General features: G+C 34.8%; 7 protein-coding genes, 1 non-coding gene and 1 pseudogene across 13 annotated transcripts; 5 read left to right on the top strand and 4 right to left on the bottom strand.

Moving 5' to 3' along the window:
• The first annotated feature begins 17,021 nt into the window (after window positions 1–17,021).
• On the top strand, window positions 17,022–17,119 carry LOC132297727 (small nucleolar RNA R71; annotated as a pseudogene).
• Window positions 17,120–108,717: 91,598 nt separating this feature from the next.
• On the top strand, window positions 108,718–110,124 carry LOC132296230 (uncharacterized). The gene has a single exon (XM_059794442.1). The coding sequence runs from the start codon at window positions 108,718–108,720 to the stop codon at window positions 110,122–110,124; it is 1,407 nt and encodes a 468-aa protein (XP_059650425.1).
• A 30,375-nt stretch (window positions 110,125–140,499) lies between these two features.
• On the top strand, window positions 140,500–144,260 carry LOC132294977 (uncharacterized). The gene is made up of 4 exons (XM_059793039.1): window positions 140,500–141,817; window positions 142,373–142,591; window positions 142,680–142,771; window positions 142,887–144,260. The coding sequence occupies exons 1-4, from the start codon at window positions 141,026–141,028 to the stop codon at window positions 143,608–143,610; spliced, it is 1,827 nt and encodes a 608-aa protein (XP_059649022.1). The 5' UTR covers window positions 140,500–141,025; the 3' UTR covers window positions 143,611–144,260.
• A 1,549-nt stretch (window positions 144,261–145,809) lies between these two features.
• On the bottom strand, window positions 145,810–145,881 carry TRNAG-UCC (transfer RNA glycine (anticodon UCC)). The gene has a single exon. It is a non-coding gene; the product is annotated as a tRNA-Gly (tRNA).
• A 105-nt stretch (window positions 145,882–145,986) lies between these two features.
• Window positions 145,987–155,194, top strand: LOC132294976 (uncharacterized). Of its 3 annotated transcripts, none has more exons than XR_009478250.1 (10): window positions 145,987–146,283; window positions 146,449–146,525; window positions 148,739–148,850; window positions 148,980–149,077; window positions 149,159–149,289; window positions 149,389–149,497; window positions 151,340–151,531; window positions 151,610–151,746; window positions 154,126–154,542; window positions 154,975–155,194. XR_009478250.1 is itself a non-coding variant. In XM_059793038.1 (10 exons), the coding sequence occupies exons 1-9, from the start codon at window positions 146,016–146,018 to the stop codon at window positions 154,412–154,414; spliced, it is 1,413 nt and encodes a 470-aa protein (XP_059649021.1). In that variant the 5' UTR covers window positions 145,987–146,015; the 3' UTR covers window positions 154,415–154,449; window positions 154,975–155,194. The 3 variants fall into 3 exon arrangements, 2 of the variants coding, with proteins under 2 accessions (XP_059649021.1, XP_059649020.1); XM_059793038.1 differs by having other exon boundaries at window positions 154,126–154,449; XM_059793037.1 differs by lacking the exon at window positions 154,975–155,194 and having other exon boundaries at window positions 154,126–154,795.
• Window positions 155,195–160,470: 5,276 nt separating this feature from the next.
• LOC132294975 (uncharacterized) lies at window positions 160,471–170,569 on the top strand. 3 transcript variants are annotated; one of them, XM_059793034.1, is made up of 20 exons: window positions 160,475–160,897; window positions 161,965–162,002; window positions 162,118–162,140; window positions 163,532–163,638; window positions 163,766–163,817; window positions 163,948–164,032; window positions 166,938–167,028; window positions 167,482–167,520; window positions 167,611–167,678; window positions 167,773–167,835; window positions 168,036–168,091; window positions 168,178–168,251; window positions 168,390–168,482; window positions 168,575–168,676; window positions 168,819–168,899; window positions 169,022–169,113; window positions 169,243–169,258; window positions 169,735–169,845; window positions 169,940–170,037; window positions 170,127–170,569. In XM_059793034.1, exons 1-20 carry the CDS (start codon window positions 160,781–160,783, stop codon window positions 170,152–170,154), a joined length of 1,434 nt encoding a protein of 477 aa, XP_059649017.1. In that variant the 5' UTR covers window positions 160,475–160,780; the 3' UTR covers window positions 170,155–170,569. The 3 variants fall into 3 exon arrangements, with proteins under 3 accessions (XP_059649018.1, XP_059649017.1, XP_059649019.1); XM_059793036.1 differs by lacking the exon at window positions 160,475–160,897 and adding an exon at window positions 161,810–161,870; XM_059793035.1 differs by lacking the exon at window positions 169,243–169,258 and having other exon boundaries at window positions 160,471–160,897; window positions 169,940–170,569.
• Window positions 170,570–172,686: 2,117 nt separating this feature from the next.
• LOC132294974 (ubiquitin-like-specific protease 1D) lies at window positions 172,687–204,902 on the bottom strand. The gene is made up of 14 exons (XM_059793032.1): window positions 204,383–204,902; window positions 199,897–199,936; window positions 196,190–196,284; window positions 195,823–196,085; window positions 194,614–194,662; window positions 187,551–187,630; window positions 187,356–187,388; window positions 187,150–187,245; window positions 183,777–183,879; window positions 183,103–183,200; window positions 182,050–182,172; window positions 175,145–175,259; window positions 173,553–173,660; window positions 172,687–173,302 (listed from the first exon to the last, which is right to left on the bottom strand). The coding sequence occupies exons 1-14, from the start codon at window positions 204,728–204,730 to the stop codon at window positions 173,132–173,134; spliced, it is 1,722 nt and encodes a 573-aa protein (XP_059649015.1). The 5' UTR covers window positions 204,731–204,902; the 3' UTR covers window positions 172,687–173,131.
• Window positions 204,903–207,491: 2,589 nt separating this feature from the next.
• Window positions 207,492–239,183, bottom strand: LOC132294973 (methyl-CpG-binding domain-containing protein 9-like). Of its 2 annotated transcripts, none has more exons than XM_059793030.1 (10): window positions 238,332–239,183; window positions 223,151–223,877; window positions 221,881–222,984; window positions 221,132–221,797; window positions 216,464–216,769; window positions 215,217–215,549; window positions 214,287–214,385; window positions 212,171–212,611; window positions 209,338–211,629; window positions 207,492–208,305 (listed from the first exon to the last, which is right to left on the bottom strand). In XM_059793030.1, the coding sequence occupies exons 1-10, from the start codon at window positions 238,796–238,798 to the stop codon at window positions 207,946–207,948; spliced, it is 6,795 nt and encodes a 2,264-aa protein (XP_059649013.1). In that variant the 5' UTR covers window positions 238,799–239,183; the 3' UTR covers window positions 207,492–207,945. The 2 variants fall into 2 exon arrangements, with proteins under 2 accessions (XP_059649013.1, XP_059649014.1); XM_059793031.1 differs by having other exon boundaries at window positions 223,157–223,877.
• Window positions 239,184–279,274: 40,091 nt separating this feature from the next.
• On the bottom strand, window positions 279,275–280,402 carry LOC132296229 (uncharacterized). Its single transcript, XM_059794440.1, has one exon. The coding sequence runs from the start codon at window positions 280,400–280,402 to the stop codon at window positions 279,275–279,277; it is 1,128 nt and encodes a 375-aa protein (XP_059650423.1).
• Window positions 280,403–288,358: the final 7,956 nt, after the last annotated feature.

The raw sequence follows: 288,358 nt of genomic DNA, 5'->3' as shown, positions 1-288,358 counted from the left end.
AGATGATATAAGAAAAGACCGAATAATAATACAAATTTTTATTTGTCAAAAAATGGATGAGAGGGGGAAGAAAAGTGAACTATTACAATATTACCTTAAATTACACCAATTTTAAATTACAATATTATTCACTATGACTTATAATATTATAGATATTATTGGACATAATGGTAAAAAGAATTTAAAATTTTATCTTTCCTTCTCTCATAACGAACATAATAAATTGTGATCTTATTACCTTCTCTTTCATCCAATGAACAAAAAGAAAAAAAAAATACAATTTCATTCACAAGAATGTCTTATTCATTCCTTTTGTTTTATCCTTCTATTCAATTTATTTTTTCTTACTGAACATAATATTAATGTGAAGAGGTCGATCTTTTCACAGCGTGTGCCAAAAATTATTCTCGATCTAGGATGGGCATGCTTGTTTTGTTGATTTATTTACAAAGACGATCTCTTGAGAGAGCTAGAGAAAGCAACATGAAGAAAGGGTGGTAGTGGTCGGTTTGTATGGTCGAATATAGGACCCACCAAAACAGAACAAGAAGGGTTGGGGGTATGGTTACAAATAAGATGGTTATGTATTTTCATGGCTCAGTGTAAATTGACTGGATTATCTGATCAATCGAGTACGACTTTTGTTTTTTTCCCTAATCATGATGATTTGGCTGGCATTTTGATTAGGCTGGTAAGCGGATTCAGACCGGTTCAGGTTGGATTCGTTCAAATAAGAGTTATACTCGATTATCATATAATTCAACATATTATTTATAATTAAATTCATATTTATTTTATTACTCTCTCCGTCTTAAAAATTTATTTTGTTTGAGAAACTGTGACTCCGGACATTTTTTTTGGAAATCAAATATTCGATTAAATAACTTGATTCGAAAAAAATGTGATTTTTTATTTTTAAAAAATTAGTTTTTGTTAGGTACCCTGAAAAAGAAAAGAAATGATAACATTAGTTATCAGATAAAAAAATGGGTTAATTTCACTTACACCCCTGACATTTGACTATATTTCACTTACGCCCCCTTTACGTTTCATAATTCCACCTACACCCCTTGTTAATAACCACCCTCTAAATTCTATGTAATTTTACTTTTTTGCCCATTAATTATATATTATTATTTATAATTTAAATGAAAAGACCTAAAAACCCTCTATTTCTCTCTCTCCACACAGAGGCACATTATGTAAACGCAGGTGACCAAGTCGGACGTCGGACGGCGAAGTATATCTTATCCAATGTACTTGTTCAATTTTTGATTGGTAACAACTATAATTTGTTATACTCCTATATCACATTAGATATGATCGTCAATATATATTTTAAATTTTGATTTTCATTTGATTGATATGCATATAGAGCCAAATGGGTCAGTAACGGAATCGAAATCAATCCTAATTGGAAAGGAAAACAACCCAGATGTAAAACGATTTGGGAGAAACCCCCAAAATTCTGGGACTGAGATTTGGTGAAGTTTCATTGAAAAACGTAGGCCAAGGTGTTGGCGATGAAGATGAGGTAGCTAACGCAGAATCCGGCCTGAGAGAGGACGATCATGAAGTCGCGGAGACCGGCCGACGGGTCCGCAGAAGGTGAAACCCAGGTCGCCGAAGGAGTTGATCTTGGTGAATCTGGTGGGATTCGAGTCTCCGGCGAGTGTGGACCAACAGATCCGGCTGTTGGAGATGGCGGCTGTGAGACAGATCCGGCAGCGACAACGGATCCGGCGGAGACGACTGGTTCGGCCGATTGTGATGATCTCTGGAGCCGGTGAAGATGGATGAAGGCGATGGTTGTAGCCGTCAACGAGGCTGATGTCGTAGAAGTCCTGGGCGGATCCGAGGGTGATATCGGTGAGGGTGGCTGGAGGGGCTCCGCCGGCGCCGTTGTAGAATAGAGTGCCGCCGTAGTCGTCTTGTTGGGGCGAAGCTTGAAGCTGCAGCGAGCGAGGATGGGTTTTCTTGTTTAGACGCTGAGAAAATGAGAGATTGTTGGATGTGGTGAATTGGGTTTTCTGAGTTTTGGCTAAAGAGAAAGATGGGTTTGGTGTTTTGATGAAAACAGCAGACACGGTCGCCATTGGAGGTGTTTTGATAGAGCTTTAAGACCTTCTCTCTGGTTCGATATATTCTTTTTATTTTATTTTTTTGAGGTAATTTACAGTTTACAACAACAATGGAGAGAAAGGCTAATTTTGTAAATTTGCATTGTCAATGAGGTTAAAAATGTCATTTCAAGTATTGAAAGGGTAAAATTGACCTTGTATCCATTTGTTCATGCTGACACCGTCAGTAACTTAACTGCAGGGGGTAATTTACTACATAAACCAAAACCTCAAGGGAAGTAAGTGAAATTATAAAACGTAGAAGAAGTGTAAGTGGAATATAGACAAACGTCGGAAGGTGCAGATGAAATTAACCCTAAAAAAAATGATTGTTGATTGGATAGTGCTAACCCTTTGGTTGATTAATGAAATTATTATTTTTTTATTATAGTAATTAATTTTGAAAAAAAAAAATGATTTTACTACCATTTCCTTTCCATGTATTGTCTTTTATAAAATCAAGGATATATTTGATGTTACTAAAATTTCATTAAAAATGATACACTTCCTTTCATTTCTTCTTATTTTTGGAAAGAAACAAAACCAACTCATCAAACTTTAAATGTATCCTTTCAAATCCTTCCATTTCCTTTCTTTTGCTTCCAAAATCTTATACCAAATACAAAGTCATATCCCTCCGTTTACTTTTAGATTTTCCTTCTCTCTTTTCCTTCCATAGTTTTCGAGCCAAATTGAGTGTTAGGTGTTGTTTGATTAAATTGAAAATTAAGTATTAAAAATTTTAAAAAAATTAGGTGGTAATTAAAAATGAAATATTTTTTTCATATCTTTATGAATTTTCAACATTTAGTGATAAATGATGTCGTTGTTACATAAAATTCTTTCTCATTTTAAGTGACGTTTTTCAATGATATTCAAATTGTGTCAATAAACGCACTTAATTGAATAAACGCATATTTTGTTTATAATTAAATATCGAATTCAGTTATCAAACAACACCTTGATGTTAAAATGAATTAAGCAAACATGCACTAGATAAGGAAGTGGAGGGTCCTATTTTTTATATTTGGCATACATTGACCAATCAAATATAGTAGGCCTAATAATTTTGTCAATCAGTGTAAATATCATTACCCTTAGGAAAATAAAAAAAAGAACAAGAAAATATATAAAAATAAATAAATAAATAAATAAAGTAAAAAGTAAGTATTTGACTTTTTATTAAATAAAAAAATAAGAAGCCAAACAAAATAGAGAGAGACAGGAAGAAGAAGAAGAAAGTAATGATTAAAAATATTTTAATACTATGTAAATATTATATATTATACCATTAGGTAATATATTTATAGTATATTATATATTATATTGTATTTGATTGTATCAGACCGAATGGACCATAATATAGTATCTTGTTTGCTATATTAATTATGAGCTTGGATTGAAATTAAAATCTAAGTACATTAACGGATCTAATTTTGATATAAATGCTTATCAATCTGTTGTAACAATAAATATTAATTTGTTTTGTCAACATATGAATGTTTCCTCGTGTCATTTATTCCCTTGAAAGACGGGGTGTGAGCATATAAGCCAAATTTTAAGGAATCACGGGATAAACGGGTGTGAGAATTTTTTGCCATTCTATTTGACAAGTTCGTTGTTGACTCTAAAGAAGTCTTTTTCAGTGGAAACGACTCATTTAGGAAAATGCATTAGCTTTCATTTTGTGAGTAATATTGATCTTCGGCTAAAAATTTTTATTTAGGGTTTTAAAATTACGTTTTCTTATCTTATAGGAGGCTATTGATTATTTAGAAATTTTTGTTGAGACTTAAAAAAAGTCTGATTGATATTCAATTTTATATTCAGTAAGTTTTAGTGATTGGATTTTTTATTTTAGTTTTTCATAATTTTTAGAGATAATTTATTTTTAGAGTGGATTTGTTTTAGAGGTTTTTCTTAGTTTCCTTTGCATATAATTAAGTTTTTGTTGGCATCAAAACTTGACAGCCATCTTAGCGATGATGTGGATCGACAAATATTTTCAACAAAGCACCATGAGGATTGGTGTTACAAGGGAAAACTTGTCCCACATCGGATCCGGATGGGAAGTGACATGGGTATAAATGGGTGGGTATGCAGCACTACCCAACAGTTCGAGCTTTTGGGTAAATGGGCAAGCGCCCACCCGTTTCAGTTGGTATCAAAGCCAAACCCAATCCTTGATCCGGTGTCACACCAAGCGCCCGGCCCGGAAGGCGTCCGGGTGTGCCACCCCGGGTAGGCAGGGTGGCCCGACCGCAACGAGGGTGTTGCGAGTTCGGGTGGGGGAGAATGTTACAAGGGAAAACTTGTCCCACATCGGATCCGGATGGGAAGTGACATGGGTATAAATGGGTGGGTATGCAGCACTACCCAACAGTTCGAGCTTTTGGGTAAATGGGCAAGCGCCCACCCGTTTCAATTGGCCATATGAAAATTATTGGAGGAAAAGGAGGTGACCCGTGGAATTATATTTGATATATTGTTTGGCTGCCAAGTTAAATAAGGAATATGCGTTTGGACTAATTCAAAGGGAAAGCAATGATGGAGATGAATCCATATATTATAGTTGGAGAGGGGAAGTTCATTTGAAAAAAGAGACCTAGTCAACATCAAACCCAATTTGAATTACAAAGGAGAGAAAATTAAGAAAGGAGATATTTTAGCAAGAAAATAGAAAAATAAGTTGAGAGAAAATTCTATAAATAGAAAAGTTTGTATTTTTTCCAAATTGTCAAGCACCACCCACAAAACATGAATCAAAATCCATTCAATTGACTCTACGTCATCTTATTAATTTCTTTATTTATTTTGTCCAAATGGCAAATTTCATTCAAAGAATATGAGTTCCAGTAACTTACTCTTCTTTTGCAATGCTTTAATTATGCTATTTACATTATCAATCATTTGTTTTATACAAATGGAAACAATGACAAATATTTGATCAGATTTCAGTTATTTCAATTCAGCCAGTTTATCTCACTTCTTTATTTTCCATGCAATTTCCATTCTGCCAATTCTAATTATGCTATTTCATTTTAAAATATTTGTTCTATCCAATTGAATTAAATGACAATCGATAAAATTCTTGTCATGGAAATTCAGCCATTATTTCATTTCAAAATGTTTGCTTTATTCAATTGAATTAAGTGACAATCGATAAAATTCTTGTCATGGAAATTCAGCTAATATTTCATTTCAAAATGTTTGTTATATTTAATTGATTTAAATGGCAATCGATTAAATTCTTGTCATTTCAGTCAGTTCATTTCACTTCATTCTTTATTTTCCATGCAATTTCCATTCAGCTGTCTTTCTTTAAAGTCAATTTAAACTCAGTCAATTCATTCAAATTTTCTTTAGCAATTGCATTTTTATATTTTTTAACACTATTATAAAAAGTCTTTGCAAACAAGGTAAAAAAAGAACCTTACTGGGAGTTCTTACTATTCTCTCTCCCACACAATTGCCTGAAGTCAGCCACTAACTAAAAGGGATAGTCGGTGTTCAAATCATATTTTGAGTATTTTATACAAATACTCTGGCACGCCCACAAAAGTCCATCGACCTGTGAGAGCAAAAACCGTGCAAACATAATTTGGCACGCCCGGTGGGATCCCATTTAGTGTTAAAAGAAGATGCAATGTCACAACCAAAGAACTCTAAGGCCGCAGCCACAAATGATGATCCGGAAGAAGAACATCAGCTAGCTCAGGTTGGTAGCTCTACCTTGGGCCCTGCGGATGAACTAACTATACCATCAAAAGTATCAATGGTTCAAACACAGGTGTGCTCTCTATTAGAGGCGATTGGAAGAATAAGTGCAAGTCAAAACGACCTGCACGAAACAATATCTCAGCTTTCAGCCGCTATTATGAATATGCCGGCTCAGACTGGAAGCTCTAGCAATCAGGAATCGGCCACTCAGTCGATTTCGTCACTGGTTATTCAGTTGGTAGTGAATGCTTAGCCATTACAGCCGTGGCCGCCGATGGTTCTGCTTCAACCAAATATGATGGCTAATCAGCCATAAGGCTGGCCGAATTATTATCAGCCGCCAATGGTATATCAACTGGGATTCGGAGCAGCTGATGGCTAACTAACCAGAAGATTGGCCGATTTATAATCAGCCACCGGCGAAAAATTAACTGCCAGTGGTAAATCAATCACAGCAAGGTTGGCCGATTTATAATCAGCCATCAGCAGCAAGGGCGTAACTTAGTGTGGGCTAATATGGGCTATAGCCCAGCTCCAAAAAAATAAAAAAAATAAAAAATAGTACTACTACTTTTTATTAGCCATAGTCCAGCCCAATCAGTTATAGCCCAGCCTATGCCCAATCCATAATAAAACAAAATTAACAAATGGCCCAGCCTAGCAATGAACAACTCTTTGAACAAAAGAAAGAAGCAACAGGCTAACAAAATCTCACTTATCTTATAAGGCTCTTTTGGTGTAACCAAAGCTACATCTTATTTATTTATTTATTTATTTTATTTATTTATTTTTATTTTTTAACTTATCTTTGTCATAAGCATTATTGTGTTCATCTTTTAATTTTTATATCTTTAGCCTCTCCCACTTTGCAATCCTAACTCCGCCCCTGACCAGTGGAAAATCACCTGCCAATGGTATATCAGCCAAAACCTTTGGGACTTGGGGGGCAGCTGATGGCTAATCAACTAGAAGGCTGGCCCAATTATAATCAGCCACTAGCAAAAAATCAACCGCCAGTGGTAATCAATTACAACAAGGTTGGCCGATTTACAATTAGCCACCTGCGGTAAATCAGCCGCAAGTGGTACGTCAGCCAAAACTTTTTAACCCGGGGGACAACCAGGTAAGTGGAAAGCTCCAAATCCACTATATACTTAAGAACCACCATAGTCAGGACTCAGAGGGCAGCCGATGGCTAATAAACCAGAATGTTGGCCGAATTATAATCAGCCACCAGCGGAAAATCAGCCGCCAGTGGTACATCAACCAAAACCTTTGGTACTCGGGGGGCAGTCGATGGCCAATCAACCGCTGGTGGTAAATCAAGATGGACCAGTCATTGATCAGCCCAATCTGTTAACGACAGTCAATAAGTAGGTTCAATTGGCTGATATTATTAAGCAAGAATATGGTAATGGCCTTAGGCGAATAGGCTAACCAATGTACAAAAAGCCAAAATCAGCCAAATTCGGCACTCGAACATCTACCACATCGGCCAAAAAGGAAGCGGATGATGAAGTTATGGGGGTCGACAATGATCTTTTCATAGCAGGTAGTAATGTGATCGGCCAGGCTCCTAAAGAGAAGGTTGATGAAGGGAATCAGCCTAATGTTGTTGAGAGCAAACCGTCAGCCACTCCAAGTGCCAAAGCGGTGGAAGAATTAGAAGAACAATTGAAGGAAACGCAATCTGCTCTCATTTAACATGGTTGCTGCCCTTAGTGGAAGGTTATTAACCAAGGTAAAGATAATTTTTTTCATAAAATAAAAGCCCAAATTCAGTTTTTAAAAGAAGTGTTCAAGAGAGATTCACTTCTCATCAAGGTAAAAGAATTTCAGGATCAAATCGGCCAAATTACCAGAATGCTTAGCCGAGAGTGGTATCTAATCCTCATCCAGAACCATCATTGGCTGAGAGAATTCTTTTAGCTTGTCATCCTCAACCAAATTTTAAGAAAAGAAAGCGGGGATGGAAACTAAAAAGGGTTAGTTCGAGAAGAAATTCGCGGAAGAAAATAAATTTGGCCATTTAATACAAAATTTTACGTGGCTGATGCAGTGTTACACGAAGAGAATTATGTTATGTTAAGGTTTAAAAGAATAAATAAAATGGGGCGACCAGCATTGGCCATTATAAAAAGAAGTTTGGCTGATGTTAACTCTAAAAGGTTAGTCAGAAAGGTATTTTGGCAGAGTCTAAAAGGTTAGTCAGAAAGGTATTTTGGCCGAGGATAATGCTTCATCGGCCAGCTGTTGAGGTGCCAAATAAAGAATCAAGGAGGAGCCAGGCCATCATGGCCGCTAACATTCTGAAATCTTACCCGGCAAATAAAAAATCGGCCACAAAAGAAATATTATTCTTGGTATTTTTGGTTAATATAGCTGAAATCATTAAAGAAGATGACTATTCAAAAACTTGGGATAGCGTACTTTTAGAAACTCTATGGGAGTAAAAAAAATTGAAAAGGATCAGCCATCAGAAAAGCTCCATATTGGCAGAATGTTGTTCTTCCAATACAAAAGCCAGTTAGATCGGCCCAAATGACATTACATAACAACCTGATCCCGGCCGATCACAATTATGACTTACTAGTAGAGTTGGAAAACTTCAACAGTAAGGACCATCAAGGATTTATAAATAGCCAATATTTTAAGGGGTATTAACCAGCTTTGTGAGAATAATAGAAGAACCAGGATCGGCCAGTCCTGGCTGATGCAAAATAAAGACCAATTTAGAGGCGGTCCGGAAGAAATCAAGTTTAGAAGCTCGCTGGCTGCTAGTTTCTTCCATGTTGTAAAATTCTAAAAAATCTTATAGGCTTAGGTGGCCGATAAGACATTTGAAATTTGGGGGGCATTTATTGGCACCAAAACTTGACAGTCATCTCAGCGATGACGTGTACCAATGATAAGGTGACAAATATTTTCAACATGGCACTATGAGGATTAGCCATATGAAAATTATTGGAGGAAAATAAGGTGACCTGTGGAATTATATTTGATATATTGTTTGGCTGCCAAGCTAAATGGAAGGTTACTGAATTTTAGCAACAAATAGTTGACTAATTCAAAGGACTATGGGTTTTGACTAATTCAAAGGGAAGGCCATGACGGAGATGAATCTATATATTATAGCTGGAGAGGGGAAGTTCATTTGAAAAAAGAGACCTAGTCAACATCAAACCCAATTTGAATTACAAAGGAGAGAAAATCATGGAATGAGATATTTTAATAAGAAATTAGGAAAATAAGTTGAGAGAAAATTCTATAAATAGGAAAGTTTGTATTATTTCCAAATCGTCCAGCACCACCCATAAAACATGAATCAAAATTCATTCAATTGACTCTACGTTATCTTATTAATTTCTTTATTTCTTTTATCCAAATGGCAAATTTAATTCAAAGAATATGAGTTCCAGTAACTTACTCTTCTTTTGCAATGCTTTAATTATGTTATTTACATTATCAATCATTTGTTTTATGCAAAAGGATTCAATGACAAATCTTTAATCAGATTTCATTCATTTCAATTCAGCCAGTTTATCTCACTTCTTTATTTTTCATGCAATTTCTATTCTGCCAATTCTAATTATGCTATTTCATTTCAAAATGTTTATTCTACTCAATTGAATGAAATGACGATCGATTAAATTCTTGTCAAGGAAATTTAGCTAGTATTTCATTTCAAAATGTTTACTCTATTCAATTAAATTAATTGACAATCGATTAAATTTTTGCCATGGAGATTCAGCCGTATTTCATTGCAAAATGTTTGTTATATTCAATTGATTTAAATGGTAATCGATTAAATTTTTGTCAATTTAGCCGATTCATTTCACTTCACTCTTTATTTTCCTTGCAATTTTCATTTAGCCATCTTTCTTTAAAGTCAATTTAAATTCAGCAAGTTCATTCAAATTTTCTTTAGTAATTGCATTTTTATTTCTTTTAACACTATTATAAAAAGTCATTGCAAACAAGACAGAAAAAGAACCTTGCTGGGAGTTCTTACTATTTTCTCTCCCACACAATTGCCTGAAGTAAGCCACCAACTAAAAGGGATAGTCGGTGTTCAAATCATATTTTGAGTATTTTATACAAATACTTTGGCACGCCCGCAAAAGTCCATCTACCGGTGTGAGCAAAAACCGCACGAACAGTTTCCCAATAGAGTTTCTCTATTATAAATATGTACTATGTACTGCAACAGCAAATTTTTAAAGTTATTCTTATTTCTTGTGAACATTACACAGTATTCAGCTATATATGTCACAATGAAATTAAATAAATAAATAAATAATCAACTATTCTCCAATGGTATGGTTTGTTACATTTGTTTAGAGGGAGAGGGAGAGAAATTAATTGGCTATAATATTGTTGAATAGTTGTATTTGTCTTTTCAAACTCTGGTGTTCGTCAAGCACCAACGCTTAAAAATATGCAAAAGATAGTGAATGTGAAATGTATCCAAGTTTTACATGTATAATTGCCACTACTACCATTAACTAAAAATATAGTAAAAGTGAGTAGGGATCGTCTCAAGGGATTAAAGGGCTATTAGTAATGGAACAATGCTTAGAGTTAGTAGGTCGAGTGATCAAAGGTGGGTTGTTTGGTTGATTAAGCTACAATTAAGATTAAACAAAATCAATAATAAATAAGTAAATTAAAGGATAGAGAAAACAAGAGAGAGAGATCTTGGGATTTAGAGATCACCATTAAGCATCACCTTTCTATATACTCAATTCATAATTAATGAGGGGAAAACATATGTTGCAACAATAGTGAGTGTGTGTGGTTGTTTTAACAAGCATAGATGACTAATTAAGTATATATTTTCTAAACAATACAATGAATAGCACAATACATCAAACTAAGTCATTAATCATTCTTTAAGCTCACAATCCAAACACATCACATAATTAGATAAATATACTACTTGCATTTATAAGTATGGAACATCAAATAACAAGCATGGATTATCCTCCCATTTAACAACTAGGGTACCTACACTACATCTAAGCTAATGACATGAAAATTAAACTAATTAGACTAAGGGAGATGCACAATCCATCAAGAAATGAGTATGAACCATCAAATAAATCACAAGAGCATTTTATTAAGCACTATGTCTTGACAATCTCTAGATCTATAGTATCAACACATATAGACATGCATCAACAACACAAGAAATAAAGATAAACACATGAACATCTATTCTAGCATACATAGACATATGGATAGAATGAAATGATTAATTGGAAGAATTAAGCCGCACAAATCATTGAATAAACAAGATCTATGTATATAAATATGTCAAAATATGTATTACAACACAAATCCCTAAAAAATACATAAATCAAGGTAAAGAATACATGCTTAGGGCTAACTCTAGCCCCAAGAAGATGCTAGCCCCAAGATGATGTCTAGCCACTTATGAATGGTGTCTTCCAACCCTCAAGGGCTATCTCCATGGTAGAAGTGCTCTTCTTCTTGAGAAAGATGGAAAACCTCTCAAGAATGTCTCTAGCCTCCTCTTCTCTTTTCTTCCTCTCTAAGAATTGTATCTAAGACTATCAAAAACTATCTACCAAAGCATATGTGTAAAAGTGGCTCATATACCTTATATAGGTAGCTCAAATGTCACACCCAATGGTTTAGGATTGTACACAAGGGCTCCTCCAATGATTGCATAATGAGACAACTTTTAATGAGCTGGAAATATATTTTTTTCGGATTTGAAAGGGTTCGATTGATCGAACCTGTACTATAATCTACTGAATATGGCTGAGATCTATCAAACTTTGGCTGGATTGATCCTCCCATGGCGGCGCCTTTTTGGATAAGGACAGATTTGAGATATTTTGGGGAATGAGACAAAAGTGGTAGGTAGGGTGGTACAATAGGATAAGATGGAATCTTTTCGATCGATTTGAGAATTGTTGGATCGATCAAACTTTATGGGATCTTTCGATAAGGAAAAAGAGCTTGGATCCATCTTAGAGAGTTTAGATCGATGAACCTTTGATCGATTGAAGTATCCTTGTGATCGATCGAACCTGTTGAATTTCTACACTTTGCTTCCACTTTGCTCATTTCTTCTATCCAGCTTGAGTTAGCTTCTTTTAAGCTCTTATTTGGCTGAATTAGCTTATTTTGGGGATAAGTATCTAAAAAGGGTAATAACACGAAATTAGTTTAAAACGGGAAAGTAAGATAGATAAAGGTCCTAAAATACCTGAGCTTAAGGGGTTTAAATGTGCACTTTTCAGCGCTCATCACACCCCCAAACTTAAATATTGCTAGTCCCTAGTAATGAACTAGAAAGTAAAGGAATGAAATGAACAACTATACAAGTATGAACTAGAAAGCAATAAATGGATAACGCCACTTTCGTAGGGAACAAGATTGCATTTAGCATATGTAACAAGCCTTTTAAACCCCTAGGTTACCCCCTAGTGGATGAGTGAAGTCTCATGAGGGTTTCCAGAAATGATAGCCACAAACATTAAGCTCATTCTCACAAAAGAGACATCAATATTGCAAACAAGCATTGGGAGAAAACTACCTCAAGTATGCAATTTTTCAACCATTTCCAAGCAATCTCCCAAAATTTCAACATCAAGCAAGCAAGTATGGTCCTCCACACATCAAGAAAATGATCATGCAAATCAAAACAATACTAGAATCCTTTTTGAGTGGACCGGCATCAAGTGTGTTGCTATCTTAGCTAACTAAAGAAATGATCACATCATTACCCTCAAACTAGCACACAAATCTAGTACCGATCATCAAGACAAAGAGTGGGCCTTTTATTAAAACTTTATTGATTTAGGTGCGCTTATTCTTCTTATTATTATTATTATTCTTCTTCTTCTTCTTTTTTTTTTTTTTTTTTTTAATCTTAAGGATCAAAGATGGAAGCATAGTGCAATGTATTGATCTATTAAGCTTTTTAGCGATCCATGAGGTCGAGCGTTAGGTCAATGACTCCCAAACCAGACGGCTTTAGGGCATTAGGTGTTCAAACACCCTTAAGGGCTTACAAGCTCAAATTAACTAGGCTACAAATCAAAACAACCTCCATCTAATCATTTCCTACTTCTCACCTTTTGGGAGAAGTACTCACTTTTTTATTACTTTTTACAACTTTTTCTCTTCTTTTTTTTTTTTTTTTTTTTTTAGCAAGTTCAATTATTAACCTAGAGTTTGGGCCCTCTACCTTTCGGCGTGAGAAGTTCAGTGCTTGATGAGGTTAGAATCCCGGCTACTCAATGAAAAGGGATTGTTATCCACTTTTGTCAAAATGAAAGCTTTCAATGCACTACTAGCCTAATTGGGATATAACCAATTCAATAATCAACAAAGCATGTACCCTACAAATGAATGCTAGTGTGCATCTGTGCTAGTGTAGAATCTTAGAGTGAATCTCAAAATAATCACAAAATTAGAATGATGTGGACCACAAATGCAAGCATGATATTAATCTTTCGAAAAATTTACTCCTAAATGACATCCACAAGGCATACAAGGAGTATTGGACTCTCAAGTCAATTTTTTTTTTTAAAATTCTAAGCAATATAGTTCTCAAAAGATCAAAATCATAGCTAGCATCATCTCAGATCTCAATCATGCAATTAAAACTCAACTTTAAGTAGAATGCAACAAAGACACCTTACCCCCAAACTTAAACCACACATTATCCTCAATGTGCAATGAGAACAATGAAAAAAATGAAAAGAGTATATCGTGGTGGCAAAGACATGAAGCCCGGCAATGATCCAATTCGAAAGACGTCTCCCCCAAACTTGGAATCAACAACTTACTTGAATAACCACACTAACAAATTCACATCAAATATCAAATGGGATAAGAATAATCAAATCATGTATTCTAAAGCAATATAACACAAGATGAAAGAGAGATATTAAATCAAGCCCAATAGAAAATATGAAAGTAGCATGACTACACATAAGGGCACAATGGTGAAATATTATAGTTTTTTTTTTTTTTTTTTTTTTTTTTTTTTTTTTTTTTTTTTAATAAACAAGATTAAATAATATGTAAGAAAATATGAACAATGATTACTAAATTTAACGTCTCTAGCTAGATAGAATGCTACTTTAAAATATTTGAAAATATAAATATATATATATATATATATATATATATATATTTTATTAAATTTTTTTTATATTTGAATATTTACAAATTAAAAATTGAAATTCAAAACATCTTTTTGGATTTTTGGAAAAATAACATAAAATACAATTTTTTTTGGAATTTTTAGAAAATATATAAATTTTTGGTTTTTGAAAATTTTAAAATGAAAAGAAAAGTAGAAATTAAAAATAAAAAATCTTTAAAATAAAATAAAATAAAAATCTTTTAAAGGTTTTTAAGGTAAGATAAAATTAAATTATAAATAAAAACAACAATGCAATCAAAGTCAAAATCAAGGTCAACAAAGAGTAGAGATCGATCAAATTGAGATCGATCGAAAAGGTACTTCGATCGATCGAACAGGTGAAAACCTGCAGAGAAATTTGAACGATGCACAAAGAGGCCTTTTTCATGGATTTCAAAATTTTTCTTAGTGTGGAGTGAAGATCGATTCAAGAAAAAGTTGGATCGATCTAGGAACTTTCAGATCGATCCAAAGGAATTCTCTAACGATACACAGAAGGTTATTTATGCAAGAATTTTTAGATTGATGGAACAACGCAATGATTGGATGCAGGGATGGGTGTTCGATCGATCGAACATCCTTTTAGATCGATCGAACTTAGACAAATGCCTATTTTCAGATTGAAAGTGCATGCATAATCAATCATAATTCCTAGCCAAGTGTATGAATTCCAAAACATATCTAGACGCGCAAGAAATGAAAGATAAAATAGAAATGAAGAAGGAATAGGGTTGTAAACCCTACGAAGCATTTACTAGTCTTCAACGTCTTTAGCAAGACGTTGGGCTCTTTTAGCTCGGATCAAACATCTTGTAATGCATCCCTTCTTTGTCGGGGTGATAAGTACTTTAAATTCCATCCAACAAACGGTTCCCTAAAGAGCTTATTGGATTATGTTCAAAGGAATTTATTGGTCCTTTGTTAATGTGATCTTTGAGCTTCCATGCCCTTTCAAAACAAGATTTTGAAACATCTTTTTTTGAATTCAAGGTTGAAGATGAACTTTTTGAAGTTTTGATTTCAAGCAAAGACTCTATTCTTTCATATTCATTGTCTAGACATTTTTCTACAACATTTACTTCTTCATGCTTGTCAAATGAATTTGGGGTCGGATTGAAGATATTCAACTTCACTTTCATATGCCCAAATGAGATTTTCATTACCTCGTCCTACAATTGATGTTGGCATTTGAGGTTGCCAAGAAAGGACGGCCAAGGATAACGAGAATTTAGCTCTTGGGATTTGGAACCGGTTCCGTGTCAATGACAACGAAATCGACCGGGAAGAAGAATTTATCAATTTTAATCAAGACGTCCTCAATGATACCCCTAGGCTTTTTGATGGATCGGTCGGCAAGTTGTAAAACCACCGACGTCAGTTTCAAGTCTCCTAAGCCTAACTTAACATGTACCGAGTATGGAAGAAGATTAACACTTGCTCCTAGGTCTAGAAGAGCCCGATTAATGACAAGGTCACCAATAATGCAAGAAGTGGTAGGCAAACCGGGGTCCTTAAACTTTGGAAGGGTGTTATGCTGCAAGATTGAGCTCACTTGCTCGGTTAAGACCACTTTCCTAGGTGCTTGGCTCTTGTTCTTCCTCTTTTAGGTGTAAAGATCTTTTAAGAACTTGGCATAAGCTAGAATTTGCTTAATTGCATCCAAGAGTGGAAGATTAATCTTCACTTGCCTAAACATTTCAATAATTTCATTGGTCTTGGTCTTTTGTTTATCAAGATAAATGGATCCTTTCAAGGCATCCGGAAATAGAGCTTTTGGATCAAAAAAAATTTCAAAAATTTTCTTTGAAGAGTCTTCAACACAAGAATTTTTAAAATCCTTTTTCAAAACTTTGTTCAATTCATCTTTCAAATCAATTTTGGACTCACTTGTCAAATCACTTTATAACACTTTCTCATTTGAATGATCATGCATATGCAATGAAGGAGGAATATGATAAGAAACGGGACGGGTGTCAACTTTTGGTTTCACCGGTTCACTCTCTTCATTGGACACACCTACTTTGTTGTCCACAATCTTCCCACTTCTCAAGGTTGTCACCGCATTGACATGCTCAATTATGTGCCCTTCTGACGAGGAATGAGTCTCCATAACACATTGTTGCTTTGGTGGGGCATTCAAAGGCATCTTCCCCTTCTCTCTAGCATTTAAGGTACTAGCTATTTGCCCTACTTGGGTTTCTAGCTTAGCAATCGATTGAGAATGAGAATGAACCAATTAAGTGTTCGCCTCTAGAGTGCCTAGAGCGGTCAAAACTTTCTCTTCAAAGGCGGGACTCCTAGAATTTCCTTGGGAATATGATGGTTGATTAGGAAAAGAAGAATTAGAAAATTGATTGCCATGTGATTGAAATGATGATGGTTTAAAATCTTGGGAACCTTGGCCTTGTATTGGTGGCGGAACATACTTCCCTTGAAAACCACCTTGGGGAGGGTTTGAGCCTTCCCCTTGGCTTTTCCAAGAAAAATTTGGATGGTTCCTCCAACTTGAATTGTAATGAGTGCCATAGAGATTATTCCCTTGATTAACAAATGTAGCCTTCACTTGCTCATGGGGCTCACTTTGCACATGTCCACGGGGACAATTGGAAGTAGAATGCAAGACACTTGAACAAGTCATGCAAGATTCATTAGATGCACGATGATGAATATGAGTAGGGGAGGAAGATACTTGATTTGCCGAATTTTGGTTGATAAAAAATTGATCAAACCTTTGAGACAAGGATTTCATCTCGGCGGCTATGTCATTGGAGTTATCAACTTGATATAAGCCGACATTCTTCCTTCCACCTAGATTTCTACCATTTTTAGAAAATAATGACCTATGCATGGAATTTTCACTCATACTTTCATACAATTGCCATATATCATTTTCATACTTATCAAGATAAGAACCACCCATGGATGCATTAACCATACCCTTGTGATTATCCGGTAAACTTTCAAAGAAATATTAGACTAGTTGCCACTTAGGTATCTCATGATGAGGGCACTTTCTAAGCAAATCATTAAATCTTTCCCATGCCTCATGAAACATTTCCCTATCCCTTTGAGAAATTCTCTAATTGAAGTTCTCATGGCATTGGTCTTAGAAACATGATAGTACTTTTTTAAGAACTCTTGTTGCATTTCCGCCCAAGAAGTTATCGAAAAAGGCCTAAGATTGTTGAACCAATATTTTGCCTTGTCTTTAAGGGTAAAAGGAAAAAGTTTAAGTCTTAACACTTCTTCCAGCATGTCCGTGTACTCCACGATGGAACACACTTCAAGAAACTCATCCAAATGCTTATAAGGTTCTTCACTAAGAAGTCCATGATAGTTTGAAAGCATTTGAAAAGTTTGGGGTTTAATTTCATAGTGATGTGCTCTAAATGGAGGCAATTGAATGCAAGTGGATGCATTGTATTCATTAGGCACATAATGGTCTCTTAATGCAATGGGAGGATTCACAATTGGTGGTGCTATGCGAACACCTTGATTAGCTTGAACTATGGGGGGTTGTGGAGCAAATATTGGCTTAGGCATTCCCAATAGAACTTAACCTTGTTATTGTGGGTGAATGAATGGTCTAGGCATGCCTAATGGTACTTGAACATTTTCATGATGCACATTAGGATGGAGGTTGCCTTGTTGGTCTATATGACCAAGGTCCTCCACATGGTCATCATTTAAATCCTCTATTGGTGAAATGGAGTGATGAGAACTGCTTCTCCCCCTAGGATTATGAACAACTGATTCAAGATGCAAATTAGGAGGGACAAGAGTAGGATTCAATGACCTACGACCATGCATATACTAGTAAAACAAATAACAAGCAAGTAACAATCACTTCGCCCCCACAATAATTCAATCAACAAATCTCCACATACAATGATCCCATACTCCCATGCTTAAACAACATGCAAAGAAAAGTAAATTGCCTCTACGTCGGCTTACGATTTATCTAAGAAATGAAGAACAAGCCTCCACGCAGGCCGACGATTTAACTAGAGCTTGAGTTAGAAAGATCTCACAAAGGGTCCTTAAACAACTTCAATTCATTTTCAACTTCCAAACTTTGCTATGCTTTGCATTTTTTAAAATTTTTAGTCCTTTTTGTGCTTAGCTTGGCTCCTTGCTTTGAAGTCTCCTTTGCTCAACCTCCTTGCTCAATTTCACCTAGCCAAATAAAAACAAACATAATAAGTAACCAAAAATAAAATAAAGAAAAGACACGATCAAAAGAGTACTAATCCTTAATTGTTTCCAAAACACGGCGTTGCCAATTAAATCCCCGGCAACGGCGCCAAAAACTTGGTGTTCGTCAAGCACCAATGCTTAAAGATGTGCAAAAGATAGTGAATGTGCAATGTAACCAAGTTTTACATTTATAATTGCCACTACTACCATTAAATAAAAATATAGCAAGGGTGAGTAGGGATCGTCCCAAGGGATTGAAGGGCTACTAGTAATGGAACAATGCTTAGGGTTAGTAGGTTGAGTGATCAAAGGTAGGTAGTTTGGTTGATTCAGCTACAATTAAGATTAAACAAGATCAATAATAAATAAGTAATTAAAGGATAGAGAAAACAAGAGAGAGAGATCTTGGGATTTAGAGATCACCACTAAGCATTACCTTTCTATATACTCAATTCACAATTAATGAGGGGAAAACATATGTTGCAACAATAGTGAGTGTGTGTGGTTGTTTTAACAAGCATGGATGACCAATTAAGTATATATTTTCTAAACAACACAATGACTAGTACAATACATCAAACTAAGTCATTAATCATTCTTTAAGCTCATAATCCAAACACATTATATAATTAGAGAAATATACTACTTGCATTCATAAGTATGGAACATCAAACAACAAGCATGGATTGTCCTCCCATTTAACAACTAGGGTAGCTACACTACATCTAAGCTAATGACATGGAAATTAAACTAGTTAGACAAAGGGAGAGACACAATCCATCAAGAAATGAGTATGAACCATCAAATAAATCACAAGAGCATTCTATTAAGCACTATGTCTTGACAATCTCTAGATCTATAGCATCAACACACATAGACATGTATCACTTTACATAAATCAAATGGCAAGAAGGGTTCCCTTGATGGTTAGATCACTAGATGGAAAAAACAATCCTCAATTAGCGACCGAACTGTCATAGGAACTCCCTTCTTACCTTCCTTCCTATTTTACTCTGGACCATGAGGAATCCGAGGCTATAAGAGAATAAATTCTTCTCAAAGACATGAAAGCTGCTCAGCACAAGTATGCAATTATGAAGTACTAAAAAATATGCAGATTTTCTAAAAAGTTAAAAATCAAAGTTGTTACAAAACATTGTTCGCACAAGCAGAATAAATACATCAGGCCAAAGTAAGAACAAAGGTTCACTTCCTTTTAGGGTCGAAAGGAGCAGAGTCAAAAGCATCCACTACGTTCGGGATTAAAGCTGGAGCTGGTGGAACTGAAAAGCCTGATGCTGGAGGATCTCCTTGATGGGACTTCACCATCTCAACAAATAGCACTTCAGCTTCTTGGGCCTTCGGACCCTCGTCATAAGGAAATGACACCCCTATATCAGCATCAAAAGCCTCAGGGTTCTTCTGTTTATCACCCGAGCCTTGGTTGAAACCGAACCGGAAGGCCTTTGCACTGGAAAGTCGCACTAAGAAAGAGTAGTGCTCTTGCATCTGTTTTCCAGCAATTGTGCATGTGTTAACCGCATCCCTCCATCGACGGTTCTCAGCCACCAACTCCTTCACCTTGGCTTCAGCAGATGCAAGGTGACCCTTGTAGACATCTCGTGCGTCAGAAACTATCTTCACGTCCAAGAGTGCATGGGAAAGCTTCTTATCAACAGCATTTAGGTCCTTTTCCATTTTTCAAATGGAAATAGACTGAGCTTCAACGGTGGCACATAGGGCCATGGTGTGGTACATGCTTTGCACAGGCGATAATAATATGAGTAGAGTAAAAGGAAAGTTAAGTGAATATCAAAGCTGAGGGAAAGTACAAACCTTCATAGCGCGAACGGGGGCAGAAGGGAGCAGCTGATCCAGCCCCATGTTTCCAATGATTTCTTCATCTTTGGGTAGCCACATCCCCCGGGCTACCGCTAAAGCAGCAGAGGGGTTAGTGACTACCAAGTCCCCAGAATGAAGAACTGATTTTTCAGCTCTTGAGAAGATGGGTCTCCAAGGTTCTCCAATCTCTGCTAGAACATAAGCCCTAAACTCCTCTTCAAGGTCAGCTCGCCAGCCTTTTTCCTTTTACTCTTGGAGACATTTTTGCCCTTGCTGGTTGAAGGAGGGTTTTATTTTTTCTTCTTCAGAGAAGGTTCATCAATCTCCTTTTCATGCTCGGTGGAGCGGATAACAGCAAGGGGCTGAGCCTCTGCTGCCTTCTTTTTAAGAGCTTCAGCTCTTTTCTTCTCTTCGTCCGTAAGAGGGAAGCTGTAGAAGGAAGGAAGTGCCAGATCCATGAGATCAGCAGCTGCAGTGCTGGAAGCGATTTCCTTAAGATTGGATAAAGAGACCAAATCCTCAACAGATGGAGGGTCACTCTAAACTTGCCCTTCGAGGAAAGTGAGCCTCTTCTTAACTGCAGAGGAGGGGAATATCGCTGAAAAAGCACAAAAAAATTCATAAGTATGATGAAAGAATAAGACTCGACAGGGGAAGTAACCAAAGCACTTGTCATAAAGGGAGGGAAACCATTTTATACCTAACTTTCCAAATTTGCGTGAGATTGGGAGTTTGCTCGATTGAGATACAACCCAATTCCCTTTAACAATTACCATCCTCTCTTTCCATTTCTTCTCGGAGTTAGGAAGGTCCGTATATATCTTCTGTTGAAGAGAGGAAGTAAAATAAAAACGGTCAGGCTCGGTCCCATGCCTGGAGATGGTGTAGGTAATCAATAGGTCAGCAAGAGTCAAGTCAAGACTCTCTAGCCTTCGGCGAACCAAAAATGCTGATGCTATTCGAATAAAGTTAGGGTTTACTTAAAGGGGGGCAAGACCTAACTTATTGAAGACCAAGTGATAGAAGGGGTGAAGAGGAAATTGAAGAGCATTAAGGTGCCCAACAGATAAAAGTAATTCATTCTCTCCAACACCCTCACCAGAACTGAAATCAGCCTTCCTTAAGTATTCAACAATTTCTACCCCTTTAGGGATCTCAAATTCCTCCATTACAGACTCAATGGAGAACTTGAGACGCCGAATAGACAGAATCATCCTTTTCTCCTATTTGGTGAAGACACTATTTGACCTGAAAGTTTATACTTCAGCTTGTGATAGGGAATCCTCCATTCGAATGACTAAATCATTCGCAGATGTAAAGGGGTCAGAAACCCTAGGGGGAGGAACCCTAATGAGATAGGGGAAGACGAAGGTGTGGACTTAGAGTCTACAATCTCTATATGGTCGTGAGTGAGTGAAGTACTTATGGTATGAAATCAAAGAAATAGGTGAAGAACTAACCTGGTTTAACGACGAAACAAAGAACGCAGTAAGCACAGCGAAGGCAAAAACAGGTCTTGAAAAAGCTCTTGGGACAGAATGGCAATAGATACTCCTTGAACCGCCTCTTGTAAAATTGGCAACTGTGCAATTTCAATTTCCTTTTAATTAGGAGCTGTAGTCCAATTAAAGAGGGAATTGGGGGCAAAGTGTGGAGGGAAAAATCCCCCTCTAGTAAGAGTCGTCCACGTCATCACATTACAAATTTATATTTTCGATCCTTTGATATATTGTGAGAGCCCAATCCGGGTCGAGCCCAAGTTGAGTCTCCCTTTAGACCAAGATCAATGGCATTAGTCTTCTAACCCATTATTCAAGCTCAGCTAGCACAAGATATATCCGGTCCAAACTATTTGAGAATGAATAAGACCTGCTAATCAAAGGATTCATCATAGAAGGAAAACTCTATGCAAGGAAAGTTTGGCATGAAAAGAATTATAAAAAGGAAAGAACTTTATTTGTAAGTAATGATGTATATGGAATGAATTGGAGGACAAGCAAGGCGAGTCCTACCATAATTCCACCACCTTTTTGTATATAAATAGAGGTCAAGACCTCCAATAAAGATCATCGAGTAATATATGTTTTTCTCTGAATAATTCTTGTTGCTTATTACTTTACTTTGAGTGAGTTGTATTATTTCTTTTAAATTCTTTTATTGGGAGAAATTTTGCACCTACAGTATCATTTATGAGTGTGTGTGTATATAGGGGAGATGTATATGGGATAAATGAGTGTGAAGGGGAAAAAGCTGAAACCGTTTGTGTAAATATGCCCTAATTTGAAACGACTTCCTACTGATCGAGGGCTATTTTAGTTTTTTTTTCTTTTTTTATTTTATGTTATTTTATTATTATTTTTAAATCATAGATAGAGGACTATTTTAGTCTTTTTGTAACTCCGGTACCGGTCAATAGAGGTCAACAGTCAAAATGCACTAATCTGCACCATTTTTAATGTACGTATAAGGGAGGTGAACGGGATTATACGAACTATATCGATACGATAGGGGTGTAAACTGCATGCAACCCTATTTCAAAAGAAGTCTAGTGCATCTATTTGATTTAGTTGAATTATTTTGATATTTTTTTCTCCAAAAAAATAATTTTTTACCACAGGCTTTCTATCATGGTTTATTAAAACCGTGGCAAAAGATGCTTACTATCACCATTTTTAATAAACCGTGATAAAAAATCATCATAATTTTCTACCACGATACTAGACAGACTGTGATAAAAAGTGAAAAACATTTTGAAGTTTTTTTAGCGGTATTATTCCCGTTGATATTTTCATTACTTGCTTTTTGTCTAAATATAAATAAATAAATAATCTAAATTTGGCCATCGGAGAAAACCCTAGGGGTGTGTTTGGTAGGGTTGATTTGGAGGGATAGGGAGAGAAAAGAAAAGAGAGGATAGTGTAGTGTGTGTTTGGGTAAGTTAAGCGGAGGGATAGGGAGGGATAAGGAGAGATAGGGAGGGATAGCTATCCCTCCCTATCTTTCATTTGCTTTCTCCTCAATTTTGAGAAGACAGGGAGAGAAAGGATAGTGATTTTAGTGGTATTTTGATAATACCAAAATTAGCCTGCACAAATCAATACACAAATTTGTTATTCCATTCAAGTCCCGTGATTATGAAAGGATAAAAAAGTAATTTGTCTATTATCCTTTCTTTTCTTTTCTCTCCTCTATCTTATCCAAATAAGAATAACTATCCTTTCTTTTCTTTTCTCCCCGATCTATCCAAACACAAATAGAAATTATTACTATCCTTTCTTTTCTTTTCTTTTCTTTTCTCACTAAACTATCCTTTCTTTTCTTTTCTTTTCTCTCATAACTAATACTATCCAAACACACCCTAAATGATAACACACGGCTCAAAGAAGAAACGCTAACCCTAGGTCTGGAATCCTCCATTGTAGACGCGAAGGTGTGTTAGGCGATTTGCAGACTGCTGTTGCTGCTAGGTTTGTTTCCAATCTATTTCTCTATATTTATACAAGTATATATATATGTGTGTCTGTGTGTTTGTACATTCGGTCGATCCTTTGTTGATTACTTTGATTATTCGCTCCGCTCGTTGTCTCTGTTTCTATCCATCCCCGACTTAGATTGAGTTGCCGAGATAGGGGAAACAGCATAAGGGCTTGCCGCCAACGCATGAATCTGAATTCATCGATTTTGATTCTTATTTTTCTGATTTCAGAATCAATATACGAATTGATCTTGTGAAAGAGCAGCTCGCCACTTTTAGATCTCAGTTGGAAGACTTCTCTTTTGCAAATATAAGGTACTCAATTGTTTTCTTTTTTTTTTCTCTGTTCTTTATAAGTAAATTAATTAGTAATTATTTGGTGTTTCTCATATTCAATTTGGCATTTTGAATCGAAGCTAGTGAATGGAAATTTAAGTTTGAAAATTTGAAGAAATTGGTTAATATGAATTTGGGGAAGTTGGATACAGTTAAATCTGTTTACATTAACTTAGTGATTTGAGAGATTAAGCTGAAAATGCTCTCTCCTGAAAGGAAGGATTTATGTTATACTCAGATGAAATCTAGGACTTTATTTAAGATACTAGTTCAATGTACTTTTCTGCCTTTTGTAAGATTTAGGATATGAGCTTCTATAAATGAACCGTCCAAAGAGTTAAAACTGAGAAATAAAGAAACCATTTTCTGATTATCTGTGTTGCATAATAGGAAGATGACAAGTTCACAATTGATGCTTCTCCGTAGGTTATATAGCTGGGGTGAAATAAATAACACAATTTAAGCATCAAATTATCAATTGAATAACGTACCTCAATGTGAGATGCCCAAAATGGTGACAATAAATTAAGAGCAGTGATAGAGAAACCGAAGCTTTCTACTAAAATAATTACCGAACTTGACGTGGCTTGTACACGTCAGTTTCTTTCCAAACACGTGAGGCACTAAAACTCCATCTCTTTGATCTTCTTGCCTTAGTTTCCCTTTTTCTCTCTTCTTTTCTCTGCATCTCCATCAATTCTTCTCATCTCTTCTCTTTCTGATTCTGATGATCAACTATCTGATGATAAATTATTTATTTTTATATAATTTTGATCTACAGTATTCTAAAGGGAAGACCCAAAATTCATTTAAGGTTATACCTCCAACAAATATAAATTCCTTCCTATCCTCACCTCTTGTTCAAGTCCTGTAAGTCTTCTCTTATTGGGCATCTAGAATTCTGATTCACTTTATCTTCCGAGAAGAAAACTTTCCAATCCTGAATGAATAAAAAATACGCACAAGAGACATTAATCTCCTACATAATGAAAATCAAAGACACTTGAAAGGAAAAACCAATCTAAATAAAAATTTAAAAACAAAAAACATTTAACTGACGGAAGAGAACCTCCGTTGATTTGCTTGGATACAAAATTTGTTAAACATCAGCCTTTTTTTTTTTTTGCCTTTTTAAAACAACAGTTGGCAGACTGTATTAGCAAACATGTATCTCACAAGATACAAAAAAAATATATATATATATATATATATATATACTATGATTAAGTGTGAGGAGAGAGAAATGAAGAGGAAGAGAGAAGAAATCACTCATTTTAGAATTTCACGCTTATAGTAAAGAAGTTGACGCAAGGCCGGCCTTGAAATTGACAAAATTTTGAGGAGTCCTAAGCGAACTTAAATTTGAGGCCCTTTAATTATTTAAATACACACTAACATACACATAAAGTAGTAAAGGACGATATTCAATTTCTAATTTAATCACCAAGTTTTTAAGGGCCCTAATTTTAAATGGGCTGTGAATTCGTTTAATTTAAGGGCCCTAAGTTTTTTTTTTTATTATTATTATTTTTTTATTTGGGCCTATCACTCATGGAAAGGGGCCTAAATTTTTTTCTTTTTATTTGGGCCTATCACTCATGGTAAGGGGCCTAAATTTGTTTTTTTTTTTAGCCTATCACTAATGGGCCTGAAAATTTTGAGGCCCTCTGGGCCGGCTCTGAGTTGACGTGGCTAAGCCACGTTAGCTTCGGTCTCCCATTCAGTGGATATCTTCTGTCATTTTATCATTATTCATAAATTAATAATAAAAAATAACCAAGAAAAAACATGTGATCTTATACTAATCGATTTTGAACTTTTACCCTTTCACCAAACAGGTCCTTATTTCAATTTTAAATAGAACAAAAAACCAAGAAAAAAATGCCATTTTAGTGGGTTTATTCAGTTTAAACAATGCCATTCTGTCATTGAGTTCTATTGATTTTTATATAAACTAGTAAAATTCATGTGGTGAATTGATCATCGAATAATGTAAATATAATAATAATAACAACATCGAGTTTCTTTTAGGGATAGTGGCCGCTTATCAAAATTTGTCTATTCTAACCTTTTGTAGTACAATAAACAAAATTGATTTATGATTCCTATATATTAAAATTCAGCCTTTAAGCATGACAAGTTAGTCTATGTCATGTTATAGAAATTTTGTGATTATGAAAATGAAAACGGTGCCATTTGACGGACATCTTGTTGTACATGAAAGAAGAGTGTTAGTTGGCTTACTTAATTGGTATGATATATAGATACATACATAGTATTAATTTATTTGGCCTTGATCTTTGAAGTTTCTTTTTGTATCATATTATAATTGCTAATTATTTGCTTAAATATAATTACTTTAGTTTTTTTGTTTTATCTAAAAAAATATATCTTAATTTTATTACCAATCAATCATTTTTCAAAATTTTGTTTTGGGTAGAATAACTCTTGACAAATGATAAATTTGAGTTACATACAATTAACAAGGTATGGGATATTATTGAAAAGTTTCTTCAAATTTTAATGCTATAGTAAATTATGGCTCCATTTCCATTCGTCTCCTCATACTTAATTGGAAATAGACGCTTACCAAAGAAAAAAATATACATATCAAAATAGTATAACATGGGATAATTTTGCGTTTGTCTCACTTATTTTTGTATAATTTAGTTTACATGCTTGTTTAAATGATGAATAAGTCACTTTTAACACATTTGCATTTAGTTTATAAACGTGGAAGAATTTTTCATTATTTATATACATTTTCACTAAATTTTTTTAAGCAATTGCAGTTTGATTATTTATTTATTTATTATTAATATGCTTGGATTCCATCATAGATATGAAATGACAAACTTATGTATAAATCTATCTAAAATCAACAATCGCTAAAAGTATTAATGTTGGATGGGGAACTCAAATGCCATAAATGTTGAATGAATTACATTAAAGCATTTAATATAAAGAGTGTAATGAAAATTATTTTGTATTTTTAAAAATCTAAAAATGTTAAGAAATTTCTTACACTTTTAGAATAGAAAATAGATATAGATATAGATATAGATATATACACTCTTCAGCTTACTTGATTCTCTGTTTGGCTTCCAAGAAATTGTAGTAAAAAGGATAAAATATTTAAAAAAGGGTTCTTTGTTACATGGACTAGAGAAGATAATAGGTCAACTCAAAAAACCCTACTGCAACTGTTTGATTCATTTGAATTGAGCTTAATAGCTTCTCATTTATATTTTTTGTTATATATATATATATATATATATATATATATATATATGGCTATATTTTCTCTACTCCCAAATTGACCCCTTTGAATCTATTTCATTATACTTGGATCAGTGTTCATCAAGAGGCTAGGGAAGCTCAGTTGGCATTGTTAGGTCTTCAATGGGTGTCCTTATTTCTAAAATGGTGGATTCAAAGGGAGAGAGTCCCTCGTTGGGTCAATCGACCCATAAACCTCCATTGTTTAGTGGTAACAATTACAACTATTGGAAATCTAGAATGAGAATATATCTCCAAGCTAAGGGCTTTGAGCTATGGATGGTCATTGAAGGACCTTATGTTCCTAGAAAGATCGTCGGAACACAATATGTCCGAAAGGAGAAAAGTGAATGTCAATCTTATGACCTAAAACTACTTCAGCTCAATGAAATTTATTTGGGAGCTCAATGAATATATTGTGCATTGGATCAAAGTCAATTTATTATAATATATACTTGTGAATCGGCCAAGGAGATATGGGACAAATTGGAGACGATCTATGAAGGTACCAACCAAGTTAAAAACTCCAAAATTAGAATGTTAGAAGCTGCTTATGAGTGCTTTGAAACGATACACGAAGTGTTGGAATTTATATATATTTAAATAATAAAAATTATTTTATGATCCTATGCACTACGTTTCATAGGGTTGCAATGTGATTATTGATACTTGATGGATTGGGTTTGTACTGTTTAATTTGGTGGTCTAATTGGGAGTATAGTTTTATACCGTTGGATTGGGAGTATAGTTTTATACCGTTGGATTGTGATTTTTTAATTTATTTGGTGTGATTTATTTCTAACCATTGATATCTAAGTTTCCATAATAGCAAGGGAGATTTAGATATGCTTTTTTGTAGAGAAGTCGTCCCTCCGTGTTATTGTTATATATAGGGGTTTTAAAATCCTTATTCAATCTTATCGTATCGACAACTTTCAGAAGGAGGTAAAGCGTTCTATTTTTCAGATCTCTCAAAGGACGATAAAGAATTCTCAAAGATATCTCAAATTTAATTTCTAATCAAGTATGAGATCAAAACATCTCTTTTAATTGATGATCAATTTTTGATTTCTACTTGTTATTCGGTTTTTAAAACTCAACAATTGGTATCAGAGCCAAGTTAGAATTTGTAGAAATCAAAAAATATATATTTATATAAATAAAATAAAATTGGATCGAATTTTGTGTTTGTTTTCAGATATTCGTGTATGAATTAATTTCATATTATAATAATTGTTGTTTAAAAAACAAACTGATTTATATATACATGAATCCACTGATTTATATAGACGAATCAATTGATTGCTGTTGTTATTGATTGCACGCCGAACGAGAGAACTTTTTGATTGTTTTAAGTATCAATAAATTTTAAGTAATATATAATTTCTTTATTGTTGTTTAAGCAATTGATTCATATATATCAATTAGTTTTTCCGTCAGCTATGTGGTGCACGCCAAACAAGATTTTAAACCATTAATATGCTATATACAGTATTTATCAATTGGTTTCCTGTTGTTATGTGCATCACGCCAAACGAGATTGACTTTGCAATTAATCAGTTTGTATGCAAATTCTTGTAGATTATTTGTATGCAATCAGTTTGTATGAAAATTCTTGTGCACGCTGAACGAAGGTTTTAAACAACGAATTTGTTATGCCATATATATATCAAGTGGTTTCCTTTATATATCAAGTGATTTATTTTGAAACACATGCTGTATATAGCATATAGAAAGATATATGGTTTTGAATATTTAATTAAGTCTTTAAATTATTCCATATATGTGAGGTAGTAATTTTATGTATTATTTATTAATTTCTCGGTCACTAATTGATAATAATCCCATATAATGGTGATGAAATTACATGACCTAATGAGTATGCCATATATATAATTTTAATAGTGCTATCCAATACTTTATAAGTAATTTATAGTATTTGTTCCATATTTTGGTTTAATTTATGCACACTAAATAAATAAATTTGAATCTGATTAAAATGGAACTTCTAAAGATAAGGTCTTTCATTGGGGTTTATGAGAACCGGTAAAGTGACCGTTTTAAAGAATAATAGTCAAAGTGAGTGATGCCTGCTAAAAAGTGACACGCTCATGGAGGTTATTATTTTGAAATTTTAAGTCATTGGTCTTATTGAGGTCTCACAGTGCACTTACCTACATGAGGGTACTTGTTCTGCCAAAAGGTGATCAATGTCTTAGTGTGGGATAAGTGAATAGAATATTTGAGAGTGCTTGGATTATAACTAAATAACCCTCTTATCAAAAGGTAGTGGAAGTGTTTAATAACAATTCAAGTATAATCAAATAGATCTATGTGTGATTTGATCGCAAGTTTGGGGGTAAAATAAAATCTAAAATTCTGCCAAAAGGTGTTTTTAGATGGCATTTTATCTGTTCCCGCAGGGTGGACGGGTCTTGCATATAGTAAAACACCCTGATAAATTCGGCTTAAAATCCTAAGCACGAATTAAAGTAATAATCCCTAAAGTTGTAACATATTATTTTATATGTTCATTTATATGTTATTTGATATAACATGTATTACAGTTATAGACGCTTCCGCTATTCAAAGACAGTTAACAGGGATTGAACCATTGAATGATTTGAACTATACTACTTGGAGGACAAGTGTTGATATTATGTTGGGTTTCTTGGACTATGAGTTCGTACTTTATGAGGAGAAACCCGCTGCAATCACTGAACAGTCTTCTGAAACAGTAAAGTTGTTGCATGCTAAGTGGACTAAAGCTAATACTATGGCCATCAGGTTGATCCGTGTTTCTATTGGTTAAACTATTCGTGGTGGTATTCCTGTATTTGATACTGCCAAGGCGCTTCTTGATTTACTTAAGAAGCAGTTCATGAGTACCAAGAAGCAACTTCAGTATTATTATTTGACACAACTTATGTCAACTAGTTATGATGATAGTGGTTCAGTGAGGGAGCATATCTATAAGATATAAAAGCTGGTTAATGGTCTCAGGGAGCAAGGAATCACATTTGATGATGAGTTATTGGTCTACATGGTGATATATTCTCTGCCTAGATCTTTTGATGCTTTCAGAGTAAATTATAATTCACAAAAGACAAAATGGGACATTAATCAGCTATTGGCACTTTGTGTGACCGAGGAAGAACGGCTCAAGGGTGCTAAATTTGAGTCAGCTCATCTTGCCATAAGCAATAAAAGCAGGAATAACTTCAAGTGGAAAGGCGGCAAGAAAGGGAATCAGACAATTCAGAAAAATAAAAAACAGGATAACAAAGGAAAATGCATTGAGCATGTAAATGCAAATGATGAATGCTGGTTCTGTAAGAAGAAAGGACATCAAAAGAAAGACTATTACAGCTACAAAAATTGGTTAAAGAAAAACAAAGCAGGTATGGGAGTTGCTATGGTAATATTTGAATCCAACTTAGTAAATGTGCCTAATCATACATGGTGGATTGATAAGGGTGCATCTATTCATATTTCTTGTTCATCACAGGGATTTCGAAGCCAGTGAAACCAGGGTTGAGGAGAAATTGGTGTTGGGTAATGCTGATGCGGTTCATGTTGCAGCTGTTGGGACGATTTCGCTAGAGATACACTGGTTTTTCCTTAGAGCTTCAGGATGTTTTTAATGTTCCTACTATTAGGCGTAATTTACTTTCAGTTTCAAGACTTAATGCTTTGGGTTTTCGGTTTTCTTTTGGTGATGGATCAGTCACTATTTATTATGGTAATAATATAGTTGGATATGGTTGTTTAGTTGATGGTTTATATCAGTTATTGTTGAATGATTCTTATATACATGTTTGTTTTTATGTGGATTCGATACTTCCAGATCAAAACGTGCTTTTATTAGAGAGGATTCATGTGACAACCCTGGATTTTTCAACCCAGTGTCTCTTGTGATGACCCGAACTGGATCCAGAATGCGGAAGCAAAAGATGAAACAGTGGTCTCAAGAGACACAATACGTCCTTAAGACACAAATGTGACCCTCAATGAGGTCACAAAACCCAAAGAAAACAAATGCGGAAGTGACATTTAAAAAAGGGACAAGAATGAACCTAGATGTAAAATGGTAATTTCCAACCTGAAAGTGGGTTCCACAGACCACACCATTGGAAAGACAATGAAAAATCAAGCAAGATGGACTCAAGAATCGCATGATTCGGAGTCCAGACGAAGAAAATATGGCTCATGGAATAAACGGGGGTAAAAAGGTCAAAAAGAGACAACCCATGAACATCTAACCGGTTAGGAGACCTTCCTAACCGATTAGGAGACCAAGAAACACGACCAAGACACTGCCTCAAGTCATCTAACCGTTTAGATAACCCCTTTTAACCGGTTAGATGTGAAGAGGGCAGTAAGGTGCAACCCAAAAACCTGGCAGCAGGGGTTTTTCGGGAAAAGTGGATTTTTGAGGGCCTAGATGACATTTTCTAGAAAAACACAAAGAAGAAACTCCCCTCAAAATCGAGTTTTCTATGTGACCGTGAAGATAATTAAAAAAAAAAATTTAATGTAAAATGCCCAAAATGCCCCTCCATGAAATCTGGTCATGGAGGTCCAAAAAGCTGTTAAATTGAAAAACTGAGAGCTGAACTTCGTAAGCTATTTCCGATACCAAGACGACATTTTTTGGAAAAACACAAAAAAGAAACCTCCCCTAAAATCATGTTTTCTATTCAACCATGTTGAAAGAAGAAAATAAAACCACAGTCAAAGGTCTAGAATGCCCCTAAATCAGAATATGCAACAAAAGTGCAAAATGAGTCCGTGGAAAGCTCAAAACACGAACGATGAGGTTTTGCCCGTAAACGACCATGTCAAATATATTTTAAAGAGTGTACTTAAATACACATTACATACATGGAATCAAAGAATACAAGTTTTACATGTAAGGCTAAAAAATGACATTTCATGCTAACATTTGCATGAAATGAAAACTTGAAAGCTACACGACATCCAAGGAATGCTAATCATCATGAACCAAGTCTTCGTACTTGAAATATGCCCCAGTAACTTTGGGGTGAGCAACATAAAGCTACTCGTAGGAAATGAGCATGCATCGACCTAGCATTTTACAAATTTATCACCTTAAGGTGAAACATGTTAAAGGGACTCATGCTACCTAACGTCTATGTCAAAGTGAGACTCAGGGAGCATCCTAAGCTACCTTAGAGTCTAAGCAACAAGAATCATGATATACATACGTATATGAAACAAATCGTGGTTGAGATAATCTAAAGAACACGACAAGAAGAATGCTTGAACATAGATTAACATGAATTGTATTTTCAATACAATTAAGCAAGATTTAGAATAATCCATACAACACGACAAGAAGATACTAGAATACATGGATCACATAAAGCAATGCAATTTATAGGATTGGAATATACCAATTTACACGATAGGGATAATACACGAAATCAAGAACATGGCACAATATCTATGCAATTAACAAGATTAGTACATTCTGATTAACACGGTAAGAGTTATACAAAGATTCAAGAACAAGGCATAATGTCTATGCAAGTTAAACACGGATTCAAAAATAAGGCATAATATCTATGCAAGTTAAACACGGATTCAAGAAGAATGCATAATGTCTATGCAAGTTAAACACGGATTCAAGAACAAGGCATAATGTCTATGCAAGTTAAACACGGATTCAAGAATAAGGCATACTATCTATTCAATTAAACATGGGTAGAACCTACCACATAACACGAAAAGAGTCTTAAATCTTCAAGGAATACAACACTTGAAATTTAAGGAGTTAAATCGCGAATGAAACATAAAATCTAAGCAATGAGACAAGATTGGTGCATTTCACATACACGACAAGTTTAAATCTTTAAGGAATAGTAACTTGAAATTTAAAGAGTGAAATCAACCAATGTGAAAACTTGGATATCGCCTAGATTAAAACTGTACTCTTGAGATCACTTTAGGGCTACTAACCCATGGGTACCTTTCCCCTAATGCGCACTATAGTTGTAGAGGGACATTCCCCTGTACTAGAACCAAGTCCTAGCCATGTCAATTCTTGATTGATATCCCAAGTTCCAAAATCAACAAGTTGTGTAAGTCGAGATAGTATCAAGATACAAGAAATGTATTAAACCACATTCCATACACAACCAAGATTTTGGAACATACAAGTTATGCCCTAGATTCTTAACTATGATGGCATGTGAAATGTCAAGAAATCATCAAGTGCATCTATATAAACAATAAACTAGGATTTAAAACACAAGGAATCCATTGATGTGAATATACCGCAAGTATAAAATTAATGATTTAATTATTGGTTTAACAACTCTTGAACAATTTCCAATGTAAAGGTGCAAGTTCATTAACCACATTAATGGAGCTAAGTTGCAACAAGTCATGATACATGATAATTAGGCAAAAGCCCCATGAAATACAAGTCTAATTCATTAGAATACTAAGTAGAAATTAATTAAGCTAATTAATTAATTTATGTGAATGTCCATTTCATGGTGATTGCAAATATCACATCAATTTCACAAGGTGTGCAAGATATAAACATGTGGAATTTAATTAATTTAAAATTAATTAAATCTCTAGATTTCAAAGGTTGTCCAAATGATTCAAAATTAATATATAACAAGGACTAAGTCATGGCCATGAGATATATTGTCAAAATTGGAAAACAAGCATGGTACAATTTAGTAGAATTTAAATCACATTTAAATCAATTTCTAGATCTTGAACCAAAAGCAAGCATACAAGTTGTATAAGCATCAATATCATGCTAGATAACAAGAATATAACCTAGAACACCCCCTATCTCAATTTGAGATGAAGACCTCAAATCCCCACTAAAAAAAAAGTGTCCCGAATCTGTCGAAATCGAATGGTTATGTCAAGGACAACACGATCTACATGAATCCGAAGGAAGCCCCATGAAAATCACAACTTGACCTCAAACCCAAACTCAAGAAATGGTCAGAAATGAATTCTAATAAGGGGGAATGATAGAACACGTCGAGGGGAATAATAAATGTAAAGGCCGAAGGATTTTTACCAAGGAAATCAAGTGAAGGAGAAGGAGAAAGGGTGGCAGCCAAGGAGCTCCCATGGCTGCCAGCCAAGAGGTGGAGAAGATGAGTGAAAATCTGATTTTTTACTTTAGGGCATCCTATTTATAGTAAGTCTAAAAAATTGTCCCGAAAGGGCTCCGTCGAGTCCGGAAAAGTGGATTTTGAGCAAACGCGCTCAAACGGTAAAACTCCATGAATGAAAAAGATTCAAAATGAGAAAATATGAACAAAGGAAGAAATGGCGTTAAAAATTGAGCTCCGAGCAGAGAGTTATGCCCCGAATAAGTTCGGCAGCAACCGAATCCAAAAACTCTGAAACTGGAGCAAAATGACCAGAACGGAATTCCAAAAGTCCATGACTTGACAAAATGTGAAAATGAATCCCGTACGAGGATTCAGGCTCCAGACGAAGTATTTTGCAATAACTTTTGTTAAGTGCACAATGGCCCCTACAAAAAGGGTTAACTGCGAAACTACCTTAGAATGAAAATATCTTTCAAAAGATATTTTCTTAGATACCCCTGAAATAAAATATATTTAAAAGATATTTATAAAAAACATCCCAAGAAAATAAAAAGTTTATGAAGGATTGTGCATCTATGTCCCTGTGGACACCAGGAGCAACCAGAGTACTTTCTTGCAAAAGTAAAGATACGTATTTCGAGGAAACCACTGAAGATGAAGGTACGTGAAGTCAAAAACTAACTCCGAGCATGAAAAGTGAGGTTTTGCAAAACAAGTGACAAACGGAGATAAGACAAAATAGGGAAAATGATGAAATAGCGCATAGTGTCCGAAAAGTAAAAATGCAGAAATGACTCGGTCTTCAAAGGAAGTTGTCAATCCATGGAAAAGAGTTTCAGAAATCATTTCCAAGCATTCGAGACGACACTAAGCGATAAGAAACAAAGTTCAGAAAGGAAAATTAAACGAAAAAAATTCATTCATAAAATTTCAGGAAAAAGGAAAGGGAGGTAAATGACCAGGTCATTACAATTCATCTATGTTGTGGCATAGGAGATTGGGGCATGTCTCTCGAAAGAGACTTGAATGCTTGGTCAAGGATGAGATTATAAGACCACTAAATTTTTCAGATTTTGATTTATGTGTTGACTGTGTCAAGGGGAAGATGCAGAAGAAACGCAACTTTGAGGCTAGTCGGTCATCTAGTCTATTGGACCTTATTCACACAGATATTTGTGGTCCGTTTCCTACCGCTTCTCGAGGAGGACAAAGGTATTTTATTACCTTTATTGATGATTTTTCAAGGTATGCTTATTTGTACCTAATACACCAAAAGTCCGATGCACTTAACATGTTTAAGATCTATCAAACTGAAGTTAAAAAACAGTTAGGCAAAAAGATTAAAATTGTACGATCGGACCGAGGTGGTGAGTATTATGGGAGAATGGACCAGGAGGGTGTGAATCATGGTCCTTTCGTTACGTACTTCAAGGAGCAAAGTATAGTGCCACAGTATTCAACACCTGGTTCTCCTGAACAAAATGGAGTTGCAGAGAGGAGAAGCCGCACCTATCAAGATGTTGTTCGTAGTATGATGAGCCATTCTTCACTACCTGAGAATTTTTTGGGAGAAGCTCTTAAAACGACAGTTTATATTCTTAATAGGGTGCCATGTAAAGTAGCTCCTGAAATACCTTACAAGCTTTGGACATGTCGTAGACCTAGTCTTCGACATTTGCATGTGTGGGGATGTCTTGCAGAGGCAAAGTTGTACAATCCTGATATTAAGAAGCTTGATCCTCGCACTGTTACTTTTCATTTCATTGGGTATCTTGAGAGATCATTTGGTTACAGATTTTATTGTCCCTCTAGACCTATGGAGATTGTTGAGACCAGTCATGCAAAATTTATTGAGAATGACGAATCCAGTGGTAGTTTGGATCATCGTACTTTCTCTTTTACAGAGGAGCAATCTTCTGTGCCTATTCCATTTACTATAGATTTGTTTCTAACTTCGGTGATTCCATTCAAAGCTCCTAATCCCACCCCTTCAGTTATTCCTCGTATGCAGCCTCTTGCTTCAACTTTTGATCCACTTTCTGAGCCTGATCAACTTAGAAGATCTTCTAGAACTCGGAGATCCGCTATACCTGACGACTTTGAGGTGTATGTGAGTGAGGTTGACATTGGCGAGCATGAGGATCCAACTTCATTTAATGAAGCCATGTGGAGTCATTAATCTTCTAGTTGGATAGATGCTATGAAAGATGAAATGCACTTTATGGATGTTAATGGGGTGTGGGAGATTGTTGATTTACCTACAGATCGCAATGCGGTGGAGTGCAAATGGGTTTTTAAGACCAAGAGGGATTCACTTGGAAATGTTGATAGATATAAAGCTAGATTGGTGGCTAAAGGTTTCAAGCAGCAGCCAGGTGTTGATTTCTCTGAGACTTTCTTTCCAGTTTCATCAAAGAATTCTTTAAGAGTCATTCTTGCTATTGTTGCACATTATGATCTTGAGTTGCATCAGATGGATGTAAAAACAGCATTCCTTAATGGAGACCTTGAGGAAGAGATATACATGTCTCAACCTAAAGGTTTTGTGGTTAAGGAACATGAACATCAAGTGTGTAAATTAAAGAAACCAATTTATGGGTTCAAACAAGCTTCACGACAGTGGTACTTGAAATTTGGTGAAGTGATTACTAGCTATGGGTTTAAGGAGAATGTTGGAGACAAATGCATATATCTCAAGGTCAGTGGGAGTCGTTTTATTATTCTTGTTTTATATGTTGATGATATCTTACTAGCTAGCAATGACATTCATGCGATACATGATACGAAGAATTTTTTATCAAGTTATTTGATATGAAGGATATGGGCAATGTTGAGTTTGTCCTGGGTATTAGGATCCATAGAGATCGCACGACAGGCACACTTGGTTTTTCTCAAAAGACATATATTAATAAAATTTTAAAAACTTTTGAGATGGAAAATTGTGCACCTGGTGAGGTTCCAGTTGTAAAAGGGAATATTTTTTCAGAGGAACAATATCCTAAGAATGAGATTGAGAGAAGTAAAATTGATGTCACCGCATATGCGTCTGCAGTTGGAAGTCTGATGTATGCTATGACGTGCATTAGACCAGATATTAGTTATGTGGTTGGGATACTTGGAAGATTTCAACAAAATCCAGGTATTGCTCATTGGAGGGCGGTGAAGAAAGTTTTGAGGTATCTTCAGAGAACAAAAGAGTTTATCTTAGTGTACAAGAAATCAGATTGTTTGGAGATAGTTGGTTATTCTGATTCGGACTATGCAGGTTGTTCAAGTAGTAAAAAATCCACTTCTAGATATATTTTTATGTTGGCTTAGGGAGCTGTATTATGGAAAAGCTCTAAGCAATCTATTATCGCAGATTCAACTATGTATGCAGAGTTGATCAGTTGTTATGAAGTGATCAAACGTGCTATGTGGTTGAAACAGTCTATTGCGGATTTAAAGGTCGTGGACTCCATACACAAGCCTTTGATAATTTTCTGTAATAATGAAGTTGTCACAAAATATGTGAAAAATAAAAAATTAACCATGCGTAATATGCACATAGATGTAAAGTACCTTTACGTGTGCGAGAAGGTTAAATAAGGTATTATTGAGGTTCCCCATATAGATACAACAAGGATGATTGCAGATCTTCTTAGTAAAGCTCTTCAGCCAAAAATATTTAAAGAGCACGTGATTCGGATGGGTATTCAAGAGTCATTGTGTTATGATGTCTGATTTTTCTATTACATCATGTTACATTGTAGTTGTTTCTTTTAACTTATTTACACCTTATGGTGACAGTTATTTGCATGAAAATAAAGTTATGATGCATCATTATTATTATTATTACATTGTTGTATATGATATGTGCACGTGCTATTCTTGTTGCCTGAAAGTGGTATTGCACTCATGAAGTTATTTGGGTTAGATGTGAAATAGGCACCACATTGGTAAATCCAAACATAACTACTAAAGTTTTCTTGTGGGAGTGTTAACGCTCTATGAGGATAGCTTGGGCTAGATATGAGATTGGCTCCATATCGGTAAACCCTCACACTGAACAGAAGGTTGGCAGTTTGCTGTAATATGTTCAGGTGACATACCGCGATGGTATGAAGCGGGACGGATAGTGAGGTGTGCGTTTAGACCACATGCAGTTTGCATATCTCATGAAATACAGTAGAAACCACTATATTTGCTTGAATCCTAGATGGAATCGGTTTTGAGATCATGGAACTGTTTAGACTAATGTATTACTTGTCTACGCATTCATGATCCACTATTGAGGAAATTTATAGAGGAAAATGTTCTAAAGTTTCAATTCATCAACTTCGATAATTTTGTTTTCTAAATAAAAATGAGTGGCCAATCGATTTTTATAAAATGTGTTGCGATCCATAGTGTCATTTTATAAAATTTAGAGTGCATGGACCAAGTGGGAGATTGTTGGAATTTATATATATATATATATATATATATATATATTTAAATAATAAAAATTATTTTATGGTCCTATGCACTACGTTTCATTAAGTATGATTGCAATGTAATTATTGATACTTGATGGATTGGGTTTGTACTTTTCAATTTGGTGGTCTAATTGGGAGTATGGTTTTATACCATTGGATTGTGGTTTTCTAACTTATTTGGTGTGATTTATTTCTAACCATTGATATCTAAGTTTCCATGATAGGAAGGGAGACTTAGATATGCTTGTTTGTAGAGAAGTCGTCCCCCCCCCCCCCCCTTGTTGTTATATATAGGGGTTTTAAAATCCTTATTCAATCCTACCGTATCGACAACTTTCAGAAGGGGATAAAGCGCTCTATATTTCAGATATCTTAAAGGGCGATAAAGAATTCTCAAAGATATCTCAAGTTTAATTTTCTAATCAGGTATGAGATCAAAACCTCTCTTTTTATTGATGATCAATTTTTGATTTCTACTTGTTATTCGATTTTTAAAACCCAACACGAAGAACCTATTAGTGAAATGTTCAATAGATTCATGGATATCATGAATGGGTTACAATCTCTTGGTGAGACTTACAGTAATAGGAAAAAAGTGAAGAAAATTCTTGGATCTCTATCGAAGGATTGGGAACACAAAGTGATATTAATTTAAGCAAAAGATTTCAAAAAGCTTAGTTTGGATGAGCTTATTGTAAACTTTAATAATTCGTGTTAAGCCATTAATCACAAATTTACATGAATTTCATATCTTAGAACTTCATGATTTTCACATATCTATAATGCATAAATAAATGGTTAGATATAAATATCTCGATTCATGATAACAAACCTTGTTGGGACTAAATCCAACGTTTAGATCCTTTAACCACGAAATAATCCGTGGTTTCTCCTCTTGGCCTTTTGCACACATAAAAGTTTACGTGTTGTATCATTAATCGTACATAATTGATGGAGTATATGCACTCTTATAAAGGCAAAGAGAGGACCAGTTTTCTTTTTAGTAACATAATTCTACTTTCCATCAAAGTAAGGAATAAGAAAGGAAAACACTTATCCAATAAGTAATTACTAAAAAGGTAAATATAAGTTGACCAAAAATAAATAATATTAATTGATATCTATTTACTTAGCCACCAAATAATATGTCACATGTCCAAATCATGTGGGTCACAATTAAATAAATAATCTTACATTCTCCCACTTGGCACATATGATAATTTCTGTGGTGGTTTAGTAAAATATTCATTAGTGTGCACCATAAATCAGATTAAGGTATTAAGTTGGTTATCATAAATACCATGGTAAACAAACTACCAATGTGAGTCATGGCGGTTGTATGTCCCTAAATGACACAGTCCCTTCCATGTACTACAACACTAGTAATCTATTCAACATAGTCTATAAATGAGAAGTATCAATAATGATCTAACAATAATGTCTTTTCCAAGACTATTCCTATTACCACTTATTAAAGCAATACGTACATGTACATTAATTATTAGGAAATATCAGAAACACATTTAATGAGCGCAAAATGTCAAATATATGTAAGCACTGTTAAGCAATCTATAATTAAAAAATAATCATCATTGACTACATTCAAGACCCACTACATTCAAGACCCATTCTTTTAACATATTCTATAAATGTCTTGGGTGGTAGTCCATTCGTTAATGGATTGCAATCATAAGTTGTGTGCTTATATATTTAATAGGCATTCATTATTTCTAAACATCTTCTTTAATGATAAAGTATTTGAACTTTAGAATACCTATCATTTTTCATACAAGAAGATTAACAATTGCAGCATAAATTTTCAGCAATCTGAAAATGATACCAATAATTCCAAATCCTAAAATAAATTCTACAATAATAAATTGTAACCTCAAAGCATGCTACAAATTAAAAATTTATAATAGACAAAGTAATAAAAATTACTTTATATTTTTTTATAATATTGTTCTTCTAGTCAAAAGAAACAAATAACTAATTAAAAAATGTCTTCTCAAGTGTGAGCATATAATCTTTTATCACATACCAACTTGTATATACATCAAACTCCACAATATATGCATAAGGAATATTTTTCGCTTCTTTACCTTCTAGCTAACTCATTCTTTGAGATTGCATTAGGCTGAATTTATCCCCCTTTTATGTATGGAGCAATACTGGTTGAATAATGTTCCATACCAAATCTTTCTAGAACTCTTTCAATATATGTTTTCTGAGATAATCCTAAAAATTCACGTGATCTATTCCTATCACGTAAGATACTTCATCAATATATTTCTTTTCAAAGTTCTTAGAGATAACTTCTAGTTTCATATAATAAACTAAGATCACTACTACCAAACAAAATATCATCAATATATATAGAATCAGAAATATAAACTTACTCCCACTAACCTTATAGTATATACACTGATCAACAGTGTTTTACTTAAAATTAAAAGAAATAATTGTATCATTGAACTTAATATACCATTGTCAGGAAGCTTGTTTAAATTCATATATTGACATATTAAGTTTATAGACCATGTATTCTTTACTCTCTAATGTAAAGCCTTCAGGTTGTTTCATATAGACTTCCTATTTCTAAACTCCCATTCAGAAATCAATCAAAATCAAATTCTTACAGATATATCACATAGTCATCCGGAATAGCAGATCTTTTTTCTCTTTGAGACCGTCTTAATGTTATTCCTTATGATTCTTCTACAAATTATTCATTGGTAACAATCTCATTATGGAGTTGTTGATCATTCAAATATTTTTCGTTGTTATACGGTTCAACAACTGAAAAAACAATTATTTCTTTAGAAGTTATGGGTAAAGAAATTTGTACCTTAACTTCTTAAATGATCACATTCTTAATTTTTATCATTCCCACTAACTTCACCAGTTTCAATAATTATCGTACTATATTTAGGATAGTAAAACTTGTACACTTTAGATTACTTAACATCTACAACACTATGGGCAACGAGGAATTACTTAACATACTCCTAACCAATTTCATAAGAGTACGATTATGTCTTACAGTTACACGCTTCTACTGTGACATGTATAGCAAAGTGTATTGAGCACAAATGCCATATATTTCAAGGAGTTTAACAAACGGTTATAGTATTAACCTGTTTCATCATACTTTTCATAATATTCACCACCTCTATATGACCTTATGATTTTTATTTTTCTATCTAGTTGTTTTTCAACCTCATTTATGTATATTTCAAGAGTACCCACTACTTGAGATTTTTCATACAACAAATAGATATATCCATAATGTGAAAAATTAATTATAAAGGCGATAAAATACTTTTCTCCTCCAAAAGATGGAACATCAAAAGGTCTACAAATGTTTGTATGAATAATTTCAAAAAGCTATTTACTTATTGTGTCTCATTTCTTTGTGTGTTTGATTTGTTTACCCTTAATACAATCGACATACACACCAAAATTAGTAAAGTTTAGATTCAGAATAATCACATCCTTTACTAATTTTCCTAACATACCATTAGATATTGACCTAACCTTTTATGCTACAAGAAAGATAAATTTTCTAACATTATAATACAAGATCAAAAGGTTTTTTAATAAATAAACTATTAAGTTTGAAATTACAGAAATCATCAACAATAATACCATAACTCACAAATTAGAATTTCTTGAATAAACATCATTATCAAATTTAAATGAAAAATCATTAACAAAAAGTTTTGAAATAAAATCAAATTATAGGAAATTGAATATACATAAAAAGTTTAAAATAATTTAAATAAAATTCACTGTCTAACATTAAACATAATGTCACAATGGTTTCAACAAATTTTTTTCCCAATTATCATAAATAAGAAATTCTTATTTGAATTTGTGATTTAGGCCATAAGAAATTCTTGCATCTATTAGAAATATAAACATTAGTACTTAAGTCAACCTATCATGTATTAAAAAGAATTTCAATAAGTAATTCGAAATATACAAAAACCAAAAACCTACCATTTTTTTTTAAATCATTCTTTATATTTCATATAATATTTTTAAAAGTGTTTAATACATTAATGACACTTTTTCATTGTTACATTCTTTTCTTTCAGTAGATTGACCTAAATCTTTTAATTTTGGGTGTTACTCACTTAATGCCCTTTCAGGCTTATTCCCAATTTTTTTTATAACTTCTTAAGTCATGAAATGGACGTAATGATTACCAACTGCTTAAGCTTTGTCTCTTCCTAAAATAATATAATGGTCAATTATTTCACTTTCCACTTGTCTTAAAAGTGTTAATTCGAAATGACCCATACTGAGTAGACAAAAAATCAAAAATAAATTGAATAAGAAAATTCTTATCCACAATCATCCCTAAGATTCTTAATATTCTAACAACATTAGTCATCTCAAAATTATGTTCATACATGGTACGAGTACCAACAAAAATACATAGTAATGATATCAATTAATAATTTTTGTTTTAGATATTTATCTACAATACGAAAACATTCTTCTAGTCAAAATATTCCTTAACACTATCACTATGGGAAACAATTATTCACATAATTAACTATAATGCTTAATCTGTTCGACCTCTCCCAAACTTTATGGAGAATTTTTTCTCCCTCACTATCTTTATCAGTAACAACAGTAGGTTTCTCAATTTAAAATGTTAAATCAAGATTTAACACATCTAAATTTTGAACTCAACTTACTCATTCCATTATGAAAAGTTAGTCCTATTGAGAATCAAAAAAGATGTAGCATGCGCATTAAGAGATGTAATAAAACAAATATAATAAGATAAAATACTCACAACAATAATGCTTTTAGTTAACAACACGTTTATATAACTTAAAAATATAAATATAATGTATAACTATAATACCCCTTTGGGTGACAACTATAAAATACTAATAATGATACTTATTTGTGTTTATATGTATACCTTTATTGGTGATGCATTATTTAATTAAACAGATAAGTTACATTTGAATATCATATATCTATCTAATTAAAAAATACATGTCATCCCTTAATTTTCATTTAATTATTTGAAAATCAATTCTCTTTGGAGAATTATTTCTCATAATTAAATAAACTCAATATTCATGAATATCACAAAAAATAATAAGCATCATAATTCATAAAATATTGCAATTATGTTTACTACTAAAATTAAAATTCATCAACCATTATGGTTAGACCACTTTGGTAGCTACTAACCTTTACATAATATGAATATTAAATTAGATAGTAACTAATTTATGATTAATTATGTATACTACAAAAATTAATATTCATCAATCATTATGATTGGGTCACTTTGGTAGCTACCAATCTTCACATAATATGAATATTAAATTAGACAGAGATTAATTCATCATTAAGTTATATTTACTACTAAAATTAATATTCATCGACTATTATGGTTAAGCCACTTTGGTAGCTACTAATTCTCACATAATATAAATATTAAATTAGCTAGTAACTAATTAATCATTAATTTACCCATTTAATTTTATACACACATACTCATACTGATCGATCCAAATTTAGGTAAGTTCGATCCCAGAAACTTAATAGTCTAAAAATTCAATAAAAAATATCTTTTTACTTTACATACATAATAAAATATGTTATTTTTATTTTTGAACTTAAAGATCATAATTGAATCAATTTAAAATTGATTCTTCAATATGTATGTATGTTTGGATAGAAAATAATAATTTATTTATATGTCTAACAAAATTAAATTAAATTTCTAAGCTCACACATTATTCTAGAAATTTAATTTTCTACAATAAAATAAATCATTCTCCATTAATTTATAATATATGTAATTAATGATATATGATAACAAGTATATATATAAGTTTGTACAAAAACCAGTAGTTAACATTAAAATTCATCACATCGATTTACGCAAAAAGCAAAACCAATTATTTCAATTTCAATTGCTATTCTAGTCATGCACGGAATAAAAATAAATAAATAAATAAACTCATTCATATGCTTCAACTATCATATAATTCAGTAAGGATAAGAAATCAATTTACAGGCTCAAAAATCGATTATGCAAACCAAAATAAATTGATCAACTATCCATCATACTAATCCATTATGCATCCACGATTCCAAAACAAATTTAATTATTTAATTTTAATTTTAATTTATATATATATATTATTTATGCAAACTTTAGTGGAAAATAACGAGTTCCTAAACCATAAGTTCTGATACCACATGTAAACTTTAATAATTCGTGTTAAGCCATTAATCACAAATTTACATGAATTTCATTTCTTAGAACTTCATGATTTTCACATATCTACAATGCATAAATAAATGGTTAGATATAAATATCTATATTCATGATAACAAACCTTGTTGGGACTAAATCCAACGTTTAGATCATTTAATTACGAACTAATCTGCAACTCTGATCAACAGGTAAAGGTAGAAACTGGTTTCTCTCTCTTGGCCTTTTGCACACATAAAACTTTTACGTGTAGTATCATTGATTGTACATAATTGATGCAGTCTATGCACTCTTATAAAGGCAGAGAGAGGACCAGTTTTTCTTTTAGTAACATAATTCTACTTTCCATCAAAGTAAGAAATAAGAAAGGAAAACACTTCTCCAATAAGTAATTACCAAAAAGGTAATTATAAGTTGACCAAAAATAAATAATATTAATTGATATCTATTTACTTAGCCACAAAGTAATATGTCACATGTCCAAATCATGTGGGTCACAATTAAAAATATAATCTTACACTTGTGAGCTCATTGATGGCTTACAAAGATGACGACAAACAAAAGAAGAACTTGGCACTCAAAGAAGAACTTGGCACTCAAATCATCTCACAATGAGATGTGAAGAAGGAAAGCAAGAGGAAGGAGAAGAATGTCGCAATAAAACTAAATTTGTGAAAGGTAACATATATATTAGAACTTCAGGTGTTAGTCAGTGCTAATTTACTATGGCAATTTCATGATATTTTTTTGTTAAAGCTGTAGCCATTTGTTTTCTGGTTGAGCTTCCATTTATGGTTTGATTACTTCATCAAGCTGACTGATTTCAAGGTCCATGTACTTAGCAGTTTGCTTCATTACCAACTCTAATTGACACTAGTGATTTCAACTGATCCACTCCTTAACTTTTTCCCATGATTTGGGCAGAATTTGGGTGGGGTGGAATTTCCTTTTTGTTTTCCGTGGATGTTGTTCATGAATGTGAAAGAAAAAAATTTCAATTTGATAAAGTAAGATAAAATTCATCACAAATTTTTAAATGCAAAGTCATATAAAGTGTTTTTTTTTCTTTTTTCATCGGCAAGAAATGCACTAATATATCCACAATGCCCTGCGGAGATGGCCAGCATGACCAACAGAGCAACGGCAGACTGGTTTTGTAATTTTTTATAATATAAATTTAAGGAAACAAAAATAACAAACTTCTAATTCCTACTTCGAAATTAGTGATTCTATTCATGGTTACATGAATAATTAGTAAAAAAAAATTAAAAAATTAAAACAATTAGAGTGATAATACTTTTTTCGATCATTTTAGCCGAATAATAGTCCGACTCCTGCATGGCAAAGTCACATCTCACAAATTTCGTTTACCACGGCAAAGACCTTCATCCACTTTTCTCTCTCTCCAAGATTGTGTTACTCTCCCATAAAAACAACTCCTTAAAATCTAGGGTTTTTATTCGTATTAATGACAAGACAATCGAAACAATCACAGAAGACTATGGATCTCTAATCTCGAAATTTGATTTACTCCAGAGAATGAAATTAAAAAAATTAAACATCTTCCAATCTATTCTAATCTTTACTGCTACCGTTGATAGATCTTTTGACAACGAAAAGCCTCCGCGGATGGTGGCACTCCGTTTGGCCCAAAACAGATAAAAGTTTTAGTTTCAACCAAACCAATGATTAAGCAATGCCATGATTATCATATATAAATGAAAATTAACATATGTTATATGATTAATAATCATATAAAACCCACAAGTTGTAGGCCTCTAGTATTTTCCTCCTCCTTTGTGGCAACATGTGTGAAAAAAAAAAAAAAAATGCATATTTTTCATTTGAAATCTGAAAGATCTCTTCTTGGTCACACCGGATAGAAAAATAAAAAAATCAACATAGGGAATTTTGGAGTTTGATGATTTTCCTACAGCTTCTATATATACTTTTCTATTCACTGTTCTACAAGAATTAATGGCCAATTGCCAGAATCGAATAGAGAAAAAGAGATGAAGAAATTGATCAAAAAAGAAGGATATAAACTAATCGTCCAGAGAATGAATTTTAATGTTATGTATTTCCTTTGATTTTGCGAATGGAAGAGAGAGCCCAAATTTGACCGAAAGAAGAGGAAAGAATCAATGAACCAGAGGAGATATGAATGAGAGAGAAGAGAGGCAGAAACGAAGAGGGGGAGAGAAGAAATCCAAGAGAGAAATATTGAATAATGTGGAAATGGCTTGGCTTTCCCAGAGTCGGAATACCGTTCAGATAGAGTATCATTATTCAAAAAAATTATTTCCACTATATATATTGATTAGGGTTGCAAGTTGTGTTGGCCCAACTCAGTCTAGTCCCAACCCAACTTTAACCCGAATCGGGTTGAGTTGAGCCAACCCGAATTGTACTCAACATGAGTTATGATCAAAATCCAGCCCGAATATTTTCGGGCCAGTTAGGTCGGGTTGACGGTTTTTTTTTATAATAAAAAAATAATAATAATTTTTGTTTTTTTTCAAATATATATATATATATATATATATATATATATATATATATACTCCTATATTAGATTATATTATTATTAAAAAACAAAAAAATTTTAGGGCAAATCATTTCAGCCTCCCCAATCGCGTCTCATTCCCATCTATCTCTCTCTCTCTGCAACTGCAAACTACAAAATCTACAAGAATCAAAAGTTCAAAACCCATATATTTCAGATGTCTGCCAGAATCAAAAGTTCAAAACCCATATCATTTCAGATTGTTCAAAAAATCAAAACCCATATCTTTCAGTTTCCATCGCTCGCTGTTCCAGTTCGGGTTCGCCGTCTCTCAACTCTCAAGCTTGCCCCCCTCTCAACTCTCAAGCTTCGCCCATGGACGGGGCAGAAAAAGAAAGAAAAGAAAAGAGAGAAAGAGAAAGAAGAGAGAGGAGAGAGAAAGGAAAAAAAAAAAAAAAAATTTAAGCCCCCCTCTCAACTCTCAAAGCTTGCCCCCTCTCAACTCTCGAGCTTCGCCCATGGACGGCGGCAGAGAGAGAAAGAGAAAGAAGAGAGGAAAAAAAAAAATTAATTTTGGGTTTTGGTCTGGGTTCGGGTTGAGCCCGAGCCCAACCTGAATTTGTTTGGGTTTTGACAAAACTCAACCCAAACATGAACCCCATTTGTGAATATAAGCCGCAATTTCAAATTTTCTGGGTTGGGCTTGGGTTGGGCTGGGTTAGCCTGTAATGACCCAGTCTTTTACCTCCTTTTCCATTTTCAATGATTTTCTTTTTCCATTTTTTTTTTCTTTCTTATTTCGTCTTTTACTCGTTTATCGTTTTTCCTTGCTTAACCTCACTTCGGGTATTCGGATTTGATTCCGGTTTTGCATGCATTCATGATACTTGATTTCCATGACATTAATATTTTTACTTTTGTTGAAAAGTATGCTAGTTGCTTTTATTTTTCATAAAGGGGATGAATGCTTACTTTAGTGTAATTATTCATAACTTTTGGGATTTTAGTGTAATTATGCAAAATTATTATTTTTCGTTTGAAGGACCTTTTTGCAATTTATTTTAGGAGATATTTTAAAAAAGGACCATTTTGCAATTTTTGGAAAGCGTGACAAATGTCACACTCTCATGGAGCCATTTGTTGGCATTTAGGTGAAGAGACTCGGCACCATGACCTCTTGACATTTGGTGGGCCTTAGATTGGTGCACATATAACCATTGATTGTTGACAAGTGTAAGCTTAGGATTAAGTCTTGGAAGAGGTATTGGATTGTTGACAACTGTAAGCTTAGGATTAAGTCTTGGAAGGGGCATTTGATTAGTGACAAGTGTAAGACCATGATGTAGTCTTGCATTATGTGTGTGTGAGAGGTAGTGTAAGAGTACATAGTGAGTGGAGGATCTCTAGCCCTTCCACCCACCATTTTTACACTTTACTTTCTTCATTTTATTATCTCATAGCTTACTCCTTCAATTTGGCTCACTTCCATACACCTTAGACTAAAAACATTGGGAGAGAAAAGTTTCCTCTCATTCTCCTCTTCAAGAACCCTAAACTTGTTTTCCATTTTGTGCTTGGTAGCTTGGATTATAGAGATACAATTCTCTATTGAGGTAGGGGTGGTAGTATGTTTATTTTCTAAGTGTTTTGAAATCCTTTGGGGTTTAATATATATTGTATACATGCTTTTGGAATTGTAGTATTGCATACTATAGGAAATCCTTATGGTTGACTTAGGGTTTCATTGATCAAGCATGTATGTTGTGTATATATCTTGAGTAGGATTGTTGAAGTTGTATAGAATTCTTAATGATTTGAGTTACTATGCTATTGTGATGGTAATCCTACATTTTAGTAGATTACTATTGATAATCATGATTGTTTTAGAAGCTATTTGCTAAAATGCAAACATTTAGTATATATGGCTTATTGTTGAGGCATGCTTAAATTGATAAGTTAATGATATTGTTTTGTGCATTATATCATGTTAAGAACTTGTCATCTATCATGCCATTCTAGACTTGGAACCCTAAGACATGGTTGTGTGGTTTCGAAGTTCTTGTGCTTGTAAGGTGGTTGATATGCCTTATTATTTATATATATAAGTTTTGAACTTGATATATATTTTGGATTCTCTTGGGACATGGTTACTAGTAACATGGCTAGAGTTTGGCTTTAGTGCGGGAGGTATGAGTTCTCCCTAATTGAGATAGTGCGCACTTAGGGTGGTCTTCCCTGCGGGTTAATGCCCGGAATAACCGTTGAAGTCTCGGCAGAATTCCAAGCTTAGGTGTCCAAGGATTCCATTTTTTTTTTTGTTTTCGCGTTCATTTCCAAGTTGACAATCAATGTTATTTGTAATTTGTAAATTTTGTTATATGCGATTTGATGTTGTTAAGTACATCCATTTGATATTGTGTTGCTAAGAAACATTTAAGTTAGCTTAAGATGATCCCTTAGAATACCTTAAACATAGACGTTAAGTGGAATGCTTCCTTGTATTCGTCTATATTGATCTTGCAATGATATTGAAACTTTAGGGTATACGCATATGCTTCTCTTACGAGTAACTTGATTACTCACCCTAGTGGTTTGGGTTGTTTTTCAGGTAAAGAGACCATGTTCTTAGATGCTCATCATCCTTAGAAGATTTTGAGTTATTTGAAGCATTTTTGTATGTTGACATGCACTTGTTTAGCATGCCATCCTTTTGGATGTTAAATTTTGTATACCATGGATGTATGGTATTGTAGAAGCTAAGATGGCTTCCTTGATGTGTAATGTATATCTAAGAACACTTGAAGATATCTATTTTGTATGCATAACATGAGGCCAAGTGCCATGTACATTTATATCACATGTATGCTAGTTTAATCCCATAGTTGTCTTATGAAATGATGAGAATTCGAGGTTTGACAGGTTGTATTTTGTATATGACATGTTATGTGACTATGGGCTATTGGAACACGTGTATTTACTCATTTTACATATGTGTGCATGCTCACTTTGGCACACAACACCATTCTTGATGAAATGAACACTTAGAGTAGCATTCGTTTACATATTTTTGCTAAATCAGACCTCAAGGGCATTTTTGGTATTTCAATTGAAAAATAAATGTTGGTCTTGACATGGTTGACCAGAAAACATGATTTTAAGGGGGGTTACTTCACAACTTTTTTCCAAAAAAGGCCCAGAAAGTCCTCAAAATTGCATTTTAGGTGCAGGTACAGGAGTTCGAGCGCTCTAAAGGGGAGTTCGAGCGTTCGAAGTTAGGGCAGGAAGTTTTGGCCTCGGACGTGTACTGTTCGAGAGCTCGAAGTCCTAGTTCGAGCGCTCGAAGTACTGTTCATAGGTGTGTGTTTGTGTGTCTTGGTTCAGCACTGCACCTCCAATTTCAAATTGCCATATCTTCCTCGTTTTAACTCCAAATTGGTCCATTCTTGTCTAAACTGACCGCATCGAAATAAGCTTTCCAATGGTACCAATTAGAGTTTCAGATTCCTTTGGTAGCTAAAGATATTCAAATTTTAGTGGAAGGGTGCCAGTTTTTGGCTCGAACCAGGATAGGGTTTTTCTTCCATCGACTTCAAGACTTGATATCTTTGCCGTTTGGACTCTGAATCAAGTGATTCTTGAGTCTAAATTCATTAATTTTTCGTTGTATTTCCAACGGTGTGCTCGGTAGTACTCACTTTTATGATAGAAATGACCATTTTACCCTTGGGTTCCTTTTTGTCCATTTTTGAAATCTTATTTCCGCATTTGTTTTCTTTGGGTTCCGTGATCTCATTGAGGGTCTCTTTGGTGTCCTAGAGACATGTTGTGTCATTAGGGATGTCATTTCATCTTTTGCTTCCGCAATTCGGATCCGTTATCAGGTCATCTTTGGTTCATCACTGACGCACAGGGTTGAAAAACCTTGGGCCGTCACATAGCCCGCCCAAGTTGCAGCCCTAATATTGATGCTTCTTAAGATACCAAATTATAAAGATAATTTTTTGTGGGCTATTTTGATACAGGATGTAATGGGCTCATTTTATTATGGGCTTCATTAGAAATATGGGCTTCCCCACTAGCCTCTTACAAAGGGTTCAATCTTTGTTCTGGTTATCCAACCAATTAGACTAGAGATTAACACTAATGGGCTAAATCTTGTTATCCAATTAGGAGCACACAAAGCGCAACTGCATCTTAGATTCTCATCAATAACCATGAAATTAAAGCCATTCTTAGAGGTAAGATTTTGAACAAATTTTGTTTTAATTCTAAATTTTTAATGTCAATTCGATACCCCCACAAACGCAACAAAACTATACAATATTATAATGAGGTTACTCTCTTTGTAAGAGTTATAAACTCTTTTATGAACTATAAAATGTGTTAGGCTTCTGTTAACTTTTTTCTTTACATTCACAAATTTAAAAATTATTGTCGGTTTCAAAAAATTCTTTCCATTTGGCTCCGTTTGTTTGGATGAAAAAAAATATTTTTCTAATTTTTTAGTGTTTGATTGTAGTAAAATATTAAGAAAAAAAAAAATTAAAATTTGACTAAAATAACTTAGTCGTTAATTTTCAACAAGTTATTTTATACGCTCCATCAGATAGACTTTATCTTAACCTCAACTTAGACCTTTGCAAAATATTAAAATATAAAAATACAAGAAATTATTTTACCTAAAAAAAGAAAATATTTTACATCGAAACAAACGGAGAGTAATCAATCAAAATAGTTTGCGACTTTTGTAAAGAGAACGATCTCACGACAGCATTACGTATCTACGTGTGATGTGAATGTATGATCTCTTGATAGTTTGTGTCAAAAATAAAATAATTCTTATCAATCTAGTGTTTGAATTTATTTATTTATTTATTTTTTTGAATTTGAAGAAAGTAAAAGGAGGGTTATAAAAGACATTTGAGAATCTTCAAAAGTATAACGCTTTCCCTCTTTGCTCAATACTTTCAAGAATTTTCTCGATATGTAGGACAAGGAGATTGTATATACCCGGTGGTGAATTATGGAGTGTTCTAAAAGGTTCAAACCCATCATAAAAAATAAAAATAAATAAAAAATTAAAATCATATATGTCTACGTATGAATGTTTCTTCGTAAATTCCATGAAAGATGTGAAAAGACGATATAGTCCTCAATCAGCTATATAAAATTAGGACTTATCTTTTTTGTCTTTAGGGTAAAATGCAAAAAACTCCCTTGAACTATTGTGATATCTGCAATAAAACCCCCTGAACTACCAAAATTGCAATAAACCTTCTGAACTTACAATTTTGTTGCAATTTACCCATCCGGCGAACAGCCGGCCAAAATATGACTGGGATTGGAATGAGTGTTTCTGATGCGGCATGATATATAAAATTATGGACAATATTGCTCTTATAAATTTTAAAAGTCTAAATTGTCCCTCTTAAAAAACACATGGAATCCCAAATTATATGGAACCCTGTTACACCCAAACACGCCCTTCTAATTACTGTTCATCTTCCTTTTACTGTTCATCATCTTCTTCGACCTAAACCCCTCTTTCTATTTGTTTAATATGTATATATATATCTCGCTCATACCTCAAGCGTAGCTATATCAAAGCTAAAGCAAGGATTGTTCCAACTGAACTCAACCACACACCCAAACCCAATTGAAACTCCATTACACCCAAACCCAATGAAAACACACAAATCCACAACATGCATTATGTTCTTGAACTCTAATAACCCCAATGCCTTTTCGTCTGAATCAGGTTTTGGATTGAATGAGGCAAAATTGAATTTGAGGTAAGAAGTTGAGGTTTTCAAGGCAAGCGCCGCCGTCCATGGTGACTATTGGATATAGTGACTCTAGAATCACCGCCATCCCCGATGACTTTGGAATTGTCGCCATCCATGGTGATCCATCTCCTCTTTCGACCTCAACCCTTATTGCCGCCACCACAATAACACCACCACCTCCTACCCATGGTAATATGTCTCCTCCTCCAACCTCAACCCCCGTTGCCGCCACCACAACAGCACCACCACCTCTTATCCATCGTGATCCGTTTCCTCCCCCGACCTTAACCCCCGTAGTTACCGCCACAACACCACCACTATTAGATCCATCTCCTCCTTCGACTTCAACCCCCATCGCCGCCACCACATGCAACAACACCATCACCTCCATACACGAATTTCCCCCAATAGATTTTAGATATATACCTTGTATATGTATATGTATATGATTATATATCTATATATATATATATATATATATATATATATATATTTGTATGTGTATGTATGCGGACAAAAAGAGACAGTGGGTCTGTGTTTGGTGTTGGGTACGGTGACGTACTTATCAATCTCTCATTGGTCCGTGTGATTACATCTTCCACGTCAGTAGTTTAAAAGGCTAAGAATTGAAACTACGTCATCTTATAGTAAGGGTCAAATGGTCTTTTGCTTTTTCTCGTAAGCTACTGGGGTAAACTGCAACAAAACAATAATTCAAGGCTTTTTTTTTTTTTTTTTTTTTTTTTTTTTTTTTTTTTTTTTTTTTTGTAATTTAGGGGGGTTTCTTGCGATACCCCAATAGTTTAGGGTTTTTCTTTACATTGAACCCTTATCTTTATGATTGTAGGGTAACAATAGAAAGGGTTCCAATCTTAATCCTTCTCTCTATCCTAAATCTTTTCTCCAAGAAACCTAATGGTACTATCACTCATCTCTCTCTCTCTCTCTCTTTCTCTCTCTATCTCTCTCTATATATATATATATATGTAGATATTTTCTGTAACATTTACATATACAGAAGTTGGGCTTCTGTAATTTCTCTAGATAAAAAATGGAGGGTGAGTTTTAAATTTCTCACAATTAGGAGCAACTTATAAATTTATCTACGAGGGCTAATTTGTAAATTTATAATCTCCATTAACTTCTTTTCACAAATTTTGATGGAGTAAGTATAACTTTTGAAAACGTGATTGTAACGGATGGACGCTTACCCATTTACCTAAAAGCTCAAATTGTCGGGTAGCTGTATATACCCACCCATTTATACACATTTCAATCCTCATTTGGATCCAGTGTGGGACAAGTCCCACTTGTAATATTCTCTCCCACTCGAATCCACACAATGCCCACGTTGCTGTTGGGCCACATTGCCTACCCAGGAAGAAGACCCGAACCCCTCTAGGCCAGGCGCTTGGCGTGACACTGGATCAAGGATTGGGCTTGACTTTGATACCAACTATAACGGGTGGGCGCTTGCCCATTTACCCAAAATCTTAAGCTATTGGGTAATGCTGCATATACACCCATTAATTTATGCACATTTCAATTCCCGTTCAGATCCAATGTTGTAACAATAACTATATTGTTTTGTTAAAAGTCGGTGGAAGTCAGAGTGAAGTGCTTGCAAATTTGATAAAACAAAATGTCAAAATATAATATTGGGTACCATAATTTGATATTGGAATTTTAAGTAAAATGATTTTTATTTATTATTTGATGATCATTTCTTTTCTTTTCTTTTTTTTTTTTTTTATCTTTTTTATTTTTAGAGTAATGTTACTATGTTCAAATCGGTTTTTTGGCGACTCCTATAAACAATGTCTCTTATATAATCATTTAAAAGTGTTTAGTTGTTCCCCCGGTTTTTATGCTTTGGACTTATATCATTTCTCTCACTCTCTCTCTCTCTCTCTCTCTCTTTTTAATGTTACTTCCTTATAATGTATCACATTTTTAAGGCTTTTGGATAAATTGGAGAGAAAAGAAATGAAATGAAATGATAACATTAATTATTAGAGAAAATAAAAGAAAATAATTGAAAAGAAAGATAGTAATAATCCCTATTCATATTTTGATAAATTATGAAGGAAAAAAAAAAAAAGAAAAAGAAAAAGAAAAAGAAAAAGAAGAAGAAGAAGAAGAAGAATAGTATTCATGTTTGGGAAGGTAGATGAGATAAAAGAGATGATAACAACCAATTTACTATCATACCATTTAATAATTGTTTAGAGTAGTTTGAGCATTATGAAAGTACTAATTAACCATTATCTTTTTTCTCCAAATCTTTCAATTTTTGAAAGGATGGCATATGCAAATTTTGGAGGGATAACTATTCATCCAAATCTCTCCCAATCCTTTCTTTCCTCTCTATTTAAGAAAACAACCCAAATACACTATTCTTTTTTTTTTTTTTTTTCCTTTTCTCTTCAAATCATATATTCTAAATATGTATCTAACATGTTCATTTAAAGTTTATTAAACTGCTATTTGTAAAAAGAGATGGGCCGGCTTAACCGAGGCTCGATTGGGCAAGTGGTTGGATTCCACATTATCAATATCATTTTTCTGGGCTGCCTTTGATACAAGTTTTAAGGGCATTTCGTTATGGACTTGATTTGAAATATGGGCTTCCCACTAGCCACATATTTTCTGTGAAATATGGGCTTCTCACTAGCCTTACAGAAATGGCTCAATCTTGTTACATCCATTCAAGAGGTAAAATGCCAATTTCTTTTAATTCATTTGGTTAGATGGAAATAACAATAAAAGAAAGGAAATAATTTTTTTTAAAATATTTTAAAAGTTTGGTTAGGTTAAAAAAAAAAAAAAAATTTGAGAGAAAATTGCTTTCTAAAATTACTTAATTTTCACATAAAATTTTCCTTTTAATTTCTTGAGAAAATTCATGAACTTACAATAATGCCCTTTTTTCTATAGTAAGTTTCGCTATTCAAATCATAAAATGACAATTTTTCATAATTCTTTTGCAAAATTTAAACCTACTATTATTTTCTATCTAACCAAACTCACCCTTAAGTTTAAGGAATATAGTTACTATTTGTGTTATATTTTGTTCTCCTTGGAGCAGGTTATGGCCTATTGGGCCTGTTAATGTATTTTTTTAATTTTTTTTATTTTATTTATACAATTTGATTTAACTTCCAACCAAAAAAAAAAAAGAAAAAAAAAGGAAGTGATCCATTTATACATTTTTTGGTTACGTGGACTAAAGAAGAAAATAGGTCAACTCAAAGAAGCCTAGTGCAACTGTTTGATTTAGTTGAATTGAGCTTAATAACTTATCATTCTTTTGCCCCCGGGGTTTGACCGAGTTGGTAAGGTAATGACTTAGTAACGCTTATGTCCTAGGTTCGAATCCATTCCAAGTTCAAATCCATCCATCGCCATTATAACCCTCGACTAAAATTGTTGTTAAGGTGTAGGACCGTTGACAGCACCCTTGATTTGTAATCTGGGGTGGGTCTCGAAGGGGCCCTGCCCAGGTGAGTTCTAGTGCCAGCCAAAAAAAAAAAAAAAAAAAAAAAAAAAAAAAAAAAAAAGCTTATCACTCTTTTTGGGCACCACATTTACCCAAAAGGAAGTGATCCATGATTTTGAATATGTTTTTTTTCCTAAATTTTCTCTGCTCCCAAATTAACCCCTTTGAAACAATTTCATTCATTTTAGTTCCTTAAAATTTGGATCAGTGTTCATCAAGAATTGGGTTTAATCTTCCTATGTCATCGACGATAATGGTGGATTCAGTGAGAGAGGGTTCCTCGTTGGTTTCCGAGTGTCCTCCATTGTTACCGGTAACAATTACAACAATTGGAAAGTTATAATGAGGAATGTTTCTCCAAACCTTAGCCTGTAAGTTATGAGGGTCATTGTAGATGAACCTCGTGTGCCTAGAAAGACCGTCGGGAAGACCGTCGGGACACAAAAGGTCCTAAAGGAAGAAAGTGAATGGGATGCTAATGACCCAAAATTAGTTCACTTCAATGTTAAGGCAATACACATTTTTATATTATGCATTAGTTCAAGATGTATTTTGGAGAATTTGTACTTGTGAATCGGGGAAGGAGATATGGAATAACTTAGAGAAGATCTACAAAGGCACCAACCAAATTAAACAGTCCAAAATTAGCATGTTACAACATGCCTAAAAACACTGTAGAATGAAACCCGAGAAATCTATTAGAGAAATGTTCACTAAATTCATGGATATCGTTGAAGCGCTACGATCTCTTGGTGAGACATGTACGGTTCACAATGTGGGGAAAATTCTTATTGGGAGGTGAAGGTGACCATAATTCAAGAACTTAAAGATTTCACAAAGCTTAGTTTGGATGAGCTTTTCGACTCATTAATGACGCATGAGATGAGAATGAAGGGTTATGAAGAAGACAAGAAGCAAAAGAAGAAATTGGCTCTCAAATTCTCTCACCGTGAGTGCGATGATATGATGATAAAGGGAGAAGGCCATTTAAGAGGGATTTGCCAAGCGAAGAATCAAGCAAGAAGAGCCTCCTACTTGCTTCCATTGTTGAAAAGCGGGACACATCAAATGGGAGTGTCCACAATTGAAGAAGAAAAACTAGAAGAAGAATATAGAAATGAAACAAAGTTTGTAAAAGGTTTTTTTTTTTTCCTAAGGTTATGGTTGATTGCTTCATCAAGCCTGATGGATGTATAATTTAAATACCCGTGGATAGGGGAAGATTGTTAAAGTCACGCGCTATCTCATAAGATTGAGATAAGTTCTACAGACTAACATAAGGATTACAGACTAAGATAAGGATTACAGATTACGATAAGGATTACAGACTAAGACAAGGACTACAGATTACGATAAGGATTACAGAATATGATAAGGATTAGGCCTACAGATTATGATAAGGATTAAGACGACGGGTGACGGCGGCCGTTCCTTGTACGCTAAATTGATGTAGTGAATGTGCGGTTCAAGAAAAGCCTTTTAGGTTAAGTTTAAATTTATAAAAACCACTACCAATACTACTACTAATGTAGCAAGAGTGAGTAGGGATCGTCCCAAGGGATTATGAGGATTGAGCAATGTCGTGGAATCACAATTAGGGCTAGTAGGTCGAGTGATCAAACAATTGGTTGGTTGATTAAAGAGCAACTAAATTAAACTAAGTGATAGCAAAAGAATGCAATTAAGAGTAAGTAAGAGAGAGAGATCTTGGGGTTTAGAGATCACCACCAAGCAATGCATTTCTATACCATTGACAAGTGATTAATGAGGGCAAATGGTGTGTTGCAATATTGGTGTGTGTGTGTTTTGTTGATTCAACAAGTAAGGGTGACTAGTTAAGCATGTATTGTCTAAACATCATGTGAGAGGCACAATATATCTAAGCAATGAAGCATATATTGTCTAAACAACATGTGAAAGGCACAATAAATCAAAACAAGTCATTAATCCTTTCATTAAACTCACAATCCAAATACAACACATGGATAGAGACATATGCTACTTGCATTCAAAAGCTTGGATCATCAACAACAAGCATAAATTGTCCTCCCATTTAACACTAAACTACAACTACACTATGTAATACCCTTAATTTTGTAAAGGATATAATTGGAATTTACATTTTTATTTTTGTGCATTTTAGGTGCTTACGTGACTATATGTGTTATGTGGTTTCTGTTTTTTTTTTTTTTTATGTTCTTTTATTTAATTAAATTAGTTGTAAATTTTTAAATGTTTTTGTTAGGTTAAATTATTTCATTTTAATGTAAATTAGGGTTTTAGTTTGATGGACCACGTTATTGGGCTGATTAGGGTTTAGTTGGGTGTCCATCTTTAATGTAAATAGACGTAGGGTATATATGCCTATATATACTGTTGTAAATCTGCTTAGGGTTAAAAGCACCAACCTTATTCACGAACAGTGAGCATATAGAGGGACGTGAAAACAGAGAGTGAAAGCTGTAAATAAAACAGAGGGATTTGTTGTTAGGGTTTCTACTGCGGATTAAAGGACGGGCCTAGGAGGGGGGAAGGTTGAGATTGACAATGAATTGGACGTTGTCGGAAAACCTTAGAAGACGGCGACAAGGTTTTTATTCAAAGACCACAGAGGCAAGTTCTATTCTGTCTCTCTCCATTTGCCCTGTGTTCTGTGCACCTAGATAATCTCTAGGGTTTAATTAATCAGGAACTGGAATTTACATGGTTAATATATGCTATATTGATGGCTGTTCGTTGTTGAAATTAAATCTGTTACAATTCGTGCAAGTCTGTTTAGTTTGTTTTCTTAAAGCATGTAAATTCTATTGGAATTTTAGTTACTGTATTTTCTTTCAACAACTGTAAACGAATGATTGGGATGCTACTGGGATTAGATAAGACTCCTAAGTTCAGTAGTGAAGAGGAACAGAGGGGATTGGAATGGAATTGATATTGCAAAATAGTTTCAGTTTTATTCCGAAAGCATGTTTCGTTTCGGTAACAAATTTAGTTTTATTTTGATTTCAACTTCTGTAAACGAATCATGGGAGTGTTACTAGGGTGCTATAAGACTCTTAAGATGAGTTTTAGAAATCAACAGAGTGGTAGGAATGGTCCAGAGACAGAGCAAACAGACTGAAACGAAGCACCGGGGACTGAAGGCTCTCAAAGGAGGTGAGAGCCGGCTCCATAGAAGTGGGAGCTGGCTCCCACAACAAGTAGAGCCGTCTCTAAGGAATCCTAGAGCCAGCTCTAGGCTGAAAAAAGAGCCTGCTCCAAAATTTGAAGCAGGCTCCCTTTTTATTTTACGATTTGTTTTAATTTTTTTTTTAATTTTCTACGTACTGTGCTTACTATTGGAGCATGGGTTTTAAATCTGTTGGGCCTGGGGTTCCACAGAGAGTTTAGAAGGCTGAATTTGGGTGTTATTAGGACCTTAAATTGATTAGGGTTTAATTCTAAATTGTCGGAACAAACAGTGTAAAAATTAAGACACTCCATATGTTGTTAACAAATGGAAGATAAATTAATTGTTGAATTAAATTTCAGCAATTTGATGGAATATAATGTGTTTATAAAACTTGTTTTAGAATGCATTCAAGTGCATGATAAGGTCATTTAATTATTAATTTTGATCTATGCATGCTTAGGAGGCTAGTTGTTGAATTATTAAATCGTTTCCTGCAACTATATGGTTAATGCTTAGATTTAAATTGCTAAAATATTAAACAATCTTCTGAAATTGTTTTAGCAATTTATTGGATAATAATAGGATTATTTAACCTATTCACATGCATGATGGGGTCCCTGACATATTAAATTTGGTCTGTGCATGCTCTGGATGTTAGTTGTTGATTTATTAAATCGTCTCCTGCAACTATATGGTTAAATGCTTTGATTTAAGTTGCTGAAGCTTTAAATATTTTTCTGCAATTACTTGGATGGTGGTTTTTGGGTCTGTAAATTATTGAACTGTTATATATGTTGTAATTTACATGGATATGGAGGATTGTATGTACCGGTATGGGACAGTGACATACTAGGGACGGTTTAGCTCAAAACGCATAAACCTAACCTAATGGATTAATGGAATGGATTGAAAGATATCGAATCCTAATTGTGACTAAGTCAGATCAGCTGTAACCAAGTTGGATGACTTCCTGGATTAACGGATGGTAGTTGAGTCATATCCACTGAATAAGTTGAGTAACTAACTAGTTGGTTTATTGTATGTCGGTTTAATAATTAGTTGAACTGCATACCCTGGATTTGGACGGACTTTATATATATGTTTATGGTACCACGAGTTGAGCTTGAGTCTCAGACTCGTTAGTTAGGGTGCGTATATGCAGTGGATGCGTAGCTGGCTATAATAGGTTGAGGTGTACCCTGTTAGGTCTAGGTACTCATGCCTACCTTTGGGTGTGTTTTTGCATGTTGCCTTCTATTCAGGTTGAGACCCCCTACATAGTCCAGTGAATGTCCCTTAGTGTGGATATTTATATATATATGGACTAGATAGCTATTGCTGAGATATCTAGGGTGTATCTGCGTATCGGGTCACTGTCTGGATTGCAGTTAGGATAGAACTTGCATGTGGGCCTGACCCACTCTTATTTTTACAGGTGTTCGTCAGTTCCAGGCTTAGAGCTTGATCGTGCTGAGCAAATACAGTTATTCACTCCACCGACGACGTAGGAGTATTTTCTTCTCATTATGATCATTGGTTGTCTTTGCAGTTGTTCATGTTCAGTATTGGAATATTTTTAGTAGGGGTCCACGAGATGGATTCCCGAGTTGTATTAGAAGTAAAGGAGAAGTTGGTGTATTCAAACTAGTTCTTGCATATAAAGTTTATTCGAAGGTTTTTCCATTAAAGGATTTTCATTTTAGTTCTTTTCAGCAAAATTTTATTTATTCCTGTTTCCTATTTTGTATTCTGTGTTCGTTAAATTGCTAATTGATTTGATATCTTTGGGTTATCGGGCGTGGGCCTGGCCAACCCGCATCTGGAAATCCGGGGGTATCACAGTTGGTATCAGAGTACTCCAGGTTCTAGTGTCCTTAGGAGTGTCTTTCGTGGTTGGACTTCCGCGTTGCGTCTCTTTAAAAACTTAGAGCCATATTAGGATTTGTTGTACTCTAATTACGATTCGTTAGGAGGAGCTGATGTCAGTAAATTCTGTAGATACAGAATGGTTGACACTGGGAAGAGGATTTGGTCTAAGGTAAAAGCAATAAAGACCTTAAGGAGTAAAGGAGTACATAGTCGAGTTCTTTGCCAGAAACAGAACTTGGGATCGAAGGTTTAGTTATAGGGTTGGCATTACTTAGAAAGTATGAGTCAAGAAAAGATTATGGTGTATGTGTTAGGTCACCGTTTATCGGGATCAACACAATTTCAGTTATCCTCAACTAGGAGACAAGTGTGGAGTAGGGGTCCGAAGTAGATCCCAAGGGAGGAGATCTTAGAGTATCCAAGAGAAAGGATACTAAATCTTCGGGATGAAAGATTGCAAGAGGATGAATTTGATTTCACTCGTAGTAGAATGAATGGAACAAGTAGAGTGGGTGTGAACCAATCTACATATAGTGAAACTCTTGTATCATCTCTAAGCGAAATATGTAAGAGGTACTCTTCAGAAGTTTAGGGAGCGAATGGAGTTCTTCGCAGAATGAAATACATAGTGATTTATCATATTCCAAAGAGTATTGGGATTAGGATGTGACATTCTAAGTTGTTTTGTAAAGCCACGTTAGATGGGTTACATTCCGCATATAAGGAGGAGGAGAGTTAAGCTCGTTGGTTTCTGTTTAGGCAAACGATTGTTGCTACTAAGCTATGTTTAATGGATGGGTTTCGAGGTTGGATGGTTACTTACAAAACTATAAAAGGAAAGGGTGAACCAATCTAGTAAGGTTGAGTCCAAAGGAGACTTACTTTTCTAGAAGGAACAATGTTTAGAGGAGGATTATATTTTTGTTTATGGTATGCGTTTTATGTGTTTCATTTGTGTTATTGTATGTATCTTATGTGTTTCATTTGTTTTTTTTGTTAATTAGTTCGGATTGGGAGTATGGTTTAGTTGGGGGCACACATATGTGATCAGCCAACTATTGTTTTACTAACACGGAGTAATAGCGCTAGGATTTGTGAGCGTGTGGTCATGGGATTTGGTAGATATACATGAGTTTAACCAATCTATTGGACCTGAATATGTATCATTATGGTATGTTACTTGGGATCGGATAATTAACCTATCAGTACGCGTCAACTAACCTAAAACGATGGGTTTGATGTGCTTTACACTAGATAGGGATTTGTTTTTACAACACCCTAGGATTGGTGGATATCATTATGATTGTATTCATGAGGTTGTGGTAGATAAAGATCGCTGAAATGCTACCATAGTTTGTTAAAGGTGTCGAAGGTGCGGAAAAGCTTTAGGGAAATTTCTGAAGTGACCACCAAGACGGAAGGAGAATTTCGTGCTGGTAGTATTTAGTAAAATGTCGTCGAGAGAGGAGGGTAGACCGATTAAATATTCATCAGTCTATTCGTAATTAAGACATTATTCACAAGGGTGTCATTTGGAGGGGTTGCTGGTGTTGCACTTAGAGGAGGAACCAAAGTTTCTACACTGTATAAAATGTGGAAATTTTTAGGGTCATAATTTGCAACAATTAGCTGTTGTTAGGACATGGATGACTATATGGAGAATGGGAAAAGTTCCATATTCGTTTGGAACGAAACAAGGAGTAAAATTGACACTACTTATATTAAGGAAGTAGGGTGTGTCAAAGACAGGATGTTGAAATCAAACACCCATATAATGAAGCGATGCACGGTGTATGTGAAAAAGTCATAGTGAGTTGACTTTCAATGACTTGAATTTCTGGAATGATTTTATGAGCGGTAAGATATCACTAATTGGTACTGCATCGATTCAATTGCAGGGTTAGCTTTTGACAGTGCCCCAAATTAAGTATTTGGTGCAGACGGAAGCTGGTGGTACCAGACTAATGGTACTTTTGGTAGACAGTTTAGGAGAAGGATACCGGGACTGACATTCAGAACACTTAGTTCTTTCTTCATACTAACAGATAATATGATGATCTGGAGCAGATTTTTGGAGGGTCGGAGGAGGGACAAAGTGATTTTGTCTTCCAGTCTGATATAATTAGATGGTCGACATGGACCAGCAGAGATCGCTAGATCTTTGCAATCATTTTCTATACAAAAGTGGAAATGATAGAACATTTTCACGGGTTTAGTTGAAGGATTGCTAACTTTACCAGAGGGTTAGGATTCTGGATGGGATACTGGTTGATTTCTAATGAAATCAGCTCAATTTTTAGTTTATTTTGAACTGGTAGGACATCAATTCATATGGATAAAGTGGATTACGTGACAACTTAGATGCATCAAAGTGGGGATTTACGCTTCGCTTGAAGTTTTGTCTGGTGGAATGGAATGTGGAGGTGGACGCTCTCAACAACCGATAGGAGTTTTTGGTTAGTTGTTGCATTAGGAGTCGAAGTCTTAGTTTATGTACTAATGACACTTGCTATTACCAAGGTACTAAAGAAGGTTAACTCCAAATATGGGAGCTGACCCTAGTAGAGGGGTTACCTTACTCAGATAGAGCTTAAGGTACTGGAGAAGGGTTTGTTGATTCTGTGAATGATGTCAAAGTGACTGAGATGTAAAATTCAAAGATTTTCTCGAGGCACTCAGACGATTATAAGGAACATCAAGAAATTAAATGTCAGTTCTAGTGAACAGGTTTGAAAAGAGACATGTATATAACTGTCTATACGAGTGACACCTATTAGATAAGGGGTGTAAAACTCGTCGGGAGTGGATGGTTAGTCGAGAATATCGACATCTATTGGAATTTTAATTCCATACGGATTAAGAGTGGTGGATTGAGCACGTTTGCTGATGGACATTTATTCTCGTAATGTTCGCTTTTCGACTTTGCATTAGTTCTACATTGCACTGATCATGGAGGTATAGCTGTGCTTCATATCTCTAGACGGAGGATTTGATCGAGAATATATATTTGACCATGAAGGAGATACTTGGGATAGATATCCTAGGTTTTTATGAAAAGTTAAAAGTGCTTATTTCATTTCTTATATTGTTAACACAAGAAGGTTTGTATGACCATAACCACATATCTGTTGGGTTGTAATGGTAGCGAGGGTTGTACAATAAAAACATTGGCTTCATTACCAAAAACATCAAGGAGAAATACTCTTCTTTGTAATGGATTGCGCGCCGTTTGGAGGTGGCAGTAGGTTTTGTTAATCGTTACACTCCTACATTAACGTTTTCTATCAGGAAACAGTTGATTGGGATGTCTTCTATATCAGAAGCAAAAGTGCGTTTTTGAGGAAAGTCAGTTATTATGTCTTAAATTGACGTTTCATGGATGGTGGTTCTCCATTTAGGCGATAGCCTATCGATTAGTGTTTTTAAAATATTAGGATGGGATGCATAGAAGTTTTACATATCTATGCTATAGAACTTGGAGGACTGTGAATCTTTACCCTGTATAAAAATATTGGGCAAGGATGAGTAGTTGCTACATACAACTTATGTGTTGAATAATTTTTATGTTTCCTTCATATTGGACCCATAAATTTTCTTAGAGGTTTTGGAATTTCGTGGAACTCCTACACAGAGGCAGCATCCACAATGGAATGTCAATGAATTTTAATGAAAATTTTCAGAATTTCGTGAATTCCAAGAACGGAATTCCGTTTGTTAGGGGGGAAGAATGTAATACCCCTAATTTTGTAAAGGATATAATTGGAATTTACATTTTTATTTTTGTGCATTTTAGGTGCTTACGTGACTATATGTGTTATGTGGTTTCTGTTTTTTTTTTTTTTTTTATGTTCTTTTATTTAATTAAATTAGTTGTAAATTTTTAAATGTTTTGTTAGGTTAAATTATTTCATTTTAATGTAAATTAGGGTTTTAGTTTGATGGACCACGTTATTGGGCTGATTAGGGTTTAGTTGGGTGTCCATCTTTAATGTAAATAGACGTAGGGTATATATGCCTATATATACTGTTATAAATCTGCTTAGGGTTAAAAGCACTAACCCTATTCACGAACAGTGAGCATATAGAGGGACGTGAAAACAGAGAGTGAAAACTGTAAGGAAAACAGAGGGATTTGTTGTTAGGGTTTCTACTGTGGATTAAAGGACGGGCCTGGGGGGGGAAGGTTGCACAATAGGAGATTGACAATGAATTGGACGTCGTCGGAAAACCTTAGAAGACGGCTCTAAGGAGTCCTAGAGCTGGCTCTAGGCTGAAAAAAGAGCCTGAGCAGGCTCCCTTTTTATTTTACGATTTGTTTTAATTTTTTTTTAATTTTCTACGTACTGTGCTTACTATTGGAGCATGGGTTTTAAATCAATTGGGTCTGGGGTTCCACAGAGAGTTTAGAAGGCTGAATTTGGGTGTTATTAGGACCTTAATTGATTAGGGTTTAATTCTAAATTGTCGGGACAAAGAGTGTAAAAATTAAGACACTCCCTGTGTTGTTAACAAATGGAAGATAAATTAATTGTTGAATTAAATTTCAGCAATTTGATGGAATATAATGTGTTTATAAAACTTGTTTTAGAATGCATTCAAGTGCATGATAAGGTCATTTAATTATTAATTTTGATCTATGCATGCTTAGGAGGCTAGTTGCTGAATTATTAAATCGTTTCCTGCAGCTATATGGTTAATGCTTGGATTTAAATTGCTGAAATATTAAACTATCTTCTGAAATTGTTTTAGCAATTTATTGGATAATAATAGGATTATTTAACCTATGATGGAGTCCCTGACATATTAAATTTGGTCTATGCATGCTCTGGATGTTAGTTGTTGATTTATTAAATCGTCTCCTGCAACTATATGATTAAATGCTTGGATTTAAGTTGCTGAAGCTTTAAATATTTTTCTGCAATTACTTGGATGGTGGTTTTTGGGTCTGTAAATTATTGAACTGTTATATATGTTGTAATTTACATGGATATGGAGGATTGTATGTACCGGTATGGGACGGTGACATACTAGGGACGGTTTAGCTCAAAACGCATAAACCTAACCTAATGGATTAATGGAACGGATTGAAAGATATCGAATCCTAATTGTGACTAAGTCAGATCAGCTGTAACCAAGTTGGATGACTTCCTGGATTAACGGATGGTAGTTAAGTCATATCCACTGAATAAGTTGAGTGACTAACTAGTTGGTTTATTGTATGTCAGTTTAGTAATTAGTTGAACTGCATACCTTGGATTTGGACGGACTTTATATATATGTTTATGGTACCACGAGTTGAGCTTGAGTCTCAGACTCGTTGGTTAGGGTGCGTATATGCAGTGGATGCGTAGCTGGCTATAATAGGTTGAGGTGTACCCTGTTAGGTCTAGGTACTCATGCCCACCTTTGGGTGCGTTTTTGTATGTTGCCTTCTATTCAGGTTGAGACCCCCTACATAGTCCAGTGAATGTCCCTTAGTGTGGATATTTATATATGTATGGACTAGATAGCTATTGCTGAGATATCTAGGGTGTATCTGCGTATCGGGTCACTGTCTGGATTGCAGTTAGGATAGAACTTGCATGTGGGCCTGACCCACTCTTATTTTTACAGGTGTTCATCAGTTCCAGGCTTAGAGCTTGATCGTGCTGAGCAGATACAGTTATTCACTTCACCGACGACGTAGGAGTATTTTCTTCTCATTATGATCGTTAGTTGTCTTTGCAGTTGTTCATGTTCAGTATTGGAATATTTTTAGTAGAGGTCCACGAGATGGATTCCCAAGTTGTATTAGAAGTAAAGGAGAAGTTGGTGTATTCAAACTAGTTCTTGCATATAAAGTTTATTCGGAGGTTTTTCCATTAAAGGATTTTCATTTTAGTTCTTTTCAGCAAAATTTTATTTATTCCTGTTTCCTATATTGTATTCTGTGTTCGTTAAATTGCTAATTGATTTGATATCCTTGGGTTATCGGGCGTGGGCCTGGCCAATTCGCATCTGGAAATCCGGGGGTATCACACACTACATCTACACTACTAGCATGAAAATAAACTAAGGGAGAGGCACAATCCATTAAGAGATAAGCATGAACCATCAAGAGAATCACAAAAGCACTCCTTTAAGCACTATGTTTTGACAATCTCCAAATCTATAGCATCAATACACATAGGCATGCATCAATAACACAAAATCTAGAGACAAGCACATGAACATCTATTCTAGCATACATAAACATATGGATAGAATGAAATGATCAATTGGAAGCATTAAACCACTTAAATCATTGAATAAACAAGATCTATATATATCAAAGTGTCGAAACATCAATTACAACACTAATCTCTCAAAAATACACAAGATTAGGATATAGAAAGCATGCTTGGGACTAACTCTAGCCCCAAGAGGATGTCTAGCCACTCATGGTGATGATGCTCCAACCCTCAAGGGTTAATTCCATGGTTGAAATCTGCTCCTTGTTGATGAAGAGTCTCCAAAGGTGTCTCTAGCCTCCTCCTCCTCTAAGCTTCCTCTCCAAGAGATGATATGAAAAATAATGTTTGCCCCCTGTTAAAAAGCAATCCTTATCCTTATATAGGTAAGTCAAAATGACGCCCAAAATGAGCTAGGGGCACACAATATTCCCTAATGATTGGATAAAGGACAACTTTCAATGAGATGGAATTTTAACTTTTTCGCACTAGAGGAAGTTCGATCAATCGAAAGTAAGTGAGATCAATCGAACTTAGGCTGGATCGATCCAATTGGCTGAGCTTTTTAGAAAAAGACAAATCCGAGATATTTATGGGAAAAGGACAAAAGTGGTTAGTGGGTGGTACAACTGTGGATAGGATCAATCATTTGAATAAGGGCAAAAGTGTTCGATCGATCGAAGGATGGTATTGGATCGATCGAACTTTTGGAACTTTATGCTTTTGGGTCAAGGCTTGGATCTATCTTGAAGTGCTGAGATCGATCATTGTTCGATCGATCGAACCTTGAACTTGGATCAATCGAACTTTACTGCTTGCCACATTTGGCTTCATTTGCTTCCTTCTTTCTCCACTTTGCACATTTCTTTGTTTAATCCCAGAATTGCTTCGATTAAGCTCTTATTTGGCTGAGTTAGTTTATTTTCGAGATAAGTGCCTGAAAAAGGAAATAATACGAAATCAATCTAAAATGGTAAAGTAAGATAGATAAAGGTACTAGAATGCCTAAGCTTAAGGGGTTTAAATACGCACTTTTCAGCGCTGATCAACGGGAACTCTACGTAACATCCTAACCTAAGCCCTATAAATAGATGGGGCTAATCGACGTTTTGAGGTATGCAATAAATTCTAATTTAATTTCTTGATTTCTCCATAAAGATTACTTCTCACACTGACTTGTTTGTCGGAGCCTACTCCACCGGTAACATACCGGTGTTTGTAGGATCACCTTTTCTTCTCTTTATTCAGGAAGTCAGATCAGATCTGGGTTGCGCAGAATCCATCATCAACAAAGCTGACTGGTTTCAAGTCCATGTACTTAGTAGTTTGCTTCATTAGAAACTCTCAAGTGACGCTAAAGATTTCAACTTATCCACTTGTTAACTTTTTCTAGGGATGAGTGAGCTGCTCATATTAGGCAAGTACAACTAGTTGGACTTTTCCTAAGAGCGGTCCTTTTACTAGAAGTTCAATCGATTGGAAAATAAAGTGCAACACTCAAAACAAACAAAATTACAAGTTGATCATCAAGTTTTGATTTTGAAATTTGCCAACATTACAAATTTATATCTCACATAATTGCCACATGAGTAATTGTTATCGACAAGTTTATCTTTTCCTTTTTAAAATATGTGTGTTGCATATGCATTTAAAGTTTAAACTAGTAATTGTAAATACGTTCCAGGCCAGCATGTTTTAGTTATTTTATTATAAGTAAATGGCATTTAACCTCTCTTGAATTGTATCATTTTGCTATAAGCCCTTGATAAAAAAAAAAAATTTAAATTGCCAAAAAAATTCCCTCAACTAATCGAGTGGGGTTACTTTTATTAAAATACCCCCATCAAGTCAAGTCATGAGTGAATTTATTTAAAAGCGATCAATTGTGTGAATCTAGTTGAAAGATTTTATTTTATTTTTCTTTCTTTCATGAATAATAATATTTGAGTTTATATTTTTTGTTACATGCATCACCATATTTTTAAATTTTTTTTTTTTAAAAGAGTACATTTTATAGTTATGAGTGCAACTACAAGTTATTTCTTTATCATTTATCTAGCTTAGTTAAAACTAATATCTTTTTCCCTCATTTCTTTTCTATTCAATAAAACAAAATGAGAGAAAACATACTATTTTATGCCATTCAATTAATTTTTATAATTAAAATATTTTTTTTGTCAATCTAATTATTTGATCAAATTTTCATCTCAAATACTTATATATATATATATATATACAGTCCTTACTCCCTGGTGTGTAGGGAGTAACATACGCGACTTTTATTTTAGTTGTTGGATTTCATCCAATGACTGAAATTAAAAACAACTACACTAGTTGTTTCTGATTTTTTTTGAACTCCAAAACCACTCAATTTGAGTGTTTAATATAAAATTAAACACCTTATAATAAGTTATTAATAATGAAAAATTAAACAAATAATTCCACTAACATCATTTGGATATAGAAGAGTGAGAGTAGTGGAGTCCTTCTATTATGAAAAAAAATAAATAAATCTCTTCGTACAAAATTTTTAACAAAAAACTTACATTTTTTTTTTCTAGCTCTTTTCTCTTTATTCATATTTACTAAGTCTTTCCATATTTAAAAAAAAAAAAAAAAAAGAAAAAGAAAAAGAAAAAACAACCTTTGACACCTTCCTTAACGAAATTGAAAGGAGATTTAAAAATATATATATACAGTCCTTACTCCTTGGTGTGTAGGGAGTAACATACGCGACTTTTATTTTAGTTGTTGGATTTCATCCAATGACTGATATTAAAAACAACTACACTAGTTGTTTCTGATTTTTTTTGAACTCCAAAACCACTCAATTTGAATGTTTTATATAAAATTAAACACCTTATAATAAGTTATTAATAATGAAAAATTAAACAAATAATTTCACTAACATCATTTGGATATAGAAGAGTGAGAGTAGTGGAGTCCTTCTATTATGAAAAAAAATAAATAAATCTCTTCGTACAAAATTTTTAACAAAAAACTTACATTTTTTTTTTTCTAGCTCTTTTCTCTTTATTCATATTTACTAAGTCTTTCCATATTTAAAAAAAAAAAAAAAAAAAAAAACAACCTTTGACACCTTCCATAACGAAATTGAAAGGAGATTTAAAAAAAATATATACAGTCCTTACTCCCTGGTGTGTAGGGAGTAACATACGCGACTTTTATTTTAGTTGTTGGATTTCATCCAATGACTGAAATTAAAAACAACTACACTAGTTGTTTCTGATTTTTTTTGAACTCCAAAACCACTCAATTTGAGTGTTTTATATAAAATTAAACACCTTATAATAAGTTATTAATAATGAAAAATTAAACAAATAATTCCACTAACATCATTTGGATTTAGAAGAGTGAGAGTAGTGGAGTCCTTCTATTATGAAAATAAATAAATAAATCTCTTCGTACAAAATTTTTAACAAAAAACTTACATTTTTTCTTTCTAGCTCTTTTCTCTTTATTCATATTTACTAAGTCTTTCCATATTTAAAAAAAAAAAAAAAAAACAACCTTTGACACCTTCCTTAACGAAATTGAAAGGAGATTTAAAAATATATATATACAGTCCTTACTCCTTGGTGTGTAGGGAGTAACATACGCGACTTTTATTTTAGTTGTTGGATTTCATCCAATGACTAAAATTAAAAACAACTACACTAGTTGTTTCTGATTTTTTTTGAACTCCAAAACCACTCAATTTGAATGTTTTATATAAAATTAAACACCTTATAATAAGTTATTAATAATGAAAAATTAAACAAATAATTTCACTAACTTCATTTGGATATAGAAGAGTGAGAGTAGTGGAGTCCTTCTATTATGAAAATAAATAAATAAATCTCTTCGTACAAAATTTTTAACAAAAAATTTACATTTTTTTTTTCTATCTCTTTTCTCTTTATTCATATTTACTAAGTCTTTCCATATTTAAAAAAAAAAAAAAAAACAACCTTTGACATCTTCCATAACGAAATTGAAAGGAGATTTAAAAAAAATATATACAGTCCTTACTCCCTGGTGTGTAGGGAGTAACATACGCGACTTTTATTTTAATTGTTGGATTTCATCCAATGACTGAAATTAAAAACAACTACACTAGTTGTTTCTGATTTTTTTTGAACTCCAAAACCACTCAATTTGAATGTTTTATATAAAATTAAACACCTTATAATAAGTTATTAATAATGAAAATTAAACAAATAATTCCACTAACATCATTTGGATATAGAAGAGTGAGAGTAGTGGAGTCCTTTTATTATGAAAAAAATAAATAAATCTCTTCGTACAAAATTTTTAACAAAAAACTTACATTTTTTTTTTTTTTAGCTCTTTTCTCTTTATTCATATTTACTAAGTCTTTCCATATTTAAAAAAAAAAAAAAAAAAAAAAACAACCTTTGACACCTTCCTTAACGAAATTGAAAGGAGATTTAAAAAAAAAAAAACACATACACACACACACACCAACCAAAACGAAAAAACAGTACCAATCTAGTAAGATCATTAAATGAAAAAGAAATCCAACTAGTATAGTTGTTTTCATTTCAATCATTGGATGAAATCCAACGAATAAAATAAAAGTCGCGTATGTTGTTCCTTACACACCAGGAAACAACTGAACAGGACTGTATATATATATGCATTTTATAAAATTAAAAAAATATATAAATAATATAATAATGGTATATGTAATACGAGTAATCATATACTCCCTCGTTCCCAAAATTCTTGTCTATATTTCTATTTTGGAATGTTCCAAAATACATGTCCCAATCTAAAAATAGATGTATTATTTTTTATAATATTTTCATACTATCATTTTAATTATACAAGTGCACTAATTATGAAATACTATTTTCTATTTTAATAAGGATAAATTTGAAATTTCACTCTTATCAATACAATAAAAAATTATAAAAAACCCACAACCATAAAATGTTGGATTTCCCAAACAACCCAAGAATTTTGGAACAGTAAAATTTGAACTTATATGTAGTTGCACTCATAAATAGGTATTTTATTTTATATATTTTTTAATTAAAAGTAGAGTAAATTACACTGGTCTACCATGAGATTTGGTGTAATACCCCTAATTTTAAACGAATAGTCTCGGTATGTATTTAATTGATTTAATTGCATTTTTATTAAATTATATGATTATTTGGCTATTTGTTTATATGTTTATTTGAATTGCTTACTTAATTTGATTGATTTAATTTCATTTTTATTAAATTTTATGATTATTTGGCTGTTTGTTTATATGTTTATTTGAATTGCTTGATTAATTTGAATTGTGTGATTTATGTGACTTAATTGTAAATTGGTTTGTTAGTATGTGTAGTGAAATGTTTTAATTATGCATATTGTTTTATTTTATTTGATTTAAAATAAAGGACGTGGATTTGGATAGTAGTAATGGACCAAATAATTGGGTCACATGTATTACTTAGATAGAAGGTTAATTAGTATGTATATTTATCCATGGATAGAGGTACATATATATATGGGTATATATGTACATACGGATTTTATAATTGTTAATATGATAAACAGTAATATTATCAATTACTATAATCATATATATGTACATACAGATTTTATAATTGTTAATATGATAAACAGTAATATTATCAATTACTATAATCATATATATATATATATATATATATATATATATATATATATAAAACTTTATGGGACGTGTAGAATTGGTAGATTTATATGTGTGTGTGTGTGTGTGTGTGTGTATTAATATTTTCCTTAATTTTTTTCTTTTTAATTAAGTTAACAAGTTGGATTAGAAGAAGGATTAGGGTTAGTATGTTGTGTATATATATATATAATTGTGTTGTCTGCCAAAGGGTTAATAAAACCCTATTCACGTTATATGGAGGCAGAGAGAATATAGAGAGTTTTTGGAGAGAAAAACTGAGAAAGAGGACGAGGGAATTCGGTCAAGGATTAGGGCCGAACCAAAGGAAGAAGAAGGGAGGTTGCTTGTGGGTCTAGCACGGAGCAGCAGAGAGGTTCGACGGCAATCAAGGGTCGCCGAAAAACAAACAGAGATTAATTTAGGAAGAAGAAAGAGTTGGGTTTTATTCAAAACCCGTAGGGCAAGTTCTATTTCTATCTCCTTCTATTTGATCTGTGTTCTATACATGCCTAGGAAAATTCCAGGATCATTAATGGGTAAAATAAATCATGTATCCATAATAAAAATATAAATTACAGTGTCTTATATTTATGTGTATGTTAATTTTATAACTTGATGGGTTTTGAATTTGCCTTGCATGATTCTTTTTAAATTATGTGTGGAGGCTTTAAATAATGTTTAGGGTTGATTGGGATGTAAAACAGTACCATTAGGAACCTTAACGGAGGAGAACGGAGTCGCCGGAGTTAGAGAAGACAGACAACGAGGCTTCATGTCAACGTCTACGGGCTAGATGTCAACCTTTGGGGAAACCAGTTGACATCTGGGATTTTACGTCAACCGGTTTATGCAAACTAGTCGACACTTGCAAATTTTACATCAACCGGTTTATGCAAACCAGTCGACACTTGCAAATTTTACATCAACCGGTTTATGCAAACTAGTTGACACCTGGGAGAAAACCGTCAACCGGTTTGGGCTTAGAGTAGGGATTTTGGGTTTATGCCTAAGACATGTTTGGATCTATTTTAGTGGTGTAAAATTGGGATAAATTGCCCTAAACAGAGACTGGAATATATAATGTTCAATAGATTGCTAAGTTTAGAATTTAATTAACGTAAGGGGTTAATTTATAGAGGAGTATTTGTGGTAAACTATTTTAATCAACTAATTGGAATTTAAATGGTTTAATCATGTTATGTAGAATTGTACAATCTATTTGAGATGCATGTAAATTTCTTATATTGTAAATTTAATGCATGCTACTTAGAGTTGTTATTGCTTAATTATAAGCTAATTAACTTAAGGGTTAATTAATGGATGGATATATGATATTAAACTGTTTCAAGTCAAATACTTGAAGTGAAATAGTTTAATTATGCTTTGAAGGTTTAATCAGTCTATTTGAGGTGCATGTTAATTTCTTATTCTGTAATTAAATGCATACTACTTAAAGCTATTTTATTGTTTAAATTAAATACAATAAATGAATATATGTACTACTCATGATATTCGAGAGTATTTTGATGTACCGCTTTACATTTGTACGTCATGGATTGGATTATCTGGTTTAATGCACCGATATGTGACGGTGGCATTCTAGGGACAGATTAACCAAATAAGTTAAGTCCTACATATTCTGGAATAAGGGAATGGATTATAAAAATTAAATCCTACTTATATTTAAGTCAGATCAACTGAACAAGTTGAATAACTAATTGGATTACTTGCTACTTATATGTAAGTCAGATCAACAGAACAAGTTGAATGACTAACTGAATTACTCATGGATGGATATGATGGAATTTATATATATATGATTATGGTATCACGATATGGGCTTGAGTCTCATGATCGATGGTTAGGAAGCATATATGCATTGAGATGCATAGCTGGCTATGATAATTGGAGGTGTACCCTGTTAGGTCTAGGTACTCATGCCCACCTAAGGTGCGTTTTGCATGTTGCCTACTAGTCAGGTTGAGACTGGCCTGTAGTTCAGTGAGAGTCCCTTAGTGTGGATATATATATATATATATATATATATACGGACTATTATTTATTGTTGGATTGACTAGGATGTATACGTTCTATCGGGTCTCTGTTTGGATTGTAGTAGAGTAGAACTTGTTTGTGGGCCTGACCCACCATTATTTTTCAGTGTTCATCAAGAGTAAGGATTATTCGTGCTGAGTAGAGATCATCTACTTCATTCTTTCGGATTGTCTTTATAGGAGTTTCCTTTATGAATTAGTATATTATTGTAGACCGTTGATTATTTTAGTTTTGGTTTCCAAGGGTCCACATTACAGATTCCCGAATTGTATATTTTGAGGATTACTTGTATCAAAAGAATTTATAAATGGAAATTTGTCCTGAGGATTAATGGATTATCATTTTAGTTTTCTTTCAGTAAATTATTTATTCCTATTTATTCTTTTGTACTCTGTGTTCGTTTATTGCCGATTTATTTTTGATATCCTTGCGTATTCGGGCGTGGGCCTGGCCAACCCGCATTCGGAAATCCGGGGGTATCACATTTGGCCTAATTACATATGACATCAAACTTTTACATTTTGTTTCAATGACCTATGTTGTACTTTGCTCCGTTATGACACATACCTCATTCCGTCCAAAATTGACGTCATAAAAAATTTAGTTGCAGGGAATAAATTTTGTTGCAGATTGTATGTATAAAGAGAGGATGGTAGGAACTTGGAAGAGAAACTATGGTTTAACGAAATTGAGGAAGAAAATGGCAAGAATCATAGGGTGAGTCGAATTATTTATTACTAAAAAATATTTTAGTAATGGGGAAAAAGGGTAAAATCACCAAAAATTAATGTTGGAGCGGACCAAACTGTTATAGGGGAGATCATTGTAATAAAATGCAAAAGTTTGATATCATGTGTAATTAAGTCAAATCTAATGGGAGATCAATGTAAATTTTTTTTTTTACACACACTGCCTCCATTGCTCGAACCCAAGACCTCTTTTTAAGAAGTATGAATCTGGTATCACTGGACTACAAGCCCGTTGGTAGATCAATATAATTTACCCTTAAAAATATAGTGTTTATTGAATAATAATAATAATAATCTTTTAACTAAATTCACATATTTGAACATATTGCATGAAACCTCCTTGACTTGGTAGAGGTATTTTTGACAATAAGTTAAAAAGTAATCCCTCAATTAGTTGAGGGATCTTTTGACAAAAAGATATATATTTTTTAAAAGAGAGTTTATTGCAAAACCTTACAAATCAAAAGCACTTAAATACAATATATCCTTTTATGATGAACTTCATTTGAAATATAGGCTTCCCACTAGCCTCGCACAAAGGGCTCAAGATTGAACATCAAGATTGAGCCCTTTCTACTAAAGGGCTTCTAGCCCAACAGCGTAACCTATTTGTCTTCAATGAGAAAAAAAAAAAAAAAAAAAACTAACTTTTTATTTTTCTATTTATTTTTTTAATATCAATTTAGATGTCCAATAAATTCAGGTTTCTTCGCAATCAGGCTGCAGTTTGTCTTGTGGAAGAAGAAATTGAATTTTATTTTAATTCCAATTCCTATTCCTATTCCAATTCCAATTCCAATTCCAATTCCAATACCAATTTTTTTTCCTTTTCCTTTAACTTCTCCAAATCCCAAAATAATTAGTAGTTCCAAACAAAGCGACGTTTTAATTTTTTCCAGTTATATATATATAGAGAGAGAGAGCGCAACGACTGAAAACCTATTTCAAGGGCTACCCACCTCCTCGCCCTTCCTCAATCAGAGCCTGAAGGTACTATGCTTCTTCTTCTTCTTCTTTTCCCCCCAACAATTTTAGGGTTTATTAAGTTTGAACTATATGCCATTCAGTCATTGAATTCTTTTGATTTTTATATAAATACACTCTATTCAGCTGATTTGATGCTCTGTTTTTATTTCAAGAATGGTCATATGCATGAGTAATGCTACTATGGGGGATTTTTTTTTATTTATTTATTTTTTTTTTTTTTTTTTGTGGTATGTCTCCAACAAGATTATTTGATGCTCTGTTTGGATGTCAATATATTTTAGTAAAAAGGAGAAATTATTAGGCTTTTTTTATGAGCTCTACCTTAAATTAGCATACTTTGAGCAAAGAAAATAATGCACAAATTATATGATAGGGTTTATTAAGTTTGAACTATATGTCATCCGGTCGTTGAATTGTATTGAATTTTATATAAATACTCTATTCAGATTATTTGATGCTCTGTTTGGATGTCAAGAAGTTGCAGTAAAAAGGATAAATTATTTCAAAAAGGGTTTTATGTATGAGTAATACTACTATGAGGTTTTTTCATGAACTCATTCATACTTTGCCTAAAGAAAATAATGTATGAAATATATCATCACACTTCCAATATAGTAAAGTGGTCTCACATTTAAAAAAAATAAAGTTCAAAACACCACAAGTCAAAGTTAACAACGTGTACTTTGGTCAAAAGAAAGAGTACGTAAAACTTTGACTGATTTGTGTAATCTATACTATAAATAAATTTTAGTATGAAATTGTGACTAGATAATCGTCATACAATCCTCTTTCAAACGATTAGATTTGTGCAGTAATATTTGTGACAAAAAGACAAAGAGCTCGTAAAAAATGCCATGAAGCCTTATGTTAGCATTACTTTGTGTGTAAAATCCAAGTTTTTGATTTAGTTGAATTTTGAGCTTAATGGATATAGTCTTTTTTCTTTTTCTTTTTTTTTTTTGATTTTTTTCTTCCCAAGTTGACCCCTTTTAAATTATTTCATTTTCATAGGTTCTTGTGGACAGACGCTTTCATCCTGTATTCTTTTGTCCAGAATGGTGGATTCAGTGGGAGAGTATCCATTTTTGGAGTGTCCTCCATTGTTAAGTGGTAAGAGTTACAACCATTGGAAGGGTTTAATGAGAGCATACTTCAACACCTTAGACTATAAGATGTGGAGGGTCGTTGAAGATGGACCTTACGTACCTCGAAAGACCATTGGAACACAAGATGTCCCAAAGGAGGAAAGTGAATGGGATGCGAATGATCGGAAATTAATTCAGCTGAATGACCGGGCAAAGCTGAAATTATATTGCGCATTAGTAAATTGTGGATTAGCTCAAGATGAACTTACTAAAATCTTTGATTTTGAATCCGCGAAGGAGATATGGGACAGATTAGAGGAGATCTATGAAGACACCATCCAAGTTAAACAGTCCAAAATTAGCACGCTTGAACATGATTATGAATGCTTTCGAAAGAAACCCAAAGAATCTATTAGGGAAATGTTCACGAGATTGACGGATATCAGTAATTACGATCTCTTGGTGAGACTTGCACTGATGCTCGCAATGTGAGAAAAATTCTTAGGTCTTTACGGAAGAGTTGGGAGGAGGTGGTGGTGTGGATTCAAGAAACAAAAGATCTCACAAAGCTTAGTTTGTCGGACCTTTTGTACTCATTAATGATTAATGAGATGGGAATGAAGGCTTACGAAGAAGAAACCAAGCAGAAGAAGAAATTGGCGCTCAAATCATCTCACCATGAGAGCGATGATGATATCATAGATGAGGAAATTGCTATATTCAAAATATTTTTAAAGGAAAGATTAACTGGGAGAAGGCCATCTAAGAGGGAGGTGCCAAGAGGGGCATCAAGCAAGAAGGACTATAGATTGATGGGAGAAGTGGGAATTGATTCAGGGTTTGGATTTAACCATACCAACACTAGAATTGTTCCGTGGCTTGGATTTTGACGTCAATTTTTGACATTGTGATTTTTCTATGGATTGTAATTTTCAATTATTATATAATAGATTGATTCTTCTCATCCATAGATAGATATGATTTTGTTAAACCATCATATAAACAAATAAACTTTCTATATTTCTCTAGCATTCTTCTTTTTCTTCTCTCTTTTTTCAACATTGTACTCATAAACTTCTCTCCAAAAAATTATTTTCACTCAAGAGGAGTTAGATCTTATATTTCCTGAGGCAACACGCAACACTTAACCGCTTGTCAACCCCTTGCGGACTTGGGGTTATCTTCTTCTTCTCTCTCTCAAGATTTTTTCTTTTTTTTTTTTTTTTGGCAAAAAGTGTATTAAACACCCCTCAACTATTGAGTTGTTGCAAAATGTACTCTTTAACTATTAACTTTTGCAATTAAAACCCTCTAACTATATGCTCACATTTCACCCTTCACACTAACATTTATATTTTAGCAAAACCATTTTAACACTAAAAAGAAAATTTGTTAAAACGAAATCGAATGTGAAATTACATTTATGGACAACAAAAACAATAGACTCACTTAAAAAAATCAAGCTTAATAAAAAAAGTTTGTTCGTTGATATATCTATTGAAATTACATTTATGGACAACAAAAACAATAGACTCGCTTAAAAAAATCAACACATTTAATAAAAAAAAGTTTGTTCATTGAACTATCTATTGAAATTACATTTATGGACAACAAAAACAATAGACTCACTTTAAAAAATCAACAGACTTAAGCAGAAAGTTTGTTCGTTCAACTATATATTCAATATCCACATTTCTCTCTAGAATCTTGACCCCTTTCACCTCTACAACATAGACCTATAAACGGATTGGATTTGAACCGAATCATGGTCAATCCGATCCGAATCCGATAAGTATATTATGCAATCCGATCCGATTCGATAATCAGATGGATTCTTACATAATCAATCCATATCCGAAATTCACTTTATTGGATGTCTGATCTGATTATAAATTATACTCTTGCAATTTGAACAAACAAATTGATCCAAACACACCAAATCTCAGCATGGTTTGATCTATGTAATTAACTTATGAAGTTCATTCTACTACTGAAAATATGTTTAATATCTTGGTAAACAAAAAGGATCAAAGGTAAGGTTTGAGAGAGAGAGAGAGAGAGAGAGAGAGAGGGTGTTTTGTAACAAAGAGAATTTTGACCTTTGGGAAGTATGGGTCTGGTATCACTGGACTACTAGCCCGTTGGTAGATCAATATAATTTACCCTTAAAAATATAGTGTTTATTGAAAGAAAAAAAAAAAAAAAATTCTTTTAACTAAATTCACATAATTGAACATACTGTATGAAACCTCCTTGATTTGGTAGAGGTATTTTTGACAATAAGTTAAAAAGTAATCCCTCTATTAGTTGAGGGATCTTTTGGCAATTTTTTGTTTTGTTTTTTTTTTTTTTTTGAAAGAGAGTTTAAATACAATATACCCTTTTATGATGAACTTCGTTTGAAATATAGGCTTACCACTAGCCTCGCACAAAGGGCTCAATTTTAAAAAATAAAAATTAATATTAAAAAAATAAAAAATAAAGGCACAAGTGCAAAAAAAACCCTAAGATATTACAAATCGGCATTTTATTCCCCTAGACTACAAAAATGAACAAGTCAGTACCACAACTATAAAAAATCATGCAAATTAACCCCTAACACTCAATTCTGGCCACTTTCCGGCCCACAAGGTCACCACGTGATTGTCCTTTTCTTTTAATTCCGAAATTACCCTTAAATATTACAGTTGTAGCCCTTTGCTGATATATGTATATATGTAAATATATATATATATATATATATATATATATATATATATAATCATATATAATGTAGTATAGTTTACTAGACAATACACATCTCTGTATATATGCTTACTATTAATTATTATTTTTTAAAATTTTTTTGAATTATCAAATCTAATGTTATATTTACTTTGGAACATATATATATGTATGTGTGTGTTTGTTTACTCTTTTTAATTTATTATTTTCGTTATTGTCAAGATATAAATCTACTAATTCAGATAGTCCGTCTATAGACTTTGGTAAGCTACCACCTAATTGATTTCCTGACAAATGGATAGTTTTGAGCTTCTTGAGCTTGAAAATGGTGTTTGGAATAGCATCAGAGAAACTATTTTGACGAAGATCAAGCATAGTTAACGAAACCAAATTGCCAATTAAAGATGGGATTGAACCAGACAGTTGATTTTCTGAAAGGTCAAGAAAAGAAAGTGAAGCTAAAGACTCAAAAACAGGGTTAGGGAGAGAACCAGATAAGCGATTGCGACTCAGTTGAAGCTTCTTTACCCTAAAAAGGTTTTGAAATGAAATGGGTATTGAGCCTGTGAGATTATTGTAGTGAAGTATGAGGTCGGTGAGGTGTGAAAGCTTGCCAAGTTCAGGTGGGATGGGACCCTACAAGTATTCAAGTTCGCTGAGGTCAAGTAGTTAAAGGAATGTGATGTTGCCAAGATAAGGGGAGAGTGTGCCGATCATGGAGGTGTCGATGGGGTAGTCGTCACCGGCCACGAGGCCGGGAAGAGAGATATTGATGACCCTGCTGGAGGTAGGATATGATCTTAAGTGTGTCTGTATGCCGCTTTTCCATTTTCTGGCAATTCTGTAGGTTGATGATATTATACTACCACCGGTGCTGTTGTGGTTCTAAGAATCAGGGAGGGTATCATTTTAAGTAACGGATAAAGGATGCCCTCTCTGAGTGGCTTATTTCTTGTGGTTCATATTGCTGAAGTTGTCAAAGCCTAGAGAGAGGATGTGAAGCTGTGATGGGGATACAGAAATGTGGTGGTGGAAGGGGATTGCAGAGCTGTGGTCACTCAGAAGCCTTCTAACTACCATTGTGATCCACAACATTCAGAGTGTTTTTTTCTTCTTCTAATTGCGAAATGGGCTTCAAATCCAAACTCTGAATTTTTAGTCACTTTGGCTTACAAACTCCATTAAAAAGAGTGTGTGAGATGAACCAATAAAATCAATAAACCAAAATGAAGCATACACCAATAAAATGAAACTCAATTCTGTTGAGTTTGGCATGAAAGTGATGTACATTAGAGCAGATGCAAATTCACAACAATGAAACTTGTAAAATGTCAATATGCAAAGAAAGGATATTCTCTGGAACATGGAACTATTCCAATTAATTTTCCGTTGTAGTTTCAGAGTTGAGCTTAATTTTCTTAAGAAAATAAAATCCTCACCACAATAACATTTCACTTAATTTAGGTTCTCTTTTTACAAGCATTGTAGAGATAGGCTCATGAGATGCAGGGTCTCTAATGGTGGGTAGTGGGTGGAAGTGATGGTGGTGGGTGGTTGGAGTGGCAGAGTTGTGAAGAAAAGGTGGTGGTGATATAGAGAGAGAAAGTGAATAGAGAGAAAAAGTGAGAATAGAGGCATGATGATGATGATGATGTGTATATATGCGGTCACCGGACAAGATGAGTTGCAGGTGGAGGTCAACGGCGGCAGTTACAAATCGACATTTTAGAGAGAGAAGATGAGTTGCTAATGGTGGTGGTGGCGGTGGCGGTCGTATATAGAGAGAGAAAGTGAGTGAAGAGGAGAGGGGGTGAGGTGGATGGAGAGAGAAGATGAGATGCATTTTGATAAAATAATAAAAATTTGTTGAGGGGCATTAAGGGTATTTCACGCTGATTATTTATTTTGGTATTTTTTTTTCTTAATTACAATGGGTAGTTTTGTAAATCTACAATGAAGTTGGTCGAAAAGTTGCCGGAATTGACTTTTAAGGGTTAATTTGAAGGATTTGGATAGTTGTTGTACTGATTTGTTCACTTTTGTAGTTTAAGGGGGGTAAAATGCCGATTCCTGATAGTTCAGGGGGGTTTTTTGCACTTTTGCCAAAAATAAAGAGAAAAATAAAAAGTTAGTATTTCACACAAGCTTTACTCATTGAAGACAGATAGGTTACGCTGTTGGGCTAGAAGCCCTTTAGTAGAAAGGGCTTAATCTTGATGTCCAGTAAATTCAAGTTTCTTCGCAATCAGGCCTCAGTTTGTCTTGTTGAAGATGAAATGGAATTTTATTTTAATTCCAATTCCAATTCCAATTCCTTTTCCTTTTCCTTTTCCTTTGAATTCAACGAAAAAACTTTATGCCATTCAGTCTGTGAATTCTTTTGATTTTTATATAATTACACTCTATTCAGCTGATTTTGTGCTCTGTTTTTATTTCAAGAAGGGTTTTATGCATGAGTAATGCTACTATGAGGTTTTTTCACGAACTCTCCCCTTAAGTATTCATACTTTGCGTAAAGAAAATAATGTATGAAATATATCATCACAGTTTCAATATAGTAAAGTGGTCTCACATTAAAAAAAATAAAGTTCAAAACACCATAAGTCAAAGTTAACAACTTGTACTTTGTTCAAAAGAAAGAGTATGTAAAACTTTGACTGATTTGTGTGATCTATACTATAAATAAATTTTATTATGAAATTGTGACTAGATAATCGTCATACAATCCTCTTTCAAATGGTTAGATTCGCGTAGTAATATTTATACATGACCGTGACAAAAAGACAAAGAACTCGTGAAAAATGCCATAAAGTAGACCTCATGTTAGCATTACTTTGTGTGTGAAACCCATGTTTTTGATTTAGTTGAATTTTGAGCTTAAAGGATATTTTCTTTTTTATTTTGATTTTTTTCTTTCCCAAATTGACACCGGCCTTTTAAATTATTTCATTTTTATAGGTTCTTAGGGACATAGGCACTTTCATCCTGTGTTCTTTTGTCTAGAATGGCTGATACAGTGGGAGAGTAGCCATTTTTGGAGTGTCCTCCATTGTTAAGTGGTAAAAGTTACGACCATTGGAAGGGTTTAATGAGAGCATACTTCAACGCCTTAGACTGTAAGAAGTGGAAGGTCATTGAAGATGGACCTTACGTACCTCGAAAGACCATTGGAACACAAGAAGTCCCAAAGGAGGAAAATGAATGGGATGCGAACGATCGGAAATTAATTCAGCTTAATGACCGGGCAAAGCAGAAATTATATTGCGCATTAGTAAATTATGGATTAGCTCGAGATGAACTTACTAAAATCTTTGATTTTGAATCCGCGAAGGAGATATGGGACAGATTAGAGGAGATCTATGAAGACACCATCCAAGTTAAACAGTCGAAAATTAGCATGCTTGAACATGCTTAGAACGCTTTTAAAAGAAACCCGAAGAATCTATTAGGGAAATGTTCATGAGATTGACGGATATCAGTAATGCATTATAATCTCTTGGTGAGACTTATACTGATGCTCGCAATGTGAGGAAAATTCTTAAGTCTCTACCGAAGAATTGGAAGGAGGTGTAAACTATAATTAATTCGTGTTAAGCTATTCATCACAAATAAAAATGAATCCCATAATCTTAGAACTTCATTATTCTCACATATATATAATACATAAATGAATATAGTTAGATATAAATACCTCAATTTGTGATTGCAAATATCGTATAGATCAAGTCCAACGTCGAGATCCTTTCTGCGGAACGAACAACGCGATAAACTGCAATAGTCAAAACGTGGAAACCGATTTCTCTCTCTTGGCCTTTTGCACACATAAATATTATACTTGTTATTTTCATTAGCGTACATAATTGATGGGAATATGCACTTTTATAAAGGCAGAGAGAGGACCAGTTTTCCATTTAGTAACTTAATTCTACTTTCCATCAAAGTAAAGAATAAGAAAGGAAAATATTTCTCCAATAAATAATTACCAAAAAGATAATTTATAAGTTGACCAAATAATATAATATTATTCTGATATCTATTTTATTTAACCACCAAATAATAAAAGTAAATCACGTGTACAAATCATGTGGGCCACACAATTAATAAATAATCTTACATTCTCCCACTTGGCCCATATGATAACTTTTGTAGTGGTTTAGTAAAATAGTCATTAGTGTGCACCATAAATCAGATTGACTCGTTAAGTTGGTCATCATAAATACCATTGTAAATAAACTACCAATGCGAGTCATGGCGGTTATATGTCCCTAAATGACACAGTCCCTTCCATGTACCACAATACTAGTAACCTATTCAAAATAATTTATAAATAAGAAGTATTAATAATGATCTAACAATAATGTCTTTATCAAGACTATTCCTATTACCATTTATTAAAGCAATACGTACATGTACATTAATTAATAGAAAATATCACAAACACATTTAATGAGTACAAAATGTCAAATATATATAAGCACTGTTAAGCAATCCAACAATAAAAAAATAATCAACATTGACTATATTCAAGACCTATTCTTTCAACATGTTTTAATAAATATCTTGGGCAGTAGTCCATTCGTTAATGGATTGCAATCATGAGATGTGTGCTTATATGTTCAATAGACATTCATTATTTCTAAACATCTTCTTTATTGATAAAATATTTTAACTATATAATACCTATCATTTTTAATACAAAAAGATCAATAATTGCAGCATAAATTTTCAGCAATTTGAAAAAAATGGTACCCATAACTTCATATCCTAAAATAAATTCTGCAACCATAAATTGTAGCCTCAAAGCAAGCTACAAATTAAAAAATTCATAATAGACAAAGTAATAATAAATTATTTTACATTTTTTCATAATATTGTTCCTCCAGCCAAAGAAACTAATAACTAATTAAAAAATGTCTTCCTAAGTGTGAGCATATAATCTTTTATCCCCAACAAACTTGTATATAAATCAAACTCCACAATATATGCATAATAAATATTTTTCGTTTCTTTACCTTTTAGCTAACTCATTCTTTGGGATTGCATTAGGTTGATTTCATCTCCTTTTATGTATGGAACAATACTGGTTGAATAATGTTCCCCACCAAATCTTTCTAGAACTCTTTCAATATATGTTTTCTGAGATAATACTAAAAATTCACGTGATCTATCATGAAATATTTCTATTTCTATCACGTAGGATGTCTCATCCATATTTTTCATTTCAAAGTTCTTAGAGATAACTTTTAGTTTCATATAATAAACTACAATCACTACTAACAAATAAAAAATCATCAATATATAGAATCAGAAATATAAATTTACTCCCACTAACCTTCTAGTATATACACTGATCAACAGTGTTTTTTCTTAAAACCAAAAGAAATAATGGTATCATTGAACTTAAAATACTATTGTCAGGAAGCTTGTTTAAGTTCATATATTGATATTTTAAGTTTATAAACCATATATTATTTACCCTCTAATGTGAAGCCTTCAAGTTATTCCATATTGACTTCCTCTTCTGAACTCCCATTCATAAAAGTTGTATTCAAATCCATTTGATATAACTTTAAATCATAATAAACTACTAATGCCATGATATTTTAAAACATTTTTTCTTAGATACTAGAGAGAATGTTTCTTTATAATCTCTTCATTCATGACACTAATCCATTTCGTAAAATCATTACTGTTAATGGCTTGTGAATATGTAATCGGATCCATATATATCTCACTATATATCAAAATCAGATTCTTACAGATATATCATATAGTCATCTGGAATAACAGATCTCTTTTCTCTTTGAGATCGTCTTAATGTTATTCCTTATGTTCATCTATAATCTATTTATTGGTAACAATCTCATTATAGAGTTGTTGATCATTCAATTATTTTTCGTTGTTATACAATTCAACAACTGAAGGAACAATTATTTCCTTAGAAGTTAAGGATAAATAAATTTATACCATAATTTCTTGAATAATCATATTCTTATTTTTAGCACTCTCACTGACTTCACCATTTTCAATGAATCTGACATTACTAGTTTCAATAATTATCATACTATGTTTAAGATAGTAAGACTTGTACCCTTTAGATTACTTAACATCCACAACATTATTGGTAACGAGGAATTACTTAACATACTCCTAACCATATCCATAATAGTATGATTACACCTTTCAGCTACACGCTTCTGCTGTGGCATATATAACAAAGTGTATTGAGCACAAATGACATACATTTCAAGAAATTTAGTAAACGGTTAGAGTTTTAACCTATTTCATCATACTTTCCATAATATTCACCACATCTATATGACTTTATGATTTCCACTTTTCTATCTAGTTGTTTTTCAACCTCATTTATGTATACTTCAAGAGTACCCACTGCTTGAAGTTTTTCATGCAACAAATAGATATATTCATAACGTGAAAATTAACTATAAAGAAAATAAAATATTTTTCTCCACCAAAAGATGGAACATCAGAAGGTTTACAAATGTCTGTATGAATAATTTCAAAAAGCCCTATACATCTTGTGGCTCATTTCTTCCTGTGTTTGGTTTGTTTACCCTTAATATAATCTACACACATACCAAAATCAGTAAAGTTTAGATTCAGAAGAATCACATCCTTTATTAATTTTCCTAACATTTTACTAGATATTGACCTAGTCTTTTACGCCACAAGAAAGATAAATTTTTTATTAATTGAGCTACGCTTAATTCTAATATTATGATGCAAGATCAAAAGGTTTTTAATAAATAAAATATCAAGTTTGAATTTACATAAATCATCAACAATAATACCATAACTCATAAATTATAATTTCTTGAATAAACATCATTATCAAATTTAAATGAAAAACCATTAACATAAAGTTTTGAAATAAAATCAAATTATGGGAAATTGAATAAACATAAAAAGTTTAAAATAATTTAAATAAAATTCACTGTCTAACATTAAACATAATGTCACAATGGTTTCAACAAAACTTTTTCTCAATTATCATAAATAAGAAATTCTTATTTGAATTTGTGATTTAGGCCATAAGAAATTCTTGCATCTATTAGAAATATAAATATTACTACTTAAATCAACCTATCATGTATTAGAAAGAATTTCAATAAGTAATTCGAAATATATAAAAGCCAAAAACTTACCATTCTTTTTTGAATCATTCTTTATATTTCATATAATCTTTCTAAAAGTGTTCAATACATTAATGACACTTTTTCATTATTACATTCATTTCTTTTAGTAGATTGACCTAAATCTTTTAATTTTGGGAGTTGCTCACTTAATGCCTTTTCAGGCTTATTCCCAAATTTCTTTATAACTTCTTGAGTCATCAGATGAACATAATAATTACCTTGCTACTTAAGCCTTATCTCCTCCTAAATTAACATAATGGTCAATTCATTCATTTCCACTTGTCTTAATTCGAAATGACTCATACTTAGTGGATAAGAAATTAAGAATAAATTGAATGAGAAAATTCCCATCCACAATCATCCATAAGGTTCTCAATTTTGTAGCAACATTAATCATCTTAAGAACATACCCATACATGGTAAGAGTACCGACAAAAACGCATAGTAGTGATATAAATTAATAATTTTCAATTTATATATTTATCTACAATACGAAACATTCTTCTAGTCAAAATATTTCTTAGTACTATCACTATGGGAAACAATTATTCACATAACTATAACACTTAATTTGTTCGATCTCTCCCAAGCTTTATGGAGAATCTTTTCTCCCTTACTGTCTTTAATAGTAATAATAGTAGGTTTCTCAATTTAAAATGCTAAATCAAGATTTAACACATCTAAATTTTGAACTCAACTTATTCATTCCATTATGAGAAGTTAGTTCTATTGAGAATCAGAACAGATGTAACATGCACATTAAGAGATAATAAAACAAATATAATAAGATAAAATGCTCACAACAATAATACTTTGAGTTAACAACACGTTTATATAACTTAAAAATATAACTGCAATGCATAACTATAGTACCCCTTTGGGTGGTAACTATAAAATACTAATAATGATGCTTGCGTGTATTTATATGTATACCTTCATTGATGATGTATTATTTAATTAAAGAAGTTAAGTTACCTTTGGATATCCTATATCTACCTAATTAAAAATTACATACAACCCCTTAATTTTTATTTAATCACTTGAAAATCAATTCCCTTTGGAGAATTATTTCTCATGGTCAAACAACCCCTTAATCTGTTCGATCTCTCCCAAGCTTTATGGAGAATCTTTTCTCCCTTACTGTCTTTAATAGTAATAACAGTAGGTTTCTCAATTTAAAATGCTAAATCAAGATTTAACACATCTAAATTTTGAACTCAACTTACTCATTCCATTATGAGAAGTTAGTTCTATTGAGAATCAGAAAAGATGTAGTATGCGCATTAAGAGATAATAAAACGAATATAATAAGATAAAATACTCACAACAATAATGCTTTGAGTTAACAACACGTTTATATAACTTAAAAATATAAATACAATATATAACTATAGTACCCACTTGGGTGGTAACTATAAAATACTAATAATGATGCTTACATGTATTTATATGTATACCTTCAATGGTGATGCATTATTTAATTAAAGAAGTTAAGTTATCTTTAGATATCCTATTACCTAATTAAAAATTACATACAACCCCTTCATTGGTGTCACGCCCCAAAATCTTAAATACATGAACTCTTGTCTCGTATTAAAATTTGGCATGACTTTCTTTACACAACCATAACTTTACAAAAAAAATAATTAAATAAAAAAGTAGATGTAAATCTCACTCTAATTTATTAAATCGGTACAACCATAATAATAATCGACCTTGTCAAAAAAATAGTCCATGACAACTGGACAAAATGAACTAAATCTTAAAAATATATCGTCATTCTTATTACAATGGGAAATTGAACTAAACCAAATAATACGAAAAGCTAGCCAAAAACCATCACCATCATGTGATCCCATCATGTTCATACTCAACATGTACCTGAAATGTGATAACGGGGTAAGCTCACAAGCTCAGCAATAAATGCTAAACACAATCATCGTTCAGCAAATTAACCTTAACTTGTATTCCAGTATATATAAGCAACTCAAATAAGTTCATTATTCAAATGTGTATAACCCAGTTAATTATAAACTTAATAAATAACCATCTTTTATTTTTAGTAAATCTGCATATCTCACATCAGCCCCGAGCTCCCGTCCAATAAAGTGGTGTGAATCGTATAGTCCCTGACTACCAAAAACACACGTGTGACTGGATTGTATGTCTACTCCCCAGATGATCCCTGATCATGTCCACACAATAAGGGCTCATTAGACCAATTGCCATAATAAAAGGGTAGTGCACTCCCAAATAGGTAGGTCCCTGACCATACCCAAAAGTCATCACTAAGTCAGTCCTGGACTACCCCTCCGACTAATCCAATCATATCCCATGCTTATATATTACACTGAAAACATATATATGCCTAAATAAATATATATATATATATATATATATATATATATATATATTAAACAATTAAAAATTCTACCACATGATTTGAGAAGCTAAAAATAGACCATAATTTATAATATTATTTAACTACTACTTTGCACAATTCCTAATATTTTAAAATAACTATTGAACCTTAATTTACACCATTTCCAATAAACGTAACCAAAGCCTAACAATCAAACCCATAGCCTGCTCGTGTGTTTGCTTGCACATACTTGCCCATTTCATTCACAAGACTGAATTTCTTTTCTTAGGTCTTTAACCAATAACCAATCATCCTTTCAACCTTTACAAGAAGGCAAAACCAATTCTAGTCAACGCACAGTTTATACCATAACTATGAATTACTGACTCATGAACCATCTAACACATAAAGACAAAATTAATTCTGGTATGGACTCCAATTATTTTTTTAATTAAGAAAAACTAACCCTCTACCTAATAATATTAGTCACAATTGATACAAGTTATACAACCACCACTAATAGAACTCCAGATTCTCCATGACTGTCAGGAAAACAATATATATACATATATATATACACACACACACACATATACAAATCCATTTACTATTTTAGTTCTCTACTACCCTAACACACCAATAAATAAAATTATTTTACAGTTTCTATGATCCAGACTTTACAAATTAATTCAGTCAGTTCATACATATATAAAGTTATATACAAATATACCAGATTAGATCCTTCTATCCCAAGTTCACATAAAATTAGGGTATCCACATACGTTATACATATAAATACATACACACACCCTTACAACATCATATATGTAACAATATATATTCACCCTAATCAATGCTACAATAGTTGAGCCGACTAGATTCCACATTTAAACAGGTACATTGAGAGTTGTAATAAAATTAAAGGATTCAAGCCGTGAGAAATCATCTTGTTCATAATTATAATTAAAATAATTTATATCAGTTTAGTAAGACATACTAAAAATAAATTATATAGACGAAGAACATACTATGCAAAGTCACATTTATATATACAAGGACAAAGCAAGATTAACTTGCCTGGGGTAATAATTAATTCTTCCTTCCTACGCGAATGCCCGATGATCGTTCCTTCCCCCGGCTACTGCAGAAAGACACGACGTCAGATAATTCTCTCTCTGGGTCTCCGTCCTATCACGCTGTATCGTGCCAATATTCTTTTTTTATATATAAATAAAACGTAGTGAAGAGTTATAGAGATATAGGGAGTCAGGTGAGATAATATAGCGATTTAATTTTTTTTTTAAGTTTAAATTACTTAACTAACTCTATCTCAATATCCTGTTTAAATTCAAACAGAGATAACTATTAAATTAAATTAAATACATAAATATATGTGTATATATATATATACATATATATATATATATATATATATATATATATATATTTTACACGGGTCTTACACTTTTCACCCTTTCTGTCTTTAATAGTAATAACAGTAGGTTTCTCAATTTAAGATGTTAAATCAAGATTTAACATATCTAAATTTTGAACTCAACTTACTCATTCCATTATGAGAAGTTAGTTCTATTGAGAATCAGAACAGATGTAGCATGCACATTAAGAGATAATAAAACAAATATAATAAGATAAAATGCTCACAACAATAATGCTTTGAGTTAACAACATGTTTATATAACTTAAAAATATAAATACAATGTATAACTATAGTACCCCTTTGGGTGGTAACTATAAAATACTAATAATGATGCTTACATGTATTTATATGTATACCTTCATTGGTGATGCATTATTTCATTAAAGAAGTTAAGTTACCTTTGGATATCCTATATCTACCTAGTTAAAAATTACATACAACCCTTAATTTTTATTTAATTACTTGAAAATTAATTTCCTTTGTAGAATTGTTTCTCATCGTCAAATAACCCAATATTCATGAATATTACAAAAAATTATAAGCATCATAATTTATGAAATATTGTAATTATGTTTACTATTAAAATTTATATTCATCAACCATTATGGTTAGGCCACTTTTGGTAGCTACCAACTTTTACATAATATGGATATTAAATTAGATAGTAACTAATTTATGATTAATTATGTCTACTACAAAAATTAATATTCATCAATCATTATAATTGGGTCACTTTGGTAGCTACCAATTTTCACATAATATGAATATTAAATTAGACAGAGATTAATTCATCATTAAGTTATATTTACTACTAAAATTAATAGTCATCAACCATTATGGTTAGGCCAATTTGGTAGCTACTAACCCTTACAGAATATGAATATTAAATTAGCTAGTAACTAATTAATCATTAACTTACCCATTTAATATTATACAGACATACTCATACTGATCGATCCAAATTTAGGTAAGTTCGATCCCAGAAATTTAATAGTCCAAAATTTTAATTAAAAAAATATCCTTTTACTTTATATACATAATAAAATATGTTATTTTTATTTTCGGACTTGAAGATCATAATTGAATCAATCCAATATGTATATATGTTTGGATACAAAACAATAATTTATTTGTATGTCTAACAAAATTAAATTAAATTTCTAAACTTACACATTATTCTAGAAATTTAATTTTCTACAATAAAATAAATCATTCTCCATTATTTTATCATATATGTAACTAATGATATATGATAACAAATATATATATAAGTTTGTACAAAAACCAGTAGTTAGCATTAAAATTCATCACCTTGATTTAGGCAAAAAGCAAAACCAATTATTTCAATTCCAATTGCTATTCTAGTCATGCACGGAATAAAAAAACAAACTCATACATATACTTTAACTATCAGACAATTCAATAAGAATAAGAAATCAATTTATAGGAATCAATTTACAAGCTCAAAAATCGATCATGCAAACCAAAATAAATTGATCAACTAATCCATCATACTAATCCATTATGCACCCACAATTCCAAAACAAATGTAATTATTTAATTTAAATATAAATTTATATATATATTATTTATGCAAATTAGTGGAAAATAACGAGTTCCTAAACCATAAGCTCTGATACCACATGTAAACTATAATTAATTCATGTTAAACTATTCATCACAAATAAACATGAATCCCATAATCTTATAACTTCATTGTTCTCACATATATATAATACATAAATAATTATAGTTAGATATAAATACCTCGATTTGTGATTGCAAATATCGTAGAGATCAAGTTCAACGTCGAGATCCTTTCTACGGACGAATAACGCGATAAACTGCAATAGTCAAAATGTGGAAACCGATTTCTCTCTCTTGACCTTTTGCACACATAAATATTATACGTGTTATTTTCATTAGCGTACATAACTGATGGGAATATGCACTTTCATAAAGGCAAAAAGAGGACCAGTTTTCCTTTTAGTAACCTAATTATACTTTCCATCAAAGTAAAAAACAAGAAAGGAAAACACTTCTCCAATAAATAATTACCAAAAAGATAATTTATTAGTTGACCAAATAATATAATATTAATCTGATATCTATTTTATTTAACCACCAAATAATATAAGTAAATCACGTGTCCAAATCATATGGGCCACACAATTAATAAATAATCTTACAGGAGGTGGTGGTGTGGATTCAAGAAACAAAAGATCTCACAAAGCTTAGTTTGTCTGACCTTTTGCACTCATTAATGGTTCCTGAGGCGAGAATGAAGGCTAACTACGAAGAAACCAAGCAAAAGAAGAAATTGGTGCAGCAAAAGAAGAAATTGGTGCTAGCGAGGATGATATCGGAGATGAGGGAATTGGTTTATTCGAATGATTTTTGAAGGAAATATTAATCGGGAGAAGGCCATCTAAGAGGGGAATCAAGCAAGAAGGAGATGAATGTTGCAATGAATCAAGTTTAAGGTTCGACTCCTCTTTGGTTGTAAATAATTCTTTGAAGGGTGTGTGAAAAATAATAATAATAATAAAATAATAAAAAAATTGGTACAATATTGGGTACTTTTTTATTTATTATGTGATTTTTGTCTTCTTCTTTTTATTTTTAATATTAATTGCTTAAAATTCATCACAATTTTTTAAATAAACAAGTCACATCACATGTGCATTGCAGGTTTACAAGAAAAAATTAGTTAGGGAAGTTTTTTATTTGAAGGGGACTCAAATAATACACAATTCAATGTAGGGAATTGTGTATTATTTCCATATTGGAGTTTTATTTTTTATTTTTATTTTTATGGAAAGTAGTTCTGTGGTGTTTTATTACTTAGATACTTCTATAAATAATTTGAGTTATAATTCTATAAATAATTTTATAATTATTATTATTGATTAAACTCATGGGAGATACATAGGATTATAGATTCATGGGAGAAGTGGGAATTGATTCAGGGTTTGAATTTAACCCCAACGCCTAGAATTGTTCCATGGCTTGGATTTTGGCGTCAATTTTTGGCATTGTGATTTTTACGTGTCCTCTCTGCAACTGGATGTTGTATATCGTTTTCCACATACTCGTCTACTACACAAACCATATAATTTATCAGATCAGTCTTTCATTACAAGTTATCTACTAGTTTTTTCAGCTATACCATGCAAACTACAATCGTTCAGTTTAAAAAAATAATAATAATAATAATAATATTCGCCAACTGATCTAATTATATACTGATAGACATATCTATGGGGAAATCGATCAGTTTTTTTTTTTTTTAATTTTTTTTTTCTTCTTCTGCTTCTAAACTCGCCAATGATGTTTTTATATATATACACATATCCATAGGGGTAAAATGGTACATTCAAATATTAAAAATAATTTATTTCATTTGAAATCAAATTCATTCCAAATCTATTCCTTTTCTAATTCTAATTTCAAATCCAAAAGAATTTGATTCCAAACAAAGCAAAATGCTCACATTTCACCCTTCAGAGTTCAGACTAACATTTGTATTTAAGCAAATCCATTTTAAAAGTAAAAAAGAAAAATTATTAAACGAAATGGAATGTGAAATTACATTTATGGACAATAAAAACAGACTCCGCATCAAAAAGTTTGTTGGTTAAACTATCTATTGAAATTACATTTATGGACAACAAAAACAATAGACTCACTTAAAAAAAATCACGCTTAAGCAGAAAGTTTGTTCGTTGAACTGTCTATTCAATATCTACATTTTTCTCTAGAATCTTGACACTCTCTCACCTCTTCCATATACATGTCTGTAAACGGATTAGATATTCTACGAGAATTTTAGTTATTAGGGACAAAAAAAATCATCCCTAAAAGTATTAAAATTGTCCCTATTACTTTTTAGGGACGGTTAATATACATTTATGCTTTGCCTGGTCATTGCACTACCGGTTAGATTAGCGCAGTAATATTTATACATGACCATGACAAAAAGACAAAAGAGCACGTAAAAAATGCCATGAAATAGACCTCATGTTAGCATTACTCTCTGTGTAAAGTCCATGTTTTTGATTTAGTTGAATTTTGAGCTTAATGGATATATTCTTCTCTGTTTTTTTTTTTTTTTTGATTTTTTTCTTTCCCAAATTGACACTGGCCTTTTAAATTATTTCATTTTCATAGGTTCTTGGGGACAGAGGCACTTTCATCGTGTGTTCTTTTGTCCAGAATGTCGGATTCAGAGGGAGGGTATCCATTTTTGGGGTGTCCTCCATTGTTAAGTGGTAAGAGTTACAACCATTGGAAGCGTTTAATGGGCGCATACTTCAAAGACCGTATGATGTGGAGGGTCGTTGAAGACGGACCCTTCGTACCTCGAAAGACCATTGGAGCACAAGATGTCCCAAAGGAGGAAAGTGAATGGGATGCGCATGATCGGAAATTAATTCAGCTCAATGACTAGGCAAAACAGAAATTATATCGTGCATTAGTAAATTCTGGATTAGCTCTAGATGGACTTACTAAAATCTTTGATTTTGAATCAGCGAAGGAGATATGGGACAGATTAAAGGAGATCTGTGAGGGCAGATTAGAGGAGATCTGTGAAGACAGCATCCGAGTTAAACAGTCCAAAATCGGCACGCTTGAACATGCTTATGAATGCTTTCGAAAGAAACCCCAAGAATCTATTAGGGAAATGTTTATGAGATTGACGGATATCAGTAATGCATTACAATCTCTTGGTGAGACTTATACTGATGCTCGCAATGTGAGGAAAATTCTTAGGTCTCTACCGAAGAATTGGAAGGAGGTGGTGGTGAGGATTCAAGAAACAGAAGATCTCACAAAGCTTAGTTTGTCTGACCTTTTGCACTCATTAATGGTTCCTGAGGCGAGAATGAAGGCTAACTACGAAGAAACCAAGCAAAAGAAGCAAAAGAGGAAATTGGTGCAGCAAAAGAAGAAATTGGTGCTAGCGAGGATGATATCGGAGATGAGGGAATTGGTTTATTCGAATGATTTTTGAAGGAAATATTAACCGGGAGAAGGCCATCTAAGAGGGGAATCAAGCAAGAAGGAGGAGATGAATGTTGCAATGAATCAAGTTTAAGGTTGGATTCCTCTTGGGTGCAAATAATTCCGTGAAAAAATAAAAAGAAAAAGAAAAAAAAAAAATTGGTACAATATTGGATACTTTTTTATTTACTATGTGATTTTTGTCTTCTTCTTTTTATTTTTAATATTAATTGCTTAAAATTCATCACAATTTTTAAATAAACAAGTCACTTCACATGTGCATTGCAGGTTTACATGAAAAGATTAGTTAAGGGAAGTTTTTTATTTGAAGGGGACTCAAATAATACTCCATTCATGATAATGTAGGGAATTGTGTATTATTTCCATATTGGAGTTTTTTTTCTTTTTTCTTTTTCTTTTTTTTTTTTTTGTCATGGAAAGTAGTTGTGTGGTGTTTTATTACTTAGATGCTTCTATACATAATTTGAGTTATAATTCTATAAATAATTTTATAATTATTATTATTGATTAAATTCATGGGAGATACATAGGGTTATAGATTCATGGGAGAAGTGGGAATTGATTCAGGGTTTGAATTTAACCATACCAACGCCAAGAATTGTTCCATGGCTTGGATTTTGGCGTCAATTTTTGACATTGTGATTTTTACGTCTCCTCTCTGCTTTATATATCGTCTTCCACATACTCGTCTACTACACAAACCATAATTTATCATATCAGTCTTTTATTACAAGTTTATCTACTAGTCTTTTCAGCGTCTCTAGTATACTATGCAAACTACAATCGATCAGTTTTTTTTTTTTAAAAAAAAAAAAAATTCGCCACCTGATGTAATTATATACTGATAGACATATCTATGGGGAAATGGATCAGTGTTTTTTTTTTATTATTATTATTTTTCTTCTTCTTCTTCTAAACTCGCCAATAATGTTATTATATATATATACACATATCTATAGAGGTAAAATGGTACATTCAAATATTAAAAAATAATTTATTTCATTTGAAATCAAATTCATTCCAAACCTAAAACTGGAATTCCATTTTAATTCGAATTCTAATTCCTTTTCTAATTCTAATTTCAAATCCAAAAAAATTTGGTTCCAAACAAAGCAAGGGCTCACATTTCACCCTTCAGAGTTCAGAGTAAAAAGAAAAATTATTAAAACGAAATGGAATGTGAAATTACATTTATGGACAATAAAAACGTTAACCTATATACTGAAATTACATTTATGGACAACAAAAACAATAGACTCACTTAAAAAAAATCACGCTTAAACAGAAAGTTTGTTGGTTGAAGTGTTGAACTATCTATTCAATATCTACATTTTTCTCTTGAATCTTGACACTCTCTCACCTCTTCCATATACATGTCTGTAAGCGGATTGGATATATAACAAGAATTTTAGTTAGTAGGGACAAAAGTACTAAAATCGTCCTAAAAGTACTAAAATCGTCCCTATTACCTTTTAGGGACGGTTAATGTCACTATCTCAATTAATTACATCCCTGAAAGATTTTAGGAACAGAATAATTGAGACAGAATAAAAATCTGTCCCAAATAAGTATTTGGGACGGAAGATTCGCCTCCCGATATTTTTCTGCCCCCAATTGAGTATTTGCGACCGATATTTTTCTATCCCAATTAAGTATTTGGAATAGATGTTTTTCTATCCGATTAAGTATTTGGGATAGAATTCTTTATGTCCCTACTTCCATTTTATTATTATTATTATTATTTTAATGGTGGTATGCCACTCCGTCCCACATTAGAAATTCATGTTTAGAAATTGAAGTTTTTAAGAGAACATGCAATTAATGCATTGTCTTCTTTTAAAATTATCAATTTGTCATTTTTAGTTTAGATATGTATAGTTATTAAGTTTGAAATTTTTTGAAAATATAAAGAACAATGATAAAAAGATAAGGCTTATTTGCTTTGACTTTTCATAGTAGACAACTAATTTGGTACATCTAAAAATGAGATAGTGGATGTAATACCCTTAATTTTAAAAAGACAATCCTGGAATTTAATTTAATTGTTTATGTGCATTTTTAATAAATTAATTGTTTAATTGCTTGTATTATTGGAATTAATTGATTAATTGTTTAATTGCATTGTTAATAGGTTAATTGTTTACATTTTTATTGTTTTTAATTATTTAATTGTTATTATTAAAATTACTTGAATTAATTGATTACATTGTTTTTATTGTTATTTGTTTTATTTGAATTATGGTAATTGTTTAATTAATTAAGTAAGTTAATTGGTTTAATTAATTAAAGGCGTAAATTGGAGTTAGGGTTTTAGAAGTCACGTATGTGTAGCCGACTTAAGGTTGGTGTCGTATTAGAATTTAGGTTTGTGGTGTGAAGCCTATATATATGTTATTACACGTCTGTATAAGGGTTACAAACAAACCCTATTCACGTATTGAGGTTGAGAGAAAACAAAGAGAAACAGAGAGAGCTAAAGAGAGGAAGGCTAGGGTTTTGGGCTTAAACTAAGACTAAATCGAGGGAAGTTTGGTGTATGTTACTGGACTGAACTAGGAGCAGCAGAGGTCGTGTAACACAACCGACGTTGCCGGAGTTGATAGAAACGACAGTTAGAGATTTTAAACCAAAGTCTCGAAGGCAAGTTTCTGTTCTTACTCTTTCCCTTTAATTCGTGTTATGTGCATGCCTAGCTAGACTCCAGGGAATTAATACATGCTAAAATTGATTAGTCATGCATGCTTAACTGGATTAAAACAGAGGGTATATGTTTTTAGTTTCAGTTTCTTATTTTGAATGATTCTGAAATTCTTGATGCATAATTTATGTTTAAGTTTAAATATTTGCATGTAAAAACATCTAAAATAACTTAGTATAGACGTATGGGGCTTAGGTTGAAGCTTAGAGGCCTTAACAATGGAGTTTTAGGGTTTACAGAGGCTGAACAGACGGAGAACAGATGGAGAAGACGATGTCAGCACAAACTCAGCCAACTGAGTTGGGGACTCAGCCGATTGAGTAGGGGACTCAGCCGACTGAGTTGGCAGTTTAGCCGGCTCAGTTGGGCTGCGACTTGGATCCTCGTTTTAATTGCCATATTTTCTACAATATGGTTTTAGTGCGTCGTTTTGACTGTTCTATGTATTTTTATTTGGTTTAAACTGTTTTAAATATTATATGGAACTAATTTAAACCTAAAATTAGTGTGGAGGACCATTAATCTATAATGAGATTAAGCGAAGGAGCAATATAAAGTTTAAAGAAAAAACTTAGGAAATTGCACACTGTTGTATCCACCGAAACTTAGCAAGTTTTTAGATGATTTAATTATGTAAAATAATATTTTCCACAGGGATATAAGTATGGTGAATTAACTGAAATTAACTATGCTTTACTCAGAGTAAATTGATACTTGAATTAATGTTAATTGTATCAATGTATGGATAGTTTGGAGACTTTAAATGCTTAAGATGTTTTAGCGGTTTAAAGGATTTGAGATGTGATTTGTAGATCTTTCAATGAAAGCCTAATATCATCATATATGTATGAAACTTTGTCTATGCATATCTTGGGAAATGGTTGATAAATACTTGTTATTATTTTTATCATTATGTGAATTGGAGGATCGTATGCACCGGTATGGGACGGTGGTATACTAGGATGGATTAGTCAAACACTAAGTCCTACCTAATTTTGGATTGAGACATGGATTAACTATATAGGTTAAGTCCATCTCATATTTGAGTTATATCAAATAAATAATTGAATGACCTAGTAGTTTTTGGAGGATGGGATTTACATATATCAGACCACTATACAGATGGATGATATTTTGTATTAGGAGTATACGGACTTTATATATCTATGATATGGTACTATGGTATGGGCTTGAGTCTCAGGACCATGGTTAGGGTGCGTATATTGCCTAAGATGGATAACTGGACAGTAGTTGTTGTTCCCTGGTAGGTCTAGGTACACATGACCACCTTAGGGTGCATATTCGCATGTTGCCTTCTATTCAGGCTGAGACAGACCTACTGGACTAGCGAGCGTCCTATAGTGTGTACTATATACTTATATGGACTACTCTAGATATTGTTGAGTCTTCCTAGGATGTATCTGCGTATCGGATTACTGTATGGATCGTAGTAGAACAGAACTTGCATGTGGGCCTGACCCACTCTTTATTTTTCAGGTGTTCGTCAGTTCCAAAGTTAGAGCTTGGACGTGCAGCGCAGATACAGACACTCATTCTACCAACTACGTAGGACTACTCTCTATGTTTAGTTTTATGTTTTATTTCAGTTGTTTTAGTTTCAGTTTGGGATTTTATTAGGGTCCACAGGATGGATTCCCGAGTTGTTCAATAATTGGAGTTTTTGAAGTTTGGATTTTAAGAATTATATTTTGAGGATTTTAAATTAGTATTCCTTCAGTTTATTATTTTTATTTCTTATCTCACTTTGTATTCCGTGTTCGTTATAAATATTAATTGTTTGATATTTTCCTCAGATTTGGGCCTGGGCCTGATCAACCCGTGTCTCGGATCCAAGGGGTATCACAGTGGACTACTAGTATGGGAGAGAGCGAATATTTCAACCGTCCAAATTTCTTTTTGCCTGCCTGTTATGTTATATGTTATATCTTATATCCATGGCTCATTTATTAAAACTATAAAGAAGGTAAATGTAAAGTCAAAATTATTTAATAACCATTAATTAAAAAACAAAGTGATATCAATTATGGTCAAATCAATACCTAATACCATAATATGTAAATATCAATAACATAGTTGGAATCATTCATCATTTGTTGGTGAGTCGGAGTTAAGTGATGTGTATAGACCAAATGGGCCAAACATAGGTGGCTGTGGATTATTTAATAGGCTGCCAAAAGGTCCATGCTGCTGCTGTGGGTTCTCCAAGATACCTTTCACAATTGCCTTCAAATCATTTATGGACTCCATCATTTCATCACATTTTTGTTCAGCTCTATTAGACTTGGGAGAGATCCAAAGCGAAGATGTAGAATACCATGGCTCACATGAGTATTCTATGAGCCGTGGTATAAGAGACTTCATTAAGTTCGCTAAAAGACTTCATTAAGTTCAAATAATCAGATATTCGGGTCTCCTCCCCCTAGTTTGCTAAAAAAATTAAAAAAAACACATAATTAGATATCTCAACCTTTGAATGTAGTTCATTTAGTTCAAATAATCAGGTGTTTGGTCAAACTTCAGTCCGGGTGATTCTTATTTGGTTCAATCAGCGAGACCGTCGAATTGTGAAGAGAACTGCCTGCTCGTAGCTCAGAATATGAGCTCATCGAGATTCGGATTCTATCCGACTCAGACCTTACCCACTTCTTACCCGGCACTAAATCCTGAAATTTCGTCTATTGTTTCAAAACCCACCAAAAATCAACCACCATTGTCGCCACAACAACCACCGCAGTTGACACCATTTCCGATGAACTCAAGCAATGGGTGTGGTGAGAGTTTTAGAAAGAGGTGTTGAAGGAAGAAGACTCAAGGATATTTTTGTAATCTTACAATAGTATTATAAGTTTTAAATTTAATAATTAAATTAGAAGGACAATTTTGACATTTTAGACTGATTTGGGAGCAACTTGATGACTTTTTATAATTCAGGAGGGTATTTAATTTTCATGGGGGTTGTTTGGACGAAAATGATAGTATAGGAATGTTACGTGATTTTTTCCCCTTTCTTTTATTAAAAAATTGTTTATACTTCCGAAAGATTAGACTAGTTATTTTGCAATTAAAATATATAAAATGACAAAAAAAAAAAAAAAAAAAAAAAAAAAAAGAAGAAAGAAGAAGAAACAAATAACTAATATTTTTTAATATAAAATATATGTTTAATTAGTTAAACAAATATAGCTAATATTTTTAAATATATATATATGTTTAATTAGTTAAACAAATAAAATATTTTATTAAGAATCAATTTCTGAATAGAATTTATAATTGTAAAATTTTACTTTTAATTTGAAAAAAAGTATAAATGAAATTTTGAGTGATATAGAACTTAAATGGAAAAGCATTTTAAAAGTAAGACTTATTGGAATTTAAAATGACTTATTTATCCTTAAAAATAGTAATTTTATTTGAAGAAAAAACTAGTCACAATGTTAGATTCATTGTGCTATTAAGAGTTTAGGATCATTAATGTGTAACTCAAAATGCTATTCACATTTATTTTTCAACTATTCTCGGTTGGAAAGTGTGAATAGTTGGACGTGCATCATAGGTCATTGTCACATTCAAAATAACCGATTATTTGTGACATTTCTTGTATCAAGAAAAAATCCACAACATTTTTCACATTTGTGGAACATAATTAATTCTAGAGTAAGTCAAGCAAGTCTATCATGCTTACCAAAAAATTATATATATATATATACCGATTATTTGTGACATTTCTTGTATGAAGAAAAAATCCACAACATTTTACACATTTGTGGAACATAATTAATTCTAGAGTAAGTCAAGTAAGTCTATCATGCTTACCAAAAAATTATATATATATATATATATATCATGTGTGATTACCCCTATAGTAGCATTTATTTTTAGTTAAAAGTAAAAAATTAAAGGCAAAATTGCACTAAAAACCCCCCAACTATTAACTTGTTGTAAAATGCACCCTTTAACTTTAATTATTACAATTAAAACACTCAAAACTTTTAAAAGTGCTCACATTGAACCCTTAAGACTAACATTTTATATTTAACTGACATGAAATTATATAAAAACCCTTTTAGTAATTAATAAAAAAAAAAAAAAAAAGGAATGCAAAATTATATTTATGGACAACAATGACAACACCCTAATTTAAGCAGCCCACTCATCACCAGTCTCCAACAACGGTCGACCCTAAGACACAACATAATGGCATCGACGGTCATTATGCTCACGCACTCATTGCCATCTTGATGACCAATCGCGGTGGCTGCCGGTCGGCCGGGTTTGTGTTTAGTGACTGGAGTCAACTATGTTGAATAAAAATGCTTTTGTATCATCTTGTGATTCAATGGGAAAATGGAACCGTGCAAACCTTGTTTTTGTATCAATGCATGTTCAAATACTACGAAACACTTTTTTCTTCCTTAACTTATTAAATAGAATTATGTGATAGCTAGTGTATATGTAGACCTATCAATGAATCAAATCTTGATCCAAATTCGATCCGATTAGTCGAATATGAATTGAGTAGGAAATTCGATAACCTGATAATAATCCGAATTCGATAATCCATCAACATAACAAATCCGCTAGTATATATGTAGACTTATCATTTTTTGGTAAGCATTATAGACTTACTTGACCAACTCAAGAATTAATTATGTTCCACAAATGTGTAAAATGTTGTGGATTTTTTCTTGACAGAAGAAATGTCACAAATAATTATTTATTTTGAATGTGACAATGACCTATGATGCACCTCCAACTATTCACACTTTCCAACCGAGAATAGTTGAAAAATAAATGTGAATAATATTTTGAGTTACACATTAATGATCCTAAACTCTTAATAGCACAGAGAATCTAACATTGTGACTAGTTTTTTCTTCAAATAAAATTACTATTTTTAAGGATAAATAAGTCATTATAAATTCCAATAAGTCTTACTTTTGAAATGCTTTTCCATTTAAGTTCTATATCACTCAAAATTTCATTTATACTTTTTTTCAAATTGAAAGTAAAATTTTACAATTATAAATTCTATTCAGAAATTGATTCTTAATAAAATATTTTATTTGTTTAACTAATTAAACATATATATATTTAAAATATTAGCTATATTTGTTTAACTAATTAAACATATATTTCATATAAAAATATATTAGCTATTTGTTTCTTCTTCTTTCTTTTGTTATTATTTTTTTTTTTTGTCATTTTATATATTTTAATTGCAAAAGAACTAGTCTAATATTTCGGAAGTGATAGGAAAAAATAAACCTAACCTAGTTTGACCAAACGATAGAGGCAACTAAGCATTAACCAGCCGCCAGACCTCTTCGTCTCTCGAACGATAATATTTCGTGACCAAGGATAATGATTTACATTTGATCAGAATGACGACAAATCTTATCAAGGATAGGATTTCCATGGGATAAGTTCCATAGGATAAGGATCCATGGGATAAGGAAAATAATATTCCCTTATCAAGAATAAGGGAAGTGACGATAAATAGGAAAACGACTCGGGAATAAGGTACACACAAAAATTTCCTACTAGAGATTACGATTGAAATTCCTTCTCTAGATACCCTTACTAACTTAATTGTCGGAGGGTCAAAGGCCGGCACCACACCGGTGCTTGACTTTGCCATCTTTATTTTGCAGGAAACGATGTCGTATCAGACCACGGTGAATTTCAACCCCAACAGTTGGCGCCGTCTGTAGGAATGACGATTCCCTTAAATCAATTAATTACTCGGTTGGATATATATGTTTGCAGTCCGGTATGGTTACCGAAGAAACACCGTTGTAGGGATCTGTTCAAAGGGAAGAGACGGGTGAAAACCTAGACGTCCCAAATGACCAGGAACGGCTTGCAACGTTGGAACTACTAGTCCAAACTCTGAATCAGACTTTGAATCAGGGTATAGACCAGTTGATCCAGCAAAATGTAGCACTCTTGCAACACCTTGTTCCACCGGTTCAACAGAGCTTGCCACGACAAAACCTCTTGAACCCAAACGGAGGTAATGAGAATCTTGAGAAGCAAGATAATCATCCTCCCCGACATGAGACCGAAGTGGAACAAAGCCAGGCGGGGAACCGACATAGAGAGGTGATCCACCCATCTCTTCCACGGAGTTCCCGACCCTATGAAGACACAATTGTCATTGAAAAGACAAAGGATATTCCCCATGTTGACCTAGAGATACAGGATCTCAAGGCAAAGATGGAGGATGTGATGCAGGCCATGAATGGAAAAGGCATTGCAGCCATAGATGGTTTGGTGCAGAAGACCAACTTGCCGTTCAGCCCCTTGGTTATGAAATACCCCTTGCTGAGTAAATTTGGAATGCCCTTAATTGAGAGTTTCAACGGAACTAAAGATCCCCTAGACCACTTGGAGACTTTTTAAGTGCTTATGCATCTGCACGCGATGCCAAATGAGATCATGTGCAGGGCCTTCCTAACAACCCTCAAAGGATCAGCAAGGGTATAGTTCAACAAGCTGAAGCCAGGGACCATCGAAACCTTTGAAGAATTGAGGAAGTGTTTCGTGGGCCATTTCATTGCTGGCCAGAGGCATAGAAGGCCGGCTACCTACCTTCTTACTGTCAAGCAGCAGAAGGGAGAATCACTGTGAGATTACATTGGTCGTTTCAACACGAAGATACTACAGGTGGAGGAAGCGGAGGACAAGGTGGCCCTAGCCGCCTTTATGGGAGGAGTTCAAACCTTGAGATTCCTTTTATCAGAGGAACCCCCTACCAACATGGCCAAGTTACTGGTTCGAGCTAAAAAGCATATAAATGCTGAAGATGCAATGATTGCAAGAAAGGGAAAAGAAGGGGATGATAAGAAGGTAGATAAGAAAAAGCCGGCTCTAGCAATCAAAGATGAAAAGGAAACCAAGTATAAGAAACCCATGGTTAACCAGAATGAAAGGACGTCTCGCTATAAGAGCGCGGAAAGGTATACAAATTACACTCCTTTAAATATGCCAATAGATGAAGCTCTTTTGCAGATCCAGGATGAACCATATTTGAAGTGGCCACCAAAGTTGAAGTCAGATCCAACGAGGAGACCTCGTGATAAGTACTGTAGGTTCCATAAAGACCATGGGCATGCCACAGAGGATTACTTTGACCTCAAGGATAAGATTGAGACTTTGATCCGAAGGGGGCACATGCGAAAGTTTATTGTGGGGAATGACAGAACCGACGTTAATCCATCAAGAGCAGGCCGAGGTAACCGCGCCCCTGATCAACAACCAATGGAAGAAATCAGGGTCATAGCCGGGGGATGTGCAGGAGGTGGAGAATCAAGCTCAGCCCACAAGGCCTATGCCAGGAGAAGGTGAAACTCATCCAAGGTGTACGAAGTTGGAGTACAGATTCAACATCGAAAAATACCTCGTCTAGGTGATCCTAATATCACATTCTCAGATGAAGATATCAAGGACGTGCAACAACCCCATGACGACCCTCTCGTTGTCACCATGATGATCGCTAACTATAGTATTCAGAGGATCTTGGTGGATAATGGAAGTTTGGCTGATATCATTTTCCTTGATGCATTTGACAAAATGAAGATTGGTAAGGAGAAACTCAGACCTACTAGATCACCATTGGTGGGATTCTCAGAAGATAAGGTCTATCCTCTAGGAGCGGTCATACTTCTCGTCACTGCACGAACCAGCCCAAAACAAGTTACTGTCATGGTAGACTTCCTGGTGGTGGATTGTCCATCTGCTTACAATGTCATCCTAGGAAGGACGACCTGAAACTCGATAAGGGCTATCACTTCGACTTATCACTTTTTGATGCGCTTCCCCATAGAGCATGGCGTAGGAGAACTAAGAGGAGATCAGTCCACTGCCAGAGAATGCTATGTTGCATCTCTCAAAGAAAAGAAGCAACAAGAGGCATTGATTGTCGAAGAAATCACAGAAAAGGAGCAAAATCGAGCCGAGCCAATTGAAGACCTAGTGGAGATATGCCTAAATGATAATGACGTAACAAAGAAGGTGAGGATAGGGTCTCTGCTCCCCTCAGATTTCATGAATATTCTTATACAGTTCCTCAGACATAATCAAGATGTGTTCGCATGGTCACATGAAGACATGCCTGGTATTAATCCAGCTACGATCGAGCATCGATTAAACACGGATCCCACATTCAAACCTATCAGGCAAAAACGAAGAACATTTGTCGCAGAGAGGAACATGGCTATATCAGAAGAGGTGAACAAGCTTTTGAAAGCTGATTTCATCCAAGAAGTTAATTATCCCGACTGGTTGGCCAATGTTTTTTTGGTAAAAAAAGGCCAATGGAAAATGGAGGTTGTACGTAGACTTTACCGATTTCAATAAGGCATGCCCCAAAGACAGCTTTTCTCTGCCAAGAATCCACATGTTGGTACAAGGAACGGCTGGCCATGAGTTGATCAGTTTCATGGATGCATATTCAGGGTATAACCAAATCTCAATGCATCCATTAGATAGAGACAAGACCTCTTTTGTCACAGACAGAGGTTTATATTGCTACAAGGTGATGCCTTTTGGGCTCAAAAATGCTGGTGCAACATACCAGCGACTAGTCAACTTGATGTTCAAGAACCAAATTAGAAGAAATATGGAAATCTATGTGGATGACATGCTTGTAAAAAGCTTAAAAACTTAAGACCACCTAGCTGATCTACAAGAAACATTCTAAGTCCTCAGGAAACAGCAAATGAAGCTCAACCCAGACAAATGTGCCTTTGGTGTCTCCTCTGGGAAATTCCTTGGTTACATGGTAAGCAAGAGAGGGATAGAGGCCAACCCCAAGAAAATCCAGGCGATTCTTAACATGTGGTCTCTAGCATCGACCAAGGAACTTCAAAGATTGACGGGAAGAATCGCTGCTCTAAACAGGTTGATCTCCAGGGTAACAGATAGGTGTTTACCTTTTTTCCGTGTGCTCAGGAAAGCTTTTTCATGGACACCTGAGTGCGAGCAAGCTTTTACAGAGCTAAAAGAGTATCTCACTTTACCACCGTTACTATCACGGGCGATGCAAGGAGAGCAGTTGTATTTATACTTGGCAGTTTCTCCATCGGCAGTAAGCTCGGCCTTAGTCCGAAATGAGGATGGAATCCAGAAACCAGTATATTATACTAGCCGTGCGTTCAGGGGGGTAGAAGAGAGGTACCCAAGGATAGAAAAGTTGGCATTTGCTCTAGTTGCTTCTGAGAGGAAACTCAGTCCTTACTTCCAAGCGCATACAATAATAGTACTGACAGACCAACCACTTAGGCAGGTCCTCCGCAAACCTGATACTTCGGGGCGACTCATAAAGTGGTCGGTAGAACTTGGAGAGTTTGATATCCAATATAAGCCCAGAACAACCTTGAAAGCTCAGGTACTAGCAGATGTTATAGCAGAATTCACACCAAACGATGGGTACAAGCATGGCTTAAATGAACAAGAAGAAACTGAATCTATTTGGACATTATATGTGGATGGGTCAGTCAACACCCATGCAAGTGGGGCAGGGCTAGTAATTGTATCGCCGAATGGGGAATGCATCAAATATGCACTCAGGTTTGGATTTAAGGCAACCAACAATGAGGCGGAATATGAAGCCCTCATAGCAGGCCTCAGGATGGCTAAAGCCCTGGAAGTTGAGCGACTAATAGCGTATACTGATTCTCGACTAATAACTGGACAAGTCCAGGGGGAATATAAAGCCAAGGATGAGAAGATGAAGACCTATCTGCATAAGATAACAGATATTAAGGGCTTTTTCAAGAAGTTTTCCATTCATCGGATTCCCCGAGAAGATAATGAGCAGGCAGATGCCCTAGCACGACTAGCAACCACAGAGGAAGATAAAGCCACACCTGTGGAACATTTGGATGAGCCTAGCACAGTCTGGGATTGTCAACAGAAAATACACCAAGTAGTCCAAGGTATGGAATGGGTAGAACCCATTATCAGGTACATAAAGAACAAAGAGCTACCCCAAGATCGCATAGAGGCACGAAAGATCAGGATGCATACAGCAAAGTATTCCCTCATTGATGGGGTTCTCTACAAGAGGGGATTTTCTCCACCCTACTTACGTTGTGTCTCCATTGATGAGGCAACTATATTTTAAAGGATATACATGAAGGCCTTTGTGGAAACCATGCTGGGGCAGATCACTAGCGCATAAAACTATCCGACAAGGATACTTTTGGCCTACTATGAAGAAAGATGCGCTGGATTTTGTGAGGAAATGTGACAAGTGCCAGAGATTCGCAAATGTCCCAAAACGACCCGCAAAAGAGTTAACCCCTCTTACAGGGCCATGGCCTTTTGCCCAATGGGGAACGGACCTCATCGGCCCTTTACCCCCAGGGAAAGGACAAACTAAATACGCAATTGTGGCTATCGATTACTTCACCAAATGGGTGGAGGCTGAGCCATTAACTCATATTAGAGCAAATGAAGTAAAGAAAATTTTCTGGAAGACAATAATCTGCAGGTTCGGAGCACCAAGGGTGATTGTGACAGATAATGGGAAGTAGTTTGAAAGTGAGCAGTTCCTTGATTTTTGTAATGAGCTTGGGATCAAAGTTCATTTCTCTTCTCCTGCCCATCCCCAGGCCAATGGGCAAGTTGAGGTCACGCATAGGACAATACTGAAAATGATCAAGACATGTTTAGAAAAAGCCAAGGGCTTGTGGCCTGAACAAATACCCGGAGTCTTATGGGCCTATCGCACCACCGTGAGAACACCCATTGGGGAGACCCCCTTTAGGTTAACTTTTGGAAGTGAAGTGGTGATCCCGATAGAAACAAAGGTTGCCACCTTCAGAACCAAGTATTTCGAACCTCAACAGAACGAGATGGAACTACAGTTAAACTTAGACCTAATAGAAGAGAAAAGAGAGCAGACCCAAGTCAAGGTTGCAGCTTACCAGTGGATGGTATCCAATTACTACAATGCCCGGGTCAAGCTAAGGAGGTTCGAGCCAGGAGACCTGGTGCTCCGCGAGGTTACCCCAGCTACTATGGAAAAGGGGGAAGGAAAGTTAGCTCCCAACTGGGAGGGCCCCTATCGAGTAAACCAGAGCAATAGACCGGGGGTATATTGGTTAGAGACGCTTGGTGGAAGCCAACTTCCCCACCCATAGAATGCAGAACATTTGAGGAAATATTATTAGTAGGTACTTATGCCGGGCTATGTTTTATTTAATTATCTCACTTTTAAAGTGATAGTATGTTTTTTAGCTTCAATAAAGCAGACCAGTGTTCAATGAATGCTGATGATCGACTATTGGATATTATTTTTGATAAGTTTTTAATAAAATAATTATTCGTCTTTATTTCACATTTTTCTACTGCTGACGACGCTACTATTGAATTTAATAAGGGCTAGTAAAGCATTAAATTTATTTCTTTATTAAAAGAAATGATTGGCATTCCCTTATTAAAGGGACGAGCTGGGTGAAGCTTGCAAAAACACGTTCCTTCAGAAAAAGGACAGACTGAGTGAAGCCTGAAAAAGTGTTCGAATATTTCTTTGACAAAGATGTATTCAATACCACAAAAGAAGAGCCGCATTAATAGAAAAGGAATTCGGCATAAATAAGTATGGAGCAACATCATGAAAGACAAAAGCAACACAACTATTCTCTGAGTTAAGAGATATTCTGAAAAGTTTTTAAGAGATCGACATGCTAAGAAAGCAAAAAACCTAATATATATACATACATATATATATATATATATATATGATTACTACTATGGAATTCAATCTTCCTCTTCACTCTCAGCTAGAATATCATACATAGAAAAATCTATGTCTGGACGATCTTTGCTGACAAGAGCTTTGAACTGGTCAAAACCATCACAGCAAGCCTTGCTTATGAGCACCTTGAACTCATCAGAATTTTTAAAGCTCTCCATGGTAACTATCTTATCAAGTTCCAGCTTATCAGAGTATTCTTTAGTAAGTTTCACCTTCTTATTTTGAAAGCTTAATTTTGCATTGGCTAAGTCATTTTCTTTATTTTTAAGTATAGAAGTAACATCCTCGTATTTAGCCTTGAGGGAAGCTATCTCTAGGGAAAACTTCTTGTACTCTTTTGCAATGGCAACAGAGTATGTAGTGCCCTACAAATAAATAAATAGTAGCAAATAGTTAAAAAAGAAAGGGATGCATATGATAAGAGTAAAGTCTCATCTGGTTAATTATATAAAGAAATTTTCGCGAAAGCTCAGATGCCGGCAGATTCTGCAATCTGGTAGTGTCATCATTTACCATCATTTTAGGTAACCTATGATACGCGACATTAGCGTTATCAAGAATCGATTCCCCTTGGGAAAAGGCTTGGTTTGTGGAAATCGATACCGAACCAAAACTCTTGAAACTCGAAGGAACCCCACCAAATTTGCCGAAACCCAAAGATGTAGGAGTAGGACCTAATAACACTCCAGAGCTTGAAGATCTACCAGGATTTTCCTCTCCTACCCTTCGTAATTTTTTGGGAGTAGGACTAGGGGGAAGATTAGTTTACCGGACTTGGGCCAGGAGCCTTTTACTAAGTTTCTTGCCTACATAAAAAATACAAAGTAATAAGGAAAATATTCAGTGCAAAATTGACTAAACTCAGTAAGTTTACATATAGGTATCATCTTTTTTCTTACCTTTCTCTGAATGGGTGGGAGTGTCGATTGAGCTAGTAGCTCGTACGTACAAGTTTAAAGCTTCATCAGTCATAAGATCACTAAAAGTCTTCACTGGGTAAGCAAAGGCATTACCGACATATTTTTCCTCTTGGGCTGAGAGAGCCGATTTGTCCTTAAAGTCTGGAAAGCGGAATTGTAAGTTGCAATTCTCTAAATGGGAGAATAAAATAAACTTCTCAAAAAAAAAAAAAAAAAAAAAAAATACTATTCAGTGAATAGTGAACAGTACCCGTGGCACGACAGTGCCGGGGGCAAAAAAAATAAAAAATCGTACCCGTAGGGTCTAAATTACTCCATACACTTGGAAATTTCCCATATGAACCGGAAATAAAAAAGAAACAACTCTTCCAGCCTTTATTATTTTCAGGAGCTGGAACAATGAGGAATATCTTCTTTGATCTACACTGGAAGTACCAGAAGTTATCCTTTTTCTTCTTAGGATAATAAAAATGCAGGAATTGATTTACTGTTAAACAACCATTGCCACACTTTCCCCAAACAATCAAACAGCCTATAATAATTCTCCATGAATTAGGGGCAATTTGAGAAAGAGCTATCTTCAGATGGGAAAGTATTTCTTCTATAAATAGATGAATCGGGAAATGCAAACCAGCAGTAAAAGTTGATTCTGTTGGTCGTCGTCCTACCATAAGCTTAAGAGTGTGAATTTTAAAGCGAGGGCCAAGAGTTTTACATTTATAAAAGCCACTACTACTTTTCACTATAAATATAGTTAGGGCGAGTAGGGATCGTCCCAAGGGATTGGAGTCGTACTTGATTGTCGAATCGCAATTAGGGTTAGTAGGTCGAGTGATTAAACAAATGGTTAGTTGGTTAATTGAACTAGAGAGTAACTAAATTAAACTAAGTAATTGAATGTAACAAAAAGTAAGTGAGAGAGAGAGAAAGATCTTGAGGTTTAGAGGTCACCACTAAGCAATGTTTTTCTACACTTCTAGCTAGAGACTAATGAGGGTAATGTGTGTTACAATATTGGTGTGTGTGTGTGTATTTGGTTGATTCAATTAGCAAGGGTGACCAATTAAGCATACATTGTCTAATCAACATGTGAAAAGCACAATATATCTAGCAATTAAGTATATATTGTCTAAATAGCATGTAAAAAGCACAACATATCTAGCAAGTCATTAATCATTTCATTAAGCTCACAAGCCAAAAACACCACAAGGTTAGAGACATATGCTACTTGCATTCAAAAGTATGGAACATCAAACAACTAGCATGGATTGTACTCTCATCTAACAACTATGCTATCACTACATTACAATTAAACTAATGACATGAAATTAAACTAACTAAGCTAAGGGAGAGGCATAATCCACCAAGAGATGAGCATGGACCATCTAGAAAATCACAAGAGCATTCTTTTAAGCACAATGTTTTGACAATCTCTAAATCTATAGCATCAATACACATAGACATGCATCAATAACTTAAGAAAAAGAGGCCAACACATGAACATCTATTCTAGCATACATAGACATATGGATAGAATGAAATGATCAATTGGAAGTATTAAACCACATAAATCATTGAATAAACAAGATCTATATATATCAAAATGTCAAAACATTAATTACAACATTAATCCCTCAATAATACACAAGATTAAGATATAGAAAGCATACTTGGGGCTAACTCTAGCCCCAAGAGGATATCTAGCCACTCATGGTGATGTTGCTCCAACCCTCAAAGGCTAACTCCATGGTTGAAATCTGCTCCTTGTTGATGAAGAACTCCAATGGTGTCTCTAGCATCCTCCTCCTCTATGCTTCCTCTCCAAGAGATGATATGAAAATCCAATTGGCTCCCCTTTGTGAAAAGCAATCCTTATCCTTATATAAGTAGGTCAAAATGACACCCAAAATGAGCTGGGGTCGTGCACACAATATTCCCTAATGATTGGATAAAGGACAACTATCAATGAGATGGAAATTTAACTTTTTAGACTTTATGCTTTTGGGTCTAGGCTTGGATCTATCTTGAAGTGCTGAGATCGATCATTGTTCGATCGATCAAACCTTGAACTTGGACCGATCGAACTTTGTTGCTTCCCACCTTTGGTTTCATTTGCTTTCTTCTTTCTCCACTTTGCTTCTTTCTTTGTTTAATCCCAGGATTGCTTCAATTAAGCTCTTATTTGGCTAAGTTAACTTATTTTCGGGATAAGTGCCTGAAAATAGACATAATATGAAATCAATCTAAAACGGTAAAGTAAGATAGATAAAGGTACTAGAATGCCTAAGCTTAAGGGGTTTAAATACGCACATTTCAGCGCTCATCACACCCCCAAACTTAAATATTGCTAGTCCCTAGCAATGAACTAGAAAGTAAAGGAATGAAATGAACAACTATACAACTATGAACAATAAAACAATAAATGGATAACGCCACTTTTGTAGGAAACACGATTGCACTTAGCATATGCAACAAGCATTTTAAACCCCCAGGTTACCTCTAGTGAACGAGTGAAGTCTCGTAAGGGTTTCCAGAAATGGTACCCACAAACATTAAGCTCATTCTTTCAAAAGAAACACCAATATTACAAACAAGCATTGGTAGAAAACTACTTCAAGTATGCAATTTTTCAAACATTTCTAAGCAATCTCCCAAAATCTCAACATCAAGCAAGCAAATATGGTCCTCCACACATCAAGAAAATGATCATGCAAATCAAAACAACTCTAGAATCCTTTTGAGTGGACCGGCATCAAATGTGTTGCTATTTTAGCCAACTAAAGAATTAATCACACCCTTACCCTCAAACTAGTACACAAATCTAGTACCGATCATCAAGACAAAAAGTAGACCTTTTATTAAAGTTTTATTCATCTAGGTGCGCTTATTCTTTTCACTCAATTTATATATATATATATATATATATTGGAAAAACAATTATTAACCTAGAGTTCGGGCCCTCCACCTTTCTGCGTGAGAAGTTCAGTGCTTGATGAGGCTAGAATCTCAGCTACTTAGTGAAAAGGGGTTGTTATCCACCTTTATCAAGAATGAAAGCTTTCTATGCACTAATAGTCCAATTAGGATATAACCAATTCAATAATCAACAAAGCATGTACCCCACAAATGAATGCTAGTGTGCACCGGTGCTAGTGTAGAATCCTAGAGTGAATCTCAAAACAATCACAAAATCAAGATGATGTAAACCACAAGTGCAAGCAAGATATCAATTTTTCGAAAAATTTACTCCTAAATGGCATTCATAAAGCATACAAGGAGTATTGGACTCTCAAGTCAAGTTATTTTTAAATTTTAAGCAATATAGTACTCAAAAGATCAAAATCGTAGCTAGATATGGACCAATCATAGAAATATCTCTCAAATACACAAGTCATGCTCAAAATTTTGAATTTAAAACTAGCACTGTAAAGCAAAATTCCCCCAAAACTTAAATAGCACAATGTCCTCAATGTACAAGAAAACAAAGGAAAGAGTATACCAGTGCAACTAAGCAAGAATGATCGGGATTGAAGTATCCGAAGTGGGTGGCATGGCCCCCCCAAACTTGGGATGAACTGTGGTCCTGAAAATTGGCACTTGGATAAACTCATCAGATAGCAAAATGGGATAATCAGTGCACAGTGGACATGCAAGTGTAAATGGGATAAACAGATAAAGAAATGAGAGGGGTATAAGGGTGGTCCTGAAAATTAATAGCACTCTCTCACTGAAGTCACTGAGATGCACCTGATGGAATTAAAAGGACAGATGTATCAATAAAAACATACGACATCTATCATAGAGAAAAATAACAATAAAGTGTAATACATCCAGTGTCAAAGCCGACAGACCCGGCTGCAAAAATAATAGTATCACAAGTGTAGCAGACACATAACATAGATAGAGAGCGTAAAAAGATAAAGAGACTGGGAGTCTCAGGCAGAGGGAGCTCCGCGGATCTCCCTTGCTAAGTCATCAATAGCAGTCAAGATCTCCGTACGGAGGTGAGAAATGTCAGCTCAAATGGCAGCCATCATATTCAGACGAAAGGGTACTAATGTCAGCTCTAAAGGCAACCAGCATATCCTCCAAACTCTGAAGGTGCTCCTTTAAGCGACATATCTGATCATGAGCCTCAGGTGTGGCTGAAGTGGAAGAACTGTCATTCTTAGTCATGGTCTGCAAAAAGGAAATCTTGCAATGGGATTAAGTGCTAGAATAATGAATTGAAGGCACAATAGAAACATGTTTGTCAAATAGGATAGACAAAACATATATAACATAAATCTATGTAAGTGATAGGATGTAAAGTATGCTAAGCAATATGAATATGAAATGCATCCAATGTGGAATATCACAGGCATTGGCCATAGATATGATAGCATGAAGTGAATACAAGATGAATGAAGTGTGTGTATGAGATCAGTGAAATTCAATCGATCAGAAAAAGAAGTGAGATCGATCACAAAAGTTGGACCGATCAAAAATAAGTGAGATCAATCTCACAACGTCGATCGATCTGAGGCACAAGTTCGATCGATCAACTGTGTTCTGTGAAAAATAAGAAGTCACAGATCTGTGATTGTGGGAGCACAGGACCCACACGAACATGTTCGTGGGACCATCAACACAACAATCATCAATCACAATCACCTAGAATGGCTCACACTCCCAAAAATCAAAGTAACTCACTACAATGGATATGGCATAAAGACGAATATGGACATATAGACATGAAAGCTTAAAACTTCATCCATGGCCAACAATCATCATGAATAGTGGAACGGATCAAACACTTAAAGCACACTCTTAACAAATCGAGGTGTGAAATCAATAATGGGGTCTCGGGTCTTTACCTTGAAGGAAATAAATGAGAGATGAAATGTGAAGAGGAAGAAGATCCGAGAAGAAGGAGAGATCAACACCTGGTTCACTATGGAGATCTCGCCGGAGATGGAGGAGATGGGTAAGGTTACAGCGGCGTAGGAACTAGGGTTTGGAAATGGGGGAGAATGGGATCTTATCCTCTATTTAAAAACTGTCGCACATGAGTTCGATCGATCGAACTAGAATCTCAAATCAATCGAACTTTGAATGATTTTTTTTTTTTTTTGAATAAACAAGAAAATAAAAATGAAAATATTTTTGAATTTTTGAAATTTGAAAAGTCAAAACAAAGTCAAACAATGAAATGGAAAATTGAGATCGATCAGAACAAAAGTTCGATCGATCAGACAGAGAGCAAAAAATATACAGGTTTTTGGTTCCAAAATTTGGCTAAGTGTTGGAATTTGAAGATCGATCGAACTTGGAAGTTAGATCGATCGAAGAACTTCAGATCGATCTTGGAATGTTTCGATCGATTAGACAGAGAGCAAAAATATGCAGGTTGATGCAGGCTCAAAATTTTTCTTAGTGTTGAATCTTGAGATCGATCGAATTTGGAAGTTAGATCGATCGAATGTCTCTTGATCGATCTAAGAGTTAGTTCGAACGATGGGACAGAGAGGTGATTTAGATGCAGGTTTCTGCAGGTCAAAAAATTTTCTAAGTGTTGGATGCAGAGTGGAGTTCGATCGATCGAACTTAGGATTGAGATCAATCGAACTATACAAAAATGCTCAATAATGACATGAAAGCTCTTGCAATCCTCACCAAAGTTCCTTTCAATGCATATGAGAACCAAAAACAAGTATCTAGACTCCGTAAGAAATAAAATGAAAGATAGAAATAGGGGAGGAATAGGGTTTTGACACCCTACGAATGCTTTTACTATTCTTTAACGTCTCTAGCAAGACGTTGGGCTCTTTTAGCCCGGATCAAAGATCTTGTTATGCATCCCCTCCTTATTGGGGTGATGAATGGTTCTTTGAACTTTTTCCAACAAATGGTTCTTCGAAGAACTTGTTGGTTTAAGCTCAAAATGAGCTTTTGGTTCCTTGTTAATGCAATCTTCTATATGCTCATACACCGGGTCAACTAGATGTGCAGCTTCAAAATGTCTTTGAAAGACTTGGCCCTCTATGTAAGGTTTCAATCTTTGACCATTAAGTTTGAAAATGTTGCCCTTCTTCAAGTTTTTGATTTCAACTGCCCCATGAGGTGGAACAGAGATGATTTCATAAGTACCTTCCCATTTGGTTCTCAATTTCCTAGGAAAGAGTTTCAGTCTAAAGTTAAAAAGCCAAACTTTTTGACCGGGTTCCAAAGACTTTTTCATAATATGCTTATCATGAAAGGCTTTAGTTCATTCTTTGTAGATTTTGGCATTATCATAAGTATTGTGTCTCAACTCTTCTAACTCACTCAATTGGAGTAACCTATTCTCTCCGGCTTTATCAAGGTCAAAATTGAGCTTTTTAACTGCCCATAAGGCTTTATGCTCTAGCTCAACCGGAAGTTGGCAAGGCTTTCCATATACAAATCTATAAGGAGACATGCCAATGAGAGTCTTGTATGCCGTCCGATAAGCCCACAAAGCATGATTTAGCTTTCTTGACCAATCCTTTCGGGTGGTGTTAACCGTTTTCTCAAGAATATGCTTAATTTCCCGGTTAGACACTTCAACTTGCCCGCTTGTTTGAGGATGGTAGGGAGTGGCTACCTTATGAGTGACGGAGTACTTAAGAAATAAGTGCCTCAAGAATTGATTGCAAAAATGTTTTCCTCCATCACTTATTATAGCCCTTGGCATACCAAAACGAGCAAAGATATTGGATTTGATGAATTGAATGACCACGGAGTGATCATTCATTTTGGTAGCGCATGCTTCCACCCACTTGGAAACATAATCAACAGCAAGAAGAATGTATTGAAAACCATAGGACATAGGAAATGGACCTATAAAATCAATGCCCCATATATCAAAGATCTCAACAACAAGTATATTAGTCAAGGGCATCATATCTCTTCTAGACATTGTCCCCATCTTTTGACATCTCTCACATGATTTGCAAAAATTGTAGACATCTCTATGAATAGTGAGCCAAAAGGGCCCACTTTGAAGAACCTTCAAGGCGGTCTTCTTTGCACTAAAATGCCCACCACATGCAAGAGTGTGACAAAACACTAGGACACTTGGAATTTCACTCTCTGGAATCCATCTTCTCACAATTTGATCCGGACAGTATTGTTATAAGACAAGGTCTTCCCAATAGTAATTCCGGATGTTGGCAAAGAAACGATTATTTTCGTTCTTCAACCAAGAAGTTGGTAGCTTGCCTACTGCAAAATAATTCACAATATCGGCAAACCAAGGCATTTTTCCATTAGAAATTTGAAAGAGTTGTTCACCCGGAAAAGAGTCACAGATTGGTAGACTGGGGAAAGGCTCTATTGATAACCTAGAAAGATGATCGGCAACCACATTTTCGGTGCCTTTCTTGTCCTTGATTTCAAAATTGAATTCCTGAAGAAGCAAAATCTATCTAATCAGCCTAAGTTTTGTTTCCCTTTATGTCAATAGATGCCCCAAGGCGGCATGATCAGAATAAATAACAACCTGGACCCTAAGAGATAGGAACGAAATTTATCAAGAGTATATACTACGGCAAGTAATTCTTTCTTGGTAGTGGAGTAATTCAATTGAGCTCCCGAGAAAATTTTACTTGCATAGTATATGGCACAAGGAAGCTTACCCACTCTTTGTCCCAAAACTGCCCCCATGACATAATCAGAAGCATCACACATGATTTCAAATGGCAATGACCAATTGAGAGGTTGCATGATAAGAGCAAATGATAATAATTCACGCAATTTATGAAAAGCGTCCAGGCATGCTTGGTCAAAGACGAAAGGAGTTTCCTTGGCAGGAAGATTGCACAAGGTTCGAGCAATTTTGCTAAAGTCTTTGATAAAACGGCGGTAAAAGCCAGCATGACCTAGAAAGGAGCGAACCTCTCTCACCGTTGAAGGTGGAGGCAATTCAGAAATAAGCTCGACCTTCACTTTGTCAATCTCTATTCCTCTTCTTGAGATAACGTGACCCAAAACAATACCCTCTTAAACCATGAAATGGCTCTTTCCCAACTAATTACAAGGTTGGTTTCATGACATCTCTTGAGCACTAGATCTAAGTTTTTGAGGCATGCATCAAATGAGGACCCAAAAATAGAAAATTCATCCATGAAGACCTCTAGATACTCTTCCACCATATCCAAGAAAATTGACATCATACACCTTTGGAATGTGGCAGGTGCATTACACAAACCAAAAGGCATCCGTCTATAAGCAAATGTGCCGAATGGATATGTAAAGATGGTTTTCTCTTGGTCTAATGGGTCGAGTGCTACTTGATTGTACCCCGAATAGCCATCAAGGAAGCAATAATATTGTTGCCCGGCCAATCTCTCTAGAATTTGATCAATGAATGGCAAAGGGAAGTGATCCTTCCTAGTGGCGGCATTTAATTTGCGGTAATCAATGCATACACGCCATGAATTGGCGGTACGCTTAGAGATTTCCTCACCCCTTGCATTCTCGACCACCGTAATCCCCAATTTTTTGGAAACTACTTGAGTTAGACTTACCCATTTGTTATCGGAGATTGGGTAAATGATTCCGGCATCTAAGAGCTTGACAACTTCCTTCTTAACTACCTCCTTCATGTTTAGATTAAGTCTCCTTTGGGCATCCCTAAAGGGTTTTACATCATCTTCCATAAGTATGCGATGCATACAAATAGAAGGGTCAATTACCTTAAGATCCGCCACACTCCATCATATGGCTTCCTTATTTTCTTTAAGCACACTTAAAGCACACTTAAGAGAGCATCTTCTTGGTCTTTTTCAAGATTTGAAGAAATGATAACCGAAAGAGTCTCGTTTGGTCCTAAAAATGTATACTTAAGATTGGAAGGTAAAGTTTTAAGCTTAAGAATTAGTGGAGAGACTAAAGATGAGACCGGTGGAGTGCTAGAGAGTGGAGGAAGAGGTTCTATTAGAGTCTTCCAAGATGGAAAATCTAAGCTTGCAACAGATTCCATAAGATTGCTTACTTCATTCTTTGAATTTTCATCATCAAATCCACAACTTCCATACATCTCAAGAAGATAAGAGGCTAGAGGATCATCGGATAAAAGAGATGAAAGACTATCCTCAATTGGTAGTTTCATTAGCATCGTTGGAATTGATTCCTCAACAACCTCATCTAACACATCTACAAGGCAACACTCATCTTCATCCATGGGATGTCGACTTGCATAGAAAACATTAAGTTTGATCATCATATTGCCAAAAGAGAGGTCCATAATCCCGGATCTACAATTAATTGTTGCATTTGCGGTGGTAAGGAATGGTCTTCCCAAGATGATTGGGATGTTGTTAGAGGGATTAGCAACCGGTTCGGTATCAAGAACTACGAAATCAACCGGAAAGTAGAATTTATCTACCTTGACAAGAATGTCCTCAACCATGCCCCTAGGTGTTTTGACGGATCTATCGGCCATTTGAAGCACCACCGAGGTTGGCTTCAATTCATTCAACCCTAATCGGACATATACGGAGTAAGGAATCAACTTGACACTTGTACCTAAGTTAAGAAGAGCTCTACAAATTTTATGAGTTCCAATTACGTAAGAAATAGTCGGAGCATCGGGATCTTTGAACTTAAGTGGAGTGTTTTGTTGAAAAATGGAGCTCACTTGCTCCGTAAGGAACACTTTTTTAGGGCTTGGTCCCTTGCTCTTCCACTTTTGTGTGCAAAGATCTTTCAAGAATTTTGCATAAGGTGGAATTTACTTAATGGCATCCAAAAGAGGAAGATTGATATTGACTTGCTTAAAAACTTCCATCATGTCATGTGTTTTCCCTTCTTGCCTCCCATAAGGCGAAATTTCTTTTAAAGCATAAGGGAATGGAGTTTTGGCTCACTAGACTTTGTAATTTGAGAGGATGATAGAGAAGATTGAGAATTCTGGTTAGGAACATTTTCATTTAGAGGAGTAGGAATGGAATTGGAAATCGGATGGGTGACAACTTTAGGTTGCACCGATTCAACATCTTCCTTTGGTAGCTCAACCCTGTTGTCCACTTGCTTACCACTTCTCAAGGTGGTGATGGCTTGTGCTTGAGCTTGGGAAGAATAACCCCAAGTAGGGTTTGCTTCCACACAAAATTGGGCCTTTGGATTCCTCTCGGGTTGACTAGGCAATTTCCTAATTTTTCTTGCATTCAATGCATTAGTTATGGTCCCGATTTGGGATTCAAGCTTTGATATAGATTGAGAATGGGAATGCAATAAGTTGGTATCCTTTTCTAAGCTACCCAAGGCCATCAAAACCTTGTCTTCAAATGTGGAATTACTAGAAAGTGCTTGAGGATAATGACAGCCAACTTGGGAATCATACATTTGAGGATGTGAGAAGTCATTCATTCTTTGATGATGGAAAGAAGAAGGGTCGAACCTTTGAGAACCTCCATTTCTTTTATGAGGTGGAATGTATTTTCTTTAAAGATTTTTAGCTTGGTAAAGGATTTCATTCCACAATGGAACATATGCTTTTGAATAAAGATGAGCAAATGTGGCATTAACTTGTTCAAAGTGTTCATTAACAACATGTCCATGGGGATAATTGAAAGTAGTATGCAAAACACTTGAACATGTCATGCAAGGCTCACAAAGATGAGTTGTATGATGATAAGGAGATGCATTGATAGCCAGTTTTTGATTCAACAAGAATTGATCAAGTTTTTGAGAAAGAGTTTTAACCTGGGCTACAATTTCCCTTGAATTTTCAATTTGACACATTGTTACACTTTTCTCCTTTTTAATAAAACCATGATCAAGCCAAGAAGTGTAATATTTGTGTAAAGAATTTTCCCTCATTTTTTCAAAGAGGTGCCAAATGTCATCTTCATGTTTTCCAAAATATGAACCTCCACATGAGGTATCGACTATGTCCTTTTGCATGTCGGATAGGCTTTCATAGAAGTATTGGACAACTTGCCATTTTGGAATACCATGGTGTGGACACTTTTTTAGCAAGTCATTCAATCTCTCCCAAGCCTCATGCAACAACTCTCCTTCCTTTTGAGAAAATTCTCTAATTGAAGCACACATTATATTGGTCAAACTTACGGGGTAAATTTTTTTAAAAAACTCATTTTGCATTTGTGCCCAAGATGTTATTGAATTCACCCCTAAAGTATTGAACCAATGCTTTGCTTTATTTTTAAGTGTGAAAGGGAAGAGGAGTAATTTAAGAACTTCCTCCGGGACATCCATGTACCTCACGGTGGAACATAGTTCAAGAAATTCATTAAGATGCCTATATGGTTCCTTTTCATCCAAGTCATAAAATAGTGGACACATTTGAATGATCTCGGGCTTGATTTCATATTGATTAGCCTCAAAATTAGGTAATACAATGCAAGTAGGTGTATGGTATGCATGAAGATTATAATGATCACGAAGGACCATTGGAGGAATTGGGGCTTGAACTTCGGGGTCATGTTGATTAAAAGGTACGTTTTGCATGAAGCATGGGCCTAAGTAACCAAGATTACCCTCTAGATTTTCCATGTGAATGCCTAGAATGTATGACAGGACAAGGTCTATGCAAGACTACAAATGACACACAAATCACCACAAAACAAGCAAGCACTCCTCCTTCGCAACAAACCAACAATCAACAAGCTTCCTCCACATACAATGTTCCCATACTCCCATGCTTTGATAACAATGCAAAGAAAAGTAAATTGTCTCCACGCGGGCTCACGATTTATCTAAAAATTCAGAAACAAGCCTCCACGCAGGCCGACGATTTAACTAAGGGATTGAGTAAGATAGTCTCACAAAGGTCATTTAGCACTTCAACTCCAAATTTAAAGCTTAGCTTAGCAAAAAAAAAAAAAAAATTATTTTTAGCACTTTTCCTTGCTTGCTTAGCTCCTTTACTTGATGGCTCATTTACTTGCCTCCTAGCTCAATGCTTCTTGTCAAAGATGAACAAACACAATAAGTAATCTAAAGAAAAATAAAAACAAAGTAAAGACACGATCAAAAGAGTACTAATTCCTAATTGATTCCACAAATACGACGTTGCCTAATCCCCGGCAACGGCGCCAAGAACTTGTTGGTCGTCGTCCTACCATAAGCTTAAGAGTGTGAATTTTAAGGCGAGGGCCAAGAGTTTTACATTTATAGAAGCCACTACTACCTTTCACTATAAATATAGCTAGGGCGAGTAGGGATCGTCCCAAGGGATTGGAGTCGTACTTGGTTATGGAATCGCAATTAGGGTTAGTAGGTCGAGTGATCAAACAAATGGTTGGTTGGTTAATTAAACAAGAGAGTAACTAAGTTAAACTAAGTAATTGAATATAACAAAGAGTAAGTGAGAGAGAGAGGGATCTTGGGGTTTAGAGGTCACCACCAAGCAATGCTTTTCTACACTTCTAGCTAGTGACTAATGAGGATAATGTGTGTTGCAATATTGGTGTGTATGTGTGTGTTTGGTTGATTCAATTAGTAAGGGTGACTAATTAAACATACATTGTCTAATTAACATGTGAAAAGCACAATATATCTAGCAATCAAGTATATATTGTCTAAATAGCATGTGAAAAGCACAACATATCTAGCAAGTCATTAATCCTTTCATTAAGCTCACAAGCCAAAAACACCACAAGGTTAGAGACATATGCTACTTGTATTCAAAAGTATGGAACATCAAACAACTAGCATGGATTGTCCTCTCATCTAACAACTATGCTATCACTACATTACAATTAAACTAATGACATGAAATTAAACTAACTAAGCTAAGGGAGAGGCATAATCCACCAAGAGATGCGCATGGACCATCTAGAAAATCACAAGAGCATTCTTTTAAGCACAATGTTTTGGCAATCTCTAAATCTTTAGCATCAATACACATAGACATGCATCAATAACTTAAGAAAAAGAGGCCAACACATAAACATCTATTCTAGCATACATAGATATATGGATAGAATGAAATGATCAATTGGAAGCATTAAACCACATAAATCATTGAATAAACAAGATCTATATATATCAAAATGTCAAAACAATAATTACAACACTAATCCCTCAATAATACACAAGATTAAGATATAGAAAGCATGTTTGGGGCTAACTCTAGCCCCAAGAGGATATCTAGCCACTCATGGTGACGTTGCTCCAACCCTCAAGGGCTAACTCCATGGTTGAAATCTGCTCCTTGTTGATGAAGGACTCCAATGGTGTCTCTAGCCTCAACATCCTTTATGCTTCCTCTCCAAGAGATGATATGAAAATCTAATTGGCTCCCCTTTGTAAAAAGCAATCCTTATCCTTATATAGGTAGGTCAAAATGACACCCAAAATGAGCTGGGGTCGTACACACAATATTCCCTAATGATTGGATAAAGGACAACTTTCAATGAGATGGAAATTTAACTTTTTCGCACTGGAGGAAGTTCGATCGATCGAACTTTGGTTTGATCGATCGAACTAACTGAGATCTATCGAACTTAGGCTGAATCGATCCAACTGGCTGAGCTTTTTGGAAAAAGACAAATCTGAGATATTTTGGGAGATATTTATGGGAAAAGGACAAAAGTAGTTAGTGGGTGGTACAGCTGTGGATAGGATCAATCATTTGAATAAGGACAAAAGTGTTCGATCGATCGAAGGATGGTGTTGGATCGATCAAACTTTTGGACTTTATGCTTTTGGATCTAGGCTTGGATCTATCTTGAAGTGCTGAGATCGATCATTGTTTGATCGATCGAACCTTGAACTTGGATCGATCGAACTTTGCTGCTTCCCACCTTTGGCTTCATTTGCTTTCTTCTTTCTCCACTTTGCTCCTTTCTTTGTTTAATCCCATAATTACTTCAATTAAGCTCTTATTTGGCTGAGTTAGCTTATTTTCGGGATAAGTGCCTGAAAATGAAAATAATATAAAATTAATCTAAAACGGTAAAGTAAGATAGATAAAGGTACTAGAATGTCTAAGCTTAAGGGGTTTAAATACGCACTTTTCAGCGCTCATCAGATTCAAAAAAGCATACCTCACCCAAATTAACAAAGTAACATTTATCCTCTGGTTTGGGTTTGGGAAGGTGAATAATTGAAGGAATGAAATATTTGATTCTACAAGTAAGTAAATTCTCATCCTTAATTAAGGATTCTCCTTCGCGTGGGGGTTGTTTGGAAAAAGCAGTCCTTGGTCTTGAAGAATAATCAACACCAGATTCGCCAGCGTAATCAGGATCAAGTTCTTCAACACTTTCAGAAGTTGAGTCTTGAGACTAGGATTCAACATTCAAGTTATTCTCGTATACAGACATGATGAGATTGTGGATATCGTGAAAATAGCGAAGCCACTTTGGAATTACACCAACAACCCGACAGAGACGACTGGACCCGGTTGCGTATCTCACCAATTGAGGTTTGGAAGGATCCAAGTAAAAACAGTAATAACTACAGCGATTGACAAGGAACTCAGTGTCATGATCCAATTTAAAAGATTTCAGACAACAAGAAAAGAAAAGAAAAAGGGAGGTAAATAAATAAATAAATATATATATATATATATATATATATATATTTATGAGAAAATACTTTTTGAGTAACAATGAAATTCTCGTGAAAGAGTCCTACTAAAATTTGGAAGGGGGCTTGTACTAAAAAGGAAATAAATAAAATATAAGAAAGTGTCTATACATATTAGGTAATTTTTCCTTGGTCCACAATGTACCAGGAAATAGGGGGCAACTGATAGGGAAAAATAAACCTAACCTAGTTTGACCTAACGATAGAGGCAACTAAGTATTGACCAACCGTCAGACCTCTTCGACTCTCGAACGATAATATTTCGTGACCAAGGATAACGATTTACATTGGATCAGAATGACGACAAATCTTATCAAGGATAGGATTTCCATGGGATAAGTTCCATAGGATAAGGATCCATGGGATAAGTTCCATGGGATAAGGAAGATAATATTTCCTTATCAGGAATAAGAGAAGTGACGATAAATAGGAAGACGACTCGGGAATAAGGTACACACAAAAATTTTCTACTAGAGATTACGATTGAAATTCCTTCTCTAGAAACCCTTACTAACTTACTAACTTAATCGTCGGAGGGTCAAAGGCCGGCACCACACCGGTGCTTGACTTTGCCATCTTTATTTTGCAGGAAATAGTGTCGTACCAGACCGCGGCGAATTTCAACCCCAACAGGAAGTATAAACAATTTTTTAATAAAAGAAAGGGGAAAAATCACATAACCCCCATATATTATCATTTTCGTCCAAACAACCCTATGAAAATTAAACGTCCTCCTAAACTATAAAAGGTCATCAAGTTGTCCCCAAATCGGTATAAAATGTCAAAAATGTCCTTATAATTTAATTATTAAATTTAAAACTTATAATATTATTGTAAGATTACAAAAATATCCCTAAATTTCTTCCTTTAACGCCTCTTTCTAAAACTCTCACCACACCCATTGCTTGAGTTCATTGGAAATGGCGTCGACCGTGGTGGTGGTTGATTTTTGGCGGGTTTTGAAACAATAGACAAAATTTCAGGATTTGGTGTTGGGTAAGAAGTGGGTATGGTCTGAGCCGGATAGAATCCGAATCTCGGTGAGCTCATATTCTGAGCGCAGTTCTCTTCGCAATTCGATGGCCTCGCCGATTGAACCGAATAAGAATCACCCGAACCGAAATTTGATAGCCTCCCCTGAAAACCCATCATCGAATAGAAGCCGGAGTGATTGAAATTTGAACCTCTTGGAGTGGGGTTTCTCGACGAGCTCAAGCTGTAAATCTCTACTCCGTGATTGAAATTTGAAACTCACTTGAAGTTCACGTAATGTCATTGTTTTAATCATATGGTGTTGACTCTGTTTTCTTTGTTCTTAAATTACGTGCAAGCTATTATATATTTCTGTACTTCTATTATATTTGCTAATCAATAGTTTAATGTTGTGTCTAATTAGAGAATTCTATCATGAGGAATAAATCATAAATATTTATTATAAAATAATCAGATGTGCCTTGCTCAAACATACTGAATATATATATATATATACACATACATACATACTGCATACAGAAGTGATCAAGCGGTAAATATTATACTTTTTACTCTAAATTACCTGAACCAAGAGGCTGCTGGAGAAGTCGCCACACATGGCCATCAAGAAAGGGATCCCCACCAACTCAAGGGTACTTTTGTAATCTTAAAATAATATTATAAATTTTAAATTTAACAATTAAATTAAAAGGGAAATTTTATCCTTTTATACTGATTTGTGGGCAAGTTGATGATTTTTTATAGTTCGGGGGTGTTTAATTTTCATAGGAGTTTTTTGGACAAAAATGATAGTATAAAGGGGTCTTCCGATTTTTCCCATAAAAGAAATGACCGTTGCAATAAAGTTCAAAATTCCAAATTTAAAAAACCTGTCCCAATAGCATTCATATTTATCGTTATACCCTCACCCACCTCATAACAAAACCGTTTATCTCCTCTTTCATCTCCTGATATCATCACCCAATTCATAAACGGACCCTTTTCTTTACATTTCATTTGTGCTTCTTTTCTTGTTCTTCATGTTCATAAGGTGTTCGATCTTTGGTCGCTGTGAAGCTTAAATCAAATCTTGATTTTTTTTTTTATTTTTTGGTTAATTTCACTAACACCCCCTCAAGTTTGGCCAAATATCACATAGAAACACTTTTCGAAAATTACTACCACTCACGTAATAAAAGTTTGGTCCGTTTTTCACTCACACCCTAAAAACTACTTTTTAGATGTGTCAGACCACTTTTTACATATAAAAAGACATTGTTGCCCCCTTTGACTTTGTGTTAACTTATTAAAAAATTATTTAATATATATAATAACTTAACTACCTATAAAAACCATGTTAAATACTCAAAATACCCATTGCCACTAGTCATCAATCACCACTATCACCCTCACCAGGCCAGCACCACCACCAATCACACATATATACATATACATAAATCAGAGACAAAATTGGTGGACAATTATGAATCGTACATAAGTAAACAAACATGCATATATATAACATATAATATATATACACACACACATACATATGCATATGTACATGGAATTAGAGCAAAAGAAAAAAGCGAGAGCAGAGTGAAAGTGGAGTCCTAGACACTGGAATTTAGCATAAATGGCCAAGTCACCACCAAAATGACATCACCTCTCCCTCACCATCAAGTTTCCAATAACTTCCAAAAATATGGAAAAATGAAAAAGAAAAAGAAAAAAAAAAAGGCAAAAAAAAAAAAGAAGATAATCACAGAATTCAACTTATAAATGCAAAAAAAGCCATGCCTGAAAACAATGTTATTGATTAATAATTAAATTTACATGTAGACGTAATAATTAAATTATAAAATTCCTTCTAATGTGTATATAGAACAAGCCTCGGTAGAGAATGAATTGGTAAGGTTCAAGTATGGAGAGACTTATTTCTATCATTTCCAACTCGCATTTCAAGGAAATCAACCGGTTTTCTAATAATATGGAAAGGGAATAAAGTTTAATTTCAAGGAAATCAACCAGTTCTCTAATACTGAGAGATTTTGATTGTGGGTTTTGTGCAAAGAAATAATAAGAAATTAAACGAAAGTTGGAACCAGATAGAGAGATATAAGAAGTATTGTAGAAATTTATGAGATTGTTGTCATCGATTTGATGGTGAGAGCCAGAAGATCGTCGTTGACGATTTAATGGTGTTATCGGCGTTGAAATTTGATAGAGTGGATCCTATGAAGCTTATGCACCTTCAATCTCTCTCTCTCTTTGGATTTACCAATTCTTACACCCAGAAAGGAGATTTGATTGGAATGATTCAGATGATCATATTGAGAGGAGGAGAAGAGGAACATGCAAGCTTGGTGAAACGTAGAGAGAGAGAGAAAGAGGTCCTTCAGCCAAATGGTCAAGAGAGAGAATGATACTAACGGGAGTGGGGTGGGTCAGTAGGTAATTAATAGGGGTAAATGCAGAAAACACTTCTCATATTTTGTGTAGTAATTTTATCCCTTATTTGAAAAAGTGTATAATAAATACCCCTAATTTTTTAAAATTATGCAAAATTACCCTTCTATCAGAAATCTAATATAAATTATTGATATAATACCCATTTTACCCTTTTAATCTTCCGAAAATGCCCATTAAACTGTGTCATTTTAAAATTTAGCCTTTAATTATATATTAATATTTATAAACAAATTGTATGCTAAGGTGAAGGCGTTGTTTCTGGTGGTTGTTGGCAACGATGATAACGAAGGTAAAGTAGGTGCTGGAATGTGCAGAGATCGTCGGACCAGTTCTGCGGCCATGGCTCTCTCATCTCAAGTCGCCATTTTGCATCCGCTTCATCCCGAGTTCAACTCAGACGAGTCAGCCATCTTCAAATCGACCGATCTCTTCACCGGCACCATCTTCATCAACGGCGGACAAAACAAATGCTACCCCTGTTAACAAACCAAAGAAGAAGGCCAGAGGGGCGAGGTTGTGGATGCGGTTTGACCGATCCTCTCTCCATGAAATCGTCGACCGTTCTCCTTCATGGTGGTGTTGGGAGGGTCGACCACGCCGAAGAAGAAGGCCAGACGCAAAACGCAACAACCTCAGTTCCAGCGACGACATGGCAAATTCCGTTGAACTGAACTCTGCAATTTTCAGCCAACAACAAATAGCAAAGAAATTTCACCTCTGCAACTTCCAGCGAACAAAACCATACCAAACCCTAACAAAACCATACCTCTGCAACTTCCACCCTTCGCCATCTATACTACCGCTTACCACCACCAATTTCATACACATGGTCGCCACTCTTTCCTCTGCCATCTCATCGCCGCCGTCCTCACCGTCATCCTAATAATTGGAGTCATCTTCTTCATCGTCTGGCTCGTCCTCCGCCCCTGCCTCCCTGAGTTCATAGTCGCCTCCGCCACCATCTCCCCCATCAACGCCACAGCCTCCGAGGTCACCGCCACCTAGGATATCTCTCTTCTGATAAAAAAAAACCCTAACACAGAATTGCAAATGGGTGTGCACTGTGCAAGACGTTCACTGTTTATGGTCTTTTTACAAAATTTTGTATTTTTATATATTTTATAAAATTGTTGACTAAGGGTACTTTAGTTAAGTTTGATTTTAAATGTGTCAAATGGACTTGATTGCACCAAAGTGATTTAAGGTCTGAGTGATAGTAATTTTCGAAAGGTGTTTCAGTGTGATATTTGGCCAAACCTTAGGAGTTGTCAGTGAAATTAAATTTTTTTTTTTTTTAACTCAATTTGTGGTTTACTTTTTTTAACGGCTCAAAACCTATTTCAAGGGCTACCAATTCATCGCCCTTCCTCAATCACAGCCTGAAGGTACGATACTTCTTTTTTTTATTTTTTTACCCAACAATTTTAGGGTTTATTCAGTTTGAACTACATGCCATTCAGTCATTGAATTCTATTGATTTTTAATATAAATACGCCATTCAGATTATTTGATTCTCTCTTAATTCATGAGCTCTCCCTTAAATTAGCATACTTTTTGGCAAAGAAAATAATACACAAATTGTATAATCACGATGACATTGAATTTATCCTCTCTTCTCCCAACAATTTTAGGGTTTATTCAGTTTTGAACTATATGTCATTCAGTCATTGAATTTTATTGATTTTTAATTAAATACACTATTCAGATCATTTGATGCTCTGTTTGGATGTCAAGAAATTTTAGTAAAAAGGATATATTATTTCAAAAAGGGGCTACTATGAGGTTTTTTCATGAGCTCTCCCTTAAATTAACATTCTTTTGGCAAATAAAATAATGCACAAATTATATAATCACAATGACATTGAATTTATCCTCTTTTTTCCCCCAACAATTTTATGGTTTATTCAGTTTTGAACTATATGTCATTCAGTCATTGAATTCTATTGATTTTTTTATATAAATATATTCAGCTGATTTGATGCACTGTTGAATGTCAAGAAATTGTAGTAAAAATGATAAATGATTTCATAAGGGGCTTTATGACTGAGTAATGCTACTGTATGGTTTATTCACGAGCTCTCCTTTAAATTGTCATACTTTGGGTTATATCATCAGTGTCAATACTCAATATAGTAAAATGATCTCACATTAAAAAAAATCAGTTCAAAATACTATAAAATGAAATTATAATGTTAATAGTGTACTTTGGTCAAAATAAATGTGTGTAAAACTTTGATTGATTTGTGTGATTTACTGTAAATGAATTTTAGTATGACATTGTGACTATATAATCCTCATACAATCTCCTTTCAGCCTGCTAGATCCGTGCCTCAATATGATCATGACAAAAAGTTCATAAAAAATGCCATGAAGTAGACCTCATGTTAGCATTACTCTGTGGGTAAAATCCATGGTTTTGATTTAGTTGAATTTTGAGCTTAACAGATTATCATTCTTTTTGGGCGCCATATTTACCCAAAAGGAAGTGATCCAGAATTTTGATTGTTTTTTTCTTTTCCCCTACATTTTCTCCGCTCCCAAATTGACCCCTTTGAAACTATTTCATTTCATATAGGTCCTTTTGTCTAGAATGGTGGATTCAGAGGGAGAGTGTCCCTATTTGGAGTGTCCTCCATTGTTTCGTGGTGAGAATTACAACCATTGAGAACCATTAAAAGCCTTAGATTATGACATGTGGAGTGTCATTGAAGATGGACCTCATGTACCTAGAAAGACCATTGGAACACAAGATGTCCCAAAGGAAAAAAGTGAATGGGATGCTAATGATCTGAAATTAATTCAGTTCAATAAAAAGACAACGCAGAAATTATGTTGTGCATTAGCTACAGATGAACTTGCTAAATTCTTAGATTTTGAATCGGCAAAGGAGATATGAGACAGATTAGAGGAGATCTACAAAGGCACCTACCAAGTTAAACAGTCCAAAATTAGCATGCTCGAAGATGCTTATGAACGCTTTAGAAAGAAACCCGAAGAATCAATTAGTGAAATGTTTTGCTTCCATTGTCGAAAACCGGGGCACATCAAACCGGACTGTCCACAATTGAAGAAGGAAAGCAACAAGAAGAAGAACAAAAATGTGGTAGTGAACTAAATTTGTGAAAGCTAACTGTTTTTGTCAAGGTTATGTTGCTTCAGTGCCAATTTACTATAAGTAGTTCAAGTTCTTCTGATGGCATGTTTCAAGGGGCCAAGATCTGTTTTGTTGAAGCTCCCATTTGTTTTTTTAGGTGAACTTCCATTTATGGTTGATTTACTTCATCAAGCTTACTGATTTCAAGCCCATGTACTCTCAACTGACACTAAAGATTTCAATTCAACTTGTTAACTTTTTCTCGTGTTTGGGCAGGATTTGGGTGGAGTGGAATCCCCTCGGTGGATGTTGTGCATAAACAAACATATCAATGTGTGAGAGAAATTTTCAAATTTTCAAATTTGATATTGGAATTTAAGTAACATGTTTTTATTATTTATTATGTGATGTTTGTCAATTTCTTTTAATATTACTCACTTAAAATTCAGCATATTTTTTCAAAGAATAATAATAATCAGTGATGACACTTGGACAAATCCAATTAATTTTATGCAAGTATGAATTGATGCTATCATGATATCAAAAATATTAATGATATTATAATAATGTTAGTCCCACTCACAAAGATCCATGGAAGTTTGGTTTTTGAATTCCAAATTATTATCCATTTTTAAATACACAAGTCACATCACATGTGATTTCAAGTTTATATATAAACTAATAATTGTAAAAGGAGATCGATCAAGCTAAACAGAGAAAATGGATTTTTTTTTTTTCAACAGAGCAGGTGGTTTGATACCAATTTATCAAAAATTTTATGGGCTGGTTTTGATGCTTATGGGGTCATTTCATTATATTGGGCTTCATTAGAGATATGGGCTTAATCTTGTAATTCCATTACATTAGATATATAGCCTCGTAGAAAGGGCTTAATCTTGTAATCCAGTTAGGAGCACACCATACTCTCCAGACTAGGGATTGACACTTAATGAGGAGAGAAAATAAGAATTTGTTTGATACAAGGAAATAAAAAATAGAAAGTATGACAAAATTTTCTTTCTTTACAAATTTTTATCCGTTCAAAAATGGACGGAAGAAAAGAGGGAAGACTAATGGACTATTATAAAAGTTTTAAATTAAATATTATACTAAATTATACAAATTTTAAATTTCAATATCATCTCTATATAACTTATAATATTATAAATATTATTGGATATAGTAATAAAAATAATTAAAATTTTCTCTTTACTTCTCTCTTATAACGAACATAAAAAATTATAAGATTATTTTTTTCTCTTTTATTCAACCGAACAAAAAGAAATAAATACACAATCTCTTCCCTTTAATTTATCCCTTAATTTCTCCATTCCATCCAATTTTTTTCTTTCCTACCGATACTAATGCGCCTTCTTCTTCTTCTTTTTTCTACTTTTTTTTTTTTTCTTTTTCTTTTTCCAACAAACTAAATGAGGCACGATAATTAAACGCTATACAAACTAGACCATTGAAAAATACATCAATAAACCATTCCCACATGTAAAAAGTGCAGTGTCGTCACCAATGACTAATATGATGATGTAGGAATTGTGTATCATTTCCATATCGGAGGTTTTTTTTCTTATGGAAAGTGGTTGTTTGGTCTTCTACTTCAATATTCTATTTATACTAATGCCTCAACCGTCTTGTGCCTATTCTGTGCGCTATTAAATCAATAACGCAACAAACTATAATACAATGTAACACACCATATCAAATATGCAACATTCGTGCGATATGAACACTAATATTCACGTATTATATGTTTACGTAATTATTGTGCCGTCGATTTAAATTTTTTATATTAACAATTTAAAATTATTACATTGTCAATTTAAAGTGATCCATATTGTCGATTTGAAGCACGGGATGACACAAGAAAGGACAAAAAATAAAAAATAAAGTCATGGAATGGTTGGAAGTTGGAACAACCCCACAATTTGGCTAAAGTTTTTTTTTTTTCGGGTGGATCTGCTTATCCTTGCAGAAGAGGATGTTGTTTCCCAATTGTTGTTGTTTCTGGGCGCTGCTTTGTTTGTTTGCCAAGGAAGAGGAAGGGAAAAAAATAAAAATAAAAATAAAAATTGTTCTTGAGAGAAAATTACTATTTCGTCCTATGTTCTCTTTTTAAAGTGTGTTACATATGATTTTTTTTTTTTTTTCTTTTTCTGTTGAAATTGTAAATCACTCCAATTTTTACTTATACCTTTTTCATATTAGAAGGAAAAATTTGCAATTATATTCTATTCATAAATTGATAATTCAAATATTTTCTTTGTTTAATTATTGAAGCATTTAAAAAAAAAAAAAATTAGTTATTGACTTTTTTGTGTCATTTTATGAACTTTAATTGAAGTATAAAAAAATAATTCAACAACAATAAATGATCTTTTTTGAATGGATTTTGTTAAGTAATTTTTTTAATTAATTTAAGTTTAAATTAAATTGATTATATTTGAAGTACAGAATGTAATATTCATTGATTAAAAAACTTAAAAAGTATATAAAAATAAATTTCAACGAAAAAAAATGGAACTGCTAAATAGAAAGCTTTAAAAATGAAAAAAATGAATTTTGCAAATAAGTATGATTACCAAATTTTACTTTTGATCTGGTAAATATATATATAAATATATATATATATGGAAGATTTAGGGATTCAAAACTTAAATGGATTTGAAAAATAGCTCAAATGTAGGACTAATTAGAAACATAAAATAGAATTTTAACAAAACTTATGTCTTACTTATATTGTGACCCAAAATGATTGTTGAGCAATAGTGAAAAGGATTACGTTCTTGTTTAAAAAAATAATAATAATAAATAAAAAATTAACGAAAAAAAAAAATCCTCAAATCGAAACTGAACCTTCTATTAACTAGAACACTATTATAAAATGTTATTAGAAATAAGTGTCTCTGGAAGTATGTCAGCTGAGTACCAATAACCACTTAAAGTTGGGACATATTCATTATAGATTCAATGTGTAAAGAAAAAAACTGAAAAAATAAAAATAATGCCAAAATTGTCCTTATTTAATTTACAAGCAAAGTTAAGCCTGCAACAAACTGAGCAACCGATTCATGCAACAAACCGAGCAACCGGCATATTCATATCCTCAATTCAAAATCATTACAATCATCTAAAAGTTTTAAACTACTCCAATTATTGATGTAGTAACATGTGCCATCCTAAGGGCATGCATTTTATGAGTAGAGATGATGGATACGCCGCTATGTTATTAGTGTACTTACTCAATGATAATAGGTTATTGTAAAAAAAAAAATTTCAACTACTTATAAAATTACTAATAACGAGATAATAAGTTGTGTTTTATTAATTTGGTACACTTATGACATGACGCGTGTGACGCATTCATATTATTACTTTGCATTTTTTTCTCTCCAAACCTACAAATTTTATGCCCACAGACGTATAGCGGCGCTGGCAGGATCCGGGAGGTAAGTTTTTGAGGTCTCGCGTGTGTTGTAAAGTTGATACACGTACTCTAAGAAAAAAAATAAAAAACCTACTTAATATAGGGTTGATTCGTTAATGGAATGAGAAAAAGGGAAGATAAAGGAAATATGTTAATGTGGTTGTCTAAAAATATTGTTTAAAAATACACAATAATTTTATACATTAGTGATGTGTATCTTAACATACTGCTGGATATAAAAATAAATTTATACATCTTGCAGTGTATATTTTATACAAAAGAGTATTTTAACATAATGCTGAAAATGCTCTAAGTCATAAGAGTAGAAAAATAGTATATGTGGGGTGGAATTTTTAGTAACGATTTGTTTTTAAAAGGTATTATATCCAAAAATATCCATAATATTACTTTTCCATTTTTATTTTTTTATTCCCAATATTTTTAACATTTTTCTTTTTTTTAAAAAAAAAAAAAAATATATATATATATATATAGAGAGAGAGAGAGAGTCCTGATCTCTTGCTCCCTATGGAGCAAGAAAATTAATCCACACTTTTAATATAGGCCGTTAGATTAAATCAATCTAACGGTCATTTTTCAAACCCACCTATAACCTTTCCTTTTAACATAAAACCATTCTCACCCTATTTTTAGTTTCTATATTTAATTTTACCATTACCACCTACTATAACAGTAAAAGGTAATCATCAAAATAAAAATAGAAACCTTTGAAAAAAAAAATAATTCCAGTATATTCTACTAATTTTTATTTATTTATTTATTTAGATGTTTTTTTAAAAGAAAAACAATACTCGTATCTTTCAATTTTACAACAACAGTATGATATTATAACATTTTATAAGTAACATCAATTTTGCAACAACAGTATAATATGATAGCATTTTCCTAAGAAACATAATTTTGCAACTATAATATACTTATTTAGTATAAGTAAATTTACCAACAAATATACTGTAATATTGTATTTTAGAATATCGAATTGATTAATTGGAATTGAAATTGAAAAAAATTTCATTTAAAGTTTGAACAAAAATTCTTTCTATTTCAATTTAAAGTTGGATAGTTGGTGAAATTTATTATTGAATCTGTGAATTTGTGAGTTTGATTATTGAATGATGATAATGTACTGACTATGGTGGGACTGTAGAATCCACCTCAGAAACAACAAGGTAACCCAAAAAAAATGGGTGAAACTCTTCTTACAACCTTATCCATAGAGAGAAATCATTTGTCACTTTTGTATATGGATTCAAATTAGCAATGCACGAACAAATGGAGAAAGAGTTGATAATTACCTTTTATTATTACAGTAAATGATAATAGTAAAATTACGTATAGAAACTAAAAATAGGGTGAGAGTGGTTTTCTATTACAAATAAAGGCTATAGATGGGTTTGAAAAATGAAATTTAATCTAACGATTTATATAAAAAGTGAAGATTAATTTTCAGAGCATGACACTCTCTCTCTCACTCTCTCTCTCTCTCTCTCTATATATATATATATATATATATATCAATTTTATATAGTTGTTCATCGTGACCTATCATCTTACAAAATTAAATATATCATTTAATAACCCATGAATAAGGACTTAATTATATTAATCTTAACTTTTGGGTTTCCATCATTATGCCTGTTATTTAATTATCCATAAATGAGTTATGACGTATGACTTTTGAGTTTCTTGATTAAGTACTCTATTTAATTATCCATGAAAATAGAGTATATAGATAGGGTGTGTCTATATAGAATATATATATTCACAAAAATATTCACATACACATAAATTGAGATGAGACGGAATTATAGTGAATGGAGTTACCAAGTCGAAGAGAATTTCCGATGAAACATTGACGAAGAATTTGGTAACAAATTTAGAATTCGACGAGGTTCTGACGAAGTTCGAAGAAGTTCTGGTGGCGGTTTTAACAATGGAGTTGTGCATTTCAATCAAATTTCTAGTAACAACATTATAAATTCCTAAAATTCTAATTTGATAATGGTTCCAACTTTTATACTCCCTACATACATATATATATATGTGTGTGTGTGTGTTTGAGTTTGGATATAATTTTTAAAATTATATTTTATTTTAAACAAATAAATGGACAGAAATAAATATATGGGTTTATAGAGGTGTCACTCTTTAAACATATAAATTATTGAATCTAGTTTAGTTAAAATGGTACCTGCCTATTGCACTTGAGAGACTTCAACCATTTTCAATAAGTAATTAGGCGCTCTAAGTCGAGATTTGAAATTATGTTTATTTTTTTAATTATGTTATTTTGAAATATTATTATTTATCACATATTTATATTTATTTTATTATCTTTTCTTACATTGAATATATTTTCATCTATATGATTTGGATCCAACAATTAAGAATTTAAATGTTGAAACAATCTGAATGCTTATATTGGAAGATCAAGAATCCAAGTCTCCCTAAGAGAAAAATGGGTGTATGGAGATAAAATATAAATAATACTTGTATAAGAATTAAAATTTTCCTCTGAGAGAGAGAGAGAGAGAGATATATATATATATATATATATAAAGAATGAGATGATATAAACACTTGTAAATGTTTAATAATTGTTTTTGTAACCTAGTGTGCGTATATATGACACACTTACACCTAAATTTTAACAAATTTAATTTGGATTTCAACACATTTATACCTATTTTTAAACTCCTTTAAAAGTCACATTTCACCGCACTTAAATCTACAACAATTTGAAATTGATACAAGTTAAAAATATTTAACAAATTTCAACGAATTTAATTTGAATTTCAATGCACTTGTACCAATGTGAATATTAAATGGATAGTGTTTGAGTTGACCTAGGCACATGCCCAGACTGAATTTTTTATATTTTTATTTTAGACCTAAATTTTTTTTAGAATTTATGAAGATACCCCCACTAAAATTACAATTCGCCCTACTAAATTATTATTTTTTTTTGCATTTTATACTTAAAATTTTTAAAAATTTATAAAAAAAAAAAAAAAAACTCTATTAAAATTACAAAAATAGACCAACTATATAAGTTTGCCATACAAATTAAAAGGCCCCCTCACAAAATTTTCTGAATCCGTCACTGGTTAACCTGTTTAATAAATTGGCAGACAAACACGAATTGTCACACTACAATGATGTTGAATTCCAGGTTAACATTGTTAGCAAAAATTTAACTTGAAAAGTCGTAGTAGATTTTAAAAATCCGCTAATAATTTATTTTAACATAAGTACAGTACTCCGTAATATTTTACGGATAAAAATAAAAATAAAAATAAAAAAACACACTGTAAGAACCCACGCAAGGATGGCCCACCGGCCCACTGACGTGTTTAAGTGAAGTAGCTTTACTAACTATGCGCCCATACGAGTCATGAGACTCATGACAGTCGCCGCACAACAGCATGATATATGACCGTTGCAGCAACGTTCCGAAATTCTAAATTTTAAAAACCTGTCCCAATAAGCATTCCTTTTTACCGTTACCCACACCCACCTCAAAACAAAACCCTTCTCTCCTCTTTCATCACCACCCAAATGAAAATCTCACGCAACACGAACCCTGAAAATCCATCTTCCTTCTGATATGATCACCCAAATCATATGATCCCTCTTCTTCTTCTTCTTCTTCTTCTTCTTTAAGTTCATAAGGTGTTCGCTCTTTGGTCACATCGAAGTTTAAATCAGATCTTGATTGAAAACTCGATTTTGAAACTCAATTTGGGGTTTAATTTTTTGTAATTGTCTTCATCATTCAAGTTCATGGCCACATTAGCTCCTGGAATTCTGTTGAAGCTTCTCAATGGGATGACTTCTGGGGTTAAGCCGACGAGTGAGCACCGGAGCTCACTTTTGCAGGTGACTGACATTGTCCCAGCGGATCTCGACGAGAAGAATCTCTGGCCAAACCATGGATTTTACATAAAGGTGTCCGATTCTTCGCACTCTATCTATGTGAGTCTACCCTTTGAACAAGATGATCTTGTTCTCAGCAATAAAATGCAGCTGGGACAGTTCATCTATGTCGACAAATTGGAGCCGGGATCGCCTGTTCCTGTGGCCAAAGGCGCGAAACCTATTCCGGGGAGACACCCTTTTGTGGGCACACCGGAACCAATTATGGGTTTAAGAGAGAAGGGGGAGAAAAGTGAGCAAAAGGGCAATTTGAAACAGTCAGCTCCTAGAAGAGGTTCTTGGGGGACAGGGCAGAATGGGACAGAGGCTATTTCTTCCCCATTGACTCTAAAGCCAGTTCCTTTAGATTTCGATCAGTGTACACCAATAAAAGATCGGTCTTGTTCAGCAAGAATTGGGTTTAATCTTCCAATGTCACCGATGATAAGAGGGCGAATGACGAAAGAGGGAAGCTCGGGTGGCGGCGGTGTTAGGTCTTCAGTGGGTGGTGGCCTTTTGTCCAAAATGGTGGACTCAAAGGGAGAGAGTCCCTCATTGGTGAGGAAAAGCTGTGCAACCCCTTTGATATCAAAATTCCCAAGGAGCAAGAGTGTCTGCGAGCGAGAGCCAAGGATCCCAAGAAGTCCCTTCAACTCAGCTGTAGGTACATTTTTCCTCTGTGCTAGTTAATCTAAGTGAAAATAACCATAAACCACCATTTTTTTTTTTTTTTCCTTCTCCTAGTTGAGACTGACACACTTGCTTTGTGCCAATGGGGAGTTGTGACACTAGGCTACAACCCTTGATTTAATTAATTATTTATTTATTTTGTTCAATTGGTTCGGTTATTCTCCAAAAGCCAATGTTTTTATGAAGAAATACAGTAGTTGATTTGGGCTTACAGTCAAGCCCTTGATTTATTTATTATTATTTTTTTCAATTGGTTCTGTTCTTCTCCAAAAAGCCAATGTTTCTATGAAGAAATGCAGTAGTTGATTTAGGCTACAACCCTTGATTTATTATTATTATTTTTCAATTGGTTCTGTTCTTCTCCAAAAGCCAATGTTTCTATGAAGAAATGCAGTTTTTGATTTAGGCTACAACCCTTGATTATTTATCTGTTATTATCATCTTTTTCAATTGGTTCTGTTCTTCTCCAAAAGCCAATGTTTCAATAAAGAAACGCAGTAGTTGATTTTCAATTTCTCAATGTAGGAAAAGAAAAGTTCTACTCCACCTCCAAGTTTGCGGAATGCAAGAGTGGTGGCTTCTCCCAAAATTGGTGGAGGTGGAGGTGGAGGTGGAGGTGCACAGAATTCATCGAATTCAAGGACAACTTTGCAACCACAGGCACAGTCTGGTGATTCAACCTCCAACAACAACAGTACCAGTGTACCCATGAATTTGCCAGGAAAGCTTAGCATTCTGGGAAAGGTAAATTATACTTTTCAAGCACTTCCTCTTTCGGTTTTAAGCACAAAGCTCATTGTTGTCTTGACTTCTCATGGCTTATTATTATTAGGAAGCTGTGCAGCAGAGAGAAGCAGCACAAAAGATTGCTCTTCAAGCACTAAGAGACGCTTCGGCCACCGAAACACTAGTTCGATCCCTCAAGTACAAAATCTATCATGCACTTTGCTTTCTAGATTTTTAGTTGCTGCAACACAGTTTATGGATTGTCTTCAAGTTTTATACTTTTTAACTTGTACAAAATTTTAATGACTGGCAGGATGTTTTCGAATTTGAGCAAATCAGCGAAAACAGATGCTCCAGCAACCTGTTTTGATCAGTTTCTGGAGTTCCATAACGAAATTATGCAGTCTTTAAATGAAATGGTGTCAATACAAGCGGCAACTGCAGCTAGTGAAATGGCTCAAACCACAAACACTGAAGTGAAAGAAAATGTTGGTAAACAGCCAGATGATACTCCAATCTTACATGAAATTGTGCACAATTCCATGGACCAGTACCGAACCTCAGACTCAAATTCATCCAAGAGAAGAAATGCACTTTACAAATCAATTGCAGCCTTTCCTGAAAGAAGTAATCAAAAGATTATTTTGGGGAAGAGTTCAACTTTTAATCAGAAGTCATATTTGGAGAGAAAAGGAGGGTCCACTCCACTCGGCAAACTCCTCCTTGAGCACACAATTGAGAATGATGAGAACAAGAAACCATCATCTTGCGGGCTAAGCAATACAATCAAATTGGGAAAGCAGATAGAAACCGAAGCCGGGAACTGGTTCATGGACTTTCTTGAGAAAGCTCTGGAAACAGGTCTAAAGAAATCGAAAGGTGCAGTGGAAGCAGATGCTCGAAAAGTTCCACAGTCCCTAATACTGAAGGTTATTAACTGGGTTGAAGTGGAACAATGTGATTCCAGTAAGAGGCCGGTGCATCCCAGAGCAGCACAGATGGCCAGAAAGTTAAGGATCAAGATGAAGAATCCTTGAATGGGTATCTAAGCAAAGTTCCATTTTATCAAATTTTGTTCGATATCTGTTGTGAAAATGTGTGCCATGTTGGTTTTTAAATTGTTTGGAGATTGAGCTACATTTGTTAGGTCTGATATGCTTGTACAACATTTAATCACATAACATTCTTCTTCTGGTTTAAGGCTATATCATGTAGTTTATGTCAGGGTATGGTAATTTTATCACATTGAATTCTCCTTCATTATTTTATGGTAGGCACATCGAATGTTCAACTCTCAGAACATTGACAGACAGAATACTCCAAATTTTTTCTTGAAAAGAAGAATCCAAAGCACATTTTTGTGTATATTGCTGGCACACGCCAAGAAAGATAGCACTTCTTTATTTTGTAGAACGAGAGTATGTGAAAGACCACACAATATGAAGACATGGAGTTAGTTAAAGAGCTTCTTAAGAAGACATGGAGTATGTTAAAGAGGTTATGAAGACATGGAGTTGGTCAAAGAGCTTATGAAGAGATGGAGCTTTGACTTGTCAGAAAATTTGCTTTATCATCTGTGTCTTTCAATTTGGCTTGATTCTGATGATCTTCTTTTATAAAATAGTGGATGGATGAGGTTGAAAAGTTTTCAACTCATCAACCTAGTTGAGTTAATTCAACTTGATCAGTTATCATGTCGGACTAATTCTTCGTTTACTCCTTTTCTGTCCCATACAATGTGATCTTTTCGAATGGTTGCAAAACTACAGCTTTGTATCGCGACTTGCATCACTAAGCCTTCCAGATGCTGCCTCCTCGGCTTGACTTCTGATAATTCGGTTTCTCAAGTTATAAGCGCCATTGAAATTCATGCTCCACTCTAAACATTGGCTGTCACTGCAATTCTCACCTTAAAGTCAGCCTTCTGTTGAGCAAGTATTTGGCATAGCATAGGTACCAATTAACTTCAAGTCTTTTGTTAATCAAACTTTCACAAATACATCACCACAGAGACATGTCCCATTTTAATTAACAAATTGATTGCACAACTGATTATGATATATAGTTTGTGGGCATGTCCTCCTTTTCATAGTTTAGCTTTAGCTTTCATTTCTTATCATTTTCTTTTCTAGTTTTCCCAACTTCCTTAAATCTCCTTCAATACCAAATCAATCATACATCTTGTCATACCTCATTGTCAAGTCATCCATGGGTGACAAACGATCGGGCTGGATCGAGTTTGAACTGGGTTAAATGTGGGTTACGATCCATATTCAACCCATTTGTAACTAGTCAATATGGATTGAGTCATCATAGCTCTTGCCATTCTTACAAGTTTCATCTTGGAATACCTTATTCTCAAGTAATCCATGATATTGACAAATCAAAGTACTTCTCAATGGCGTAGTTTGACTTTCTAGATTTCTTAATCTTAAAGCCCTCAAGTTGCTTCACAAGTCAATTTTCTCTAAATGATTTTCGTAAACGTGTAGGCAAGATCTGGAACCAGCTCTAATACTACCCAACTGATGTAGGATATATGTGTGGGGAAAATTCTCCTAATTGTGACACCATAATTGATGTCGATCAGCAATAACAAGGTTCTTGGGACTAATTTATTATTGGTTGTTGCTAAAAGTTTTGTAGATGTATTTTGGGTTTTTAGATTGGTAAATAGGTGACAGGGGTAAGAGTTTTGAGATTTTGGGTGTTGCTCTTTTGAAGTTGAATAATCAACATGATTGTAATTGTAAGAGAGCATCTATCATCCACACATGTACCACCGTACCGGGTAATTATTAGAAAATTCTCTGTCAGTGGCTCTAAAAATATTCAAACTCTCGACCTACAGAAGTAACTTGGTATATTTTAACAGTTTGATTATTGGGTGGAATAAGAAGTTGTAGAAATGGTCTTTTTCTTAATAGTTTAAGAAGAAAAAAAAAGAAAAAAAAGAAATTTTGATAGAATTGGTGTCAGCTTTCTTAAGATTTCAGTAAAACCCTAAGATTTATATATAGAAAAGCATAATTCATTTTGAAATGAAAATCTTGAATCCATGAGAATAAGCAAGCTTATAAAGATGCTTTATAAAAGGAAAAAATAAAGTAAGGTCAAAATTTCAAGAAAACCACAAGAATTACATATGAAAAAGCACAACTTATTTTGAAATGAAAAGCTTGAATCCATGAAAAGTTGGCTATAAAAATGTTATACAAGAAAAAAGGTCAAAAATGTGCGTTTGCCGGGAGTCGAACCCGGGTCTATTGCTTGGAAGGCAATTATCCTAACCGTTGGACTACAAACGCTGGTTGTTGGTTCATTTTCATTTTTAGTTTATATTTCTAGAAGTATGGTTTTCACTTTTGTTTTTTTTTTTTTTTTTTTTGCACTTTCTTAAACCCTAAAATTTGCGGAAAAAAATAAAATACTACCAACAGAAATGGAGATGAGTTGCTGTGTGTGGATGAGGCGAATCATGGTGGGAACGAACTCTCTGCTTCTTCTCTCAAAGAGGCCTCCAGTGACCATTTCCTTCTCTACTTCTACTATAATTCCATCCAGGTCCTTCCTTTCTTCCAGAAAATTACTCTCACTATCATTCTCTCTCAGCCTCGACTCTTCCCACCGTCGCTGGCTTTCAACCACCGCTCGTTCCTCACCACTGCCTCCCGTCTCAGCCGTAGATGATCTCAATTGCTCCCCTACAGGTAAGGCTTTACACGCACACATATATACATGAATTATGGTCTTCTGATATATACGGGTACTTCTTTGAATTATTTTGAATACCCACATGCAAAAAGGATGATTATGAATGATGGGTATAGGATTGTTGTAATTGTAATCAGTAACTTGATAGTTGTTCTTGGTAGGAGGTGGTGACAAGACTGGAGTACCAAAAAAGGGCTCAAAGGTGCTTCTGAAGGGAATGAGATATGCTGAATTTGAAGTACGTTTTTTTGGGTTACTTTATTTGCTCTTGAGCGTCTATTTTTGTGGCAATTATTGTTGATTATTGCAATGTTGGTAGGTTATGTTACTGAAACAAATGTTAGCATGGGGTATTTTGAACTGGAAAAAAATACCTTTTTTATTCCCTGAAAATAATGAACCATTTGAAAATCTATAACCCATGCTATTTTGGGGCTGTTTTTGAGAAAAAGCACGCTGAGCTCTTACCCATTGCATGATAAAAGTGTGAGGGCGCTGGTTCAACTCTGAGGGTAGTGATTTTCGCTAAATAATGTCAAATGGTAAATGGTAATGTCTGTTCGTGGATAGCACTCCATCTGGGTGGGATCAGCACCACGTAATGGTATTGTTTATGTTATTGGTGTTATTACATTTGTCATACGGTTAGAGGCCGAGCCAGGATTTTGTGGTTGGGGGAGCCAAACTTTGAAGCAACCATAAGACTAATTCAAGCAAAAAAAAAAAATTACTATTCGCGATATTCATACAAATATATATATCTAGCCAAATTTTTGTCAATTTATTAAAAAAAAAAAAAAAAAAAAAAAAACCTTGATTTTTTATTTTTTTTTATCAACCTTCCCTAACACAAATAAGATGCCAAAATTTAGTTTGAAGTAAACAATTAGACTTTAATTTATAAACAAATACGAATTTGATGTAATAATACAAATAAATAAACTAGCAAAAACTGAAATGCATAATGTGTAAATACATATTAAACTATCCATCTTTCATTATTTTCAATTATCAAATAATAGTACAATTGTATAAAGAGATTAATTCAAGCCAAATATGAGCAAGACTCCGTTTGAACCAGTTACCAGTCTCATATTTTGAGCTATATAAAAATAAGTATGAATTGTAACATTAAAAAGTAAATGTTGATTTTTTTTTAAAAATACATATATTATATGTATAAAAAAAATATGATTATATACTCCATGATTCCATCTATCCCAAAATAGAACAGTTCCCAAAGCAGACAATTATTTTGGGATAGATAGAGTAATTTATATGGTATTCGAGAATCTGACCTATTCATTACTCACTTTTGATCTCAACTCAAAAGTGTGAGAGATTTTTTTGATTTTGCAAGTTGGAACCGAATCTCTGAATCAATTAATAAAATTTGGGGTAAAGTATATATTGACAAAATGAGATTTTTGTTTAATTGATTGATAATATTATATACAAGTTAAATATATATATATATATATATTCCTAATCCACTAGTTTAGAAATAATGTACAGAAGAGTATTTGGAAAAAAAAGGGTTTTTAATATTGACAGAAGCTTCAAACGGAAAAGCAAAACAGTAGATAAAAGGAAAAAGAAAGGGAACTTACATATTCACATCCGTTTTGCCTTATTATAAAAATAAAGTTAAAATTCTTATTTAGGCATCAGTTTGAAACAACTAGTCTATCACTATCTGACAATCAGCATATACAACGCCGGGCTGGTAACACAGGCTTGTGACTCAAGTGAGGGCATGAAGGTGGTGGATGTGGTGTGATAGCCCAATAGTAGCGCATGTGTTACTTGTGGCCAAAGGCCTAAGTTCAAATCCCCACTCCATCAGTCAGTATTGGTAAATAATTATTTAATTAAATTATTTTTTATCTTCCAAAAAAAAAAAAAAAACCAGCATATACAACAACTATACAAAGCTTGAGTATATTATATATACACACACACACACACACACACACAATCTTATTATATTGCAAATGAATTTGAGCCTAAATTTGTTATACCACACACATGCAATGCCCATATGGTCTTGGAAAATGCCATTTTTATTTTTTTGATTGGTCAACGAGTATTATAAATTAAAGTTCCCACCCATCCTCTTGTGCTCGCAGTAGGTTTACAGAGGGATCTGAGAATACCATTTTCAGGAAACACGTTTTCTGGACTTGAGCAGAACCTAATGACCTTTCATTAGTGCCTGTTTTCCTTTTCTTTTAGTTTTTCATGTAAGTTGTGGAATTTTAAAAAAATAAAATAAAACAGAGTAGTCAATTCACAGATAGATTTGAAATTTTTTTTTTTGGTCAGATCAAACTTAAATTGATTGATTGCTATTAATTTTAGTCTGGAGAAAATTTTATCGCTCATTTATTTTGATTAAAGGTTTCTAATCCGTTGCTTCTGTTTCCAATTACTTGTGAATCTGCTCAACAGAATTGGGTTCTGTCAAGCGGTTACCGGCCTGCTCAGGCTTTAATGTTATGGAAGCGCCTTTATGGAAATAATAGTGATAATATTTGGGCACATTGCACTGATGAACTGGAAGGTTGTGTGTACTTTTACTCTCTCTCCCTCTGCATTCTGGCTCTGCCAGGAAAATTGTCTGTTCTATCTACTTGCTTATACTCAAATAGTCAAGACCAGGAAATACTCATTTCATTATCATCTATTATAGGTTTAAACAAAGATTTCAAGAAAATGTTGAGTGAACGTGCTGAATTCAGAGCATTGTCATTGAAAGATATTATCACAGCGTCTGATGGCACGAAGAAGGTACACATTATCTTTTCTTATTGTCTCTATGCTAGTCACTCTTAATCTTCTCATTGATTGTGACCTCGCAGGGGGTTGCAGATTTTGTTCACATTGGAAGATGGACTTGTAATAGAAACGGTTTTAATACCTTGTCCTAGGGGAAGGACTACTGTTTGCGTTTCAAGTCAAGTGGGATGTGCTTTGAATTGTCAGTTTTGCTTCACTGGCAGGCAAGCTTCTATCCCACTCATTTGACATTGGTAATACAATTATTTCAAGTTATGGCATAGATAAGCTACATTTTTATCTTGCACTAATCCATTTTGCAGAATGGGTTTAAGAAGAAATTTAACTGCAGCTGAGATAGTAGATCAGGCTGTATTTGCGCGGCGTCTCTTCTCAAGTGAAGTTGGCTCCATTACCAATGTTGTATTCATGGTAGGTATACAATTTAGAGAGTTCTTCAATTTTTCCCACTAGGATGGACAAAATCCAGATGCTTTAGTTCCAAGAACCTATGTAATTCTGTTGATTAGACTCAATTAAATAGCTTGGACTGCAGCATCGAATTATGTATGTTGCACATTGTTAGAAGATGTTATATTTGGAAAATATTATTATAGGAACCCTTAAATTACTCCTTGACAGAATATTTGATACGAGAATATCATAGGAGAGATTCTAGCCTATAATAGAATATGATTGGAGTGATTTATGGTATTGATTTTAGGAATCTTCCATTAATGTATTTTCCATATTTATCACCTCTATTCTTTCACCTATAAATAAAGGTGATCATTGTATGCAAAGATTAAGAGAGAATATATTATAAAGTGATGTAGCCCTTTGGGCTCTTTGTGCCGTGGATGTAGGCCCTAGTGGCTGAACCATGTAATATCCTTTTGTTCTTCGTGTTTCATTTCTCTCTTCGCTTCCGTTTTGTGCTTTACAACACACATCACACAGTGATCTTGCCTGCTTCTTATACAATTTATACTTGACCGACATATATATTTGCAATTTGTTGATGGGGTTTCGCTCTACAGTTATTTTTTTGGCTAATTTCCACATCTAATCGGCCTTTTAAGATAAGCTTTGATTTTACATGCCTGTATTTCTTGAAGTAGCAGCAAATCCGTTATGTATGTCTTGACTATGTTGCATTGACTTGGGTACATGTGTCAAGCGCGGTCCGAATCCAAGCATCAGACATGCGCCAAACAGGACACACAGAAACTGCAAAATATTCACATTATTGATTATTTTTAATTTATTTTCTATTGAAAAATAAATTATTTATGGAACATAGTGTTCAATATAGGCATTTTGCTCATTTTAAAACAATAATAAAACAAAATGAATTATTGGATTTTTTTTAGGTGCATATTCATGCCCATGTCCGATTATTGTGAGTCTTGATAAATGTTTACAATAACTTGTCTCTTCTCACTGCTTGAAATTTAATTGAGCATCGGATTACTTTTCAGCTTTTCCCTGTCTGATTAACACTTGGATTGATCTATTTTAAATTGGCATGGATGTATGGTGTCGGTATAATTGTCTGATTTATATAATCCAAAAACCCTAGGACATGGAGACCCAACTAAATATTTTTAATTTTGTATATGTTTCTTATTTTATAGGATAAACTATTATTCTTTTTTAGCGTAAGATAAGAGTGTTCAACATGTACTTGACTAGTTTTAAATTAACTGTGAAAGTGAAACATGATAAGGGAGACTACAGTTGATTTTTTGGATATCCAAGTATTGTATGTCAAAAACAAACTTCACTCTTTAAAGAAGTCCATGTGATGTACCTTTAGGTCCTTATTTCATAAGTCCCTGGGTTGCTTATACAACCCACTTTTATCTTCTTTTCAATGCTTACATTACAATATTTGTAATTGAGACTGCAGACCCTTGGTTCTAAGGTGGTATTTGGACCGCTCTATGCACACCCGATTGTAGTTGAATTCTGACCCCCCAACAACACACGCACTTTAGTGTGAGGGATATAATGAAATTCTTAATAATATTAGAAGTTCATGGAGGATTATAGCACCTGTGACAGTCATATGAAAAGCTTGCTTTTATGTTGGTTACTCTGTGGAGATCTTTTTATTTTATTTGATCTGTATATATATATATATAGTTATATTGGGGGTAGATTACATGCTAGATGTCGTATCCTTAGCTGATTTTGTAATCAAATTGAATGAAGATGACATCTTCATTTCTTCTGTTGTGATCTAATCATCATAAGAAAATGAACTTGTAGGGGATGGGAGAACCACTTCACAACATTGAAAATGTCATAAAAGCTGTAGACATATTGGTACATGAGCAAGGTCTGCATTTTAGTCCACGCAAAGTTACTGTTTCAACTAGTGGGCTTGTCCCCCAGATGAAACGTTTCCTCCATGAATCTAATTGTGCTTTGGCAGTTAGCTTAAATGCAACAACTGATGAGGTATTCTTCTTCCAGCTTTAAGTTCATTGGCTCTGAGAGAGGCAGAGGATTGACTGCCCATTCTGCAAAACATTGCAGGTCAGAAACTGGATCATGCCAATTAATCGGAAGTATAAATTAAGTTTGCTTCTTGACACACTTCGGGAGGAACTTCGCACCAGAAGTAACTACAAAGTTCTGTTTGAATATGTAATGCTAGCAGGAATTAATGACAGGTCAGATCCTTTCCCTTTGTACACTATCTGGGATGAATACTTGTCTAGGCTCCCTGCAGTTTTTCGTGCTTCTTCATACCATTAAAATTGCATAGTTATTATTGTTCATCATTGACTCAGATGATTTGAAAGTTCTGTATATTTCATCATCCATGACTTCCATCCGCTTGCTTGCAATAGTATTGGTTTTCCATTTAACTTTGGTGGGAATGTCCTTTAGTTGGTAACTGAAACATATCAGTGCTCTTTGGTTAGGATGATGTCCATCAATTTATTATTATTATTATTATTATTATGATTATTATTATTATTATTTTAAATCTCTACAGCATTGGAAAGAAAAAGAACTTGTGCATAAATGGTGCTAGAAGCACAGCCTCTTGAGGAAATGACATTTCCTTTTATTGTTCTATTGCAGCGCCAATATGATGGCTAGTTTAAAGTCCAATCAGAAGTCACACATTTGTTTGGGCATTTTCTAGCTATTGAATTATGCCTCTTCTAGTAACAAAAAATGTTGCCCTATTGCAACTCAATTAGTAAACTAAACTTCAATTTTGGCCATACCCTCTCATAGTTTATACTCTTATAATTGCCCTCATATATTTAGTTATTTACAACAATATATTTAATGCATTCAAATTAGGGGAAATATATAAAAATAGGTAATTCTTTTATTATGCTTGCCAATCCGAATCCGATAAGGAATATTTGTGATCAGATCGGATCCGATAATCTGATGGATTATCTATTATTGACTCCACTCCAGATTTGCTGTTTATCGATGTGCAATCTGATTATCTATTTTGCCTTATTGCAACTCAATTAGTAATATAAACTTCAATTTTGTTCATAACCTCTATTATTTTATACTCTTATAATTGTCCTCGTATCTCTAGTTATTTAAAATAATATAATTAATGCACTCAAATTAAGGGAAATGTATAACAATAGCTACTTCTTTTATTAGGCCTGTCAAGGAGTCAGATTCGGACCGAATCTAACTTGATCCAATCCGAATCCAATAGTCTGATGGATTATTTATTATTGAAGGCCTGTCAAATTTGCAGTTTATCAGATATTCCATTTGATAACCTGGTTTGTTAAAGTGTAATTTTGTTAAAAATTTAAATATAGATAGAAAAAGAGATAAGACCCAAAAAAAAAAAAAAAAAAATTAACAAAAAAAAAAAGGATAAGAAAAAGTAGGATTTTAATTATTTATTAAGGACAAATATTAAGATTGAAAAAAATAAAGAGAGAGAGAGAGAGAGAGAGAGAGAGAGAGAGAGAAGAAAAAATAAGGGAGATTTTGAGACCATTAGTATTAGTTGTGATAATATACATGATAAACCACTGTTTAAACAATATTTTGATTAATTTTGTCATCAAAGGCACGCCAATCGATTGATATATAAAGCGTATTATATATGTTAGAAGGATTTATATATTAAAGTTATACACTCTCTAACAGTTTAAACTAGTAGATGAAAGGTGCATATAGCGTGATGTTCCATTGATGCGGTGGTGTATAGGTCTTGCCAAGTTTGATTTCTTGCATAGCTCAGGGTGACCCGCCAGCCTATTTCGAGACGCAACTAAAACTCACTTTACAAGTTGACTGTTCTGAGCCTTCGATTTGGGTTGTTAACATGGTATTAGAACTGAAGAAGTCTTGTGTTCAAACCTTACCGTCACCCGGATAATTAAAATTAAAACACGTGTTGGACCAAAAGAAGGTGATACGTTTCAACGTGTCATGGTTACACCCTCTCTAATGGCTTAACAATATACTACTATTATTTGGTTGGATCAGATTGACCATAAAATGCACATCCGGTTAGTTACTTTAATGAATTATCTGATTCGAATAGTTATTCAATTGTTGAATTAAAATTCTATCCATATGTGAGAGTTATCGGATTGCTTTTGAATTGGATTCAGGCCAAGGTCCAAACCAATGACAGGTCTATTCTTTATGTTGAGATGAATATAACTTCATTTTTGAAGTTACGATTATAAAGGTACAACTATAATAGCCGAAGTTCTAACCGAAACAAAGGCCCGGAAAATTCACGACCTTCTAGTGCAAAACTGTGGGACTCATGTGTGTCCCACTGTGGTGCATCAGAGGGCCGTGAATATTTCGGCGCTCTATTTTGGTTAGGCATCTCCGCACTAATCATTTCCAAATTATTAAAGGTAGGAAACTATCCATAGAAATGTCACTAATTCAGATGAATGATTACTAATTTTGACTAGGCGGTCTACTAAACAAGATGTATTAATCAGTTTGATGTAAGTCTCCAATAAATTGCATAGTAATTGAAATTAAGCATTTTAAATTTCACATTAATTAGTATTTCTTTCTATTTGCAGCGTTGAGGATGCAAAGAGGCTCATTGATCTCATCCAGGGTATACCATGCAAGATCAACCTCATCTCATTCAACCCTCACTCTGGGTCCCAGTTTAAACCAACCAGGGAGGAGGAGATGATTGAATTTCGAAATTTTCTCGCTGCAGCAGGGTGTGTTGTTTTCCTGCGACTCAGTAGAGGGGATGATCAGATGGCTGCCTGCGGCCAGCTTGGCAAACCTGGTGAAATCCGGGCTCCTTTGCTCCGTGTTCCAGCTGAATTCCAAGCGGCATTAGGAGCTGCAATTTGACTGCCAATCATACAGGCAGATTACTTGTCAAAGTGGTTAGACATCTCATCCTTCCATCGGAGATGATACGAAGCATAATCATGAGAATTGAATGGCTGCAGGGATTATTTTTCCTCTGGGCTGTCAGGGTAGTGCATTATTCTTGGTTAAAATTTTCTTTTGTATTCGAATACACAGAAGTTTATTCAAATTCTTGGCCTATCCCATTATTTAGATATGTGGTATTGCTGTCTGTTGGAAATTTGGCAGCCATGATAGGAATGAAGCCAGACTATGGCCAACATGGGTAACATCATACCCACAAAAGGCCAATATTATGAGGTCGAATGATACTTATTTATTCCAAATTAGGAAATGAATATACTATAATTATGGTTTGAATGTTTTGTAGTTCAATTCCATAGCCTGAGTACTTTTAAGAGATCATGAAGGTTATGGTCACAATGTTGGTATGGGAGTGTAGAGAGGAGTCTTATTTGACCTATGACCTATCTTGTGGGGCTGTATTTGATGCTTTTGAGTTGTGACATTTGGTTAATTTGGTGCTATTATCTTCACAGGAGAAGCTTGGACAAGCAACGTGTGGCACATACTTCTTTTTCTGGCCTGGAGAATCTTGTTTAAGAAATTGGAAAGTTTGGAATTTGGACCCACCACTCATAAAAGCAGAGTCTTCTTTCCTCGTCTCTTTGAACGCCTGTGGTCATTGTTAATTTCTATCACATCATTGAATTACTCTTATTGACAGCACATCATCAATAATTTTGGGATAGGACATTTCGTCCTCTTTGGTTGCTTTTCCTTGGTTGTGCGCACTCTTATGGTCTATCTGGCTGGAAAAAGTAGAATTTGGAAGATGTTCAGGGGAGAACTGAGATAATTTGGAATTTGGAAGCATAGGCAGCCCCCAACTGCCTGTGCTGTTTGATAAAACTGGAAATTATAAGTATTGAAAATTTTAAGAGTTGAATTTCAAGTGTTGAAGATATTTTTTTAAAATTTTTAGCATTAACCATTCAGTGATAGTAATAATCGTTTAACTTAAAATTTTATTCATTTTAAACCGCGTTTATCGTTTTCAGTGATATTTAAATTGTATTATCAAGAGTACTTAATTGGATAATTGTTATTGAGAATTAAGTGCTGAATTGAGTAACATTCATTATATTCACAAATGGTACAAAAAAATCCGGCCAAGGTCTATAGCAAGCTTACAAAGTTTGTCTCTCCTTGCTGCATACCCCCAAACGGATATATATATATATATATATATATATATATATATATTGGCTCACAAAGATGCCGATACTGTTATAGGGGGCTTGTCTCACATCGGACGGGATCTATATGGACAAGTATGTATCACTAGTTTAAGTTTTTAGGTTAGAGGATAAAATATTGGGCAAGGAAAGAAGAATGAAAAAAAGGCATTTTCAGGAGAAAGAAATGTCTTTCCTCTCTTTGTTTTATAGTTGAACATAGAGAAGGAAACGGATCAAAAATTCTATCCGCTTCTAGCAATATGGGGCTTTGAATTTGCACAAACTTAATTTTGAATTTGAATCAACTTGCACCAAATCTACTTCAAAATTTCACCACAATTGTTTTAAACTTGCACCACCATTATTTCAAAATAGAAGTGTTGCTTTTAATTTTGAATTAAAAGTGGTGCAAATGTGAAGTACTGACTGGTGAAATTTTGAAGGAAAATTAGTTTAATCTTGAAATAAAGGTGGTGCAAACTTGAAATAAAAGTGATGACAAATCGAAATAAAGAAAAAGTTGTTAAGTGGTAAGTGATCCTAAAATGACGTATCGAGGTTGTGAAACGTTTTATATATGATGGCGTTCGATGTGCACAGTGAGTATTACAAGATTCATAATTGCATTATGTTTAACTTCTTTGTTCGTAGATAAAGCGGATGTGAAATTATCTTTCATTTCAAAGTATAACTTGTATTCATACGCTTGATAATTATTCGGACTTCGCTCTTAAAAATATAGCCATCCTTGTCCCCTCGCATCAATCCCATGCCCAGAAATATAGGCTTTGACCTGGTATAAACTTTATATCTTAAAAAAAGGGAGGGAGGGGTCCGGGCAAGGACAAAAGATGTGATGTTTGTGAGTTAATAATTGGGAACAATAATCATCATTTTTTTTGTCTCTCTATTTATTTTCAATAAATTTTTCATGAAAAAATTTTACTTTAAATACATATACACACACACACACACACATATATATATATATATATATTATGATGAATTCCTTGTTTGTCAAAGAAAAAATGGCTGCTTTGAGTAGGACACAAAAAAATGCTCTTCCAAATGCCTATTGGTTACTTTAATTAAGTAAAAATAAATAAATAAAATAAAGTTAACGTTTCATTTCAATCTCCTTTAAGATAGTTCCGGAATAGTATTTCCCCACTTAAAACACCAAATATACGTAGACACATAGACATATATATACATATATATATATATATATATATATATAATTGCATACATAGAGAAAACAAAGATGTGAAATTAATGAAGAAATCATTCAATCAAACTCAACGTCCCTTTGATAATTTGAAAGAAAGAAGGAACAAGATCATAGAAGTGAGGATGCTTAGAACTGTTACTCGAAGCAATCCCTAGCACCCAAATGGCTCTCAACTAAAACACTAGGCAATTTTAGGAATACAAGAGCTATATTACATGAGGGGTGTTGAGAGTAATTTACTTTATTTAATTTTTTTTTTTTAAATGTTAATTATAATGCACATTTTTGTAAATGTACAACGAAGTTGTTCGGAAATGTGCCGAAAGTATAGTAGGGAGTAATATGTACGTTTTTTATAATTGTGGTATTGATTTGTTCGATTTTAAAGTTTAAAGGAGTAAAATACTAATTTTTGATAAATGAGAAGGGTTTTATGCTTCTTCTTTTTTTATTTTTTTATTTTTTTATTTTTTTATGGTTAATATAGTAGTAACATTTATGAAGAATTATATTGTAATTTAAAATTTTTATTACAGCAGCACTTGTCTTCCCTAGACAGGAAAGATGATTTTTATTGTTATTATTATTATTTTAATGTACAAGCTTTATATATAATTAATAATAATAGCATATGTTGGAGTTGCTTTTTGCATATTATTCATCCTGTAAAGGCAACATGGATAACTACTGAACCTCTCACTTCAATAGTATGAAAGAGAAAGTGCTATTGGTTTCGAGCTAGCTGGCACACTTGACACTCCACAAACGTGGGAGATGGTGTGTGTGTGTGTGTGTGTGTGTGTGTGTGTGATTTTTGAGTGTCCTTGCCATTATGCTTAAAGAGGAAGGAACAAGGCACACATCTTTTTCACCTTTATTCTTCATTCTTTTGATGACGAGTCTGTAGAATAGTAGCATACCTGACATAAAAATTATTACATAACTTTACTTTCTAAACTATGTTAAAGTAGTTCTCAGTATAAAAATTAGAAATAAAATAAATTTATAAAAAAATCATTCTAAATTGATGCGCATATATATATATATATATAAATAAAAAATTATATTTCTGTTTAACCATGTTCATACTCTATATATATCTTTTTCTTTTTTCTTTTTTCCTTTTTCTTTTTCTTTTTTAACAAATCTAACACATTCTTGTTTTATCAATGCATCGTGTCTATACTATTTAACAAGTCATTGGATGCTGTGACTTCGATTTGCCCATTAAGTGAAAATTAACGGAGTGATGAGAATATCAGGGAATCGAATCTTTTATTTTATTTTTTAATTATTATTTTTTTCTTTTTTGGGATGATGATGATAATGGCGTAAACCTAGTCCCCTAAACTACTTTATGATAAATTAACCCCCTAGGGATGTCAATCTAACAAGTCCCATCCCATTCATATTGGGACGATTTTAGAATTACTAATAATATTATTATAAGCGAATTGGGAAAGAGAGCTATAAACTCACAAAGCCTGATTAATAAATATATAAATAAGTATTATTTTATTAGTTTTAGATTTTATTTTTTTCATAATTTTAAATTTTAAACGTTTTTTATATTATAATAGTTAAATATTTGACTATACTTATATTTTTTTACAAAAAATTATTTTAAATTTGATTTTTTTTATAGAAAAACTATGAATAGCGGTCCTAAACCTAATTTAACTTCGGCGTGTTGAGAATTGTGCGCAGCAGAATGATTGTGGAATATAATATGGATAAATAACCTAGACGATGATGAATAGATTTAACTTAATCTTTTATTCAATTTTTACTTATTTTAATTTTACTGAAATAAAACTAAAATCAAATCACAAAGCAAAAATAAAGTGCAACTAAATAAAGTTTGAGAGATGACCCAAGAATTTTAGCGAGAAAATCCCAATTGGTAGAATAGACCAATTGTAATAAAAAAACCTCGTTGGACTTTGCAGTCTTGAGATAAACGATCCACTATATTTGAAGCAAAGTATACTAAACTTTGACTCAGTCTCACACCCTATCGTTCTACCAAAAACCAATCGCTGACAATCCATGCCTTTGCGACTCCCCCGTCCAACAGTTCTCAACCTCAGGCTTACTATTGATCTCTATAGAAGAGTTGTAGGTAGATCAAACAACACTCCACGAATACTTTGACCCCTTCAAAGTGTGATCGTTTTACCCATTTTCTTCAATATTTGAATTTGACGAAAAACGAATGAATTCTGCTTTTCAGAATACCTGAATCTTCAATTATGCTTCAATTCCGATGAGGTAGAGAACAACACTACTAAATCACACTTGTGTTTATGTGTGTGCTCTCAAAAATAAAATTAGAAAAATCAGATTGATTTTCTGAATAAAAATATTTCAATTTTGTATGCAAAAGCCATGTATAAAAATATCTTTCTAAAGGCTTTCTCAAAATATAGAATTATGTTCCTTAAATGCATGAATAAACCTAGATGACTATCAGGATTTATATAGAGTTTAGAATGTCCTAATCCCTCTGAAAATATAGAAAATTTCGTGCATAGACTTTATTGAGATATATGGGATTCCCCCTCCGAGAACCGTATATGAGAATTTCGCCTCGTACAGCTCAAGCAGAAAGGACTTGGAAGGAAGTTTGGTCCAAAAAGGAATTGAAACAGATAAGGAAACGGAAGTTTTATACTGACTAGGACTTCTTGAACCGGTACGTCCATTTAGCTATTGGTCCAAAAGGTTAGAATGTTTTTTGACGCACTTTGGTTACTGTTTCTGCCTTTGGCTACCGTTACCAAGAAGTTCTAGTGGTTTCCAATGGATGGAAGTGAATCTGCTATTTGGCTATGTACCAGATTTTGGCTACCAGTACCCAAAGGATAGAAGAAAATTTCTTACCAGTACTAGATTTTGGCTACCAGTACCAAAAGGACAGAATGTTAATTTCCTTAACACTTCAAACTTCTAAAACTTTTTTAAGTGTTCTCACTCTCTCACATACCTTTCTAAAGCATTGTTCTCATAATCTCCCCAAAATACCCCCAGGGGAAGTCGAATCCCCGCTGCCTCCTTGAAAGAGAGATGTCCTGAACCACTAAACGATAGGGGCATACTTGCCCAACCTCCAAGTGTGATTTCTATGTTATGTATGGCCGTGCCTAAGGGCATAACGGTTGAAGTAGATTCTTCTTTTTGATCAATCAAAAACCCTTCCTAAACTGTACAAGCTTCTTCCAAGTGCAATTCAGAAAAATATATATATATATATATATATATATATAGTTTGGAAAAAGGATGCCCTGTCCCAAACCCATGCTGACAACCTAAGTCACAAATTTTCTAAATGGGTGCAGCTCTCACTCCCACTCTACACTGTATAATTTAAATTTTGTCATTTGTATGCTCTCGCTCCGTACCATGTAACTAAAAGCTGTAGTTCGATTTTACGAAAAAAGGCTTCTCTGTACCTCTAATGCTTTGTCATACGTGGCATCAACCAACTATATCTGCATCTTTAATTATCAGTACCAATTAATGGGAAAACGCTAGACGTTTTACGAAACTGGGCCCAAATAGTTACGAGAAAACGCTGGACGTTTTACTAAACAGGACCCAAATAGTAATCGGAAAACTCTAGACGGCTTCCCCACGCGCACATCCTGTGCGTGCACAATTAAGGCATCTTTTTGGCGGCATCACTTCTCCACAACTCCAAGCTTCCTCTGCATAACTACCCGTTTCTTTCCCACACTACTCATCCTCTCTCTCCCTCTCTCTCTCTCTCTCTCTCTAAAATCTATACATATTCAACCAGTGCCGAACCCTAACTCTCTCTCCCTCTTTCTCTTTCTTCCGCCGTTCCGCGTCTATTTGTTTCTGTGAGCAAGAATGGGAGCTTCTTGCAACGAAGAGCTTTCGAGCTACAGTTCTATGAAATCGACGGACGATAGGCAATTCTCGAAGCAAGTTTACGATAACGTCCACGGAAACATTTATCTCGATCCTGTATGACCTTCAATCTCATAATTCTTTTCGCATTTTGATTTTTTTTTTTTTTTTGAATTCAATCTCATTTTTCTTGTATTTCGATTCACAATTCAGAGAAATGCGTACAATTATTTAGTGATTATCATATTTACTTGTTTTCTGGACCATAAATTATTCGTAGAGTTCGTTGAGTCCTTTTCATTCCAATCAATTGCAATTGAATTTCATTCAGAACTGAAGAATCGCATAAATCTGTAAAAATACATATATATGTGTTCGTCTATATATGTATAAAGAAATTTAAGTGAATTGAGAAAATTCAAACAGAGGTTTAGAACAGAGTAAAGAATTTTGATGAATTGTTTTATGATGAATACAATTTGAGGAATATAATCATAGCTTGTAAAAGTACAAAAGAGGTCTTGATGTATCATATGTCCTCTACAATGCTTGTTTCAGCTTTTGTGGTTTAATTTGTTTATTTATTACCTTTTTCTTTCCTTTTAGTTGTTTTATTTATTATTATTTAAACTGAATCTCTATAAGATATATATATATATATATATATATATATATATATATATATGCGTGTGCGTGTGTGTGTATATTTATATATATAAAGAAATTTAGTGATACGAGAAAAGTCAAACAAGCGATTTAGAACAGAGTAAAGAATTTGAATGAATTGTTTTATGAGGAGTATATTCTTAGCTTGTAAAAAGTACAAAGTAGGTCTTGATTTGTCCTCTACAATGCTTATGTCAGCTTTTGTGATTTATTTATTTTTTCTTCCTTTTAGTTTCTTTATTGTTTAAACTGAATTTCCTACTTTACTCAGTTATTTATTCAATAGATATAGGTGACTTTGTAATTTTGTATCATCAATAGTTATTTCTTTCTCTAATGACTATTAGGCATGAAAAGGATGATCGATTTCCTTCAGCTAGTTTTAGGATATGTAAAATTACATAAGAGCTACAGTTCTTAACTTGTACTGAAATCTCTAGTTTATATAGTTATTGATTGATGCTTTCAGACAACATAGTTAATTAAAAGAAATCTAATTACTTTTTGCTGAATTGCAGCTCTCTTTGAAGTTTATTGATACTGAACAATTTCAGAGGCAAGTTTGATTTGGTTCAACATTTCTTATTATTATTATTATTATTTTCATATTTAGTTTTCATTGCAACTATTTTTTTATTATATTCTTGTGACAATTTTCCAACATATTGCAGACTTCGCGATCTTAAGCAACTTGGTAAGTCTTGATCTTGTCTGAACTCTGAAGTTCATTATTAGCTAATTTTGGTTGGATTTGGTTTAGGATTTTACTTCACTTTTATCTTCTGGAAATTTGCAGTGCATTTATATCGTCTTTTTCAACATTGTTATGGTAGAAATTAAGTGCCTTAATAATATAGGCATTTTAATTACAATAGCTATTTCAAAATCCATTTGTCAATAACAACTGATTAAAAGAAAAATATTCTAGATTCTGAAAAAATCTGATCAACATGATCTACAATATCTATCTTATAAAAAAACTAAATTGACAGCACTCGAGAGATATAAACATTCATAAATCAGAGTAAAAGTATTCGACAGAACCACAAAATGTTTATACTTATTCATCTCAGGGTATACATATAGATTTGTCTTCAAGCCCATAGATCAATATCATTTTTACCTCAGTCCACTCAAGAATTTGAATACTGATGGAATCAAACTAAAACATGTTGAAAGGTTGTGCCATATATTCTACTAGTTCTATCCATATTAAGACACACACTCTCACACACACAAAATAAATACAACAAACAAACACTCTCTCTCACACACAAAAAATAAATAAAAAATTAAAATTTCTAATCTAGGTCCTTGTTATAGGGTTACCAAGGTTTGGAAGGTATGCATTTGATTAGCAGTCTAAACTTCGCAACCAAAATGTTTTAATTTTTAAATTATTTTGAATGTTGTTAGTTGTCTCTATTTCCTTTACAAATTTAGTGATGGCCAGGGTACAGAATGATCATCTCCTCTGCATTGCTAGAGAATTACTTAATAAATTTTTGTTTGGTATTGCATCTAGCACATTAAAAAAATTAGCATGGCTAGTTTTGTTGATCACTATCTCCATGATGAAAGTAGTGGTTTGGAGATTTTCATGCATTAACAGAACTATGGTGGAAGTTGTTAGTTTTCTAGGTTGAGGTTGGTGGCAGGGTATCCTCTATTACCTATGTAAATTCGGTGAAGGCCAGAGTACAGAATGATCATCTCCCCTGCATGACTGGAGAATTGCTTTACCTCGTCTATTACAATCTTGATCAGCTTTACCTCGTCTGTTACATTTATAATACAAGTGTCTAACATGGCAAGAATAGTCGTTGGAGGGCCAATATTTCATGCATAAACAGCAATATGATGGATTCTTTTTCATCATCAAAATATTGAGTACGACATAGTGAAAGCTACTTATTATAGCTATTTAAGATGTTTCTACACTTTATTCATGGTCAATGTTCCAGATAGTTTACGCTGCCCAACACACTATTATTTGTCCAATTGTTTCTATACTAGTATTGTTTTCCAAATACAGTATTTGTTTGCTTAAATTCATTTCTGAGTCCATTTTTTCTTGAGCCTCAGGTCTAACATACATGGTTTATCCGGGAGCTGTGCATTCTCGATTTGAGCATTCACTTGGGGTTTATTGGCTGGCTAATGAAGCTATTCTTAAATTCAAAACCCACCAAGTAGGAAAATGTCTTGATCTGATTCAGAAAAAATAATAATAATAATAATAAAATTGTCTTGGTCTCATCAATGTCTTTTGGATCCTATCATTGAGAATATTCCCTTCATATACATGCATCCTTGTAGGGCTTGGAGCTTGGCATTGATCGTTTTGACATACAGACAGTAAAACTTGCTGGTGAGTAAATGTGCTTGTCATATATTACTCTGTATTGTACAGGATAAAGGCAAGGATTATATGATGATGATATTTTACTTTTTATTGAGCCATATATCTGATAGTAATTTTTTTTATATTCTATATCTAGGACTATTGCATGATGTGGGCCATGGACCATTCAGCCACTTGTTTGAGCGTGAATTTCTTCCCCGGGTTCTTAATGGATTTGAATGGTGATTCTTACATCCTTCAATTTATTATATTGTTACCACTAAGGGCTGTAGCCTAGTGGTATCTCCTCTATCTTCGAAAGTAAAAAGTCGAGGGTTCGAGTCCCATTAGGGACAAAAAGTGGGTGCTTAAGTTACTTGCCAATTTAATACATTTGTGTGTGTAGTAAATATGTTACAACCACCTTCAGAAAGTAATTACATGAAAATTGAATAGAGAAGAATATGGCTTTTTTGCATTTACTATATCCTTAGGCTTGCACTCTATAACTGCCGGAGCTATTGCTTTTAATACGTGATCAAGGTTTGGGCCCTTTTTGGGAATTGTTATTATTGAAACAATGATAGATTTTATATCACTAGTTAAACATTTGATTACTACTACACTTAAATCATCGATTTTACAATGATTTTGGGTTTTATGGTAGTCATAGCAACTATTTCTTTTTATGGTAGTCATAGCAACTAAGGTCATATATATCATCAATAATACTGCGTTCATGAAACCTGTAAGCATGTTTCTCACCGCATATAAATCTTTCCCTGTTTGCTTGGGTTCTACTTCGGTCGTCATTTTGCAGGAGCTGAATTTCGTACCTTCTTTAGTGCAATTTAAGTATTTCTGATTGCATGTAAGTGAGTAGCGCAATCTAAAATCGCAGATGGATTAGGAGATACCAAGCAGACCTAGAGGGGAGTGAATAGGTCTCCTTTGTTCTTTTTATTTTGAATTTTAACTTTTGTTAAATTAGTTATTCATTCACAATATACTAGGCAATCAATCATGCAATGATTAAACAAATAAAGTAGAGAGTTCGGGAAAAAGAGACAATCAGATTTTCTGTGGAGAAGGTAAGCAAGAAAGAGGCTGACCAAAACTCACATGGGATGAAGTAATTAAACACGACTTGAAAAATCTAAATTTAAGCGAGGAAATGGTGTATAATAGGTATTGAAGATTTGGTATTACTAGAGGAATCAGTGGAGAAAAATCTTCCTTGTTTCCTATTTTCTATTTCTTTCCATTCTCATAATTTTTTCTCCTATATAAAGGAGCCTCCACCATTGTAATGTGTATGAGTTGAGAGATTATAATAAAAGTGATATAGCCCTTTGGGCTCTTTGTGCCATGGATGTAGGCCCTAGTGGCTGAACCACGTAATCTTTGTATTTTTCTCATTTAATTTCTCATCGCATATGTTTTATGCTTTACAACAATAGGAAAGAAAGGAAAAAGAGAATTTATGTGGCGGACCTCATCTCTATGGGATGAAGGCAAGGATGATGATGATGATATTTTTTGTGGAAAACCCAAACAGAGAAAAATTACAGAACTCATCCAACGTGAATACTGACCAGACTCATACCGGGCCACGAGATTGCCAATGCCTCGAATTCCTGGCTGATTATATCGAATTTCTATGCATCTCGGTCTTACATCCACTCTCGTGAGATCAGTTGTTGTCTTTCACATGATCATTTGATCTGTCTTCCTCACTAGCAACTGACCGAAGCAATCTCCATAAAATGGTAGTGAAGTGATTATGTTTCTCTGTATCATTCTCTAGTTAATCATGTTGAGAACGGTATCTTGAATGACCAAGGAATCAACACACAAAGCTAACTCTCAAGTGTGAGTGTGTGTAGTGAAAGAAAACAACAGCTTGCCAGAAAACCAAGAGCAAGCTAATAATTATGATGAAGAGAAGTGAGAGTTTTAGAGAGATTTAAAAAACTCTGTAAGTTTGTCTATGTATAGTTTAGAAGCCCTGGTCAAGTCTCAAAAGCTTAGAATTTGATCTGGAAACATGGTATGAATTTAACACTATAAAACGCGTTGAAAACAATTTTTTTCACAGAATCATCTGAACTCTAAATGCACCCTTAGCTTGTCCTAAGTGTCTGATCATCCGATCGTTCACCACATTTAATTTTATTTAAGAATGCAACATGAATGCTTCTTCAAATCAAACATTTTCAGGATTACCAACTTAAATTTTGGGAATGAAATTTACAACTCAATTGGATCTTTGACACCTAAAATGCCTACACATGACTCCAAGTCCTAAATGACAATGAGGATATTAGTTTCCAGTGTTTGTGCCATTATTTACAGCTCTGTAGCTTGCAATGCTTAGTATGATAAATAAATTTTGATTTATGCCACAAGCATGTTATATTTACGACACACAAATAAATGTGCTCCTCTGATACTGATGGTGATGGAATGACCACTGGAGGTTTTGGCCAGCATCATTTTTGCCAGTAGAAAGTTGAACATGATGTTGAAAAAAAAATCTACAGTGAGAGGGAAAGGTAATTGTTAGTATTGTAGTTGTTTAATGGATACTTTAAAATTATATCTTTCATCCATTTATTTTATTTTGACTTGACCTAAAGTTTATTAGTTTCTATGTTGAGGAAATTGATTTTGTTCTTGACAGTCATGAGTTTTCTTTGTTTGCTTTCATTAGGGGGGAGGGGGGTTGGCGGTGGAAGAACTGTTTGCTTTCATAAGTGAAAAGCATGATTTATTTATATATAAAGAACTTACTCTTCTATACCACAGCAGTATCTTACCTATTACTTAAATTGTTTCGTGTGAAACCATATAAAGAACTACAGCTACAATAAATCAGTTATGGTGTTCAATTCTTATGTAGACATGCAATGCCCCAGCCCCACTGATCTACATATAAGATTATGCATCTTTTCTGGTCTGTCTTAAACATCATTACACATATATAAGAAGCTAACTTTGCATTTTTTATTTTTCGGGTTGTGGTGGTGGAGACATAATCCTGTGGGATATTGGTTTGGCCCTTTCTGTTACTTGGATTGAAAATTTGCTTAAGGAAATTGCTTTAATCTATACTTTTGGTTGTTAATTCTAGTAAACATCTTGCAGGTCCCATGAGGAAATGTCTATCAAGATGATAGACCACATTGTTGACGAGCACAATATTGAAATTGATCCTGGAAGTCTCAAGAAAGTGCAGGTTCAATTGTTACTGATATACTCTCAGCCTTTTAATATATATATATATATATATTTATATTTATATTTTCCCTTTAGTAGTCAACTGTGTGGAGTCATCCTCCTAAGATCGTCCCAACATATGACTGAAAGATGCCAAATTGATAATTCTCTGCCACTTAAAGGGATTGAATGTTCAGGAGCATATTTCTCCTGGAGCTCCTCTTCTCACTCTGATGTGGATTTACGTTCCTTCTGTGAAGAATGAAACATTGCATGCTTTCAAATATAAAACACCAGTGACATAATTCTACGTAGCTTTTAGAATCTTTTTATTTTTTTATTTTTTTTATTTTATGTAAGTAGTACCATAAGACAAAACAATTAGAGAACCTTTTTCTTATTTTTTTGTTTGTGTTGTTCTCTTTTTCGTTTTTTTTTTTCATGCTCTTATAGCTGTCTATTTTCTTTACAGGAAATGGTAGTTGCTAGCACTGAGAATGCTTCATCAAAAGTAAGTTGTGGAAGCTGAAGGATTTCTCGGTGTTATTACTTTAAATAATGCCAATTTGTCACATTTTTAGTCAAATATCTTCCCGTGTAGCACTCGCAAGAGAAGAAATTCTTATACGATATTGTTGCAAATGGTCGAAATGGAATAGATGTTGACAAGTATGTCATTTTCGATCCTTTTGGAATGATTTTGATTTTGATATATAATTGCGAATTTTTGACACTAAAAGAGTTGAAAATAATTTGTTGGCAGATTTGATTACATTGGTCGTGACTCGAGGGCTTGTGGTCTAGGCTGCAATTTTGAGTATACAAGGTATGTATAAAAATCTTTTAGAGAGCTTGATTTGTTGGTGAACATATCTGCTTCTACTTTCTTCAGTTGTAGTTGATCAAAATCCAATTGATGCTTATGAATGATTGAATGCGCTGAAGTTTATAGTTTGATTTCATTTATCGTTCATGTTCATATTTTTAGCACTTGAACCAGCACATCTAACATTATTTTAACTGCAGGTTATTGGAAACAATGCGAGTTATAGATGATGAAATATGTTATCGTGCTAAGGAGTGTATGTATTGGTCAAAGAGTTTGTTATACCCAATTATGTCAATAGTTATTGTAATTTTTTCAGTTTCTGTTTGATAATTTGGTCAGATCTAACAATCCACAACTTATTCTCCTCTCGTGCCTATCTGCATCGAACTGTCTATGGGCATGCAAAAGTAAAGGTGCCAAATTATACCTACACCTTCTTATATGGGAAATGAAAATTGGAGTATACAGCTTACAGTTAAAATGTTTGGTCGGCATGAGAATACAAAATGAAATTAATCTAAATATTTTCTTTTTTGTTTTTTTTTTTTCAGGCAATAGAACTCATGCTTGTCGATGCCCTAGTAAAAGCGAATGATTTTCTTCAAATTGCATCCTACATTCATGAGCCAGCTCGATACTGGAAGGTTGTATGAGCTATTAGATTAGTCTCAAAACTTGATATTCTTTGAGTTGTATTTCTTAAGCCCTTATGATATCCATCTACTGGAAAATGCAGTTAGATGACTCCATAATTAAAAACATTGAAACCTCTTCCGAACAAGAGCTTAAGGAGTCCAGAGATCTGATCCAACGCGTTCGGAGAAGAGATCTATACCAGGTATTTTAATAGAAAGGGCACGGATTACAATGTCTGGCATTGTTCGTGTAAATTCAGAGACATATTCATATGTGCATATTCTTAAATAGTTATGCACTGTAGATGCAACACACTTAAATAGCAATTGTCTTTGTTTTCACAGTTCTGCAACGAGTTTGCTGTCCCAAAAGAGAAACTAGAGCACTTCAAAAAGGTCACTTCACAGGATATCATCTGTTCCCAGGTACTTCAGCCTTTATTGGATTAGTGTGTGCTTTGCCTAGATATATAAATCGTTTTTACTAAATTTCGAGAATAATAAGAAGAAAAGGGCACAGAATCTCTTATAATGTAAATTCCATCCAGAGCTCTGGTGGTGTAACGCTAAAAGAAGAAGATGTCGCTGTGAGCAATGTCAAAATTGATTTGACACGCGGAAGGAATAACCCACTCAAAAGGTACTTGAAGTTGAGGAAGAGTTGGTACTATTTATGATGCACAGTTATTTTTCTCAAAGCCTTCGATGGATTTAGAATTATTCTCATTTAATAACCCCGTCTTCTGTATGCATGTATTTCCTCATCCAGCATCAACTTTTTCGAGGTATTGCACTCTAATTAACAGTTTAAATCCTTATTTATTTATCCTTGTGAAAATGTTATTTCTAAATGAGGGATAGAATAGCTGATCTTATAGTAGTGCAAAATGCTCTGATGCTGTCGTAGTTGATAACTTCAGCATATATTTAATCATCGAATATCGATGTTGCTTCTGTTTACGAAAGTTATGACTGACATCTTATTACTGTGGAAATTTTGTGATGCTGTACCCATTATCCCGGATGAAATAGCGATTGAAAATACAAGCCATAGTATCAACCTCCATTTGATATGGACCAAGAACAAATCTTTCTTAACAAAGATTCGAAAATTCCTAAGAATCCTAACCATAGCCCACCTGATACACTGGTCAAATTCGTAATTTTAACCAGTTTAGAAGCTAGACAGATTATGGCAGATTGACCCTTAAAGGTTCGTTTCTTGGCACAGTTTTGACATGAGCAATTTCTATTTTACCAGGATTATGAGAGCAACGAAAAATTCCCGATACAGGATGATCGTGTCAGTCACTTACTGCCTGCATATTATCAAGATATGATAGTCAGGGTGTACTCGAAAAAGCCTGAACTGGTCTGTAAACGAGTTAAATTTTAATCTGTTTCAATCATGAATTCGTGTTTGCAATCTCTATTCCCTTGAATAACCTAATGGCAATATCATACAGGTGGAAGCAGTTTCTGAGGCCTTAGAGAATTTTCAAACGAGGACATATGGGAAGAAAACTCAAGTGCATGGAACTCCTAAGAAGAAGATACGCCGAAGGTAACTGCTAGAATTGTTTGTCTTGCCTCATCTGAGTTTGAGCAGGAACATGTACATATTCCATATGTCCACTGGTTTTCGGTTTTCAGTTTTCAGTTTGAAGATCGTACCAAATAATGGCACTGGCAGATGTATAAAGTTTAGAAATCTTTCCCGGCACCCCCAAGCCTCGGGTAGTCAACCTTCATTTCTGCTGCAATTTCTCACATACCGACTGTTGTAAGTACTGAATATAGTACGTTGTAAATTCATGAAACTGGTTCGCCTCGGGGGACTACTTTGAAGTTCCCGGACGTAGTGAAATGCTAGATATAGTGGAAATATAGTGTTCTTAAAAAACCAGCAGCTATTGTAACAAGTACTTGGAATTCATATCGTTCTCTCTAGCTTGACTAGTTTCTGATAATAACTCTGTTAGCATTGACACATTGTCAAACTATTGCATAAGTCAGTAGATACATAGAATTTTGCTTTGGTGGTTGTTTCCATTTTCCAACAAGTGAAAAATATACGAGTTGTTCTGTTGTCGCAATTATAGGCCAAGGACCGAGTCAGTTGAGGTCAATCTACGTTTGACATGTGACACCGAGAGAAAGTTTAGCCTATTCGTTATTCTCTTTCAGTTTTTTATTTAACTTTTTTAGTTAATGGTAAATATGAATGCGCCAGCAAATAAGAAATTTAGACTTCTGAAGGATTTTGGTGTAACATCGAAGAACTCTTAGCGGACAAAAAACCGAGTTTCTGTTTTTCAAGGTAGAATGTCAGCTTTCACATTTTCTGTGCTCGTATTGTGCAAAAAGATCCAAGTTTTCTAACAGGATGTGAAGTTTGTCACTCTTTACACTATTCAGAGATTGTCTAGTTTACGCTATACTGGGAGTAGTTACCAACACACACACACACACACACACACACACACACACACACTAAACCATACTGGGAGGGAAAGACTGAATGGAACGCATACATTCATAGAATATCTGACATTTTGTGGTCTCATAGAATATCAAAATTTGTTGGTCAGAGGAAGACAATCTCTGAATTTAAGGTTACACTGCTAGTACCTCAGTCAGTGCTGAACTCCACAATGTATACATAAATAATCTGTTTTGACTCAGCAATGTTGGTGTAATGTTTCTGCTTTAGTATTCCAATGTATTTCCAAGTATTCTTAATAATGACCAGTCATTTTGGTTATTCAATGTTGAGAGCTTCACTGACATTCTAGATCTTTTGTTTACAAAATGATTGCATGAAAGGGAGAACATTCGTAGTAGTTGCATGCACGCATTTGTTCGAACACGGATCCTCTCTTGTGCACTGAACTGTCCAGTGCAAACACGAGCAGATCCGAATTTCATATTTCTCTTTTTCCTTGACAATGATGCCATTAGGAGATTTCAATATCTGCATTTCGTGATTATTATCAATAGTTTGGACTAACAAGGGCAAAGATAAGGGTTCAAGTGAAACATAAAACTGAATCAAGAAAAGCTAAGGTTGATAAAAATCACATGGGTAAAGAAATGCATAATATATTATACTAAATAGGTAAAATTAGACCCAACTCATTTAATTATCGTGTCAAGAACCCTCAACCCGTTTATTAAACGGGTAAACGTGTTAACCTGTTTAATGACCTATTTATCAAAACAAGACATTTAATATTTAATCAAATAATAAATAATAATAATAAATTGTCACAATTAACCCAAATATTTAAAATAAGAAAAAATTCATAAGGGACAAGATTTATATTGAAATGACTTAACTATTCATAACAATTGGGTTTAAACAGCTAACATATTACATATGTCATTTTTTTTTTTCTTCCTAATTAATACTCACACACACGTCTCTTCTAAGACTTGAACCCCTGACTTCTCTTTAGGAAGTAAGAGGCCGATACCGGTAGGCCACTGGCCCGTTAGTAACATGTTGAATTAAACGGGTTACACAGGTTGAACCCCTCAACCCTAACCCAATATGGTTAAATAAAGGGGCTAATCGTGTCAACCTGTTTATGACCTGAACCAGTTTAAAATCAACCAAAACCTGCTTATCTCATATCGTGTTCGAATTGTGTTGGCCAATCATTTCGTAATTTGTCACCCCCAGTTTATTTACATATTTATACATATTTACATATTTATACAGAAACACGACCGAAATGCCTTTATGAAGTTTTACATGAAACTAAATTCAAGATTCTGAAATTTATGGCAAAGTCCTCTTCAAACACAGCCTCCCCATGCTAAATGGAGGGAATTTTTTTTTTTCTAATACTGCTTTACCAATTCTACCCAGTGGAGTGGCCTAGTTGGTAGAGCCCTGCTCCCCGTGTGCCCATATTCAAGTCCCCCCAGAATTCTCATTTTTCCAAATCTGTGAAAAATCACAAGAACTCCAGCGCTTTTTTCCCACAATGTAGACTCAGACCCTCAACCTACTGTGGGAGATGAAGAAGATGTCTCATTTTAAAGAGTATGTCACGCAGTCTCAACACCTAGCAGTATTATATAGAATAACATCATATATTTTGTTTCTACCCAATCCACCATGTTCCCCAAATTTCGGCACTCTGATACGTCCACCAGTGGAACAAATCGATACCTGTAATTCAAAAACTGTCATCACACAAAATCATGAATCAAGAACTCGTCTTTCTATTAAGCACATTATGCTTTGACATACGTTTTCTTCCTCCATTTACATGCATTAAAAAAAAAAAAAAAAAAAAAGGAATAGCTCAAGACAACTAAAATGGTGATCATTATCTCAAAAAAGTATCACTAGTCAATCCATTTTCATGTACAATTGAGAAGGCATTGTTCAAGTGCTTTTAGCCGGAGATTGTCAGTACGTCTGACATGACATCTACATGATACTTCATGCCCTGAACAAAGGCAATCATTCTACCAACTTGTAGGGCAAAAAGAGACTTCAAAATTTCTTGCATGGCTAATTCACGATTGGTACGACGAACGAGCAGTAACAGCATATCCACATCAATTGTACAAGGCTATACAGAGAACGAAACCCGCAACTCCCAACTTTTAGAGAAGTGGTATTGCAATTAGACCAAACTACATCAATCTACGAGGTTCTCAATCATTTCCGCTGCAGGACCCACTGAAGACAAAGGCGTGGGATTCAGAACACAGTTTTCTTTAATTGCATTATGAAATTCTTCCATAAGTAACTTTCGGATTTTCCGTCTCAAACCAGAGGCTTCTTCAGGTCTGAACCACTGCTTGCCAAACTGAGATTCAACAAAATATAAACTAAGGATAACATTTTTTGTCATTGGCAAGAAACTCACACGCACACCACCACTCACACACCCACTTTGCTACTTTGGAGACTTGAACCCTCACCAATCACCATCCACTTTGGGAGGTAGAGGAGATACCACTAGGCCACAAGGCCCTTGGTAAACTAAGCATAACATTATCGTGTGAGTTACGAAACTGAATCAACAATAAACCACATAATTTTAAAACAGAATGTACCATTTCTAAATCACTCTTTTTCAGCCTTTCAGGAGCATCTTCAATGAAGCGCTCCATAAAGAAAAGAACGAAGAGACCACAGTCATAGTCATTTCTCTGTTGTGGAACCTGGTGGGAAAACACACACAATAACAGAGAAAATGCTCTCAGAATTAAAAATTAAAAATAAAAAATAAAAGAAGTTACAAAGTGATCAATTTTTGCAATTTTGCAGCTCATAATCCAAAGACAAAAATTCCCTCACCATCCATATGTATTTCAAAAAATGTTCCATGATTCTTGTACTTCTCACATTTCAACAAAATTAAGGGTTAAGACTATCTAAAGCCTTAAAACCTAGCTTAATTCATTGTCACAAGTTTTCTAGACATCCTCTTCAGCATATCTATTGGGGCAGCGGAAACGCGCAAATAAATAATGATCCAATGAAAGTCAAAGCAATCACACACAAACACAAGATATACGTGGTTCAGACAAAACCGGCCTACGTCCATGGATGAGAAGAGATTCCACTATGATTCGTAGAGATATTATAGCAATAGAGTATCAACACCTCGTTACCTCGTACATGTCTTTTCACCATGTACCACTCCACGAGCCTATCTCCTCGCTAACAATGTCATTGGTGTTTTTCCTACTCTACCAACCCCCGTACTACCTCTACTCATCAACTCTCTCATGAGACTACATCTCTCTCAATCTTATAAGTCTCAACCCACAACATAGCCACATAGGTACTTATTTATAGAGTTAAAAAAAATATATTCCTTGTTGGATAAGGATTACAATTCCTTGGAGCCCAAAGACTTGTTTGACAATAAATTACCTTAAATAATACAACTCTAAAATAGAAACTAAATTAGAATAGGAATTTGGAACACAAATTCCAACAATGTCACTTGTGTGAATACTAGAAGAAGCTATCCCTTGGTCCTTAAGTATGTATAACTTTGAAGTCACAACTACCATGAGTGCAGGGTGTTGGTAGAAACCTAACCATTTATATTATTTGCACAGGTTGTTTGTCCACAAGACAAAAACCGGATTCTCAGGCTAGACAGTTCCAGCTTTTACCAATGACTTTGAGATAGAACAAATATTAGGAAACGCACACCAAGTTTACAGCTACTAAGTACTATCAAAGTTTAATACAACTAAATATAGCTGGATATATATATATAATAAAGTAGCAAGTAAGCTCTGAAGTTCAGATTAACATCCAAGTGATATATTATTGTTTGTGATAGGGAAACACAACATGTGTGATGTGTAGATTTTTAAGTTAGCTTAAAATAGGAGATAAATAACAACTAATATATAAAGAAAAAATATATATATCAAGGCAAATAGCCAGCTGTGAAGGATAACTATAAAATTCAGGAAGAGAAAGAAAATGAAATTTCCTACATTGAATTTTATTCATGAAATAATTCCCAACCAAGTGAGGATAAGAGCGACTCTGATATTCCTTGGCATGGAATATGCAAAATAGCTATAAAACACAAATTAAAAGTTTCTTAGCATACTTCCAACCAGAAAAGGATTCGCAGAACATAATCCTCAATTTTCAGGCACTCGGAACAGAAATTTACCGTAATTGGCTTTCCATCAATTCTACGAGGGAGATGTTTCCATATTCTTTCTGATATAGGAAGATCCGAAGGAGCTTCCCCTTGATTCAGATAGTTCCATTCTTCTATCATAAATCTGGGACAACATTCACACATTTTTTTAGTATGATAACAAGCTTCAGATTAAGATGACATTGAATGAGAAATTATAAGTGCATGTTTATGGTAATTATATCATTCAGATCATGTTGTAAGAAATAAAAGGGGCATTAGATGAGAATATTATCCCCAAAATTTCATATACCACATAATGAACAATGTAATAAAAATTGATATATAGCATGTAAAATGTTCGAGAATGCAAGAGACACAATCACCCAAGGTGTAACAAAAGAACACAGTGATTAAGGCTCCGTTTGTTTGGATGTAAAATATTTTTTTATTTTCTAGTGTTTGGTTGTCATAAAATATTTACGAAGAAAAAAAAAATTAAAATCTAACAAAAATAATTTACCCATCAATTTTCAACAAGTTATTTTACACGCCCCGCCCGATGGACTCAAAAAAGACCTTTGCCAAACGCCGAAAAAGTAAAAACAAAAAATAAATATTTTACCTGAAAAGAAAAAAAATTCCCGAGAAAAATATTTTACGTCGAAACAAAAGGAGCCTAAGTGAAGGATATGTTCACCCAAACAAAGTACATTTCATATTCAAATTTGCCACTTAATACATTTTAAACCAAAGTAATCAGGTTCAGAAGAACCTCAGTCATTATAGTCATCTTAACTCGCTTTTGATTAGACAAGAATGCAATACGCCCCATAATAAGCACCAACACATGCATTTGAAAGGTAAACTATGAAGATTCTGAAAGATAACCACGACAACATTATGCTTTAATACAACAAAAGGTGCATGCAAGAAAGGGAAGAAGAAAAGTTAAATGCCAACATTGAACATAAATATATGAACTGCATTGCTTTAATATAGGTGGAAAAATCAAATTTTCACAAGAATAATTGCACTTTAATGGTTTCTACAGCGCACAATATATAGACAACATTTAAACTTCAACAATCACATACCTTTGAAAACACATATTTTTATGTAAGAATAATAGCTACTTCAAGAAACTATTAATACTTGCACAGACACATACATACATATGCATATACCCACACAGATGCACATAAATAGATGGATGAAAAATCAGTATCGTAAAACTTAGTTAAGAACCCAACTCAGGTTAACAGTTGGAGCAGGTTGGATTACTTGGGTTGATGATAATGCGGGCATCCATTGAGAAACATAAGAGACTAACCAACTGACCCGGCCAGGGTTCGAGGGCGAGTTTTACTTATTTAAGAGAGAATATGTAGTGAATTGAAAAGCATCTGATCCAATTCTTGATTTGAGGGCTTTTAGCGAGGCGGGTGGAGGAGTCTGATAAAGACATTGATGAGCAGCCGCGTATCAATTCCGATCCTCAATTTGATACCACTTGAGACAGGTGCAACAGAGTGCAGGCCCCCAGAGGGGCTGCTATAGTAAGGGTGGATGCTAGTTCTGTGTAGGGCTGCAAATGAATCGATCTGTTCATGAACAGTTCGGGCTCGGGATCGTTCATTAAGTAAATGAGCCAAGCTTGAGCTCATTTTTCAGGTTCACTTAGTAAATGAGCCGAGCTTGAGACGAATGTTAAGCTCGGCTTGTGAAGCTTATGAACAAGCTCATTTACATAAAGCCCATTATATTTAAATTCTAATATTTAAAAGCCTAGCTCATCCATGCAAGTTTAGCCCATGTCAGATATCTTTCATTGGCCCAAATTAATATTTTTAATCTTTAGAAGATCATCCTACAAAAACTAAATAGCACGTTAGCCCAACTCATGACTTAATGTCAGCCATTGGATTAATTTCTTACATCAAGTCAAAGTGTTAGATAGAAACCCTAAAATCACAGCTGCAACAACCAAGTTTCCTTGTGCCGGCAACCCTCATTCAACGGAGCAGAACTCCATCCCCGACAGCAAGGTTAGTTCTCTCTCTCTCACACACACACACACAACTCTCTCTCTCTCTCTGTGTATGTCTCTTTTGCTCTCTACACTCGGATAATATTGTGATGGAACTAGAGATCGATGGTTATGGGAATCCAAAGCTAGCAAAAGGGAGGATGAAGATTGGAGATTAACAGGGGATCTCGGAAGCCGGCCATTGAAGGAATGATGCAATATTTGTGTCTCTGAAAACGGTTAGATCAACCTGATTCCCTGGAGATATATACACACACAAGAAAGAGCCGAGCCGAGAACGAGCTTGTCTAAAACATTCCAGCCGAGAACGAGCTTGGCTAGGCCAAGCTCAACCGAGCCCAAACACTTATCTGACCTAGGTGAGCTGACCCCAAACAACCTAAAGCTCAGCTCAGCTAGGCTCGCTAAATTGTAGCCCTAGTTTTATGTTAAGATTCTGATTATTAATGATTTTTCTCGACTTTCTTATGAATTAATTCTACACAACAAAGCGTATCTTTAAGATGAGTAATGTTGCCAATGAAAGATGTAACGCTGCAAATGAACCAAGTTCATGAACAGCTCAGGCTTACCTTGTTAATGGCTCATCTTGTTTTGTCCATTAAGTAAATGAGCTCGTTTTCTATAAGGCCTAAGCTGGAGCAATTGTAGGAATAATGTCGACTAATTAACACGTCTAATAATCTTCTTTTCAAAAAAATAAAAATAAAAATAATTATTTTTTCTTTTTTTGCAATTTCAAGAAGTTTCGTGCCATTTCATCAATAGACAAGGTAATAACATATAATATATATAAATATATATATCTAGGAAAGTGTTACAATATATAATATTGTTAAAATAAATATGTTTCGCAAGCTAACTAGCCAACCCAAGCCAAGCTGGCTTGCAAAAACACTTGAGCCCAAGTTTTTCCAATCTTGTCTGAGCACGAACAGAGTTACAAAGATGAATGACTATGCAGATCATTTTACAGTGACTAGGAGAAGTGGCTTGATATTAAATGAAGTCAAAGGCCACTCAGTCCTATAAAAGTAGTAATTAAGGTTTAGAAATACCAAGTGACAATTTAAGAAAGTGAAAAGTGTCAATAATGTTGTGTGGGAATGTTGAAAGTGCCATAAATGTTGTGTTGAACTCTTAAAATCTGTTTAGAGAAGTTCAAGGTCATTAGTAATTGCATTACAAAAGGACAGCATCCTTACTCCAATAATACAAGTTTTCTCCAATATAATTGGTACTTTATCAATTGATTCACTGTTTTTCGGTCTTTTCCCATATTTTCCAATAGAAATCTATGTTCCACCAAGGGTAAGAGTAGTATCAGTCTCTACTTAAAGTTGTAAGTGGACTAATGTACCATTTTCTCCTCTTTGTTAGCATACTGGCATTAGAGCCTCTTTCTTGAGGACTTGGATCCTCTACGTTCCTCCGGTTGCTCCACTTCTGCCCGCTGTTTAATCGAGCAGTGGAAAGAAGGCCACGTGTTGGTACAAATTCCAAAAGAAATATGAGTCCTTTTTTAAACAAAAATTCCAACATTACCCTCTTGAACTCTTCTTTCTGAAAGCATCCATATATAATTATATATATATATATATAATTAGATACAAACAGAACTGAACACACAAACAAATATATATATATATATATAAAGAACCACGGTTCTCTCATCTCTGTTCCCCAACTCTACTATACTTTTATATGGAGATTTCTAATATATTTTACAACTTTAATTTGCAATAGGAAAAATATATTCCTGGCTTTATTATTTTTGCGCCGAGAACCAATAAAAACAAGAGAACGTTATTAAGTTAAGTTGGCAAGAGAAGAAGTGATGTTGATTCTTGAGTCTAGGGGGAGAGTGAAGGGATATTGAATGTTTGATATATATATATATATATATATATATGAGTTCAGTTTGTATTTTCATTGATGCTGTAAGGGGGAAGAGGGTAATATTGGCATTTTTAAATTTTAGTAAATCCAGATTTGTCTTGAGATTGTGCGCATACATGGCATTATTTCCGCTGCTTCATTGAGCAGCGGACAGAAGCGGATCAAAGGGAAGAACATAGAGGATCCAAGTCCCTTTCTTGAATCTGTGACAGTTGAGATCTATGGAAGCAACTAAGTGAACAATAGAAGAACTCTTTGACATTTCAAGCAGTATATGCGAACAAATACCTTTTCCGGCTTATTGGGTAAGATAAATTGTTCATATTTGTTCAATATCTGATATGTGGACCATTGGTCCCCATGAAATTAACCTAGTTTACTACCAAAAAAGATATTAAAATAGTTTGTCATTCAATTTTAATTTCTTTTCTCTTACTTAGCAAAAAAAAAAAAAAAAAAAACACAGTTACATGAGAAAATCTGGAGAACTTGATTGGTTTTTCACTAGTCTTTAAAAAAAAATGGGAAGTGATATTTGCACTCTCCTTTCTGATAAATGTATTCCACTTTTAAAGTGAAATGACATTAGTTGTCCCTAACTCGTAAATAAGAAACAAAGTATTAGGGGCATTTTTTTTTTTTCCCCATGGCAAGAAACACACTCACACCCCTACTTGCCCTTAAGTGGACTTGAGCCCTCAATCTTCTACTTTGGAAGATGAGGAAGTACCGCTAGGCTACACAGCCTTTGGTGTATTAGGGGTATTTTTGTCATTTATATTTTTTTTAAAAAAATGAATACATTTATCAACAAAGGGAGTCCAAATATGACCTCTCGAAAAAAAATTCAGAATCATTTGTCCTAATCTGACTATTGGGAGACAAAAGGCACCAGCAAAAAAAATGCATATCAACATATTTTTTTTTCGAAAGGTAAATAAATATCAACATAGAAGTTAAATAAATCAACCTGCAGTAGAAAATTTTCAGCAACGACAGTAAGTAGCCTTTATGATAGCCAGTTTCAATTGAAAAATGGAAGATGACCAAGATCTAAATGGTAATGTAAAAATTCCAGACATTACTGGAGAAGATGAAGTCCAGGACTGGTTAAATGAAGTCAAAGGGATTTTTGAGTACATTGATCTTCCAGATAGCAAGAAGATGAAATTGGTAGATATCAAGCTGAAGGGACGTGCATCTTTTGGTGGCAACAAGTTCAATTACAAGAATTTAATCAGCGAAGGGGCAAGTTCAAACCTGGATGAAGATGCAAGGAATGATTTGGAGCCAATTCCTTAATTAAACTATGTAGGAATTTGATTTCTTTCAGGAGTATACTCTAATTATATCTACAATACGAAAACTCAAGTACACTTGGGTTAATCAGAAAAGCAAGTCATCCATCATTATTTGATGGGCCTAAGTACAAATACAAGAAACTGGGTGTAGTTAAATCTCCTGGACATTGTCACAGTCCAGTTAAAATTGAAGGTTGAAGCTGAAGCCACAGCCTAGAAAGCATCCAAATCAGCGCCAAAAGAGGACAGCTGAAGTTAGATGCTGATATAAATAAGGAAATGTCCTGCAGAGATCTAGTGCAGCATCTAATTTTACACATAAAACTAGTAAAATACACAGACCGTGGTTGTAGACAAGGCCGATGAAGTGAGTCAGTAAATAACATTATCAGAAGTAACACCAAACAACTCCAGTCTGTGAGAAAAAATCATATATTATAAAAGTGGAAAAGAGATCATTAATCCTTTTAATTGTTGAAAGGAAGCCGGCAATTTACTTGCAGATGAAGTAGAAGATGAGAGACAATGCAGAAGGACAACTTGATGAACCACATGACGCGCTAAATTTGTTGAACTTTGCAAAAGATGAAGTCAAATATAATCTTTTTTATTTCCCAGAATCTGGTTGTAGTGAGCCATGTTGACATGGAAAGCACCTGAAGTGATTGAAGACGTAATGATATCTTTAGAATAAGGTGCTAATTTCATGGACAGCTCTGGAATGTCATCCAAGGCAAATTAAAAAATGTAGTTTCTAAAGATATGGTGATAAAGCTGAACCTTGAAGTGTAGCTGGATCCAAGATCATACCAAATAGCTTTATACAAGTCAGGAGTCAAAGTAAAACTAAACAAAAACCAATATCTTCCTCCCATTGCATATAAAAGTCTGTCTCATATGGTGCAAGTGGAAGCTTGACATCTACAACACTCAGTTACTCAGATAAAGTAACACTGACACAAAAATATTTTTATAATGCAAGCAGATTGATTGACGATCATGGGATCTGCCTTGCACCAAAAGGCTTTAACTTTAACGGCATAAAAATTCCTATGGATTAAAAATACAAATGAAAATATATGTATACAGATAAAATATATATTGCATCATATCAAAATTTTCTAGCTCAATGCAGTTATGTATATAGATAAAATATATTTTTCATCATATCATAATTTTCTAGCTCATTGCAGTAATAAAATAGTCATTGTTGCCAAAAAAATTACCCTACCACCATATTTTGGGAAAATATAAAAAGACATTACCCGTCGTAATCCTGCCTAAGCAGTGTGTTGGAAGGGGAAGTTGGGAATAGACCTAACATTTGATATTATTTTGCACTGACTGACTACTCTCATACTCGAAACTTCATCCTCACAATTGTCGGTCCAAACTTACTATTTAACCAAGCAATGACCCCTAATTTTTCCTTTTTCTGGGAAAATATGCAAAAAGAAAATGCACCGGTCCAATTAATCAGTCATCTCATAAACTTATTTTCTACTCTCTACAGCATGTGAATGGTCAATGTTTAAATCCAAATAGCTGAAATTCTATAGCACTGATTGAAAACTTGCAAATCAAAAGTACTAGATGAAGACTTACAAATTGAAGAAATACAGCAATTACCATATACGTCATATAACCATAGAATGATTAGTTGGAAAGGACACCCTTTATCTCACCTTTTGATGTTATCAAAAATTGAGTTACTAAAGTGAAGTCCCAGTGAATCCAAATGAAGTATAATAGGTCCTGATTCATCCTCCTTGTCCGGAATACAAATAATCACCAAGCTCCAATGAAGACTGCATTAAACAACCAAAATAAATAAGTTAGAAAATTTGCCATAACTGAAAATGAGGTCAAACCTTAAGTTACAAACTTCCACATGTTTGCATCAAAGCATATATACACACGAGTAATTGACCCAGATTGGCCTCTAGGAACCAATTGAGTGAAAAAAGTGCTGTCCAGATGTTAATTTATAGATAAAATTAAAAGAATATACAAGGATATAATTCTCAACAATCCGTCTTTCCAAGTCTAATTCAGCTTGTTCCTATTTCCTCTCTCTTTTAAATCTTGATTCCCTTAGTGCAGCTTCAACCGCAGGCCTGACTTGTTTTTATTTTCTTTGAAAAAGAAATGAATTTTACTTTAAAAAAAAAAAAAAAAAATGAATATACAAGGATATAATTCCCAACAAGAGGGTTACTAATAACTATCAATTCCATTTGTTGGCCTTCATTGTCATCAGTTTCCTCAGTGATGAACTATTCTTCGGGGTTACTAATAACTATCAATTCCATAACCTTTTCCTATCCCACCTAGGTCTATGAATTTCTCTATCAACTCCATTACCTTTTCCTTACCCATGAGTTTCCATTATTTTCTCCTTAATTGACCTAGGAGTTGTTGAAAACTTATGACCAACAATAGCTATTGTTTTTCCACCAAAAGGTTCAAATTTATGTGAATACTTGCAGCAATCCAAGAATTGGAGAATAGAGAGTGTACTTTTTTTTCTCTTTCTCGTGGCATAATATCAGTTACTTTTATCAAGTAACACAAGTATAATTTCAAAGCATAAGCATCAATGATTCAATACACGTGAAAATTCTTACCCTTTTCATGGTTTCTCTCGACATTTGTGGGCTTTAAACATTTGAAAGTACAGAGCTAAAAATATCGACACCCCACTTATATAAGCTTCAGAAGTAACTTAAACAACTTACTTTTCATGAATTGGAAGGAGTATATATGCTTTCTGGAATATATTAACACCTTTCCACCACCTTCTGAACTTGACAAATAAAGTTTCCTTGCCACTTGGCTACAGATCATCAGAGAAGACAAGTTAATCATGAACGCAATACACAAGATGCGATATGATGACTAGAATTAAGCATGTATATTTGTGTATAATGTTTGTTTTGATGCACAAGAATTTCTGGAAACATCAAATGAAAATTTTATTCTATTTTGATGGACGTTATACTGTGAAGGTTGAGTAAAAAATTCTACATCATAACAAATGGAACCAGAGGGATCTACCAGAAACTTCACAAAAAGAAAAATCTTCAAGCACTGCTGATACTTCATAGGGCATGCTAATGCTTTAAGCAATCATTGGGAAAATTTCTCCACTTTTTCCAGCTTCAAAATATGCGAATCCAAAACGTAAACTAGAACTAAGATTTTGCTTTTTAGGATGAAGAATGGTTTCTAGAAGAACTCCAATGGAGTAAAAAAAATAAAAAAAAATTACCTTGTTCAAAACAGCTTCTTTTAGTTTCTTGTAAAAATATGTGTTGAAGATGTGTTAATCACATCTTGCCCTATTTTTCGGAGAAGTGGAATGGTTTCTAGAATAACTCCAATGGAGTAAAAAAAAAATTAAAAAAAATACCTTGTTCAAAACAGCTTCTTTTAGTTTCTTGTAAAAATATGTGTTGAAGATATGATAATCACATCTTGCCCTATCTTTTGGAGAAGTGGACTGCTGCAGATATCTAGCCAAAAGAAACCAGCATATTAGTGATAAATGATAATGCCAATCTCGAAAGCAAATTCACTGCTAAAAATCTCCTCATTTGTTCCAGAATATGATTACAAGATGACATGTACAAATAATAGAAATGGATGGGTCTCTTACATAAGAACTCAAAAAGTTAATAAAGATGATAAATATATGATTGTTTCTCATACCTAATAAACCAAATATTATACAACTAGTGAAGTGGATTCATGTTTTTCCAGATGTACAACAAGATCAACTTTGACAATACCTAAAACTCCATTGTTCCACGGCCAAGTTGATTGTGAGTCAATTGCAGCTTGGGAATCCAATTTGATTGAAGAGAATATCAATAGTGCAACAGTTATGAATAGGAAATCAAAGGGGCTATTGTTATTACTGGGAGGAAGCAAAGGACCACTCTCCTGTGCGATTAGCATTACTTGAAACCAAGGACACAGATCATAGCTATCCATTTCAAGGACTTGAAACTTATCCGAGTGGTCAATGGTATAAAAAAAGATGAAACTGCACAGGTAGATGGATATGGAGATGGACATGAAAATGAAAATGAATAAACACTGAAAAAGGGACTCCATTAATTATAAATGAGATCAGAAAATAAAATTAAAACTAAGGACTAGAGCTAAGCTAATAATGGTTGGGTTAACTTTTTTTTTTTTTTTTTTTTTTGATAAATAAGATTATATTAGAAAGCATTCAAAAGGGGAACGTATCCCAGACACTATACAAGGCCGAAGCCAAAGAACTAGTCCTACGGACCCAAGGAACCCAAAAGATCAACAGTCTCCTTTATAGATTTACAATTTCTCCCCATAACCCAACTAAAAAGAGAATTAATGATAACAAATTTCAAATTCCCAATGGAAGATTCCTCCCCGTCGAAAGATCTTCTATTCCGCTCCTTCCAAATGCACCACCAAACACAAAAGGTAACTGCCCACCATAATTCACGAGCATGGGCTCCCACAAAACAGCCTCTCCAAGCGACAAATCAATCCCCTCGCAAAGCGAGGCATAACCCAATACCATTGGCAACTATGCATGGCCTTCACCCGTCAATCCATGATTTAAGGGGGATAAGGGTTGACTATCATTGCATAACTGGCCCTTATTGTAAGATCCATATGATATATGTGTATGGACACGCAAAGTGTGAACAGATGTACTCAAAAGCAAAAAAATAAAAAATAAAAAAATAATCCGTTTCAAATTGAGAAAAATGAGTAAGATCTGTCTAACATACTCTAAAAATGGTTCGTTTTGCTCTCCTCCTGTGAGCCCCACCATGTAGGTCAAGTAACCAATTGGACACTACCATCCAATAGCACTTAAAATCAGGGTTCCTTTTTTATATATCACTGCATTAACTAAGAGCATGAAAATATTATCGTAAATGGATGAATTTAAGTAAATCTTGAATATTTTAGCTCCTGAACTTTTTTATCTGCCAAGAAAAGAACTAAATATCCAAAATTATCTATCCAGCTACCATGTGATAAGTTTAACTATCCATCCGTCCAACAAAATGATGTCTATAGCTAGACTTCAATATTATTTATATTCAGAATCCTACTAATCCATTTTCATGTCGGTAAGGGGAAGAGAGAGGTGGGTGGTCTTCATGCCCAGTCCCTAACGCAGGAGGAGTTGGCGTCTGGAAATTTATTCGGAAAGGATGGGATGTTTTCTCCTCTCATATCAGATTCAAAGTTCGGGATGGTTGATGTGCTCGGTTTTGGGAGGATTTATGGTGCGGAGACCAGCCGTTGTCTTGCTCTTTTCCAAGGCTTTTTAGAATCGCTACTAATAGACATGCCTTTGTAGTTGATTGCTATCGGCTTGATAGCAGTGGGATTATGTGGGATGTGCGTTTTAGGCATTCTTTTCAGGACTGGGAGATGGATGAGGCTTGCACTTTTCTGGATATGCTGTACCAACAGGAGGTTGGTGGCATAGGTGATGATGTTCTTCTGTGGGTTCCCTCTTCCCATGGAGGATTCGAGGTCCGATCTATGTTTATGTGTCTTTCCAACTTGCTGGTTTCGTTTTCCCTTGGAAGATTATTTGGCGTTCTAAGGCTCCACTTAGGGTGGCATTCTTTGTGTGAACTGCTGTGTGGGGTAAGATTTTGACTTTGGATAACCTGAGGAAGCGAGGCATTATTATTGTCAACCGGTGTTGCCTATGCAAAAACGATGGTGAGTCTACGGATCACCTACTCTTACACTGCCCTGTGGTATATGATTGTTGGAATCTTATTTTCGGATTGTTCGGCATTTCTTGGGTGATACCCCGGTCCACAAGGGGCATGATTGAAGCGTGGAGGGGATGTCATGTGGGGGGTCATGCTCGTGAGTGTTGGAGGACCATTCCACATTGCATCTGGTGGTGCATTTGAAGAGAGAGGAATAACAGATGTTTTGAAGGAATGGAGGTGTCTACAGCAACTTTGAAACTTCATATTATTCGATCCATTTTCAATTGGGCGAAGGGGAGACATTGTCCTTCTTCTGACGATGTTGTTGATTTCTTGGACTCATTGGGTCCATAGGTTTCTGTTTTGTTTTTGTAAATGGGACGCGTTCCCCTTTTAAACGCTTTCTATTGATTTTTTACTTGTCAAAAAAAAAAAAAAAAAAGGAATCCTACTAATCCATTTGGAATTTCCTCAAAATTGAAACAGCAGCACCTATCGAAGCTAATAAACAATGCCCGTGAAAAGAAAAAAAAATAAATAAAAAAATAAAGGTCCCAACTTGAACTTCTTCCATAAGAAGCTGTTGTGTTCTTCAATTCTCTGTTTGTTTGCCTCATGAGCTCTTTTCTGGCAATCTAAGGTCGATGGGCTATAGAAGTCAGTCATTAACAAAAATGGTAAAATAGATGTATAAATCTCAAATAATTGTTAACTTCCAAACTCTAATCTCATAGGATTTCTTCTGGCAACAATGAACACAAATCTCGTACTTCTAGCTGCAGAGGACAAGACTATTTGCCATAATTATAGAAAATTACCATTTCAGTCATGTGTAACAGTATTTTCTATTTGCAACTACCTGAAGGGACCCATCATATTATTTATAAAGAACATCAAATGTAAAGAATAAGAATCAGAACACATTTACAAAACTGTCCTCAAACTGGGAAAACATGGAAAAACCAAAATTAAGCTAAATCTAAAAACAGTACATACTGCCTAATAAATGCATCAAATTATTAAGAACATCCCCTATACACGTACCGTATATAAAAATTCATAACAGTTGATGAAAGATAGGTTTCAGGAGCAAGGCACTCCATGTCTGAGTAACATATTTCAACTGATTCTGGATCATCCCTGTATCCATAAATGAGAGAAAATAGAATGCTCAAGTTATATTTTAAAGAGATTATGCACCAAGGAATTCATATTCCTCATCTTTCTTCAGGAAAAAGATTATGGTGTACCTTGATGGATAGTAGATCTTACTCTCTTTCATACTGGACAAAGATAGAAAAGAAAAGAAAAACAAAATGTTACTGGAATCAAATAATTGCAAACCCCAATGGACAAGCTGAGATACGAAGGGGGAAAAAGACAAAAATCAAAAAACAAAAATAATAATAATAATAAAGAAAAAATCTCAAAAATAAAACTTCTACCTGTCATCTGCTATGTTAGCTTGCTCCGTCATTTCTATGAGCTGAGGTTCCTCCTCATCCACTAGAACAACAGTTTTCCCCTGGTCGAAGTTTGAACATTGTTAGCAGGTGCAAAACCAATTAGTTATCAATTAACATACAATATTAGGAAATAAACGGTTAGACCCAAAGGATCAACCTTCCGTCGAACAAAAATAAAACAGCATTCTTCTCAGGAAAACGACTGAAACACAAACATATATAGAAAAAATAGAACAGGTAAATCAACCAACATTTTTTCCAGCAGAACACACTACTCAACTTCAATAAATACTTAGCATCAAATTATGTCCTATCCAACTCAAAGTTTTCCAATACTAGTTGGTTTCTTTCTTCAATTAAAACCTAAACATAGCTTACCGCGGATGGGGGAACTGGCATAGTTGTAAAAGGCTCAAGGAGCACTAAGGCGCAAAGGCCTTTTGGAGCCTGAGGCGCAAGGCGAGGTGCGCGCCCGACTGAAGCAAGGTGCAAGTTGAGGAAACAAAAAAAAAAAGCACCCAATAAAGATGCAATAGTAAATATAAATATGCAAAAGTCATGTAAAACAAATACTTTCAATAGCAAAAAATAGCAAGCAATTTCACACAAAATAAAAACAGCATGCAGAAGGAAAGGGGAAACACAGCAGAAGTAAAAAAAAATAAGTAAAAACAGATAAGGTAAACAAAAATTAAAAAAATTAAAAAACACAAAGCAGTAGGAAAGGGGAAACACGGCAGAAGTAAAAAAAAATAAAAATAAAATAAATAAAAATTAGACCAGAAGAAGAAGAGGAGGAAGGGGGGAGAGAAGAAAAACGGAGAGAAAAAAACAAAACAGAGAGAGAGAGAGAGAGAGAGAGAGAGAAAAGGCCAGAAGAAGGAGAGAGAACAGGAGAAGAAAAGAAAATCAGAGAAGAAAAGAGAGGGAGAGAGATCAGCAGAAGAAAGAAAACAGAGAAGAAGATAGAGAGAGAAAATATTAGAGCAGAATAAGAAAAAGAGTATGTGTCTGTTGTCGGAGAAGTCAGAATATACAAGTGACAGACTAAAAGAGTGTTGTTTGGAGTCCTAAATGTTCAAGTTACTTTACCTTTTTGTTTCTATTCTATATAAGGGTCCACCACTAAATAGATTAGCACCAAACCATTCAAAAGTCAACAAAGAGGGTCCACCTCTAAATAGATTAGCACAAAACCATTTAAAAGTCAACAAAGAGGCCACTAAATAGATTAACACCAATCATATTTGAACTATTTTAAAAGGCAACAAAGAGGAACATTTAATCAGGCGCGCCTGAAGCGCCTTGGGCTTAACGCTTCTAACCAACAGGCTCGCACCTTTATAAACACGCTTCGTCTTAGTACATGCAAGGCACTGAAGCTGCGCCTTTATGCGCCTGGCGCCTCTGGCGCGCCCATAAAGGGGAGGTGCTTAGAGAGAACACAAATTATTTTGTAATGGACGGAGCAGAATAAGCTATCATCATCTATATTCCAATAGAAGGCCAAATTCTAGGAACCAGTAAGCAATTTAGTTTTCTGCAAACTAAACCAAAATGCATAACATGCAACTCCATTAAGGCCGGGTGAACACTTTTCAATCTGGATACAAGAGTAAAGGAAGTAGAGGGCCCCCAATTTCCACAAAAAGGTAGCAGAGTAGAGCCTTAGATAAGGACCATGCCAAAGAAAAAATGGCAGAATATATCATCAATTGCCATAACATCAAAAGACTGATAGCAGCAAGCAACCAGGAAGATGGCAAGCTGCCCCAGCTGCCTGCCTTCTTTTGTTTTTTTTTTTTCCCTACATAAAAAGAAAACAGCATGGTATACAATTCACAAAATGGACTTCAGCCATTTGCAAAACATGAACTTCAACAGGCATCAGCTGCAAACGCTAAACCCCAGAAATTATTGTGTGGGAAAAATCATTACTGGCAACTACCAGTTGAATAATTTCTCCTCCCCCCTCTCCACTTCTTGAGGGGAAGGTTCAAGTCCAGCCAGAACATGGGATTGTGTGTCTGCCTTGCCTAAAGGTAAAGTGATTTTTGACTTATATCACTATTTCCGCAAACACCTAGATTTGTCTTGTACATACCCGAGTATTATATGGGATTTTTTTTTTTTTTTGATAGATAAAGAAAAATATAGAAAATATAGTCAGAAGTTCATGGATAATAATTACCTTACACACAAATTCCCATTTACATTTCACATCATTTATACAGAAACATAGATAGAAAATACGCATATCAATACAGTTCAGTGAAAATCAAATTAAATAAATTATATCTTTTCCAAGTCATACGGTATTCACATTGTTGTATCATTGATGCAGGCCGGGAAGAGAGAATGAGAGAAAACAAAAGAGGGAAGAGAAAGGGGAAAAAGAGGAGAGAAGAAGAATTGCTCCCCTATTCAGAAGGGGGGCTTGGGCATTCGAAGATTGGATTTGTTCAACAAGGCGCAGCTGGGCAAATGGTTGTGGAGATTTGGGAGTGAGAGGTCCCTTCTTTGGAGGAAGATTATTGCATGCCACTGTGGAGAGGGTGATGGTGGGTGGCTGTCCAGGGAGGTGAGATTGCACGTATGGGTGTTTGGAAGCTTATCAGGAAGGGGTGGGACAAGTTCTCTAAACACATCCGATGCAAGGTTTGGAGTGGGAGTCACATCAGATTTTGGGAGGACCGTTGGTGTGGGGATTGTGTTATTGCTCGTAGGTTTCCTCCACTTTTCAGGATTTCTTCGACTCAACGTGCTATGGCTGCCGACTGTTTTCGTCTTGATAACAGGAGGTTGACTTGGGATGTGCAGTTTGGTAGAGAGTTCCATGATTGTGAGCTTATGGAGGTTAATGAGTTTTTAGCCTTGCTTTACTGGCAAGCGGTGGAGGGTGTGGGGATGGATGAGATGGTGTGGGCGGGCACGCCGAGAAGAGTATTCGAGGTCAGGGCGTTCTATCACAATTTGTCGGTGTCTCCAGGTTCTTCCTTCCCATGGAAATCGATTTAGAGGTTGAAAGCTCCCTTGAAGGCGGCTTTCTTTGATTGGTGTGCAGCCCTCGGTAGCATCCTCACCCTTGACAATCTTAGGAGATGACGGATCGTGATTAACTGGTGTTGTATGACTGAGGCTTGGAAAGGGTGTCTAGTCGAGAGCCGATCCAAGGTTGTTTGGAGGGCCACTCCCCTTTGTTTATGGTGGGGGTTGCGGCGTGAGAGAAATACAAGATCATTTGAGGGTGAGGAGACTCCTACTTGGTCTCTCAAAAAAAAGTATACTGCATACTTTATTTTTTTAGATTAACGGGCATAATTGTAACTCTTTGGGGGATCTTTTGAATTTTATGGATAGCTTAAAGATTTAGCTGTCACCTTTGGCGTTTTGTGTATTCTTTTGGGAGCGCTCCCCTCTTGAGCACCTTTCTATAAAATTTTACTTATCAAATATATAAATATAGAGAGAGAGAGTATTGAATTACAGATCTCTTCTCCCTCAGATTCTTCTTCTCTCATGTCTTCTTTCCTCTCTCTTCTTCCCACCCTCATTCTCTGTTCCGGTTCTAAATCACTCACACTAGTCTCTTCTACATCAGTTGGTCTCAGAGCTATTGTGTTCTACATCATTTGGTATCAGAGCTCACTACCCTTCTACATCATTTGGTATCAAAGCAAAAGATTCAAGCATTCGCCAATCCCATTCGCTGTCCATCATTTCATCCCTCTGTAAACCAAAAGCCCAAACCCAAACCACTATTCGTCACACAGCCCATACGGTACATCCACCACCATTACCACAACCTCAAATTAGCCCTCCTATAACACCCAACCGAAAACCATCAACACCACAAAGCCTAGCCAAACATCACTGTTTCAAGCCAACAGAAGCCCAGGCCTTCGCTGACCAAAAAGAAAAAGAGAAGGAAGAAGAAGTCGAACAGTGAAGAACAACTCACTGGGACTTCAGACAGGACATCTCTCATCATCGGCGCATTCTCGCCAACTTCCTTTCACTTCTGTTTCGCCATTGTCGCTGGAACCCTCTCTGCCCATCATCGTTTTGTTGTCTTTCACTGGCTGTCTTCAGGCAAACTCTTGTCTCCACTCTCCAGATCGCTCGAATTTATTTGTCAGGGACAAAACTCTGTCCGTGGGATATTTAATATCCCAAATTTGAATCTTTACCCATACCCATATTTGAGTCCAGAGCCGACCCACTTTTACTTGTAAACCGCCCCAGATTCCAGCCCATATTGCTAAATAAAACCAGCACATGTCCATCAATCTGATTCCTGTCCATTTAACCAATTAAAACCCAGCCATTGTTTTAAGCCAATAACCTATCTACTTCCTTTAACAGCCCAAAGCCCAGAAAATACTTCAATAGAAATCAGTACCTTTGGGACCCAATAGCTAAGACCATCACAACACATAATTTTACCCATTTTCAACCCACCCAAACCAGCCCATGCTTGACCCAAAGTCTAAATTATAAGCCATAAAATTTCTTTTGAGAGGAAGAATTTTCAGACTTCTCATGACAGATTTCTTGGACAGTGACATTTGTTTGTCTCCTCAGTGGCCTCATGCTAAGCCAAAGATTAACGCTCTTGCATGCACACCAATTTCACTTGGAATTCCTGCGAAGATTGGTCAATATTGGCATGAAGATGAAAGGGAAACACAAACATTCTTGAAAAGAGACTTGGAACAGCAGCTTTTGGAAACAGGAAATAGCCTTCTTCAACTTCCATCCTCTATCAATGAGCTCCATTGGTTGCTTAACACAAACTAATCACTTGCTTTGCAAGGTACACCAGGATCCATGTGTTTCAATGCAAGTTGCACTTTCTCCAATAATGAAGGCTTTAATTACTGAAGAATTTTTAAAGCATTCAGATTGTGTTGTTAGAGTTGCAGTAGTCTCCTGTCTTAGTGAGTTAACAAGGATTACAACACCAGATCTCCCTTATAATGATGATCAGATGATAGAAGTATTTCAGGTGATTGTTTCATCCTTTGAAAATCTATCTGAGAGATTTAGTATTTCTAATAGCAAGGTGGTCAGAATTCTCAACACATTTGCAAAGGTCAAGTCATGTTTGATTATACTAGATTTAGAATGTGATGAGTTGATTGTGAGGATGTTCTAGCGCTTTTTAAAAGAATTAAGTGATTATCATGAGGATAGAATCTTTAAATCCATGGTTATGTCTCATGTACTGGAGGAAAGTGATACTGTTTTGCAGGAGTTATTTGATACTCTTTTAGCTAGTGTTACCGAGGATAATGTGGAAAGTCGAAGACTAGGCAAGCAAGTACTCATGAACTGTGCACTTAGTCTTCAACCTTACTTTCAACAATGGACCAAAGATTGCAGTTTGCTTACATCTCCAAATGTAGAAGCATCAAATGAGGAAACTTCAAATGGCGAATTATTACCTCTCGATATGTCTGAAGGAACTAAAGATAACATGCAGGAGTTGTCCTCTCCTTCAGAGTAGTCTTTTGCTACAGATGTTCATAGTGTAGATTTTGTCTATGGGGATAAAGTTACAGGCAACTACAACTACTGCATTGGGGACCAGTATACAGGGAAATTTCTTGTTGAAAGAAAACGCTTGATCTTGTTGCAGTATTTGAGCCTAGCAATTTCAAGTTCGTTGTTGGATGCATTCTATGGGATCGATACTTTTGTTTTAACTCTTCGGAGAAGTGTTCTCCTCAACCGGGAGGGAATGATGAAGAACCAGGCATGGCCCATTGCACATAACTCTCACCTATGCATGGAGGAGAGGCAAGGACAGATAGATTTTTAGAGTTTATATATATTAGGAATTATAATAAATATAAGTTAGTTTTGCAATATTTCCTTAAAATTAGTATTAGGTCTAGGTTTTCCTGTAAATAAGTTATGTTGTCTTGCAGCTATGTTGGAACTTAGCATAGCTATAACTTTAGGCATAGGCACGGCCACAGGTTGGCTACATGGCAGCCATTATGGCTACATGTCTCACTGGGCTCATGGCAACCATTTTTAGACTTTTAAATTTTTAATGTTTGCAGCAGCTATTTTAGACTTAAATTTCTTTGTATTGCCTATGTTTACATAGGTATATGTATTGAGTTAGTTACCTTTGATGAATATTGAATATTGAGTATTGAATTACAGATCTCTTCTCCCTCAGATTCTTCTTCTCTCCTGTCTTCTTTCCTCTCTCTTCTTTCCACTCTCATTCTCTCTTCCGGCCCTAAATCACTCACACTAGTCTCTTCTACATCAGTTGGTATCAGAGCTATTGTGTTGTACATCAGTTGGTATCAGAGCTTTTGTGTACTACATCACAAGTGCAATTCATCTGTACGAGCAATGTCCTGATCTCCATCAATTCATCCCTCTTCTCATTTTTCTTCTTCTCTATTTTGTTGTCACAAAAACAGAAGTAATTATATTCATTTTGTAACTTTGATTTGGAAGCTTCACTGCCGTGAAAGAGAAAAAAGAACTTCACTATCATGAATTATTTTCTGTTTCTTCTGTTTAGTTTTTTCTTTTTCATCTTTTTTCACCCCATATACATAGATATTCTTGTGGCAGCATTTATACAAGGATTTCCCTTTAAAATCTTACTACACAAGGTTAGCAAAGTCAACAACTCTTGAGCATTTGAAAGTTTGTGGCTTAACTGCCTGGCCATTGGCCCAGGTGGTATAACTTTAGGGAGGTGAGGGTTAGAGCCCAATCGTGGGAATTTGAGTATAGGCTTGTGTGTGCACGGTCGTGTTTGTGTGTGTGCACGGTCGTGTTTGTGTGTGTGCAAGAATCTATCTAACCAGAGGAAAATAAAATAAAATAAGAAATTCTGGGACTTGCATCTAAATACTGGTGCAGAACTTTCAAATTAGACAACAAAAATAAATTCTAAAAGAATCGATAACAGCATTGTAGTTATGACATCTAATTTTCCCTCGGTAAAACACATATTTGAAGAAATTATTAAATAACAGGAGATATAAAAAAAATGGGAAGCACTTACATTCTTACGCCTGGAATCATTTGGAGGCACGACCTGAAACACATCCCCCCTGCAAAAAAGTTAAAAAAAAAAAAAAAAAAAAAAAAAAAAAAGAAAAAGAAAAAGATAAATATATTTATGATGCTTATTCACTCAGGTCATGCAGTTTAGCAAAAAACTAACAGGACAAATCCAATTAGTAATCCATGGGCAATATAAAGGTCCTTTGAACTGAAATTATACACAATATGTCCAAATTCTTAATAGTAGTACATGTGATTCAAAGAAGAACCCAGGCAAGAACCATGCATCAACAAAAGCCCCCCTTGGACCCCTCCCATTATTGTCCCTTCCGTCAATCAAATTGCCAAAGCAAGGTATAGGTAGGTACAAAAGAACTGACACCAGTGAGACTTCATGAGAAAAACTTGAAAAAGAATCAGACAACGACTAAGGATAAACCTTAATGTACAAGGATTGAGGAAGACCAATAACAAGAGCATGTAACTTCTTTTATATCTTTTGTCCTTTTAATCATCTCACCTTGTAGTCATATGTTACTCATATTCAAGCCCCAAGAAGAGTTAGCTTTCGTGAAACAAGCCATGAGACAAAAGCCTCAATAACAACCGATTTGGCAGAAATATAACAAAGAAATGAGTTCCACTTATTAAAACTTCAAGTTATAAGAAGCTTTAGCTCCTTCCGTATTAACACAACATTTTTAACCTTAAAAGGAATATAAATTCAGGGATTTCTTTTTTGTTTTTTTGTTTTTTTGACAGGTCAGTATATGTTTAATATTGAAATTGACAAATTCGTGAATGAACAAAACTTTCCCCTCCAAATGTATCAAAACAGCAACCAATATTGTATACTCCTAAATACACATTCAGTGTGGCCACAACAATGATACCATAACAAACTCACAGACTGAATACCCCCCAATAAATGTCTAAATTCTATGCAGCAAAGCACTGCAATCACATGGAATGATGCAGCAGTATACAGTTCATCTTTTACACATAATAAACATGCACGACATTAATACCTGTATCAGAGTGCTAGATATGTCTGAAAGGTATATAAATGGAATGTATTAGCAAACAGACACAAATTTTGTCTATATTCACAATAGCAGTTAACATAGCAGGGTCAGAAAAGCATGCAAAATCTTCTACAGGAAATTTTGAATTTAAATTGAAATCATAGGAGGGAGATAAGGCATACTTCTTAGAGATTAAGGTACACAATTTTTTGCCAAAATGAAGAGTAGAACGAGTAGAAGAGTGTCCGCCCTTTTGATTGCCATTTGAGAGAATGCGTTTGTCATCAGAAAGACTACTAGGGCACTGAAAAGATGATTGTCTTGAAGATGAACTGCTCTTGTGTCTTGCCCTTGTTGAAGACTGTCCCTTCTGTCTCATCTTCCGACGGTCACAGGGACTCAAAGTGAATTTTTTATCAAAGGCATTTACTGTCCTACAATCTGACTGTTAAATAAATAAATAAAGGGTTAAAAAAAAAAAAGATTTCTCAGTTAAAGCAGGCACAACAAATCAGGAAAAAACAGTTCTTGTTCAAAAAACCACCATACATTTTCCTCCAATTTTCTTTGAAAAATTGAGGTGAATGAGGACTGTGAAGGCGGAAGAGATGATGGAGCTTCCTGCTTAAAATCATCAGATACACCTACAGAACATGTTCAGGTCATAATTTGTACCCATTAAAGCAGATTTTGTGAATAAGAAATAGCAAAAGAAAGAGCACGCCCCCAACATATTTGTACTCGATTTTAACATCAATTACCGACAAAACACTTCATAGTAGAAACATAGTTTACTGAACCAGGAAAAAGAAGTAGAAGTTTCATCCCATGTGGCCAATTCTATATATTCCAGCCCAATTTAGAGGGCATACTGAAATTTTTTAATTTAGTACGGACCAAAATTTCTTCCCATTCCATCCATACAGCAAAGGCAACATCAAATTCAATATGGATCTAATTTGCAAACATCAAAACAAAGAATGTTTATATCATGTGATTATTCAAAAATCACATGTGCATGTCCATTGATTGTTCTCAAGAAAAAATCAGTGTTGGATTGGAAATTGCATTGGAAATGGGATTGGAACAACCATTTCATTCTCCCAAATCAGTCTCCCCTCAAGTCTTAGGTTTAGCCTAGATGAAGCTCAGATATGAATTGGCCTCTCTTTCTTTTACTACATGTTGCGTCAATCAAGTCCCTTTCGTCAGGTTTTTTTGTTATTGAGGTTCATTCTTATAGATCCATTCCCCCTTGTCAGACTTTCCTTCTGCAAGCTTCTTATTAATAGCTTTCTCAAGCTTGTTTAGTAGGGGAGAAGAAAAGTGAAATTTTTAAATATGTTCCAACAATGATTATCACCTCAAAAGGGGGAAAAAATAAAAACTGGGGCTCACCAAAACAATCACTTCAAAAGTAAGGGGATTTGAAGTCAAGTATAACACTAAAGTATAATATAGGAGCACCTTACAAATAAAGTAGGGTGGATTCCCATTCCTTCACTCAATTTCTTGTTTTCCACTCCCTCCCCATTAACAAATTAACAGAAGTGGTCAAGCCTAGTCTTCTCTTCTTCATTAATCTATTTTTTACCCCTTAAGCGATGAATTAAATGATCTGGAAGTAAATCAGCTTACAAAGGCTTCGATACTTGTCAAAACGAGAAGCGTAACCCTCATGAAGGGCACCCTTTCGAATCTTCCAACCTATTTTATGTCCCTCATTCAGATAGTGGCTTCAGTTCACAGGAGGCTAGACAAGCCTCAGAGAGATTTCCTTTGGGGTGGTATGGGAGATGAGTTCAAGTACCATTTGGTGGACTAGGAGATGGTGTGTACCCCCATTCAAACAGGAGGGCTGGGGATTAGGAGGTTGGATATGTTCAACAAAGCTTTGTTGGGCAAATGGCTTTGGAGATTTGGGAGGGAGAGATCCAGATTATGGAAGAGAGTCGTTGTTAGCCAGAAGGGAGGGGATGGATGAAATGAAATGAAATGAAAGCACTCTTGGACGGGGGCTTTTGATGTGTAATCTTTCTATCAGAGTTCCCTTTGGTTCCGATTCCTTAATTTCCTTAGAAGGCTATTTGGAGATATAGAAAGGCCCCCCAAAAGGTGGCTTTCTTTGTATGGTCAGCTTCTCTTGGGAGGATTTCGACCCTAGACAACCTCAGAAAAAGGAGACAATTTGTAGTTAATTGGTGTTGCATGCGCAAGAAAGCAGTCGTCTTTTGCATTGTCTGGTGGCGAGAGATGTTTGGGTCATGTTCTGGTGATTTTTGGTATGTTTTGGGTGTCTCCTAGTTCTACAATAGACATGATTGAGGCTTGGAGACGATGTACAGTGAAGAGCCGAGACAGAGACACTTGAAGGCCACTCTCCTTTGTATTTGATAGGGGTTGTGGCGTGAGAGAAATAGGGATCCTTAAATGGAGAGGAAACTCCCATTTGGCCTCTCAAATATAGCATTATGAGTTCTTTATTCTTTTGGAAAATTGGCGAAATTGTAAATCAATGGGGGATTTTTGTGAATTTTGTGGATAGCTCGGGTTTATAGATGGCCCTTGTTGACTATTCTTGTCTGTTCTTGGGAGCGCTCCCCCATTCAGCAATTTTTAATGAAAGCTTATAAAAAATTTAAATAAAAAAAGGTTACAAAGCGCACGGAGAGTAATAAATTTATGATGTATAACAGAACTAGTTTCGACTTTCAAGCATATTCTACAATTATACTCCTACTAACCTAACATTGAAAGAGATCAGCAGCCAAAAAGCCAACATAAAACTAGAAGGGCTTGATGATTTTAGGAAGAAAAGGCAATCTAAGTTTAAAATGGATTTCTTCATACATTAAGGTTAAAAATTGTGTAGTAAAAGAAATCATCTTGCACACAAGGGCATTCAAGGAAGGTTATGTGAGCCAGCACTTATTAAACCCCCCAGGCAAAGTGACTATAGTCAGCGTCACTTGGGCAATCTCCTTACTGCATCGAGTCATCGATTTTTCTCGCCAAAGTTTAACGCTTAATTGAAAAACAAAGTCAACAACTCCACATGGGGCAATTAGCATATTCTTATCAAGCCAATTTAAAGAGAGTCCATTCAACTCATCAATCCCCAGGGTACAAATGTTGGGCAGTTTAGAAGAATAAGATGACAATAGGAGTAGAAATATTAATAATAAATAAATAAATAAAAGAAATGAAAATCGTAAACAATAATTGCTCAAGGTTATGTCAAATAGTTCAAAGCAAGACATTCCTTTTTTCCTAGTTGAAATTGACACACCCACTTGCCCTTATAGGGATTTGAACCCTCGACTTTCTACTTTGAAAAGTGAGGAAGTACCACTAGGCTACATACCTTATATTTCAAAGCAAGATATTGGAAGTTATGAATACAGATTTGATGATAGTGATAAGAGTTTGCATGAAGATTTTGATGATGCTTGGAGCTATTTTTGGATGTTCACTATATTATTTTAATATATTTGGTTGTTTTGAAATCTGCAATATGAGCATGAGCTTTAATTTGGGATTCTTTTTCTTTAATGTGAACAAATTTGAGTATGAATGATATGCTTGTAACATATATTTTTAAAAGATTTTAATCACTCAAATGATTGCATAAGATAACCACCGATCTACTAAGTAGTATCAAGTTGAATTCTCAAACTATATGTTAATGCTCAATTCTCTCAAGAAAAATTATGATTAATTATAAATAGTCTTTAGCTGTCTTTATTAACAACTGAATTGAGACAGTTTTTGAGATATGAGAAAAGCGAAATAAACTTCTAATAACTCTCTCAATCCAGTGGTCAACAAAGAGCACTCATGGACCTTGTCATGAGAGGACGCTTGGCCAACACCTTTTGGTTGCGTCTCGCCTTGGTCAATTTGGAGTTTAAGCATTTGGAGGATGCCTTTCACATTTTGTCGATGATCATTGAGAATGACATGTTATCTCCAAATGCTCTAGTTAATAAATTTTTACTTCTTATTTTAAAAATGAAGTTCAAATCAAAGTATTCAATCAGCATTTCTAGCTTGAACGGAGACTCAGTTCCAAAAAAATCAACTGGATGACATTTAAACATATTGAAAGCCATCATGAAACTGAGTGTGCTATTGCTGATGGACAAAAGGGGGACACCAAGATTAAAGAAAATAAGTTATAAAATATCTAAAAAAAAAGATATAGTACATATGTATTTAATATGCTACTAAATCAATCAAAATCTCATTGACAAAACCTGGCTTAGATTGTGCAGACACCTCACATCCATCATCGTCCTGTTCAGTAAAAATCATAACAAATTACAGTCAAAATTTAGCATTAGATATTGCATTGATATACTAAAATCTAAAATGCACAAAGAAATCATGTTAAGGTGGCCTCATCTAATTTACAATTTACATCACAAAGAAATCATGTTAAGGTGTCCTGATCTAAATATTATTAGTTCCCAACTCAATAAGCATTAATTAAGTAAACATGTTTCAACAGAATTACTTATGAAGATAAAATGATATCTTCGACAAGATATTCATCTAGTTCTTTTTGTAAATCTCTTTCATTTAGGTTAGCAAATAACCATTTTCAGTTCATACGTAATCTTCTAGATAATGTGTATAAAATCGTAAAATAACACAGCACGAATAACACTTGTAAAGACGACCTAGAGATCTTTGTTGTGAAACTGAAGAAATCATTGCTAAATATGCACAGCATTCTGGATTATCGTGTTGCTGCAAAAGATGTAAAACCGCTTCAAAACGTGTGCAATCCATCGTTGGAAACATACGTGGTCATGTTATGCTGTGAGAATTCCCACTAAAACGTCACCTCACACAATAAGAGGCAAAAGAAAAAGAAATTTCGTCATAATATAATGACTCTCGTTATAGACTTGGATTATATGCTAAAAACGTTAACTTAATGAGTATTATAGCATGTCTACAATCGAACTACTTCTGACATCAACTGCCCCTACCACAAAACACCTATAATTCACTGCCAATATTGATCTTTACACGTCCGTCAGCAACCTTCAACCAATATGGATCCCAATCTTGTAAGTGTTCTTATGTATTCTATTGATGGGGCTTTCAAATTTCTTATTGTTAGCTCTCTTTTTTGTTGGGTTATGGGGAGAAGTTGTAAATCTATAGGAGGAGATAGTGATTTTTTGGGTTCTTAGGGCTATTTCTTGGCTTCAGCCGTTGTGTAGTTCCTGGGATGCATTCCCTGTTGAACGCTTTCTATTCATTTTGACTTTAAAATAAAAAAAATAAAAAGTGTTCTTATGTAGAGGAAATAAGTCTATAAGTTATTAGATACTGAAGAAACCAGGCAGTAGGGAGTTATTAGACAGATTTACTTCCAATCTGCAGCTCAACCTTGATGTTTCACCAAAATTAAAATATAATATGATCTATCACAGAATTCACACACACAGACATATAATTATTTGATGATTACAGCATTCTATAAAAGAGAGATGCAGTTAGCCAATCTTGCAGACATGACCTGTGTTTGACTAACTTGTAAAGCAAATGCTTACATGCCTGTACATTTCTATATGCACTCTTATGCTAAGTCAGGTACCTCTATGGTATCTCGACTCTTTCCTTGCCTTTTTTTTTTTTATCAAAATTGTCACCCTGTTTGAATTTACTTTCATACTCTCTCTCTCTCAAACTACTCAAATGTGGAGTGTGCACACTGCACTTTCTCTCAAACTATCTAAATGTGGCGTGTTCAGTGATATTAAAGGCTCAAGGCGCACCAAGGCGTTAGTGAAGTGAAGCGCACAATTGAAAATTTAAACTACCATAAAACTTCATATCTCATAAGTCATATCAATATTCTAAAAATTAATATCAAATATAAAAAAGTAAATCCATCAACTATACAAGCATCCAACAACCATAAAACAGACCACAAATTTGTTTTCTTGAAATGCAAAACAGAATTAGTTTTTTGAAAGGCAAAACAGAGCACAAAAAGAAACAAATCTGTTAATAAAAAAAAAAATGTTAACAAGAAAAGAAAAGAAATACAGTCAAAAAAAAAAACCGTAGAGACAGAAGAAGTAGATGAAGAGAGAGCAGTAGACGAGAAAAGAGAGAAAGTGTTAAAGAAGAAAAGGAGAAAAAGCAGAGCCCAAAAAAAAAAAAGACAGGGAAAGGAGAGAACTAGACGAAGAGAGAGATACAAAGATGAGAAGAGAGGAGAGAGAAGTAGAGGAGAAGGGAGAGAAGAAGAAAGAAAGAATTGTCATGGCTTCGTCGTTAGTCTCTGCAACTACGGCTTCGTCGTTCGTCTCACAGTCTCACTCTTTTTTTATAAGTAAAAGTGTATTAGAAAGCGTTCAAAAGGGGAACGCATCCCAAGAGCTATATAAATACCGAAGCCAAAAAAAAAGGGTCCTATGGACGCAAAGAATACAAAAAATCCACGATTTCATCTAAAGATATACAATTTCTCCCCATCACCCAACTAAAAAGATAACTAATAATAGAAAATTTCAACGCCCTAATGGAGAAATCCTCCCCATCAAAAGATCTTCTATTCCGTTCTTTCCAAAGACTCCACAAAACAAAGAAGGGGATCGCCCTCCAAGAGTCACGAGCATGAACCCCCACCCTGTGGCCCCTCCAAACGTCAATCAAGTCCGGGGCATAACTCATTGGACGCCAAACAGACCAAAAATAATACTCAAGCAGTAATGAGCCACAGGGCAATGCAAAATAAAGTGATCCACAGACTGTCCATCATTCTTACACAAACAACACTAGTTGACTGTAATCTGTCTTCTCTTTCTCAGATTGTCCAGAGTCAAAATCTTGCCCCACTGCAGTCCAAACAAAAAAAACTACCCAGAGAGAAAACTACCCTGAGAGGAGCCTTCGAACGCCAAACTGTTTTCCATAGGAAATTGAAACCGTGAAACCCAGAAAGGCAAAGAAAAAAACAATGGACCTGAAAAGTCCCCTGCAAAAGAAGGCACCCAAGTAAAGGAATCCGAACCAGTACCATCCGCCTCCTCCTGCCTATACAAAAGGTCCAGCAAGCCAGTCACGTCATCCAACTCCTAATCCTGAAAGTCACGTCGTCCAATTCCTAATCTTGAAAGGATCGCCGGAATCGCACATCCCAAGAAAAACCTACCGCTGTCGAATCGATAACAGTCAGCAACCAAAGCATGTCAATCAACAGCAATCCTGAACAACCTTGGGAACAAACAAGACAATGGGCAATCCTCGCACCAAGCATCCTCCTAAAACCGGATGTCCCTTCCCTCCCGAACTCTGAATCTAATGTGCTTAGAGAACTCATCCCACCCCTCCCGAATGAATTTTCACACTCCCACGCCGACATCAGACCTAACCGGCCTAGATGACCGTCCCCCTCTCTCCTACCCAAAGCGACACAAAATAACCCTCCTACATAACCTATGCCTTTCGCTACCGAATCTCCATAACCACTTGCCAAGGAGCGCTCTGTTGAAAGGGGCCAACCTCCTAACCCCAAGACTGCCCAATTGAAAAGGCTTGCAAACTAACACTTGACTCTTGGGCTTTCTTATTGTTTATTCTTTTGAGCACAAGGTCCTTCTCTCATACGCTTGGGCTCTCTTATTTGTTGAATAAGTTGCCAAAAGTACCCTTTTTGGCTTAAGAAATAGAGTAATCATTTTTTAAAAAAAACTAAAAAATCAGTGAGGCGCACCTGACAAACAGGACGAGGCGCGCACCTAGAGCCTAGGCGCGCCTTTAACAACACTAGGCGTGTTCAATCACCTACTATTCATGAATGAAAACGGAGGTATCTAAGGAAATGGGAAAGAAGATCAAATTGGCTGCTCAATCTAATCACATATATTAGTTGGTCCACAAGACTTGCTAACAAACAGCAAGTATAGCAATTTCTTTAATTCGTCATGTGATAGTATTGAACCCAGTGGTCAGCTCAAACTCAATAAATATTATATAGAAAAAGAGGAAAAATAAAACAAAGTCCATTAATATATTTTAAATAGAAAAAGAGGAAAAATGAACCAAAGGTTTTGTGACATTCATAGTGTATCAGGACATATATGGGAGATTTAGAGCACATGAAACTATGATGTTGTGGCCTGAATTTTTTTTTGGCCCGGGTCAACGGGCCCAATTTTCAGGTCTTGAACCCCGTTTAGGACTAAGAGTGTTTAGGGTTTGGAGTGGGATATGAGAGAAAGAGAGTAAGAGAGAGAACTAGGGTTTGGCGGCTGAAATTTGTAATCTTCTTATTTTCGTATAGTGAAATCTTTCATTGGACCTTTACCATGGATGTAGGCTTTACTTTTCTGAGTGATTCTTGATTTGTGGCGTTTGTGGTAAAAAAAATCCACCACAATAGGTTCCTTTCTAGGAATCTAAACCCTTACCTTGAATAAATGGTTAAATAACAAACATTTTATATTTTTTGAGCTACATGTGAATCCAAAGAGAACTAAGGCCAAACTATGAGGGTTCGTTGTCTGATTCAGCTCAGTGCCATTCGTGCTCACTTTGTGAAATATGAAAGATTAGGTCCAAACTGTGTTCCCACAAACAGCAAATAATCATGTTCACATCCAAACATGCATGAAATTAATATATAATTATATATGTGTGTGCCGATATATGTCGATTTTTTTGTAACATATATGATAGAAATTTATATTCATAAAATTCATACAGAAAGTGCAGCACCTTCTCGAGTCGGAGCCGTTGCCGGCGCTCCCTCTCGTATTGGAGGAGCTTGAGTCTGGCCCTAAGCTTCTCTCCCTTGTCGGGCAATTTCTCACTAAATTTATCAATGTTGACCCTTATTCGGGAAATGTCGTCGTTCAGTTCTCTATCCCCCAATCGTTCGAATTCGAACCTCTGAGAGTCCTGCAATTCCTCGCCGTCCATCGCCGCCGCCGACGGCGGTTGTGAGGTAGTGGTGGTGGTGGTGGTGACCTCCAGTACAGGCGGAGGGTCGTCGTCACCGCTGCGGGGCATTATTTGTTCCCAGTCAAGGTCTAACCGTCTTTTCTTCTCACTAACTTCTTCCATGCATGTAGCTGTATATGTATGTGTATTTGTGTGTGTATTATATGCAAATAGTACACAGACACACTCCTTTTGCACGATCAGACGCTTTCAGCTCTCGCAGCTCTCTCTCTCTACAATGACGGTGAGGAGAGAGAAAGTAGACCATTGAAAAGGGGAAAATCAAACAGTGTAAGGAGGTTATATTTAAGGCTGCAAATAAACCGAACTGTTAAATTACTCCGTTAGAATTCTAGAACTAAACTAGAATTAAATTTTGGGCTCATATTTTATAAACTTGTTTAGTTCTGGTTTAATTTAAAAGTTCCTATATTTTAGATTTTTATATTAAAATTTGGTCCACTAGAGCCCAAACACTTGATTCAAAAAGTCCAATTATTTAACAATCAGCCCATTAACTCATGTGTAAATAAGAGTCCATTAACTCCTATGTAAACAGTATAATTGAACTTATATGACATTCTGTGCTCCATTTTGTAACTTTTTTAGTTGTTATCTAGCAGTAATTATTTATTTATTTATTATTATTATTATTTTTTAGCCTCTAATGATATGATAATTATGGTCTTCATCTATTGGAGAAAAATGAAAATGTCATATGTATGTTGTTTTAGGAATTCAATTCCATCACTGGGGAAATTTAGCAATCTCTCTAAGTTTATGGCATTGTGTCATTACTTTTTTGGGTGTGCAGGACACGGACAAATCAAACAAGAGAATGGAAATGGTGATTCCATTCTATGTTAGCAACCAAACAGTGGAATAAGAATGGTCATTTCTTTCATTCCATTCCTGCCTCATTTCATTCATCCACATCAAACTAGTTTTAAGGTGATATTTTATAAAATTAGAAATTCTAAGAGTTTGAAGTATGTAAGTGGTAATATAAAATTTGTAATTTTTGTATTTTATAAACAACGTTTACCATTTTAAACATCATTCTCCTTAAAGATACAAGCTATTATTGCTCTTATTATCGACATCTCTTTCCGATGACCAGTCGAGAGATCTCACTCGAATAGCAATTACAACGTTAGCCGTGTTCTCTTCTGGATTGCCATTTTTTCAATTTCATTTGTACAGTTAGTGTTGATGGAATCAGGTGTGAGAATGAAAAACAAGGATTGATGATAGAGAAAATGTTGATTTCCTGCCGTGCAAGCTTGAGCCGAGACGATCTCGAGCTTGTTGAATCACCGGGAACCAAGCTCGGTATTTGCCAAAACGAGTTCAAACCACCCAAAACCTGACTCAATTCATTTGCACCCAATTACAATTTTGACTTGCATACTCCGTTACATTAAAGTAAATGATAAATGGTTCGAATCGAACTTTGTGGGACCCACCACAGCTATTTGAACTTGCAACCATTCAAACTGGGAATATTTCTCACAGTACAAATCAACTAATCAGTCATCAAGAACAAGAACTTGTAAAGAATTGTGTAGCAATTGTGAGAAATGTACCAGAAAGTGAAGAGATTGAAAACTGCAATACAACAGTAATATCATGTCATTTTACTATCACGATATCACCAACTATTTAAAGCTTAACACGTGCGAAATTTAGCTAATAAATGCATGATTTCATAAAATTAACTGAATTAGGGTGGTTTGGGGGTGACATGGACATGAATTTGAAGTGTGTGGTGTAAAATGAATGGATTTACTAGAATTCGAGAATCCAAATCGCTGTAAAATATATTGTATCAGATTGTCTGATAATTTAAATGTGGCTTCAACCTAAAAATGCAGCACAACTTGCAAGAACTAATCCAATTCCAACATATGCCAATGCTAACATAGCTTTACCAAGACAAAATATTTCTCTATAACAATGAAAACAAAATAGTGGGAAATAATAAAATTGATGACACCCTATACTGTCGGGTGCTCACACAACTATGGAGCCCACGACAGCTGTTGTGGTGTGAAGCCATGCTTTGTGAGACTACACGGCTCCAAAATAGATCTCACTCATCACCATATTACATTTCATATGCATCTGTACCATGCAATCAGCTCAACCACTAATCCCACTTGATACAGAACACTTCATAGTGGCTATATCATAAGTTGTTCCACTCATCCACTGTTCAAAGTAGACTACTGCTACGGTACACTTGATATTACTACGGTTGCCCCACTGAAAAACAAATGGGGACCATTTGGAATTTGCATGCTTGATTATTAGTGTAACTCACTTATTCTAAACAATGTATTGCTCCCAATGATGATCAAACCAAGAGAAAAGCTAACAGGCCTCCCAAGACAAGAACAAGCAAAAATCCAACCTTTAAGTCATACAAATCCCAAATGTGAATGAGCACAGGTTTGGTTCCTAGAGAGAAATTTTTAGATGGTCCGGGCAATCACAACTCGACATGCAAGCAAATGTGTCAGCTCTCTTCAGATTTTTCTTTGCGTGTCAGATTGTGATTGGCCGGGACCATGTACCCTCGGACCATGTAATAATTTCCCGGACTCCTATTTACCTGCATCTAACTTAGTATGAAAGCCAATTTTAGGAATTACAATCTAAAATTTCCAAAAGTTGGGTGGGTTCTGCAATAGCACAAAATAACCCAACCTTTTGATCTTACCATAGCCAGGTTTCGAGGAAACCTGATCTACTGTCGGATGGCAAATATCCCAGCTGATCGAGCTGGATCTAAGTGCCATTTGACATCATACAGTGATTCACAGACTGGCAAGAAACCTAACCTCGACATTTCCCATGAAATTGTACGAAGATTGGAGGAGAATGAAATGCAAGAATGACCGAGACATTTATCATTGAATTGAGATATATATTGAACTACACCTGTCAGGTTCACATTCTTTCTTTTTTACATCAGATTGATTCATTTGTATGCAGATATGGATGTTGTTGCTCTTCAGAAGATGACACCAAATTCTCCAGTTAACCGATGCCAATTGCAGAAGCCAACTGCAGCTGAAGTCGATTCTGAATCGCCATCCAGTATCTGTGTCAGTGTATCAGCATTGCCTCATATATACAGAGAAGGACCGGCCATGGCAGCAGATGTCCGCATGCCTTCCAACTTCAGGGTCAAATCCACTGACCGGCATACAGCATTGTAAAGTTAGAACGAAGGTACACATTTGAACGCTTGAACCTGCTTTTGATTCACATGCCACAAACACGGAGTAAACTTGGATGAAGTTTCCCACAATGATAGAAGCATGTTTGAAAGGTCAGCCCCCTGAATCTTTCTTCCTCCTGCTAGGTCTGCTTCTTGGTTTTGGATTAACAGTTATATCCGACTCATGGGACTTTTGGACCTGCGGGCTGCCTGGCTTCAGGTTGTCTGTTGGATCTGATATGGGAGAATCTTCTTTGTTTGACTTGCAATCTGGCTTCAGAATCTCTATTGAATCCAAGCTGGGCAAAGGTTTCTCATATATAATGGCAGCATCCAAGGTGTATAAAAGGAGAGCAAGGGCGGAGAGAGTAGAAATTTTGGCGGCAGCTGAATGTGATGACCAATACCACCAATCATTTTTTAGGTACTCGGGTTTAATCATGTTCTCGAGTATGATTGTCGCTAGAACCATCTGAAGGACCAATTGAAAGTTAAACTTGTTTCAGAAGTTGCATGAAATAGATGGAGCACATGTTTGAAAAAAAAAAAGGGGGTTTAAATAGCTAAATTTATAAGAGAAGTCATTGAAAGATCATTCTCAATGGCAAAAACTCTCTGTAAAACTATGTTTTATTATGTTTACTTGTAGTCTGAGGAGGGACATTTAAAGTAATCAACAACAGACCAGGAACAATGGCTGTTTGAGTTGTGATGGCATTTCTACTTCGAGTGCAAATTTTCCGCTAGTTATTCTATGTCAGAAAGTTCTGCCGTGTAAACAGCAACGATTGGCACTAAATTTCATATAAAGAAAACACAAGAAAGGGATAGAGACTACCTTAGACCATAAAATCTCCACCTTAAAAGTATACTTGATCAAGAGTCCGCCAACTCAACTTACACAAGTTCAGAAGACAGAACAGCACTATGGCAGCACAGAAGTTTATTATTGCCACTTGCAAATATCCAAGCAAGTCAAAGTTCAACTTAATATATCTTCTCACCTATTAAGCTAACATCACTACTTTGTCAAATAAGCATTTTTAGTGAAGACAAGTTTTGGTCCTTTTCCCCCCAGAAGTAGCTTTGATCTGACAAAGGTTGATATTGGCACAAGAATAGAATAATATAAAAGATAAACACTAACATGCTAGACAATAAATGTAAAAAGAATAAAGATACTATGAGAAAAAAGAACACAGAAATAGTGAATATCCCATATTTTTACTACATATCATCTTAGGGCTCTGACATTGACATTTGGTATGAATATTCAATCACAGAGCTTCAGTTAGGATGCACCATGACAGACAGCATTTTGATAAAGTGCTTTTCAATAGAATCTAAATTCATGCAAAATAAGAACGAGGACAAGAAGATATTTCTTGCACTAAAAATCTAAAACTAGTTTGATTATGGCAACTTATAAAAAAATAAAAATAAAAATAAAAAAAGAATAGAAAAAAGAGAGAGAGAGAGAGAGAGAGAGAGATATAAGACTAACCTCATAGATTGACCTTGCAGATTTTACAAACGCTCGCCAGGAACATCTTTTTTCCCAGTGTGCCATTGATGGTCTCACAGCTTCTTCAGGAAGGGCAGCATCCATGTCAAGCAAGTTGATTTTCAGCCGCCTTAGAATTTGAAAAACCTTGCCCACTACTAATGGTCTTAATGAGGATTCACGAATTATGCAGCAATTACCTACCCCAATCACTGAACTTCTGTTTTTTCGTGAAGAGAATCTCTCCTTTCCATTCACATAATTAGGTTTCAATATCTCAGATTTTGATGCTTCCCCATCTTTGCCATTTTCAGCACATCTTGGTAAATTGTTGGAAATGTTATTGTAGTTCCTGGAAGCTCCAATACTGGTCCCTTCAATTGATTTTTGAAGCTGATTTTCCAAATTTGAAGATCCATCACCAGCCATAACCTCTTTTTGCCTGGTAGGGACCATCGATAAGGTGGGGTCATCAAGATAAGGAGATATGGTTGGTACAAATGATGGATTGCCATTAGAAGCAATAAGGCCTACATCTCTTACCATCTCTTTTAGAGAACCTTGAGGGGCAAACTTAGCACGGATCTTGTCAAAATCAAAGGGACATTCTGGCTCCTTCTGAAACTGAATCAAATTGGAGCCAAGCTCATGCTTTTCACTTTTTGATGCTCCAACAATTCTTGTGCCATCAGCAGGCTCCTCAAGTGAGGTTTCAGTCCCCATCGATCGCTTCTGCTTTGAGGAATCCTCATTTACCTTGCTCTTGTCTGTGACAGGTGCATTCGTACTGCATGTTCCATCATTATGGCCCTCTAGTTCCTCGCGAGTGGAAAACATATGGTGGCATGACATGCAATGGTGTCTAGAAGGCCATATAGGTTCTAGGCACTCACACCTGTACATTCTCCCCTCATAGATTACTTTTGTCTTTCGACCCCGCTTCTTTGGGATGTTAGCGGCATCTAGTTCCAAGCAAGGACCATACCTCTTTTCCAAAGCACTGACAGCCTTGGTCACCAGGAAACTAGAATCCACAGCTTTTCCGGTATCAGTGGGCTTTAATTGACATGGTTGTTTCTCATTTTGAACATTATTTTTAGACTTATTGAAGTCATTGGATTTAATTTTCTGCCAATTCAAAATGGACTCTTTCAAATCTCTCTCTCTTGCATCATCATCTCTCAGCCAGCCAATGAGTGCTTCAATTTCAGTATCAGATTGATAAGAAATCCATGTGGACACGGGAATGCCATTTGGATTCTCAAGCACGTTCATTTTACTCCATTGCTCTGTCATATTCTCATTAACAACCAACTGTGAACAAGTACCAGGACTGCCAAAAACCCAGTACAGTCGGCCAGCAGAGTCCCTTCCTAAACATTCCTTACGAATGGATACCTTTAGAAGTTCTGATTCTAGATGGGCAAATGACTTCTGCAAAACAGAAATCTCATCCTTGAGGGAGCTCATCTCAAGGTTGTACGCTTGGGAAACATGCAAACCAACTTGGACAGAGGAATGATTGCCATGCATTACTGAGTTCATGTCGATATAAGGCTTATGCTCAGCCATATGGGGGTTAATGGAGTCAGATGAGATGCCACACTGTGGAACTTGACTAGTAGTAAGCATGGAACCTTTACTACTACTACCACTACTACTATGTCTTAACTCCTGCTGTGTGCCAGAATTACTCCAGGCATTTTCTCCACTCAAGTCATTTTTCTGTTGCGGAGGAATAGACTGGGTGAGCTCATTATGAGAGTTGGCTCCTTTTGCAGAAGAACGTGTTTGAGAAAAAAGATTATCGTACACTAGATTTTGATCCTTCATAGGCTGCTGATATTGTAATTGACCAACTGTATCACAAAGAGTAAAAATTTGATTTCTACTACTGGTACTAGCATTCTCTGAAATGCTTTTTGAAAAAGACAGTTGTTTTCTGTAATCATTTGGCACATTCCACTGTGGACAATCCTCTGACTGTGCAAAACTACCAGAAAAGGATGAAATATAGCTGCTTCCACTAGGCAACTGCCCCATCAATTTACCATCATTCACAGAAGTGTACCCATCTGAACCCACTCCAACTCCATTATGCATATTCATGTTTACTTTCGCCAAATTTGCAGCTAGAATTTCTTCTCTGAGTTTTAGGATTTTCCACTCTGAAGAGATGGTACGCAGTTTCTGCTGCAAATCAGTGGATGCAGAGGCACACCGATCTAGGTGGTTGCGAATAACAACCGAGTTTAGAGCCTCATCACACAAAAATTTCAGAAGTAAAATTCTCTGCATCAAAGGCAAAAGCAGACTTAGCCCAATAAAAGTGGAAAAAAGACGGATAAAAAAGATTACAAAATACAACTCATATACAACGTTTTCCTTGCACACGACAAACTATTTGACGCTTGACAAACTGTCACAACAAAGGTCAGCCTCCACAATAACAGGGAATATATTCTTAGCCATGAGAAAAGACAGCAGAGTTCTGAAAGATAGTTGTCTAGGATAGATATCATTGATTCGTCTCTATCACAAAAAAAGGAGGGGGGGATACAGGGTTGAATCATAGTTCGATGCATACGAAGAAAAACAAGCTATGAATGGTGTGTGAAGGCATAACCCTATACCATATTGAAGTCAAAACTGAATGACAATACTGGTTAATGACTAAGAGCAGTATAAAAACCCAGCTTACTAAAAATAAAATGATCAAATACAAACATAACCAAGGTAGCAGTTTTCAATGCAGAAATTTTCATAAATGTGACCAGATCAACCTTTATTAAACATAAGTATAGGAAATGTACAATGTGGTAGACAAACAAACCTCTTCCACACTGAACTCCCAGTACTCTTTTAACTCCATAGTGTTTGCTAAGCGGGCCAGTGCCTCCAAAAAGTTACGAGTAAGTTCTCCCTGATATCGCTTTTTACGGTACTGGCTAATTACCTGAGTACCACAGGGTACACTTTGAGAAATGAATTCACCAGCAACACAAGAAGGACAATACCAGTTTCCTTCAGGAATTTTTGCAAGTGGAGGGTTTAGGCAATACGTATGATACTCAGAATCACAAGTATCACACAACAGAACATAGTCATCATCTTTATCTATGCCACATACTTTGCAAACCCCGTCATCCCAGGGAGCTTTGGGAAGTGAGCTCTCATTTGCACATACAAGCATATCAACCATCTCTTTCTTTGTTTCATCACTTGAACATTCAAAATCACCACTGTCCATGAGTTTCTGAACCAGAGTAAGAACCTGGAGAAGGAAATAAATACGTTAAAACTCAAAGAGAGAACAAAGCATTTAGCGTTACATTTGGAGGGCATCTGATGGTACATAATGAAGCCGCACAACACCAAAATATAATTTTCAGCCATTCTAGACCATGACAACTCAAGGAACCAATTATCAATATATATACTCATAACTGATGTAATCAAATAGTTGGCGAAAGAGATCCACATGCTAGACATGGACCTAAAGATCTGACTATTTACTGAAACAATAAAGAAAAATATTTTCAAGACAAAGTTCTTTTTCTTTCAAAGGGTCAGGTCCTCAATTATGCTAAACCCTTCTCTATCTCTATCTATCTCATGCAGAGTATGCTAACAATAAAAGAGACATATTGAAATTTTACATAGCGCATGATTTGTACATTGTGTAATCAGTTTAGTTGAGGATATTTTGGTAATTCAAATTTTACTGGACATGTGTCATAAGTCATTGTCCATGGATCTTATTTTGTATCAAACTATGCAATTTGCCTTTTATAAATGGTACTTACTAGGTCTAGACTAGTCCGAGTTACAAGAAAGTTCTTTATTTTTGAAGTCAAAATCAAAATAGGAGTACAACGAAATCAGCATCCAGCAACCTATAAATAGTTTGGTTATAAACATGCCACACAAAAAGAATACAAAGATTTACATGGTTTGGCAAAGCCTACGTCCACACGGTGAAGATCCAATGAAAGAATTCAGTATGCGAAAACCTGGAGATTACAAGTTTCAACCCCCCAAACCGTAGCTCTCACTCTCACACTCACTCTCTTTTCTGTGATTTTCAATGTCTCAATATCCCACTCCAAACCCTAAACGCCCTTATATATCAGGCTACAAGAGAGTACTAAACAGGGTCCACAACCCACAAGCAAAAAGGGGCTTGGGCCCACACAAAGCTCAATCAACGGGTCGTTGGGTCAAAAACCTTTGGCAACGCGACCCAGAACCAAATTCAAGCCACAACATCACAAGTTTGAAAATTTTTCTATTCAAAATAGTGGACTCTATGAAAATCTAAGATTGTTTGATTACATAAAATCTGTAACAAGATAGTTAATAAGTCATTCAAAATGATGAAACAATCATACCCCAAACAAGCCTTTAATAGAGCATCACAAGCCAGTACCATGAAATCAAAGAAATATATGATAAGAGCCAGTATCATGCCGGTGTACTTATTTGCAGTTCTTCCTTTTTGTCTTCAGTAAAACTTTTATAGTTTCTTATTTAAGAAAAATTTTCAACTGTTATTTTAGAATTTTTTTTTGATAAGTAAAGTAGTGTATTTTGGTAGAAAATAGTATACATATTTTTTTTTTTTTTCCTTAGTTGGTACTCACACACACTTGTCTTTTCTAAAACTTGAACCCTGACCTTCCCTTTGGAAAGTAAGAGGCTGATAGCGCTAGGCCACTGGCCCGTTATTTTAGAATTCCATAAAAAAGAGACGTTTTAGGATGATAGTTTTTAAACAATAAGGTTTCCTAAGTCAGCATCCATTTTCACGAGTCTCTACAAGCAAGCCTGTCCTTTCAATGCTTGAGATACACAAGGAAAATCAGAAAAGCAGATAAGTTGTTTTGACATGAAGGTTAACATTGGCAGAAACTAAAGAACAAAAAGGAAACAGAGTGGTACTCACAAACCTCTTTTTCATACAGAGATTCAAAATTTTGGGATAGTGTTTCAGCCAAATCAATCAAATCAGACCGATCCCCATATGCAGTGCGTATATTACGCCAAACCTGGAAAAGAACATAAGAGTTAGTGATCTTGACAGTTCAACGTAGGTTACACATAAACAACTATTGTGAGCTATATCAATTGTCAAAACTTATGAAGCATTATTGACATGACCCCAATCCTAATATCTAGGTTGAGGTACAATTAACTTTTCGGACATAATTCATCGGTTGCCCTTCCTCTCACTTTTACCTAAGTCAAGATCGTTGTCACATCCTAATACTCTTTCTCTATGATCAAGTAGTGATCTTGACAGTTCAGCGTACATTACACATAAACAACTATTGTGAGCTATATCAATTGTCAAAACTTATAAAGCATTATTGACATGGCCCCAATCCTAATATCTAGGTTGAGGTACAATTAACTTTTTGGACATATTTCATCGGTTGCCCTTCCTCTCACTTTTACCTAAGTCCTGATCGTTGTCACAGCCTAATACTCTTTCTCTATGATCAAGTAATGATGCTGTCTAAGAGTTTCCAAAACATCAATTTTAAATTAATTGGTTGATCAAAAAGTACAACAGTGCCATTTGTGCTTCACATAAATCCCACATAACCTCAAATGTCTCCTACATTCCCATTCTAGAATCTGTTCTGTCTTCACCAGTACACTGCACAACTAGTCAGTCGATTCCAAACTTCGACAATCAACATGTACAGTTTATGAAATCCTCTCTCAATACTGTTTCATATCTTTTCACTTATAAACTTGAAATATTATAAAGACTTGCAGGACAAGCAACCAGTAAAATGTCTTGGGAAAAAAATAATGATTAAATGTGAGCAAAGAATATACAGTCCAATCAGAAGAAGTAGAAGAAAGCATACCTCCCGAACATCATCTAGAAAAGCTTCATGTGATCCACCATAGGACCCAGCAGCCAGTCTCATATCAATGGTCCTGAAGTCTAAAGGACGAGATACCATTGCAGGAAAACCAAGAAGTCCCTCGTCGTCATTGTCACTAGAATTCAGAAATGTTCTTCCCAAAAGATTGCAGAAGACTCTTTCTTCATCTGCAGCAGCAGCACGCCGTAGCACAATACGACATTTCTTCATAATTAAATCAATTGTGTTGACACACTTCCTTTTTTCTTTCTTATCAGGTTTGCGCTGCGGAATTTCACGGCTCACTTCTGCCAGCAATGAGATAACAGCTCTCTGTACTCCATCAATGGTTCAATGAAATAACTCAGTATTTTGAATATTCATAAATATAACTCATTTGAGGAAGTAATGTATAGAAATTGTACGAAACAACAAACTATTCTTTGGCAGTTGGTTGACAAAAAAATACGAGAACAGCGAGGAGGAGGAGGAGGGGGGGGGGGGGGGGTTGTGGGGCGGCCATTTCTAAATACCACCATGTTCACATTAAATAACTGGCTCTCTCGTCTCAACAAAAAACAGAAGGAAATCTGTTTCTCATATTGTCAACAGCAGTTCAAAAAATGCAATACACAGAATTCCAAATATATAAATATCAAACATAAGGAAATGCTTGATGGGAAAGGTCTAGTATACCACACCAAAATTTCCAAACAAGCATAAAACAGGAACAGGACACCGGCACCATTATCAGCTACAGACATGTGAAGATTTGATCAAACAAACAAAGAGTAATAAAAATATATATATCATTGCCATAAAAATGGGGATTCAACTCAATTTTTTTGGTCATATCTAATAATAATAATAATAAATAAAATAAAAATAAAATAAAATAAAATAAAATAAAGATGAAAAAGAAAGAAAGAAAGAAACTCAACGTGTATATAATTGGGGAGTTGGGCGGTTTGGAGAGCTGCAAAAATTGGATTCATCAGTCAACTATGTGATTTATACTTTCCACGGGAAAAAAGGGAGATGACTCTGCTAACTTCACCCTACAAACCGAACCATCTTTTATTGGACTCACAATTCATGCTGGCCAACCAAATTCTGAGTGCCTAATTGGCTGGCTGTCACTAGCTTTCCCAAACATAAAATGCGTTGCAAAAATGAACCTTATGCTGTCCACGTTAATTTATTAGATAATATTTTGACAAATGGTTAAGAAGAAACAATGAATGTACCTTCGTAGGACCTGATGCATTCCCCTTGTAAACTTCCTTGCTAATGGAATGCTCCAGTATCTTTTTTGCCCATTCTGGAGGACTTTTTGCTAAAGCACTGTAGATACACTTCCTAATTCTTGCCCCTACATTTGTGGGTAGCTTCCTTACAGGTTCTAGCACCTGCGCCCACTCAGGGACTTCACCATCATTCACATTAACTATCTTCGAATCATCAACTGCATCAGGCTCCTTCTCATCTAGGCCAATAACAACATTCTTACTCTTTGCTGAACCAATGATTTTCTTTGTGGCCTCTGCAAGAAGCTGAGAATTACATAAATTAGTGCATCATTATTCAAAAAGAAATTTCTGTTTAATTAAATAAATCAATTATAGAAGTTACAAAAGTTCTAGTGAATTACAGAACTGCAACATAGATCAAATGCAAATTCTACAAGAAGTCAACTGTTATGCAGGAGATTCAAAATAACTTATATCAGGCACATTACAAAGAGAATTTCAGACCAGCTCGATATATAGAAGAGAAAACCAGATAGATGGAAATGGAAAGCTTAATTTAATTATAAAAATACAAAGAAAAAAGAAAGCAAACATAAAATTACAATCCAGATTAAAATTTTAATAAGAAAAAATGAGACAAAAGGAGAAAGAAAAATGAAATAAAACAGAACACATATGAAGCACGGATACTTTAATAAAAGGGGAGTTATCATTTCCGTGTCAGATAACGACACTCCTCACATACTCGTGGATTGTGTCCTGTACTTCCTAAATGTATCTCTAATTTGAGAATCATCTTTTTATTCTAACACGTATCCGATACTTCTCAGATACCTCGGCCACATATCAAATACTTCTCATTTACTTTAAGACACATTTAAAAACTCTTAAACATTAAAATATAATATTTTTCAAGTATAAGATCAAAGCATAATTGTTAAGAGACGTATCGTATTTCTTCAAACAGACGTATTGATATATATATATATATCACGACTAATTTAGTCTAAAATCCATCCATGATTTTACTCTCAGCTCTCAGTTTATTTAACATAATTTTTTTATTAAAAAATAATAATAATACTAATAAATAGCATGACAACAATTATAAATTTAGATGTAAATAAGGAAATATATATATTAAAGTTTTATACATATCTACAAGATACAATATATATTGTTGTTTTCTTGACGTATTCATGTCTTACTTTTTAAGCATTTGTCGTATCGTCGTATCAATACCATGTCATGCCGAATCTTGTATCTGTGTCCATGCTTCATTGCAGAACACTATGTGACTAAAAAATAATCCTATAACCAAACATCACTAGTTTTTCCAAACCAGAAACCATACGAGTCTGAAAACACCAGAATGGCATAATTAGGCCAGTGAAAAATTGAGGCAGTTGTTCAACAGTTATAAAACACAACCTCTTGAGAAACTTAAATAAGAACTATTTTAGGAAGTTAACATGCATAAAATAAATCAGGTTGGTAAAAATTTAAGTAATTACTAAAGTTGGTCTTCTTTTCTTTCGATTAGTTAGATTTCATTACGAGAGCTCAAAAGGAGAATGCACCAAAAGATAAACAAAAGCCATTCAAGGGCCCATTAGACATAAAATCCTATACAATCAAGCTATCAAAAAACTACTTCACTAAGGATTTACAACTCCTCCCTTTCGCCAAAAAGAATAAAGAATCAATATATTTTAATGTCGGAGTAGGAGTTTCCTACCCATTGAATGACCTCCTATTCCTCTCACGCCACAAAACCCCACACATAGGGGTAATTTGACAAGCATCCCCAGCTGCAAAACCCATTATACATCCCCTCTAAGACTCAAGCATGCTCCTCGTGGAACTAGGCAACACCCATTGGACTCCGAAAAGAGCGAAGAACATGGTCCACACATCTCTAGCCACTGCACAGTGTAGGAGAGTGATCCACTCTCTTCATCCCTCTTGCACATGCAACACCAGTTCTTTTCTCTCTCTCTCTCTTTTTTTTTTTTTTGGTGTGATAAGTAAGAATACATGCAACACCAGTTCATCATGATATGCCTCCTCTTCCGTAGATTATCGATCCTCAAAACCCTCACAAAAGCAGTCGTCCATCCAGAGAAAGCCACCTTAGAGGGGGCTTTGGCACACCTGTAAGCTCACACCTCAAATCTACCATGTTTGGAATCCCCCCAACACCACTTGTTCACTCCCTCGGAGAAATGGCAGTATAGTAATAGCATTACCTCAAAAGAAATGAAATTTGTTTCACACGTACCCTTAAGTTTCCATGCATGTAACTTTCTTACAGATGATAGCATTTTTACAGCAAACAATTTTTCATAAACAGACCAAAGCCATTAGAGGTAATACAATGCGTTATAGTAGAAATAAAAAAAGAAGAAAAATGAGAGAATTGTGTAAAGGCTTGAATGAGATGTATAATATGTAAAGGCTTATATGATATTTAATCACTCATTCACAGCTCGTATTTATACATAAAATAACAGCCCATGCTCATATTACAAGAAAGGAAACTAAATCAAATCTCTGTTAATATGGTAAATCATTCCATAAATCATGGCTATCATATATGCTAACATATGCATAATCAAATCTCTGCTAATATGGTAAGTCATTCCATAAATCATGGCTATCATATACGCCAACACTCCCTCTCAAGTTGGTGCGTGAATATCTAAAATGCCCAACTTGGAAAATGCATTTTCAAACACAATCTTACCGACGCCCTTTGTAAGAATGTTTGCAAGCTGCTGAGAGCTTGTGACAAATGGAGTGCAAATCTGACTAGCGATGATTTTCTCTCAGATGAAGTGACAATCAACAAATCAAAAATGTCTCCTTAGACAACAAACAATTAACAATGTCTCCTCAGACCATAAACAACCAATCATGTCTCCTCAGACCGTAAACATCCAACAATGTCTCCTCAGACCGTAATCAACCAATCATGTCTTGTCAGACTATAAACAACCAACAATGTTTCCTCAAACCATTTCCCTTCACACACGTGTTTAACCATTCCCCTTCGTTCATATGTTTAAACAATGTAGATGAGAGAATCAACAATGTCTCCTCAGACCATAAAAAAGAAACAACTATGTCTGCTCAGACCATTTATGAATGGGTGGTGCCAAACTCGCAACGCCCTCATTGAGGTCAGACCACCTGCCTACCCAGCACCTCCCGGATGGGCGATGTCACCTTAGACCATTCCCGAATGGGTGGTACCGACTCGCAATGCCCTCATTGCAGTCGGACCACCCTAGCTCTGATACCAAGTAGAAATATAAAAAGAAAAATAATGAGAGAATTGTATAAAGGCTTGAATGAGATGTATAATATGTAAAGGCTTGAATGATAATTAATCACTCATTCATAGCTCTAGTGTTTATAGATAAAATAAGAGCCCATGCTCATATTACAAGAAAGGAAACTAAATCAAATCTAAATCAAATCTCTCCTAATATGGTAAGTCATTCCATAAATCATGGCTATCATATATGCTAAAATATGCATAATCAAATCTCTACTAATATGGTAAGTCATTCCATAAATCGTGGCTATCATACATGCTAACAGTTATGAACAGCAAAGAGACAAGCGGAATGGTACGCGTCATAACAATTTTCAGGCATGTGATAGCCTAAAGTTATAAAGCAGCAAATACACAAGCATATACAGCTAGAATTTTTCATAAACAGACTATGAGAACAGCGGCTTAAAACAAATAAAAGGAAGACATTTTGTAAATCCAAAGAAATGAAAGAAGAAGAAGAACATATAATAAATACAGCATTTTTTAATCCAACATGAGTATAAAAAAAAAAAGCACACGGAAAAAAAAAATTAGAAAGGTTATGGAAGGCAACTAAAAGTACTGCATAAGTCATGATTATTCCCCAAATTGAGTAGAGCAAATTGATCAAAACTTGCACATTTCCATTCACAATTCCAATAAAAAATCTAATTACACATATTGCTATCCAATTTAATTGCAATTTTGGCTTGTAATTTTCTTTATTCTTTCCAAAGTCCAACAGGAGCTAAATTTAAAACAAAATTCAAATTTATTTAACCCAACTATTTGGGTCAAATAAATAAATCTCTATTTCCTCTATTTAATTATAAATGAAATTCAGTCATATCTTTCTATCTCATATTAATTTTGACTTCACCTTCCCAAGTTTTCCCTAGCATTACCCTTAATTTGAGCAACTCATAATGAAATCCAATATTTCAAACTAATTTCAAGCATCATCAAATCCAAACTTTGAACAACTCATATTAAGCATCATGAAATCCAGTCCAAATACACTCTAGGTTTCTTCGCACTTCATTGTCGTATTTTCATTTTTTTCATCCATCAATCTAATTAAAATTGAAGATTATAATCACGACTGTAGATACAGATGCAAATGGTAAGGTAATGAGTGAAGATAATGAGAACATATCAGATCAAGTAATGCAGATAATACTTCCAAATTTCACTCTTCCAAGACAGATGAACTTTTATCTTCAAAATTACTCAACAAGACAAACAACTAATGCTATTATAAAGCACCATAAAAATAAAAAATAAAAATAAAAAGTACTAATACTATTATAAAACAGTTCAAAGGAATGAACAATCAATCTTACCAGTGCATCCGCCTCCATTCCAGCCACTCCTGTAAGAGAACCACAAAGAGTCCCGCCATCACCTTGTAAACAATGGAAGACTTTCCCGCTCTCACGCCAAGCAATCTCTGCGGAGTCAAGATTACCCTCCATGAACAATACAGCTAAAATATATCTCCGGGCTAATTCGGGCCAAGTAAATTCATTCATTGGGAGCATATCAAGCTTTGTTTTCCTTGCAATAACCGAGTTATCTGCATCTTTTTTCCGACCTCGTCTTGACTTAGATTCTCCAGCACCAACATCATATGTCGCAACTTTTGAAAGCAATTCACCTACTAGCACCCTCAGAAGTGCACTATGAGCTTTTGCCAGTGCTGCACCTGTACATCTACCATAAGTATGAGAAGCCAGTCTGGCTTGGGCATCTTCCTTCATAGATGCTGTTTCCATTGCAATAAATGCACATGGATTTTCACTAGGAACTGTTGAAGCAGAAGAGTTCCTTGAAAACAAGACATGATCATTTACACTATTGCTTTTACACAAGCTGACATCTCCACCATCTTGGACTCCTGGGTGTAGGCTGTCTAACCATGGATCTATAAGTTCAAATTCAAGTTCTTGGAATGAAAAAGGTTCCTCCAGTCCTAAAACCTCCGAGAAACGACATAAGAACTCCCAAGCCTAAACAGACAAGGCAGAAATGATGAGAATATAGAACCTAGTGAAAAGAATTTTGCTAGCATTACTTAAGTAATTCATGATACCTGGATAACATCGCCGATCAAAAAAGCAGGAAGCTTTGAGCTCAGCGGCTTGCCTAAAGGACAGGAATCCTTCGTACCAGAGTCTTCGACCGCCTGCTTCCTGGGTTTTTTGCAACTTCTGAAGAAACCACCAGCTTCTTTCTCACATTGAACATCATTCGTCCTATTAGCCAGAAGAAATCCGCTTCTAACTGTTTGCAAACTTGAATTGTGACTTCTTTTATTCAGAAAGTTATATTCTGAACAGGAACTAACCCCAGGAAGCTGTTCTATTATTTCTTGTACAAATTCTACATCCAATCCAAATCTATCCTGTTGCAACCATTTCATCAGCATTCCACAAGAAGTTTCAAATTCATCATCACTCTGAATTAATTGTGGGATGTTAAAAGGGCCAGATAAATAACAAAACTTGGACAATGGATCCGAAGCATCCGTTGCTTTTAAACTCATTTCATCCATGACATGCTTACAGTAAAACTTAAGTACACCTGTTTGCTTATATACATCACGGTATGCGTGCATTAAAGTTTGGGACACCTTTTCCCACACCAATAATGATGACCTCCCTTCCACAACAAATTCACCAATAATATCCCCCAGCTGAAAACTATCAGGTACGGCATTTCCATATCTTTGGGGAGGGCAACTGGAATCTCTTGTCAAACTATTTGCTCTATGGAAGTCAGAAACTTCATTTCCACTATTCCCAGAGCAAATATCATAATTCAGATGTGGTGGGCTATATTCTGTTAGCATGATCTGGATATTCACAGTGTCGTCATCATCCATTCCAAAGACAGCAGGATCAACTTTTCCCATTTCAACTTTCCCATCATTTGAGCCAAATTTTGGCTTGGAGAGGACTGTTGCACCACTAGGAATGGGCTGTGAGGAGCATGGACATCTTCGGACTTTGAAGGTAGGACCAGAATCACCGCCATCTGAAACATCACATATAAAAAGGGACCCAGTAATCTTATCATGCCAGCAAGATCTGTAACCTACAGGCCAGATTTGGCTAGTGTTATGGTATGAGGGTCGCGGATCAACCTTGCCCGCAGAAAGAACAAAGAAGTCCTCAAACTGCACGGGAAAGCCATCCTGGAAGACAGTAAAATAAACTTGATTAGTTCATATTCTTGACTTCTATAATACTAAACACATATATAAGTGGGTGTATGTGTGTGAGGAGTTGGGAGTTGGGGAGGAGGACAAGATATAAGAGGAGAAAGGAGTGAACCCAAGACAGACAGTAAATTATGCGTACCCTTACTTGAAACTGCTGAAATCCACAGCCGCCATGCTCCTCTGAGTCAGCTCCAATAATGCTTCTGCTACCTTTAAATTTGTCAACCTGACTATCCGTGACCTTGATGCCTGCTGAGGACTTCACAATGGAACTGCTCCGTAGAGCACCCATACTTTCTATAAATTTACTGGTTCTTGAAGACCTTGAGGATTCCTTTCTTCTTTGCTTTAAATGAGATCCTTTATGGTCTGAAGCAAATCCATCACTTCTGTCCTCAGTTTCTAAGGAAAGGCAGTCTGACAGCAAGCCTAGATGACCAGCAACAGCAGGCATTGACTCAAACCTCCTTCCATCTGGGGCACAGTATACTGCAAAGGTTTTGCATCTGCTCTGACAATAAATAAATTCCACATGCCAGCCATCTCCCAAAAGACCTCGTTTTTCACATATATATTCCCTAAGAGCTTGCAAATATACCTCAGAGGGATTCTGGGTAACATATTTCAACGGTGTACAATGACCAGCCCAAAGCTTCTCTTTGAGAATGGAACTCAGATCTGCTTCCTTTGAAGTTCTATCGAAGTTCAGTCTGTGCTGTACTATATCTTCAAAACCTGATTTAGCAACTGCACGGCGAGATGCCTTCTGAAAATTAAATCCATTCTCCAGATATAATAAATTTGAACATGTCACGGGGGAATCAAATGAGTGGCCAACAGTAGACGTCTCATGCACTGCAAGTACCCTACAAACCACAAGTATATAGACATTGTCTGTTGTAAGACTTCCGATCCATGCAACACAAACACTATATGATAACAGATAACAAATGCATCTGCCAAAGAAAATTTGAAGCAATCCATAGAAGCCACAGAATCATGTAGAAAAAATATACTATCACAATTCTATATTATATGCAGCGGACACAACCAAGCATACCTTTCTTTCTAAACAATAATCAAAAACTAGAGGAGAAGATCATTTCATGGTTCTTAATGGCTGAGAAAAAGGCATGTCAAATATCAAGAGAGTTGACTTGGTACTCTGTGAGTAAAGGTGATCTCTGACAGCACTGGAAAGTACATTACTGTCAATGATAGACATAAGAGTGGACTACAGAGTTCTTGCCTTTGGAAGTGTGTGGCAACCAGTCTACCTGAATTTCTCTGATGGCATCCATCCCACCAGATAGACATAAGAGTGGACAACAGAGTTCGAGCCACAGACACTGATAAAAGCGTTAGTACACCATTTTCTTCTTCTTTTTCCCCTTTTTAGAAGATAAAAACAAACATTATTAATGTAAGAGTAAGGTTCGAGAGAAGGATGACTGGATGAGAAATCCTTCAAGCTCGAAATGGAAAAAGTACCTAGTTAACCCCTAAAAACCAAATAGCAAGAACCCTTCCCTTAACCACAAAGGAATTCAACGAGAGTCATAAAGGTGGCCTCTGATTGGCCCAATAGAGTTGGCTCCTCACCAAAAAGTCCAACCATACCTAATGAACATATCTAAAAACCTAGAAATAGAAATCCCACAAACATACAACAATCTCAGCATCACACTAAAGAAAACAATCACAAATAAGAGAGTAAGGTCTCGCTGACGCTTTACAGTATAACTATAGCTAAATTCATCACCTTAATAGACCTCCATACCAGTCTGTCGAAGGTTTCTAGGAGAACCAAAAAAAAATCAACTTAAGCCAGAAATTTGAGAAAGCTGAAATAACACCTTATTGTTCCTCCCAATTGCATCTCCCCATTTAGAATGGGCAAATTTTTGTTTTAATTTTTGCACTCAATCTAACAATAAGCTGAGTAATTCCTAACCAATATGCACATCCTTCCTTTTAACCGTTAATCAGAAATTGTATCTATTAACCAATAACTACCACCAAAACAAATTCCAAGTTGGCGTTCCAGTCACTGATGATAAAACAATCAATAGTTTTCCTGTTGTGCTTCTTGTAAATATGATGTATGATTGACAAATCTTATACGGTGTTAAAAGGAAGAGAAAAAATAAAACAATTTTACAAATGTTTTAGGGTTCAAAGACACACTAAGTTTTTTTTTTTTTTTTAAGACGGATAAAAAATAAAAACAGCACTGAAATAATCCTGGCAAGAAAAACGTGAAGGACAAGTAAATTCACCCTTAATCGTCATGCCTCACCGCCATCTCTTCCATCTGTTGCTAGTAAAAATTTTGAGCCCCTTTATTCACTCTTCATCTTCATGTGAATTATAGACAACAGAAGTTGGCTCATCAAGGACACATCAGAGTAAAGTCTCCACATATACTCACTACGTGTCCCCAGAGACCAAAAACACTAGCAGAAAAGAACCTAAAATTTTAGGCAGTCGCTATCTTTTTCCCCCCTTCATAATAGGGAAAGAAAAAAAAAACATTTACTCTAGCAGGCTGATGAGGTTGTGAGCCTAATAGGGTCAACTTTGGGAATGTGACACGTAATGCCCACTCATGTCGAGCCAAAAAGGGCATGGATAGATATCTCTTCACATAAAGAGTTCTTGTGTGGAGAGACTTGATATTCTTCTTTATAAGCAATGTTGTCATTAAAAGACACCAAAAGGAGACAACCAAATACATGTGGAGTCTAAAAGAGTGGACTGTTAAGAAACATCACAAGAATCCAAAAGAAGAAAACAAGTTTTCTCAGCCTCTAGTTAAACCATCTTAAGTAAATTGAGATACTAACAGCAATTTTCTGGATTGCTAAAATATACAATTCTAAAAAGAATAAAAGATTTGGCTTAGGAAGCAGCATCTCCCCAAATTACACAACCTTGATCCACTCCTTGGAGATGCATAATATAGTCTATACGTCGTAACCACAAAAGATAAATAATCAATTCTATCTCTATAAAAGGAAGCTCTTAAAGTGTTGGTTGTTACAGGAAGCAACGTTAATGTGCAGTTGTAAAAGAGAATATTATCAAGTGGATACTCAACAATTACCAGTATTGATCATGTAATTAGTGTTCTGTGACAAGGGGGTTTTGACCCCATTAAGAGGCAATGTCGGAGACGACCGATCAGATGTGTTCACGATGTAATGTTGCTTCTTCATGCTAAGCAATTCACGGGCTCAATGGGTCCACCATGCTACATCATAATTTAATTCAAAAAAAGCAAAAAAAAAAAAAATTAAGTATAATTTTATTCAAAATTTGATTTAAAATATTTACGTTGAGTATAGGAATGACAATGAGGGCGTATGGTACGGAGTGCCGATATCCCAAACCCGCCCTATGAAGGAAAATCAACTATAAAGCCCGTGCCACCTCGGAGTCATGAACGAATTTGAGGTATCCCGCAATCCATAATGTCAACAACTTCTTAGTTAAAAGTATCATTTCACAATCAAAAGTTGTGTCTTTGTCAGTGTTGTATCACTTAATTAGAAAGCTCACATCAATGTTAAAGCATTGATTATAGACTTAAAGACTAGGCCAAAGGATGACATTGATGGCTTGCTTCAAGTGCTATCAACCTTTTTAGAAAGGAAAGTGAACTAAAGAGGGTAGGATCTGGAGTGATTAATTATAACTAAGTTAACTAAAAAGGTTATTAATTGACCTCTAGAATTTGGTTTAAATTGGTCTATTATCAATTAGGAAACTTAAACTAATTTGGATTTAATTTAAGTAATTAAAAATTAATTTCAATATCATTAAGAAATTTAAAACTGAAAATTATTTAATTGGGAACGGATTTGCAAACCTTTTTTTTTGGTTGTTGTTGAAAAGCTTGGGTTTTGAGTTTGAGTTAAAAACCAAATGCCCCAACAAAAAACAACACACACAAATAATGAAGCATCTAACGGAAAGCTATGTACAGTTAGGTTCAATAGAAAATGATACATCAAACCATCAATCAAACATTGCTAGAGTGACTTCAATCAATTGAAAATCTGGTCAATAAATTGAACAGACGCCTAGAGGTTTTTAAACTTTCCAAAACTCATCAACAACGTCACTCCAACACTATAAAAAGGGGTTCTAGGGTTCTCAAAATATAAGAAAAACTTAAAAGACACGACTAAACATTTTGAGAGAAATTAAGAGCTTTCAATCACAAGTGAAGTGCTTCATAGAATATCCAATTATATTGTGGGTTAAAATTCAAAAGCAAGGAGATTCATTGGATACTTGAAGATTAATCAATCAAAAAATCTACACATTAAACAAACTTAAAGGTTGGACCACTATAAGAGGAGATCAAATCACGTTGAAAAGCGGATAGCGTCAAGAATAGGTTCATTAACTGGCAGCTGGAGAGTTCAATGAGAACACCTAGCGGGAGCCTAGGTTAGAGGTGACTAAGAGAGTTCAGAGTATGGTAACTCAGTGTTGTATAGCTTTCTTTTGATAGTGGATTTGATCTACCTGGACAATGTCCCGTGATTTTCTCCACTAGGGCTCTCCACGTAAAAATTTTGGTGTCCTTGTGTGGTTGCATTATTTTGTTTATTATTGCTTTTTATTAATCTTTCTATGTTTGAATGATCAATCAACTTTCATTAATGAACACGTAAGGGGAAGGAATTCAAGTTTCATCTGGTTCGTTGGGAGCAGGTGTATTATCCGACTAGGAAGGGAGGGTTGGGTATTCAGAGACTGGTTCATTTCAACGAGGCCCTATTGGGGAAGTGGTTATGAAGATTTAGGGTGGAGAGGCAGACTCTGGTGAAGGGTGATTGCTACCAAGTTTGGGGAAGTTAGAGGCAGATGGTGTTCTTTGGAGGTGAGATTTCCATGTGGCGTTGGGGTGTGGAAGTAGACCTGTAAACGGGTCGGATTCAGACCGGACTAGTGCTAATCCGATCTGAATCCAATAAGACTATGCTAAGTCTGATCCGATCCGATAATCTAACAGATATTTTGTGACTAAATCCATATCCGATTTGTTAATAAACGGATATCCGATCCGATAAGGGGTGTGTGTACAATTTTTTTTTTTTTATAAAAAAATTATGTCAAAAGAGAATAAAAAAAGATAAATTAAATCTGAAAAAGAAAATTAAATCTTTTATTCTTTGTTAAAGAATAAAAATTTAGGAATAAAAAAAATAAATACATATTATAAAATTAGATTATATATGCTTAATATATTATATAATATATTGTTTCGAATCGAATTATTATCGGATCGGATCAACTATAATCCATATTCGATTTGTTTAGCTAATGGGATTGGGAGATTGAGAATATCTTTGGCCTGTTGGAGATGATGTACCGCCAAGAGATTGTGGCTGGAGCTTTTGACTTATGGGTGTGGATTCCCTCTTCCCAGGGACGTTTTGATGTTCAATCCTTCTTTAGATGTCTTAAGGTTGTTCCTGGAGATTCTTTCCCATGGAAGACTATTTGGCGTTCAAAGGCCCCCCTTTATGTGCAAGAGAGATGAAGAAACATTTAATCACCTTCTTCTGCATTGTCCAGTGACCTGGGATTGTTTGGTCATGTTACTGGGTTTGTTTGGAGTTCAGTGGGCGATGCCCAGGTCCTCCAGAGACGTGGTGGAGGCTTGGAGAGGGTGTAGAGTGGGGGGCCAAGCCCGTGATTGTTGGAAGGTTATGCCTTTATCCGTTTGGTGGTGCTTATGGCTCAAAAGAAATATGAGATCTTTTGAAGGAAAGGAGAATCCTATTGGTGTGTTAAAGTTTTCCATTTTTAGCACTCTTTTTTGTTGGGTTCTAGGGAGAAATTGTAAATCCATGGAGTTAGTTGATTTTTTGGACTCTCTAAGAGTTTGGAGGCCATATTTGGCCTTATGTAGTTTCTTTGGGATGTGTTCCCCATTTGAACGCTCTTGTTAATACAATCTTGCTTATTAAAAAAATAATAATGATATTTAACAACTATAATCATAATTTTATTAATGGTTACAAATCCAAAAGATCATGAAAAAAATTGAATAGAACAAAAACACAAATAATAAAATATCTATTAATTCTGTATATTTTAAAAACAAAATGGGACGAGTTAAGAATGGAACAGATTTTGACTCTTATTCCCAAATCCCGCTCTTATCTTGATTAAAATACACACAAACCTACCCTATCAGGGACAATGCATGAGGGTCAAATTGAAATCCTTATTATAAAACTTTCACAAAGACTTCATAACATCTACCTTCCAACTTTATTTATGTGTGTAAACAATTGAAACCCTATTTAGTTAGAGTTAATGTAATCCAATATTTCCAATTATTTAAACACCGTCATCCAGCATTTTTACATGCATAATGGAATCATGAAAACGGCACATAATGCATCAAAGCATGGTAAGAAAGGAGTAGACCCGTGAATTTGAAAATCAACTGATACCATTACGTTGAGAATATCCTTAGTTCTCCATGATTGTTGTAGACCGACATATTGGTGGGAGTGAAATTCATAGGGCCACCGGCTGTTACGGGCTGATATGGTCCCATATCATTGTAACGTCATGTTACAGCACATGATTAGAATATAACCTAAGGAACATTTCTAAACCAATTTTTAGAGACCAAAAAGTCAACCTGATTTATATTTATGCTTTTAGAGACCAAAATGAAAACATATAAGCCCATACCCCCACTGGCTACAGGACATGATTAGAATACAACCTTAGGAACATTTCTAAACCCATTTTTAGAGACCAAAATGTCAACCTTATTTAGATTTATGCTTTTAGAGACCAAAATGAAAACATATAAGTTCAAGTATATCATGTCAACAAGCATTCTCACACTCGACGACCTCCGAAGGAGATGACAGATATTGGTGAACTCGTGATGCATGTGTAAGAAGACGAGAGAATCAGTGAAGCACTTTCTTCTACATTTCCCAATGGTGAGGATTTTTGGTCCATGTTCTTGGTTGCGTTTGGCATGGTTTGGGTGTCTCCCGGTTCCACAGTGGACATGCTAGAGGCTTGGAGAGGATGTATAGTAGAGAGCCGAGTCAAAGATGCTTGGAGGGCCATGCCCCTTTGTTTATGGTGGGCTTGTGGCGCTAAAGATACCCTTCGATGGAGAGGAATTGTAAATCAATGGGGCATCTTTTGGATTTTGTGGATAGCTTGAAATTATAGCGTCGCCTTGGCCGCTTTTTGTATTCTTTTGGGAGCGCTCCCCTCTTGAGCGCCTTCTACTGAAATTTTACTTATAAGAAAAATATATACCATGTCAAAAAATAATACAGTTTTAAACTAAATCAACAACATATATTTTGACTGTATTTTATTATATCTACATTTTCAAATTTCTAGTTGGGATTTAGTCCAGAGAAGTAGTAAAAATCCAAAAAGAGAAGCAATTTTTACCAAATTTGCATTCAGAATCAACTAGAAAAATGTCCATGGAAGACGGTAACTTTTTTTTATAAGTATTTATTGAATAGCGCCCAAATGGGGGACACGGCACAGAAAAACTGCACAAAAACTATAGCTTCAAGCTACCCACAAAAGACAAGAATAGAGAACTAACTACAGGAACCACTTCCCAAGGAGACTCCACCCCCATCAAAGGATCTCCTATGACATATTGGTGGACAACACTGCGAAACATCGTATGTTCTCCTTCATTGATGGGTTTTTCGAATACAATCAGATCAAGCTCGCGGAAGAAGATCGCGAAATGACAGCCTTCATCACTCCCTGGGGCAAGTTCTGTAAATGAGTCATGCCATCTGTTTTCAAGAATGCTGGGACCACCTATCAAAGAGCAATGACAACTCTTTTCCATGACATGATGCATAAAGAGATATGTATACATGTATGATATGATTGCTAAATCAGTATACGAAGAAGAACATCTCATCAATCTTAGAAAGTTGTTCATTGACTTTGGAAGTATCAGTTGAAGCTCAACCATGCAAAATGCGTCTTCAACGTAACATCAGGCAAACTTTTGGGTATCGAAATTGACCCTTCCAAGATCAAATCAAATGAGGGGTTGTCCACCATGCATCCCTGACTCGGGTCGCACAAAACAACCACCCCAAGCATCATCAAGCTCACTGCGGACATAGGCATAACCCACTGGATCCTAAAAATGGTAGAGAGTAAATCCCCAACCATCTCTAGCTCTTCCACTCACTCCTCGGTCCAATTAACAATGATCTAACATCTCAAATTGTCAATGGTCAAAATTCTCCATGGAGCAGCATCCAAATAAAAGGCCACCTTCAGGGGGCTCGCGAACGCCAAATTCCTTTCCATGGAAAGGACATCCCCTGAGAATCTATCAAGCGGCAATAGTAACCTTTTACTAGCATTACTTACAAGAATACAAGGTTTATGTGCATAACCAACAGATTAGCTAGAAAAGAGAAAGTTGTTGGACCACAAAACTTGGTACTTAAGGATTTTTTTTTTTTTTTTTTTATAAGTAGTACTTAAGGAATAATACATACCATGTTCGGAAACGTACCTTCCAAAATTGAAATCAATAAGGTAATAATGTTTCTTAGGAACACTTTTTCCAACAATCTTTCTACAAATTCTAAGTCTTAAATCGGAAACCTTCAAACTTGCAAGAATCTTTCCATACCATAGGTTTTGTATTTGCTTCTTCACTTTTACTTCAAGACTCAAAATTACCGCCAACCAAGAGAAAACACAACCCACAAAATCCCATTGTGTATTAAAGTAGTTATCTCATCTAGTAAGCTAGAACTAATTTGGAACAATTACAAAATGCAATAATGTATTAAAGTAATTACCACATCTAGAAAGCTAGAGCAAATTTGGACAGCAGTCAAGTAAAATAGGAACGCTAAAGGAGTCCTATTTTTAAGTGTCATTATATGGAATGCATTTTAAGCTAATTTATTAAAAAATAATAATAATGTGCGGACATTCCAACAAATATGAATTTTGATGTCCAAAATCCTTATATTAAATGAGGGTCTGAATCTCATTATTGTATCGCTTAAGAGTCAAGAATCACAATAAACAAGGAGTAGCATGGTAGTGTGGATTAAGGTTTTCGAGATAATGTTTTCACTGTGGGAAGGGAATCTATTTCCCCGTAATCTGTGAAATGGATGGAAAATAGTGGAATCCACGTCAATCCACAGTTTTACATTTTGAAGGCACTCTGGACTACGTGACATTTTGGAAACATCCATTCTCGCTCTAGCTCCCGCTCTCATTCTTCCTCCTGATCCAAGTTTTCAAGACTAGGTTGTGGTTGCTTTCATGCTGTATTAAGAGTAAATTGATGGGTGGTTTAACGCATCTTGAATCACTCTGCAAGAGATTTTATCTTCCTTGCATTTTACAACAACCACAGACACCTTGCCAAGATCATAAATAAAGGAGAGGCGATTGGTTCAAAAGTTTGAGGTGGTAAGGAGAGAGATAAATTATGTCATTTCTGATTTGTTAATAATAGTGTTCCATGAAAGGGATGTTCCTAATATTCTTAATCTTGCCTACATCAAAAAAAATAATAATAATTTAAAGATCATTTATCCTAATAATTAAGAGGAAAAAGTATTTGTGGTAAGAGATTAACCATGAGAACAAGATGATTAACCGCATTAATTTCCAAGAATAGAAGTGGTATCGGTCAAGGCAATATGGTCCTTTACCAATTGATTCTATTTCATTTCAAGTCACTTTTTATTTGCCAATTAAAGAACTTCAGCTTCCACCCTCACCTTCAATTACATTGAAACATTGAAATAGCTTCTTCTTTTTTGATAAGTACGAATTCAAAAAAGGCGCGCAAGAGGTGAGCTCTCCCAAAGGAATACAAAAGTCGCCCACGGCAACAGTATAATTTAAGCTATCCACAAAATCCAAAAGAAGATCGATATAATTACAATTCTGCCATTGACCCAACAAAATAAAGACAGTATGTTGTATTTGAGAGACCAAAAAGGATACTCCTCCCCATCAAATGATCTCCTATTTCTCTCGCACCACAAACCCCACCATAAACAAAGGGGAGTGGCCCTCCAAGCACCTTCGACTCGGCTCTCCACTGTACAACCTTTCCAAACCTATAACGTGTCCACCATGGATTCTGGAAAAACTGAAGCCAAACCAAAAGCAACCAAGACATAACCCAAACGTCCCTCGACTCAGGCCAGTGAAGCAGAAGATGGTTCACACACTCTCTCGAATTCTCACACATGCAACACCAATTCGCCATAATCTGACGTCTCCTTCTGAGGTTGTCGAAAGTAAGGATACTTCCAAGGGCAACAGACCAAGTAAAGAAAGCCACCTTCAAAGGGACTTTCATCCTCCAAATAGCTTTCCAACAAAAAGTGGGTCATCTAACCTCAAACACCCCTCTCAACTTACCCTCCCACGCCATCTCTTCCATACCCATGCCCTCCACCACCTGGCTATAAATCAAAGCTAGGAAATCTGTGGCCTCCAAAAGCTCCCAATCATAGAACTCTGTGCGAAACTGCGCATCCCAAGTCATTCTCCCATTATCAAGCCAATAATGGTAAGCAACAACAGCATGTCTCTTCACAAAAATCCTGAAAATACGAGGAAACCTACAAGCCAAAGCGAAATCCCCACAACATCAGTCCTCCCAAAAGCTGACATGCATCCCGCTCTGAACTATGAACCGAATGCATTTGGAAAACTCTTCCGATCCCTTTCGGATGAGTTTCCAAGAACCCATAGCCGCTGGAGCCCTTGCCTCCCTAGACTGCCACCCTCCATCTCCTTCCCCATAGTGACAATCTTAAGAGCAAAAAGTGAAAATTGCTATTGTTGCAAGTATATGCATAAGAGCCAAAGGAAGAATCACACTTAAAAGGACTAGAACTCAACAAGAAATTAAATGCATAAATTCAAAAACAAAAAGAAGGAAAGTGCATAGATTCACATGAAGATAATATACACACACACACATATATATATAGTTTGCTTGACAAAATTTGAACCTAAGACCCTCAACCAACCCTATCCGACCTGTTTACTAAAGGAAGAGGAAAAGTTCGATCCACACATATCCTTTAATGCCTTGAGTTCCCAGAGAAATGCATCCAACCAATCGAATATTCTCTCCTTTCTTAGCTTCTCTAAGAAAGGAGGATGGACCAACATTAACGTGGAAAGAGATACCAAAGTTCTTCATAATTGGGGTAGAAATAGATTCCAAGATTTCTGCAAGTATTAGCATCTAATTTAAGAGCTTCAGACAACGCCCAAATAATGGGGTCTTCCATTTCATAGGGCTAATTACTCAGCATAGGTTCAAGGTGATTATTAGGTAAATAGAGACTTAGAGAGTCTACAAGGCTTAGGTTATGTGGAAGTCAAGGCAAGCTTGATTGATGGAGAAAGAGAGAGAGAGAGAGAGGCAGTGTTTCGATGACCAGTGACTCTTGAGGTCAAGGTACCGGAGGGATGTTATCATGTTAGACAGCTAAGGGTTTCTTGAGGTTTTTTTTCCTATTTTTCTTTTCTTTAGGACCTAATGAAGATAGCTAGGTTCCTTTTAAGAGATTTGGGCTGGTACATAGATGTATTTTGTCCTCTTAAATACAAGTCTTAAGAACTACCTATTGCCAAAGGATGGGTATAACCTGATGTAAAAGGACTGACGTCCCTGCATATCTCTTGCATTTTGATGGCACAATTCACGTGGACCTGTAATTGCTTGCTTAAAATGTGATTTGAGCCAAGTATGGCTAAGATCATTATTATTGTATGGATGGGTGAGTTGAAGCATTTGTGCATTGAATGCAATATAACGCAATTAATACAAGCATTGAATGCCAAAACGTGATGTTGAAATGGGTGGTCCATTGGCATTGGGCATAGTTGTTAAAGGCCCAGCCAGGTTCCAAAAAAGGTCCTAGTCTCGTCAGCTGAAGCGCCTTAACCAACTACAGGACAAGGAGTTGTCCCTTCAATCAAGCTCGTGAAAAGCCCTCAAGCTCGCACCTCTTATTATTCAATCATTCTTTAATATCATTTTTGTTTTTTTATAACCATGAATTTAATTATGTAACACTCTACAACACATCTTGGTCATATACAATGGATCACATTATTTAGTCTAATTGTATATTTGACAAAATTTGTGGCCTTATAGTTTACTACTTACATTAATTGTGTCTGGTGCTTGATTCTAAATTTTTATGATAATATAAGATATGTTAAAATCTACAATTATTGCCTTATATAGTTATGCATTTTCTATGGTATTTAATTTAGCTAACATATATGCATATTGAAAGGAATTATGCATATTAATTTACTTAATCTTCCAAGTTTATATGTCAAAATTTTCATTTTTAATAAATGTTGGATTGGTCATGTAACTTGTATTCTGTATCTTAAATTGCTCCGAATGTAAATTAATTTAATGTATTATTATGCAAACTAAAAAGATATATGTCAGATTCGGTTCAAGATTCAGGGTGGAAGGAATGTCAGATTTTGGGAGGATAGATGGTGTGGGGACTTGGCTTTGGCTCGTAGATTTCCTCGTCTTTTCAGAATTGCTGTGAATCGTCAGGTTGTGGTCACTGATTATTATTGTCTCGATAATGGGATGGTGACCTGGGATGTGCAGTCCCGTAGACAGTTCCATGATTGGGAACTTTTGGAGTTGCAGACTTTCTTGCCTTGTTGTATCGCCATGTGATGGTTGGGGTGGGCATGGATGAGATGGTGTGGGTGGACTCATCGAGAGGAGTGTTTGAGGTTAGGTCTTTCTACAAAAGTGTGGTGGAGATTCCTGGCCCTTCTTTCCCTTGGAAAGCTATTTGGTGGACAAAAGCTCCCTTGAAGGTGGCTTTCTTCTCGAGGACTGCTGCACTAGGTAGCATCCTTACTCTAGCTAACCTGAGAAGGAGACGCCATATTACGGTTAATTGGTACTACATATGCAAGAAGTCAGGCGAATCTGTGAATCACCTTCTTCCAAATTGCTCGGTGGTTAGGGATATTTGGTCTATGTTTTTGGCTGCTTTTGGTCTTTTTTGGGTCTTTCCAGGAACCACAATAGATACGTTAGAGACTTGGAATGGGTGAATAGTGGAGAGCCGAGTCAGAGACGCTTGGAGGGCCATTCACTCCCCTTTGCATTTGGTGGGGGCTGTGGCGTGAGAGGAATAGGAGAGCTTTTGAGGGACAGGATACTCCCATTTGGTCTCTCAAATACAATATTTTATCTTCTTTATTCTTTTGGGTTTATGGGCGGGATTGTATTTCCTTGGATCTCCTTTTGGATTTTGTGGATAACTTAAAGTTATAGTTTCATCGTGCTCGACGTCTCTTGTTTTTGGCAGCGCTCCCCTTTGTTTTTATGAAATCTTACTTATCAATATATATGCGTGGGTGTGTGTGTGCGTGTGTGTGAATACTGATTTAGCTAATTCATTGAGCCGATATGTTGAAAATTTCCTTTATTAAGTATCCTACCATGGACCACAAATGGTCCTTTCCAATTAGGTGTATGCATCAATTTGTCTCCCAAGTGTTCATTCCTCAATGAGGCTTATCTGTAGCAAGAAGATCCTCGTGGTGGGTTCAATTTATCGTTGTTGCTCATCTGCGGAAAGGATTTCTTCACAACTCTTTAAGCCTTTGATGAGGCGTATCTGTGGAAAGGATATGTCCACTTGACGAGGCTTATCCATAAGGTCCACTTAACGGTCTTTCATTTCCTCAACAAGACCAATCCATAAAAAGGAGGTCCTCATACCTCATAAGTCTTTGAGTATTCAACAAGACTTATCCATAAGAAGGTCCTCATGATCTCCGAATATTAAACAATAATCGCACAACTATGGGTTGCATCATATGCTCATAGAAAAGTAACAATACTTATCTGTAAGGAGAAAACCCTAGCAACAAGGCCTATATCAGGAGAATGGATCCTTGCCAAGTATATGCTAACAGCAAAGCTTATCTGAGGAGAAGAGGTTCTTGTGGTTAAAGATGCATAATCAGTAAACTAGAGTCTCAATGTGGATTACAAATGCATGTAGGAGGAGCTTCTAGAGTTAGGGACAATTCCCTAGGGAGACTCTTTACTTAAAATATTGCAGGAATGTCTTTTTAAGTACTTCAATCAAGGTGATTGTTAGACAAGCCTTACAACCAAGGATTAGGCACTTACAACCGTCGTCAGTGCCAAAATGTACAAATACATATTTCTACAAAAGATCCCATCAAGTCAAGGTTAGGAGATATCAAAATAATTTCCCCAACACCCTTTACATTGGTTTCTCTCAAGGTGTGTGTTTAGTTAGTCTGGGTTTGAGCAAAAGCATGCCGCACACTCTTCATCAAAGCCTGAAAAGTATTTCAGGTCTTTATGAATTCTTCTAATTTGTTGTCTTTGCTCTGCATTTTCTCTTTTTCTTTTCTAAAGGACTTCTTGTCCTGCATTCTGTATCTTTCAATGTTTCAACAGAATTTTTCCCTTAACGCAATATCATAATGCATAATCACTTATATGACTGATAAGCGAAATTTTATCAGCAAAAAGACACCACAAAGAGTTCATGCAAGCTTAAATTTGGCCTTCCTTGCGCATACTACCGAGATAGACTACATAAAATCCAATCAAGTAAAGAAAGATGTAACAACAACCACAAGTTCTTAAACCCCACATGAGTACAACTCAAAGATCTCGTGTTCATCTCATGGGGGCACATATTAACACCTCCGCCACAGGTTGTGAGTATTCAAAGGGATTAGTCCCCTCCCCCCAAGAAGATGAGGACACCCTCTTTACCACAAAAAGTTAAAAAATAACAATAAGTAGCCACAGGATTTTAAATGCAACAGCTTCTAACAATCATAAGGGAGTTCTAAAAGCCCAAAAAAAAACAAAGAAGTAACATTTGAATGGATGGGAAACAAACAAGCTATAAACTTGCACCTGAACTTATCCAACAGAATATGTAGTGAAAAGAAACATTAAATTTAATACCATTCACCAAATTAAAATTAAATTAAAAAAAATTAACAAGTGGCCACGGGATTTTAAATACAACAGCTTCTAACAATCATAAGAGGGTCCTAAAATCAAAAGGAAAAAAGAAAAAGAGGTAACATTTGGGGGGAGCTATAAATTCTACTCAGTAAAAATCTAACAAATAATGTGGTAGAAAGAAACATTAAATTTAATTCCATTCACCAAATTAACGTTAAATTAAAAAATCTCTAAGTACCAAATGAAAAGTCCATACTTGTCACCATTTGGCTGATCGCCTCGCACCAGAACTCCGAGCTCAGAGCTCTGCTGTGAGCCTCCGATAAAGCCCTCTCCATCGGAGTCGACCTCAGCCTCAGCCTCCTGCGGGGGCGACGCATTGATGTCGAAAACCCCAACACCCTCTCGCAATCTCTTCCTCCCATTGCTCAACAAACACTTGAAACACTTCCACTCACTCGGCCTCTGCAGCTCCTTCGTCCCCAAACACCTCATATGAAACCCTCTCCCGCACTCGCAACACACCACCATGTCGCCCTCCACCTCCCCGGCGGCTTTCCCGCACGAACGGCACACTGCCGCTGTCGCCTCGCCGGGAAAAACCCCATCTTTGGAGCTCTCGGCGGCGGCGCGAGGAGAGGGCAAGGGGGTTTCGTTGAGATCGATTTCAAAGGGCCGAGAGCGAGTACCCTTTTGCGCATTGGGCGAATTGCTCGACTCCATTGCTAAACCAGAGGTTTTGAACTCAAACTCGAACTCAATTGAATTCTCAAGACAACAAAAGGCATTCTCAGAACAAGAAATGTGTGAATCTTTTGAAAGGTGAGTGCGAGGTAAAAGGAGTTTAGAGAGAGAAAGAGAGTGTGTAGAGAGAGAAAGAGAGAGATATGATCAGAGGTTTTGAGATTGAAGATACAGAGAGGTTTGGCTAATTGGGTTTTTGGTTTCACCGACTGGGTTTGATTTCTATTTCTATTTCTCCTTCACTGAGTGATCTTGTGAGAGGAGGGGAAACGTAACGTACGAGGATAGAAAGAGAGAGAGAGAGAGAGAGAGAGAGAAAGCAGAGAGATGCCCAAATGACTCAGACAGGACCGAATTGAAAGTAGAAACAAACTCTTTTGTATCGAAGCGAAGCTTAGACCTGGTTCGGGTTCTCGAGAATTGTGAAAGGGATTTTCTCCGGTTTGTTCTGAAATGACCGAAATACCCTTTTCAGTTATTAAACCCTTTCTTGGATTTTTCACCTTTTTTCCTGGGAAAAAAAAAAATTTAAAGACAAAAGGAAAAAGCTAAGTGGGCCCTTCACTTCAATGCGTTTTTCCTCTTTTCAGTTTAGTAAAAAATAAATTTAAATAGTGAAAATTTAAATTTTAAAAATATTTTTAAAAACCTATTAATGACATATTTTTTTATTTTTTTATTGGTAAGTAGTAGTAATTATACTCAGGACATTGAAAAAAATATCATTTAATTCATTCAAATTACAGAACAAACTTTTTTGGATTTTTTTTACAAATGCAATGAATGGATGAGGATGCCTACTTTTGTATTTATAAATGAAGATTTGAATGATGAGATTACTGAAATATATTCTTTTGGTTTGATTTTTGACAATAATGTCTACCTTATATGGTAATTTCATAACTAGTATAATCAATTACCTATAAAGTCATTTGGTAACACACTCAATTTGTTGCATGGCTCTATTAAATAAAGACTATATAAGAGAGTCTTTGCTGTATATCTATATAATTTCATAACTAGTATAATTCAAATTTCAATCTTGCAGATGTGATAGGTAAATAAAGAAGGGAATGGAGGTTAGAGATTAACCGTGATTAGTATTTTATCGATTAGTGTAATTCAATTGAAGATATAGTCGTGGAATAGTCTTTTCGGCATGTTTGACATGTATCGCAAGTTGTCAGAGTTTTAAATGCACTTTTAAAATTTTGAATGGTGAAAGTAAGACACATAGTCATTTAAGATTGTCTTTGCCATATGACCGGTTTTGGCATGTTTGACGAGTAATACAAGTTGTCAGGGCTTTAAGTATACGTTTAAATTTTGAATAGCGAAAGTAAGACGATATAGCCATGTAAGAGCATCATTACCACGTGGCTATTTGATTTTTGCATGTTTGACAAGTATCATAAGTTGTTAGCGTTTTAGGTATACATTTAAGTTTTGATTTATGAAAGTAAGTAAAATTTGTTCACATTTATTTTGTTCAGATAATGATAAAGGAATTGAAACAAACTCTTTTGTACTTAATCGAAGATAAATACAACTATTGGTTCAGGTTCTCAAGAAATGTGAAAGGTTCTCTTCGATCATTTATGCTGAATAACTAGAATGTCCTGTTCAACTAATACTCTAATTGAAATTTTAAGAAGAGAAAGATTGGATGGACCTAATGTTTCAGAGTCTTTTCAAATGAACGTTTGACAAGTATCAAATTTTATTCAACGTCTCAACATGATTAAAAAAATTTGAACCGTGAAAATAAGTGAAGTTTTTCGCATTTAGATCATTCCCGTAATAATATTTAGAAAAACTCTCAACTTTGCATGAAAATAAATAAGAGACTTTACCAAGAAATGTTACTTTATATATATATACAAAAAGTTTGCCAAAAAAAAAAAACACTTCAACATTTTTTTAGTGTAATAATAAATGGCATGATGTGCTAGCTTATTAACAGAAATTGACTTTGAATGACAAATTTGTCCCAAAAAAAACAAAAACATTATAGGTTGAGCAACGTTTTTAACAAACAATTCAACCACTTTTGATGACATTATTACAAGTACATTCCTCTTTTGTTGTTTTATTTTCATATAAATATTTTTTTCAAAAGTCATTTAAAACAGTTGATTAATTACGCTCTTATTTTCCTTGCCCTCTTCTTATGTTGAGTGTCATATTCTTTAATTTGTGCTTGGCGGAGTCAGGATTTTATTTCGCACAAGAGTACAATGGAAAAAAAATTATAAAATAATTAAATATGAAATGATTAGAGTATTTCTCTTTTTTTTTATTATTATTATTATTTTTATTCTTCTTATATATAAGAATATTATTAAATAAAAGAGTATTTTTTGAAATTTGTATATTTCAAAAATGTTTGCACATGATTAAATTTGTAACCGAACAGTTACCTCAAACCCTTCTTTAATATTATTTTTAAACTTAACACACTTATTTACCCAAAAAATAATCTTAAAGGTAATATTTGCCTAAAATTTGAAAATTATGAGTATTTTTCTCACAGACATGTGTCCCCTGGACGCACGCTAGCTCCGCCTTGAATGTGTGTACCGTATATAACAATAAATATATATATATATATATATATATATATATGTATATTATATTTATATATTTATTTATTTAATGAGAATGGTACAAAAGAATTACGGAGTATTATTTAATCCATCCAAAATATGGTAACGGGAACACTTCAACAATTGTTAGTGTAATAAATGGTTTAAGGCGTCAGCTTTTTAACCCACATTGACATTTTGATTATTGACCAAATTTTTAAAAAATATTTATTGACCATTTCAAGTAATTAACAAACAATCTAATTTTTTATTTTTTGTTTTGCATTATAATAATTATAGTCTACTTTTATTATTGTTATTTATTTAATATCAAAGAGTTTCCTTAGGATGGATTAAACGAAATATTATTATTTAACTTTAAGTCATTTAAAGCAAAAATAAAAAATAAAAAGCAATTCATTTGTAAAGCATTTATATTTCTTTTCATTTTCTTTAAGAGACGTTAGTATTATTTTTTTCAAAAATATCGTTATTTAATCCACCCTAATTATGGTAAGCGGATAACACTTCCATTATTTTTAGTGTAAAAATGACATAACTTGCCCACATCGACCTTTAAATGCCAAATTATAATTATACTTTACTTTTTTATTATATTTAAATTTAACATGAAATATAATATCTTAAAAAATTTCAAAATATTATTTATTTAACTTTAAGTCATTTAAAGCAAATTTTTTAAAAATTATCTAAACCAATTGATTGCTAAAGCATTCACTATCTTCCCAGTCCTCATCCAGCTCTTCAAGAGACGTTACATTTTTTTTCTTTTATTTATTTATTTTTTCGAAGAGATTACTAAAATCGTAATTATTTAATTTATCCTAATTATAGTAAGTAGGGAAATATTTAACAATATTTAATGTAATAAATAGCATTATGGGCTTCTTTAACACACATTGAGATTTGAATAACAAGTTTGTTAAAAATAAATATTTTTTTTTGAGTCAAATAACTAATAAATACAGTAAGCCACTTTCTGTTTAAAATATCATAATTATAAGGATTTTAATTTAATTAATAAGAAAAAGGTTTCATACAATTTAAAATAATATTAATTATTTACCTTTTAAAAAAATCATTTAAAGTTTCATTTATCTTCTTCAATAGAAGTTATGTTTTTTTCTTAAAAAGAAAGTTGTCAAAGGAATTATTGTTTTATTTATCCTTAATTTTGGTAAGTGGGGAATACTTCATCAATTTTTAGTGAAATAAATGGCATAATTTGAAAGGAATTTTTTTTTAAATAATTATTTTCTAAGTAAGCCAAGTAATTAATAAATAGTTTGACCACTTTTTTTATAATTATAGTCTACTTTTTTTATTGTATTTTAATTTAATAAGAAAGAGAATGTTACAATTGACCAAAATATTAATAATTTACATTTAAGTCATTTATAACAAAATTAAAGTTTACAAAAAAACCATTTAAAGCAATCAATTACTAAAAAAATGTATCTTCCTTGTTTTCTTGTTAATAATTTTAGCTGTATAAATTATGATAATGAATGTGTCATACTAAATATGAAGAATGCAGTTAAAAAAAAAAAAAAAAAGATGTTAAGCACTAAATTTCAATAAAATAAAATGAAGAGTCATAAATGAAGGTCAAAAATGTCATTTGGGATGTTCGGTCGGAAGAGGGTTCTTTGTGATGACGGGATTGATACCACTGTGTTGAAGAAAACAAGGTCAAATACGTAATTTAAAATTACACAGCAACACGTACTCCGAAGCCAAACTCCCTCTGCCCGTGGCTTGAACACACTGCCCATGCCCCTCTCCTCGGTACATCATGCCCTATGCTCTCATTGCATGAGAGTACACGCATTATGACATTTTGTCAACTAAAAAACTCACACATTTGTTTTTTATTATAAAAAAAAAACCCTAAAATAGTCATGTTCCAAAAAATTATATGAGGTTTTATCTTTTGTAATTTACAACAAATATATCCAATTTAAAAGAAAATAAATTAATAAAGTTATAAATTCATTACTCAAAATTCAATAATTCTCAATCACTCAAAATTTTAGAAAAATTCAATCCATCAAAGGTGCATAAATATAAAAAAAATAAAATTCTCTTATAAGTAAGTGAATGAGTTTACTCCTATATTTCTATACAAAAGTGAGATGCTACCAAAAGTATTAAACAAATGAAACTATATATGAAATTTCAGAAGAACTAACATTTTTAAAGTACAAGGCACATTAAAATAGTACTTGGTTTTTTTATTAATTAGTTTTGATTTGGATTAAATTAAAAGTGTTGATTTTTTTGAATTGTAGTGGGAGATTTGAAATATAAGATTATTGCTATAATAGTTCTCTTTTTCTTTCGGCTAAGTAAGTTAAAACTTTATAGTGGTTTAGCATTAATGGACTAAGATCTTCATGTACATTATAGGGTCGAGCATGCAATGCCATACAACAACAATGTAACATTAATGGACATTTACGTAAAGGTTGCATTCAATATTCATGCAACATCGCATATCGAGTTACACTAATGCTAGGGGCGGCTCAATATAATTTGAGGTCTTAGATGAAAAATACAAAAATGACCTTTTAATATCTAATATATAGTCAATGTAATTAGAAAAATGAGGGAAAATGTGTCAGAAATAAGAAGGAAAAAAAAAAAAAACCAAACAAACAAGATTAAAGTTAAAATAAGAATATGAAAAGTTTTACAAATTTTGGAGAAAAAAGAAACGTGAATGAGGGCTGAGAGAGAAAAAAAAATAGGTAAGATAAAAATAGAAATCTTTTGGCCCCTATTAAATCTCTATTAGTTAGGGTTTAATAATCGATACAAGTAAAAATCTTAAGGAGGTTATAAAAAAAAAAAAAAAATTGGGGCTTTTCTATTGGGCAGAGTTTAATAATTGGAAGGAAATAACATTTTTAGAAAGGTAATAATATAAACAAATAATTTTTTTTGGGGAGGAAATAAAAATTTTAGGAAGGATAGAATATGAAGAAATAAAAATTTTAGGAAGGATAGAATATGAAGAAATAAAAAAAAAAAAATTAAGGCCTTCCTATTGGCTAGGCAGCCGCCTAAGTCACCTTAGGGTCCAGCCGCCCCTGACCAATGCAACACCATTAAATTGAGTGTTAAGATATTGACCCTAAAGGGGTGAATAGGTTTTATAGCAAACAATGCAAATTAATTCGGTTAATTAAATTAGTGAGAATAAATCTTTATTTATGCATATTAAAGCAATTATTAATGCTATAAAGTTAGTTATTTGTTTTATTGGTGGTTAATGACTTATGTACTATTTGATAAAACTAAAAATTAAGTACTGAAAATTTTAAGAGCTAAAGTTTTTAAGTGATAATTAATTATTATTATTATTTTTTTTTATGTCTTTTTTAATTTTTAGCATTCAACATTCAATCATAAGTAATGTCAATGTTATTTAAAATTTTACTTCATTTTAAATGGTGTTTAATATTTTCAATAATATTCAAATTATGTTATCAAACATACTTAATTGGATAAGCGTTTAATTCTGAACGAATTAAGCGCCAAATTGAGTTATCAAACAACAGCTTAGAAAAAAGATAAATATGCAAGTATGAAATTAGGTAAACATATTAAATAATAAAGTAAAGAAGTAATCAGAGAACAGTATCGGTAAGGATATGTATCAAAGAAATATGTTAGCACTTATGATACAATGGTTCAAACAAGAAGAAGGGCAACGGTAATAGAAACAAAGGTAGATCCAAGTCAAGGAATGGAATGACACAGTCTCAAAATTCCAGGAATTCCACAGATCTCAGTGACGTTGAGTGTTGGAATTGTGGAAAGAAGGGACATTACCGTGTTGATTGCAGATTTCCAAAGAAAGGAACCAAAAGAAAAACTGAAGCAAACGTTGTCTCAGAAGAATCAGATGATGCATTGATATGCTCTTTGGAGAGCAAGGTGGAGTCATGGGTTTTAGATTCCGGCGTATCGTTTCATGGCACCTCAAGTAAAGAGCTATTTAATAGCTATGAACCAGGTAACCTTGGGAAGGTGTATCTTGGTGATCATCATCCTTGTAACGTCATTGGCAAGGGTGAAGTGCAAATCAAGTTGAATGGGTCAGCTTGGAAGTTGAAGGATGTGAGACACATCTCTGACTTGAGGAAGAATCTGATTTCGATGAGACAATTATCAGAGGAAGGTTTTGTTACAATCTTCAATAAAGACTCGTGAAAAGTTTCAGAGGCGTTATGACCATTACACATGGTAGGAAATCTGGCACTCTCTACACAACTACCAGTGCTTGTAGGTTTATAGCAGTTGCTGAAAATAAAGAAGATCACAACCTTTGGCACCAGAGATTAGGTCACACGAGTGAAATGGGGCTCAAGATTATGCGCTTAAAGGGAAAACTACCAGGCAACAGGCAATTGATATTGACTTCTGTGAGAGTTGTGTGATGGGCAAGCAGAAGATGGTCAATTTCAAGAAGAATGGCAGAGATCTCAGAAAAGAGAAACTTGAGCTAGTTCACACAGATATCTGGGGCCAGCCACTGTCTCATTCATTGGCGAAAAATCCTACTTCGTGACTTTCATTGATGATCACACGAGAAAGGTATGGGTTTATTTTTTGAAGCACAAATCTAAAACATTTGATGTGTTCAAGAAATGGAAGGCAATGGTGGAGAATGAGACAGGTTTGAAGATCAAGAGGTTGAGGTTAGACAATGGTGATGAGTATGAAGACACTGGGTTCAAGAAGTTCTGTTTTGATAATGTGATTAGATTAGAGAGAACTGTGCAAGGAACCCCATAATAGAATAGGGTGGCAGAACGAATAAACCGAACATTGACAGAGAGAGCCAGAAGCATACACATACATTCGGGTCTACCCAAACAGTTTTGGGCAGAAGTAATCCTACAACATCCTACCTAATTAATTGTGGACCATCGGTGCCTTTGAAGCATCGAATACCGGAAGAGGTATGGAGTGGCTAAGAGATAAATGTTTTATGGTTGAAAGTTTTTTGTTGTATTGCATATGCGCATATTAGTGACCATGCTAGGGGAAAGCTCGACCCCAAGTCACTAAAATGCATCTTCATTTGGTATAGCGGAGATGAGTTTGGTTATTAACTCTGGGATAATCGGAACAAGAAAATTATTAGGAGTAAAAATGTGGTTTTCAACGAGAAGGTGATGTACAAGGATAGAGATGCATCACAGTCAACTAGTCCTGTACAGAGTAAGCCTGAGTGTGTTGAGTTGGATAATGAGCCAGAGAGTATTGTTGTAGAGTAAACAGATGAGGGTTCTTGGCCAGAACTCACAGAGCATAGTTCACCGCGGATTCTAACTCTTAAAGTCGCACCCAAAAGGTCCATGCGTCCTCATGTACCGAATTGGCGATATATAGATTATATGTTGCTCACAGATGATGGTGAGCCTGAATGCTATGATAAAACATGTTAGGTTGAAGATGCTAGCAAGTGTGAGCTTACAATGGAAGATGATATGAAGTCCCTTATCTCCAACAAAACATGGGAACTAGCCAAGTTGCCCATGGGGAAGAAAGCTCTTCACAACAAATGGGTGTATAAGGTAAAAGAGGAATATGATGGTTTTAAGAGATACAAGGGGAGATTGGTGGTCAAAGGCTTTCAGCAAAAGCAGGCTATTGACTACAGAAATATTTTTTTTCCTGGTTGTGAAACTGTGTACCATTCGCTCAATTCTTAGCATTATTGCAGCAAAGGGGTTGCACCTTGAACAGTTAGATGTCAAAACTGCTTTCCTCCATGGTGACCTAAAGAAAGAGATTTGCATGCAACAACAAAAGGGTTTCTCAGTCAAAGGGAAAGAGAAACTAGTGTACAAGTTGAAGAAAAACTTATATGGTTTGAAGCAAGCCCTGAGGCAATAGTACAAGATGTTTGATGGTTTTATTAAATGACATGGCTACAACAAGTGCAATGTTAACCAATGCTGCTACGTCAAGAGGTTTAAGTCAAGTTTTATTATCCTTCTACTTTATGTTGATGACATGTTAGTGGCAGGTTCTGATTTTGAATAAATCAGTAAATTGAATAAGCCGTTGTCTGGTAAATTCGAGATTAATGATCTTGGTGCAGCGAAACAAATTATTATGATGAGGATTAGCAGAGATAAGCAAAAAGGTACTTTGCAGTTGTCTTAGGCTGAGTACGTTAAACGGGTTCTGAAGAGGTTCAACATGAATAATGCTAAGGCGGTGAGTACTCCTTTAGCTAGTCACTTCTGATTATCTCAAAATTAGTGTCCGAAGACAGAGGATGAGAAAAACTTCATGGCTAAAATTCCATATGCCTCAACCATTAGAAGTTTGATGTATGTCATGGTGTGCACAAGACTGGACATTATATATGCAATGGGAACAGTATCCAGGTTTATGAAGGATCTGTGTAAGCTAAACTGGGAAGCAGTGAAGTGGATATTAAGATATCTACGGGGTCCTATGTTTCAAAAGGGGCGAGGTGAAGGTACATGGTTATGTAGATTCAGATATTACTGGTGAGGTGGACTACAGAAGAAGTACTACCGGGTATGTATTCACAATGGGTATAACTACAGTTAGTTAGGTTTTGCAAATACATAGGATTGTAGCATTATCTACTATAGAGGCAGAGTATGTGGCGATGATAGAGCCAGCAAGGAGATGATTTGGTTATAAGGTTTGTTGACAGAGTTGGAATTCGAACACATAAAGAATGTTTTGCACAGTGATAGTCAGAGTGCGATACATCTGGCAAAGAATTCAGCATTTCATTCAAAGACTAGGACTTCGATATCACTTTATCAGATCTTTGTTAGAAGATAGGGTGTTAACACTTGAGAAAATACTTGGCACTAAGAATATGGCTGATATGTTAACAAAAACTGTGAGCATGGAGAAACTAAAGCTGTGCACAGCTTTAGTTGGTCTTCTAGCTTGAAAATAGAGATAAGCACACCGACATATATACATGGGACATGCATGAGAAGAAGATGGAATAAGTTTACAAGTGCTCCAGCCTCCAAGTGGGAAATTGTTGTGGTTTTGTGGAGTCTGATAATGTGAAAGATTTTTAGGAAGATTTAATTATATGGAAGCTTCAGTTTCATGATCTGTTTTAACTTCCTTATTGATTTTCAACTCTACAAAAGGTAATTTCTTGTAAGACAAGTTTTTTTGGGTCTATATATATATCAACTTTAATAAGATTTTAGTGTGCGAAGAAAAGTGTAATGCCCCGATATTTTAAAGGATTTATTAATTGGGATTAATTACTTTTATTTTATTTTTAAATATTTTGTTTGATTTAATTGGGATTAATTACTTTTATTTTATTTTTAAATAATTTATTTTATTTAATTGAGTGCTTAGATTAATTGTCTTATTTTAATTAGATTTCATTTTGTGATTATATTTGTTGAATTGTTATGAAGATTACTGTGTATGTTTGATTATTGATTTAATTATTGGTGTGTTGATTTTATTGGTATGGTGTGACTAAGTTGTAATTTCTTGTTTTGTTTATGTGCTTCATTTAATTAGTTATTTTAATTCAAGTTTTTATTTAATTTTTTGATTTATTTAAATTAATTGGATTTGGGCTTAAGGGTTGTTGGACCAAAGGATGTGGTCTTGCGCTTATATGAAGCCTTATTGGGTTAATTAATAAAGACCCGTGGTTATGTGATTATTTTAATAATTATTTTTGTATAGTTATAAATATATATTTAATAAGTGTTATGGAAGGATATATATATATATATATATAGGTATATATGATTTAATTAATTAATGATTAATTATGGAAGGTTTTATATGGTAGTCATAATTGGAAAATGATTAGGGTATTAATGTGGTTATATATACACATAGGATTAATTTATTTAAAAGGTTTTTCACGTTAGAAAAATAAGTGAGGTAAAGAGAGAGAAGAAGAGGAGGCCGAATCAGAGAAAAAGGACGCCGAAATTGGAAGAGACCATCAAAGGTTGAGAAACCTTCAGGCGAGTTTTCTCTAATTTTCCTCTTAGAACTTATAAGGATTTCACCTTGAATATCAAGGCTTTAGATTTAATTTATTAATTTAAATCACGGTTAAAATGGATTAATCAAAAGCATTAAGTTAATTTATTTGATTAAATCAAGGTTAGTTCGGAGGAATTAAAAGTATGTTTTATTACATTTTATTTTATTTAAAACTTTGGATTTTAATTTTATAGAGGTGTGTGCTGTATTTACTTTTTAAATCAACTGTTATACTTGACCTATGACCCAAGAGGGTTATTTAGGATTTATAGAATTTCTGGGAATTTTTTGAAATTTTCTATAATTTTTTGATATTTTTTAGGAATTTATTTGATTTATTTTCCTATTTTTGGAGTTATATATATATATATATATATATATATATATATATATGAGGCTACTGTGTGAATCGACGCTTCCACCATAGGCAAAGATTTGGTGCGATGTGGTGTACAAAGCTTTCGGTGCGCTCGGATCAGGACCATGGAATGGTCCCGATGAACAATGGATGATCTAGTGCGGGCGTGTGTATAGGAAGAGGATGCACACGCTGATCTGAGCAGTAGGTAGAGTTGATGGATTGTGGATTGATCAGATGTGGTGCAGCACATGGAAATCTGGTGCGCATGGGCATCTAAACTATTGACATGTTTTGGTCAACATTGAAATGATCCAGTGTGGCGCGGCTTAACAAAGCATGGAGTATCAGCCAGTCAAAAGATGCCACGTCAACTAAAGGGATCATCAGGCACGTGCCTTCTTGTGTTGTCGTGTGGAGGTGCGTGCAGAGTATTTGGGCGAGTTTGGCGGTGCGTGGGGGCGCGTGCGGGGGTGTTTGAGGTCCCAGAAAGTTGTTACGGAGCTCGTTGATGTCCCAAAATTGATTTCAAACTTGTTAATGTTGAAATCAATCAGTAGATGAGGTATTTTAGGTGTTTGAGGGCTGTAAGATGCTACTATGTTATTTAGTTACATTAATTTACGTAAATATAATAAATTAATAATTTATTATGGAAGGATGTGTATATTTATATATATAAATATATATAATTATTTATATATGTGAATATATGGTTTAATTGTTTAAGATAAGATTATTAAATTTTATAAATCTTATTTGGTATATCTTGACTTGAGGAGGCATGGTTGAATTGCCATTGGATAAATAAATATATTTATAATTGCATGGTTGATTTGCCAAAGCATAATTAGTTGGTACATGGTTGAATTGTAGGTATAGATGAGTTGTCAAAGGCTTAAATAAATTGTTAATTATTTGTATGAATAAATTACATACATGGGAAGTATTGATGAGTTGCTAATTTAATAGTATAAATATATAGATACTTAAGGAGGTATGGTTTAGTTGCCAAAATATAAATAAATATATTTATAATGGCATGGTTGATTTACGAAAGCATAATTGAATTGCTATGTGTTAGATGATTAAAATTTCATCTATGGTTATTGTATGTGTAAGTTGGATTATGATTAGATATTCTTATATTAGAATAATCCAGTACTTACAAGTTAGTTATTATTTTATAATATTAATAAAATAATATTGGTGGAGACATGGGCGATTTGTCAAAGCCAAGCTATTGGCTGTGGGATTTAAATAATTAAACTCGCTATTGGGTTTTGGATTAAATATAATATTCTTTTAATTATATTTTATTGTTTAAATGATTAATTAATTGTTTAGGTTAATAAACTTTTCTTTAAAAGAAATGGTGGATTGGTCTATGTATGGTTATTATTTAATCATTACTTAATAAGTTTGGAAATTTAATAAACCTATTAATAGATGTGATTAGTGTAATATATATAATTATTTATATATATGTATATCATGCTAAATTAAAATTAAAACTTTATTAGGTTTGGTTTTGATTAGAGATGATTTGTTTATTGGTTTTCAGAGGCCTAGTAGAGAGAACTTGCTCGTGAGTTTGACCCACTTATTTTTATCTTTCAGGTTATTAGAGGTTCAAGTCTCAAGGTTGAGGATCCGCAGTTGGAGGACTTATCTATTTTTTCGGTTTATTCTAAAGTAGGATGATAGATTTATTTTATTTACAATAGACTGGATTATTGGATAATGTTTTAGGGGTTCTTGCATTACGGGATTCCCGAGTTGTAATTTTGAAGAAGTATTAATAAAATTATTATTTATTAGTTTTCTTCAGCGAGTTTTTTTTTTTTTTTTTTTGTAATATGTGCTTGTTTGAAATACTTTAATTATTTTGATATCTCTTAATTTTGTACTCGGATTTGATCAACTCGTGTTTCAAACTTAGGAGTATCACAGTTGGTATTAAAGCACTCCAGATTCAAATATCCCTAGGGTGTCTTTCGTTGTGTGACTTCTGCGTTGTGTACTCTTTTACTTAGAGCTTAAGTTTAGGATTCATTGTATTCCATATTCGATCCGTTAGTGCATTCTAATGTTAAATCGTTTAGTTTTATCAGCAAATGGTAGGACACCGATTTGGAAGGTATTCGAGGAGGCAAGAGCGTAGATGTTAGGATCATATGTTAAATCAGTATATAAGGAGACAATATTTATTGTGGAAATTGATTGAATTGCATAGACTACGAAGGTCGATAATATACGTTCACACAGAAAACACAGGTGCGAGATTAAGATAAATAACTGAATTGTGGGATGTTATTACTTCTACACTCAGTATTGTTCAGGGAGGATGAAAGTAGTTGCAGATATTCTCAAACATCAACATGATACAAAATGGTTAGTCTGTTGAGAAGTTCTCTGGTTTAGGTATCTAGGAAAGCTGGTACACCTACTATTACTCACAAGGAAACTATGGGTCAACTTGGAAATGGGGAATTGATTTTCCGAGAATTGTTTTTATTTATTTTTATTCAGTGGAATCCGACAGGGTATGGGTTATAGGAATTGACTAATAGGTCTTCGTGATAACTTTTAAGAAAAGTGATGATGACTGAGGAGCTTCATTCTCAATTCTCGATTATTCAGGAGGGCAGGAGAAAATCATGGAGTTAATGTAACCGCTTCATATACTAAAGTGGATACGAGAGGGTACTTTCATGCAATAAAGTATGGGAGTACCGACATTGTGATGAGATTTTTATTTCCATATGGGTCATAAATGATAGTTTGACCAAGATTGGTTGAGAGTATTAAATAAAACTTTCGGAGTTACCTGTTGGTATGGCTTTGCTTAAGGATTTGTATGGATGATCTTTTAAGATGTTTTTTTTGTGAAGGGTATAACGTGGTTTAGCAATAAAGAGGAGGTTATTATCTCATTATGTGGGTTATTCATATTTTGCTTGATTAGGCAATTGCCTATTGTTGGCGATGTTATATATTTCAAGTCATGTGTGTAAAGTGTTTTTATTTATTTCGCTGTAAGAAAATACAACAATGTGGATATTTTCCAATGCATATAAGTTAGTGAGGTTAAGTTGCAAATAAATGCAATAAGTATGGATTAGTTTAGCATAGTCTTAAAAAATTACGAGATATGCCTGCTAATCGTGAAAATGTGTGAATTGGTTTATTTTCACACGGATAAAGGGAATATAGAAATTTGAAATTAAATAATCAAAGTTTTCATTTCATGGATTCGTGAATTCCGAGGACGGAAATTCCTATTATTAGGGGAGAAGAATGTAACACTCTGATATTTTAAAGAATTTATTAATTAGGATCAATTATTTTTATTTTATTTTTAAATGTTTTGTTTGATTTAATTGAAATTAATTGATTTAATTTTATTTTTAAATGATTTATTTTATTTAATTAAGTGCTTAGATTAATTGTCTTATTTTAATTAGATTTCATTTTGTGATTATATTTGTTGAATTGTTATGATGATTACTGTGTGTGTTTGATTATTGATTGAATTATTGGTGTATTGTGACTTGGTTATAATTTCTTGTTTTGTTTATGTGCTTCATTTAATTAGTTATTTTAATTTAAGTGTTTATTAAATTTTTTAATTTATATAAATTAATTGGATTTGGGCTTAAGGGTTGTTGGACCAAAGGATGTGGTTTTGCGCTTGTATGAAGCCTTGTTGGTTTAATTAATAAAGGCCCATGGTTATGTGATTATTTTAATAATCATTTTTGTATAATTATAAATATATATTTAATAAGTGTTATGGAAGGATATGTATATATATATTTATTGATATATTGGTATATATGATTTAATTAATTAATGATTAATTATGAAAGGTTTTATATGGTAGTCATAATTGGAAAAGGATTAAGGTATTAATATGATTATATATATATATATATATATATATATATATATATATATATATATATATATATAGGATTAATTTATTAAAAAGATTTTTCACCTTAAAAAAATAAAAGAGGTAGAGAGAGAGAAGAAGAGGGGGTCGGCAAAAAGGAGGCCGGATCAGAGAAAGAGGATGCCGAAATTGGAAGAGACCATCAAAGCTTGAAGCGTCGATTTCGTTTCGAAACCTTCAGGTGAGTTTTATCTAATTTTCCTCTTAGAACTCATAAGGATTTCACCTTGAGTATCAAGGCTTTAGATTTAATTTATTAATTTAAATCACAGTTAAATTGGATTAATCAAAAGCATTAAGTTAATTTATTTGATTAAATCAAGGTTAGATCGGAGGAATTAAAAGCATGTTTTATTACATTTTATTTTATTTAAAACTTTGAATTTTAAATTGATAGATGTATGTGCTGTATTTATTTTTTAAATCAATTGTTATACTTGATCTATGACCAAGAGGGTTATTTAGGATTTATAGAACTTTTGGGAATTTTCTGAAATTTTTTAGAATTCTCTTGTATTTTTCTATATTTTTTAGGAATTCATTTAATTTATTTTCCTATTTTTGGAGTTATATATATATATATATATATATATATATATATATATATATACATATACTGTTTTTATATATATATGAGGCTGTTGTGTGAATCGACGCTTCCACCATAGGCGAAGATTTGGTGCATTGCAGTGTACAAAGCTTTCGGTGCACTCAGATCAGGACCATGGAATGGTCCCGATGAACAATGGAAGATCCAGTGCAGGCGTGTGTATAGGAAAATGATGCACACGCTGATCAGAGCAGTAGGTAGAGTTGATGGATTGTGAATTGATCGGATGTAGTGCAACGCGTGGAAATCTGGTGCTCATTGGCATATAAACCGTTGACTTGTTCTGGTCAACATTGAAATGATCTAGTGTGGCGCGGCTTAACAGAGCATGAAGTATCAGCCAGTCAGGAGATGCCACGTTAGCCAGAGGGATCATCAGGTGCGTGGGCAGCGCGTGAGAGTGCATGTAGGCGCGTGAAGACACGTGCCATCTTGTGTTAGCGCGTGTAGAGTATTTGGGCGAGTTTGGCGGCGCGTGGGGGTGTGTATCGGGGTGTTTAAGGTCCCGGGAAGTTGCTGTGGAGCCCGTTGATGTCCCATAATTGATTTCAAGCTTGTTAATGTTGAAATCAATCAGTAGAAGAGGTATTTTAGGTGTTCGAGGGCTGTAGGATGCTACTACGTTATTTAGTTGCATTAATTTGCGTAAATATAATAAATTAATAAATTATTATGGAAGGATGTATATATTTATATCTATAAATATATATAATTATTTAAGAATGTGTATATATGATTTAATTGTTTAGGATAAAAATGGAGGGATGTGTGTGTATATATATATATATTGATATATATGATTTAAATAATCAAGAATTATTATGAAAGGTATTATACATATATATATATATATATATATATATGTGTGTGTGTGTCTAGTTATATATCATTTAAGATTATTAAATTTTATAAATCTTATTTGGTATATCTTGACTTGAAAAGGCATGGTTGAATTGCCATTCGATAAATAATTATATTTATAATGGCATGGTTGATTTGCCAAACCATAATTAGTTGGTACATGGTTGAATTGTAGGTATGGATGAGTAGCCAAAGGCTTAAATAAATTGCTAATTTTTTGCGTTGAGGGTGAAATCCACGCGGTCCGATACGACGCCGTTTTCTTGTAAAGAAGAGAGTAGAAGATCGATAAATCTTGACGGCACCGGTGTAGTGCCTGCTAAGAGCTCTTTGACGATCAAGTTAGTCATCGGAGGTCTAAAAGAAATACAGGGATTTAATAATAGTTTTTTCATCATACCTTATTCCCAAGTCGTCTCCCTATTTATCGTCACTTCCCTTATTCTTGATAAGGGAATATCATAATCCTTATCCCATGGAAATCTTATCCTTGATAAGATTTATCATTATCCCATGGAACTTATCCAATGGAAATCGTTATCCTTGATAACGAAATATTATCTTTCGAAAGTAGAAGAGATCTGGCGGCTGGTTAACACTTAGTTGCCTTTATCGTTAGGTCAAGATAGGTTAGGTTTATTTTTCCCTATCAATTTGTATGAATAAATTACACACATGGGAATGTATGGATGAATTGCTAATTTAATAGTATAAATATATATACTTAAGGAGGCATGGTTGAGTTTCCAAAATATAAGTAAATATATTTATAATGGCATGGTTGATTTGCCAAAGCATAATTGAATTGTTATGTGTTAGATGATTAAAATTTCATCTATTATTGTATATGTAAGTTGGATTAGGATTAGATATTCTTATATTAGAATAATCCAGTACTTACAGGTTAGTTATTATTTTATAATATTAATAAAATAATATTGTTGGAGACATGGGCGATTTGTCAAATCCTAGCTATTGGCTGTGGGATTTAAATAATTAAACTCGTTATTAGGTTTTTTGATTAAATATAATATTCTTTTAATTATATTTTATTATTTAAATGATTAATTAACTGTCTAGGATGGGATTAAGGTTAATGAACTTTTCTTTTAAAGAAATGGTGGATTAGTCTGGGTATGGTTATTATTTAATCATTTTTTAATAGGTTTGGAAATTTAATAAACCTATTAATAAATGTGATTAGTGTAGTATATATAATTATTTATATATATGTATATCACGCTATATTAAATTAAAACTTTATTAGATTTAGTTTTGATCAAAGATGATCTGCCTATTGGTTTTCAGAGGCCTAGTAGAGAGAACTTGGTCGCGGGTTTGACCTACTTATTTTATCTTTTAGGTTATTAGAGGTTCAAGTCTCAAGGTTGAGGATCCGCAACTGGATGACTTATCTATTCTTTCGGTTTATTCCAAAGTAGGATGATAGATTTATTTTATTTACAGTAGACTGGATTATTGGATAATGTTTTAGGGGTCCTTGCATTACGGGATTCCCAAATTTTAATTTTGAAGAAGTATTAATAAAATTATTATTTATTAGTTTTCTTCAGCGAGTTATTTAATCTTTTTAATTTATTTTTGTAATCTGTGCTTGTTTGAAATACTTTAATTATTTTAATATCTCTTGATTTTGTGCACGGACTTGATCAACCCGTGTTCCGAAATTAGGGCGTATCACAAAAAGTGAGAAGAAAAAGGAGATGATCATCATATGCGTTGTATGATTGATTCATTTGTGCCCACACAAGAGAGAATAATTGAGAGAGATTGAGGAAAAATTCTACATTCTAATTCTTCATCTTTTTCATTGTGGCATTTGTTTAGTGCGCTCCATGGACATAGTCCTAAAATTTGGGTGAATCATGTATATTTTGTGTTCTTGTGTGTGAGTTTTTTTTTAATTTTTCGTGATTGCTTGATTATTTCTCGAACAACATTGTTTATTTTGCGTTTCTGCCACAACAACTGGTATCAGAGGATTCGGTTGATTTTGCAGAGCAACTCCAACACTGTTTACATCCACCAGTAGTAGCACTACAAACTCGTGGCTACGACAAACTTCCCCTGTGTAATATTCTTTCTGACTCAAAAAATGCATCTATACTATAAAAATGATAAAATTGGTGCAATTCAAACCAAATGGCTCAGATTAATTTTAAAATGACTCGGTGAAATTACATTATAATCTAAGTGGCTCGGACCACTTGACCTATGACTTAAACCCATTTGGATTGGGTTCAAGTCTAGGGAGGGAGAAAAGAAATAAAAGAATTAAACGAATTACAAATGGAAGCTTAATGGGGTATTTATAAAAGATAAATGCCTTTTTGAATTGGGTGTGTCTCTTTATCACTGGATACAATCATTTATATATGTCTTTTCATTATTGGACACAACCATTTATATGTGTTTCTTCATCATTGGACACAACTATTTATATGCGTCTCTTTATCACTGGGCACAACCACTGCAATAGGTTGTAATGATTCACATTGAATAGGTTATGTCTATTGGTTTTGAGTTGCATATTTTCATCCCACAACCAACCAATGATTATACATGTTCAGTCTAAGGCATTTGTTGATGACTGATGAAACAATTTTCATTCACAAATTCTAACAATCCCCCACATGAATGGAAATTGGTTGGTTAAATGCAAAAGATGATCAATGCAGACACTAGATAAAGTATAGACGGAAAGTTACTGCATCAGGATAGGTAGTTTTTGGCCTTAAACCTTCCCTAGTGTATTACTATCGGATTTACTAGCTAACCAGTGAACGTGATGTCTTGAACTGTTTAGCCATTTATGAAAAACAAGACAATAGCAAACACACAGTACCCATCCTTACAAATTTAGTTCTCATTGTTATGTTCATTTTGGCCTTAAACAATTCCTGGTATTCAGGAGTGCTCTAGAAAACTTAGCATTTATAGTTCCCATAGAAGCGACCCACTTCTCACTCTTATAGGTGACTTCATATTAAGAGTATCCTACCATACCCCACTTGAATTTTCAAGGTATAAAAGTCATTAAAAGCGTAGCGTATCCTAATCCTCATTGTAAGTCGCACTGTTTCATCATAGAAATGAGTAGAAGATTTATATCTTTCCAGTGCTTCTGGTGAGTCACTCAGAATTCTATTATCCATTTGAACCTAGATCTTGGGATCTCTAGTCAACTAGGTTGGGTTTTCATTAAGGTGACTCATTAGCTTTCGGCTTTAACCCCATTTCCCTCGATGATTTGTACAATTACTCTCTAGTACAATCCTCAATTTTAATATGTGGTCATAAAGTTGTGTTTAGAAATATTACACTCTACAAAGATTTCTCCAGTTAAGAGCAATGGTATACTTTGTACCTTAAAATTGCTTATTGTTATCAATATCATTTTTTTCAGTGGCAGATGTGTAGACTTATTTTGAAATGTCCTCTAAGTTAAGTCTATTGACTTTTTTGTTTGATTTATTCAAAGTTTCTAACTTTGATTCTTTAAAAGAATATACAACTACACTGTTAATATTAAAGACATATCTACTATTGGATTTGAATACTTTAATATCCCACATCCAGATTGCATCACTGCTACATCTTCAATTTAGTTAGATACCTCGATTTATGCAATATTTGACTTAGGGTTATCTCAACTACCCAATTTATTGCTTTTCAGTGATTCTATCCTGGATTGAAAGTGTGCAATTAATCACAGTTATTATGATGCATTGCAATCTCAACCAGTGATATATTTTAACTAGTATTTATATTTGAGATCTACATCTATAAAAGTTAGCTAGGCTTTTGTTATCATAACCAGTATTGTCTCAATCTCACTCTATTGAGAATATACTATGTTATCAGATGTTAAATATTTCATATAAAATGTACTAATTAGTATATCATTAATTTTTTAAGACATACAATGACTTATGCATTACATTTATGTCATTTTCTTGGTACTAACTTTAATCTACATAAGGACTTATAAGCTTGCACACTTAACTCTTAAGCTGGAATAGCGAACTTGTCCCATTAAATATTTTCTTCACAGGAAGCAAGATGCACTACTGTTATAACCAATATTATAAATGATTTTTGGTCCTATCCAAAATCTCTTTGGATTAAGTACCCCCACATTTATAAGTATTTATTATCTAACGAGGTAACTCATATCAAATTTCATTTATGGACAATATACCCCCACAAAATTGGGATAATCCTGAAATTTCATTTATGGACAATATACCCCCACAAAATTGGGATAATCCTGAAATTTTATTTAGGGTAAAGTGTACTAAACCTCCCTGAAATTTCTTCTCTTTCCCATTAAACCTCCCTGAACTTTAAGGAGTACACTTAACTCCCTAAACTATTTAATTTGTTGTAAGAAGTCAAACTCTGTTAGTTGACCGTTTGAGAATTAACGAGTAGAGGAAGCACGTGACTCATGTGCCTTGGTGAAGATTTAGAATACTATGTATACCCTTATTACTGTTACAAGGGTATACGTATTATATTAACATCTTATAAAATATTTATCATATACACATATATGCGTATTAAAGAAACACCAAAATTCTTAGCCATAACAGTCACTCTCAACAAATCCTCTCTCCTTCGTCGTCGATCCTTTCTCCTTCGCCATCGATTTTCAACAATTCCATCTCATTCGGTCTCAAATCTCCACATCCAGGTAACTCTCTCTCTCTCTCTCTTTCTCTCTTTCACTCTCTCCTTCTCCCTTTTGTGTAAGCGTTGTGACTGTGTATCACTTTTTTGGCACTTATCAGTGTTTTGTTTGGTGATCTGCTATGCATGCGCACTAATAAATCCCATCCACTCAGTTATTTGACTGTGATGGTAATTTGTGAGGAGGCCAACTTGCTTTTGATTTTTTAGAACCATTTAAAAAAATTTGTTTCTTTGAAATGAGAAATTGCATGACTATTTTTAATTGATTTAGTAGGTCGATTAAGGAAAAACATCTGTATTAGGATATAGAGTTATTAGATTCATATAAAACAATTTGGCAACAAAATCATATTATTTTCTTGAATATATAGAAAAATCTAATAACTATAGAAAAATAAGATTATTTATTTATTTAGTTAATTTGACCTAATTTTAAGACAATATTTATTTAGTTAATTTGACAATATTTTAAGACAATATTTGAGTTGGTCATTGGTTGATTTAAAAAAATTGGGAATTGTTTCTCTTGAGAACAAGGGTCAATATTTGAAACATCCATGTTAACAACTCATACAATTTCACGAGGACTGGTGGAAAAATCTTTTGCTTTACATGGTATTGGCCTTTGTAATTTTTGGTACCATCTCATACAACTCCTAAAATTTTTGGTGATCTGCAGTAAAATGGCTTCATCATCAAGGGCATCATTATCAGTACTTGATCGTTTACATAATAGGAAATGTTGGTGTGGGCTAAAGGTGGCAGTTTACATATCTGACTCCGAAAATAATCCTGGTAGGATATATTTGAAATGTCGAACTGAGAGCTACACATTTTGGAAATGGGCGACGACTAATCAAAGCCAAAATGTTGCACGACAATTGCCATCAGCAATGGAGCTGCCAGCAACATTAGTTGGCCCTATGGTGGATCTATTTGTTGCAATTGCAAAAGCTTTGTTAATTGGAAGCTTTTTTTGTTGTTCCCTCTCTGTTCTAATTTTGGTTTGTGCCTTTGTTTACAAAGGATAAGTAATGATGTTGTTGTGACTTGGGTTCTATTTTGTGTTGTTATATTTGATGGGGTTGCCGGTATGTTTTGGTGCTGATTTTAGTTGTCTATTATGTATGTGTCATCTATTCAGATATTAGAATGTCTTCAATGGTATAATATATTGAATCATAGTTTTGGAATGACAAAATTGTATGCAAAACTCTCTATAAGAAGGATTTCTCATGGTTGTACACTTTGTAAGAAGAATTTATCATGTTTTGGTACACTTTTACATGATGCCAATAATGTGCATTTTCATGCAAGTGTCTCAGTGATGCCAATAATGTGCATTTTCATCTCCCTGTGCCATAGTGGTGTCACTAACCAAGTGACATAGAATATGTGCTATAAAATTTGATCACCCTATATCATAACGGTGTCAATAACCAATTGCAATAGAAGCACATCACAGATAGTACACATTAACCCACTATATTAATAGAGTACAATACCGGGTTTAACAAGTTTTAGCCAAAATATAATCCAAGATCAGCAGGTATATATCCACTAACCACAAAAAGGATTGTTTGGTCCAAAGGGACTTTTTTACAAACCAAAAGAGCATAAACGTACATGATCGGTTGGTCAATCATACATCAACCTTCGCAATAGCACGAATCATTGTAAAATAGGGCTATTGGTCGGGTAAGTCGAACCACTGGGACTGCGCTAGTCTAAGGCAACCTAAATGTCTAGAATCGTTCTTAGAATGATGAAGGGGAAATAAGGAGTTGTTTGTTTGTCACTAAATTGAATATGTGAAGTGCATGAAATAGAAACTTACAATAATTGAAGCGAGATAAGATACGAGTAAGAAAAACTAAGGAAGTGAATCCGTCTCCATCCCTATACACATGCTAGGCTAAATTTAAATTCGGGAAATCAACATAAACGATGGTCATGATACATAACAACCCTTGGTTGCTATAATATCCTCAAGAGGGTCATTGAATAAAAAACAAGAATAATCCATCAAAGAAATACATGCTTAAACTACCTAAACTAGGGTGTAGTCTTCAACATGCTCCCTAAGCCAAAGATTATCAAGCCCTTAATTGAATGATAAAAGCACATAAAGTTAGGAATCAAGAATAGACCATCAAAGGGGGAACCTAAGCAATGGACTATCAAATTTCTCTAACTTCATGCCATTAAAACTATTCCATGATCTCACTACCATTGTCACCATGAGAGTGCAAGCACTATGATTAAAAGAATAAACCATCTAAGATAGATAATTAATTCAACAATAATCATTAAAATACATGAAGATCCATTACAAGAAGCAAAATGCTCTAGACCATGAAAAGACCATAGGTTATACATTGAAATCCCAAAATAAAATCTACACTAGAACATGCTTACAAGGGAGGGACTTCATCACCTCCCTAGAAGAAGAGTTAGTTACCCATTGGAGCCTTAGAATGAAGAAGAAGCTTGAAGACCTCCTCCATTTTCGTGCTCCCTTCTTCAAGCTTGGAGAACTCTCTTTTTTGCTCCCTTCTCTCTCCTCTAATCTTGTAGAATGAAGCTCGTGAAATGTGTGGCCTTCCTTGCCTTATCTACCACCAAAAGGTCACCAACCAACATCTCCAACCACTTCATTAAAGAGGGAAGCAAAGTGAAGAAACCAAGGTGCAAGTGGGCTGAAATGAGCCATTTCCGAAGGGCATTCTGCCCAAAATTCAAGCACTCTAAGCAAGGCCTCGAGCACTCGAATTTAGTGTAAAAATGCCCATGCTTCACTTGCTCCGCCCAGACCTACTTTGGTTAAACAGCCATAACTTTGCACTCCAAACTCCGAATGATGAACCGTTTGAAGATTTAGAAAGCTAATTCAGAGCTCTAAATATTTCATGTTTTGGTGGAGATCCAATTCTTAAGGATAGTTGGTCGAAAATGAAGATCAAGGCAGAATTTCATTGCTGCCAGGCAGTTCTGCGCGCCTCTGGTAACAAGGCCATAACTCTCTGCTCCGAGCTCCGAATGACAAACCGTTTGAAGATTTGGAAAGGTGATTCAGAGCTCTAAATCTTTCATGTTATGAGAGAAGTCCAGTTCTCGAGTTTGGAAGGTCAAAATGGCGAGCAAAGCCCAGGTTCTACTGCTGCCAGAATTCAGCATTGGCACCTTTTGTTGCTCAAGATTCCACAAGGCCTTATTCTTGTTCCATTTTGGCCAATGAACCTGAAAATGCATAAAAACATAGAAATGAAGATAATCTACATAAATTAACATACAACGGACTTTACTAATGCAATTTAGGGCGCTTGAATATATAATATTCGGCGCTTATCACACCCCCAAACTTACATTTTGCTAGTCCCTTAGCAAAACTACAATGAAAAATTTAATGAAAAGACAACCATGGGCTTGCTACTGCAAAAATATCATCCATGGCAAAATAAGATATATACATTGCTCAAAAATAACTTGAAATAGAAAAAGAGCTGGAGATGGGGTCATTGGGAAGACTACCTTGCATATATGAAGCATTGATACAAAAATTGGCTAAATACATTTCCACATACATGCATCAACATCAAAGTCTATATAAATAACTCAATTATCATCTCTTGAATGGAAATCAACTCTAGCTTCAGTGAAAGTGAATTGGATTCTCAACATGCGGCTTTTACTTTCTTTTCCAATTCCAAAGCACAAGTTTGCAAATCATTAAATTCCCCTTTAAATGAGGTCCCTAAGGCATGATTTTATTTACAAGACAACTTTTGTTGCTTGTTGACAATTTATTGTAACTCATAAGCGAAACATAGAATGGTTGTGCAATGCTGAAGTCCCTTAAGCTTTCTAACCAACCTATGTAGCAAGCGTTAGGCCAACAACTCCCAAACCAGATGGCTTTAGGGTGTTAAGTGTAGAGACACTCCATAGGGCTTAATAGCTCAAGTTGGAAAGGCTACGAACTCCAACGAACCATGTTTATTACCAGTTTATTTTTTGAATGACCGTGCAATGTTTAAGTCCCTTAAGCTTTCTAACCAACCCTTGTAGCAAGCGTTAGGCCAACAACTCCCAAACCAGATGGCTTTAGGGTGTTAAGTGTAGAGACACTCCTAGGGCTTAATAGCTCGAGTTGGAAAGGCTACGAACGTCAACTGGTCATTATTTTCTTTCCTTTTCAGTTTTTTTTTTTTTTTTTTTTTTTTTTTTTTTTTTTTTTTTTTTAGCTCAAAATAAATCATGCCAAAGATATTCATCCATTAGGTTCATCAAATCAGATTAATTAGGGCAAGGTCAAGGTCAATCAAGTTGCATGCCTCACAGTTAAGTTTCCAATGTGCATCTGTGCATTGTGAAGCTTAAAAGAGTGTCAAATCCAGCGAGAATTTAATTGAGACATTTATACAGACTAATTTGAATCTACATGATCATTTCAACTCAAATTTTCTTTATTTTCAAAAATATCAGCTGCTTCTATACACAAAGTTTTAAACATATGCTTTCATCTCCAACAGGTTTCAAATTATATTATCATTGCTTAGCAAAAATGCAAAACCAAAAATGCATAAATGCACCCCCAAACTTAAATGTCACATTGTCCTCAATGTGAGGAGACAAGTAAATCAAAATAAGAGCAAAAAAGGGGGGAAAGGAACAATAATACCAAGTGGAGTGACGACGACGTAGATGGTCAGCCATGCGAGTGTGCAAATGCGTCCCCCAAACTTGGACATGAAGACCGATCAAAACACAACTAATGTACACAGGTAAAAATCAAAACATAAATAAAAAGAAAAACAGGACTTATTTATTTATATATATATATATATATATATATATATTTTGTTATAATATTATTATTATATATATATAGTATTATGTGTTTTTTTTTTTTTTTTTTTTTTTTTGGAATGAATGGCATGCATGAGTTGGTGGTGAGTGAGAAGGTGAGGTGGGTGAGGGTGGATGCCGAGGGTGAAGGGGATAGAAGCCAAGGTGGGTTGGTTTGGGTTGGGTGGCTGCATGGTTGAGAGTGGGGAGCATGCATGGTTTGCATGCTTGGGTGGGGAGGTGTGGGTTGTTTGGTGGAGAGTGGAGAGGTGGGGATGCCGAGAGGGTGGCATGAGAGAGTGAGGGGCATGCATGCATGGGCTTGCATGCATGCATGCAGGAGGGTTGAGGTTGGTTGGCATGGTTGAGGAATTTCAGCGAACACCTGGCGTGCACCACAAAAAGGAGAAGGTGAAAATGAGTGGGGTGGAGGAGGAAACCCAAAAAATTTGGCAAGATAACAAGCTCTAGCATAGAGCAACATCAACAACAAGCAACCCAAGCATCAACAAAATCACCGACATGCAATCCCATCCTCCTTATGATGAAATAAAGACAAGGAAAGGAGAAAAAAAAGGAAGCTCACATACCTTGGGACAGAATATGAAATGGGAACTGCAGAGATGTAGGGGTGGTGGCAATGTGGGTTGAGAGGGAGATGGAGCTGCGAGGGAGAGAATGGGTTTTAAAAGAGAGAAAAGAGAGCTTGGTTCGAGCACTCGAAGGCCCACTTCGAGTGCTCGGAATTGGGGCAGAGAGTTGGGTGATGGGCTAGGGTGCTGGCATGAGGAGTTCGAGCACTCGAAGCTTGGTCTTCGAGTGCTCGAAAGTGGAGCAGTGGGTTGCCGAGAGAAGATGGGTGTGAGTTGGTTGAGGTGCAGGGCATGGTGAGGGTTGATGGTGGTTGAGGGGTGGTGAGGTTGGTTGTGAGGGTTGGTAGGAGGGTGGTGGGATGCATGCATGGGTTTGGCATGCATGCATGCAAGAGGTGAGCTGGGTGGTGAGGTGGGTGGTGAGGTGAGAGGTTTGGTGAGAGGTTTGGGAGGGGTTTGGCATGCATGCATGGGCGTGCATGCATGCAAGGGTGAGAGTGGAGGGTGGTATGAGGGAAGATGGGTTTGTATGGTGGATGAGAGAGAATTGGTTTGGTGGTGCAGAGAGGAGATGATGTTGGTTAGGGTGGGAAGGTTGGTTATGCATGGTGTTGTGCATGCATGGGGGTATGCATGCATGCATGCAGGGTGGTGATGTGGTGCATGGCCGAGAGGGTAGATGGTGTTAGAGAGGGTGATGGAGGTTGAGAGGTGTGGCATGCATGCATGGGCGTGCATGCATGCATGCAGGGTGGTTGGGAAGGATGTGGTGGGTTGGTGAGTGAGTGTGGGTTTGGTGTGTGGATTGGGAGTTGGCTGCGAGGATGGGAGTTGGAGCACTCGAAATGGCCTTTTCGAGTGCTCGATATTGTGGCAGAGAGTGAGGGTTGGCTGGGGCATGGAATTCGAGCACTCATACCAGAATTGAGAGTGCTCGAAATGAGGGCAGTAGGTTCGGCAGTATGGGTGGAAAATTTGGAGCAATCCAAATGGAAGCTAGAGTGCTCCAAAAATGGGCAGTGAGCTTGGGATTGATGGTGAAGACATTTGGAGCAATCCAAATGGAATTTAGAGTGCTCCAAAATGGGTAGTAGCTCATGGAATTTTGGTTAGATCATTCGAGCACTAGAATCTTGGCCCAGTGAGCATTTTGAATGGATGCAATTGCTGAAACAAATGTGTCAAACTTTGCAACATCTTGCTAATGCATGAATATAATTGGAAATTTTTTTTCAAAATGTAACACATTTCCAATGTATGGATGAATTTTGAACTTTGCAAATTCATTCCATTCCAATGCAAGGATGTAAAAAAAATTTTAAACTTGGCATGCCATTCCCATGCATGGAAAGATTTTTAAAGCTTTGCATGGCAGTTGGAAAAATATTTGAAAACTTTGCATGCCATTCCATGCATCGAAAATTTTTCATGTCATTCCCATGCATCGAAAAATCATTGCAAGCAGCAGCTTCAATTCAAGCCATGCATGGAAAATTTTAAAACTTTGCACATTATTCCAATCTAATGCATGGATGGATTTTTGAAGCTTTGCATGCATGGAAAGAAATTGAAATTTTGCATGGGACAATGCATGGGGAATTTTGAAAAATTTTCAAACATTGCAAATGCTTGGAAAAATTTTAAACAGTGCAAGAATTTCAATGCATGGATGATTTTGCGAAAATTTTCAAGAATGTATTACAAATGAGACATTATGCACATGAGTAGCATTCCCAAGATCCGATGAAATTGCTAGGAAGCGATGGAAATTTCCGGGAATGAAAATTAGAGTTGAGAAGGTCTAAGAAAAATCAAATTTTTGGCTTTTCTAAACCGTTTCCCAGAAAATTTTGCAAGGCACGAGCAATTTCAAAGAGAAGGAAGCTTGGAAATTGAAAAAATTGCTTCCCTTGCTTTGCTAAATTTAATGTCGATAGCTAGACGAAGTTAGAGCAGGTACTAATCCTCAAAAATCTCGATAGCTAGACACACCGAGATCAGGTTAGTCCTCATTACCCTATACCATGTCTCTCAAGAGATTCAAGCTTCCCCAAATAGGATAATTCTTTTAAAAGCGAAGGAGGAAGAGCTTGAAGACAAAAGTGGAAAAGAGGTAGCGGAAAGACCTCAACCCACTCTTCATCCTCAATGAAGAACTTTGGATTATGGGGCTTATTTGGATTATAGGAAGATGGAGTAGGCGAGAGTGCACCTAGCAAAGGCTTTTGGAGGGTCATATTGAGCACGGGAATGCTCGACAACTTATCCTTCAAAATTTCAACATCCTTCTCACATTTATCCGGCGGTTCGGGCTCAACAACTTGAGACAACTCAAGTGAGGGAATGGGATGAGATGCAAGCTCCCAAGAAAGAGATACATTTGATGTTGACCAAGGAAGAGAATGAATAGGTGGATGAATATTAAGCAAAGAATTCACCTCCGAAATGGAATTGTCAACATTAAAATCCTCACAATTAAAATGAGCCAAACAAGCTTTTAGAGGATCCTCCATTGAAGGAGGTGTATCAAGCAAAGGATTATGTAGGGGCTGTTTTGGAGTAGGGTAGACAATCTCTACATCATTATTTTTCCCATTTTGAGCCACAATTGCTTCATTTTGATGTGGGGCAACAATTTGATCTTCCACCACCATTTTATCATTTTCACATGTAATAACCACTTGATCATTCTCATGATGAAAGTTACTAGGAGTAATCTCATCATTCATAGAATTTTCTTTTGGATTGGCCATAAATTCAAATGAAAATGTTTCCTCCTCTTCATGATTTTTAGCATTAATCCTTTGTTGAATTTGAGATATTTGGTCATCTATCATTGCACTAACTTGGGACTGGTGATATGGTACCACTTGATTGATAGACTCTACTGTGGATTGCATGCTAGCAAGGGAAGCCAATAGTTGATTGTTGGAGTCCATCATTTGCGTGTGCATAGACTCCATCATTTGTTTGTTAGCAACAATTAGCTCATCCAATGGAGACGGTGGAAAAGGAGAAGAGGGCGGGAAAGGATGATCATTGGGTTGAAAAGGTTGCATATGAGATTGTGGGGTTGAATTTCCTATGTCATGCCACAAGAAGTTTTGTTGGTCTCCCCAACCCGAGTTATAACCATTGAAGTATGGATCACTACCCGGTTCAAAGAAATTTTCATTTGGTTGCTCTAGATAGAAGTCCGAGAATTGTCTCGTTGGAAGACAATCTCTTGTATGATGTGTATTACTAGAGCAAAAAGCACAAAACTCATGAGGTGTGTAGAATTGAGTTGGAAGATAACTATTCTCCATCTAGGAGTAATTCAACAACACACAAAGCAATCAACACAACAGTTCATCACCATAACCTCCACATACAATGTTCCCATTCTCCTCAATTATCAAGACAAAAAATGTAAATGGCCACGACAAGGACCAATGCTTGAATACGAAATTTAAAACAATTGAAATAGCCTCGACAAGGGCTTGCAATTTAATTACTTCTAAGCTTAACACATGCACGATATTCACAATTCGAAACTAGAAGTCACGAGACTTACCTGGGGTCCTCTAGACTTACAATTTGCTAGCATTCCCACGGCGAGCTTCGAGTCCCTAGAATCTTACAACACTTAAAACACAAAGGTGGTCAAAACACACAAGGAATATTCACAATCAAACTAAATTTAACCCTAGAAACTTCGGTTGCTAAACCGTTTGCAGTCCCCGGCAACGGCGCCAAAAATTGATCGGTTGGTCAATCATACATCAACCTTCGCAATAGCACGAATCATTGTAAAATAGGGCTATTGGTCGGGTAAGTCGAACCACTGGGACTGCGCTAGTCTAAGGCAACCTAAATGTCTAGAATCGTTCTTAGAATGATGAAGGGAAAATAAGGAGTTGTTTGTTTGTCACTAAATTGAATATGTGAAGTGCATGAAATAGAAACTTACAATAATTGAAGCGAGATAAGATACGAGTAAGAAAAACTAAGGAAGTGAATCCGTCTCCATCCCTATACACATGCTAGGCTAAATTTAAATTCGGGAAATCAACATAAACGATGGTCATGATACATAACAACCCTTGGTTGCTATAATATCCTCAAGAGGGTCATTGAATAAAAAACAAGAATAATCCATCAAAGAAATACATGCTTAAACTACCTAAACTAGGGTGTAGTCTTCAACATGCTCCCTAAGCCAAAGATTATCAAGCCCTTAATTGAATGATAAAAGCACATAAAGTTAGGAATCAAGAATAGACCATCAAAGGGGGAACCTAAGCAATGGACTATCAAATTTCTCTAACTTCATGCCATTAAAACTATTCCATGATCTCACTACCATTGTCACCATGAGAGTGCAAGCACTATGATTAAAAGAATAAACCATCTAAGATAGATAATTAATTCAACAATAATCATTAAAATACATGAAGATCCATTACAAGAAGCAAAATGCTCTAGACCATGAAAAGACCATAGGTTATACATTGAAATCCCAAAATAAAATCTACACTAGAACATGCTTACAAGGGAGGGACTTCATCACCTCCCTAGAAGAAGAGTTAGTTACCCATTGGAGCCTTAGAATGAAGAAGAAGCTTGAAGACCTCCTCCATTTTCGTGCTCCCTTCTTCAAGCTTGGAGAACTCTCTTTTTTGCTCCCTTCTCTCTCCTCTAATCTTGTAGAATGAAGCTCATGAAATGTGTGGCCTTCCTTGCCTTATCTACCACCAAAAGGTCACCAACCAACATCTCCAACCACTTCATTAAAGAGGGAAGCAAAGTGAAGAAACCAAGGTGCAAGTGGGCTGAAATGAGCCATTTCCGAAGGGCATTCTGCCCAAAATTCGAGCACTCTAAGCAAGGCCTCGAGCACTCGAATTTAGTGTAAAAATGCCCATGCTTCACTTGCTCCGCCCAGACCTACTTTGGTTAAACAGCCATAACTTTGCACTCCAAACTCCGAATGATGAACCGTTTGAAGATTTAGAAAGCTAATTCAGAGCTCTAAATATTTCATGTTTTGGTGGAGATCCAATTCTCAAGGATGGTTGGTCGAAAATGAAGATCAAGGCAGAATTTCATTGCTGCCAGGCAGTTCTGCGCGCCTCTGGTAACAAGGCCATAACTCTCTGCTCCGAGCTCCGAATGACAAACCGTTTGAAGATTTGGAAAGGTGATTCAGAGCTCTAAATCTTTCATGTTATGAGAGAAGTCCAGTTCTCGAGTTTGGAAGGTCAAAATGGCGAGCAAAGCCCAGGTTCTACTGCTGCCAGAATTCAGCATTGGCACCTTTTGTTGCTCAAGATTCCACAAGGCCTTATTCTTGTTCCATTTTGGCCAATGAACCTGAAAATGCATAAAAACATAGAAATGAAGATAATCTACATAAATTAACATACAACGGACTTTACTAATGCAATTTAGGGCGCTTGAATATATAATATTCGGCGCTTATCAGTACAACATTTTAATTCATCATACCAAGGTCTTCAACTGCTTCTACTTATCCCATTTCAAGAAAACACCAAAAAATTGACCTGCAATCTTCAACTGTATCTACTTGTCCCATTTCAACAAAATACCAAAAAATTACTGACTGTATCACCAACAAGCATAGTCATCATTTATCATTGACCTGCAAAAACATTGAAGATAGTTAGAAATCTAAAAAAATGTTAGTTAGAAAACTAAAAAAATATTAGTTAAAAATGACTGGCATAGTTAGAATAATGTAAAAAAATCTTATTTAGAAAAATTTAAACATTAATTCACTTTGAAGTTGATGACTGGCTTCCAAGTAACTGAGAAAAGGAGATGTTTGAAATTTGCAAATAATAATAATAATAATAATAATAATAATAATAATAATAATAATGTTTATTGATAGAATATTGACATTGTATAATTTTTATTGAAATAGCTAAGAAAAAGAGTTTAGTTGTACCTCATGAGATTGCCTTAAAGTACCATATGAAGTTCTAACAGTTTCCCTTCCACCATTTGCATTTGTAATCTGCAAAAAAAAAAAATAATAATAAAATAATAAAAAATAATAAAAAAAAAATTATCATGGAATGGGATTATCTAAAAAAGAGAGGCCAGCAAAGGGAAGTGGTAGCTAGATAAAAAGCCTGTAGTTTCATGCAACCTTGAGTTGGTCATTGCTTGATCTAAAAAAATTGGAAACTGTTTCTCTTGAGAACAAGAGTTAATGTTTGAAACATCCATGTCAACAACTCATACAATGAAATGAGGACTGGTGGGAAAATCTTTTGCTTTACATGGTATTGGCCTCTGTAATGTTTGCCACCATCATGAATGCAATATTATAAGCTTACCTTAAGTAGGGGTGGCAAACTTCAATACGACCCGCCAATACAACACGAGTTAAATGGGTAATGGGTTTACCTAAACGGGTTCGTGTCGTAAACGGGTTGACACGAATAACCCGTTTAGTTAAACATGTCGTGTTTGGGTTTGTGTGGCTCAACCCGTATAACCCGTTTAACCCGTTTAATTAAATGTGTCACCCGTGAACCCGTCTAATCCGTTACCTGTTTTTACCTGATTATTAAGGACATTTTAGTCATTTTATTGTTACACAAGAAACCCTATTAACTTATTAAGGCTGTTATATAAAATATATCAACAGATTCAACACCAGTGACCTTACGTGGCGCTTTCACTCTTCAGTCTCTCTCTCTCGGTCTCTCCTTTTTTCGCTTTCCGCTTTCTCTTTCTCTCTGAAAGACTGCAAGTGCCAGACAACTCCTCTCTCTCTCAAATCCACACCACACCAGCACACCTTGAGCGACCAAGAACACTACAGTCTACATTTCAAGTGAACAATCGAAGTAAGTTTTCTACTTTTCTTTAATTTTTTTGTCTTCCTCTTTCAAATCTATTCTGAAACAACAAGAGGTTGATTTTTTTTGTCTTTCCTCTTTCAGATCTACTTGAAAACAAGTTTTCTTTAATTTTTTTCTTTCAGATCTACTTTTAGCTTTTGATTGATGGTTCGTAGTTGCTCCTATAGTATTCGTTTTACTCATTTGATTCATAGTGCTTTATGTTGTTATGTTAATGTGTAGATTTACTATGCAAGTTCCGAATATATTGAGGTTCTTAGATGTTATTAGTTGTTGTCTAAGCTAATTAAGCCTTGGGATGAAGCTATTTTGATTTTGAGAAGTCCTACATTTGGGGGAAAACTGGAAAAGGGTTATTGCTTGGTTCTATGGCGAAAGCTCGGGCTTGGGTTGACAAGGGTGGTTGACAATTTTGGGGACGCAGGTTTGAGTATGAGAGCAGCCAGTTATGTAAAAGAGTGTCAAGTGTTTGTCTCTAGAATGTCTGTGAACGATGCACCTAGTTATTTTGGCAAAAATAATTGATGCAAGGGGATGTTCTTGTTTATTAGGAGATTATTCCAAGATTGCTCTTCATACTGTCTTACTATTGAAAATTGCAATTTTTTAAATTTATTTTTATTTCTTCTGCCTGTCTCATGAGTAGTTTGCAATCGACACCGAGTCCATAACCCATTTTAGTTACATCCAATTAGTGACCTTTTTCCCTAATTTGTTTATTGTCCAACATCTTTAGGAGTTGCTAATAGTTAATGGCATTTGTTCTGGCATTAAGAAAATGTGATTTTAAACATATTGCCTTTTGAGAAACTAATCATTACTTGCTAACCTGCATACAGGAACCCAATTATCTGACTGAAAAGGTTGCTTTAATCACTTTATGAAATAAGTCATTTCTTTTTTCTTATCACTTTTTTAAAAATCACATCCAAAATATAGATTTGTGAAATGATCCATTTGTAATTTTGATCATGGATATGAAAACTGATTAATACACATGAATTAGAGAAATTCTTAATGACTCCTCAAGTTTTATTTTATGGCATAAATCATTTAAATTTGGGATTATATGCAAAGAAAGTAGCATTTTGGTAATTTTTGTGCCTAAGGTAAGCGAATTTTATGTATACGGAAGAAATTATACAGATCGAGCTGAAATTTGTTTCAATATGAAATTAAAAAATGATCACTTATGAAATTTGGTTTGAAAGGTAAATGACTTATAATAAATTTCAAATTATATATTTATTATTGCAGAAAATAGTGAAGGAATAAATTTTTTGTGTATGTTTTACTATAGATACAATAAAGCTTCAAGTGGATAACTTGATTGATAATGTGATGAAATTTAATATCAACAATGATGACCCTGCTGAAGGCCAATGTTCCATCAGTGTTAGCGTGACCGAACATTAAAATCCAGCGAGGTAAAAAAGCCCTCTGCATTTGTTTTATTTTTCACATAATTTGTTATATGTATTCTTTTATATTTTAATCTTCTTCTTCTTTTTTATTTTTTTTATTTTTATTTTTATCTAAACTTATTTTACACTTACCTATTTTGTAGGAATTTCTACTTTTGGGTGTTTCAGAAAAAAGTGCATGCAAATTCCAGAAAGAAGTTTTTGAGTTGTGGATCTTTTGCTTTTAAGAAATTGCATGTTACCTGACATTTTTATTAAATATTTTTATTTCGGCCTGTAATAACTTATGACTTATTTTTATTTCTATCTGTAACTTATGACTCGTGACTTAATCTTTATCTTTGGCTTTTAATCTCTTTTTTGGACTCCATTACTACAGTACAAAATTTCTAATAATGTTTGCTAATATTTTAATCTTTGGCCACTTTAAACAGGTTAAGCGGGTAAACATGTTAAACAGGTTAAGCGAGTAAACAGGTTAAATGGGTAAACATGTTAAACAGGTTAAACGGGTAAGCATGTTAAACAGGTCGTGTTTGGTGTGTCTAATACGACACGTTTATTAAACGGGTTACACATGTTACCCGTTTAATAAACATGTCGTGTTCGTGTTTAGGATACGTGACACGATTATTAATCGTGTCGTGTTCGGGTTGACCTATTTAGTGTTATACCCCTAGTTCGACACGACACGATTATGACACGGGAACCCGAATTACCACCCCTGGTCCTTAAGAAACATGTCATACAATATTTTCTGAATTTGACGAAAGAAAAGGACAGGGCAAATTCAAAATGAAATACAAAACTGTCAATATAATCAACACCAGTTAAGCCCATCCATTGGTTAGGATAATTAACAGATTAACACATAGTCATTCACTTGTCTTCAAATTGTAACAATGAGAGAAATCCAAATCAAACCCACCAAATTGTTTAAAAAAAAAAATTTTTAATAATAATTTTTTTATTGAAATAACTAAGAAAAAGAGTTTACTTATATCTCATGAGGTTGCCTTAAAGTACCATATGAAACTCCAATAGTTTCCCTTCCACCATTCACATTTCTATTTGCCCTTCCACCATTTGCATTTGTAATCTACAAAAAAAAAAAAAAAAAAAAAAATTAATAATAAAATAATAATAAAATTATTAATGTTTATTGATAGAATATTGAGAATGTATAATTTTTATTGAAATAACTAAGAAAAAGAGTTTAGTTGTACCTCATGAGATTGCCTTAAAGTACTATATGAAGTTCTAACAGATGCCCTTCCACCATTTGCATTTGTACTTGCACTTGGCCTTTTACCTCTTATAGTTGTTTTAAATGCTGATGGTGGTCTTCCTCCTTTCTTTGGTGGAGTTTTCTCAACAACAACCTGCTCTGCAACTTTGCAAGTCCTTGTATTATGGCCATATACCAAGCATCTTGAACATTGCAGTTTTTCTTTTGACCTGCTCAGATGGATTGAAGTGGTAGGCTCATCATTTTTTTTGTTTCTTTTCTTTTTTGGCCTCCCAATTGGCTTCTTAAAAATTGGAGGATGGATAGAGGCTGTGGGCTCTGTTATTAGTAGCCTTCTCATAGGCATAGGGTTGATTATGCCACCATAGTGTCACGGGCTTAGAGTTTCAGCACCACTCTAGCTGCTCCCGTGCGGCACCAAGACGTTGCTTTCACTCTCGCAAGTACTTGGTCAGCCTAACTCCCGTGCACACCTTAGCCAACACACTCCCCTCGTGCGCTTACTAGTGTTGTAGTTGCCCTTGCCCTCTCCTCACTTGGCTTGCACACTCACACACACTAAGGCACTTAAGTTGGCAAGGAAAGAACACTTCTATTACTTCAAAGAATGCTTTGTACAAGGCTAACACTCAAGCTCTCTACAAGGCTCTCAAGACTCACTCTAGGACTTGTTGGTTACAAAATGAAGTCCTACTCCTATTTATAGGCATTCCCATCCCTAATGGATGGCTAGGATGCATTCTAACCAATGGTGGAGATTGATTCTCTAGAATCTTCTTCCACCTTCTACACATCTCCATACATATCTACAACATTCTAGAACCCTCCATACTACTCCACACAATTCTGGAGAATTCTAGAACCTTCCACACACTTCTAGAATATACTACACATATCTAGAATCTTCCACAGAACTCTAGACTACTCCGGAAGACTCTAGAAACTCCACTTGCCATGCAGTTGCCATGCAGCGTCCTCCTTAGCGTTTGCGTGTCACCTGCGTGGTACAACCTCCATAGGCGGGGCGTGACATTCTCCCCCACCCATTTCCGTGACGCCCTCGTCACGGTTTCTTCAACTGACCCAGCCTCTCGCAGGTCATCAGCACTTGCGCATATGTCCTTGGCCCAAACGTACGAGCGCCCTTCGGGAGATGTGAAGTCCTCACGAGCTCCATCGTGTTGACTGCCACCTCTGGACTCTCCTTCCTGCCCACGAGCGGCACCATGCATGCGGCCTTGCCTTCCTCGCCTCCAAGTATCATCAACGCACCAAGGCATGGTAGTGGCGCGGCGTTGTTCCTGTCCATGAACTCCAGCCCCAGCACCATGTCATGGTCGTCCATCTCCGCAACTTGGAAGTCGGCCTTGCCCTTCCATCCTTGCAAGCATAGCTCCACCTCTTTGCACACTCTACTCACGCGTGCCTCCTCGGAGTTGACGGCCTTGATCCATCCCTCCGTCTTGCGCATCTCCAAGCCAAGTCGTTGCGCCTCCTCTGGGGTAATGAAGTTGTGTGTGGCGCCCGTGTCCACCAACGCTTGCACGGCTTTGCCACCAACCTGCGCATCCACATAGCGCACCCCAGCTACTTTCTTCGCCTTACCCTTTTTCTTGGTGTCATGCGCCATGCTACTCAGCATCTGCATAGCCCCCATGCACCTGTCTTCGTCGCTGCCCGTATCATCCACCTTGCCCTTGCCCTTATCCTTCACAAGGGCGCTCATGGTCTTCTTGTTGGGGCAGTGTCGCAATATGTGCGGCCCTTCGCACAAGTAGCACTTCGGCTCCCACTTGCCCTTATCGCGGCGCTCCCATTTGCCACTAGCCTTGGACCTCTCTCCATGGTCCTTGCCCTTATCATGGCGTGGGCGTCTCTCCTCATCGCTGTGCTCATTATCACTAGACTTGGGCGAGCCCCGTTTCTTGAAGCGTCGGTCTCCCCCACCTTTGCCGTGGTCCCTCCTGGGAGACGTGGCCCTCTTGTCATCGCGCCTAAAGTCTTCGAGGCGCTCCGCTATAGCCATTGCGGATGCCAAGTCTCTAGGCTCCCTCCTCCTTAGCTCCGTGGCCACCCAAGACTGCAGCCCGTCTATGAACAAGCACACGCGTTGCCGCTCCGGCATCTCTGGGATCTCCAGCATCAAATTGGAGTACTCCTTCACATACTCCCTTATGCTGCCCTTCTGCTTCAAGCGCCTTAGGTTGATCATGGCCAGGTCCTCAACGCACTCAGGGTAGAACTGCCTCTTGAGCTGCCTCTTGAACTCCTCCCATGTGTCAACTGCTCTTGCGCCTCTACCAGTGAAGCGCTGCCTCCACCATAGAGCGGCGGTGTCTGTGAGGTACATAGTGCCTGTCTGCACCTTCTCCTCATCATCCTCGATCTCCATGCACTCGAAGTACCGCTCCATGTGCCAAAAGAAGTTGTCAATCTGGCGCGCATTCCTTGCCCCATCGTACTCCTTGGGCTCCGGCGCCTTCTTCTTCCTTGGCTTCACCACGACCTCGCGCGCCTGGGAGAACTCCTTCTTGCACTCGGCAATCTCCACGCGCAAGTCGTCTACCAAATCATGCAAGTCCCTTTCTTTCTCTTGCGCCTTGTTGGCGATGCCATCAATCAGCTCGTAGAGCTCCTGCATCCTTCTCTCGAGCCTATTAAACTTGGTCTCCGTGTAGACCAAGTGTGTGGCAAGCTTCTCCTCCAAGCTCTGCTCTAAGATGTGGACTTGGTGGTCTCCTCCGCTAGCCATGTCTACTCCAACAAAGCTCCCTTGACGAACCTGCTCTGATACCAACTGTCACGGGCTTAGAGTTTCAGCACCACTCTAGCTGCTCCCGTGCGGCACCAAGACGTTGCTTTCACTCTCGCAAGTACTTGGTTAGCCTAACGCCCGTGCACACCTTAGCCAACACACTCCCCTCGTGCGCTTACTAGAGTTGTAGTTGCCCTTGCCCTCTCCTCACTTGGCTTGCACACTCACACACACTAAGGCACTTAAGTTGGCAAGGAAAGAACACTTCTATTACTTCAAAGAATGCTTTGTACAAGGCTAACACTCAAGCTCTCTACAAGGCTCTCAAGACTCACTCTAGGACTTGTTGGTTACAAAATGAAGTCCTACTCCTATTTATAGGCATTCCCATCCCTAATGGATGGCTAGGATGCATTCTAACCAATGGTGGAGATTGATTCTCTAGAATCTTCTTCCACCTTCTACACATCTCCATACATATCTACAACATTCTAGAACCCTCCATACTACTCCACACAATTCTGGAGAATTCTAGAACCTTCCACACACTTCTAGAATATACTACACATATCTAGAATCTTCCACAGAACTCTAGACTACTCCGGAAGACTCTAGAAACTCCACTTGCCATGCAGTTGCCATGCAGCGTCCTCCTTAGCGTCTGCGTGTCACCTGCGTGGTACAACCTCCATAGGCGGGGCGTGACAATAGGCTTTCAAATATGTATCTTTGTGATAGTAGGGATGCACATATATCTCAAGGAGTTCCTTCTTTGTAAAACAATATACAACTGCATGTTTTGGCAGCAATGTTGACTGCATCTCCAATTTCTCTACATTGCACATCATATTTCTCATACCCAGCATACTTAACTGTACACATTCTTGCTTCCCTTTTCCTTTTGTCCAATTCCCTTTGAATTCTTGGGCATATCAACCCATAATTTGAATTAATCCACTGCCTCTTACTTTCAAATCTCAACATGAGATGCCTTCTAATCCACTCCAACATATACAGGATAGGCTTGTCTCTTGCAGGAAGGATGACTGCATTCCAAGACTCACACATATTGTTGAACACCAAAGCACATTTTGACCTCTCAGTAAATTTGGACCTTGACTAAACCTCAGGTGGCACCTTTTTTAACCATTCATAAGCTTTAACTTTAATGTCCTTGATCTTTTTTATATGCTTATCAAATGATTGAGCAGCTTCCCACAAGGCATTTTTGAGATTTTGCCTCTTATATTTTAGCTTAAAATTTTCGTATAAATGCCTCACACAGAATCTATGATTAGCCCTATATAAGATGGTATCAAATGTGTCTACCAAACCCTACAACAGAAAGTTAAAGTAAAAAAATAATAACTGAAATGTTCCACAAAAGTTACAAAATAGAAAAAAAAAGAACCAGTAGTAAAGTAAGAACGACAAAAATAAAAGTTTAAAAAAAAAATTGAAACTAAAGTACTTATTTTTTGCCTATCTGACATGAATGTAATGTCATGATGAGGGACAACAGCATCCATCAACTCCTCCATGAACTAATGCCATGACTATTTTGTTTCAGCTTCTACAACTGCAAAAGCAACAGGGAACATTTGATTATTTCCATCACAGCCCACAGTTGAGAGCAAATGACCACCATGTGGTCCCTTTAGAAAGCACCCATCAACTCCCAGAAATGGTCTACAACCATCTGTAAATCCTTTTTTCATTGCAGCATAAGAAATAAAAATCCTCTGGAATGTTCTGACTGACTCATCACCATCAGTGGGCTTAGTACACAATTTTGCAATGCTTTCTGGATTTGTCCTTAAGATTAATTCACCACATTCCCTCATCTTAGAATATTGTTCAGCTTCATCTCCCTCTATAATATTCAATGCCCTCCTTTTTGCCCGACTTACTTTGTATTTTGACACATCAATATCCAATTTAGCAGCAATAGTCTTTCTAAGAGCCCCATTATTGATGGTTGGGTTTAACCTAATTTGCTCTAAGTACCTATTTGCTAAATATCCTGCTATGGCTTGCTTACTTTTGTGAACCCACAAACAATTGTTATGTTCATCTTTAAATGTCTTGATTATCATACATTGATCATTACTTGCCTTACTTGCATAAATCCTCCAACCACAATCATACTTACACACTGCACTGATTTTGTCCCCATCATTTCTTTTGAATTTTATATCAAACTTTGCCTTTACAACATGGTCTCTCAGTGCATCTCTGAAGTCTGCAGCTGATGCAAACCTTAACCCAACTTGTAGTGGTTTTACACCCAAATCCCTTGAAGGAATAAAGTCCAGGTACATAGGACTTTGGGTATCACCATCATCATCAGATGAATTACAAAGGCTTACCAACTCATCAATAGGAGCATAATCAGAGTCAACTTCAACAAAATCAAATAACTGCTCACGATATTCATCATCATCGTCATCATCATCAGTGTGAGGCAAATCATTTGACTGGTGATCATCAAAAGGTGAAGCCTCATAGGACGCATCCATTTCTTCGTGTACAGTTTTCTTCTTACCTGAGTCATCAACTGATGCAACAATGTAAAGGTGGATTTCCTTCACTTCAATGAATGGCTCAAAAATAGAAAACATCTCCACCACATCTTGGTTAGACTTGATTTGTTGGAATCCATCACCACCATCATCAAAAGGCATCACATAAAGGGCTTCTTTAATTTCTTTATATCCAAGTTTTTTTGCATTTATCTGACCTCTATGTAGGACATTAGGTCTGGATGGATATTTTTTGTCCTATATATGCCCTATGGGGTCTTTTTATGAAAAAACCCCCATGGTGTAAAACAATAGTGTATTCCCTGTCCATCTACCAAAAAAAGAATAATATTAATTATAAAAGTAAAATAAATTTATCAAAGTAGTAGGTGACAGATTCAATGCATATCCATAATAATAAAGAATAAGTGGATAATTTAAGAACATATTCAATACAAATGGACCACTTATCTAAGGACCAAAGAGATTGACAAAACACAAAATATCAAACATTATCAGTTAACATACAAAACATAGAATCTTTGTAAAAATTACATCTATTGACACATACAAAATAAAATAGACAAGATAGTAAAGATATGAGACACACGCACTAAAGAAATTGAAAACATACACGCAGAATCTTTGTGAAAATTACATCTATTGACATAAAACCATTGAAAAGCACAACAAATGGGCCACCATATATTGTGTTATGTTCCCTGTCGAAAGGCACAATAAATAGACAAGAAAGCCTTTTCTCTTGTTAATTTATTCGCATGACCAACAAATCATATAAAAACACAAAAAATAAATTATTTTGTTCTGTTCAAGATTCCATAAAAAGCAAACTTTGAAAAATATAGAGCAAATTCTTTTATTGAGAACAAAGTTAAGGTTTACCCTTGCGTCAGTGAGTACAATAGTACTTTTTCTTCCTTCAACGAACCAAGAGCCACAAAACAGAACTGTTCAACGAACCGAGAGCAACAAAACAAAACTCGTACAGCCGGTTTAGAGTTTTGTTTTTGTCTGATTGTTGATTAGGATAAGACTTGGTTGGCGCCATAAAGTGTTGATGGGTGTTGTTTGGCACCATTTTGGGATAAGGCCTCTTATTGATATGGTTAGCAGCTTAGGTGTTACATTTTCATTAGTTCTACAGATTACATTGTCAAATTAACTTATCAACACCAATATAGCACTAAAACGACACTGTTTAAATAAGGGCTAAATGGTCATTTCATTTTTCCGTTAACGGCGGCTAACGGATCTTCACTGCATGCAACAAAATAATACTTTAGGGGGTTTTGCTTACTTCAGGGGGGTTTATTGCAATCGGGTCATAGTTCAGGGAGGGTTTAGTGCACTTTACCATTTTATTTATGATCTATTTATCATGGTTTTCTAACTCTTGAAATACCATATACTAAATACTTCAGCTCATTTACCTTTTCAAGGTTCTATATATTTGTTTCTCAGCAAACATGTATAACAGTCTCCAGTGCATATGTATTCACTTTATCTCTAACTTGTTCTTATAATATGTCAGAGACGTTACTATAAATTAATGCTAGAGATACTAATTATAATTGGCTCTAATTAATATTTACTTATACGTACATCTCTAGTATTTATGAATTGAATTATCTATGTTGAGGTTCATGTTAAGTCAGTCATATTAACATGTCTAACCTTTCATGTATCACACATCACATAACTCAATCAGTTAAGCAAATAATTAACTTATTACTTAAGCTTTGGATACAATCACCATAGAGTGAACATTCACTTCTTAGCTATCATTACTAGTTAAAAGTGAGTTATTAGCTATCAATACTAGCTTAGATTAAACACACTCTTCTCATTAATCACTACTTGTTTATATTGAACACCCAATTTTTAGTTGTCACTCTTAGCTTGAAGTTATGTTAGCTCAATTATCATTACTAGTTTCTCTTTATTTGAGTTTATTTTTAGTACACACTTATCTAAGTAGTCTAATTTGGTAGTAGAGGAATTTGTTTTGAAGAATATTATCTAAAAAGCTACCATTTTACAAGTAGTATTCTTCCCTCCTACAGAAGCAGATATGATGTATAACTTAAATAACTTATAACTAAAATGGCTACCCATCATCCTCTTATTTTTTCTACCTCGTTAAGAATAGAACCACCTAACAGATTTTAATCTGTCTCTTTAATGATTTGCACCTCAATAATTATTTTAGCTTGTAGTTGGCTACCTTTTACTCTATAGCTAACTAGCTTGCACTTCAGTAACATTTTAACTTTTAGCTAAATTGTACTTCATAGCTAACCAGTTTTAATTAGCTTGTCACTTTTATCTCGGTACACTAGTGTAATACCCCTAGTTTTCTAAAGGATAAAATTGAAATTGAAATTTTATTTTGTGTGAAATTTTAATTTGTTTTTGTGGCTAGGTGCTTATGTGTCAAATTGGTTATTTGTTTGATTTTATTTTATTTAATTGTTGGTTTTATTTTATTGGTTGATTTAAATAGATTGTTTTCCTTACTTATTTTTTTTTTTAATTAAATTAATTGGCTTGTGTGTTTAAATGGATTAATTTAGTAATTATTAATTTTGATATAAATAAGTTAAATGAGTTTTTGGTTATTACGTTAGTTAACTAGGGTCTCTAGGAAGACAGTGTATTTAACCGACATGGATACATCTTGGTTGCTTTATGGGCCGACTTGGGGTAACATTAGGGCTCTGTCTCTATTATTACAAGGATTAGGATTTTAGAATTTAAGTCTATAAATACAACCATTATGCTGTAGTCTAGGGTTTACGCTCATAACTCATAGCACAAAAACGGGGAGATAATTCTGTAAAAATAGAGGGTAGAAGGAACAGAATACTGTATGGGTGGCAAAGAGAAGAACAGAGGGGACCAAGGTGGGATTTTGGTGAACTATTCCAGAGCACTAGGAGGCTTTACAGAGGTTCGTGTTGCCGAAATAGTGGACACAACGCCAAGATTTCATAATTGAAATCACAGGCAAGTTCTATTATCTCTCTATCCCTTTGTCATGTGTTCTGTGCATACCTAGATGTCTCTAGGATTTTAATTGAATTTTAATCTAATCTGGCATGCGAAATATATGTCAAGTTGATTATCAGTATGTATATAGTTGTTTAAAACAATTCTTGAATGACTTGTGTTTGGTTTATTTTAAGCTTACAGATTGGTTCCGTTTTAATGAATGATTTAATTCGTATTGCTATAAACAAGGGATTAGGATGTCATGGAATATATATAGGATGGTTAAGATCAGTTTTGATTATCTGTATATGTTCTAGTATTACCTGTAGTTATGTCTGCAAATCGAAGATCAAGTTGTATGTTAACACATAAGGAATCGGTAGAGGTTTTAAATCACTGTAATAAATTTCAATTGTTGAACCAAACCATTGGGATGCTATTTGGTATTAATAAGACCCTTAGGATCAGTTTTAGAAACCAACTGAAGGGTAGAAAGTGGTCGGGGTCGAAGCAGATCATCGGAAACGAAGAAGGAAGCGGAACAGTGGGCTTCCCCTTTTTGGAGGCGGCTCCAAAATGTTTTGGAGGCGGCTCCAAACACTTTGAGCCTGCTCCAAAAGTTTTTGGAGCCGGCTCAATGTTGGTTTGAGCCTGCTCTATTTTTTTTAGAGCAAGCTCTTTCCATTTTGATGCGTACTGTAAGTTTTCAGAAACTGTTTAGGCTCTTGGGGTTTCTGAACAGTTTTAAAACTTTAATGGGGGTTTCAATAATTAATTTAGGATGTAATTAAGTTATAGTATTACATAAAATACCCTCTTTGTATTAATGGAATTAACAGTGCGCTATTAAACAACTTGTGCGCGATTAACTACTGGAAGGAAGTTAAATTGTCTAATTTTAATTTGATAATTTAGGGTGCTATAATATGATTCTAAATTAACTTTTAGATGTATGAGGGAGTCTTTTAATTAACAAATTGGACTTGTAGTATAGTTTATGACTCGGTGCTAAAACAATAAAACAGTATGCAAAGATGCAACATAGCATGCTATTGATGGATAAAAGGAACTGAATTGCTAGAATTAATTTTAGCAATTTCTTGGACAATTTTATGATTTTAAAACTTATTTATATGCATGATAGAGTTATTGATTTATTAAAACTGATCTATTCATGCTCTGGATGTTAGTCGTTGAACTGTTAAACAATACATGGTTTAACTCTTGGATTTAAATTGCTGAACCTTTAAACATCTTTCTGCAATTATTTGGGTTATAGTTTGGACTTAGATTGCTGAACTAATACTTAGGTTCTGTTAATCTAATTGGATGTTGGCCTAGAATTAATTGAAGAATTAATTATATATATTTTCTGTCAATTACTTGGATGGATGCTGGATAATTAACTTGATGAACTATTAAACCTTGTCATGTTAGTTACGTGGATAGATTTTGGATTATAGATGATGAACTGTTTAAATTCTATTTATTATCTATTTAGATTATATGGATTTGTTTGATGTACTGCATAAAATGTTGCATCATTTACGGATCATTTGCATGTATGTACCGGTATGGGATGGTGACATACGGAGGGACGGATTAGATCAAAACGCTAATTCTAACCCAATCATACATACGGAATGGATTAACTAAAATAGTTAAATCTTACATGGATGCATGTCCTGTCAACTAAAACAGTTGAACGACATAACGGATGGTTGTTTATAATTTCTGTTAGTAGAATGGATAGGGATTTAATTAAAACATTTAAATCCTAATTTTATGTCGTGTCATGGCAATGAACTGTTGAGCGGCACTACATTGGTTTGGATGGAATTTATATATATAAACTATGGTACCGCGGTCTGAGCTTGAGTCTCATAGTCGACGGTTAGGGAGCGTATATGCAGTAGGATGCATAACTAGCTATACTGGTTGAGGTATACCCTGTTAGGCTTAGGTAGTCATGCCCACTCAGGTGCGTTTTTGCATGTTGCCTTCTATTCAGGCTGAGACCTTCAATATAGCCTAGCGACAGTCCTGTAGTGTGGTTATATGTATATATCTATTTACGGACTATATAGAAATGGTTGAGACATCTAGGATGTATCTGCGTATCGGGTTTCTGTTTGGATTGTAATTAGGATAGAACTTGTTCGTGGGCCTGACCCACTATTATTTTTCAGGTAATGGACGGTATCAGGTCTTAGAGCTTGTTCGTGCTGAGCAGAGACGACTACTCACTCTACCGATGACGTAGATAGTTCCTGTATGGTTTAGCATTGGATTCCTTTCCGGTGGTTCATTTCTCAGTGTTGGTTTTATTAGGGGTCCACCAGATGAATTCCCGAGTTGTATTAGAATTGGAGAAATTGGATGTATCAGATTAATACTTTCTTTATAAATATTTTATTCTGAGGTTTTCAGTTTTGGGTTTACTATTCTAGTTTCTTTTCAAAAATTTATTTATTCTTGTTTTCTTAATTATATTCTGTGTTCATTTATTACTAATTGGTTTGATATCCTCGGGTAATCGGGCGTGGGCCTGGCCAACCCGCATCCGAAAATCCAGGGGTATCACAACTAGCTTAGTGTATCCATATCATTTTCCATTAAACTACTTAAAGTTGTTGAAAAATCTTCTCTTATTAAGCTCATTTACTTCTATACATGTCTTAGACACTAGTATAAATTTTTTTCTCATGACTATCGGAAGTATTGACATAGTTGGACTAGTTAATTTTTGTCAATTGTATTAAATACACAAACCGGTTATGAACTCATACAAAGGTAATAATATTACACATTAAATAAACTATATTGTAAAATTGAATTACTATAGACAATAAGTAACTCAATTACATAACTCAATAATATAAAAATAATATTGAACTCTCATAAATAAATATAGCAATATAGTTTAATATTATATCACATCATTATTCTAAGAAATAATTTATTAATAATATTCAGAAGAAGATTTTGTTTCCTTAAAGTTTTGTGGCTCATTCTCTAATAAATATACTAGAAAATCAGGATCAAAACATTTAGACGTTCTAACCCTCTTGTCACGTCTAAGTTCATTCTTATTTTTATTGTATGATTTATGCACAAGAAAATGATATGCATAACCTATCATCAAAGGTTTTATATAAAGATCCTTCCACCACATGGTATGATATCATCCATTTTGGGCTTGAGCCCACACGGTTTTGTTTTTGGGTTTTATCCCCAAAAGACCTGATACCAATTGAAGATAACACTACCAAATAAAAGCATTTCACCTTTCCCTTACCTAAGCAATGTGGGACTATGCACCTGTAGCTCGCTCAGTGTAGTAACCTGTCAGTGCCTCTTGTACTTACCTACGACACACTTACCCATAAGGTTGTCACATTTTAGATCCTACTTTTAACTTTCTTAGGAGTAGGAACTGCAACCTTAGCTAGACACCTCCATACTTTTAAGAATTTATATAAAGGTTTTCGACCTTTCTATAATTCATATGGTGTCACATTTATTTTCTTTTGAGGTAATTTATTGAGAAAAATAATTTGCGAAAAGTAAAACTCCCTCCCCCCCCCCCCCCTCTCATAAATTCTGAGTTAAACTAAAGCTTATCAACATAACATTCATCATTTCTTCGAGAATGATATCATGTTCTGAACAAATATCAGCAAATGGTGCTTCGTATTTATGAACTCTATCATTTCTTAACACTTTGATCTTTTTGCCAAGTTAATTCTTAACCTCATTTTTGTAATCTTTAAACATTTCTAATGTTTCATCTTTACTTTGTAGCAAATATACATAACATTATCTTGTGCAATCATTGATAAAAGTAACAAAATACCTTTTTAAGATAATATAATGTATTACATTAAATCATATTACAAAATTAAAATAATTCAACCAATATTGAATTATATAAAAAATTCAATAATATACTTATATAACATGCTTCAATTTCACTTAATATTAAACACATCAATATTTAGCATATTATCATATAATAATGTATATAATATTATTTTATTATATCTCAATTATTAGTATAATCTCTACTTGTTTATGTCTTAAATAGAAGCATGTAATAAAATATATGCAAGAGATAAATTGTCTTAAGATTGTTGAAAATTATATGCTTTATATGACATTTAAGATATAACAAACACTTATACTAATATGTCATGAGATAATTAATAATACGCTAAGAAATAATTAATTAAATATGCAACTCAATATTTAATTAAACATGCAAATAATGTAATAAAACAATAATAATAAATAAAGAATCTGGACCGATGCTAGTATTGCATACTATGTCCTTAAGATAATTTATGACCCGCATAGTGCTGACGGACTCTATGGCGCTTGTCTCCTAAGATATAACGGTTTACATCCATTAGTAGCAACACTACAAACTCATGGATACGGGGAACCTCCTCTGTGCAATACTTTCTCTGACTCAAAAAATACATCTATATTATAAAAATGACGAAATTGGTGTGACTCGAACCAAATTTAAAATGGCTCGATGAAATTATATTATGATCTAAATGGCTCAGACCACTTAACTTGTGACTTGAACCTACTTGGGTAAGTGGGTTCGAGTCTAGGGAGGGAGAGAAGAAATAAGAGAATTGAACTAATTGTAAATGACAGCCCAATGTGATATTTATAGAAATAGAAGTGCTATTTCGGATTGGGTGTGTCTCTTTATCACTGGACACAACCATTTATATGTGTTTCTTCATCACTGGACACAATCATCTATGTGTGTCTCTTCATCACTGGACACAACCACTGCAATAGGTTGCAATGGTTCACATTGAATAGGTTACGTCTATTAGTTTTGAGTTGCATATTTTCATCCCACAACCAATCAGTGATCACACATGTTCAGTCCAAGGCATCTGTTGATGACTGATGAAACAATTTTCATTCACAAATTCTAAAAAGAAGATGATATATTACAAAAATAAATATAACAAGTTAAAAAAGAAAAAGAAAGAAATTGATAATCATTCATAAATGCATTATGTGGGATTGATTTTCATTTTAGTTTGAGTTTCTAAGGTAAGAAATACATAAACTAGGTTT

The sequence above is a fragment of the Cornus florida genome, unplaced genomic scaffold, assembly GCF_030987335.1.
Source record: "Cornus florida cultivar Cherokee Brave unplaced genomic scaffold, ASM3098733v1 CherokeeBrave_3.0.0_Hap2_Chr02, whole genome shotgun sequence".
Lineage (NCBI taxonomy): Eukaryota > Viridiplantae > Streptophyta > Magnoliopsida > Cornales > Cornaceae > Cornus > Cornus florida.
This window is presented reverse-complemented; position numbering and strand designations above follow the sequence as displayed.

Excerpts from the sequence above, each read along its gene's own strand:
- LOC132294974 (XM_059793032.1), bottom strand. The coding sequence starts at position 204,730 with ATGGAAGAAGTTAGTGAGAAGAAAAGACGGTTAGACCTTGACTGGGAA. Across the intron at positions 194,663-195,822 it reads TGTACCTTAATCTCTAAGAA|GGGGGATGTGTTTCAGGTCG; the intron begins GTATGCCTTATC and ends ACTTTTTTGCAG. Across the intron at positions 187,246-187,355 it reads AAGATCTACTATCCATCAAG|GGATGATCCAGAATCAGTTG; the intron begins GTACACCATAAT and ends TTATGGATACAG.
- LOC132294977 (XM_059793039.1), top strand. The coding sequence starts at position 141,026 with ATGGCCACATTAGCTCCTGGAATTCTGTTGAAGCTTCTCAATGGGATG. Across the intron at positions 141,818-142,372 it reads GAAGTCCCTTCAACTCAGCT|GAAAAGAAAAGTTCTACTCC; the intron begins GTAGGTACATTT and ends TTCTCAATGTAG. Across the intron at positions 142,772-142,886 it reads ACACTAGTTCGATCCCTCAA|GATGTTTTCGAATTTGAGCA; the intron begins GTACAAAATCTA and ends AATGACTGGCAG.
- LOC132296229 (XM_059794440.1), bottom strand. The coding sequence starts at position 280,402 with ATGCCTTTTGATGATGGTGGTGATGGATTCCAACAAATCAAGTCTAAC.
- LOC132294976 (XM_059793038.1), top strand. The coding sequence starts at position 146,016 with ATGGAGATGAGTTGCTGTGTGTGGATGAGGCGAATCATGGTGGGAACG. Across the intron at positions 148,851-148,979 it reads TTGCACTGATGAACTGGAAG|GTTTAAACAAAGATTTCAAG; the intron begins GTTGTGTGTACT and ends CATCTATTATAG. Across the intron at positions 149,290-149,388 it reads CAGTTTTGCTTCACTGGCAG|AATGGGTTTAAGAAGAAATT; the intron begins GCAAGCTTCTAT and ends TCCATTTTGCAG.
- LOC132294973 (XM_059793030.1), bottom strand. The coding sequence starts at position 238,798 with ATGGAGTCGAGCAATTCGCCCAATGCGCAAAAGGGTACTCGCTCTCGG. Across the intron at positions 216,770-221,131 it reads GAATGGAGGCGGATGCACTG|CTTCTTGCAGAGGCCACAAA; the intron begins GTAAGATTGATT and ends TGTAATTCTCAG. Across the intron at positions 215,550-216,463 it reads ATGCATCAGGTCCTACGAAG|AGAGCTGTTATCTCATTGCT; the intron begins GTACATTCATTG and ends GATGGAGTACAG.
- LOC132296230 (XM_059794442.1), top strand. The coding sequence starts at position 108,718 with ATGAAGCTCAACCCAGACAAATGTGCCTTTGGTGTCTCCTCTGGGAAA.
- LOC132294975 (XM_059793034.1), top strand. The coding sequence starts at position 160,781 with ATGGGAGCTTCTTGCAACGAAGAGCTTTCGAGCTACAGTTCTATGAAA. Across the intron at positions 163,639-163,765 it reads TTAAATTCAAAACCCACCAA|GGCTTGGAGCTTGGCATTGA; the intron begins GTAGGAAAATGT and ends GCATCCTTGTAG. Across the intron at positions 168,677-168,818 it reads GGAGAAGAGATCTATACCAG|TTCTGCAACGAGTTTGCTGT; the intron begins GTATTTTAATAG and ends TTGTTTTCACAG.